The 288358-nt window shown below is 44.0% G+C and overlaps 6 protein-coding genes and 1 pseudogene across 10 annotated transcripts; 2 read left to right on the top strand and 5 right to left on the bottom strand.

Moving 5' to 3' along the window:
- Nucleotides 1-9806: 9806 nt before the first annotated feature.
- LOC106610051 (NADPH oxidase organizer 1-like) lies at nt 9807-31289 on the bottom strand. The gene is made up of 8 exons (XM_045724177.2): nt 30902-31289; nt 16747-16827; nt 16434-16506; nt 16050-16233; nt 15615-15808; nt 15311-15424; nt 11708-11825; nt 9807-11199 (listed from the first exon to the last, which is right to left on the bottom strand). Exons 2-8 carry the CDS (start codon nt 16825-16827, stop codon nt 10479-10481), a joined length of 1485 nt encoding a protein of 494 aa, XP_045580133.1. The 5' UTR covers nt 30902-31289; the 3' UTR covers nt 9807-10478.
- Nucleotides 31290-51398: 20109 nt separating this feature from the next.
- cq039 (CQ039 protein) lies at nt 51399-61603 on the bottom strand. The gene is given in 6 exon segments (NM_001173827.1): nt 51399-52931; nt 54579-54709; nt 55036-55137; nt 55775-55882; nt 58692-58751; nt 61306-61603. Coding segments are annotated over 6 exon segments (654 nt in total). The 5' UTR covers nt 61495-61603; the 3' UTR covers nt 51399-52867.
- Nucleotides 61604-61702: 99 nt separating this feature from the next.
- Nucleotides 61703-65313, top strand: LOC106609766 (ATP synthase mitochondrial F1 complex assembly factor 2). Of its 2 annotated transcripts, none has more exons than XM_014208779.3 (8): nt 61703-62296; nt 62409-62453; nt 62563-62714; nt 62890-62987; nt 63147-63227; nt 63410-63522; nt 63738-63853; nt 63996-65313. In XM_014208779.3, exons 1-8 carry the CDS (start codon nt 62158-62160, stop codon nt 64131-64133), a joined length of 882 nt encoding a protein of 293 aa, XP_014064254.1. In that variant the 5' UTR covers nt 61703-62157; the 3' UTR covers nt 64134-65313. The 2 variants fall into 2 exon arrangements, with proteins under 2 accessions (XP_014064254.1, XP_014064260.1); XM_014208785.3 differs by having other exon boundaries at nt 62566-62714.
- LOC106609750 (TOM1-like protein 2) lies at nt 65021-82268 on the top strand. 4 transcript variants are annotated; one of them, XM_045724186.2, is made up of 16 exons: nt 65021-65178; nt 65679-65830; nt 66578-66662; nt 67368-67596; nt 68381-68515; nt 68651-68842; nt 68990-69106; nt 69345-69478; nt 69610-69658; nt 70875-71037; nt 71238-71361; nt 71545-71623; nt 77337-77396; nt 77951-77987; nt 78064-78213; nt 78385-82268. In XM_045724186.2, exons 2-15 carry the CDS (start codon nt 65779-65781, stop codon nt 78204-78206), a joined length of 1599 nt encoding a protein of 532 aa, XP_045580142.1. In that variant the 5' UTR covers nt 65021-65178; nt 65679-65778; the 3' UTR covers nt 78207-78213; nt 78385-82268. The 4 variants fall into 4 exon arrangements, with proteins under 4 accessions (XP_045580142.1, XP_014064233.1, XP_045580147.1 ...); XM_014208758.3 differs by having other exon boundaries at nt 78064-82268; XM_045724191.2 differs by lacking the exon at nt 77337-77396.
- Nucleotides 82269-84923: 2655 nt separating this feature from the next.
- Nucleotides 84924-90471, bottom strand: LOC106610058 (forkhead box protein L3). Its single transcript, XM_014209181.3, has 4 exons — nt 90014-90471; nt 89245-89346; nt 89085-89151; nt 84924-88679 (listed from the first exon to the last, which is right to left on the bottom strand). The coding sequence occupies exons 1-4, from the start codon at nt 90157-90159 to the stop codon at nt 88215-88217; spliced, it is 780 nt and encodes a 259-aa protein (XP_014064656.3). The 5' UTR covers nt 90160-90471; the 3' UTR covers nt 84924-88214.
- Nucleotides 90472-95401: 4930 nt separating this feature from the next.
- Nucleotides 95402-210876, bottom strand: LOC106609787 (extracellular serine/threonine protein kinase FAM20C). The gene is made up of 9 exons (XM_014208805.3): nt 209417-210876; nt 208841-209019; nt 207392-207470; nt 121166-121258; nt 113825-113940; nt 110381-110561; nt 110021-110130; nt 102778-102919; nt 95402-97263 (listed from the first exon to the last, which is right to left on the bottom strand). The coding sequence occupies exons 1-9, from the start codon at nt 209953-209955 to the stop codon at nt 97002-97004; spliced, it is 1701 nt and encodes a 566-aa protein (XP_014064280.1). The 5' UTR covers nt 209956-210876; the 3' UTR covers nt 95402-97001.
- A 71682-nt stretch (nt 210877-282558) lies between these two features.
- The window catches only part of LOC145864236 (general transcription factor II-I repeat domain-containing protein 2A-like), a 17522-nt pseudogene continuing 11722 nt past the window's right edge, over nt 282559-288358 (bottom strand).

The following is a 288358-nucleotide window of genomic DNA, read 5'->3' on the forward strand; positions in this document are numbered from 1 at the left end:
AGGCGTGCATTGCTACGCAGTCATGGGTGAACAGGGATTACAGGACAGGGCTCAACACGCACCCTTACGGGGCCCCAGTGTTGAGGATCAGCGAAGTGGAGGTGTTATTTCCTACCTTCACCACCTGGGGGGTGGCCCATCAAGAAGTCCAGGACCCAATTGCACAGGCCGGGGTTGAGACCCAGGGCCTCAAGCTTATTGATGAGCTTGTAGGGTACTATGGTGTTTATTGCTGAGCTGTAGTCAATGAACAGCATTCTAACATAGGCATTCCTCTTGTCCAGGTGGGATAGGGCAGTGTGCAGTGAGATGGCGATTGCATAATCTGTGGACCTATTGGGGCGGTATGCAAATTGAAGTGGGTCTAGGGTGACAGGCACGGTGGAGGTGTTATGATCCTTGACTAGTCTCTCAAAGCACTTCATGATGACAGAAGTGAGTGCTACGGGGCGATAGTCATTTAGTTCAGTTACCTTTGCATGCTTGGGTACAGGAACAATGGTTGACATCTTGAAGCATGTGGGGACAGCAGACTGGGATAGGGAGAGACTGAATATGTCTGTAAACACACCAGCCAGCTGGTCTGCGCATGCTCTGAGGACGCGGCTAGGGATGCCGTCTGGGCCGGCAGCCTTGTGAGGATGTACACGTTTAAATGTCTTACTCACGTTGGCCACGGAGAAGGAGAGCCCACAGTCCTTGGTAGCTGGCCACATTGGTAGCACTGGGTTATCTTCAAAGCGGGCAAAGAACTTGCTTAGCTTGTCCGGAAGCAAGACGTCGGTGTCCGGTTTGGCTGGTTTTCCTTTTGTAGTCCGTAATTGTTTTTAGACCCTGCCACATACGTCTCGTGTCTGAGCCGTTGAATTGCGATTCCACTTGTCTCTATGCGGACGTTTTGCTTGTTTGATTGCCTTTTGGAGGGAATGACTATTTTGTTTGTATTCTTCCATATTCCCAGTCACCTTGCCATGGTTAAATGCGGTGGCTCGCCCTTCAGTTTTGTGCAAATGTACCATCTATACACAGTTTCTGGTTAGGGTAGGTTTTAATAGTCACAGTGGGTACAACATCTCCCTTCTTGATGAAATCAGTAACTGTCTCAGTGCACACGCCAATATTATTCTCGGAAGCTACATATCCCAGTCCACGTGATCAAATCAATCTTGAAGTGTGGATTCCGATTGGTCAGACCAGCGTTGAATAGTCCTTAGCATGGGCACTTCCTGTTTGAGTTTCTGCTTATAGTAAGGGAAGACCCCCCTGAAATGGACAAAAAATGAATGGGATCTTATTGGCACCATACGAAACATATACACAATGTACAATACCACTCATTTAGACGCCGTTTCATTCAAAACATATTGCAAATGTCATATGGCAAATGCCAAGTGTCACACAGCAAAAATCCAATAGATGGCGAGCGTGCTCCACCGTAAATGTTCTTATTGCAAATATAACACAAGTCAAGACCCAAGAGTAAAATTTTGAAAATTTGAAAAAAATTTCAAAAACATATCACCCCCTTAAAAAAGTGCTTTCTGGACCGTTTTTTTCGAAATTCTTTAGATTTTTTTGTCAATTACACATGTATAAGAACTGTATGAACATACTTTTGTCATATTTTATTGTTATATATTATAAGTCAAAAGTCAAAGTCAAAAGTCACTTTTTTTTGCCAAATGCCATAAGAAATGTCCAAATGCAATATGAAAGTATTGAATGTGCCAAATCAGGATGTTTTGTCCATTTGCCATGCACGATCATAGGAAGTCGGTTTCCAAACACAAAAGTCAGTGAACCATGTCCAAATGGCATTTATACGGCCCAAATGATATATAGCCCTATTTTAGCCCTATGACCAGCAGCATACCACCCTGTATCCCACTGCTGGCTTGCTTCTGAAGCAAAGCAGGGTTGGTCCTGGTCAGTCCCTGGATGGGAGACCAGATGCTGCTGGAAGTGGTGTTGGATGGCCAGTAGGAGGCACTCTTTCCTCTGGTCTAAAAAAAATATCCCAATGCCCCAGGGCTGTGATTGGGGACACTGCCCTGTGTAGGGTGCTGTCTTTGGGATGGGACGTTAAATGGGTGTCCTGACTCTCGGATGTCATTAAAGATCCCATTGCACTTATTGTAATAGTAGGGGTGTTAACCCCGGTGTCCTGGCTAAATTCCCAATCTGGCCCTCATACCATCACGGCCACCTAATCATCCCCAGCTTACAATTGGCTCATTCATCCCCCTCCTATCCCCTGAAACTATTCCCCAGGTCGTTGCTGTAAATGAGAATGTGTTCTCTGTCAACTTACCTGGTAAAATAACGGTAAAATAAAATAAATAAATAAAGCAAAGAATCAACCTAGATGGTCTATTTGTCATGTATGATGAGGGAGAAGTGGGACTCTATACTCACAGACACCATTCAAACAGTTTTAGAAACTTTGGGGTGTTTTCTATCCATTTAAAATAATTATATGCATATTCTAGTTTCTGGGCAGGAGTAATAACCAGATTAAATCGGGTACGTTTTTTATCCAGCCGTGAAAATACTGCCCCCTATCCTAAACAGGTTAAAACACGTAGTTACGTTCTAGCTGCGGGTCCAGTTCTGACATTATGTGTAGGCCTAGCTGAGGCGACCCCGAATCCCAAGTTTCGGCTCGATAGGTAATTTGGAGCCTGAGCAGCAACCTTAATTGGTGCTGAAAATCCAAATTTTCTGAGCATTGCTACGGGGTCCTTGAATGAGCTATTGGACAGAAACATTGGGGTCCGTCTCTATGGGCCGAGGCAGTTTCAATGCACCTAGTCTTGCGACTCTGGGACTTTTCTAAATGTCGTCATTTTCGTAATGGTCAAAATGAATTGAAGTTATTGTAAATGTATGAGGCTGTTTCTCGGTCTGGGAACCTTCTAGAGCCACATAACTCACCGTGCACTATTGACTTGAGCTCTAGAACAGGTTTCTAAAGTTTCAGAGCTCTAGGTCTGACTATTCTTTGATAGTTCGAACAAAGGTAACTATTGCAGGCTCTGTGTGTCTCTAAGCCCCACACTGTGTCACTCCATCCTTGCTGTGTGTGTGTGTGAGCTTTTCTTGGAAATGTGATAGGATATATGACTGATTTACAGTTCATGAGGGTTACCTAGTCACACATATGAAGTTTTGGAAAGATGTGACTTTTATAATCCTTCGAAACAGCCACTGTGACCCCAATTTAAGGCCCTTCCGGTTGGCACAGGAAGCTTAAAGTAAACACATATCCTCATTGGGGTAGGCTTTTACAGAATCCTGAGTTTAAAGTCTTTATGTTAAGAACTGACTGATTTACACAGGGTTGAATGTAGTGATTTTCACAATCTGCGGGTTGGTTATATCAAAACACCTTTAGGGTGTTTTTAACAACTTCCGGTTACTCCAGGAAGCTTAGAATCGACACAGGTAGACCGCACAGTGGCCTGATGGTATGTCATCGAAGACAGGTTCATAAGGCATTCATAACCCACATAGGCAGCAGGTTGAATTTAGGGGAATAAGCAATGTATTCCTATGGGGAGAGAAGTCATTGAAAACTGTTTGATGTAAACACCTTCTTTTCACTGTTAAGGGTTAATGCCACATTGTCAAGGTTAACCTGTTAGGGCTAGGTGGCAGTATTGACACGGCTGGATAAAAAACGTACCCGATTTAATCTGGTTACCACTCCTACCCAGTAACTAGAATATGCATATACTTATTACATATGGATAGAAAACACCCTAAAGTTTCTAAAACTGTTTGAATGGTGTCTGTGAGTATAACAGAACTCAAATGGCAGGTCAAAACCTGAGAGATTCCTTTACAGGAAGTGGCCTGTCTGACCATTTCTTGAACTTCTTAGCCATCTCTATCTTTTACTAAGGATCTCTGCTCTAACGTGACACTTCCTACGTCGTCCATAGGCGCTCAGAGCCCGGGAAAAACCTGAATGTCATCATCCCAGCCCCAGGCTGAAACACATTATCGCCTTTCTCAAGTGGCCGATCAAGGGACTCTGGGCTTAGGCGCGTGACCTGACCGCCCCCGTCTTTGTGATTTTTTCCTCTGTTTGCCGAAAAGGAGATTCCCGGTCGGAATATTATCGCTTTTCTACGAGAAAAATGGCATAAAAATTGATTTTAAACTGCGGTTGACATGCTTCGAAGTACGGTAATGGAATATTTAGAATTTTTTTGTCACGAATTGCGCCATGCGTGCGACCCTTCTTTACCATTTCGGATAGTGTCTGGAACGCACGAACAAAACGCCGCTATTCGGATATAACGGATTATTTTGGACCAAACCAACATTTGTTATTGAAGTAGCAGTCCTGGGAGTGCATTCTGACGAAGACAACAAAAGGTAATCAAACTTTTATAATAGTAAATATGATTATGGTGAGTGCTAAACTTGCCGGGTGTCTAAATAGCTAGCCCGTGATGCCTGGGCTATGTACTTAGAATATTGCAAAATGTGCTTTCACCAAAAAGCGGACATATCGAGTGCATAGAGGAGGTCTGTATCTATAATTCTTTAAAAAACTGTTATGCTTTTTGTGAACGTTTATCGTGAGTAATTTAGTAAAATGTTAGCGAATTCCCCGGAAGTTTGCTAGTTCTGAACGTCACATGCTAATGTAAAAAGCTGGTTTTTGATATAAATATGAACTTGATTGAACAAAACATGCATGTATTGTATAACATAATGTCCTAGGGTTGTCATCTGATGAAGATCATCAAAGGTTAGTGTTGCATTTAGCTGTCTTCTGGGTTTTTGTGACATTATATGCTAGCTTGAAAAATGGGTGTCTGATTATTTCTGGCTTGGTACTCTGCTGACATAATCTAATGTTTTGCTTTCGTTGTAAAGCCTTTTTGAAATCGGACAGTGTGGTTAGATTAACGAGAGTCTTGTCTTTAAATAGCTGTAAAATAGTCATATGTTTGAGAAATTGAAGTAATAGGATTTTTAAGGTTTTGAAAATCGCGCCACAGGCTTCAAGTGGCTGTTACGTAGGTGGGACGAATTCGTCCCGCCTAGCCCATAGAGGTTAAGCTTGCACAGATCGGGAGAACCTCAGGAACGTTCCTGAGATCGAATTGTGCTTCTAACCCTAACGGTTCCACCACTGTCCCCCAAAAGCACCTGAAATTTAGGGCCAGGCTGCATTATGGGCCGAATTTTTTCACGTTCGCTGCGCTCAGACCGAGCAAGCTAAGGTCAGGCGGGGCATCTCGTTGAACTCGGCACTGCCTAGAGATTATGGTAATGCCATTGCAGGCTATGTGTGTCTTTAAGCCCCGCACTGTGTCACTCCATCCTTGCTGTGTGTGTATGTGTGTTTGTGAGAGCTTTTCTTTGACATCTGTTGGGAGAAATGACTGATTTACAGTTCATGAGGGTTGCCTAATCACACATATGCAGTTTTGAAAAGATCTCACCTTTTTAACCCTTCAAAACAGCCCCATGACACCATTTTAAGGCACTTCCAGTTGACACAGGAAGCTGAAAGTGAACACATATCCTCCTTGGGGTAGGCTCTTATAGAATGTTGAGTTTTAAGTCTTTATGTTAAGAACTGACTTATTTACAGAGGGTTGAATGAGTGTGTGTTATTTCAGAAAATCACAGACAATCACAGAAATCTCGCAGAGCTCCGAAATCCACCTTAACAGATTCATCTGAACACACTGCAACTGGAGCTGTAACTTTCTTTGAATTATATATTTTTTTGAACATCACCAATTGTACATTGTACGATTTCTCTTAAATTACGATAGATAAATGGCTGGTTCTTTTTTCCTGACACCGTAGGTTCATGTACTTTGATGTGAAGCAGTCAAATTAGCGCTCTATTTTTGTTTTTGACCTTTAATCCCAGAAAAATGGGATTAACTCTTAACTCAAAAAGCGTTGAGGCCTCGACGCCATCTTTTTCGGGGCCAACTGCCCATTATGCTAAACCTATGCTCACCAAGTTTCGTCTTCAAAGTCTTTTCCGTTTAGGAGAAAAGGCCACGTCGTGATTGGTGATGTTCTGTACATTTGCAATATGATTACATTCGCCCTCTGGTGGTATTTTCGTAAAAATTACCAAAATTTGAACATTTTATAAAACGGAAACCGAATGTCCGAGAGACTTTGTTCGATGACTTCCCGGAAGATCTGGCCCCGGTGCACGGCCCGCCGCCGTCTAGTAAGGGACCGTACATTTGCAATATGGAGTTTCTCATCAACCATACAGCAAATGCCAAAATGTTCCCTTCATGTATGGAAGGGAGGAGCAAAATGGAGTCGTGGTCAGATTTGCCAATAGGAGTGCGGGGGAGGGCCTTGTATGCATCCCGGAAGTTGGAATAACAATGATCGAGTGTTTTTCCAGCGCGAGTACTACAGTCGATATGCTGATAGAATTTAGGTAGCCTTTTCCTCAAATTTGCTTCGTAAAAAATCCCCAGCTACAATTACTGCAGCCTCAGGATATATGGTTTCTAGTTTGCATAAAGTCCAGTGAAGTTCCTTGAGGGCTGTCGTGGATTCGGCTTGAGGGGTGACATACGGTGCTGTGACAATAACCAAATACATTTAATTTGGGAGATAACACGGTCGGCATTTGATTGTGAGGTATTCTAGGTCAGGTGAACAAAATGCCTTGAGTTCCTGTATGTTATTACAATTACACCATGAGTCGTTAACCTGTTATGGCTAGGGGGCAGTATTTTCACGGCCAGATAAAAAAGTACCCGATTTAATCTGATTATTACTCCTGCCCAGAAACTAGAATATGCATATAATTATTAGTTTTGGATAGAAAACACTCAAAAGTTTCTAAAACTGTTTGAATGGTGTCTGTGAGTATAACAGAACTCATTTGGCAGGCCAAAACCTGAGAAGATTCCATGCAGGAAGTGCCCTGTCTGACAATTTCTTGACCTTCTTGATTATCTCTATCCAATACAGGGGATCTCTGCTGTTACGTGACACTTCCTACGGCTCCCATGGGCTCTCAGAAGGCGGCAAAAAGCTGAATCGTGGCTTTGCAGGCTCTGGCTGAAAAAAAGTAGCGCGTTTGGATAGTGGCTGGTCACAGTACTGTGAGACTAAGGCTCGTGCCCGAGTCGACCCCATGCTTTATTTTCTTTAGTCTTTTTACCTAAACGCAGATTCCCGGTCGGAATATTATCGCTTTTTTACGAGAAAAATGGCATAAAAATTGATTTTAAACAGCGGTTGACATGCTTCGAAGTACGGTAATGGAATATTTAGAAATCTTTTGTCACGAAATGCGCCATGCTCGTGACCCTTATATACACTTCGGATAGTGTCTTGAACGCACAAACAAAACGCCGCTATTTGGATATAACAATGGATTATTTTGAACCAAACCAACATTTGTTATTGAAGTAGCAGTCCTGGGAGTGCATTCTGACGAAGAACAGCAAAGGTAATCAAACTTTTATAATAGTAAATCGGAGTTTGGTCAGGGCTAAACTTGGTGGGTGTCTAAATAGCTAGCCGTGATGGCTGGGCTATCTACTCAGAATATTGCAAAATGTGCTTTCACCGAAAAGCTATTTTAAAATCGGACACCTCGATTGCACAAAGGAGTTCTGTATCTATAATTCTTAAAATAATTGTTATGTTTTTTGTGAACGTTTATTCGTGAGTAATTTAGTAAATTCACCGGAGGTTTGCGGGGGGTATGCTAGTTCTGAACGTCACATGCTAATGTAAAAAGCTGGTTTTTGATATAAATATGAACTTGATTGAACAAAACATGCATGTATTGTATAACATAATGTCCTAGGTGTGTCATCTGATGAAGATCATCAAAGGTTAGTGCTGCATTTAGCTGTGGTTTTGTTTTTTGTGACATTATATGCTAGCTTGAAAAATGGGTGTCTGATTATTTCTGGCTGGGTACTCTGCTGACATGATCTAATGTTTTGCTTTCGCTGTAAAGCCTTTTTGAAATCGGACAGTGTGGTTAGATAAAGGAGAGTCTTGTCTTTAAAATGCTGTAAAACAGTCATATGTTTGAAAAATTGAAGTTTTTGTATTTTTGAGGAATTTGTAATTCGCGCCACGCCTATCATTGGATATTGGAGCAGGTGTTCCGCTAGCGCAACGTCTAGATGTAAGAGGTTAATCATGAAACATACGTTTGTCAGTCACAGTTCTGAAGCTTCCCTCCTTTTGTTTTAATTGAATTGGTGCCAACTTGTGGCATGCTTTGAATACATTACACTGATCTGACTTACTGGCAAAATGTTACAGGAATCCTGTAAATTGGAGACATGGGAACGTTTTTTGTTATATCAGCAATGTCGGTATTTTCAGTGATTTAAAGGTCAATTGAATAATCTACCAATGTTTTTTTGTGTAAACAAAAGTCTTTATTACCTTTCTTACAGTATTAACCTTCTCTTAAAAGCATTCCCACCAGTAAATCATTGATCCTTAAGCAATTCCCATTAGGCACATTCCCTTGTCTTTGCTTTGACCATTCATGAATATTAACTCATTTTCCCAATAAGCCGTCACTCTTTTAGCAACATGTGTGTGTAATAAGCAAGAATGGCACTGTGCCAGTTCAGCTACTCTACCCAGCGTCTACGTGTTTAATCAGTGTCCTTCCTGCTTGTGTTTGGATAAAAGTCATAATGTCAACAGAATTAACACTTTGTTCCTGACTGTAAATGCCACTCCTAAAAGTACACTGTTGGTTTGCTTTAGTTTCAAGTTTCAAGTTTTAATGTCACGTGCACAAGTCCAGAAGTAATAGTGGAAGTTATAGATGACATCAGAGATCCTCAATTCATGTAATGATTTGGAAACTCCACATTCTTCTCTTTTATATATTTCCTTCATTGTTTGATTGACAGATTTAATCTAGATGCAGTAGGCTAGTTTCATCTTGTTGTGATAAGGAATGGATTGCTACTGTGAGTCCACTATTCCTTTTCTCAGAGGGAAACTATCAGAATACCTTGTTTATTTAACTAATAAATGGGCATTAAAGTGCTGAAAAGCAAAACATATATTGTCCATAAAGATTGATTTTGAATATGATACGGTTAAGTTATTTTTAAGATGTGATACGATGTGAATCCCTTTGTCTGTAGCATGAGTCACGTTAACAAAGGCCTTTTCTCGACATACACAGAGAGAGATTGCTGCCAACAGCAACAACTTGAGAAACACATTTATCATCTAACAGTGTCAATGGCAAGGCGATGACAGACTGACAAGAGCTTTATTTTACAATGTTTGTTCATCAGTCTTTCTAACTGACTGTTAGAGAACAGAAGAAACCAAGTTACATAACATGCTGTTATTCTCACCTCAATCAGAAGCAAATTGACAATCTCAGACTCCAACGTCTAATAGTGTCAAGGCAATCCCCACGAATGTTTTTACACAATGCTTTTTCTTCACTTCATTCATTTTGCAGTTTAAGTCACCTCGCCTTTGAAATGAATGGAATTGAGCTCATTTAGAAAGATAAAAGTAACAAGAAAAACAGTGTAATGAACCATTTGAATCATAATCTCAGCTCCTCAATCACTTCTAGTGTTTTCTTAAATACCACGGGTATCTGTTCACCTGATGTTTTCGCAGGCAACTGGTGGATTGTGTGTGTGTGTGTGTTGGAGGGATGTTTTTAATAAGATGTTCAGTTTGCTTGCGATGTAGTGGATTCTGAGGTGACAATATAAACGGAAAGAATCATGTGATCACAGTAGAAAATACGACTTGGAAAGAGAGAAGATGAATACATTGAATTCAGTGTATAGGATATTGTTTAATGCACACTATATTAGTTAGACATGCATATAAGGCATACAGACAGTAATGGTAAATAGTTACAGTAAAATTCCAGTATGGAATAACAGTGACTTCAGACACCAATTGAAGAATGAAATGTAGGCTACAACAAACAAACCAGTCATTGGTCAGCAACAAACAAACCACTCATTGGTCAACTCCAAAGAGGTATTTAGGCTACAACAAACAAACCAGTCGTTGGTCAACAACAAACAAACCAGTCATTGGTCAACTCCAAAGGGGTAGATCTAAAGCGTATGAGACTGTACACATTTGAAAAAGTACTTTGTCACATAACTTTTAATTTACTGAATAAAAAACAGAAGTACAATGTGTTTCCTTCCCATCTTAACTCTGATTATGGATAAAAGGCCTGTCGAGAGTTTTTTATTTGACAGGTACATTACTCGCATAAAAAGGGTTGGATGGAGTCATGGTTAGTGTAACATGCAGCATAGGCATTCTTATGCTAATTTAACCATAGTCTCATGAGCCATACTCAAAGTATTGCGCTACATGATGTAATGTCGGCCGCGAGAGACGAGTTTAAACCTAACCCCAAAACCCCCACTCCCCATGGCTCCCCATGACCCTATCTCCCACTTCCCCTACCACTGCTGCCAACCTTTCTAGTGGGTCTGGATGGGGTCCTGCAGGGAGAACTCCCCCCTGGAGGCCAGGGCAGCCTTGCGGGTCATGGTGGTACACCGAGTCAGGATCTCATGTGTTCTGGGTCGTGTGGGCACCCTGGGGGCAGCGGTGGGCATCTTACAGGACCCAGCCTCAGGCCTGGAGATGGAGTAGAGGCTCTCATCTGGTCGGCTGCGGCCACTATTCCTCTCCCCTGGCTCGGGTGAGGACTTGGGGCTGTGTGGGGGGCTTAGGGGGTCCTCCTCACTGGAGGAATACGCCCTGACACTCCGGCCCAAAGACTCAATGCCTGACGAGCTGAAGTCAGAGATGGAGGACTCTGCCCCGCTGATGGTGCTCTTGCGGATTGCCGGATTCGGGTTTGACTCCAGGTCTTCTCTCTCTCTTTGGGATGGAGGGACAGCCATGCCGAGACAGGTCTCAGACAGGAGCTCCAGAGAACGGGTCTTTTGGAGATGGGGAGCCCGGTACGGATCACCCCTGGGCTGGGTAGTATGCTCCTTATACAGGGTGGCTGGGTAACAGTTGCTAGATTGGCTTCCACCACTTGATGCCAGGTTGAGAGTAGAGCTGTTCATGTGGGTTGCCAGATTGAGAGAGGAGCTGTGCAGCTTCCTCTGCAGGGTGTGGAAGCCAGCACGTGGGTTGTTGTAGGGCTGCAGGTACATGGAGGGAACATAGCCCATCCTGCCATTATACCTGGAGAGAAAAGATCTGCATCACTCAGAGTTCAAATAGTTCATTTTTTTACAGAACATCTTCAGGTCATGACTTTCATGTCTTTGCTTAACAGAATATTGAAGTGGTGCCGTTCGTCACCATCAATCATCATTTGTCAAAAGGAACCACTAACAGGTGATTGGTCATCCCTACTCTCTTCACTGTTGTTCGTTACCAAATAACACTGTAAGAAAACCATGGGATGTCACTATGACATTTTATTTCAGGTATTAACTTTTGGTGGCCAGCCAAATAGGTGCTCCCTGTTCACATAAACTATAATCACATTTGGAGTGACAATGCATTCAAAAGTTCCCCCCACATACTTGCTGTCACACTATTGTAGCCAAGACAATGAGAGGTTGTACATTGGTTGCGTTGTCTTGTATCACAGACCAGACAAGTAAATGCAGTTTGGTTGCTTTGTCTGTGTAGTATTCTGAGAGGCAGACAGGCAGACTGATAGTCAGGTTACATGTTGACATACCTGATGAGCCACCATCCGTCATCTGATTTCCTTAGCACCTCTACCACAGAGCCAATAGGAACAGGCACCTCGTCATTATTGTTAGTGGAGTAACTCCTCATAGCACAGTAGAGAGTTCCTGAGGGACAAACCAGGAAGCGTGTTAAACAACAGAGATTCCTTTCTACAACACCATCAGCAGTAGTCCTTCTGGGAATTTATACAGTGACTTTAGAAGTATTCACAACCCTTTACTTTTTCCCACATATGTTTTTCAGAATAAAAGTGGAAAGCTCTTAGAGACTTACCAAGAAAGACTCGCAGCTGTAATCGCCACCAAAGGTGCTTCTACAAAGTACTGTCTCAGGGGTGTGAATACTTATGTAAATTAGATATTTCTATATATCAATGAATGTGCAAGAAAAAAATACACTCTGCTCAAAAAAATAAAGGGAGCACTTAAACAACACATCCTAGATCTTAATGAAAGAAATAATCTTATTAAATACGTTTTTCTTTACATAGTTGAATGTGCTGACAACAAAATCACACAAAAATAATTAATGGAAATCCAATTTATCAACCCATGGAGGTCTGGATTTGGAGTCACACTCAAAATGAAAGTGGAAAACCACACTACAGGCTGATCCAACTTTGATGTAATGTCCTTAAAACAAGTCAAAATGAGGCTCAGTAGTGTGTGTGGCCTCCACGTGCCTGTATGACCTCCCTACAATGCCTGGGCATGCTCCTGATGAGGTGGCAGATGGTCTCCTGAGGGATCTCCTCCCAGACCTGGACTAAAGCATCCGCCAACTCCTGGACAGTCTGTGGTGCAACGTGGCGTTGGTGGATGGAGCGAGACATGATGTCCCAGATGTGCTCAACTGGATTCAGGTCTGGGGAACGGGCGGGCCAGTCCATAGCATCAATGCCTTCCTCTTGCAGGAACTGCTGACACACTCCAGCCACATGAGGTCTAGCATTGTCTTGCATTAGGAGGAACCCAGGGCCAACCACACCAGCATATGGTCTCACAAGGGGTCTGAGGATCTCATCTCGGTACCTAATGGCAGTCAGGCTACCTCTGGCGAGCACATGGAGGGCTGTGCGGCCCCCAAAGAAATGCCACCCCACACCATGACTGACCCACCGCCAAACCGGTCATGCTGGAGGATGTTGCAGGCAGCAGAACGTTCTCCACGGCGTCTCCAGACTCTGTCACGTCTGTCACATGTGCTCAGTGTGAACCTGCTTTCATCTGTGAAGAGCACAGGGCGCCAGTGGTGAATTTGCCAATCTTGATGTTCTCTGGCAAATGCCAAACGTCCTGCACGGTGTTGGGCTGTAAGCACAACCCCCACCTGTGGATGTCGGGCCCTCATACCACCCTCATGGAGTCTGTTTCTGACCGTTTGAGCAGACACATGCACATTTGTGGCCTGCTGGAGGTCATTTTGCAGGGCTCTGGCAGTGCTCCTCCTGCTCCTCCTTGCACAAAGGCGGAGGTAGCGGTCCTGCTGCTGGGTTGTTGCCCTCCTACGGTCTCCTCCATGTCTCCTGATGTACTGGCCTGTCTCCTGGTAGCGACTCCATGCTCTGGACACTACGCTGACAGACACAGCAAACCTTCTTGCCACAGCTCGCATTGATGTGCCATCCTGGATGAGCTGCACTACCTGAGCCACTTGTGTGGGTTGTAGACTCCGTCTCATGCTACCACTAGAGTGAAAGCACCGCCAGCATTCAAAAGTGACCAAAACATCAGCCAGGAAGCATAGGAACTGAGAAGTGGTCTGGGGTCTCCACCTGCAGAACCACTCCTTTATTGGGGGTGTCTTGCTTATTGCCTATAATTTCCACCTGTTGTCTATTCCATTTGCACAACAGCATGTGAAATGTATTGTCAATCAGTGTTGCTTCCTAAGTGGACAGTTTGATTTCACAGAAGTGTGATTAACTTGGAGTTACATTGTGTTGTTTAAGTGTTCCCTTTATTTTTTTGAGCAGTATATATACAGTGCCAGTCAAAAGTTTGGACACACCTTCTCATTCAAGGGTTTTTCTTAATTTTTTACTATTTTGTACATTGTAGAATAATAGTGAAGACATCAAAACTGTGAAATCACACATATGGAATCATGTAGTAACCAAAAAGTGTTTATATTTTAGATTCTTCAAAGTAGCCACCCTTTGTCTTGATGACAGCTTTGCACATTCTTGGCATTCTCTCAACCAGCTTCACCTGGAATGCTTTTCAACAGTCTTGAAGGAGTTCCCACATATGCTGAGCAAAAGACACGGCAGTTGGAACCAACAATCTCATATTTTGACTCATCAGACCTAAGGACAGATTTCCAGCAGTCTAATGTCCATTGCTCATGTTTCTTGGCACAAGCAAGTCTCTTCTTCCTATTGGTGTTGAAGGGGTTAAACCAAGGCCTCATACCTTTTAAAGGGTTAATAAATTGTGTTATGATAAACTGTAAGGTCTCCTCTTAGGAGACCTCTGTGTGTGTGTTAACACCTGTTTTGAGTATTGTGCCCTTCAGACACTATCAGAAGGCGGAAACCGCCTACGCTCATACTCCTTGCCATAATATGGACTTGGACTTTTACCAAATAGGGCTGTCTTCTGTACACCACCCCTACCTTGTCACAACACAACTGATTGGCTCAAATGCATTAAGGAGGAAAGAAATGCCACAAATTAACTTTTAACAAGGCACACCTGTCAATTGAAATGCATTCCAGGTGACTACCTCATGAAGCTGGTTGAGAGAATGCCAAAAGTGTGCAAAGCTGTCATCAAATTAAATGGTGTTTTCTTTGAAGAATCTCAAATGTAAAATATATTTGGATTTCTTTAAACCTTTTTTGGTTACTACATGATTGTGTTATTTCATAGTTTTGATGTCTTCTCTATTATTCTACAATGTAGAAAATAGTAAAAATAAAGAAAAACCCTTGAATGAGTAGGTGTCTCCAAACTTTTGACTGGTACTGTATATGTTTTCACTTTGTCAGTATGGGGTACTATGTGTAAATGGGTGAGAAAAATCTATTTAATCCACGTTGTATTTTTTTATTTAACTAGGCAGGTCAGTTAAGAACAAATTCTTATTTACAATGACAGCCTACAGTGGGTTAACTGCCTTGTTCAGGGGCAGAAGGACAGACTTTCACCTTGTCAGCTCAGGGATTTGATCCAGCAACCTTTCTGTTACTGGCCCAACACTCTAAGCACTAGGATCGCTACCGCCCCAAACAGAACAAAATGTGAAATAAGTCAAGTATGTGAGTATATTCTGATGGCACTGTAGATAGTGGATCTTGACAAATCTCAAAACCATGACACAACATCTTGTAATGCAATATTGTAATCTGTAATACAATCTCTGTCTGTAATTCTCTGCTGTTGTTATGATGAGGGTGATTTATCTCGCTCAGGACTACCCCCTGGTGTTTGGCTGGCTGTGGAATGTTCGAACAACTATGGTTTCACCATTCACCAACTGCAATCCAAAGTAGGCCTAGTATATTAAACAAACTCACAACATCTACTGTGATCAAGTTTGGACTGTGGAAAGGATATGCATTAATATACAGTAAGAAGTATCTCACCCCCCAAGGGAATTCCATCCATTTCATCTTCATCCTCCTCTGCCTCACACATCTCCAGGTAGGGAGCAGGGAACCAGGCCAACTGTTTATCCTCGTTCTCCACCAGCCACCAGCCTGAATGAACACACACAGACCGAGACAGAGGAAGTCTTAATTAGACTAGTCTTAATTTCCATGCTTCTCCACACAAAGCTTGAAAGTGGAGCATATCCCAGGTTTACAGTGTAAGGAGAAATTAAATGTGGGCTAACCTACATTTAAATGCAGGTAAATAAAAGTAAACTATATTAAAGAGGACTCTAACCTGCCGGGTCTTTGATGAGCACGTCCAGCCTCTCATCCAAGGCCACTTTAAAGGGCCTGTTCTTAGTGTCCTTGGTGTTGTAGGGCCCCACACAGCGGTAAGACTGGCTAACAAAGGCGTGTGTCCTATTGCCCACGCTCAGACGCTGCCCGCTCATGTTCCCCACCCCCTCCTTTGATGGCAGCGTTATGACGCTGTAGAGAGGAGACAAATGCTGACGGTAACATACCTGCTGGAGGTTTTCTTTAAGTTTTTATGAGAAGACCAGAGTGCTAGGCTCATAAAACATTGTTGCCATTTAGTAAGTAGATGCTCTCATCCGGTACGTTAATCTACGATTTAATTATTAGTGTAGTGAAATAAGAAGGCTGAAACAATAAAAAATATATATTTTTAAAAAAGAAGCTGAAACGAGGAATGTTTGTATGTGTTTACCTGTTCTTGGTGAAGTCTGCCTGCAGGTCGTGATCTTTGGGCATGAAGAACTGAGTGACCTCTGAACTACGGGTCACGGAGGGGTCACACCTGAGCAGGTCGCTGCAGTAGTTCTCCAGTAAGTTCATCCGACGCATCAACCAACTAGGCCCCTTCTCCTGGATCTTTCTCCTCATAGCTGTGGCTGAGAGAAGACAACAATTAGTAAGGTCTGAAAAATGTATTCCCTCTTTTTTAATTGTTGAGGTTTCACTCTTTCATTGAGGTAGGAAGAAGAATAACATGAATGTGATGAGGAAGTGAGATAGCAAAGTGACAAAGCTGAGTTTAAATAATTTGGGGGTAGATTGTGAGGCAAAGATGAGACTGAGGTTGTTGACTTACCTCTGAATTTGGGAATCACTCTGTCTCTCTTGCGGAAAGGATTCCCAAGGAAAAACCTCTTCTTCAGTTGTCTCTGTTGAAATAAGAGGAGGGATATCACATATCCTCTGATAAAGATGTATCAACCACTTTCAATTGTTACATTTGTTTATCATTTAGCAGACACTTATCCAGAGCAACTTACAGGAACAATTAGGGTTGAGTGCCTGCTCAAGGACATGTCGACATATTTTTCACCTACTGGCCCAATGCCCTTAACCGCTAGGCTACCTGACGCTCCTTTATTGATGTACAGGTTCAATTTAAAACTTACATGAAACTCCTTCAAGTCTAGGAATGATCTGTAGACAATTACTTCACTCTCATCAGACCACAGTATGGAGATCATAAACATCTGTAGAAAAAGTTAAATTATATTACTTTAGAATACTATGTAAAAATGTAACAGATACAAATATAAGAAAAATGTTTAAATTGATCAATTTATATAAACAAAAATGGAATACACAGACACACACACACACACACACACACACACACACACACACACACACACACACACACACACACACACACACACACACACACACACACACACACACACACACACACACACACACACACACACACACCTTATGCTTATTCATTTCTATTGTGGTTTACCTTGACTTGAAATGCCTCTCTATATATCACTCCAATAATCTGGGCACTAGTGGCATAGCGCATCTGGTCTCCCATGTCTGAGTTTATTCTAATCTAATTTTGAGTTGATAATCTAATCTTTCTCTCAAGCCTCTTGCTTTGATCTCTATCTGCTCGACTAGTTTAGTACAATTTATACTTTAGGAGAAGAGGCGGAGTCGGTTGGCACTTATGAAACTACATCGTCACCGTGGTGCTTTTTACCTGTCTGTGGGCTGTGGTTTGGTCATGGGTAGGCACCAGGCTTACATTTACTTATCCATTGATTGTAGGCATACCAAGTAGCCTACTACGAACTTGCAAAATGTGAATTAATTCTACCTTACACCTAGCTGGCAAGATAACTTCAGAGAGTGTTAGTTAATACCTGCTAGGTGTTTGTGGCACTGAAGAAGCACAGTAGCAACATGGATAGTGTCGAGAATCTGTTGCTGTGAATAGGATGGGATGATGAACCACATGTAGTTGTTATTGAACCTGTTTTTGGCTGATATTACCTGTGTGTGTGCATGCAATTACACACACACACACACACACACACACACACACACACACACACACACACACACACACACACACACACACACACACACACACACAGTGTTGTTATTGTCCAATGCAAATTTGTTTTAAATGACTCAACGGCTCGTCAGAGTTAATAATCTACTAGTACCAGCCTTCTCCATGAGTAGGCCTAATGCCTGATGCACACACCTCATAGAGGTTAATAATCTACTAGTACCAGCCTTCTCCATGAGTAGGCCTAATGCCTGATGCACACACCTCATAGAGGTTAAATTATACACAGTTTTATTTTAGGCATTTCATTTAGAAGCACAATGTAAACATGCCGATCCAGCGCACAACAGTACTGGCGACCTAAAGCCTATCGCCATTTGTGCGCCGATTTTTGCCTGCCTACTACAGATTATGCATTTAGATGTGATGCAGTTGTAGTGAGCTCCTCTCTATGCAACCTGGCCTCAGCGCCATTCGTTGCATTTGAAAGGTTACATTACATTGCGAATTGAATAGTAGTTGTAGGCTACAATATCATAAGAACTAGAGGAAGTATCATACCTCTTACCCAGTCTTTCAATATCATATGAGTTGAATGACATCCTGTAACTTATCATAATATCATATCATATGAGTTTGATAACATACCGTAACTTACCATCATATCATATGAGTTTGATAACATACCGTAACTTATCATCATATCATATCATATGAGTTTGATAACATACCGTAACTTATCATCATATCATATAACTAAATAATAATACAGCATCATAATGTGTATCAGCAAGCAATATGGTATTCATTTATATGAATGTGATAATATAAATATATATACATATATTTTTTAAAATAGACTAAAGCTATTCCTGGTCTATGTAGTTAAGTAAATAATGTATAAACTTGTTATACATTGAATGTGAATATATAATACATTGAATAATGTATGTGCCCAGTTCCAACCAGACAGGTTATCTATGCAAGCATCAGCATCTCTGCTCAACAATAGACAACAGCTTAGGAGGAAGCAGAACATGGCATGACACTTGGACTGGCACGTTTTACCAGTAACTTATCAGAAAGGCTGATGTATGGCATGTGGACTATCATTCCACTCTCAAATACCAGTAACACATCGGTGAAGCACCTATCCTTTCATTCAGTCAGTTCCTGTAACCTTGCCTTTCATTTGGGGATGAGTCACTGGAGTCTGTCACTTCCCTTTCCTTGTTGTCTCCTAGAAAAAAAGCTGCAATAGCCTATGTATCCATGGCCATACAGAATATTAGAGAATATTACAGTTGTATGGTCTTTACTTTCAAAAAATAGAAAATAATTGCCTATTCCAGCATTGTTGTTATCTTATTTTTCGAACATCATAATGAGGCCGGTAGTAATAAAGAGGTAAAGGGGGACCTTTTAAATACAGAAACTGTGTGTGCAGGCCTTTGGTTTTGTCTGTATCAGGCATGTGGTTGGCGCTTGCAACACCACAATAGTGGGTTCGATTCCTGGGACCACACATACATCAAATGTATGCACACATGACTGTAAGTCGCTTTGGATAAACACGTCTGATAAATGGAATATATTATATTATTATTATTATTATATATTATATTATGTGCATTTTGACTCTTGATTAAAGAAATTGGCATTGGATACTTGTCACCCACTTTTGCTGTAAACTGTATAGTGTAGTAACATAATAAATACTGTATTTTACTGTAAGTAAATCTATTCAATCTTATTGTATTTGGAACCAAATATAAAATACCGCTACATGTTTATAGCCACTTTGTGACTCCTTCATCTCCAGTGAATGTGTTGATATGTAACGCTTTAACTAAGACATAATAACAATAAAACGATGTCTAAAAATGTGTGTCTGTGTGCGTTTGTGTATGTGTGCGTGTATTGTCGTGGAATATTTCTGATTCAAAGGAGAGAGACTTTTAGATTTCATCAAAACAATCAAATGTTATTATCGATTAAGAATTGCAATAATGAAGCTGGTCAATGACCACCCTTAAGTGATCGCTGAGAGCTCAAATAAGCAGGGTTAGGTTACAGCTCTTTATAGAAAAGTACATCCTCCTGAATGTTCATAACAAATCACAGATGTATAGAATTATACATTGTACTATCAAGCAACAGACAGCAAGATTTACATTGCGGCAGGTTTCTGTCACTAGCTCATTTACTGCTTGTTATACAGGTTTACCTTCTCAGTTTTGCAATCCTTAACACACAGATATTAATCATTCAATGGAATGTAGGCTGTAGGTTCTATCACCAAGCCATCATATATCAATTGTTAGCGCCAAGCCCCAGAGGTCCAACTCAGTCCCACAGACACAGATGATACATACATGGTGTATATGTCACGTCCTGACCAGTATAGGGGTTATTTGTTATTGTAGTTTGGTCAGGACGTGGCAGGGGGTATTTGGTTTATGTGGTTCGGGGTGTGTGTCTATGTAGAGGGGTAGTTGATTTATGTGTTCCGGGGTTTTTGGTCACTGTTCTATGTTTATGTATTTCTATGTTCTGTCTAGTTTAGTCTATTTCTATGTGTAGGTAATTGTGGTGTGGACTCTCAATTGGAGGCAGGTGTTTTCTAGTTGCCTCTGATTGAGAGTCCTATAAATAGGTATGTGTTTGTGGTTGTAGTTTGTGGGAGGTTGTTCTTGTATTGATGTGTGTTGCCTTCAAGACTATTTGTCGTCGTTCATAATTTTCTTGTTTTGTTGTTTATCAGTGTTCACATTAAAAGTTTAATTATGAGCACTCAACCCGCTGCGCCTTGGTCCATTCCTCACGATGGTCGTTACAGTATACTACACATACACTACATTCCTTGTCAATTACAAATTATGCAGCCTTAAAAGTCAAGATAAATTTGTCACTTGCAAGACGAGATAAAATGCATGAGCACTAGTGTCGGGGTCAATTGCATTTCAATTTGGTTTACTTTTTAAAGGTTATTTTTAAAGGTCCAATGCAGCCGTTTTTATCTCAATATAAAATCATTTCTGGGTAACAATTTAGTACCTAAAGCTTTCCACCTTCTCCACTGCGGTCCCGTCAATGTGGATAGGAGCGTGCTCCCTCTGCTGTTTCCTGAAGTCCACGATCAACTCCTTCATTTTGTTGACGTTGAGAGAGAGGTTATTTTCCTGGTCCCACTCTGCCAGGGCCCTCACCTCCTCCCTGTAGGCTGTCTCATCATTGTTGGTAATCAGGCCTACTACTGTTGTATCGTCTGCAAACTTGATGATTGAGTTGGAGTCGTGAGTGGCCACGCAGTCATGGGTGAACAGGGAGTATAGGAGGGGGCTGAGTACGCACCCTTGTGGGGCCCCTGTGTTGAGTATCAGCGAAGTGGAGGTGATGTTTCCTACCTTCACCACCTGGGGGCGGCCCGTCAGGAAGTCCAGGACTCAGTTAAACAGGGTGGGGTTCAGACCCAGGGCCCCGAGCTTAATGATGAGCTTGGATGGTACTATGGTGTTGAAGGCTCAACTATAGTCAATGAACAGCATTCTGACGTAGGTATTCCTCTTGTCAAGAAGGGATAGGGCAGCGTGCAGTGTAATGACAATTGCATCATCTGTTAATCAATTGGGGCAGTAAGCAAATTGAAGTGGGTAATGGGTGTCAGGTGTGATAGAGGTGATATGATCCTTAAGCCTCTCAAAGCACATCATGATCACAGAAGTGAGTGCTACGGGGAAATTGTCATTTAGTTTGGTTACCTTTTCTTTATGGAGTACAGGAACAATGGTGGACATCTTGAAGCAAGTGGGGACAGCAGACTGGGATAGGGAGAGATTGAATATGCCCATAAACACTCCAGCCAGCTAGTCTACGCATGCTCTGAGGATGCGGCTAGGGATGCCATTTGATCAGGCATTCTTGCAAGGGTTAACCCTCTTAAATGTCTTACTCACGTCAGCCACGGAGAAGGAGAGCCCACAGTCCTTGGGAGTGGCCCGCATCGGTGGCACTGTGTTATCCTCAAAGCGGGCAAAGAAGGTGTTTAGCTTGTCTGGGAGCAAGACATCGGTGTCCGCGACGTGGCTGGTTTTCCCTTTGTAATCCCTTTGTGATTTTCAACACATTAATGTTTCTTATAAAAAGAAGAAAATATGCAGTCAGTCTCTCCTCAACTCTTAGCCAAGAGAGACTGGCATGCATAGTATTTATATCAGCCTGCTGATTACAATGAAGAGCAAGACATTCCGCTCTGTCCTGGGCCAGCTGCACCTTAACTAGGTCTTCATTCGACCACACAACTGGACAATAATCAAGATTAGACAAAACTAGAGCCTGCAGAACTTGCTTTTTGGAGATTGGTGTCAAAAAAGCAGAGCATCTCATTATTACGGACAGACCTCTCCCGATCTTTACAACTATTGAATCTATATGTTTTGACCATGATAGTTTACAATCCAAGGTAACACCAAGTAATTTAGTCTCCTCAACTTGTACAACAGTCACACCATTCATTACCAGATTCAGCTGAGGTCTAGAACTTAGGGAATGATTTGTACCAAATACAATGCTCTTAGTTTTAGAGATGTTCAGGACCAGTTTATTACTGGCCACCCATTCCAGACAAAAGACTGCAACTCTTTGTTAAGGGTTTCAGTTACTTCATTAGCTGTGTGTTGCTGATGCCTATATGGTTGAATCATCAGCATACATGGACATACACGCTTTGTTTAATGCCAGTGGTAGGTCATTGGTTAAAAAGAGTAGAAGGTCTAGGGAGCTGCCCTGCGATACACCACACTTAACATGTTTGACATTAGAGAAGCTTCCATTGAAGAAAACCCTTTGAGTTCTATTAGATAGATAGCTCTGAATCCACAATATGTCAGATGTTGAAAAGCCATAACACATAAGTTTTTCCAACAACAGGTTAGGGTCAATAATATCAAAGGCTGCACTGAAATCTAACAGTACAGCTCCCACAATCTTCTTATTGTCAATTTCTTTCACCCAATCATCAGTCATTTGTGTCAGTGCAGTACATGTTGAGTGTCCTTCTCTATAAGCATGCTGAAGTCTGTTGTTCATTTCTTTATTGAGAAATAGCATTTGGTCTAACACCATTTATCCAAAAGTTTGCTAAGAGCTGGCAACAGTCTTATAGGTCTGCTATTAGAAGCAGTAAAGGCCGCTTTACCACTCTTAGGTATCGGAATTACTTTAGTTTCCCTTCAGGTCTGAGGACAAAGACTTTCCTCTAAGCTCAGATTAAAGACATGACAGATAGGAGTGGCTATAGAGTCAGCTACCATCCTCAGTAGCTTTCCATCTAAGTTATCAATGCCAGGAGGTTTGTCATTAATGATCAATAAATAAAAAAAATCCACCTCTCACACACTAACTTTACAAAATTCAAACTTGCAATGGTTTTCTTTCATTATTTGTTTTTTTATGCATGAATACGATGGCTCACTGTTTGTTGTTGGCATTTCCTGCCTAGGTTTGCCCACTTCGCCAATTAAGTAATCATTAAAATCAGATGAACAATCCATCTGATTTGAATTTCTTTTCTCCATCAAATCAAAACGCATTTTATTTGTCACATGTGCCGAATACAACAGGTGTAGACCTTACCGTGAAATGCTTACAAGCCCTTAACCAACAGCGCAGTTTAAAAAAATACGGATAAGAATAAGAAATAAAAGTAACAAGTAATTAAGAGCAGCGGGTAATTTGTACATGTAGGTAGGGGTAAAGTGACTATGCATAGATAATAAACAGCGAGTTGCAGAAGTGTAAAAACAAAGGAGGGGAGGGGGGCAATGTATATAGTCCAGGTGGCCATTTGATTAATTGTTCAGCAGTCTTATGGCTTAGGGGTAGAAGCTGTTAACACCCTGGTAGGTTGATTAATAACCTGAACCAGATTACAGGCAGTAGTTACAGTGAGAAGTTTCCTCTTGAGCGGACAGCTTGATGAAAACCAGTCAATATTCAGGTCCCCAAGAAAGTAGACCTCTCTGTTTACATCACATGCACTATGAAGCATTTCACACGTATTATTTGGATACTGACTGTTAGCACTTGGTGGTCTATAGCAACACCCCAAAAGAAAAGGCATTCGATGTACCAAGTGAACCTGCAACCACAACACTTCAATAACACTTGACATAAGATCTTCTCTAAGCATTACAGGGATATGGCTCTGAAAATATACAGAAACACCTCCCCCATAAGCATTTCTGTCTCTTCTATAGATGTTATATCCTTGTATTGCTACTGCTGTATCATCAAATGAATTATCTAAGTGAATCTCAGAAATGGCTAATATATAAATGTTATCTGATGTTAGCAAATGATTGATTTCATTAAACTTATTTCTAACGCTACGTATATCAATATGGGCTATTTTCAGCCCTTCACTGGGTAGCTTAACATAGATATACATAATATGGAAAAGAGCAAACAAAGCAAGATAAAAAAATATACATTCAGCAGTCCATTAATCGATTGGTGTGTGTTGTGGGGTTGAAGCTATGAACCCATAGACTTGGCTCTCTCATCCCTTCCAAGCTTCTGGGAGGGAGGGTGGACAATGAGCCTGTCATAGCGGATGTAAGCAATGTCCCCACGCGCTCTGGCAGCTTTCATGGCTGGGATAAGTTCTTTCCTCTTCTGGTGCACAACTTCCCAATAGCCCTCAATGAGGAAGATAAATGTTTCTCTCGAGTTCTTTGCTCTTTCCAGAGCAGCTACCTTGTCCTTGAACCTCAGGAACTTGACCACTATCGGCCTGGGCCTCTCACCTGGGCCGGTGGTGGGTTTCCAGTCCTGTAGGTGCGCTACGCCTCAATTTTCCTGTGGTCCATCTTCAATTTCTCAGAGATCATTTCCCTCACTTCGTCCTCAGACTAAATCCAGGTCTCATGTGGAGATTCTGCAATTCCGTCCACCACCATGTTGTTCCACATTGATTGTCCCTCAAGACGATTTATCCGTCATTGTTAACATGGATTCACACACAGAACTGATGTCCTCTCTCAATGACTTACAGATTGCTGTCATCTTGCCGTTCTCCTGTTTAAACTCATCGAACTGACCCTGGGAGAACTGTAAACTGTTCTTCAGGTCCTGGACCTCTCTGGTCAGGTTGTCCATTCTTTTATTTGTTGAATCCACCAATATTTGGACAAAATACTTGAAACTATTACTTGTTGTTGTAACAACTGCTTGTAGAAATATTTTTGCTCGGTTAAAAGATTCTTCACGTGTGATAGAGAGACACCACTGTCCTCAACAGTACTCCCGCTGGCTTTGGTCTTTGTCATGGTAGCTATCAACGTAGGTTACGCTGTTACTCCTCACAGTTCCAGACAGGGCAAGTCACAGGGAAGCTTCTACGCCAAATAGCTCCTCAGACCCGGCCTTGGTCAGCGGGATCACTGGACAGAGACTAGAAATCTCTGCAACTGATGCCAACTGCGTCGCTGGATCCAAACTAAAAAGTTAGCTAGCAATACACTTTCAAAACAACAAACTTTTCAAAACAACAAACCGAACTCTCTCTCGTTCCGCGTTCAACAGATCGGTCGGATGGGGAGCGTTGTTGCGCAGCTATTTTCAGGTCTCTCAGTTCGAGTCTGGGCTGTGTCTGGGCAACTCAAGGACATTCAGAGACTTGTCCCGAAGTCACTCCTGAGTTGTCTTAGCCGTGTGCTTAGGGTCATTGTCCTGTTGGAAGGTGAACCTTCGTCACAGTCTGAGATCCTGAGCACTATGGAGCAGGTTTCCAGCAAGGTTCTCCTTGTACTTTGCTCCATTCATCTTTCCCTCAATTCTGACTAGTCTCACAGTCCCTGCCGCTGAAAAACATCCCACAGCATGATGCTGCCACCACCATGCTTCACCGTAGAGAGGGTGCCAGGTTTCCTCCAGACGTGACGCTTGACATTCAGACCGAAGAGTTCAATAGGTGCCTTTTGGCAAACTCCAAGCGGGCTGTCATGTGCCTTTTACTGAGGAGTGGCTTCAATCTGGCCACTCTACCATAAAGGCCTGATTTGTGGATGATGTCTTGAGATGTTGCTTCAATATATTCACATAATTTTCCTACCTCATGATGCCATCTATTTTGTGAAGTGCACCAGTACCTCCTGCAGCAAAGCACCCCCACAACATGATGCCCCCTGTGCTTCATGGTTGCGATGGTGTCCTTCGGCTTGCAAGACTCCCCTTTTTCCTCCAAACATAACGATGGTCATTATGGCCAAACAGTTCTATTTTTGTTTCAACAGACCAGAGGACATTTCTCCAAAAAGTACGATCTTTGTCCCCATGTGCAGTTGCAAACTGTAGTCTGGCTTTTTTATGGCGGTTTTGGAGCAATGGCTTCTTCCTTGCTGAGCGGCCTTTCAGGTTATGTCGATTTAGGACTCGTTTTACTGTGGATATAGATACTTTTGTAAAAGTACAATCTTTGTCCCCATGTGCAGTTGCAAACCGTAGTCTGGCTTTTTTATGGCGGTTTTGGAGCAATGGCTTCTTCCTTGCTGAGCGGCCTTTCAGGTTATGTCGATATAGGACTCGTTTTACTGTGGATATAGATACTTTTGTACCTGTTTCCTCCAGCATCTTCACAAGGTCCTTTGCTGTTGTTCTGGGATTGATTTGCACTTTTCGCACCAAAGTATGTTCATCTCTAGGAGACAGAACGTGTCTCCTTCCTGAGCGGTATGACGGCTGTGTGGTTCCATGGTGTTTATACTTGCGTACTATTGTTTGTACAGATGAACGTGGTACCTTCAGGCGTTTGGAAATTTCTCCCAAGGATGAACCAGACTTGTGGAGGTCTACAATTTGTTTTCTGAGGTCTTGGCTGATTAATTTTGATTTCCCCATGATGTCAACCAAAGAGGCACTGAGTTTGAAGGTAGGCCTTGAAATACATCCACAGGTACACCTCCAATTGACTCAAATGATGTCAATTAGCCTATCAGAAGCTTCTAAAGCTATGACATAATTTTCTGGAATTTTCCAAGCTGCTTAAAGGCACAGTCAACTTAACGTATGTAAACTGACCCACTGAAATTGTGATACATTGAATTATAAGTGAAATAATCTTTCTGTAAACAATTGTTGGAAAAATTGCGCAAAGTAGATGTCCTAACCGACTTGCCAAATTATAGTTTGTTAACAAGAAATTTGAGGAGTGGTTGAAAAATGAGTTTTAATGACTCCAACCTAAGTTTATGTAAACTTCCGACTTCAACTGTATATACTGAAACCCTCAGTGTAATAGAGCTGCGATGTACGTTTCCAGGGGAAAGTAGGATAGGTACTGTCTTTACTGTAAGTTAAACAGAACTAGTAACCCCAGCTACACACTGTACAAGACAGCAGTGTAATAGCTGAAAAGTGAGTTTCCAAAGGAAACTAGGATAGTCACTGGAAACTAGCATAGTTACTGTATGTAGTCTACTGTTTGTAGTGCAACAGAGAAACTAAGGTAAACCCAGCCACGCACTGTGTGAAAAAACAGTAGTGTAATAGAGCTGTCAGTTTCCAATTAAGTGGATAGTTACTTTCTGTATTGTAAAGCAGTGCAACAGAGAAACTATAGTAAACACAGCTACACACTGAAACCCTCAGTGTAATAGAGCTGAGATGTGAGTTTCCAACGGAAACTATGATAGTTACTGTCTGTACTGTAAAGCAGTGTAACAAAAACTATTGCAACCCAGAAACTGTGTGAAAAAAACACCAATGTAATCTCACTATGGTTGGGCTAACATAAACTCAGCCCAATACTGGAAAATGAAGCCAACAGTGGTCTAACGGTCTATAGTATACACTGTGCAATACTGTATGATCATATAGAATGGGACCTGCAGTATCAGCCTTTGTCTCATACACTATCTGAATGAGAGAGAGGAGACATGAATGGCTGTAGCTTTTTCTTGTGGAAAAATAATTAAGCCAACAGTGTAAACTGCCTGACCATGAAGGGGTAGGGCATTCTACCTCACACACATAATCACTCCAATAAGGATCACTCCAATAAGGATACCAAATTGGAGTGATCCAATATAGTGCTACATAACCCCACTGTAAAATGCTGGAAAGATGGGGGGAGGGTGAGTCAAAGGGCAGTGGGCTGGATTCAAACCCAATGCAGACTCTGGCATACGTGTGTGGCTTGCCAGGGTCAGCAGCTGTAACCACGAAGGCCACGGATTTGATTTGCTTTCTGAATTGACTGGAATTGAAATGGAATTGACCCCAACCTTGATGAGCACCTCTTCACGTAAGGCTGCTCCCTATTATTTTTTGTTGTAGCCTATAATGCAATTTCATGCCCTGCCCTCTCTGTCTCATCTCTGTACTTAAAGTGAAACTGACAGAGTTTTAGCAACTTAAAATCATATACAAATCTATTCATACACAGTGCATTTGGAAAGTATTCAGACCCTTTGATTTTTTTCCCACTTTTTACAACCTTATTCCAAAATTGATTAAGTTGTTTTTTTTCTCCTCATCAATCTACACACAATACCTCATGCTGACAAAGCAAAAACAGGTTTTTAGAAATGTTTGCAAATTGTATTGACATATCACATTTACATAAGTATTCAGACCTTTTACTCAGTACTTTGTTGAAGCACCTTTAGCAGCGATTACAGCCTTGAGTCTTCAAGCTTGGCACACCTGTACTTGGGGAGTTTCTCCTATTCTTCACTGCAGAATACCGCTGTAACATAGCAACACGTGGAAAAAGTCAAGGGTTCTGAATACTTTCTGAATGCAATGTACACCCCCGGGAAGAATATGACACCTTTTCTTTTACATTTACTTAGAGATGGTCATTCATAGAATATTTGGGGATGATGTATACTAAGGCATTTATGAAAATTCTATAGCAATATAGAGTGGGAAAGCTGCCATGCGTTTGGACAATAAATAGACTGTAATGTGGGTCGTATAAAGGGGACCAAGGCGCGGCGTGTAGAGTGCTCATATTTACTTTAATGATAACACTTGAACAAAACAACAAAACGACAGCCAACAGTTCCGTCAGGTGATACTCACAAAATGGAAAACAACTACCCACAAAACCCCATAGACAAACCCCAACTCAACCTAGAAATAGAAAAACAAGAACAAAACATAGAAACAAAAAACATAGACTGCCCACCCATATCACACCCTGATCTAACTACCCAGAGAAAAAACAGCTCTCATAGGTCAGAGCGTGACAGTACCCCCCCCCCCCCCCCCAAAGGTGCGGACTCCCGGCCGCAAACCTGAACCTATAGGGGAGGGTCCGGGTGGGCATCTGTACTTGGCGGTGGCTCTGGTTCGTGGAGCTGAAACTGGTCTCACCGGACTAGGAAGACGCACTGAGGACCAAGTGCTCAAGGCAGGCACCGGCCGTACTGGGTTATGGAGGCGAACTGGAGGGAGAGTGCGAGGAGCAGGCACAGGACGTACTGGATTATGGAGGTGCACTGGAGGGAGAGCGCGATGAGCAGGCACATGATGTACTGGGCTACGGAGGCGCACTGGAGAGAGAGCACGGGAGGCAGGCACATGCTCACCACAATAAGCACGGGGAGTTGGCTCAGGTCTCAGTCCTGGCCCAGCCAAACTATCCGTGTGCCCCTCCCCCCAAAAAATATTTGGGGTTGCCTCCCGTTCTTCCCCGGCAGGCTCCGATATCTCTTTATTACTTGCCCCCATGTCCAGTTTCTCCTTTCTATCCACTTCTCATGTGACCAGGTGTCCATTTCTGCCTGGGCACACCGCTTGATCCAATCATGGTGGGTAGTTCTGTAATGTGGGTTGTATAAAGGGGACCAAGGCGCGGTGTGTAGAGTGCTCATATTTACTTTAATGATAACACTTGAACAAAACAACAGCCAACAGTTCAGTCAGGTGATACTCACAAAATGGAAAACAACTACCTGCAAAATCCCATAGACAAACCCCAATTTAAATATGATCTCCAATTAAAGACAACACGAACCAGCTGCCTCTAATTGGAGATCATCCAAAACTCAACCTAGAAATAGAAAAACAAGAACAAAACATAGAAACAAAAAACATAGACTGCCCACCCATATCCCACCCTGACCTAACTAACCAGAGAAAAAACAGCTCTCATAGGTCAGAGCGTGACATAGACACTGCAAAACCAAATAAAAAACATCTGTCTTGTCCAGGACCGGAGTTTACGCAGACCGGTGCGTCATAGCCAATCACAGCTACAGTAAGCCTACATACAAATAAGCCATTTGCCACAATGGCCTGCCATCATTCACTTTTAACAGGATTGTGTGTTTACAGGCAGTAGTAACAGCGTGTCATATTCGTGTATGTAGGTGGCAGGGAAGTCAGGCGCAGGTGAAACCAAGTTGGTTAATAATGGAGTATTTAATTATTTTTTTAAATCCAAAACCAAAGTACAAAATAAATGGGTAAAGTATACCCGTCGCACACCGATACACAAACCCACGTAACATAACATCACAAACAATCACCGACAAGGACATGAGGGGAAACAGAGGGTTAAAACCTGTTGGGGCTACAGGTTAGCAATGAACGCCGAGTCGGGATTGCTAACAAGGCTGGAAATTCAAAACATAAAAAATCTAATAATTTCAATTTCTCAAACAATCAACTATTTTACACAATCTAAAAGATAAACATCTCCTTAATCTAAACACATTGTTCGATTTTCAAAGAGGCTTTACGGCAAAAGCATAAAGTTAGATTATGTTAGGACAGTACATAGCCACAAAAGTACAAACATCCATTTTCAATTCAAGGTCAGGCGTCACCAAAAGCAGAAACCAGCTAGAATTATGCACTAACCTTTGTCAATCTCCATCAGATGACACTCCTAGGACATTATGTTATACAATACATGCATTTTTTGTTCCATCAAGTTCATATTTATATCCAAAAACAGCATTTTACAGTAGCGTGAAATTCAGATTTTTTTCTTCTCTGAAATGCTTCCGGTGAACATAACAAAATTACTATTCGAAAACATTGGTAAATTATAATATTGTCATTCAAAGAATAATATATTATCATCTCGTAATTGCTACCGAATGGCCAGATCTCAAAATAACTTTACTGGGAAATCACATTTTGCAATAAACGGGGTGCTATGCTAAGAACAATAAGCTATGCTATACAGTTAGCATCATCTAATATCGATAATAACATTGTAAATATCCCCTTACCTTTGATTATCTCCATCAGAAGGCACTGCCAGGATTTACCAGGTCCGGAACAAATGTGGTTTCTTTTGACAAAGTTCATAATTTATGTCCAAATAACAACAAGTAGTTAGCGTTCATTATGCTCCCACAAAACGTGGTGGGGGGGGTGTAAAATCACGCCGAAAAGCTAAAAAAAACTAGTAAATAATCTATTTACGTTCGTTCAAACATGTCAAACGTTGCTTAGCATTAATCTTTTGGTCCATTTTTAACGTTAAACATCAGTAATATTTTCACACAACCTATCCTATGTCTAGATAAACAATGATGACAAACTCACGCTTCTCAGATTTATGCGCAGGCGCAAAAAAATGAAGTGATGACATGTCAACTTCCTTGCATTCTAATTTGCTCTCTTTTTATCATAGACGCTTCAAACAACTTTATAAAGATCGTTGACATCTAGTGGAAGCCGTAGGTGTTGCGAAATGAATACTTTCTCACTATGGTATCTATAAAACAATGACACTAAATAGTACAGTCACAAAATTCACATTTTTTTTGATCTATTTTTCACAGGTTTTTGCCTGCAATATGAGTTTTGTTATACTTGCAGACACCATTCAAACTGTTTTAGAAAATTCAGAGTGTTTTCTATCCGAATGTGTTAATAATATGCATATCCTAGCTTCTGAGTTGGTGTAGGAGGCAGTTAAAAATGGGCACATATTTTTTTCAAAATTTCTCAATACTGGCCCCGAGCCCCAATAGGTTAAATACAAAACATGATTGATTGGATTGGAAACAGGTGTGTAGGAAGACAAGACAAAACCAATGGAAAATGAAAAACTGATCGATGATGGCTAGAAGACCGGTGACGTCGACCGCCGAGCACCAACCGAGCAAGGAGGGGCATCGACTTCGGCAGAAGTCGTGACACAGCGTGACTTTAGATCATTAGAATCTATTCTTCTGCAAATTTGTAAATACCAGTGGCCAATGATTTCAAGTCTGTACAGTGAGGGAAAAAAGTATTTGATCCCCTGCTGATTTTGTACATTTGCCCCCTGACAAAGAAATGATCATTCTCTAATTTTAGTGGTAGGTTAATTTGAACAGAGACAGACAGAATAACAACAACAAAAATCCAGAAAAAGGCATGTCAAAAATGTTATAAATTGATTTGCATTTTAATGAGGGAAATAAGTATTTGACCCCTCTGCTAAACATGACTTAGTACTTGGTGGCAAAACCCTTGTTGGCAATCACAGAGGTCAGACGTTTCTTGTAGTTGGCCACCAGGTTTGCACACATCTCAGGAGGGATTCTGTCCCACTCCTCTTTGCAGATCTTCTCCAAGTCATTAAGGTTTCGAGGCTGACGTTTGGCAACTCGAACCTTCAGCTCCCTCCACAGATTTTCTATGGGATTAAGGTCTGGAGACTGTGTTTTGGGTCATTGTCATGCTGGAATACCCATCCACGGCCCATTTTCAATGCCCTGGATGAGGGAAGGAGGTTCTCACCCAAGATTTGACAGTACATGGCCCCGTCCATCGTCCCTTTGATGTGGTGAAGTTGTCCTGTCCCCTTAGCAGAAAAGCACCACCAAAGCATAATGTTTCCACCTCCATGTTTGACGGTGAGGATGGTGTTCTTGGGGTCATAGGCAGCATTCCTCCTCCTCCAAACACGGCGAGTTGAGTTGATGCCAAAGAGCTCCATTTTGGTCTCATCTGACGACAACACTTCTACCCAGTTGTCCTCTGAATCATTCAGATGTTCATTGGCAAACTTCAGACGGGCATGTATATGGATTTCAGGACTGAAGGATTTCAGTCCTTCACGGCGTAGTGTGTTACCAATTGTTTTCTTGGTGACTATGGTCCCAGCTGCCTTGAGATCATTGACAAGATCCTCCCGTGTAGTTATGGGCTGATTCCTCACCATTCTCATGATCATTGCAACTCCACGAGGTGAGATCTTGCACGGAGCCCCAGGCTGAGGGAGATTGACAGTTCTTTTGTGTTTCTTCCATTTGCGAATAATCGCACCAACTGTTGTCACCTTCTCACCAAGCTGCTTGGCGATGGTCTTGTAGCCCGTTCCAGCCTTGTGTAGGTCTACAATCTTGTCCCTGACATCCTTGGAGAGCTCTTTGGTCTTGGCCATGGTGGAGAGTTTGGAATCTGATTGATTGACTGCTTCTGTGGACAGGTGTCTTTTATACAGGTAACAAACTGAGATTAGGAGCACTCCCTTTAAGAGTGTGCTCCTAATCTCAGCTCGTTACCTGTATAAAAGACACCTGGGAGACAGAAATCTTTTTGATTGAGAGGGGGTCAAATACTTATTTCCCTCATTAAAATTAAAATCAATTTATCACATTTTTGACATGTGTTTTTCTGTTTTTTGTTGTTGTTATTCTGTCTCTCACTGTTCAAATAAACCTACCATTAAAATTATAGACTGATAATTTCTTTGTCAGTGGGCAAATGTACAAAATCAGCAGGGCATCAAATACTTTTCCCCCTCACTGTATGTAGGCAGCAGCCTCACTGTGTTAGTGATGGCTGGCTGTTTAACAGTCTGATGGCCTTGAGATGGAGTGGCTTGGGTGGTTGTTGTCCTTGATGATATTTTTCGCCTTCCTGTGACATCGGGTGCTGTAGGTGTCCTGGAGGGCAGGTTGTTTGCCCCTGGTGATGCGTTGTGCAGACCGCACCACCCTCTGGAGAGCCTTGAGGATGAGGGCAGTGCAGTTGCCATAGCAGGCGGTGAAGCAGCCCGACAGGATACTCTCAATTGTGCGTCTGTGTTTTTGGTGACAAGCCAAATTTCTTCAGCCTCCTGAGGTTGAAGAGGCGCTGTTGTGCCTTCTTCACTTCACTGTCTGTGTGGGTGGACCATTTCAGTTTGTCCATGTGTACACCTTGATGATTGAGTTGGAGGCGTGCATGGCCACGCAGTCATGGGTGAACAGGGAGTACAGGAGGAGGCTGAGCACGCACACTTGTGGGGCCCCAGTGTTGAGGATCAGAGAAGTGGAGATGTTGTTTCCTACCTTCACCACCTGGGGGGCGGTCCGTCAAGAAGTCCAGGACCCAATTGCACAGGGCGGAGTTGAGACCCAGGGCCTCAAGCTTAATGATGAGCTTGGATGGTACTATGGTGTTTATTGCTGAGCTGTAGTCAATGAACAGCATTCTTACATAGGTATTCCTCTTGTCCAGATGGGATAGGGCAGTGTGCAGTGAGATGGCGATTGCATCGTCTGTGGACCTATTGGGGCGGTATGCAAATTGAAATGGGTCTAGGGTGACAGGTACGGTGCAGGTGATATGATCCTTGACTAGTCTCTCAAAGCACTTCATGATGACAGAAGTGAGTGCTACGGGGCAAAAGTCATTTAGTTCAGTTACCTTTGTCTTCTTGGGTACAGGAACAATGGTGGCCATCTTGAAGCATCCTCCCAGAAGCTAGCTAGCAAGCTAATGTTAGGCTCTGTGTTTTTAGCTTGATCAACAACTAATGCTAGCCAGAGCGAGAGCCAGAGCAAGATGAGCTAAAATCTAACAAGGGAACATCAGATAAACACTTTCAAACTTTTTCAGCTAGTTGGCGGTCAAAATTACATTGATTGATAAACAATGGGGAATAGTAGCCTACTCGTCCTTCTGCAGCTTGCCTGCTAATGCATGCTTGTCCCAACCCACGTTTTGAAAACTGAATGGGAACTTACCTGCCTGCCTGCCCGCCCATTTGATCGATGCCAAATACATTTGATTGACAACTAAGAGATATGCTAACTGTGGATAACAGTCGTTAAAGTTCAGCATAGCTAGCAAATTCATGGGCCAGACATAGACTATTTGTTTTTACAAGTGAACATACAACTGTGACCCATACGGCCCACTATTGTACTAAAAAACATATGCCCTTTATAATGTCCACTTACAGTGCATTCGGAAAGTATTCAGACCCCATGACTTTCTCCACATTTTGTTACGTTACAGCCTTATTCTAAAATTTATTAAATTGTGTTTTTTTCTCATCAATCTATACACAATACCTCATAATGTCACGTCCTGACCAGTATAAGGGTTAATTGTTATGGTAGTTTGGTCAGGACGTGGCAGAGGGTATTTGTTTTATGTGGTTCGGGGTGGTGTTTTTGTAGAAGGGCGTTTGATTTATTATTTCCGGGTTTTGGTTTATGTTCTATGTTGATGTATTTCTATGTTTAGTCTAGTGAGTGTATTTCTAGGTTTGGTTAATGGGGGGTTTGGGACTCTCAATTGGAGGCAGGTGCTTCCTCGTTGCCTCTGATTGAGAGTCCTATATATGGGTAATTGTTTGGTGTAGGTTTTGTGGGAGATTGTTTCTTGTCTAGCGTGTGTGAGCCTGAGAAGACTGTTCGTTGATCGTGAGTTCGTTTTGTTATTTTGGTGTTCAATTTTGAGTCTAATAAAAGTTCAAGATGAGCAACCACATACCTGCTGCATTTTGGTCCTCCTTTCCCGACGACAACCGTGACAGAATCTCCCACCAAATATGGACCAAGCAGCAGAGTAAGGAGCAAGGGGATTTCAATATGGACTGGCAGGAGAAATGGAGGTGGTCGGAGATGAGGATGTGCATTTCCAGGGCTATGGAGGGGTTAAGTAAACCCGAGAGGCAGCCCCAAGATTATTTTTTGGGGGGGGCACAAGGGCAGTTTTTCGGGGCGAGGATGGAGCCCCAGGCCAGCTCCCCGCATTAGCCTGGAGGTGCGTGTTCCCAGTCTGGCACGTCCAGTACTAGCACCACGCACCAGGTTTCCAGTGCGTCAGCCCAGTCCAACGTCGCCAGAGCTGCCCGTCAGTCAGACGTCGCCAGAGCTGCCCGTCAGTCAGGAGTCGCCAGAGCTGCCCGTCAGTCAGGAGTCGCCAGAGCTGCCCGTCAGTCAGGAGTCGCCAGAACTGCCCGTCAGTCAGGAGTCGCCAGAACTGCCCGTCAGTCAGGAGTCGCCAGAACTGCCCGTCAGTCAGGAGTCGCCAGAGCTGCCCGTCAGTCAGGAGTCGCCAGAGCTGCCCGTCAGTCAGGAGTCGCCAGAGCTGCCCGTCAGTCAGGAGTCGCCAGAGCTGCCCGTCAGTCAGGAGTCGCCAGACCTGCCCGTCAGTCAGGAGTCGCCAGACCTGCCCGACTGCCCGGAGATGCCAGAGCGGCCCGACTGCCCGGAGATGCCAGAGCGGCCCGACTGCCCGGAGATGCCAGAGCGGCCCGACTGCCCGGAGATGCCAGAGCGGCCCGACTGCCCGGAGATGCCAGAGCGGCCCGACTGCCCGGAGATGCCAGAGCGGCCCGACTGCCCGGATCAGCCAGAGTGGCCCGACTGCCCGGATCAGCCAGAGTGGCCCATCGGCCAGGATCAGCCAGAGTGGCCCATCGGCCAGGATCAGCCAGAGTGACCCATCGGCCAGGATCAGCCAGAGTGGCCCATCGGCCAGGATCAGCCAGAGTGGCCCATCTGCCCAGAGTCTGCCGATGACCAAAAACCAAGGGAGTCTAGCAGCAACCCTGAACTGAGTAAGCCTGACAATTCAGAACTTAAAGTGATTAATTGTTTAATTAATGAGTCTGCCTACAGGGTGGAGAGGAAGAGGTCTGCCCATGATCCGGAACAGGGGGAGTCTGCCTACGGCCCGAGGCTGATCGGGTCGGTGTGCATTTTGGAGGACAGTAGGCCGGAGCCTGAACCACCACCTGCTTAGGTGGGTTGGGGAGGGGGGGTGTAGCACAAGTGCTGTCGGTGACGGCAGCCACCCTCCCTTCCCTCCCTTTAGTTTAGGGGGATTTTTTTGTTGTTGTTGGGGTTTTGTTTATTCACGAGGTGCTTCCGGGGTTAGCACCTTTAGGGGGGGGGGGGGGGTACTGTCACGTCCTGACCAGTATAAGGGTTAATTGTTATGGTAGTTTGGTCAGGACGTGGCAGAGGTTATTTGTTTTATGTGGTTCGGGGTGGGGTTTTTGTTGAAGGGCGTTTGATTTATTATTTCCGGATTTTGGTTTATGTTCTATGTTGATGTATTTCTATGTTTAGTCTAGTGAGTGTATTTCTAGGTTAGGTTAATGGGGGTTTGGGACTCTCAATTGGAGGCAGGTGCTTCCTCGTTGCCTCTGATTGAGAGTCCTATATATGGGTAATTGTTTGGTGTAGGTTTTGTGGGAGATTGTTTCTTGTCTAGCGTGTGTGAGCCTGAGAAGACTGTTCATTGATCGTGAGTTTGTTTTGTTATTTTGGTGTTCAATTTTGAGTCTAATAAAAGTTCAAGATGAGCAACCACATACCTGCTGCATTTTGGTCCTCCTTTCCCGACGACAACCGTGACACATAATGACAAAGCAAAAACAGATTTTTTGAAATTGTTGCAAATGTATTTGATATAAAACATCATATTTACATAAGTATTCAGACCTTTTACTAAGTACTTTGTTGAAGCACCTTTTGCAGCGATTAAAGTCTTGAGTCTTATTGGGTATGATGCTAGAAAATTGGCACACCTGTATTTGGGGAGTTTCTCCCATTCTTCTCTGCGGATCCTCTCAAGCTCTGTCAGGTTGGTTGGGGAGCGTTGCTGCACAGCTATTTTCAGGTCTCTCCAGAGATGGTCGATCGGGTTCAAGTCCAGGCTCTGGCTGGGCCACTCAAGGACATTCAGAGACTTGTCTCAAAGCCACTCCTGCTTTGTCTTGGCTGTGTGCTTAGGGTCGTTGTTCTGTTGGAAGGTGACCCTTTGCCCCAATCTGAGGTCCTGAGCGCTCCAGAGCAGGTTTTCATCAAAAATCTTTCTGTACTATGCTCTGTTCATCTTCCCCTCGATCCTGACTAGTCTCCCAGTCCCTGCCGCTGAAAAATCCCCACAGCTAGATACGGCCACCACCATGCTTCACCGTAGGGATGGTGCCAGGTTTCCTCCAGACGTGATACTTGGCATCCAGTTCAAAGAGTTCAAGCTTGGTTTCGTCAGACCAGAGAATCTTGTTTCTCATGGTCTGAGAGTACTTTAGGCGCCTTTTGGAAAACTCCAAGCGGGCTGTCATGAAGCCTTTTACTGAGGAGTGACTTCCGTTTGGCCACTCTACCATAAAGGCCTGATAGGTGGAGTGCTGCAGAGATGGTTGTCCTTCTGGAAGGTTCTCCCATACCCACAGAGGAACTCTGGAGCTCTGTCAGAGTGACCATCGGGTTCTTGGTCGACTCCCTGACCAAGGCCTTTCTCCCCCGATTGCTCTGTTTGGCCCGTCGGCCAGCTCTTGGAAGAGTCTTGGTGGTTCCAAACTTCTTCTATTTAAGAATGATGGAGGCCACTGTGTTCTTGGGGCGCTTCAATGCTGCAGAAATGTTTTGGTACCCTTCCCCAGATCTGTGCCTAATCACAATCCTGTCTCGGAGCTCTATGGACAATTCCTTCGACCTCATGGCTTGTTTCTTCGCTCTGACATGCACTGACATGCACTGTGAACTGTTGGACCAAATCATCTCCAACCAATTGAATTTACCACAGGTGTACTCCAATCAAGTTGTAGAAACATCTCAAGGATAATCAATGGAAACAGGATGGACCTGAGCTCATTTTGAGTCTCATAGTAAAGGGTCTGAATACTTATGTAAATAAGGTATTTCTGTTTAATTCTTTAAAAATAAATTAGCAAAAACGTCTAAAAACCTGTTTCCCCCTTTTCATTATGGGGTATTGTGTGTGTGTATTTAATACATTTTAGAATAAGTCTGTAACGTATCAAAATGTAGAAAAAAGGGGTCTGAATACTTCCCGAATGCATGTATGTCATGGAATTTTTCAAACCTCTTAAAAGTTGCTTTGAAGCATAAACTTGTGGTTTGATATTTATTTTTGATAATATGATTGTCTGTTTGTTTCATATCTGCAGAGTAGTTAAAACGCAGTCAGTTCCATTCTGTGGAACATTCATACACTCATCATCGACCTCTGAGCCTTACATAAATATAATTAACTCACAAGCCATATTCTTGAATTAAAACACACTATGCTGGGACACAGGAAAATACAACTTTATTTAATTCCAGTGATGCTTTTTTATTGTCAGGAAATACCAGCCAAGCCCTTGTGTCACTGCAGAGCAACACTGACCTTCCTACTATTTCTGGGAAATAAATAACATAAAGATCCATTGTGCTGGTGTAAACGTGTCTAGACAATGGGTTTTTCCTCCACTGCATACTAGTTGAATGAGAGGGATGGGGTTTTCCAGATCTGCCACTATATACTCTACCAAACCAAAAGTGCTAACTAACCAACACATCATATCTACAGGACAGTAGTTACCTGGAATTATACTGCAACTTACAAGTTATTTCTATGACAAGGGCACAGAACAGAGGATGTGCAATTATGATTTATGGAGTGAATGACTGGGGTTTGTTACCTTGGACAGGGAAGTTATTTCTTTATGGGTCATCACGGACCTCTGGGGAATATACATGTTTGATATATAGAATGTGGTTATCTGAGTTAGTTATATATAAATATGACAATGTATATGTAATTAGAACTATGGGTGACTGGGCTGAACAACCATGTTGTTCAGAAAAGCTTTGAAGGAACTCTACTAATTCTGTTCTCATGTCCACCGGATCTAATGACACCTGTAAATAGCTTTGTTTGTTGTCTATGTTTTGGAGTGTTTTTATTATTATACATTTTTTTCGCCTTGGGTGTGAGAAAAGTATTGAAGATTATTAGGGCCTAGTGAAGAGAAAAACATTTATAAATGGTGAGGGGTGGTGTCAAGATGCACTAGAAGTGAGGGAGGGGTGAAGTGAGGGAGGGGTTGTGACAGGTGGTGGTACTTGGATAATATATTATAATATTTTTTTCTTTTGTGGTATAGTGCTTTACAAAAATATTTAGAAAATGTCCAAATAAAATTTTGTGAATAAAGTGGCAATATTTTGAAAATGAAGTGGCAATATTTCGAGAATAAAGTGACAATATTTCTAGAATGAAGTAGCAATATTTCAAGAATACACACACACAGTATCCCAAAAGCAATACCATTCTAACGGCAATGGTGAGTTGTCAGACTGCGAAGAGACATGGAGTTGTGTGCATCAGTCACAGGGACTGGCGGGTAGGACAGTTGGGCTGGTAACCGGAAGGTTGCTGGATTGAATCCCTGAGCTGACAAGGTAAAACTAGCGTTCTCCCCCTGACCAATGCAGTTAGCCCACTTTTCTCCAGGCGCTGATGACGTGGATGTCGATTAAGGTAGCCCGCCGCACCTCTCTGAGTCAGAGGGGTTGGGTTAATTGCGGAAGACACATTTCAGTTTAATGTATTTAGTTGTACAGCTGACTAGGTAATTCCCTTTCCTTCACGGTGCCCTTTGAATTCGCTATAATGTTATCCTCAATCCCCTGGGTATGTCAACACCTTGTACAGTATATTTTAGACTAGAGAGTAACAGCTAGACCAGCAGCCTATATGTCGAAATGAAAGGTTAACTTACAAATGTGTGCGTAATGGCATGGTGTTTTATGTTGGCTACACTTCCAATGAAGTAGCATCATAGGCCTATGCTTATTATCTTGTGAATGTCACGAATTGCGTGGAGAAGGATTGCATGTCCCTGTCGGGCTCAAGGGCTGCCCCCAAACTATTGTCATGGACCTTGCATAGCCACGGAGCATGGGCAGGGGTTTGGGTAAAGCCCCATATGAGAAGAGTAATTCTATGTTCCATTGTTATAAAGTAACAGCCAACAGGTATTGCCACTTACCTCTATAAGGTGAACAAGTGGTAGCCTAAGTTAGCGGTATAGCTGAGACAAATAGCCTATAACAGGGATGATGCCCCTTCTTTGGGATAACTTATGCAAGGTTCATTCCTCCCATCCTTGAAGACAGCACCGATAAATGAATAGTGAAAGGAGATATTACGGTAGGCTACCAAGTCATGTCAGATAAGTGATTATTTCTTTATAGCCTATAAGAATGTATCTAATTGGCCTATATTTAGATCAATGATTATTTCAAGAAAGGGAGAATCCAGCCATAAATATATTCAAACAATCACATTTTAAGGTATGACCCAGGTGCAGACAGTGTTGAAGAAACAAAAGTTTATTCCTCAAACAGGGGCAGGCAAATGACAGGTCAAGGCAGGCAGGGGTCAATAATCCAGAGAGGGTGTAAGGTACAGGACAGCAAGCGGACTCAGGGTCAGTTCAGGCAGAGGTCACTAATCCAGAGTAGTGGGGCAAAGGTACAGGACGACAGGCAGGCTCAGGGTCAGGGCAGGCAGAACGGTCAGAACCGGAAAACTACAAAACAGGAGCAAGGAAACTGCGGGAGCAGGAAAACAAAACGCTGGTAGGTTCTATGAACAAAACGAACTGGCAACAGAAGGAGAGAACACAGGTATAAATACACAGGGGATAATGGGAAAGATGGGCGACACCTGAGGGGGGTGGAGACAAGCATACCTGGTTGAGCAGCGTGCCGGTGTTGGAACTCGGAGATGAGGCCTGGGTCCAGGATATCCCTAGCGGAGACCCAGCACCTCTCCTCCGGGCCATAACCCTCCCAGTCAACCAGGTACTGGAATCTCCTGCCCCGAGGTCGAACCTTCAGGAGACATCTCACCATGTACGCCAGTTGGCCGTTGATGAGACGGGGGAGAGGGGTGGGACTTGAAACAGGAGACAAAGGGCTGTGAGACATGGTTTTAGTACTAGACACGGGAAAGGTAGGAAGTATACGGAGGGCACGGGGCAACAGAGGACGAACAGCAGAGAGGCTAATGATCTTGGAGCGGGGGGGAAGGTCTCGGCTTCCGGGGGTGTAGCCACATGCCTGCATATCTGGCTTGACCTTCTTGGATACGGTCGGTGCTGTGGAAGTGAAGTGGCCCGGGCCTTATTGAACCCCTCCCGGAGGTCCTGGTAATCCGCGGGACTGGTGTAGAGGTCCGGGGCAATTTCCAAGCCCCCACGAAGATGTCCTGGGGCAGGCAGAGCTGACTTCAGGCAATGAGTGTGGCAGGATGGGCTCGAGCCCACAATGGCACCAGTATTCCAGTCAATAGAGGGATTGTGTCTCTGGGCCTAGAGCATTCCAATACCACGGAACCTGCGGAAACTCAACTAGCAGGAATTGGATCGTCTTGCTGTGGTTCCCTGACACTTGTAGGTTGATGGGGGTGGAATGGTGGGTGAGCCGGCCTATAGAGCGCCCGTCCAGTGCTCTAACATCCATGGGAATGGAGAGGGGTTGAGAGGGGATGCCCAGTTCAGACAACCAGGGTGACATCCATAAGACTCACATCGGCCTCCCGAGTCGATGAGTACCTGGAGAGACTTGGACTGGTCACCCCACAGCAGGATGGCATGGAGAGGGGGGCGAATAAGGGGAGAAGAAAATTCTCTTTAAGACCCACCAGAGTACTTACGCCAACGAATGAGCTATGTCTCTTGAAGGGACAGGTAAACACATAATGACCGGCAGTACCGCAATACAGACAACTCTGGGTGTCAAGTCTGAGTAAGCATTCAACTGGAGACAGCCTAGCCTTGCCGAGCTGAGGTGAATCGGCAGTCTTCGGAGGTTCTTGGAGGAACTCGGGTAAGCTTGAATCCTCTCGGGGATGTAGACGCCGGGGACTTCCGGAGTTCATCAGATGCAAGGTGGGATCCTTGAGTGAGCTATTGGGATTCCAATCAGACCTCTTCTCCCTCCTACATTCCCGTAGCCGACCATCAATCCGGATGGTTAAAGCGATGAGTGAGTTGAGAGCCGTCGGTAGTTCCCGGGCTGCAAGCTCGTCCTTTACTTCCTCCGATAATCCGTGCAGGAACGTGTGGAACAGCGCTTCCGGGTTCCAGGCGCCATCCGCTGCTAACGTGCGGAAATCCACCACATAGTCTGCCACACTGAGGGAGTCCTGCTGAAGCTGGAGAAGCTTCCGGACAGCCTCTCTCCCGGACACCAGAGCCTCGAAAACTTTTTTCACCTCCGCCACGAATCCCTCCAGACTGAAGCATGTGGCCGACTGTTGTTCCCAAACGGCCGTAGCCCAGTTTTATGTCATTTTTTATGCTTTGTGTGGACCCCAGACAGAGAAGGTTCTGCTTTCACATCAGCTAATGGGTATCCTATTAAAATACCAAATACCAAATAAGCGTAACTGTCATGCCCTGACCATAGAGAGCCATTGTTTCTCTATGGTGTAGTAGGTCAGGGCGTGACTAGGGGGTGATCTAGTATGTCTATGTTGTGTTCTAGTTTCTTTTTCTATGTTGGTGTTTTGTATGATTCCCAATTAGAGGCAGCTGGTAATCGTTGTCTCTAATTGGGGATCATATTTAAGTAGTTATTTTTCCCACCTGTGTTTGTGGAATCTTGTTTCTGTGTAGTTGCCTATGAGCACTGCTTGAGCTTCACGTATCGTTTATTCTTTATTGTTTTTTCAGAGTTTCATTTAATAAACATGTGGAACACAGATCACACTGCGCTTTGGTCCGAGTATGCTTCCAGTTCGAACGACGAGCGTGACAGTAACTCCTTGTTTGAACGAGTGTTTTAGATCAAAATTGATGGCCATTTGTTTGTTTTGCCACAACTTTTTACGGCCCACACACACACCTGCATACAGACAACGCGCCTGTCTCTACCTATGTATGTAACAATGGTTCTTCCTTCTGAAAATAATCTGTGGCACAACCTCTTTGTCCTAATACTTATAATGATATGGTTATTTAGTTTTTAAAGAGCAAGGATTTCCTTGTTACTACAGCCAATTCTAAAGCATAGTTTCACCAGGTCATCAAACTCAGGCATTTCAACAGTGGTGGACACAGCAACAGGGAGCCAGGGAGCCATGAAATTAACCAAATCCCCATACATTAATCTTGAAATATAATTGCCACTTTAGGAATATTGCCTCTTTATTCTGAAAATATTGCCACTTTACGCTAAAAATAAAAATAAGATATGAATCGTTCAAAGAACGAAAAAATAAATGAAATAATATAGGCCTAAATGCTCAAGCGCGCACATTCATTCATTCTGACTGTCTGCTCAGGCTAACAACCTCACCTGTGAGGGAGGGCCGAGCCAACTCACTCACAGTCACACACTTAGCAGCCGAGGAGAGAGAGGAAGGACAGCTGTGAAAACAACAGCTGGAAAATGAGTCGGAAGCACAGTAGCATTTGGATGCATTTTAATAATGTAGACAATGTTAGAGCACAGTGTAGAATTTGCCAAAACAAAATCTCATATAAAGCCGGTTCTACTCGCAACCTACTCCGGCATATGTGAACTGTGCACCCAACTGTGAAGCTAGCTGTAGCAGAGCTTCAAGAAACTAGCGGGCCTGCTAGTGAAAGTGGTGGAGCCAGCACCTCCACACGTGGAGATGTATCCACTCAGTCAAGTAGGCCTACTCCACGACCCACAGCAACGCAGTCTTCTATGGATCAGTTTATGCCAGTCTATGTCTGTAGCAAAACAAGGCCAAATTGATATCGTATTGGCTAAAATGATTGCCACCGATTTCCAGCCATTTTCGATCGTGGAGGACAGATGTTTTAGAAATTATAGCAATAGTCTAAATCCAATGTACACAATTCCAAGCAGGAAAACCCTTTCAAAATCACTTATTCCACAACTGTACGAGAGCACACAGGCTTCAGTGCGGGAAAGAGTTCAAAAAGCTACTGCAGTTTGCCTGACATCAAGGGTAACTACTTCTTACATGTCAGTTATATGTCACTTCATTGAAGATTTTTCAATGTCTAGCTGTCTTCAGGACTGCTTTGAGTTCAGCGACAGACACACCTCAGAGAACTTGGCAGAGGAACTGTTGAGTGGCCAGAGAATGGCAAGTAGATGGAAAAGTGGTCTGTTGTGTTAGCGACAATGCAGCTAACATAACTAAAATGGACCATTCATCCATGTCTTGCCCACACAATCAACCTGATTGTAAGAGATGCTCTGAAGGTGATGAAGCACACTGTGGACAAAGTGAAAGCAGCTGTGGAATACTTCCACAGGAGCACAGTAGGTGCTGAAAAACTACACAACGCCAGATGGGGATGCCTGAGCTGAGGCCTAAACAAGACTGCACTACAAGGTGGAATTCAACATTTTATATGTTGAAGAGGTTTCTTGAGTCAAAGGATGCCATCATCTCTACCCTGGCCAATGTCAATGCACCTGTTGATGCTCTGACCCAAGAGGAATGGGAGGTAGTGGAGGAGTTGTGCAGAGTCCTGGAACCCTTTGAGCAGGTCACTGTGGAGATCAGTGGAGAGAGGTACAGTAAGCAGTTATTACTACATCATTATTTAATCCAGTATTATATATGTATATGAGCAGTAGATGAGAATGTAGTATCAGTAGACAAAACATGAACCTGACTTAATAAGTTACTGTTCTCTCTTTTCAGCTATGTGACAGCCTCAAAAAGGATACTCCTGTGTAAGGGTCTGCAGCAAATCACATCCAGCCGCCAGAGAGAAGCAAATGTAACCACAGGACATGTGACAGAGTTGATGGACACCCTACGTTCATCAATGGACAGAAAGTTCCACAGAATGGAATATAATCACGTGCTACCAGAAACCGCTGCATTTGACCCCAGGTTTAATTAAAATAAGTTAGCCTTCAGTGATGCTACAGCGATTGATGAGGCTCTTCAAAGAATGAATTCAGCAGCAGGGAGGGACAGCCCCAGCAATCAGCTGGCTCAGGCACCAGGGCAACATGAACAAGAGGGATCAGATGGAGCAGAAGCACCAGCAGTATTGCCACAAACATCTGCTGTTTGGATGCTGTTTGACGGGAGAGCAACTGGGGATGCAGCACAAAGATGCCATAACGGAGGTCAGATCCTTTTTGTTTTAAGTGGGATGCTGCAGTTTTGCACATTGTTATTTATTTTTCTTTGATATGGTGCAATATTCTATTATTATGCTGTTCAGATTGTATTAGTCTTGAATTGTTATATACATAAAAAAGTTATACTTTAAATGAAAATGTTTAATAGCATTCTTTTTCATTACAAACCAACGCATTTTTAAATATGATTTCATTTAATAATTTAATTAGAATTGTTTTAACACCAAATATAGTCAAACTATCGCAAACTGTTTGACTTGAAAAAATCCGAAACAGATTTTTTTTAAAGAGCTGTTTGGGAGCCAAAGGAGCCGGCTCTTTTTGGTGAGCTGAGCCGAACAAGCCGGCTCACTGAAAAGAGCCGGAATGCCCATCACTACTATTTTCACTTCCTGTTCGAACCTCGTAGCGCACAAATAGCTTATAACCTGTTTTAGAGAAATGTAATCATCGAACATTGTAAGCGCTTTCATTGTCTGTTTATATGCCCCATTTATTTATCCTACGGTTCTAACTTGTACAGGGATGACACTGTAAGAACAGCCCTTGTTCTGAATTCTGTCGCTGTACATTTGAAAATTGCTAAACAAATAGGTATAGTGACTATTTCCATGGTCACTTGCTCATGTCTTAATCGACATTACGGATTGCCTCTTATCCGCTTGTCGTCCCCTTATGCCATAGTTTCTACATCTCAATTGTCAGTATTAAGCAAGTCTGCCATATCAGATATGTTTTTTTTAAAGGCAGTAAATGAGGCTGAATGAATTGTTTCGATGCCAGACAAGGCTCTGCTGAAAGCCAGGTGTAGCAGTGGTAAGGTGTTGGGACTCTGCTGTTGGGACTCTGCTGTTGGGACAGCGTTACCTGGGGTTTATCCAGTGACATGGGGTTTATACAGTGACCTGGGGTTTATACAGTGACCTGGGCTTTATCCAGTGACATGGGGTTTATCCACTGCTGTGGGGTTTATCCAGTGGAGTGCACTGTACTGTATATACAGTGAGCTCCAATAGTATTGGGACAGTGACACATTTAGTTATTTTGTGTCTGTACTCTATCACTTGGGATGTGAAATTATATCATAACTATTTAATTTGAGGGTATTTTCATCCATATCGGCTGAACCGTTCAGAAATTACAGCTCTTTTTGTACCTAGTCCCCCGATTTTAGGGGACCAAAAGTATTGTGACAAATTCACTTATATGTGTATTAAAGTAGTAAAATGTTTAGTGTTTGGTCCCATATTCCTAGCAATGACTACATCAAGCTTGTGACTTTACAAACTTGTTGGATGCATTTGCGATTTGTTTTAGTTGTGTTTTATATTATTTTGTGCCCAATTGAAATGAATGGTAAATTGTGCATCACCACCTGGTACGGCAACTGCACTGCCAACAACAGCAAAGCTCTCCAGAGGGTGCTGCGGTCTGCCCAACGCACAGGGAAAAACGTCCCGCCCTCCTGGACACCTACAGCACCTGATACCATAGGAAGGCCAAAAAGATCATCAAGGACATCAACCACCCGAGCCACTGCCTGTTCAACCCGCTATCATCCAGAAGGCGAGGTCAGTACAGGTACACCAAAGCTGGGACCGAGAAGCTGTTTTTCAGTCTCTATCTCAAGGACATCAGACTGTTAAACAGCCATCACTAGCACATCAGAGGCGGCTGCCAATAGGCATAGATTAATAGTGTATAAACTGCACTCCACACTATTCTACAGTATCTTAGTCACTTCAAATTGTGTTTACATATTAAATCACCCATTTCATATGTATATACTATATTGTATTCTATACTACACCACTGACTGTTAAACAGCCATCTCCAGCACATCAGAGGCTGCTGCCTATAGACATAGATTAGGAATCACTGGCCACCTTAAGGAAATGAAACAATAGCCACTTTAATAAGGTCTCCGTATCTTGCATTACTCATCTCATATGTGTAAACTGTACTCTATACTATTGTACGTTATCTTAGTCACTTTAATTGTGTGTAAATATTGCATCACCCAAAGGTGCAGACTCCAAATGCAACTAAAAAAAAATAAAATCAAAAAAACAAAAGGGAGGGTAGGGAGGGTAACCAGTGTCTATGGCGGCTCTGGTGCAGTACCCAGAACCTTATCATCCAGCGCATCTTCCAGTGGAGGAGGCGGCTCTGGTTCGGGGCGTAACCCCCGCTCCGCCCGCTGATCCCTCTGATTCTGTGCCACCGGACCGCAGGCCGTTGCCGGAGGTTCCGGGCCGCGGGCCGTCGCCGGAGGTTCCGGGCCGCGGGCCGTCGCCGGAGGTTCCGGACCGTGGGAACTGTCGCCGGAAGCTCAGGACCGTGGGAACTGTCGTCGGAAGCTCCGGACGTGGGAACTGTCGCCGGAAGCTCCGGACCGTGGGAACTGTCGCCGGAAGCTCCGGACCGTGGGAACTGTCGCCGGAAGCTCCGGACCGTGGGAACTGTCGCCGGAAGCTCCGGACCGTGGGAACTGTCGCCGGAAGCTCCGGACTGGGAACTGTCGCCGGAAGCTCTGGACTGGGAACTGTCGCCGGAAGCTCTGGACTGGGAATTCGCACCGGAGGCCTGATGCGTGGGGGTGGCACAGGTGACGCCAGACTAGTAACACGCACCTCAGGGCGAGTGCGGGGAGCAGGAATGGGACACCCCGGACTGGGCAGGCGCACTGGAGGCTTGATGCGTGGGGCTGGCCTAGGTGGCACCAGACTGGTAACACGCACCTCAGGGCGAGTGCGGGGAGCAGGAACAGGGCGTACCAGGCTGGATAGACTCACTGGAGGCCGGGTACGTGGGGCAGGCACAGGATATACTGGACCGTGGAGGCGCACTGGAGGTCTCGAGCGTAGAGCTGGCACAACCCGTCCTGGCTGGATGCTTACTTTCGGCGGGGGGGCGGGGCGCGTGCACAGGACGCACTAGGCTGTGAATACGCACTGGTGACACAGTGCGCAGCGCCGGCGCAGGATATCCTGGACCAAGAAGGCGAACTGGAGACCAGGAGCGCTGGGCTGGCACCACCCTTCCTGGCTGAATGCTCAACCTAGCACGGCAAATGTGGGGCGCGGGCACAGATCGCACTGGGCTGTGAATGCGCACTGGCGACACAGTGCGCATCACCGCATAACACGGTGCTTGCTTCTTCACTCGCTCCCCATGGTAAGCACGGGGAGTTGGCTCAGGTCTTCACCCTGACTCTGTCAAACTCCCCGTGTGCCCCCTCAAAAAATGTTGGGGGGTGCCTCTCGTGCTTCAGCTTTTGCCGTGCTAGTTCCTCGTAACGTTGCCGTTCTGCTCTCGCTGCCTCCACCTGCTTCCCCGGCAGGCTGTTATATCTCTCCAATACCTGCTCCCTAGTCCAGTCTATCCTTTCCTCCAACTCCTCCAGCGACCAGGATGCCATCTCCTCCCGGGCACACTGCTTAATCCTGTCCTCTTGACCACGCTGCTTGGTCCTTTGGTGGTGGGTGATTCTGTCACGGCTGTCGTAGGAATGAGAGGACCAAGGTGCAGCGTGTGTGTCGTTCCACATTTTATTTAATCTGTGAAACTTTGCAATTCATAAATAAACTGAATAAACAAAACAACAAACCGTGACGCAGAGGAGAAAACAAACACTACTCACAAATAATCACCCACAAAACCCAGGAAGAAAAACCCCTACTTAAGTATGATCTCCAATTAGAGACAACGAGGACCAACTGCCACTAATTGGAGATCATCCCAAACAAACCAACATAGAAATACAAAAACTAGAACCTAAGAACATAGAAATAGAACACATAGAATAAACCCTCCTGTCACTCCCTGACCTACTCTACCATAGAAAATAACAGCTTACCGTGGTCCGGACGTGACAACACCTGTCAGTTGGACGGATTATCTTGTCAAACGAGAAATTCTCACTAACAGGGATGTAAATTAATTTGTGCACACATTGTTTTAGAAATAAGCTTTTTGTGTGTGTGGAACATTTCTGGGATCTTTTATTTCAGCTCATGAAACATGGGACCTACTCTTTACATGTTGCGTTTAGATTTTTGTTCAGTGTAGTATATGTTGGACAGATGGTTACTTGAGGCAAACATGATTAACGCAAACGTATAGCATATGCGAGTTCGAAGCTCATCACGGGTAAAATTTAGCATCTAATGATTCTCCATTCGTATTTGGGAAAATGAACATAAATTCAGGAGGTGGAAAGAACCAATATCGCCAGGCACCCCTATTTGGAATACCCCCACTGTACCTCCAGCGTTTAATGATACCACCTTTAAATTCTGGTTCCAAAGCAGCAGCATCATACATTTTGAGCATGTGTACTATGATGGATCTCTGCTGTCATTCAATCAATTACAAGAAAGATTTGGACTATCCAAAGCCGATTTCTTTATGTTCTTACAACCCAGAAATCTTATTCAATTCGCTTCAACAAAATCTAGATGAACCTAAAGGCCTCTAGCATAGAAAAAAAAACGAAAGAAGCTTCTACGCCAAAGATGTTGACTGTCAAGTTATATCAAGGGTTGATTGAAACTCTACCTGATCTAAAGGAAGAAATGGAGAACTATTGGTCACAGATATGTGAAAATGCTCATATCTGCTCCTACAACATGGGACAGAAACTACAGCAATTTAAGATCATTCATAGGACTTAGCACATTCCTGCCGGAATGCATGTAATGCACCCAGAAATGTCACATCGCTGTTGGAGATGCAAAAAGCACAAAGAACCCTATCAGTGGAGGCTGGTGGGAAGAGCTATAGGAGGATGGGCTCATTGTAATGGCTCGAATAGAATGAATGGAACGGAGTCAAACATGTGGTTTCCATGTGTTTGCTGTGTTCAATACCGTTCCATATATTCATTCCAGCTATTACAATGAGCTTGTCCTCCAAAAGCTTCTCCCACCAGCATCCTCTGAACACTATTCTGGGATAATGTATGTGCTATCATTTTATTGTGTATAGGAATTTTATATCCATCCATCTCCAAGATTATGTCTGGTGGGAAATGTAAATATTGGTGATCAATATCAGAGAAAGTTTTGTAATCCAGGTCTAATTGCTGAGGAAAAATGAATAGCGATCAATTGGTACACCTCATATTCACCCTTAATAACAAACTGGAGGACTGAAATACCAAGCTACACACCATTAGATTCGATATAATATCAAATCAAACATAAACCAGACACATTTGACAGAATTTGGAAATCGTATGTTGACCGTCTTAGAGAATGATTTGTATAGTGGGCGTTTTGTTTTTGTGTTGTTTATGAGAACACAAAAATAAAGTAATTGGTTACTTTCACTGACCGCCAAGGATCTAAATAAGGCGATTACGCCGATACGTAAGCCTGTTGGTATGTCAGATCAGATCAATGCAGAAACAGAGCTCAGTTTTCTTTATTTTCCAGGCGTCACCAGTCGAAGCGTCCTGGGGTAAGGAATCCTTTTTTTCGTTGTGACCCTAGAATACTTTGTTGTAAACTATTGACACAACATTGTGTATCAGGTATGACCACTAGAGGGCAGTGGCTTGTAAGTAGGAACAGGGAACCAAGAACTGCACACATTTTTTCCGCTGTGCATTCTTGACCTTGATGTGGCTCAGAATTTACATGCAGATAGAATATTTATTTAGTTCATTGTAGGTGTTTGTATGAAGAAATATAAAGAGCAGAACCCATTGCTAGTATGTCATTGCAGTACAGTTAATACAACAGTCATTTTTCAAGAAAAAGACAAGGCATTTTGATATGATTTACTCCATTCCTCATAGCCACAACCAGTCAGGTCACACCAATCTACTTTCAGTCCACACACACACACATTTTGATAAGCTTTAAAAAGATGGCACCATTCCATGGACAGGGACTGCTTTAAAAGGCAATTAGACACAATATTTCCTTTAATGAGAAAGAGACACATTTAATACTATCATGATAGAATAAATCTGGTTTCTGAAAACAAGAGTTGTATGGTTGATGTCAGAGTTGTACTGTTAAATAATGTTGCATAGTTAACGATGAGGGGGCATGGGCTTTATGATTTTTTTTGTCAGTGAAAAGTAAAATGCTGCCGACTGCATGGGGCTAAGAACATGACTCCATGTCAAATCCAACCAGGATCTACGCGTTGCGTTACATTATGTATGTACACTGGGTTAGCAGTGTTGCACTGGAGTTAAACACAATGTGTGGCAAATAACACCAGCAACAGAAGCAATCATGAATGTCACCTCGTTAGTCAGAGACCTCCAGGCACTCATTACTCTGTCTTCTGAAGCTTTAGAATGGGTAGCTGAAGAGGTAACTTGCAAAATCTCTTCGCAGGCAATCAGAGAAGTTAGCTGAGCTTTCCAATAAAATAATAACACTGTCATTCAATGAGCTATAAAGTCTTTAAAGCTCCAATCCAAAAGATGCCTGACCTGTAGTTCTAGAACTACAGGTCAGGAAACTTTATTCCAAATGCTGACATTCAGCTTCAAAATTGACCCAGCATATGATAAGAGTAAACTTGTAGAAGAATCCTTGTCCAATATCTGTTCAGCTCAGCTGTGATTGGATAACAGCAGACAAGTCCCCAAGAGGGAATCTTCAGCTATATGTATAGTGTCCAAAGATAAGTGCTGTAGTAATGGAGTCCAGGACTCGACCTCAAAGCAGCAGAGTGAAAGAAAACAAAATATTTTAAACCAGACATTAAAACAAATTAAGAAATTATAAAGCATCACACTGCTGCAGCTGTCTGCCCCAATCTTACGACTGAAGTTCCTGCCTGCCCTGGGGCAGAGCAGTCCTTTCCCTCAGTCTTCTGCATCCATCTTTCCATCCCTTAATCTGTGAAAGCTCCAGCCTAAAAGACCTCCTTCCATCTGTCCATCAATAAATCCATAATTTCCTTTACTTCATCCTCAGACGTCCTCTTGGTAATCGTAACAACAGTTTCCATGTTCCCTTCTCCCCAGTCCTTCCCCAGACTCAGTAGCTTCTGCAGGCCTTACAGTCCTTCTGAGCCAACAGAGCCACAATTCCTGGGTCACCGGAACTCATAGATGGCTGCACTATGTTCTGGAACATGGGTGAGGTTCAGAGACTGGTACCTGTGAAGGAGATAGACAGTACTAGTTAGTGTGGAAAGTCAAGAGAGGAGAGATGCATTGGCCTGTCCCAAATCAACCTCTAGTCCTTGCCTCATATCTTACAGAGAACAGTGCATTCTGTTTAACTTGACTGAAATAAAAATCACATAACTTCATGCCCCACAGAAACAGGGCATGAACACCATTCTGACCTTGATAACCTGAGGACATCAAATATTTGCAAAACCAGTCTAAATAACAAATAAAAAGTTAATCTCTCCTCTGCTCTCATCCTCCTAGACCTATCTGCTGCCTTTGATACTGTGAACCATCAGATCGTACTCTTCACCCTCTCCGAGCTGGGCATCTCTGGCGCGGCCCACGCTTGGATTGCGTCCTACCTGACAGGTCGCTCCTACCAGGTGGCGTGGCGAGAATCTGTCTCCGCACCACGTGCTCTCACCACTGGTGTCCCCCAGGGCTCTGTTGTAGGCCCTCTCCTATTCTCGCTATACACCAAGTCACTTGGCTCCGTCATATCCTCACATGGTCTCTCATATCATTGCTATGCAGACGACACACAATTAATCTTCTCCTTTCCCCCTTCTGACAACCAGGTGGCGAATCGCATCTCTGCATGTCTGGCAGACATATCAGTGTGGATGACGGATCACCACCTCAAGCTGAACCTCGGCAAGACGGAGCTGCTCTTCCTCCCGGGGAAGGACTGCCCGTTCCATGATCTCGCCATCACGGTTGACAACTCCCTTGTGTCCTCCTCCCAGAGTGCCAAGAGCCTCGGCGTGACCCTGGACAACACCCTGTCGTTCTCCACTAACATCAAGGCGGTGACCCGATCCTGTAGGTTCATGCTCTACAACATTCGCAGAGTACGACCCTGCCTCACACAGGAAGCGGCGCAGGTCCTAATCCAGGCACTTGTCATCTCCTGTCTGGATTACTGCAACTCGCTGTTGGCTGGGCTCCCTGCCTGTGCCATTAAACCCCTACAACTCATCCAGAACGCCGCAGCCCGTCTAGTGTTCAACCTTCCCAAGTTCTCTCACGTCACCCTGCTCCTCCGCTCTCTCCACTGGCTTCCAGTTGAAGCTCGCATCCGCTACAAGACCATGGTGCTTGCCTACGGAGCCGTGAGGGGAACGGCACCTCCGTACCTTCAGGCTCTGATCAGGCCCTACACCCAAACAAGGGCACTGCGTTCATCCACCTCTGGCCTGCTCGCCTCCCTACCTCTGAGGAAGCACAGTTCCTGCTCAGCCCAGTCAAAACTGTTCGCTGCTCTGGCACCCCAATGATGGAACAAGCTCCCTCACGACGCCAGGACAGCGGAGTCAATCATCCCCTTCCGGAGACACCTGAAACCCCACCTCTTTAAGGAATACCTGGGATAGGATAAGTAATCCTTCTAACCCCCCCCTTAAAAGATTTAGATGCACTATTGTAAAGTGGTTGTTCCACTGGATATTATAAGGTGAATGCACCAATTTGTAAGTCGCTCTGGATAAGAGCGTCTGCTAAATGACTTAAATGTAAATGTTAATTTAGAGAAAATAAATAATCAGAAGTGATGATGCACAGGAATATGTTCTAAGTTATCAGTCATAAACTGTTCATGAATTAACCCGTTGGTATTTAGTGTCCCGTTACCATTCTGAGCTCCTGTGGTAGTAGTACCCCTCAATGGTGGCTGTGGACTTCTGGAAGCAGATATAGTAGAAACCAGCAAAGGAAGCACCGCTGATGTCTTTAATTGTGTGATCAGGGACCAGGAACTGTTCCTGTGGAGGAAAACAACAGTTAGTACATCATTATAAGCCGGGGCGGCAGGTAGCCTAGTGGTTAGAGCGTTGGACTAGTAACCGAAAGGTTGCAAGTTCAAATCCCCGAGCTGACAAAGTACAAATCTGTCGTTCTGCCCCTGAACAGGCAGTTAACCCACTGTTCCTAGGCCGTCATTGAAAATAAGAATTTGTTCTTAACTGACTTGCCTAGTTAAATAAAGGTTAAAAAAATACATTATACAGAGGAAATGTTTCCAAACTTCATTTGCATGTTTTCCTTGGTCAGGGAAGAAAAGGTGACATGCAGTCAGGTTTAAGCTTACCTTCCACCTCATGAAAATGTAGTCAGAGTTCTTCAGCTCATCGTAGTCAAACTCATCCGAGTTGAATGTTTTTGCATACTGGTAGAAGGCTTGGAATTTGCCCTGGAGCCCAAATAGAAAATGGTTAAAACACACCACATGGGGTCCTTTTGCTGGAACAGTACAATCTGTTAACAATCATAACTATTGTTGTTGCTCGACAAATCTACTGATATCAGACTCAGACAGTAAATGCCAAACCACTCTTCTGTAGCAACCTGATCTCAGAAACACAGAACTAGAATCATGTGTAATTGCATCAGATGCTGGATAAGGTTCTAGGGGAGATGCATGAGAGGAGATATTAACCAGACATAAAAATAAACTCTTAGCACGGGCCAGCTTAATCGAATCCTCTCAATTGAAAGCTCCGCCCCCACTTTCAGCACAACCTTCAATCAATCCTGATATGACCAAATAAAAACCCAGAACAACTGTTGTTTGTCAGTCGTCGCATCCCAGAGTCTTTTGGAAGAAGTTCCAAAACCACTTGTTAAGTAGTCTGTCCACAAGAGATGAATAGCAACCCAACATCATTCATGGGGGGGTGGGGGGGGCAGGGGTGATGCCCCCACATTCTCACCAGACAAGATTAGCCTACTTCATTTGGATCTGAGGTCTAAAGCAGAGCAACGTTGGTGGAAATCACGTTTTTTTTAATTTTTATTAGGCTAAATTAAAGATCACATCTTCGATTTACCCAGTGCTTGCGATCCACATCCTCATCTGCATCCCACTTCCTGGTTAGAAATGGACGCTTCCTGCTGATGATCTCCCCAGCAAAGAACGTAGTCAGAGTGGGGTACTCCTATGGAAGAACATCACAACAGAGAAAGAGAAAGAAGTTATAGGCTGGGAATCAAATCAAACCAAATTTTATTTGTCACAAGTGAAATGCTTACTTTACAAGCCATTAACCAATAATGCCGTTCAAGAAATAGAGTTAAGAAAAAAAATTACTAAATAAAACTACAGTAAAATAAATAATAACACGGCTTTAAACAGGGGGTACCGGTACCAAGTCAATGTGCGGAGGTACAGGTTAGTTGAAGACATTTTTACATGTACAGTTGAAGTCGAAAGTTTACATACAACTTAGCCAAATACATTTAAACTCAGTTTCACAATTCCTGACATTTAATCCTAGTAAAACTTCCCTGTCTTACATCCGTTAGGATCACCACTTTATTTTAAGAATGTGAAATGTCAGAATAATAAAGAGAGAATATTATTTATTTCACCTTAATCATTTCATCACATTCCCAGTGGGTCAGAAGTCTACATACACTCAATTAGTATTTGGTAGCATTGCCTTTAAATTGTTTAACTTGGGTCAAACGTCAGTTAGCCTTCCACAAGCTTCCCACAATTAAGTTGGGTGAATTTTGGCACATTCCTCCTGACAGAGCTGGTGTAACTGAGTCAGGTTTGTAGGCCTCCTTGCTCGCACACACTTTTTCAGTTCTGCCCACATATTTTCCATAGGATTGAGGTCAAGGCTTTGTGATGGCCACTCCAATACCTTGACTTTGTTGTCCTTAAGCCATTTTGCCACAACGTTGGAAGTATGCTCATTGTCTATTTGGAAGACCCATTTGCGACCAAGCTTTAACTTCCTGACTGATGTCTTGAGATGTTGCTTCAATATATCCACATAATTTTCCTACCTCATGATGCCATCTATTTTGTGAAGTGCACCAGTCCCTCCTGCAGCAAAGCACCCCCACAACATGATGCTGCCACCCACGTGCTTCACGTTTGGGATGGTGTCCTTCGGCTTGCAAGCCTCCCCCTTTTTCCTCCAAACATAACGATGGTCATTATGGCCAAACAGTCATATTTTTGTTTCATCAGACCAGAGGACATTTCTCCAAAAAGTACAATCTTTGTCCCCATGTGCAGTTGCAAACCATAGTCTGTTTTTTTTTAATGGCAGTTTTGGAGCAGTGGCTTCTTCCTTGCTGAGCAGCCTTTCAGGTTATGTCAATATAGGACTCGTTTTACTATGGATATAGATACTTTTGTACCCGTTTCCTCCAGCATCTTCACAAGGTCCTTTGCTGTTGTTCTGGGATTGATTTGCACTTTTCGCATAAAAGTACATTCATCTCTAGGAGAAAGAACGCATCTCCTTCCTGAGTGATATGACAGCTACATGGTCCCATGGTGTTTATACTTGCGTACAATTGTTTGTACAGATGAACAAGGTACATTGAGGCATTTGGAAATTTCTCCCAAGGATGAACCAGACTTGTAGAGGTCTACAATTTGTTTTCTGAGGTCTTGGCTGATTAATTTTGATTTCCCCATGATGTCAACCAAAGAGGCACTGAGTTTGAAGGTAGGCCTTGAAATACATCCACAGGTACACCTCCAATTGACTCAAATGATGTCAATTAGCCTATCAGAAGCTTCTAAAGCCATGACATAATTTTCTGGAGTTTTCCAAGCTGTTTAAAGTCAGTCAACTTAGTGTATGTAAACTTCTGACCCACTGGAATTGTGATACAGTGAATTATAAGTGAAATAATCGGTCTGTAAACAATTGACTTGTGTCTTGCACAAAGTAGATGTCCTAACCGACTTGCCAAAAGTATAGTTTGTTAACAAGAAATGTGTGGAGTGGTTGAAAAACTAGTTTTAATGACTCCAACCTAAGTGCATCTAAACTACCGACTTCAACTGTAGGTAGGGGAAGTGACTATGCATAGATAATAAACAGCAAGTAGCAGCAGTGTAAAAACAAAGACAGAACAGTCTATGACTTGGGTGACTGGAGTCACAGTTTTTTTGGCCTTCCTCTGACACCACCTAGTATATAGGTCCTGGATGGCAGGAAGCTTGGCCCCAGCGATGTACTGGGCCGTACGCATTACCCTCTGCAGCGCCTTAAGGTCGGATGCCGAGCAGTTGCCATACCAGGCGGTGATGCAACTGTTCAGGATACTCTCGATGGTGCAGCTGTAGAACTTTGAGGATCTGGGGACCCATGCCAAATCTTTTCAATCTCCTGAGGGGGAATAGGTTTTGTCATGCCCTTTTCACAACTGTCTTGGTGTGTTTGGACCATGATAGTTTGTAGGTGATGTGGACACCAAGGAACTTGAAATTCAAAGAGAAAGGGGGCATGTTCAGCTCTCCTTTTCCTGTAGTCCACGATCAGCTCCTTTGTCTTGCTCACATTGAGGGAGAGGTTGTTGTTCTGGAACCACACTGCCAGGTCTCTGACCCCCTCCCTATAGGCTGTCTCATCATTGTCGGTGATCAGGCCTACCATTGTTGTGTAGTCAGCAAACTTAATGATGGTGTTGGAGTCGGGAGTACAGGAGGGGACTAAGCACGCACCCCTGAGGGGCCCCAGGGTTGAGGATCAGCGTAGCAGATGTGTTGTTGCCTACCCTTACCACCGGGGGTAGCCCATCAGGAAGTCCAGGATCTAGTTGCAGAGGGAGGTGTTTAGTCCCAGGGTCCTTAGGTTAGTGATGAGCTTTGTGGGCACTACGGTGTTGAATGCTGAGCTGTAGTCAATGAACAGCAATCAGAAACATGATGAAAATAAAAGCATGAGATTCAACCTCTATTTAACCTCTTTTCAGTATCACGTAATTCATTCTCACCTCTGTTAACCCTTTGATCTTCAAGTACCCACACAAGTATGAGGCTTCCATGGTCACATGCTGAAAGAAACAACACTTCATTGTGAATATAAAGGCTGGACATACAGAAAGTAAGACGAATGTAAAGCTGATTTCTGCTGGAGTCTCGGGACTGATAGGAGAGCTGGTAATGAAAATGTTAACCCTATCACATGTCACTTCCATTAATGATATGGTCATCCTAAAGCTAGGTTTAATTAAGCAATAAGGCCTGAGGGGGTGTGGTATATGGCCAATATCTCCGCTAAGGGCTGTTCTTAAGCACGACAACGAAGTGTGCCCGGACACAGCCCTTGGCCATGGTATATTAGCCATATCACAAACCCCTGAGGTGCCATATTGCTATTATAAACTGGTTACCAACGTAATTAGAACAGTAAAAATATAAATTGTTGTGGTATACGGTCTGATATACAACGGCTGTCAGCCAATCAGCATTTAGGGCTTGAACCACAAAGTTTATAACGGCTGTTAGAGCATCCCTGACAAAATGTAAGATGACACTGGCAGTAGGGCTGGGAAATATGGCCAAAATATCATATCAAAGTATTTTCCAAATTTGATGGTATGACGGTATTTAACGTTTTTGAAAAAAAAGTTTTTTGCTTTGAGTAGTGCGTGACCCTACGTGGAAGCACATTCAATGGGTCATTCTTCATTCTGATTGAACAGTATATAACAATACAACCAAAAATAATTTCCATCAATTTCTGCATTCATTTGAGACAATTTCCACACTTTCACATAGGGCTGCATGATATGGGCAAAAAAATTAGGCCTTATTTTTAACCAAACGTGATTTGACTGCCGATTTAGATCAAAACACTTGGGTAACTGTTGGAATCATGGAAATAGAATGATTATTATAATTACACTACTGTTCAAAAGCTTGGGGTCACTTAGACATGTCCTTGTCTATGAAAGAAAAGTACAAATTTTGCACATTAAAATAACATCAAATTGATCAGAAATACAGTGTAGACATTGTTAATGTTGTAAATGACTATTGTAGCTGGAAACGGCAGATTTTTGATGGAATATCTACATAGGCGTACAGAGGCCCATTATCAGCAACCATCACTCCTGTGTTCCAATGGCATGTTGTGTTAGCTAATCCAAGTTTAACATTTTAAAAGGCAAATTGATCATTAGAAAAACCTTTTCCAATTATGTTAGCACAGCTGAAAACTGTTCTCATTAAAGAAGCAATAAAACTTGCCTTCTTTAGACTAGTTGAGTATCTGGAGCGTCAGCATTTGTTGGTTCGACTACCAGCTGAAAATGTCCAGAAACTAAAACACTTTATTCTGAAACTCATCAGTCTATTCTTGTTCTGAGAAATGAAGGCTATTCTATGTGAGAAATTGCCAAGAAACTGAAGATCTCGTACAACGCTGTGTACTACTCCCTTCACAGAACAGCGCAAACTGGCTCTAACCAGAATAGAAAGAGTGGGAGGCCCCAGTGTACAACTGAGCAAGAGGACAAGTACATTAGAGTGTCTAGTTTGAGAAACAGAAGCCTCACAAGTGGCAGCTTCATTAAATAGTACCTGCAAAAAAACAGTCTAACGTCAACAGTGAAGAGGCAACTCCAGGATGCTGGCCTTATAGGCAGAGTTTCTCTGTCCAGTGTCGGTGTTCTTTTGCCCATCTTAATCTTTTATTGGCCAGTCTGATATATGGCTTTTTCTTTGCCTAGATGGCCAGCATCCCGGAGTCGCCTCTTCACTGTTGACGTTAGACTGGTGTTTTGCAGATACTATTTAGCTATTAGCATTAGCTGCTGACACGATTTAGCTAAAACCTGCTAAGAAAATACAAACTAATATCGTAATTATAGCACGCACGAAGGAAAGTGGCAACAACATTGCTGCATGTGCTGCATTGACCATGCAGACCAAACAAGTCTCGTGGTCAAGCAACAAATGCTTGAGTGACAGGGGGCGGGACTAGGTCTGTGTGGAAAGCAACATGGAGAGCAGAGATGACTCAAGTAGCGGAGTAAACTTTACTTATATATAAATAAATGGACGTTACAATACTTATCACATTTAACAAACCAAACATTCAAATATAGTTATATAAGGTAAAGTAAAAACCCAAACCGGTCCATGCATCAATACCGGCATATAGTAAAATACGGAATACCGCCGAGCATAACCAGTGTTGGAGAGTAATGTTAGTGAACGACATGTAATTCAACTAGTAACGTTAATTTAACTACATTTTGCATTAGCTTGGTGGTAGTTTAACTAAATTCAAATATATGTAGTGCTTTCAGTAGTTAATTACTTTTTGCCGTAAAGTGGTGTAACTTACTACTGGAACACTTGACAAACATAGGTACAGGTAAGCGTTTTCAGAATTGACATTTTTACAATAATGGATGGATGGCGTCTCAATGTTGTTGCTAGTAAATCCCGCGACTAGTCATCAAAACTCGATAAAAGAGAACGGAGTTGAGGGTTCCTCAGGTAATTTTCTGGAAGCTGTCAATCATTACGTGTTATGACATGTCAGCAAAATGACTCGTCAGCTGACTGGCAAATTAAAGTTTCATAAATCGAACTTGCCTGCAAAACAACCTCGACATCGTAGGAGTTGCCTTTGCTCTTCTGGTGTCCTCGGAACTTGGAGCCGCTGTACAGAAGTGAGGCGACAACCCCGGGCTGGTGGGTGTTGATCGGGGGAGCCGGGATAAGCGAGGCCGAGGATGTGAAGGCCATGGGGGTGTTACGGAGGTATCCAGCGGGGACAGGCATGATTCGGGTACCGCGGGGAGGACACCGACCGCAGTCAGTGGCCGTCCGGGCGATAGACGTGGGAAGGGGGTACGGAGAGCACGAATGAGGCGGCTCACCTACATCCAAATGCCTCCAAATTTGTAAGCACGTCAGTCACCAGCAGGCTCGAGTAAAGTAAGCGGACTTTGACGCAGGTGCCGTAAGGCAGCAGCATCCTCCTCTCTCATTAGCTGAGGAATTTCAGTGATCTAAAACCTCGCTGCTGACTGGCTTATTTAGCGCAATGCTGTCTGGGAAGTGTGAGGATGTAGTTCTTTCCGCTCTGGCACTGTTACATTCTGGTTGATTTTGTAACCACTATGGAACTACGTTTCCCATGTATCTGGGAATTCTGTCGAATCTGTGGTCTGTCAAACACGGAAGGTCACGCTCATGTAGAGATGCGAAGCATTGCAGCGAGAGGTGTGTGGAAATACAATCGTATTTCTCCAAATGGTTAGTTTTAGATCAGTCAACCTTCAGCTACTCTTCGGTCGTTTCTTATAGTGACCGCAATGTTTACTACATTTTGAATAGCGACACTGTCCGCCATTCATAATTCCTGCTCGCTAACGTTAATGCAAGTTTTGAACCACACTTTAATTGGGAAACTTGTTTGTTAATAACTCTCTCACTGACACGATGCTGAGGAATCTTCTGAGATTGCACAGTCGTGTGGGGCATGCCCTCTCTCCCCCCATTGTCTGCCCAAGAAGTCAAGCTCTCAAGCTGCCGCTCCCTCTACTCTCTGTGAACTCAAAATATTACTCCATTATCACAGGTAAGAGGTGCACGATTTTATCACCTTTTTTCATCATCAAATATCTGGCTATATGCATCATGAAGGTTGCACAGTTCTTGACATGTTGACTTTGTTATGCTGTCATCAACAGAAAGAAAGAAATTCTACGATGATGTCAGCATATCCCACGGAGAGGGTGAGTACAGGACCGGGCGAGGGAGATACTTTCTCTCTTGATTGAAATAAGTCTCTGAGTGCTAAGAATTCCAAGAACTCACTGTAACATTACCTTGATTCTTGGTCAGCAGGTGGCATGTTTGAGATCAACCTGGACCAACGGAAACTGAAGACACCAGGAGGAAAGCTGTTCACAGCCCCCAACGAAGCCTTAGCCATTGCCGTGGCGAATGAGTGGGATACTCAGAAAGACACTGTCAAGTTTTACAGCATGCATATGGTATGACCTTTTACCTTAGTTCTTTTGTTTGATCCTTCATGTTTGCTGTATCTGGAATGACACACTGTACCCCAAACAGGGCACTACTTTCATTAGATCTTTTGACTTGGGCACTGATTTAAAACTAATGGGGAAAAAGGGTGCCATTTGAGATTTGTTCTCTCTTCTACTTCAGACCACTCTCTGCAACACAGCCCTTGATAACCCTACATTCCGCAGCAAGGACCAAATAATCACTGCTGCCCTCAAGTATCTGGAGACTGACACTATTTGGTACGCAGAGGTCTTCGTAGTAGCATAGGGTTTAAGTTTCTGGTGAAGAAAAGTAACCTGCCTAACAGGACCAATATGATACACAGGTTCTCTCCATCAGATCATTAATGTGTGTGATTTTGTATGAATTATAACTCTGATTATGTTGTCTCCTTGTAGTTACAGAGTTGAGGAGCCTCCATCTTTAGTGGAGCTTCAGAATAATGAATGGGACCCTGTGCTGAACTGGATTGAAGACAGGTTAGTTTCACTTTAACATGATCATTGACATGATCATTGACTCATTTGCTGTGGGTTACCTTACTAGAAGTTCACTGGACATGTCTACTTATTTGCATGTCATCTTCAGCAAGGAGCAAAGGAGGAAAACAGATTTGTAGCACTGTCTTGAGAGTACTTGAATTAATGTTTTCCTCTTGCAGGTACAATGTAGTCATTGGCTCTTCTACCAATATATTGGGGCCAGAGATCCCACAGGCAACGATGGATACTTTTCGCCAGCACCTGGGTTCCTATAACTTCTGGTCCCTGACAGGTAAAAACAACTAAAAGCGTAATTAGAGATACTCCCATGCACCTGTGCAAATTCTGAACTGTGTGGGTTTTAAAGGAATCAGCCTCTTGCCTAGACCAATGGAGAGAGAATCCTCAGAAGTTGCACCGCTGTTCATGATCACATCATATTGCTGAGTCTCAGTTAAATAGAGTACACGACTGCACTAATACTATTTGCGTGTCCTCTGTGTATAGGACTGGAGTATGTGATCACCCAGCTGAAGTCTGTGGTGCTGGCATTTGCATTGATTGACAAACACGTTACAGTGGAGCAGGCTGTGCTGCTGTCACGACTAGAGGAGGAGTTCCAGGTATGAACTCGCCACAGAATCAATGCATATACAGAGATTAGAAAAGCATCTTGGCAATGTATTCAATCTCCCTGTCTGTTTCTGTCTCTTCCTCTCTTACTAACGATTTATTTTCCCCTCACTCTCTTTCCCTTCTCCACAGATTGGGCATTGGGGAAACGTAGAGTGGGCTCATGATGTTGACCTGTATGAGCTGAGAGCACGTACAGCAGCAGGGGCTCTGTTTGTTCATTTCTCCTCTGAGAGTTCAACGGTCAAACGCAAACTCATGCAAGACTAAGGAGGCCCTTCGGCGCTTCCCTGAGTCAAACATACAAGCTCAGACAGCACTCTAAGAGCAAAGACAATAAAGGCAGTGTACTGGCCTCTGACTGGGAAGAAATCCCAACTCCTTAGGACTTAAATTTATCTCTGGTGTTGTCCTTGGCGGAACAAAACACATATTTTATCTGCCCAGGTCCGTGACATCATCTGCAGTTTATAAAATGTCCTGTGATGATTCATTTCAGTAAAGAGGAACCGTCTCCTCTGCCACTCCTTCCCTATAAAGTACAGCCAAGTATGATGATCATCTCTTCTACATGTGTTTTGAATCACTAACCAGGTTTCCATCCAACCTTTTTATGGGAGTAAAGTACATGTGTGATAAAAATATCATGGCAGGCTTGATGGAAACAGAACATTCGTCTGCAAACTTTACAAATGTCGACAAAACACAATATGATAGACAAGTTGGGATCTTTTTGTATTGGTCAAATTAATTACATGAGAAATGTTGGTGGAATTATTTGAACTATTGATATATTAACCATCATAAAGAATGTAAACTTGGAGTCTGGAAAGCATTCACAGTTTGGGAACCACTGTATTGGGCTACAGATGAAATAAAGTGTAAGGTGATCAACTCAATTTATGCCCCTTTCCAATAAATATAGAGGGTCTTATTCTGGTGACATGATCATCGATGCTTGGCTGCTGTTTGACACAAAATACTCTCGTTATGTACAATGGCCTACCCGCACGTGCCAATACCAGAGTGGGCACACTCGCTATATAACGCACATTGTTTTGTGAGAAAACCATCAGTAGAGTTGAAAATGCGATTGAAACCCATTTAACTTGTTTTTGTTGTTCGGTTGGCGCGTTACGTCATCACGCATCTACGTCATTGATGGAACCACATCTCTTGGTGGGAAAATGCGCATTTTGTTCTTATGCAGATTTTTGAATATTCGCATGAAAATCTGTCCCCAGTTGGATGGAAACCTAGCTAGTATCTCAGTCATCAGTGACTTTTGGGAACATCGGATGTTTTTATGGAAACAGTAAGTGTTACCCTCTGTCTGTTTCAGCCCAGACGTCTCACCCACTCCCACTGTATTTATTATGTGGTGACTAGCTTGTACAAAGTACACTCTTTTGCTTCAGTAGAAATTGAATAAATCTATCAATGGGTCAAACTGACTAAAGTATGTTTGTTACATGCACAGCAGGGACATACATCACCAGCTGTTTTGTCTAACTTTGCTTCAAATCCTAAATGCATTAGAATACAAATGACATGGAAACACTTTTTAATTTTTTTTTGTTAGAAAACATTTTGAAATCCTATTGTAAATTCATTGAATTCTTGTCTTGTGGATGTGAGAAGGTTGCTATGTAAACATACTTTCTCAAGGGTTTACATTGGATTGTGTCCACTACACAGATTGTAAAATCCTATTAAGTTAAAAAAAAACTAAAACCAAAATGAGTAGGTTTTATTGTTGGTTGTCATTTATTTACAATAATAATGTAAAGATGGACGTGAATGTTGCTCAATCAGATTGACATGCTAGATGCAGCTGATTGCTCGACGGGCGGAGCTTACTTGTGCCTTTCCCATGAACTGGTGACTTCGTACAAATTGTTTGTTGTCGATCAAGATGGAGTTCCTTTTGGGAAATCCATACAGCACTCCTGTGGGACATTGTATTGGTAAGTATTTCTAAAATAAACTGTGGTTGAAAGGAAACGTCAGATAATCGTGTTTCACGTTCTTGAATCGCACTAACATTTGATTCTTACTTGCTATCGTCTTTAAACTCTGGCTATCGACCCACTTATTAGCCGCGAAGCTATATGCCTGGCTGACTTGCTATTATTTTGATTATTTGCAGGCTGATTTTCAATAAAGATGTTAACTAGCTATGTGTATATACGCATAAACAATAGTTGGTGGTAATCTTGCTAGTTCGTGGTGGGGATCTGGAACAGTATGTTGTATCGCTAGCCTACTATATCTAACGTTAACTATCTTGTATTCATTCCCACTACTAAACTAGCTAGTTAGCAACCAACCAAGCTAGCTAGGTTACAGTCTGTACTGTATCTGGTTGCGTTAACTGGCTTACTAGCGAATGATTGTAGCTGGCTAGCTAACTATTCGATTGAACCATGTCTGTCGTTTGCCATACATTTGACAACTGATACAACTGGATCACTGACCTGGGTGCAGCTGTCCTAAACCGCAATAACCAGCCCTCCCTAGTACGAGTGTGGGCAACTAGCTAGTTAGCACTACCTGTCTGTTCCACAGTATAGAGTTGACAGTGGTTGTGAGCCAATTAGCTAGTTGACAAGTTAGTATGTGATCATTACAATCATGAAAAATATATTGTTTTCAAATTACAATATTTTTCTACTGCTCTGACAAGAGGAAATGTAATGTTCTGTCTTCTTTAGAGAGAGCCACTGATGGCTCCCTTCAGAGTGAGGACTGGACCCTCAATATGGAAATATGTGACATCATAAATGAAACTGAGGATGGGTAAGTAGAAAATAGCTTTCTAACTAGGCCAATGAATAATATGAAGTCAAAAACACCTTTTACACCTCTTCTGGAGCTGTGTGAAGTTGGACTCAATAATTTGTCCCTAGTGACTTACATGTTAATATGACCACGCTTTCTTGGTGAAGATCTCTGGCCTTGTTTGCCGCTTATCAAATACTTGTCTTATCAGAAGCAGTAATGGACTTGAGGATGGATTTGCTCCAAGTGCTGTTCTACTATCTAAGGCTTGGGTGGCAATCTGGTCCATTAACCTTGTTTGTGAAAGTGTTGAAAGCCCTTGCCTGTTTCTGTTTGATAAATGGGTGGGAAATTAGTGTATGTCGATTTGCCCCTACTCCCAGTTTATTTCAAAGTATGACATCAGTTTGATAAAGCCCTATATCAAGAATTCAAGGGAAGGCCACACCTACCTATCACAGTACCATTGATTTGTTATCTGCATTATAGTGTAACCTAAACCAGAGCCCTCTATTAGACCATGTAAGTAAAACATTGAGTGTTAAAGGGTTTAAGTAAAGTGTTACTAACATCATTTCAGTCAACATGGAGAAATGATGCTTGGTGGTGCTGTTACTACATCGTTACTACACAGTAGACTATATGTTTTGTGTATCATGCACATCATGTGTCTGTCTCCTCCCTCTCTGACCCTGTGCTCTGCTCTGTGTGTTGTTGCTGCAGGCCCAAGGATGCCATCAGGGCCATGAAGAAGAGGCTGAACGGAAACAAGAACTACAGGGAGGTGATGCTGGCACTGACCGTCCTGGAGACATGTGTGAAGAACTGTGGGCATCGTTTTCATGCCCTCATCACCAGCAGGGACTTCATAGACGGCGTGCTTGTGAAAATCATCTCTCCCAAAAACAACCCTCCCACTATCGTGCAAGACAAAGTGCTCGCCCTGATCCAGGTCACTTGTGTGAATGTGTATGCATGACATGTTTTCCTTTATATTTGACGACTTGAGTGATGGCATTAATATAACCCGCTTTCATTGAGTATTCTGACAGAATTGTCTGAGGAGATGATGATAGTTTGTCCTTGAGAAAATGGGAGTCATTTGAGGAAGTATACTGTATGGCAAGTGCTTTGAGAAGGTACTGTACAGTATAGGCTACATACTGAGGCAGTGGAGGAGGGTGTTTGGTTACATGTAGCTGCAGTGTTAACCAGGCAGGGTCTTGCTGGTGTGCTACCTGCAGCCAGGCCACTGGTTCTCTGTTTACCATGGGGATCTCGGGTAACCCTGGCCGATTACCTCAGGTGGCCTCTAGCTTCCCGCTGACATGGTGGCTGTTGATGTCTGCTAGAGCACACAGACCTGACAGCAATGAGGAACCATAAGGTTTTTGGCTCAGACTCTGTTCATATCATCTTGTGCAAGTACTGTAACACAAAACAGAGACCTGACAGCAATGAACTGAATGGTTTCTCACCGGACCTCGTGCAAGTGTTATATTACAAACACAGCACAGTTTTCTCACAAAGATGTATGTGTAATGATGAAACACCAAAGATGCTTCCTTGCTCAGCAAGCAATAGCTTTTGTGCTAGCCTAAATGTAATTTTTGACACCTCTGACCTTAATACTTTGACCACTTAATGAATACAGCACTGACAGACATGAGACGATTATACAGTGTATATAACACTTGTCTTTCTCATCCTCCTTCTCCCTCCCTCCTGTCTCCCAGGCGTGGGCTGATGCGTTCAGGAGTAGTCCAGACATGACGGGTGTGGTCCAGATCTATGAGGAGCTGAAGAGGAAGGGTATAGATTTCCCAATGTCGGACCTGGATGTCCTGTCTCCCATCCACACTCCTAAGCGGGTACAACTGCCACTGTCACATCCATTTACATGCAGTTCCATACTGAGTACGAAAAATACATCTGTTCTGCCATTTTTCAACAACTTTATATGAGTTTTTGGGGGTTTGTCTCTTTTTTTTCTTTCTCATTTAAAGCTGTTGACTGGCCCAGAGGAGAACCAAGCCACCGCCCCTCCCCTGGCCCAGCCTATCCCCCAACCCCAACAGCAGCCTCCTCCTCATGCTGTCTCCGCCCCATCGTTTGCATCGTCTGTTCCTCCCACCTACTCTGCCCCGCAGGTCCTCAACCTTGGCGCCTCTGGGTCTATCAACCCTTCACCTGAACAGGTAAGGAAAGAGTGAATTGCCATTACAGTTGCACAATCTGTTCCCTTCCCAGATTTGTAAGAAGGCTTTAAAATCTTCTGGATAGCTTGCATTCCACAGTGCAAGGAGATGGATCTGAGAGGAGTTGACATGGTATTCCCTGTTCAGATCTGCCGGCTGCGAAGGGAGCTGGACATTGTGCGTGGCAACACAAAGGTGATGTCAGAGATGCTGACAGAGATGGTTCCTGGACAGGAGGACCCCTCGGACCACAAGCTCCTGCAGGTCAGACTCCTTGGCCTTCTTTCTCTCTGGTATTCTTATAGCGTGTAAATAGGGCTGGGTTTCTTGGCCATGTAACATGACAAGCGAAAACTCCTGGACTTTATTTTACTGAGGCCACTGGGGGGGTCTGCTTCAGTGTTTCTGGTGTACTGGTGAAAGTATCTGTAATATCAACAGGCGATTTCAGCCTGGGCAGCACTATATCTTTTGATGGCTAACCCTCTTGTGCTTTTTGTAGGAGCTGAACCGGACGTGCCGGGCCATGCAGCAGAGGATAGTGGAGCTCATCTCCTGTGTGTCTGACGAGGAGGTCACAGAGGAACTACTGCACGTCAATGACGACCTCAACAACATCTTCCTACGCTACGACAGGTAGGCTAGCTTACACACACCCACCACTAACATTTGTCTCAACACCTTTCTCCTCTGAGAGACATGCATGACTTCATGTAATAGTCGTTGTGAACAGGTATGGACTACTTGTTATTTGGCTTCTCTCTCAGGTACGAGAGGTACCGGTCAGGCAGAGCATCTCAGGGTATCAATAATGGGGTGAGTTAGCAGTGACAGCCATAGGACGTAACCCCCCCCACACACACAATGACATCCCTTGCTTATTTGTACATGGTTGTCACATATTTCTGTGGTAAAGTTTCTGTACTTTGTCTTCCATAGCTTGCCTGTTTCTCACGTTTCCTCATTCTGTAACGTTGTCGAGTCTGTCTAAAATACAACTGTTCTGTCTAGAGATGTAGGCATGTTACATAGTCTGTCGATGTCCGCACCGTACCATTAATATCATGTCCACACTGACCGTGGCGTGTTGCCCAGGCATGTTAATGATATTCATGGTCTTTTTCCTTTCTGTTTGTCTCTATGTCTAGCTGAGGCAGGCAAGTATGAAAGTCGCCCCAATAAATAGTATGTCACGTATTTGGACCCAAGGTGGCCACTGTTAACACATGGCTGAACTATATGGACCCTGTACATCCCATTTGCTCCATGTGGCATGTTTTAACCACCCACTCTCCTCAATAACTGACACAGAGACAGTCTTAAGCTGGGAGTAGTTGCCACTAGACACTGATCTTAGGCCAGGTGGGTTTCCTCCCTGTATGGTTAAAGTTGGGATTCAGGGAGGGTGAACTGATCCTAGATCTGTGCCTAAGGGGTAACATCTACCCATGTCTAAACATGCACCAACCCCTTCCCCACCACCACCCATCATTCTCAAGTGGAAAGATTATTCTCTTTCGCAGCCAAAAGAAAAAACACCCGCCCAGTGCAAAGGTCATTGCCATGGTTTCTGTGGTCACTGATCATAAATGAATGACAATATCACAGACACACCAAACAGCTCATTCTTCGCCACAAACAAATCGTATTATTGCATTTCTCTCACAAACCCATTCTGGCTGAGTACCTACCCCTCCCTTCAGAAAAAGTCCCACAAACAACAACATGTTTTTCTCCAGCTAACCTATGATATTCCCTGACCTCTCACGTGCTTTATTTGCCTGTACCTTTCTGTTCCAGGTAATCATGTTGATGTTAGTCAAATTGATGAACAAAACTGAAGCCAAATGTCAGAGCCTTTTCTGTAATCCCTCTTCCCTTACTTCAGGACTAGTTTGTCACTTTGTTGCAGTGACGGTAATGGAAAATGGAATTGGCATTCTGTTTTGGAATGGCTCCTAAAAGAGTGGTCCTACGTTGTCTTCAATGGGTCTCTTTCTCTCTTTCCCCCTCTGTCATCCCTGGATCGCAGGTCCTCAGTGAGGCTACAGAGGACAACCTTATAGACCTGGGCCCTGGTTCTCCTGCTGTCGTCAGCAACATGGTCACTTCCACCGTCACGCCTCCATCCTTCACCGCCCCCGCTGCACGTCCTTCCTCACCTGCCTCCCTCGCCTCTCGTCTGGCCGGCCTCGGTATGTCCTCCGGACTCTGTTACTGTACACCGCAGTCTATTTAGTAAAAATATAATCTACTTTAACAGTGCTGAAGCATTTTGTTCTCTTTGAATCAGGTAATTTAGCAATGTGACAAGTTCTTAAAAACACAATTATTTATATATTTATTTTTAATTTTGTTGGAACAATATGGCTGATGTCTTTTTGGCGTTCCTCAGACGTGGGTGCCAGTGTGACCAGCACTCTGAGCTCTCTGCCCAGCTGTAAGCCTCAGGACGACTTTGACATGTTCGCCCAGACCAGGACCGGAGCTCTGCCACTGACTACTGAGACACTCGTCACGTAAGAACACTTCATACATGTTCTCCTGTTCAGAGACAACCCATACCTCCTAGGCTTGTAATGAATAGAGCATACACAATGAGCTTTTCTACATGACTGACAGTGTCTGTTCTGTACCATACATTTTAAATCTGAATGTTTTATAACTTCGTGTCCTTCTGGTCATTACCTCTATCCTGACAGAGCTCCTCTAGAGGACCTTAATGCTGTAGGTGGGATTGAGCTGCCTCCTACTCTGGAAGTCAGGCAGCCTGCAGGAGGGGTGAGTATTGTGGCTGGTCAACCTTTAGAAGTGCGCTAACATCACTAATGATCACTAACTTTTCCATGCAGTGTGCTGTTACACTGTCGGGTAGGGCTGTCCCCAACAAAAAATAATCTTGGTCGACCGAGAGCCTTCTGTTCTTAAAACGTGTATTTTTCCATATATACACACCCTATGTGTTTGAATACAATTAACTATATGCATTGCACTTGTCTGATGCTTTAAGCGCACTGATTGATGAAATAATTAAGACACACTAATGACTAAAGAGGGAGCCAGAGATCAAGATAACGAGAAGAAAATAAACCTAAGTGAACAATGTTACTTTTAAGTTTTCAACCACACAGTAAGTAGAGCAGCAGTAGTAACAACCTGATGAAGTGAGGAAAATACTAGGAAATTAATTATACAGTAACAGAAAAAGAGTACAGTTTTAATTGACGTAAATGGTAGTTTGGGAGCTGTATAAACACAAACTCCCTTCCTTGACAACTTTCTTTACAACAACTCTGCGAATTGCAAGTATTTCTGCAAAGGCCGCATCGCAGTAAATGCTGTATGGCCAATGCAGATGCCGGATTGACCATGCTGCTAGCTTAACTGTCACAGTGGTATTCAGTACAGTATGAATGGCCATGGCCCTAAGACTGATTGGACTGTACCAGATGAAGTGCCCCTCTGCAAGGTCCCCTTTAACCTTGTACCTTTTCCCATTTGTAAGTTAATATTTGTCTGTATCCTTTTCTCGAAATTAACATTTAAAACCTGTTTTTCCCCAAAAAAATCTACATGCCCCCGGACCGCCCACAAATGTTGGAGTTGCTCCTACGCCCCTGGCTTCAAGACTGGTGATTATACACAACAGACTAATACTTTTTTATTTGACCGACTCAACCAGGTAACAACTTGTGGGAGTCAACCATCTGAGTTAGACCTACAGCAGCCTAGGTTAAAACAGTCAAAGCTAAGCTTATCACTGACTCCTCCAAACGCAAATAGCCTAAGTCTCTCAAATATAAGATATTGCAAAACGGAAAAAGTCTTATAAGCTATGTAATAAAGAGAAGATAAAATAACACATTTTGCTAATATTTCTGCATTTAATTGTCAAAAAACTCCTTTTAAATAAGTACTCACACCCCTGAGTCGAAACATGTTATTAACCGTTGGCAGTGATTCTGGTTAAGTCTCTGAGAGCTTTGTGGACCATGATTGATTCAAAATTCTTCAAGCTATGCCAAATTGGTTGTTGATCATTGCTAGACAACCATTTTCAAGTCTTGCCATAGATTTACAAGCCTATTTTTTTTTTTTTTTTTTAAGTCAACATTTTAACTCGGGAACATTCAGTCTCTTCTTGGTAAGCAAATTGAAAGTAAATTTGGCCTTGTTTTAGGTTGTCCTGCTGAAAGGGGAATTCATCTCGCAGTATCTGGTGGAAAGCAGACTGAACCAGGTTTCCTCTAGGGTTTTGCCTGTGCTTAGATCCATTTTATTTATTTTATCCTGAAAAATTCCCCAGTTCTTAACAATTATAAGCATACCCATAACATGATGCAGCCACCACTATGCTTGAGCATATGGAGAGTGGTACTCAGTAATGTATTGGATTTTCCCCAAACATAACACTTGTATTCTGGACAAAAGTGGATTGCTTTGCCACACTTTTTGCAGTATTACTTTAGTGCCTTATTGCAAACAGGATGCATGTTTTGGATAAAAAAAAAAAAATGTGTACAGGCTTCCTTTTCACTCTGTCAATTAGGTAAGTATTGTGGAGTAGCTACAATGTTGTTGATCCACCCTCAGTTTTCTCCTGTCACAGCCATTAAACTAATCGTTTTAAAGTCACCATTGGCCTACTGGTGAAATCCCTACGCAACTGAGTTAGGAAGAATGCCTGTGTCTTTGTAGTGACTGGGTGTATTGATACACCATCCAAAGTGGAATTAATAACTTCAGCATGATCAAATGGATATTCAATGTCTGCTTTAAACATATATTTTTAACCCATGTACCTTCTTTGCAACTCATTGGAAAACCTCCCTGGTCTTTGGTTGAATCTGTTTGAAATTCACTGCTCAAATGAGGGACCTGACAATTATCTGTATGTGTGGGGTACAGAGATGAGTTTGTCATTAAAAAATGATGTTTAACTCTTATTGTACACAGAGTGAGTCCATGTGACTTGTTAAGACATTTTTTTTCCTGAACTTATTTAGGCTTGCCATAAAAAAGGGGTTGACTACTTATTGATTCAAGACATTCAGCTTTTCATTTTTAAATAATTTGTTAAAATTTTGAATAACATAATTCCATTTGTCATTATGGGGTATTTTGTGTATGCCAGTGATGACAAATCTCAATTTAATCAATTTTAAATTCGGGCTGTAACACACTGTGGAAAAAGTCAAGGGGTGTGAATACTTTCTGAGGACACTGTAATTGAACAGTATTACAGTAAATATATTATGTTTAGTAACGAATAAAATAAACAATGAACAAGTTGTAGCCCATCACAACAGTAGGCTATTTAAGTCACCTTCAACAGCAGCTTATGATCTCTAATGCTGAACATAAAATGGCTTATATAGGCCTAGGCTACTTACAAAAAAAATAATAAGCATAGACTATTGCACAATTCCAAACGTTTATCCACCTGCATAATAGCTTAGTCTTCTCTCTTGTCAACTGTATCGGACTGGCTTACTTTACTTCCTCACATAGACCTGGGCTGCCACTTATTACCCTACTTCCCCAATCTTTTCAAGTTATGAGACAGGAACACTAGCTTGTCAACATTTTCGGACAGAAGGCAGCTCCTGGTTTTATTGAATATAAGCCCTGCCTTGGAAAAGATCCGCTCTGATGGAGTAGAGGTCGCCGGGATGGAGAAGAGGTATTTCGCTGCTCTGGCCAGCTTCGGATACCTGTCCTCATTTTTTCCCCACCAAGCTAGCGGTCCACCGTCGACTTTCGTTCTATCTTGGAGATAATCCTTAATTTCTTCTTTGCTATCCCGTTGATCGTCTTTCTCTTCCTCATCTCCACACATGAGCATCTCCATCTCTCGCTCCTTGTCCGTTTTCTTTTTCTTTTGTGCAGGTTCCTCTTCTTCCTCCGTAGATGTAGAGTTGTCTCGTTCTCTCTCATGGGGCCCTGGCTCCTCTAGCTGTGACGCGCTCAAACTGTCGGCCAGCTGGGACAGGTTGACATAGGCTACATCCCGTTTTGCATCGTCAAGGAAGGAAAGCAGCTTGAAGCGGGGGTCTACAACTGCTGCTTGGATGTAAAGACTACTGTCAAATATTTGGTCGTTGAGCTGCCATCTTCTGTCAATTTCCTGCACCAGCTTTGTTTTGAGACTCTTAGTGGTAGGGCTGTCGTCCTCCGCCACGGCCAAGTGGCGGCGTTTGAGGTGGGACAGCATGGGTAAGGTTGCAGATAAGGATGTGTTGTCTTCCTCGGACAGCAGCTCCGTCAGGGTGACCATAGGCTTCAGCACATTCCAAATGTCTTCTGCCTTGTTCCATTGCGCTGTGGTGAGATCAAGGCTGTGTTCCCTTTTCCCTGTGTAGTTGGGGTCGGAGAGCACGTCTATTACAGGCCATCTATGTTCTAGCAGACACTCTATCGTGGTCTGAGAAGAGTTCCACAGCGTTGAAACGTCTAGGCTCAGGAGGTGTTCAGCCACCTTTTGTTGTTTCTGCTTCAGTCCCTTTCTGGCTTCCTTCTTAAAATGAGCCACGAGGTGTCTGGCTGCAGCCGCAGTGCGACAGATGGGGTCTTGTTCGAGAGCAGCATTGATGCACAGCTGTAAGGTGTGCCCGGTACATCTGACTCCTTTAACGTCTGCCCATTCTGCCTCCTGCCTCAGTATATCCGCACACAAAACCATGTTTGCGGCGTTGTCGTGTACCAAAGCAACCCTTTTACATCCTGGAATTTCATATGCGTCTGCAACTTCTCCAAGTCTCTCTGCAATGTTGGCTGTGGTGGGATTCTCCTCCATTTGTTTTGTCTCCAGCACAAGACACTGCAGTCTCCAGGCCTTGGTAATGAAATGGGCAGTGACGGTCATGTAAGACTCCATTCTCAGGGAGGTCCACATGTCGGTTGTAAAACTTACTGCCTGGCTGTTTTGGATAGCCTCCAAAACCTTCTCTTTTGTGTTATGATATTTGGCAGTCAGAGCATGCATAACAGTCTCTCTCTTGGGAACGGTGTAACCAGGCTCCAAGATTTTCATCATCTTCTTAAATCCCACGCCTTCTATCAGGTTAACGGGCCTCGTGTCCAGGGAAATGAAGTCCACGATACCATCGGTTATCTCCCTTTTTCGTTTTTCTGAGATGTGTAGCTTCTGGTCCAAGGTGGTTAAACCTGAGCTAGCAGTGGAGGCGCTGTACTGAGGATGCGCCTATAAATACACAAATAAAGTACATTTTAAATTCTGTATGCCATTACTATGTTATTACATTGTAATAGGCCTATTCAATTTGGTAATGTTCACTTTTCAATCATATAAAACCTGTCAATGTTTTAGCATGCAACTAGAAAAACAAAGGTTAACTTACTGTTTTCAAGTGGTATGTCATATTCGTTGTCGAACTATGGTAAGCAAACCGCTGTTGGCAGAGTTCACATTCCACTTTTTTGGTGTCATCCTTTACTACAATGAAATGTTGCCATACTGCAGACTTTTTTGACATTTTGCCTTTAATTAGACCTAATAAGAGTTTCAAGTAGCTACCGTATGTAGCGGTAGGTAAGTCTTAGGCAGCAGTTAGGCAGATTCGCATGTGCTGTCTGCAACAAAATCTGGCAGATACACAGTTAAATGAAAGGGGATGTTTGGCGTTATATGTTAATAGTAATAAACCACACAATTCGGAAAACATTTGTTATAAAATAATAATACATAATTATTAGCGTAGCACCATTTTGTTCTTGCATAATATAACTATATACAATTTCAGTAGCACATATGTCTTAGTGATGGACTGTACCATCCCCACGGCCTCCACAATGGATTAGGCCACTGAGACAGGCGAGAATCAGACGGGTGTCTCCGTCGACCAACAGCCTATCGACCACACAATCGACCAGTCGACTAAATGGGGTCAGCCCTACGGGCAATACATTATTTTCCACCATTGGCGCGTGTGTGTTTACTGTTGGCCTCTGCTCTAACCATTGATCCCAAGCTGACACTCACTCAGAGAAGTAAGGATTTCATATAGAGATTTGTTATTTAGGATTTGTTTTTGATGGGATAGATCTTTTTAGCTGGCCTGTGGTAGTTGGTGCTTGTTGGTTTGAGCAGACAACCTCTCTCCTTAACAACAACTCTAACATTAAAGACTAGTCTAGTGCATGGCCATCCCATCCCACAGTTTTTCATGCAGCCTGGAAGATGATGCCTCTTCATATTGACTGTCACTGCATGGCGTTGCAAAGCTTTCACATGGCTGTGTGTTAGTTGGAGTGTTTCATGTTGTTTGGTACTGCATGTCATCGATCAGTAGCAGAGGTCTATGTACCATTTATCGAATGGTTTGTTTGCGTTTTTATTAAATGTTAGGTTTAAGTATTGCTTTTTATGTTATTTCAGTTATTTTTATATTTAAGTTGGTTTTGTTTTTGTCTTTTTTTTTTCTGTGGATATTTTTTTGTTGTGGTGCTGTTTGTCCATGACGTTGCCCTGTAGATTCCCGTTGGCCAATCCTCTGTCATGGATGACATAGAGGAGTGGCTGTGTACTGACGTGGTGAGACTATGATTTTATTCCGCCTGTTTTCTTTTCTTTTTCCTGTTGCATCCTTCCATTTTTGGACTCCTCTTGTTCTTCAGAAATATAACTAACACATTACACTTTCTTTGTCTTTCAACACATTTCCTCATCTTTGACCAATCACGTGTCTGACCCATTGTAGCTTTCTGTGTAGTCTTAAATAATGGTGTGTCCTGGCAGGGAACAAAGGACGATTTCTGTCCTCTTTGGTGCATGGTGGTTTTGTCTTAACATTTGATGTGTGTGTGTGTGTGTGTGTGTGTGTGTGTGTGTGTGTGTGTGTGTGTGTGTTGAAGTTCTCTAACCTAAATGGCATTGCGGTGTTGGTGAAATGGGGGATCCACTGTTGTGTGGGTGTAATCCTGTCTGTGGTTTTAAGCACAGAAAAACTTGTCAATGCTGGGTCTGGTTGTGTTTTAATCAGCACTTTTGGATAAATGAAAGGTCAAAATGTACTTTTACGTTATAGGAGTTTGAATTCAGGTTATCCTTAAGATAGTTCCACAATGATGCTTTTCCTTCCTCGACAGCAAGGAGAGGATGGCGAAGAGGGGGTGACCAGTGAAGGTAGGAAACATTTATTCACCTCTAGTAGCTAGCATGTATAATATGCTTCCTCTGATCCCTCTCATCCTCCTTCTAGAGTTTGACAAGTTTCTGGAGGAGCGGGCAAAGGCAGCAGAGACGGTGCCCAGCCTCCCCTCACCCCCTTGTGGTGATCCCGGTGCAACTACCGGTGCACCCAGGAAGAAGGCTGAAAGACCAGAGGACGCCCTGTTCACTTAGTACAGTGGTTTTCAAACCTCTCCTCGGGGACCCCCAGACATTTCACAATGTTGTAGCCCTGAACTAGCCCACTGATTCACCTAGTCAAGGGCTTGATGATTAATTGACAAGTTGAATCAGGTGTGCTAGCCATAGAATAGTTCAAACGCATGGAACGGCTAGGGGTCCCTGAGGAGAGGTTTGAAATCACTCGCTTAGTAGACCTCTCTTAACCTTTTGACTCCTGACCTGACCAGCGCCTGGAGTCCCCAGACTGTTGTCTGTGAAAAATCCACTTTCTCATCCTCCCACTCTGGAGCTGTCTACCATCAGCTAAACGTCTGCTACCCAGTAACACACATTCATGTTCTCAGGCAATTTACTACACTGCAAAGGGAACCCCCACGCATTTTACATTTGTTTTTTTAGAAACAAACCAGCTTCATTAGGGACAAGGTTGCAATGTATTCCCATAATCAACAGTCCCTATCTAACAGTTGATGGTTTGGAACTGTCTCCAGCTTCGGAAGGACTGTGGAGAATCGACAGCCATCTTTATAAACCAGCAGCTCACTCTGTCCCGGGGCTGGTCTTCCTCTGAAGGGTAATATGAGACGTACCCTACCTACAGTACTACCCATATTCTGCTCTGTTCTGACAGCAAGAAGCCATCCCTATCCAGTCGTCCCCTACTCTACTGCATGTATAAACACATCCATTCACCCTTCAATCCCTCCTCGGACTGAAAGGGACGTCAAAGGGAGTTAAATGAAGTGCAGGGACAGTTATTGTTAACCTTTTTTATAGGTCAGATGAGGGCAGGTAGTATTGAAATATATCATGATGTATGAATGGGGAATATTCTGGATCATTGTATTGTTTTTACGATGTGTTTAATTCCAAGTCTATTATATTGTCCATTATAGCCCCTGACTGAATGTCTTACTTCATCCATTTAACTTTGTTTTTGTGTGTAGAATATTAGTTTGAGAGATTTATTTTCGGGTTATTCATTTTGATTTTTTTTTTTTTTTTTGAGTAAGACAACAATCATTAACATTAAATCATTGAATGCACTGCTATGGTTGTTTATTGAGGTGTTATAAAGTTTATTTTAATGAACAAATAAGTAGTATCTACCTGACAAAGATTTTCTATTCATCCATATATTGGGACAGGTACAATGCTGTTGGGAAGGCAAAGACCAGATGTTGTCGTGGAGCCCAAGCATGATTGCATCACATCCATAGTGAATAAAGTAGCTGATCATGCTGTAAGAGTCAGTCAGGAGTGATAATGTATTAGTCAGTCTTATGAGAACAGTAACTTTAGGTTTTAAAGTCTGTAATGTGGTTTTCACTACAGATATGGAGGCAGACTGAATATTGTATGTCTGGTGTTGAATAATAACTGAATTAATGGACTGAAGTTTTGTCTAGTGGATGTAAAAAAAAAAACTATAGATGAGATGGTTATGAACACTATGAAGGGGACATTTGGTCTCTGGGGAGTCCAATGCTATATTTTCACCTGAACTCTACCATGTTCTTGTCTCTCGCTGGCTGTGCTGGCACCACTCAGATGCTAGCCAGTTAGCTCTGTGGTTTCACCAGCTGATCAGAAACAGTGTGACTGTGCTGAAAAGAGGGATGGCCTGAGTGGGAGCCAAGCTCTCACCATTTAGCGAACGTAACATTGATGTTTTCAGAAACAACACTGCTTTACTGGTATGAGCAAGAACGTGGAGTACTGAAATCATCTTTATTCTCTTTCTTGATCGTACACATGCTGTTTCATACAATCACAAATACTTGACAGTCCTTCATTACCTTATTCTGCCATTATGTTATTATTAAAAGATCTAGTTGAGTGAGTTGGTACATTTAACATATCTGTAATCAACGGAGAATGTTGAAATATTGACAAGTCTAGGAATAATTTATTTCGTATTTTCTTCTGTTCTATCAGTATTTGAAATAGTTGTATTTTATAAAGCAGAATGCAATCATGAACTGCTTTATGAGACCGATCAAGGTTTTTCATGTGTGTTAAACATGTTTTGTTTATCTTTTATGGACTTCAACATAATTTTTCCTACACACTGATTTATGCTGATTCAATGTTAGAAATTGTAGAAATGTATTCGGATTAATTTGCAACAACTTTAACGATCACTATGTCAAGTGTCCACTCGTTGGTTTGTAACTAAGGAAATAAACCTATTGAATTTGTTTTCCCATGGTTTGTTGAACAAGCACTACAGTCATGTTACTGTATCTTCCCCTCTGTCTTAATATATGTATATATATATATATATACACCATGGGACAGCCTAGCACATGATGAACCAACATCATAGGTGTCAGAAAAATGACCTCGCTTCTGAAAGACACTTTAAAAGAAGTGTTGACATTGCACATTATGAAAAGGTTTTCCGTCTCTTCTGTGAATGGAAATATGTTGTGTGCATGTAGAAGGGTTGCCTGTACATCTGATGTATTGGAGGGGGAAGAAGAATTGCTATGTGTGCCATCCAGTATACATAGTTTAATATAGCTCGATATTGATCTAGCTTGCTCAGTGGAACTTTGATTCTATACTTTATCTTGTATAATCAAGGCAGGTATGACTATTAGCTTGGCAGGTGGTCACTTTGAAGCCTGCTCTTAGAAAGAACAAATAATGTGTATATGGTAAAAAATAAAGGGTATTTTATAAGGGAGGCTGTATGTATGCCTACTGCTTCTGCTGTGTACTGCGTTACAGTGAGCTTCAAAAGTATTGGGACAGCGACACTTTTTGTTGTTTTGGCTCTGTACTCTCCACTTTAATTCGAAGGTGTTTTCATCCATATTGGGTAAACCGTTGAAAAATTACAGCACTTTTTGTACTTAGTCCTCCCATTTTAGGGGACAAAGTATTCCGACAAATTCACTTATGTGTAAATAAAAAATATAAAAATTATTGCGACATTACCTCAGAACAAATTCTTATTTTCAATAACGGCCTAGGAACAGTCGGTTTAACTGCCTTGTTCAGGGGCAGAACAACAGATTTTTACCTTGTCAGCTCGGGGATTCGATCTTGCAACCTTTCGGTTACTAGTCCAACACTCTAACCACTAAGGTACCTGCCGCCCCAATTGAAGTATACTGAGCAAAAATATAAATGCAACAATTTCAACGATTTTACTGAGTTACAGTTCATGTAAGGAAATCTGACCATTTAAATACATTCATTAGGCCCTAATCTATGGCTTTCACATGACTGGGCAGGGGTGCAGCCTGGAGAGCCAGGACCAGCCAATCAGAATTAGATTTTTTTCCCCACAAAAGGGCTTTATTACAGAAAAACTCCTTAGTTTCATCAGCTGCCCGGGTCTCAGATGATCTCGCAAGTGAAGAAGCCAGATGTGGATATCATACCGCCCAAAAAATGCTAACCTCCCCTGTTATTATAATGGTGAGAGGTTAGCATGTCTTGGGGGTATGATATTTGTGCCTCTAACTTTCTCATCTTTATTCACAGTTCATTCAGGAATATCCATAATCATGGTAGCATCCACATTAATGTAGACGTGTTTAGAAACATATTCTATTCTTATTTACAATAAAAGTGACTCCAAAATGACACAATTACCATTAATTTCTATTGGGCACAAAATAATCTGAAACACAACTAAAACAAACAGCAAATACATCCAAAAAAATTAGTCAAAAGCTTGATGTAGTCATTGCATGCTATGGATATGGGACTAAATACTTCACTTTTTAGTACTTTAATACACAAGTGAATTTGTCCCAATACTTTTGGTCACCTAAAATAGGAGAACTATGTACAAAAAGTGTTTAATTGTTAAACAGTTCACTCGATATGGATGGAAAAATCCTTAAATTAAAAAGCTGTCAGTCTGCACTTTAACTTCATAGTCATTGTATAATTTCAAATCCAAAGTGCTGGAGTAGAGCCAAAATGTGTCACTATTCCAATACTTTTGGAGCTCACTTGTTTGACTATTGTTTGACTCATGCATGTGTTGAACACCAATAAAACGCTATAGCGGTGTAATATGCTCCAACTTTATCCCTTTGTTTTTGTTTTTTCTTACCATATATAGTTTAATGCTGTGTATATAGTTATGTTGAGTCTAGACTGTATCAACTTGTCTGATACATTTCTGTGCAGTTTTGGCTGTGCATGATTACATATGCTTGCAAAGAAATAAAACAAAGTACATTACTGTACTGTGGAACAGAAGTAAACCTTTTCATGGCTTTTGCCTCACATACATTACTCTAGTCTAATTTGACCTACAGTAACCATTTACCTTGCTGTGGAACCACTGCATTCCCTCCAATCCTCATCCCATGGCTCTCTCTCATCCCTTTCTTCCTTAGGGGGGCAGGCCCTAACTGCCAGTAGCCTCGGGGCTCTCCCATTGGTTGTTTAGGATCACCTCATCTGGAGCATGGCTGGCTCCTCACATTCTGCTCCATACTGCCTGCTGCATTTTCCCGGTCAAAAATATGGGCGTGTCTTATTGCACGACTCATGCTTTGCACAAGCTTGCTGAACATGTGTGGACACTGTTGTCCACAAATTCTATTCTGTTCTATTCCATAACGTGTGGATTTCACTTTGGAAGGTAAATCGTAGTAATAATATATTGTTGTATTAGATGGATGTTTGTTCTTCATGTTGCGAAATTTTATGGCGATGTACATGTATTTTGCAATGTGTTCATAATTCATATTTGATTGATTATTTACGGAATTATCTCAATCTTGTATCCTTTCTCATAATTTCAACGCTATACTTACTATAATCTGTCATTTTTGGAAAATATGAATGATTTAAGTTACCCCGCCAAAACACTTTCCTTATAATAACTAGAAGATTCAAAACCTTTATGAAAACCTCTAAGAAAAACATGTGATCATGCCACATGCGATCAGATACTGCATTGAAGACTTCCGTATTGTCCAGTAATGTGATAGTGGTAACTGGACATCGATCTGAGAGAGAGGAAAGCTGCCTCTGCGTTATTAATGATTGAAATAAATAGAGATTTCCGAATAAATCAATGACATTATTAAAACCATAGCGCTCTTGATTAAAGTATGTGTGTAAAGGGAGCAGTCTGAGCATAGCATAGGCCAGGGATCATCAACTAGATTCAGCCTCGGGATGATTTTTTCTTGAGCAGATGGTTGGGGGCCGGAACATAATTACAAATACTTTGTAGACTGCAAATTGACCACAGAAAACCCAAACAGATATGTTTGACTAAAACATAATGACTTTAAATCTGGCTTGTATACGATCACGTGTCTCTATTGTGCGTGGGAATACTTGGGAACAGATTCCTTAATCCTTTTGAGTAAGACATTGTTGGAGGATGGGGTACTAAACTGACAAGGAATTGTTTTAAACTGGTCGTGCTATGGATCATTTAGCTGTTACATTTAGAATTTTAGGACCCCTTTAGGTATCAAAAAATATATACAAAATGTATTTGATAAAATTTAGATTTTGGCCTAAGAAACAAGGTTTTGAAATGTCTGTCCTAAATCTAGGAGATTTAAGAAAGCTCAGGAAATACATATATGTATATATATTTTTTACACATATTTAACCCCTTTTTTGGGGTATGCACAAAATCACCTTCATCCTTCCATTAGTTTTTTAAAACCGGGACCGTGACACTTGTGGGGGTCGGATGTGGATATCCCATGACACTTGTGGGGGTCGTAGAGCAAAACAGAGAACACCATCGTTTTTGTGAGAGTCTCCCCTTTCCATTGTGAGGTAGTAGTTTAGTTTGTAGGTCAAACCATTCGTACGCTACAGATGTTTACGTGAGAAGACCGATTTCAGGATGTCTCATGGTCTAACAAAGGCCGCTCGAGCTTTGCCACCTTTCACCGCAGATGCGGAAGTGTGACACTGGCGGATGCAGTGGATTGAGACGCATCCAATGCAAAGAAAACAACCTAAACTCTAGCTTAAACTGACACATTTTTATGGGGATTTTTTTGTTATGTAACTTAGATTGAAGCAACGGTGCGTCAATCGACTCTAGGGGGTTAAATCAAAATCACTTGGAGCTGATTTCCTGGTGTTTTTGCAGTCTTTTATGTCCAACAATGAACATATATATATATATATATACATATATGTTTAATTCGTTTTTGTTTAGAAAACTTGGGGGCCAAATTTGGCCTGCGAGCCGCCAGTTGGGGAACCCTGGCGTAGGCCGACTTACACCGACAACATGAATTAACAAGTGGTCTTACAGTCACCCAGCCTCTATTAATGTCAATGGTCTCTTGCCCTCCCCTTTTCTAGTGGTTGTTTACATGGGACCATGGATCTTTGCAGTACGTAGTAGTATCAAAGATACTGATAACCTTTTATCTGTGGTAGAACCCACTGAAGGCAGTAGCGGTGTAAAACAGATAGGATTAATGATGTTCTTCTCTTCCTCTCTTCAGTTTCAATGGAAACATGACAATCACAGTTCACATTCTAAGCTGTGAGCAGCTCCTACTGGCCAAACTGGGTGTGAGAAGGCAAATGGCCATGTGCAAGCAGCGCTGGAAGGGACTGGGACTAACCACCGTCAATCAGCCCATACACTCATAGCAAAGCAGCAAAATCAACTGACGTGTGTGTTTCTATGTGTGTGTCTGTGTGTGTGTGAGAGAGACTGACTGGCGTGCGTACGTTTGTGTGTATTGACCAGGGCTGTGGTGCATTGTAGTTGCATTGCATGTGTGTGTACATGGTGTGCAATGTGCCTTCCATGCAACACAGAGCTGTGTCATGATAACACACACATTGTGCATGCTGTGTAATTCAGTCTTTACAATTGCAAGGAAGAATTAAATAAAGTCAAGGTCTGATTCTGAAACTTTTTAATCTCATTGTCTGCCGTCTTCTCATCTATCATTTCATGATAAATGCATATTAATTATTGTATTTTCACCCAAAGGACATGACTGTGAAGTGTGAATACTGAAACATGGGACAATATAATGTGAATATGCTAGTTTGCTTTTTTAAGCAGTCTGCTGTACCCCTATAGATGTTGTCACAGATAATATTCTTGAAGAGGGTTTACAAAACGTTGACTCAGCAACAACAAGTGGATGTCTCAGATTGGTCCATCAAACATTGGATTAGACATTGTGTTCTGTCTATGGTCTTAGTAAATTGCTTCCCAAATGGCACCCTATTCCCTACATAGTGCACTACTTTTGAGAAGAGCCCTATGGGTCCTGGTCAAAAATAGTGCACTATATAGGGAATAGGGTGTCATTTGGGACTCATGGTATGCTCTGCCAGGCTTCCTGACTGGGACAAGCAGACATGTAACTGGAGGTGGAGGAGAAATGAGGCAGGCTGAATTGGAAATGAGGGCTTACCCTTTATTTTACAGTCCGATGTTTACTTGCTATTTACCAAGAGTCGCAAGCTACCGTAATTACATAGTAATTAGCTAACAAATTACTCTCATTTCTTTGAGATTCACTGAAGTGCCTCAACATATAAAGTGGTTCCTGCTTGCTAAGCAGTAGATGCCAATTCTCAGTGAATAGTGATGTAAAATAAGGGATACTTCCCATATTTCTCTTACATCCTATTTCATTTCTTACACCCTTCTAGTCATTTTAAAACCCCCGTTTCGGGTTTAGCAGGGACATCCTAACAGGTCTCCAGTAGCAGGAGGCATACAGGGCCTGAAGGATCTACAGTAAATATAATCTAACTGTAAACACATCTAAACTGACATTGATTTGACATCCAGTGTTGATGTTCTCATTCAAAACACATTTAAAAGCCATTTTAAAACTTGCATATTCCACCCCGCAGAATCTACCCCTGGGCTTTTGACTTGTACTGTAAATGGGGCTTCGAATGGATTCAAATGTATGTGAGTCCTTTCTGGCTTCTCAGGCTATTCCAACCCATCTTCATTAGCTAGATGCAAGCCTGATATCATTACCCAGCAATCTGCATTCCATTGTAGGACTGGTACATAAGCAAGTCCCATACAACAAACTGCACCCCTACCCCCTCCTACCACAGCTCAAAGAAATCATGGTTGTTAGTCAAGTAAAGAGAAATTACACAGCCTCCCCCATATACAAACATACACTGTATTGTATTGTTTATAAACAACAACACACATATTTATAATGAGATTCATGATCATAGTCATGTTGAAAATGACTCCCAAGAATGAAAATCCAATTATAAAACAAACGCTGTAGATTAAATGACTTGTGTTTATGATTTAGATGTTATTAACGTTGCAGATCGTTGCTTTCCCAATTTCCTTCTCCCTATTCCACTCAATCTACCCTGCGCTGCACATTTCAACATTACCTACCTGCAACATAGCCCACAGCAAGTTGACGTTTATTGGGATGAGTCTTGTCCTGGAGGCAGGCAGAACTGAGTGATTTCCGCTAGATAGGCCAGCTGTGTGTTTTTTTTTTGTTGCTCAATATGACATAAATAAAGGTAAAAAAATATTGATAGCCTTAAAATGCATTTAAAATATTTTGCGAAAATATTTGGATTAATTAAAAAATATTTCCCAAGAAAAATAAATCAAACATGAAATAAAGACGTTTAATAAATGTAATAGACGCCGTTCTAGAACCATTGAGTCCGCAGCTACAGCAATAATAGGAGCATTCATTGACAACATAATGTGTGCACCGACTTTTCCCCTGCCTGTGCTCTTTCTCTTTGGTGTCTCAACACAGACCCATGCAGACCCAGACCAGCCTTGCAGCACTTTATGATTAGTTAATTTACCCAAATAGGCCTACATCCACAGCGCCACCTTATATCAACAGCTTCGTTAATGGAAACCTACTGATCCATAACAGTGGTGGTGCTAGACGTTGGCTGGAGGGCCAAGCAGGTATGAATGTTAATATCACTGATCGATCACAGGATTTGAAAGGAGGCATACGCCGGCGTGTTTAATTATAATTGCGTCAGGCTGGTCGGGAGGGGATTGTGGCATTGTTGTTATGGCAGGCCTCGTGTATTTAACTAGGGTCACATCTCGCAAGTGTAATGCTATATTAAATGCCACTCATGTTAAGTGTGTTGTTGTGTTCTGTTGAAACCCCTCCTGTCCTGAATGATGTAGTCACGGCATAATATAAAGGTTAAATTGAAAATTGTCCCTTCAAACAAGCAAGAGAAACCCGGCGATGATTGATATCCCTCCTCATAACAGGGAAACAAATGTTAGCAGAGTAGACCCCATGTTTAAACTCCTACATACAATATATGAATATAATGTATTTTAATGGAGTGCCTGGATTAAATATGGAGTATGTCAGTCGCAGGAGAATTTAAAAGGTCATTGGGAAAGATTAGGTTTGGAGAGGGCTCAGCCTGGATTAATTCAACCTCATGATAATTGCCTTCAATCACAACAAGGGTTGAAACGGCTGAGTACCAGCTGTGACATGTGCCCTTTACCCTGTTCATTGCTTTGACACTTTCACTAACCCAAAACATTGTAGAGATTATTACCTTTTAATCTTAATAGTTCATGATGATATCACACTCCCTTCAGTTTTATCAGCTTTCTCATACAGTCAGCATACTCTGTATTATCCTGTCCTTAAAATAGGCAAGATATTATATAGATTATAGATATTATATAGGTGAATCATTATTTTCACAGACCTTCGTAACAGAACGTCCTACTTTATGAATAAAGCGTAATGTAAACATGTATGCCTTGGGACAAGACTATGAACAGTGTACAAGTTTCTTTAGAGTGTAGACTAATGTATATTTACTATAATCAGCTAGGATCCACAGCACAATACTGGACCTCTCTATGTTATTTAATTACAGGACAAGTCAATAAAATATCCCCTTGCACAAAAGGGCAGTCTTTCGATCTCTTCATTTACTAATTCAGATATGGAGGAAAAACCATCCAGTCTTTCAGATGTAGTCTCTCTCTCTTTGTAGTCAAGACTGTGATACTCACAGGGTCCAGAAGTGCAGGTTGAGGTGTTGGGGCTCCAGAACGTGTATGTGGGGCTCTGATGTACCATTATGTGGGGGTCTGAAGCCCGGCAGAGGGGGGTCTGGGGTGGAGAGGATGTAGTCAATACTGAATTTAATTTCCGGTCCTGGTTTCCCCTGGCAGTTTGGGTTGAGGGGGTTGTGGTGACCTGGTCTGTGGGCAGGGCTGATGGAGCAGAAGGAGTCCGGACTGGGGTTAGGATCGGACCGCCTGGTGGAGCCGCTTTGTTGTTTGTTGATGTTGTTATTGTTGTTTACTGGGAAGAAAGGCTCCCCAGGCTCTCTGAAACCAATCTTCATGTTGCGTCGGCGCCGGCGACGCCGAAAGTTGCCGTTCTCAAAGAGGTCGAGCATGGACTCACAACCGGTGGCGAAGGTCCAGTAGTTGCCTTTCCCCTTCTCATTTCCTTCTGTGCGGGGAACCTGGAGGGAAAGTAAAAAAACACACCAATAAGAAAAGAGAAATAACCCCATAATTTTTTAGATCAGGCTCAAATGTGAATTCTACATACAGTACTGTAATGAAACAGTGTTGTGTCTGTTACCATTTTTGCTGATATTGTGTGCAAAAAAGTATTTGCTTACAATTCATACAGTCGATTGGTAAATTAGTATGTAAACGTGTATGCCTGTCTTTACTGTTACCTTATTATTGTAATATATTTTCAAAGTTTCATACAATATTTCATCAATGAGGATAAAATATTATAGTCTTATATATTGTTCTGACTGATATCAAGTGAAACGTGTATCGAAGATTGTGATAACATTTGTAATTAATCAAATGATCAAATATCATCACACAACATGTGATAAAATGTCCCTTACCTTAACAAAGCAGCTGTTGAGAGAGAGGTTGTGTCGTATGGAGTTTTGCCATGCCCTCTGGTTGGACCTGTAGTAGATAAAGGAAACACTACTCTGTCAAACTGAATTTGTGGAAGGTATCCAGAAAATGGCTGTTGAATAAACATGTGAAGCTCCTAACCGGTAGTAGGGAAAGCGCTTCATGATGAACTCATAGATCCCTGACAGGGTGACCCGGTGCTCTGGACTCTGCTGGATGGCCATGGCTATCAACGCTATGTAACTGAGGAGAGAGGGCAGACAGAAAGTTACAAAAAGTAAAACAATTTATTTGTTGGTTTTCACATTGAAATTCACAAGAACATGGTTGGAGAGTAACTGATTACATGCCTTTTAAGGGGAAAGTAATCCAAAAGTACCTGAAAGTAATCAGATTACATTACTGAGTTTTGGTAATCCAAAAGTGACGTTACTGATTAAAATTTGGGACAGGTAACGGATTACATTTAGAAAGTAACCTACCCAACCCTGACCAAGAATATCTTGATAAGACTGATTCAAAATTATATTCAGGGTAACAGGTTTAATATTCTTAATTATGATACCAATTTAATTTGGATATTGGTTGAAATACCACAATCTGATTAAAATAATACAACAATATTTGGTTATTTAAAATTAAGAAAATAAGGTAACTGAGAGTAAGTAAAAGGTTTTTAGATTTTAAATGAGTTGCGTTACATTCCTTTGGGATTTATATTATGGTCTCTAAAATACCAAAATAATTTGAAATTCTTTAGTACTTTTTTACACATTAAAACTAACTAAACATAATGTAATATTTTAAATACATAATTTATAATAGCTTAGATCATGAATAATGCTAATAACAATACTCTTGATAATTCGATTATAAATTCATAAGCCAATATTAATCATAAGAATTCTACCTGTAAGCAGGTCGACACATCTTCTTGTCTTCATCTGTGCTGCAGGAGGGGTATCCATCTCCATCATAGTTAAAGCAGTTATATGGATACTGTGAGTTATCAAACATGTCTACACTTCCACACTGGCTATTATCGGACTGCTTCATCTAATTAACAAATAAAGGCGAGTTTTTACCACCCTCTAAATACCAACAAAAGCAGACACTTGTTTCCTTTACAGTGAATGCCAATGGTCTTCTACTCTAGCATACTCTACTCATAGTGGTAGCTACTGAGAATGAAGTCTACCTTTTCCCTCGTTGATGACTGGGTCCCAAGGAACCCCCACTCTCCTCCTGACTGGCTGACTGTTGGTCCCCAGCTACTGTAGGCTAGGCTTGCGCCGATAAGACATGCCATGCACCAAATGACTTGGCCAGCCCAACACATGCTGTCTGCTTGAATGTCTGAACCCAGGGCGTGATCAACTGGTAGCTAGACTAATCTCTGTCTCACTTTGAATCTGGGTGGTCTATAGCCTACTTAGAATTTACTTTGTTTTGTTTCTTATAGGTTAATCTACCTAACAGAATTTAAACTAATCCAATACTAACAAACCTCACATCTCCATCGCTCTCTTTCTATTGTTTCTCTTCAGCCTAACTCTTTAAAAAGTGTGTTGTGTCAAGATTATACTTTTTTCTGTCCATCGTTTTTTTTGGTGTGTGTGTATGTGGAGGGGGGGGGCTTCCTTGCGTTTTAGTCAACAAGGACAGTTTTGTAGATGCAATCTATAACGCTGTATAATGGCCTCAAATTGTGTTTCCGTGAATAAAACAGGGGATGTGTGTTAAGACTGGCTCCTAAAGGGCCATGTAGGTCTCTCCAGACAGCCGACACAGACCGGAGAAAACAGCCTGTGGGCGAGGCCTCCATGTGTGGTCTGATGGGATCCAGTAGATTAATTGTTGTAGTGGCCCTTTGTGTGATTATATCGATGCGACCAGAACCGTTTTAAAATGCAATTCTGTGTTTACTAATTCTATACTAATGGGGCAACAAAGTGTCAACACCCAGGTCAATTTTAAAGAGGCAAACAAGAGTGAACATTTTAGATGTCCATGTCCAAATAAAAATAGTCCTATTCTCAGCTCATGTAATTGTGGATTTCCAAATGAATAAAACGTTCAAGTAATGGCATGAAAAAAGTGCCCAACCATATGCAGGCAGCCTAGGTATGGTGCATTAGGAAAGTATTCAGACCCCTTGACTTTTTCCACATTTTGTTAAGTTATCCTTATTCTAAAAAATATTAAATTGTTTTTTCATCAATCTACACACAATACCCCATAATGACAAAGCAAAAACAGGTTTAGACATTTTTTCAAATGTATAAAAAATATGAAACATCATATTTACATAAGTATTCAGACCCTTTACTAAGTACTTTGTTGAAGCACCTTTGGCAGCAATTACAGCCTCGAGTCTTCTTGGGTATGACGCTACAAGCTTGGCACACCTGTATTTGGGGAGTTTCTCCCATTCCTCTCTGCAGATCCTCTCAAGCTCTGTCAGGTTGGATGTGGAGTGTTGCTGCACAGCTATTTTCAGGTCTCTCCAGAGATGTTCGATCGGGTTCAAGTCCGAGCTCTGGCTGGGCCAGTCAAGGATATTCAGAGTCTTGTTCGGAAGCACTCCTGTGATGTCTTGGCTGTGTGCTTAGGGTTGTTGTCCTGTTGGAAGGTGAACCTTTGCCCCAGTCTGAGGTCCTGAGCACTCTGGAGCAGGTTTTCATCAAGGATCTCTCTGTACTTTGCTCCGTTCATCTTTTCCTCAATCCTGACTAGTCTCCTAGTCCCTTCCACTGAAAAACATCCCCACAGCATGATGCTTCACCATAGGGATGGTGGCAGGTTTCCTCCAGGCGTGATGCTTGCCATTCAGACCAAAGAGTTTCATCTTGTTTTCATCAGAGCAGATACTCTTGTTTCTCATGGTCTGAGAGTCTTTCGGTGCCTTTTGGCAAACTCCAAGCAGGCTGACACGTGCCATTTACTGAGGAGTGGCTTCCGTCTGGCCACTCTATCATAAAGGCCTGATTTGTGGAGTGCTGCAGAGATGGTTGTCCTTCTGGAAGGTTCTCCCATCTCCACAGAGGAACTCTGGAGCTCTGTCAGTGTGACCATTGGGTTCTTGGACAGCTCTAGGAAGAGTCTTGGTGGTTCCAAACTTCTTCCATTTAAGAATGATGGAGGCCACTGTGTTCTTGGGGACCTTCAATGCTGCAGAAATATTTTGGTACCCTTCCCCAGATCTGTGCCTCGACACAATCCTGTCTCGGAACTCTACGGACAATTCCTTCGACCTCATGGATTGGATTTTGCTCTGACATGCACTGTCAACTGTGAGACCTTATATAGACAGGTGTGTGCCTTTCCAAATCATGTCCAATCAATTGAATTTACCACAGGTGGACTCCAATCAAGTTGTAGAAACATCTCAAGGATGATCAATGGAAACAGGATGCACCTGAGCTCATAGCAAAGGGTCTGAAGACTTACAGTAACAGTCAAAAGTTTTGGCACACCTACTCATTCAACGGTTTTTGTTTATTTTTACTATTTTATACATTGTAGAATAATAATGAAGATATCAAAAATATGTAATAACACATTAGTAATCATGTAGTAACCAAAAAAGTGTCAAACAAATCAAAATATATTTTAGATTTTAGATTCTTCAAAGTAGCCACCCTTTGCCTTGATGAACTCTTTGCACACTCTTGGCATTCTCTCAACTAGCTTCACCTGGAATGCTTTTCCAACAGTCTTGAAGGAGTTCCCATATATGCTGAACACTTGTTGGCTGCTTTTCCTTCTCTCTGCAGTCCAACTCATCCCAAACCATCTCAATTGGTTGAGGTTGAGTGATTGTGGAAGCCAGGTCTTCTGATGCAGCACTCCATTACTCTCCTTCTTGGTCAAATAGCCCTTATACAGCCTGGAGGTGTGTTGGGTCATTGTCCTGTTGAAAAACAAATGATAGTCCCGCTAAGCGCAAATCAGATGGGATGCCGTATCACTGCAGAATGCTATGGTAGCCATTCTGGTTAAGTGTACCTTGAATTCTAAATAAATCACTGACAGTGTCACCATCAAAGCACCCCCACACCATCACACCTCCTCCTCCATGCTTCACAGTGGGAACCACACATGAGGAGATCATCCGTTCACCTACTGCGTCTCACAAAGACATGGGGGTTGGTACCAAAAATCTAAAATTTGGACTCATCAGACCAAAGGACAAATTTCCACCAGTCTAATGTCTATTGCTCGTGTTTCTTGGCCCAAGCAAGTCTCTTCTTCTTATTGGTGTCCTTTACTAGTGGTTTCTTTGCAGCAATTCGACCACAAAGGCCGGATTCACACAGTCTCCTCTGAACAGTTGATGTTGAGATGTATCTGTTACTTGAACTCTGTGAAGCATTTATTTGGGCTGCAATCTGAGGTGTAGTTAACTCTAATGAACTTATCATCTGCAGCAGAGGTAACTCTGGGTCTTCCTTTCCTGTGGCGGTCCTCATGAATGCTAGTTTCATCATAGCGTTTGATGATTTTTGCAACTGCACTTGAAGAAAGTTCTTGAAATGTTCCATGTTGACTGACCTTCATGTCTTAAACTAATGATGGACTGTTGTATCTTTTTGCTTATTTAAGCTGTTCTTGCTATGATACGGACTTACTAAATAGGGCTGTCCTTTGTATGCAACCCCTACCTTGTCACAACACAACTGATTGGCTCAAACGCATTATGAAGGAAAGAAATTCCACAAATATACTTTTAACAAGGCACACCTGTTAATTGAAATGCCTTCCAGGTGACTACCTCATGAAGCTGGTTGAGAGAATGCCAAGATTGTGCAAAGCTGTCATCAAGGCAAAGGGTGGCTACTTTGAAGAATCTCAAATGTAAAATATATTTTGATTTGTTGAACACTTTTTTGGTTACTAAATGATTCCATATGTGTTATTTCATAGTTTTGTTGTCTTCACTATTATTGTACAATGTAGAAAATAGCAAAAATATAGAAAATCCCTTGAAGGAGTAGGTGTGTCCAAACTTTTGACTGGTACTGTATGTAAATAAGCTATTTCTGTTTTTTATTTGTAGTAAATGTACAACATTTTCTAAAAAACATTTTTTTCCCGCTTAGTCATTATGGGCTATTGTGTGTAGATTGATGAGAAACATTTTTTATTTAATCCATTTTAGAATACGGCTGAAACGTAACAAAATGTGGAAGAAGTCAAGGGGTCTGAATACTTTCCGAAGGCACTGTAGGCCTATACCAGCAAATGTGGATTAAATCAACTATAACCAGGTGTCAGTCCAACTGCAACAATGAGGTGTCCACATCTTTATCAACTACAGGATATTGTATTCCCATTTAGAGCCACGGTGTATCCTCTCTGTTTTGTAAGCGACCTTTGTGACCTTTGGTTCGTCTCCCTCAAAATTATTTAGCAAATAAAGTGATTAGCCAGTTATTCTAATTGCAATAACCCATTATCTATTCTAAACATGCCAGTGCACTAATTTCCTTTCTTTAGTGATGCAGTGAAATCAACTGCACCACCGTCTTATGGAGCAAATCCAGGGCATGGTGTACCACACACATTTTCAAACAAGGAGTCACTATCATAGAATTACAACTTCTATTCTATTCTATTCTATGGTCACTCCATCGGAGCAGTGCAGAGGAAAGAGGGTGGGCTCAGGATCAGATAAGGCGTCCTGTTGGTCAGATTCCTGGTTTATTCCCATGACGATGATTCCTCTGCTGTCCCGTCTGCGGTCAGTATGATTACCCTAGTTAGACCTGTGGTCTCTGTCTATTAGATGTTTGTCTCAGAGTGCATCCCAAATAGCACCCTATTACCTTTACAGTGCAATACTTTTGACCAGGGCACATAGGGTTCTGGTTAAAAGTAGTGCACAATGTAGGGAATAGGGTGTTATTTGAGTCGTAAACTCAGACTGGGCTTCCTCCATTCAGTCCTATGGATGCATTTATTAAGCCTGGCGGAGGCTTTTACGGGGGCTAGGGAAAGGTTATCAAAACAAAAAGACTGTAAACATGTTGATGTTGTGGTGCTGTAGTAGACATCATTACTGTACTTATATGTATTCAATTCACTTGATTGTGTCAATTAAGCTACATATGAGGCACTGTACTCTGAACGTATGGACACGTAGATATTAGATATATTTGTTTTCTGTAAGATTCGACTGTTTCTGTGGTGCCTACAAGGATCAGAATCAAGTCAGATTTTTTTTGCCCCGTCTCAATCATTATTTTATCTATTTTTCTAACTTTGAGATATATAACTGATGAGGTTAAATGCCACATTTAAATGCACACCTTGTTTAATTGCACCTTTACAAACCTCCACATAAACCGTCCATACATACAGTATCAACCAGACAGACCTAAGGAGACACAGATAAAAACAGGATGGGATGGATGGAGTATACGCACAGAACTCCCCACCTATGTATATAGCTTTATATCAGGAATTCATATTTTCCTGCAATTACTCTCTTAGTCATGATCCCAAACTTTCAAGTAGTTCTATCATTGCACAGGCACTAGGTTTATCTACCGCAGTGGGGGCTGGTGGGAGGAGCTATAGGAGGATGGGCTCATTGTAATGGCTGAAAATGGAATTGATGGAACGGAGTCAGAAATGTGGGTTCCATATGTTTATTGTGTTTGATACTGTTCCATTTATTCCATTCCAGCCATTACAATGAGCTCGTCCTCCTATAGCTCCTCCCACCAGCCTCCAATGATCTATATATTGACTTTCAGTAGCAATAAGTTAAATGTTTTCTCCAGTAAAGCAGATCTGCCATTGGAAAGTTAAGAAATGTACATCCTGAATATCTGTAGACCACATTTCCATCTGAACATCAGACATTCATCACACTCTAAAGGAACAATCATCATACAAAACCTTGGTGTCAATTTTAGCTTCTTAGTACCATAATAGAGGACATCTTTTAAATCTTAACTTCATCCTCAAATCAATAAAATAATCTACAAGCAGAAGTAAAATAAGAAAAAAAGTACAAAGGAATAATCTGAATAATTGTTGTAATATACACATAGATTTGAACATACATTTTGATTTGATTTATTCCCACCAATGATTAACGGGTCTGTGAATTGTGATACAGCTCTGGACTGGTGCATTTCTTGACAAGTCAAAAGAGCCTAAATTGGACTGAGCCTACTGTACCCTGGTTAGGTTTTGACACAGTTCAAACAGAATCCACAAGCGATTCAGATTCCTTTCCACTAACATTGAACAAAAAGTTCAAATTTATTGACAAAGGACATTGCTATTTGTAGATGCACTAGTGTTACCCACTAGCTGACAAACTCTGAACTCTGTGACCACTTTGTGGCTGTGGTAACTAATAAATACTCTCGGAACAGGTTGCATTTGAAAGATGAAAAGCAGAAGACACAATTTGCAGTAAACCGGCACTCCAATCAAATATATTTATAAAAAAACACATCGACAACAACGTAAAACAGCAACAGAAGTAATAAAACAATTAGCAATAAAACATTTTTGTTAATTAAGACAGTCGATCTCCTCAAATAGGCATGTTGTTTACAGGCCTTTGACAGGTCCCAACAATGCGTATAAACACACATGATTCAGGTGACAACAGAAGGAATAATATCAGTCTTGGAATTCACTGAATTCAAAAATGTCTTCTGAACAAGACAAGCATCTCTCAAGACTTTCATGGTCTGTAGCGCTGTGGTGGGCAATCCATCGATCGGTTGGTTGGGTGGTGTACACTAAGTTATTTAAGGGGCCTATGGTGATAGCGGTCCACATTTGTTCAATCCAGTCCAGTTAAGTCTGATCCACTCTAGTTCTGGACAGTTCGATCCAGTCCAATCCAGTCTAGAACGGTTCAGGCCTTGCAGCTACCTCCCCCTTGGTGATGTGTGCCCCCACTCCCTCTCCCCCGCCAGGTCATCCTCCACAACATTACTATAGCCCTCCTTCTCGATGCAGTCTGCCAGGACGTTGAGTGTATGGCGTAGTCGTCTGTCCATAGCCTTCAGGTGGGGCTGGATGAGGATGGGGGTCAGTTTGTCCCTCAGCAGAGACTCAGACATCAGACCACTCAGCTGGTACTCCTCCTTCGCCAGCAGCTGCAGACGCAGGTGTGTCGACTTCTTCACTCTGGAGGGACAGGAGGGAATGGTGGAAGTTTATTAATGCTGTTTGATTACAACTTCATATAAAGTCATCAACTTATGAAGTGAAAACTCAGGTTAACTGCATTGCAGTTCACCAGTCCCAATTCAAGTAAATTCTGAGAGTTCAGGAAGACCTACAACAAACAAAGAAAAGTAGGAGGGGTGCTCGACAACTATGAAAAAAATCCAACAAAAGGCCTTACCAAGAAAATCTTCCAAAATTACTAATTCGAGGCAGAAGGGATTTGGAGCACTCAACAAAAAAGGCAGAGATTCATATCTAAAAAAGTTTTAATAGGAGACAGAATGCAATCGGATCATCATCTAATTGGCGTTCACATAACTCTTATAGAATTTCCACGTGGACGGGGATATTGGAAATTTAATCAAGGTTTACTGGAGGACAATTTATTTTTTAACTATAACCAAATAAATTCATAACTGAATTTTCCCAGTACAATATAGGTTCAGCAAATCACCTTATTGTTTGGGATACCTTTAAATGTACCTTCAGAGGTCATTCAATTCAATATTCATCAACAATAAAAAAGCCGTTTTTGGCTAAAGAGACAAGACTAACAAGGGAAATACATAAACTAATTGTACAGGTAGATAGCAAAAAAATTGATACTACAGTACAGAGATACAAAATATGTTAGAGGAAAAAAAGAACTGGAGGAACTTATTCAAGAACAATCTAATGTAATCTATTACAAAAATAAAGCAAACTGGATGGAATATGGAGAAAAATGCACCAAATTATTCCTGAATCTCCAACACAGGAACGCTAACAAAAAGAATTTGCAGAAACTCATTACTGAAGACGGAGTCATCAATGACTCTCGATTTATATTTTTAAAGAGGAAGCTAAATATTTTAAGCAGATGTTTTCTTTTCCGTCTCATCCTCACCCACTTAATGACGATTACTGTAAGGAATTCTTTCCAAATAATACAAAAAATATAAAATTAACAAATGTACAGAAAGATCAATGCGAAGGCCAAATTACAGAGGAATAACTTTTTGAAGCTATTCAATCCTTTCAGTCTGGAAAAATCCCAGGGCTTGATGGCATACCGGTAGAGGTATATCAAGCCTTTTTTGATATACTCAAAGCTCCATTGTTAGCTTGTTTTAACTACTCCTATAGAAATGGTAGTCTGTTAGGTACTCAGCAGGAAGGTCTGATTTCACTATTATTAAAACAAGACTAAGATAAAGATCCAGTCTATCTTAAAAACTGGAAGCCTCTTACACTTCAATGTTGTGATGCAAAAATACTAGTGAAATGCATAGCACTCAGAATTAAAAAGGTTTTCGCCAGGTATTGTTCATCCTGATCAGACAGGTTTTTTACATGGACGATACATTGGAGATAATATACGACAACTACTAGAAATAATAGAACATCATGAAACATCTAAGAAGCCAGGCCTGGTATTTATACCGGATTTTGAAAAGACCTTTGATAAAGTAAGACTGGATTTAATTTATAAATGCCTGGAATTTTGACATTTTGGTGATTCTCTCTAAAAGTAATGTATAGCAACCCCAGGTATAAGATGTAAATAGCAGCTACTTTTCAGAGAGTTTTGAATTGTCAAGAGGAGTTAAACAAGGGTGTCCTCTGTCACAATATCTATTTGTTATGGCCATTGAAATGCTAGCTATTAAAATCATATCAAATAACATTACAGGATTAGAAATCCAAGGCTTAAAAACAAAGGTGTCTGCCGATGCCTCAAGTTTTATATTAAGTATGCAAGCTAGATCCCTGCAATGTCTCTTTGAAGATCTAGATAACTTTTCTGGACTCTCTGGACTAAAACCTAATTATGATACGTATTGGATCTTTAAAAAAACTTCTACATTACCCTGCAGTTTACCTATAAAATGGGCTGACAGTGAAGTAGACATACTTGATATTCATAACACAAAATATATAAATTAATTTAAACAGAAAACTTGTAAAAATAGACCAGATCCTGCAGCCATGGAGAGGTAAATACCTGTCTATTTATGGAAAAGTTGCTCTGATTAACTCTGTTTACTCACTTAGTTTGGCGATGCCTACTCCTGATGATTTGTTTTTAAAATCATATGAGCTAAATAGATTTCGCTTTATCTGGGATGCTAAACCATACACGAATATGAATTGGGTGGGTTGAGATGATCAAATAGAAAATACTAAACTTCTCTCTAAAAGCTTCACTTATTCAAAAGTTTTACTTGAACCCTAAATGGTTCTCAAGTGGATTACTAAAAAAATGACAACCATTGTTTAAAAATGGCTTTTTTGCCATGTCTCATTTTTGATTCATTTAAAATAATACTTTTTTAAAAGTGTCAGTTTTTTTCAAACAAGCATTGTAGAGCTGGCTACAATTTCAATTTAATCCCCCCGAAAAGATAGAACAAATATTACAACAAATATTATGGCTTAACTCAAATGTGCTGGTTGACAAAATACCTGTATTTATATTGTAAATTGGAATGGTAGAGTTATGTCTTTCATGGAGTTATCAGAATTGTGTGGGAAGGTTTGCTCAATACAAGATTACAACCAATTGATTTCAGCATTACCCCAAAAATCGAGCGGGAGGAGGTAGGGAACTGGTCTGTCTGCCCAATATAAAGGATCAAAACTGGCGGAGGAATAATAATAGCATTAATAGGAAAGTATACCAGTTTCATTTGAGGACCAGGATGTTGACAGCTGCGCCATACAGATTGCAAAATAGTTGAGAAGAGATTTTTGATGTACCTATTCCATGGTACTGGGTGTATGAGTTGATATATAAAATGACGCAAGATTCAAGACTTAATGCCCTTCAGCTAAAATTATTATATAGAATTCTTGCCACCAACAAAATCTTAAATTGGGGCATTCAATCATCAAAGCTCTGCAGATTTTGTTGTAATGATTAGGGAACCAATAGACCATTTATTTTGGTACTGCCCTCAATTAGCCTGTTTTTGGACTCAGGTTCAGAAATGGCTGAAAATGCATAACATTGATCTAAAACTGTACCATTGGGAGATCTGGAGAGACCGGGTCTGTCAATTACTAATATACTAATACACTTAGTAAAAGTATTTATCTTCAACTCGCAATCTGTGGATTCTATTCGATTAGATTGAAATTGTATGTTAAACATCACATCATAGTTGAAAGATATATGGTGCATCGAAATCCGAAGAGGGTGGCCAGCAGAGATAGGTGGGATGGGCTGAGGGAGCTGAGGGTTGGGATGTGGAATTGGAGACAAGTGGGAGTGCAGTTGCAGGGCGGGGGATAGAATGCTTCTACATCTGCATTGCTTGCTGTTTGGGGTTTTAGGCTGGGTTTTTATATAGCACTTTGTGACATCGGCTGATGTAAAAAGGGCGTTATAAATAGTGTGATTGATTTGAATGAATGACGGTCAAAGATAAAAGTTTTTAAAAATTACGTAAAAATAAAATATAACTAAAATTAAGTTTGAATGACACTGAGGGGCAGTGTTGTTACAGTTAATGCCGGTTCGCCTGAGGCTGATGCAGTGCAAGTGTTTGTACACATGCAACATACACACATTCTCATTCAAATGCACACATGTGCACACACACACACACACACACACACACACACACACACACACACACACACACACACACACACACACACACACACACACACACACACACACACACACACACACACACACACACACACACACACACACACACACACACGTAAATAGTGCCATACATGCACTCAAACATATTCAGTTGGCCTTGCTGTTATGATTTTTGTTGTCCTTGATGTCTCTTGTTTTTTGCATTGTTGTTTTCTGTTTTTCTTTGTCTTTCTCTTTTTTCCCTTTTGTTCATTTTGTTGGTTGTTGGTGCATTGGAGGGGGGGTCTTGGGGTTGGGGAATGGAATCATTGTATTAATGTGGGGACAGCTCTTGGGGAACTGTAGGGGGGCTGGTAGGAGATCTGACGACATGCCCTTGATGTCACGTCCAGACCATTGTAAGAGGTCATTTGCCATAGTGGAGTGGTCAGGGCGTGACAGATGGTTGTTTTGGGTGGTTTTGGGGTTTTCTGTAGGTGGGATCGTGCTAGAATTCTATTTCTATGTTTCGTTTTCCATGTTTTGGCCGGGTATGGTTTCCAATCAGAGGCAGGTGTCTTTCGTTGTCTCTGATTGGAAGCCATACTTAGGCAGCCTGTTTTCCTTTGGGGTTTGTGGGTAGTTGTTTCCGTTTAGTCTAGTGTACCTGACAGGACTGTTGTTGGTCGTTTGTTGTTTTGTTGTTAAAGTGTATTCATTAAAGACAAAGATTGAGCACTATGCACGCTGCGCCTTGGTCTCCATTCGACGACCCTTATGACACTTGAGCAGGGCGTTGACCCTGGTTGCTGCTTCTGTCGCTCTGCACGGGAGGCTGTTAGATGACTAATGTGATCTAGTTGTTGAGCGGCTTGTTTTAAATATTCAATAAAAACAAATGTAAATAATGTATTATTTTAAAAGAATATCTGTCAAAGAATTAGCATACAGGAAATCTGTTCACAATGCGGACACAGTGGACAGATAAGACCATGTGTAGACGCATTTCTGAAAATGTGGGCACAATCATTATGTGGACAAGATCAGGACAAAGGATGCATGTTAGCGCCAGAAGTTTATTTATAAACTGGGTGGTTCCAGCCCTGAATGCTGATTGTCTGAAAGCCTTGGCATATCAGACTGTAGGTGGCAATCAACACCCATGTCCACACACTACAACCCTCCACCTCTCCTCCTGTTGCTGCCCAATAACTATCTGATACAGTTTCCCCTCGTGAGACCATCCTCATCCAGGTTGAACCCCCAATATCCCCCACCACCCAGGAGACCAGCTACACCTACAGGCTGAACCTGGTTGGGGATCTGCCCAGGAGATAACCCCCACCGCCCAGGAGACCAGCTACACTATCCAGGAGCTGCCCAGGAGACCAGCTACACTGTCCTTGGGGATCCGCCCAGGAGATAACCCCCACCGCACAGGAGACCAGCTACACTATCCTCAACCAGGTTGAACCCCCAATTGCCACCACCGTCCAGGAGACCAGCTACACCCAAACCGAATCAAAGAAGACGGGGAGAAAGTCCTGTAGTCCCCCCATTTTAGGGGACCAAAAGTATAGCAACAAATTCACTTATCTGTGTATTAAAGTAGTCAGAAGTTAAGTATTTTTGTCTTTATGTTTGAAATGATTCATTTTACTATGTTATTAAATATCGACGTTTAAATTATTTTTTTATTTTTTATTAAAATAAAAAAAATCTTATTTCTCATTGTTCAGGATGAATACAGGTGTCAGACGTTTCAGTCAGAGATCCAACTTCTTTCTGCCTCGAATTAGTAATTCTGGACATTTTTAATTGGTAAGCCCTTGATGTCTGCATGCCCAATGATACATCAAACATGTCAGTTGGTGGAAAATATTAAAAAAGTCACTAACCTGCAACATTGGCTTAAAGGCACCAGAATAGACACCTCATCATGAGAATGCTTTCCAAACCCTCTCCCATTGTCGAGATGGATGATGAAGCTCTCATTACCAAACTTCTCAAACGTCTCGTAGTGATGACGATCCATGTTGCCTAAGGAGAGATGTCATTTTAGAAAGGGAGCCATGTTGTAGTTGTAGTGGAGAGTGCGGTAAGTTCAGCCAAAGTGGTAAGTTGAGCCACCCTTGTTTCTAGAAAACCATACACAAAATTAATAATTTGACCACATAATTATGAAGAGGTCATCATTTCATGGAGTCTGTGAACCAAGAAACCACATGGAAAAAGTGGTAAGCGAGTGAGGTCCGAAAACAGATTTCACCAAGTCAAATTAATGTATTGTGTTAGAGGGTTCATGATGCCAAAGTAGATAATTGTAAGGTTGTTCTATATATCATTAGGCATCCCTATAAGCTTCAATATGAGGTCCCAAACCTAGGATGAGAGTGTATCCTTGTAGCTGTGTGGGCTAATATAGTGCATTGCGATTGGAAACCCTAATTGGTCTACGTGGACAAGTTCTAGCCTTCTTTAGATGTTATCTGTCGGAAAGATATCAGTTTGTCTTTGTGGATGGTTTGTCCTCTGACAAATAAATAGTATGTTTCGGTGTTCCTCAAGGTTCCGTACTAGGACCACTATTGTTTTTACTATATATGCTACCTCTTGGTGATGTCATTCGGAAACACAATGTCAACTTTCACAGTTGTGAAGACGACACACAGCTGTACATTTCAATGAAACATGGTGAAGCTCCAAAATTGTCTACCCTGGAAGCCTGTCTTTTCAGACATAAGGAAGTGGAAAGCAAATGTTTTACTTTTAAACTCGGACAAAACATAGATGCTAGTTCTAGGTCCAAAGAAACAAAAAGATCTGCTGTCGGATCTGACAATGAATGTCAATGGTTGTATAATCGTCTCAAATAAAACTGTGAAGGACATCTGCCTTTCTCTGGACCCTGATCTCTCTTTCCAAGAACATATCAAAAATATTTCAAGAGCAGCTTTTTTCCATTTTCGTAACATTGCAAAAATCTTAAACTTTTTGTCCAAAAATGCTTTTGTCACTTCAAGATTAGACTACTGCAATGCTCTAGTCTCTGGCTACCTGGATAAGACACTAAATAGACTTCAGCTAGTGCTAAATACGGCTGCTAGAATCTTGACTAGAATAAAAAGATTTTGGTCATATTACTGCAGTGCAAGCTTCTCAACACTGGCTTCCGTCAAGTCTTGGGCTAACTTCAAGTTTTACTGCTAACCTACAAAGCATTACATGGACTCCTACCTAACTCTCTGATATGGTCCTACTGTACATACAGTACCAGTCAAAATTTTGGACACACCTACTCATTCCAGGGTTTTTCTTTATTTTTTACTATTTTCTACATTGTAGAATAATGAAATAACACATATGGAATCATGTAGTAACCAACAAAGTGTTAAACAATTCAAAATATATTTTATATTTGAGATTCTTCAAAGTAGCCACCCTTTGCCTTGATGTCAGCTTTGCACACTATTAGCCTTTTCCGAACCAGCTTCATGAGGTAGTCACCTGAAATGCATTTCAATTAACAGGTGTGCCTTGTTAAAAGTTATTTCCTTCTTAATGTGTTTGAGCCAATCAGTTGTGTTGTGACAAGGTCAGAAGATAGCCCTATTTGGTAAAAGACCAAGTCCATATTATGGCAAGAACAGCTCAAATAAGCAAAGAGAAACGACAATCCATCATTACTTAAAGACATGAAGGTCAGTCAATCTGGAACATTTCGAGAACTTTGAAAGTCGCAAAAACCATCAAGCTCTATGATGAAACTGGCTCTCATGAGGACCGCCACAGGAAAGGAAGACCCAGAGTTACCTCTGCTGCAGAGGATAAGTTCATTAGAGTTAACTGCACCTCAGATTGCATGCAGCCCAAATAAATGCTTCACAGAGTTCAAGTAACAGACACATCTCAACATCAACTGTTCAGACACTGCGTGCATCAGGCCTTCATGGTCGAATTGCTGCAAAGAAACCACTACTAAAGAACACCAATAAAAAGAAGAGACTTGCTTGGGCCAAGAAACACGAGCAATTGATATTAGACCGGTAGAAATCTGTCCTTTGCTTAGTGGGACTATCATATGTTTTTCAACAGGACAATGACCCAACACACCTCCAGGCTGTGTAAGGTCTATTTGACCAAGAAGGAGAGTGATGGAGTGCTGTATCAGATGACCTGGCCTCCACAATCACCCAACCTCAGCCCAATTGAGATGGTTTGTGATGTTGGACTGCAGAGTGAAGGAAAAGCAGCCAACAAGTGCTCAGCATATGTTGGAACTCCTTCAAGACTGTTGGAAAAGCATTCCAGCTGAAGCTGGTTGAGAGAATGCCAAGAGTGTGCAAAGCTGTTTAAAACGTTTTGGTTACTACATGATTCCATATGTGTTATTTCATAATTTTGATGTCTTCACTATTATTCTAATAGTGAAACAAATAAAGAAATCCTTGAATAAGTAGGTGTGTCAAAACCTGTGACTGGTACTGTACTTATACCTACGCTATTGTTCGTAGAATTTCTAAGCAAACAGCTGGAGGCGGGGCTTTCTCCTATAGAGCTACATTTTTATGGAATGGTCTGCCGATCTATGTGAGAGACACAGACTTTACTGAAGACCCATATCTTCAGTAGGTCCTATGATTGAGTGTAGTCTGGCCCAGGGGTGCGAAGGTGAACGGGCACTGGAGTGACTAACCACCCTTGCTGTTATACCCTGCCTGGTTGGCCCTGTCCTGGGGTAACTTTGGATGGGCCACAGTCCCCCCCCACCCCCTGTCTTAGACTATTGCAGCATAGATACTGGAGACTATGTGCCTTTCTAGGGAGTTTTTCCTAGACACCATGCTTCTACATCTGCATTGCTTGCTATTTGGGGTTTAGGCTGGGTTTCTGTATAAGCACTTCAATCAATCAATCAATCAATCAATCAATCAATCAATCAAATGTTTTTTATAAAGCCCTTTTTACATCAGCAACTGTCACAAAGTGCTTATAAAGAATCCCAGTCTAAAACCCCAAAGAGCAAGCAATACAGATGTGTCACGTCCTGACCAGTAGAGGGAGTATTTGTTTTTTATTTTGGTCAGGACGTGGCAGAGGGTATTTGTTTTATGTGGTTCGGGGTGGTGGTTTATTTAGTAGGGTGTTTGATTTATTATTTCCGGGTTTTTGGGTACTGTTCTATGTTAGTGTATTTCTATGTTCTGTCTAGTCTTTTGTATTTCTATGTTTTGTTTATTGGGGTTGGACTCTCAATTGGAGGCAGGTGTTTTCTCGTTGCCTCAGAGTCCTATATATCGGTATGTGTTTGGTTTAGTGTTTGTGGGAGATTGTTCCATGTATAGCCTTACAGGACTGTTTATTTGTCGTTGTGTTCTTTTGGTGTACATGTTTATTTTGATTTTTCCTTATTTCCGTAATAAAAGAAGATGAGTACACATATACCCGCTGCGTTTTGGTCTCAATCCGATGACAACCGTTACAAGATGTAGAAGCACAGTGGCTAGGAAAAACTCCCTAGAAAGAAAGGAACCAATGAAGAAATCTAGGGAGGACCCAGGCTCTGACGGGTGGTCTCTTCTGGCTGTGCCGGGTGGAGATTATAAGAGTTCCACTTTTTACATCAAAAGTTGTCACAAAGGGCTTTATAAATCATTTTTAAATGATTGATTGATGGCAAGTTGAGCAAACTCATTCTGATTGGCTGGGTCTGGCTCCCCTGTGAGGGAAATAAATTCATTAGGCCCTAATCTATGGATTTTACATGACTGTGCAGAGGCGCAGCCATGGGTGGGCCTGGCTCCCAAGTGGGTGGCCCTATGCCCTCCCAGGCCCACCCATGGCTGCGCTTCTGCACAGTCATGTGAAATCCATAGATCAGGGCCTAATGAATTTATTTCAATATACTGATTCCCTTATATGAACTGTAACTAATTTTTGTTCAGTATACAGTTGAAGTCGGAAGTTTACATACACTTAGGTTGGAGTCATTAAAACTCGTTTTTCAACCACTCCACAAATTTGTTGTTAACAAACCATAATTTTGGCAAGTCGGTTAGGACATCTACTTTGTGCATGACACAAGTCATTTTTCCAACAATTGTTTACAGACACATTATTTAACTTATAATTCACTGTATAACAATTGCAGTGGGTCAGAAGTTTACATACACTAAGTTGACTGTGCCTTTAAACAGCTTGGAAAATTCCAGAAAATTATGTCATGGCTTTAGAAGCTTCTGATAGGCTAATTGACATCATTTGAGTCAATTGGAGGTGTACCTGTGGATGTATTTCAAGGCCTACCTTCAAACTCAGTGCCTCTTTGGTTGACATCATGGGAAAATCAAAAGAAATCAGGCAAGACCTCAGAAAACAAATTGTAGACCTCCACAAGTCTGGTTCATCCTTGGGAGCAATTTCCAAACGCCTGAAGGTACCACGTTCATCTGTACAAACAATAGTACGCAAGTATAAACACCATGGGACCACGCAGCTGTCATATCGCTCAGGAAGGAGACACGTTCTGTTTCCTAGAGATGAATGTACTTTGGTGCGAAAAGTTAAAATGAATCCCAGAACAACAGCCAAGGACCCTGTGAAGATGCTGGAGGAAACCGGTACAAAAGTATCTATATCCACAGTAAAACGAGTCCTATATCGACATAACCTGAAAGGCCGCTCCGCAAGTAAGAAGCCACTGCTCCAAAACCGCCATATAAAAGCCATACTACAGTTTGCAGTAAGCAGTTACACCGGAGGGCCCCGGTGGCAATACATTAGTAAAACCAAAAGCTTACCTTGACTTGGAAGAGTTCCAGTGTTATGTTGGATAGTCATAGTCAGCTAGCTAACATAGCATCCCTCTGTTTTGAGCAGGGTGTTTGAGTAGGCTAAACTAGCTAGCTGCATTTGCTAACTAAGTGAAACTGAAAGTAAAAAAAAAACAAATGATAATCTCTTTCTCTTGCTTCTTCATTTTGGAAGAAATGTATTTGTTCAAAACTGTTCAACTATTGTCTTTTTTCTCTCTTTGAGTCAACTACTCACCACATTTTATGCACTGCAGTGCTAACTTATCCTCTTGAGGATACCCTAGGATAGGGGGCGCCACAGCGCATTTTGAAAAAAAATCGTTCCCATTTTCAACGGCCTACTAATCAAACTCAGAAGATAGGGCATGCATATACTTATTATATATGGATAGAAAACACTCTAAAGTTTCTAAAACTGTTTGAATGGTGTCTGTGAGTATAACAGAACTCATTTGGCAGGCAAAACCCTGAGACATTTTCTGACAGGAAGTGGATACCTGATGTGTTGTATTGAGTTTAAACCTATCCCATTGAAAAACACAGGGGTTTAGGAATATTTTGGCACTTCCTATTGCTTCCACTAGATGTCGCCAGTCCTTTCACAGTGGTTTGAGCCTTATAGAGTCAAAACTCAGTGAATGACAGGAGTTTGAAATTGGTCACAGGGGATGGGCCATCACCATTATGACGCCGGCGGCCATGTCTGCCCCCACCTTTGGAAACGGTTTTAAAGGCAATGAAATCATCCCCCTCGAATCTTATTGGCTCTCTTGGTGTTAGAGGCCCTGAACATTTATTTTATACAACGTTTGACATGTTTGAACGAACCTACATGCGCGAGGATTGCTTTCAGTATGAAGTGCAGAGCTGCGTTTGGAGAGAGCCATAGGACGCGCTACCAACATCAGGCTAATGGAACGTGAAGTATGGCCTTTTTGACCGAAAATACATCTGTTGTGGACCTGGGATGCTTTCTGATGAAGACAACTAAAGGTAGGCGATTATTGACAATATTATTGAAGATGAGATGGTTCATACTGTTGCGTCCAAGATGGCGCCGAGCACTGTATATTAGCTGATTTTCTGAGTATCGCATCTCCTTTTATCGCAAAGTGTGATTACCCAGTAAAGTTAATTTAAAATCTGGTATGACGGGTGTTCTCAAGAGATATTCATCTATAAATGTTAGATTGACAATATACATTTAAAAAATCGTTATAGTATAGCAATTTATTGAAACGTAGCATTGTTTACCGGGACGCTTTTGAGGGGAAATTAGGTAGTCAACGTCAGACAGAGATGTAAAATGCTGTTTTTATATATAAATATGACCTTTATTGAACAAAAGAATGCATGCATTGTATAACATGATGTCCTAGGGGTGCCATCTGATGAAGTTTGTAAAAGGTTAGTGCTACATTTAGCTGTTTATTGATAATATGTGATGGAAGTGGTTGGTCGGAAAATGGCTATGAAGCTGCTTTTTACGATGGACTCATCTAATATAATCTAATGATTTGCTTTTCCTGTAAAACCTTTTTGAAATCGGACGACGTGGGTCGATTCAGGAGAGGTGTATCTATAAAAAAAAAAAATATATATTTTTAATTTTTTAAAAAAATTATGATAATTTTTTAATGCTAATTGGCGATATGATTTTTCGCTGGATTTTGATCCCGCTAACGGGATCAGATGCTCAAGAGGTTATGCATTCAGTACTAGATTCATTCTCTGATCCTTTGATTGGGTGGACAACATGTCAGTTCATGCTCCAAGAGCTTTGACAGGTTGGAGGACGTCCCCTGGAGGTTCTCATAATTACTGTGTAAGTCTATGGAAGGGGGTGAGAACCATGAGCCTTCTAGGTTGTGTTGAAGTCAATGTACCCAGAGGACAAAGGAAGATAGCTGTCTTCCAGCTACACCATGGTGCTACACCATGGTGCTACCCTAGTGCTGCTGAGGCTACTGTAGACCTTCAATGCAAAACAGTGTTTTAATCAATTATTTGGTGACGTGGATATATTTAGTATAGTTTAATCTACAAAGGGTGACATTTTAAATGGTTAAAAAAAAATCATTGAGGATGGCTCTCCCCTTCCTCTGAGGAGCCTCCACTGATGTATGTAAGTCACAGGAGGTTGGTGCACATTAATTGGGAAGAACAGGCTTGTGGTAATGACTGGAGTGGAATAGTATCAAATACATTAAACACATGGTTTCCAGGTGTTTGATGCCATTCCATTTGCTCCTTTCTGGTCATTATTATGAGCCGTCCTCCCCGCAGCAGCCTCCTGTGAAGTATGTATTAAGAGGTGTGGTCTCACCCATGAGGAAGTCAAAGATGGTCATGTCCATGATGTCCAATAGACGGGTGCCGCTGTCATAGGGAGGGGTCTGTTTAACCTCTTCACAGTAGTCAGGGTCTACCTCCCACCTACACACACACACACAGCAGGCATGCAAATACACACACACACACACACACACACACACACACACAGAGTACTTATCAGCACCTTAATAACCTATATACAGTATGTACATATACCTATTGAGTGAACAACCTTAAAATAAAACTGTTCAACATCTTAACTCTTCAAACTCTACATGGGAGTATAAGCCTGTATATAAATGCACCACTCTATTTGTTGTTATATTATGTCATCCTTGTATTGGTGCCTTACTCTGCTTTCTTGCGTTTGTTGTAGGATCGTCTCCAGGGGTTTCTCCAGGTCTTGCGTTTTGCCAGGGCCAGGTCTGGGAGGAAGGCAGCCAGGGAACCCTCGATCTGGTCTGGCTTACCGCACAGAGCATGCTCCGTAGAGCAGTAGTACGAACACTCCCCATAGAAACAGATGTTGTTGGCTGAGAAATTACATAGTTGACATGAGTGGCTTAGTTGGTGATATTGGTTTGTCAATTTGGTGACCAATAGAATCATATACAGTCCTTAAACACAGTTGATATGTTCATACTGTATTTTATTATTATAATGTTTTGTATTTTATTAGGATCCCCATTAGCTAAAGCAGCAGCTACTCTTCCTGGGCTCCACACAAAACATACAACATGACATAATACAGAACATTAATAGACAAGAACAGAACCACATACATTTAAAATAATAATACACTTTCATACATTTATGTCTTAGTATTCCAAGCATCATGTACTCATTATAACGACAACACCGTAGCCATTCATTTGACCATATATTGCATCCTTTGCTCTACTGTTACAATTACTTTGCCTAAGCATCCTTGAATCCTGATATCCTAATCTCACAGCATCCTTGAATCCTGATATCCTAATCTCACAGCATCCTTTAATCCTGATATCCTAAACTCACAGCATCTTTGAATCCTGATATCCTAATCTCACAGCATCCTTTAATCCTGATATCCTAAACTCACAGCATCTTTGAATCCTGATATCCTAATCTCACAGCATCCTTGAATCCTGATATCCTAATCTCACAGCATCCTTGAATCCCGATATCCTAATCTCACAGCATCCTTGAATCCTGATATCCTAATCTCACAGCATCCTTTAATCCTGATATCCTAAACTCACAGCATCTTTGAATCCTGATATCCTAATCTCACAGCATCCTTTAATCCTGATATCCTAAACTCACAGCATCTTTGAATCCTGATATCCTAATCTCACAGCATCCTTTAATCCTGATATCCTAAACTCACAGCATCCTTGAATCCTGATATCCTAATCTCACAGCATCCTTGAATCCTGATATCCTAATCTCACAGCATACTTGAATTCTGATATCCTAATCTCACAGCATCCTTGAATTCTGATATCCTAATTTTACAGCATCCTTGAATCCTGATATCCTAATCTCACAGCACCAGTTGTGTAAATACCTCACAACATCAGGAACCAACTGTGTCCTTAGTTCTTTCGTTTGACGCCAATACTATGCATAATTATCTGATTCATAGACGCTACCCACTGGACACACAACGTTGGTTGCATGTCATTTCTATGAAATTACATTGAACCAACGTGGAATAGACGTTGAATTGGCGTCTGTGCCCAGTGGGTACTGAATGCAAGTGCAACACACGAAAATGGAAGTTTCACCAAAGTTGTTAACTCCTGCTCAGTTCCTCTTGCGTGAAAAGAGACACATATCATATCGTAAGGAGTTGCACCTAAGTTTCACCACTGCTTTGTTCACCTCACATGAATGCAGCAACCTTATTCGCTAAATTCCCCTGACATGAACAAAGCTACAATAAAAGTATGTGGACACCCCTTCAAATTTGTGGATTCGGATATTTTAGCCACACCCATTGCTGTATAAAATCGAGCTCACAGCCATGCAATCTCCAAAGACAAACATCGGCACTAGAATGGCACTACTGAAGAGCTCAGTGGCTTTCAACGTGGCACCTTCATAGGATGCCACCGTTCCAATAAGTTAGTTAGTCAAATTTATGCCATGCTAGAGCTGCTCTGGTCAACTGTAAGTGCTGCTATTGTGAAGTGGAAACTTCTAGGAGCAACAACATCTCAGCCACAAAGTGGTAGGACATGCAAGCTCACAGAATGGACTGCCGAGTGCTGAAGCGGGTAGTGCGTAAAAATAGTCTCCTTGATTGCAACACTCACTACCGAGTTCCAAACTGCCTCTGGAAGCAATGTCAGCACAATAACTGTTCGTCAGGAGCTTCATGAAATGGGTTTCCATGGCCAAGCAGCTGCACACAAGCCTAAGATCACCATGCACACTGCCAAGCGTCGGCTGGAGTGGTGTAAAGCTCGCCGCCATTGCACTTTGGAGCAGTGGAAACTTGTTCTCTGGATTGATGAATCACGCTTCACCATCTGGCAGTCCGACGGGTGCATGTGGGTTTGGCAGATGCCAGGAGAACGCTACCTGCCCCAATGCATAGTGCCAACTGTACATTTTGGCGTAGGAATAATGGTCTGGGGCTGTTTTCCATGGTTCGGGCTAGGGTCCTTAAAGCTACAGCATACAATGACATTCTAGACGATTCTGTGCTTCCAACATTGAGGCAACAGTTTGGGGAAGGCCCTTTACTGTTTCAGCATGACAATGTCCCCGTGCACAAAGCGAGGTCCATACAGAAATGGTATGTCGAGATTAGTGTGGAAGAACTTGACTGGCCTGCGCAGAGCCCTAAACTCAACCCCCCTGATGTGAATAAAGAAAGCTACATTACTTTGTTAAATTCCCCTGACTTGAATAAAGCTACCTTGTTTTCCTAAATTCCCCTGACATGAATAAAGCTACCTTGTTTGATCCCTCCTGTCTCAGCCTCCAGTATTTATGCTGCAGTAGTTTATGTGTCGGGGGGCTAGGGTCAGTCTGTTACATCTGGAGTATTTCTCTTGTCTTATCCGGTGTCCTGTGTGTATTTAAATATGCTCTCTCTAATTCTCTCTTTCTCTCTTTCTGTCTTTCTCTCGGAGGACCTGAGCCCTAGGACCATGCCTCAGGACTACCTGGTATGATGACTCCTTGCTGTCCCCAGTCCACCTGGCCGTGCTGCTGCTCCAGTTTCAACTGTTCTGCCTGCGGCTATGGAACCCTGACCTGTTCACCGGACGTGCTTGTTGCACCCTCGACAACTACTATGATTATTATTATTTGACCATGCTGGTCATTTATGAACATTTTAACATTTTAACATTTTGACCATGTTCTGTTATAATATCCACCCTGCACAGCCAGAAGAGGACTGGCCACCCCTCATAGCCTGGTTCCTCTCTAGGTTTCTTCCTAGGTTTTTGGCCTTTCTAGGGAGTTTTTCCTAGGGAGTTTTTCCTAGCCACCGTGCTTCTTTCACATGCTTTGCTTGCTGTTTGGGGTTTTAGGCTGGGTTTCTGTACAGCACTTTGAGAATATCAGCTGATGTACGAAGGGCTATATAAAAATAAATTTGATTTGATTTGATTTGTTTTGCTAAATTCCCCTAACGTGAACAAAGCTACATTGTTTCTCTAAAGCTTCCCTTGTCAGTTTCATTGAATTTGACTCATTCAGTTTCATTGCTCAAGACAACTGTGTTTGAACCTCAGACCACTGTCCTATAGGACACTGACACAGAGAACAGAGGAGTGTAGCGTGTCTGGCTCAGTACCTGGTGAGATGAAGAAGGTTCTCCACAGCTTCTTGTCTCTGGTCACATCCTTGATCTCTTTAGTCATATTCAATAGTCTACCAGCTACAGGAGGGACACGGCGGAAATCCAGGATCCTGCAACAGGACATAGAGAGACAAATAGGTCCACATGCTATGCCACCATATTTATTCTGCTATTCTTCTTCAAGTAAAGTGCACTGTAGTTTCTTTTAACACCACCAGAGGTAGCTGTGACATAAGAAAGAGCACTCTGCCTTGAACTGCTACAGTAACACCCTAGGTCATCACAGAAAGTCTAAATGATTTCACATCAAAAGCTCAAGTTACTCTATTCTAAATCAGCGATGATGATGATCTAATCAACCATGCTTGGTCTTAATTTACACCATGCGTAGTTCTGACATATGCTATGTTTCTATTCTACTGCAATGTGGGAAGGAGACAGTTATCCAGCGAAGCCACGAGTTGGACACATGCCTCTGATGATGATTCATCTGTGTGTGAACCCAGGTATGTGCACAGAATATTGGCATGTGTGGGCGCAGATGTGTATGTGTGTATGTCCTGTGAATGTGTGTATGCATGAACTATGCAGATGTTCTGTGTTTATAGTATTCTCAGCACGTATGAGACCACTCCAGGGAGATGGAGTCTTCTAACATGAACACTGTCTCTCTCTCTCTCTCTCTCTCTGTCAGTCCCTCTCTCTCTCTCTGTCAGTCCCTCTCTCTCTCTCTGTCAGTCTCTCTCTCAGTCCCTCTCTCTCTCTCTCTCTCTCTCTCTCTCTCTCTCTCTCTGTCCCTCTCTCTCTCTCTGAGTGCTGTTATTCCTGTCTCTGTGTGTGCTACAGACTAATTTTATGCATGTATAACCCCCCTTCTGTTAATGATGACACCACTGTTAACCAGGGATGCTTCAATATTTACCTACCGACATGGACTAGGCCTGGGGACACAGAGAGAGAGGGAGGAAGAGAGAGAGAGAGAGGCATAGCCTTGCTATTGAGAAAGGTCGCCGTAGGCAGACCTGGCTCTCAAGAGAAGACAGGCTATGTGCACACTGCCCACAAAATGAGGTGGAAACTGAGCTGCACTTCCTAACCTACCAAATGTATGACCATATTAAAGACACATATTTCCCTCAGATTACACAGACCCACAAAGATTTTTTTTTTTTTAATAAACTCCCAAATCAGTTGGGTAAAATACCACAGTGTGCAATCACAGCAGCAAGATTTGTGATCCGTTACCACAAGAAAAGGGCAACCATTGAAGAACAAACACCATTTTAAATAAAACCCATATTTATTTCATTTTTTTTTTTACTTTAACTATTTGCACATCGTTACACTGTATATATTCATACTATGACACTTGAAATGTCTTTATTCTTTTGGAACTTGTGTGAGTGTAATATTTACTGTTGACTTTTTATTGTTTATTTCACTTTTGTTTATCCATTTCACTTGCTTTGGCAAGGTCAAATGTTTGAGGATCTGAGGACTCATGCCAAATCTGTTCAGTCTCCCGAAAGCCTATTCCCCTTCAGGAGACTGAAAAGATTTGGTATGGGTCCTCAGATTCTCAAAAAGTCCTACAGCTGCACCATCGAGAGCATCCTGACTGGTTGCATCACTGTCTGGTATGGCAACTGCTCGGCCTCCGACCGCAAGGCACTACAGAGGGTAGTGTGTACGGCTCAGTACATCACTGGGGCCAAGCTTCCTGCCATCCAGGACCTCTATACCTGGCAGTGTCAGAGGAAGGCCCTAAAAAATGTCAAACTCCAGCCACCCTAGTCATAGACTGTTCTCTCTCTTACCGCACGACAAGCAGTACCGGAGCGCAAAGTCTAGGTCCAAAAGGCTTCTTAACAGCTTCTACCCCCAAGCCATAAGACTCCTGAACAGCTAATCAAATGGCTACCCAGACTATTTACATTGCCTCTTTTACGCTGCTGCTACTCTGTTTATTATCTACGCATAGTCACTTTTACTGTACCTACATGTAGATATTACCTCAATTTCCTCGACTAACCGGTGACATATACAATTTGATTTGATTTAAACATATGTTTCCCATGCCAATAAAGCCCCTTGAATTGAATTGAGAGGGAGAGAAAAGAGAGAGAGAGAGAGCAAGAGAGAGAAAGAGAGGGAGAGAGACAGAGAGAGATAGCCAGAGAAAAAGACACAGAGAGAGAGAGCGAACAAGGAAGTAGTTCTGGATTCAATTTCCCTTCGTCACTCTGCTCTTATCCCTCCATCCTCCTTCCTCTACCTCCACCCTCCTCTACCTCCACCCTCCTCTACCTCCATCCTCCCTCCTCTCCTACCTCCACCCTCTCTCCTCTCCCTCTACCTTCACCCTCCTCTACCTCCATCCTCCCTCCTCTACCTTCCACCCTCCTGTCCCTCCATCCTCCTCTACCCTTCCTCTTCTATCTCCACCCTCCCTCCTCTACCTCCACCCTCCTTTACCTCCACCCTCCTCTCCCTCCATCCTCCTCTACCTCTACCCTTCCTCTTCTACCTCCACCCTCCCCTCCATCTACCTCCACCCTACTCTATCCCCACCCTCCTCTACCTCCACCCTACCCCTCCCTCCTCTATTTCTACCTCCACCCTCCCTCCCTCCCTCCTCAACCTCTACCTCCCTCTTCTACCTCTACCTCCACCCTACATCCTCCCTCCTTTTTTCCTCCATCCTCTACCTCTACCGTCTACCTCCATCCTCCCCCTTCTTTGCCTCCCTCCTCTACCTTCCACCCTCCATCATTTCAAAGGAAGCCGAGATATTTAAGACAGCATTTCCTCCTTTTAATCCAATCAGATAATTAATGGTGCATAGAGCCCACCTTAAAATCCCAAATGGAAAGTGTGTGACTGTGTTTGTGCACATACCTGTGTGTGTGTGTCTGCGGCCTCCTGGGAGATAAGACAGAGCAACCTCAGCCTCGATAGTTAGCCCGTACCCGACGACAACGCTGAAGCTTTCAATTAGGCCAGAAACCAAACATGAAAAACTAAACGACTGCTTTGGCTAACCCTAACCCTAACCCAAGTCTCTGCCTGGCTTATATTTAGAAGGTGTGTGGCAGACTGTCTGCTATTGCTGAATGCTGAATTGTGCCTCCAGGCTAATACAGCTTTATACTCTATCTATGTACACTGTGTATGTATGTATGTGTGTGAAAGACTAAGAGATAACAAGTACATTATCATCACCATCTTCACACCACAGTTGACTACAACTGAGCCAGACAGAGAAAAGCCTTGCTGTGTGAAAAGGGCTACGACAGGTGACTACAAACTATATAGTATCAATGAGCTGAAAGAAAACTATTAGACCTCCATGTCACTACAGTATGTAGCTATGGAGACCGAAGCGTAACCATGTGTAACCGATGTGAAATGGCTAGTTAGTTAGCGGTGGTGCGCGCTAATAGCATTTCAATCAGTGACGTCACTCGCTCTGAGACTTGAAGTACGGTTTCCCCTTGGGTTGCAAGGGCCGTGGCTTTTGTGGCGCGATGGGTAACGATTCTTCGTGGGTGTCAGTTGTTGATGTGTGCAAGGGTCCCTGGTTCGAGCCCAGGTTGGGGCGAAGATATACAGAGCAGAACCATGGCAGTATTTTAATACAGAGCTTAACCATCATGGCAGTATTATTATAATATGGAGCGTAACCATGGAAGGATTATTATAATACGGCACGCAACCATAGCAGTATTACTATAACACGGAGTGTAACCATCATGGCAGTATTATTATAATACGGAGCATAACCATGGCAGCATTATTATAATACGGAGCATAACCATGGCAACATTATTATAAAAATGGAGCGTAACCATGGCAGTATTATTATAATATGGAGTGTAACTGTCACGTCCTGACCATAGAAAGATGTTATTTTCTATGGTAGAGTAGGTCAGGGCGTGACAGGGTTTTCTTCTATGTTTTCTATTTCTATGTTCAGGTTCTAGTTTTGTATTTCTATGTTGGGGTTTTGTTTGGGATGATCTCCAATTAGAGGCAGCTGGTCCTCGTTGTCTCTAATTGGAGATCATACTTAAGTAGGGGTTTTTTCCACCTGGGTTTGTGGGAGATTATCTTTGAGTCAGTGTATGTTTCAACGCTGTGTCACGGTTTGTTGTTTTGTCATTCAATTTATTTATGTATTGCATAGTTTCACAGTGTAAATAAAATGTGGAACGACACACACGCTGCACTTTCGTCCGCTTCTTCTAACGACAGCCGTGACAGTAACCATGGCAGTATTATAATAATACGGAGCGTAACCATGGTAGTATTATTATAGTTTGGAGCTTAACCATCATGGCAGTATTATTATAATACGGAGCATAACCATGGCAGCATTATTATAACACGGAGCGTAACCATGGCAGTATTATTATAATATGGAGCTTAACTATCATGGGAGTATTATTATAATACGGCACTCAACCATAGCAGTATTACTATAATACGGAGTGTAACCATCATGGCAGTATTATTATAATACGGAGCATAACCATGGCAGCATTATTATAATATGGATCTTAACCATGGCAGTATTATAATAATACGGAGCGTAACCATGGCAGTATTATTATAGTCTGGAGCTTTACCATCATGGCAGTATTATTATAATACGGATTGTAACCATCATGGCAGTACTATTATAATACAGAGCGTAACCATGGCAGAATTATTATTGTCACACCCTGATCTGTTTCACCTTTCCTTGTTATTGTCTCCACCCCCTCCAGGTGTTGCTTGTTTTCCCCAGTGTATTTATCCCAGTGTTTTCTGTCTCTCTATGCCAGTTCGTCTTGTATGTCCAAGTCAACCAGCGTTTTTTTCCTGTTCTTTTGCTATTTCTCCTTTTTCTAGTCCTCCCGGTTTTGACCCTTGCCTGTTTCTGAACTCTGTACCTGCCTGCCTGACCATTCTGCCTGCCTTGACCTCGAGCCTGCCTGCCACTCTGTACCTTGTGGACTCTGATCTGGTTTTCACATTTTGCCTAGCCATGACCATTCTCTTGCCTACTCCTTTTGGATTATTAAACATCTAAGACTCCAACCATCTGCCTCCTTTGTCTGCATCTGGGTCTCGCCTTGAGTTATGATAGTACGAACTGGCCATGACAGACCCAGCAGACTTGGACCAGCTTTGACACACTGTCTCCCTGCAGGGAGCCACCATTGGGAGACATGAGGAGCTGTTACAGGACCTTCTAGAAGGGCATTGTTCTCTGACAGAACGCCACAACCAAGGGTTTAAGGCTACTATGGAGCTAATTAAGGAGTTATAATATGCTATCTTCAATCGGTCTGAAGGGAACGAAGATGGCTGTAGCTCAAAAATGAGCGAGCACTGAGAAAGAAAGCCCTGACAGGTACCAGGATCTCCAGAATATCACTCCGGAGGAGGTAAGCAGGGTTCTCGGGGAACTGAGGTAGGCTGTACCAACTCACCACGAAAAGGAAAAGAATGTACCGGGAGGTTGGGGTCTCTCAGGGATGGGCACTCCTCCGGAGTGATATTCTGGAGATCCTGGTACCTGTCAGGGCTTTCTTTCTCAGTGCTCGCTCATTTTTGAGCCACAGCCATCTTCGTTCCCTTCGGACCAATCGAAGACAGCATATATTATTACGCTAATGTCGGGAAGGGCGCTCTCCTGGGCCACGGCTGTATGGAAGCAACAACACACCCTTTGTTGTCATCTGGAGGAATTCATGGCAGAGGTCAGGAAGGTATTGGATTCTCCGGTATCTGGGAGAGAGGCGGCCAGTAAACTTCTTGATTTACATCAAAACTCCTGTAGTGTGGCAGACTACGCAGTGGATTTTCGCATGTTGGCCGCCGAGAGTGCCTGGAATCCGGAGTCTCTCTTCGATACCTTTCTTCACAGATTTTCTGAGGTGGTAAAAGATGAGCTAGCTGCTCGGGAATTGCCGGTGGATGTCGACTCATGCATCGCCCTAACCATTAGAATTGATGGACGCTTAAGGGAACACAGGAGTGAGAGGTCTGGCCTTGGACACACTCGGTCACCCGCTATGGCTCGCTCATCTTCGAAGGAATCTAGAAGTTCCCGAAGGCAGTTTCCCGAGAGGATCCGAAGCCACCTGAGCTCCCTCATGAATTATCAACGACGGGTGAGAAGGATTCTCCTGAGCCTATGCAATTGGGAAGAGCTAGGTTATCGGTTGGGGAACGCTCACGTAGGCTGAATCCCAACTGTTGTCTGTACTGTGGAGGGGCAGGAAATTACATAGCTACCTGCCCTGTTAGGAAACCCTTGTCTCTGGTGGGTACAAGTACTTTGGTGAGTCAGACTGGGAGTATATTATATTTATATCTTTATTTTCTGTATTTCTTTCTCGACACATATTGATGCCACATGTACAGTAAATTATGACAAAATGAGTGTCTGGTTAACTCCGGAGTTGGTGGGTGTCTGATTAACTCCGGAGGTGGTGGGTGTCTGGCTAACTCCGGAGGTGGTGGGTGTCTGATTAACTCCGGAGGTGGTGGGTGTCTGATTAACTCCGGAGGTGGTGGGTGTCTGGCTAACTCCGGAGGTGGTGGGTGTCTGATTAACTCCGGAGGTGGTGGGTGTCTGATTAACTCCGGAGGTGGTGGGTGTCTGGCTAACTCCGGAGATGGTGGGTGTCTGATTAACTCCGGAGGTGGTGGGTGTCTGGTTAACTCCGGAGGTGGTGGGTGTCTGGCTAACTCCGGAGGTGGTGGGTGTCTGGCTAACTCCGGAGGTGGTGGGTGTCTGGCTAACTCCGGAGGTGGTGGGTGTCTGGCTAACTCCGGAGGTGGTGGGTGTCTGGCTAACTCCGGAGGTGGTGGGTGTCTGATTAACTCCGGAGGTGGTGGGTGTCTGGCTAACTCCGGAGGTGGTGGGTGTCTGGCTAACTCCGGAGGTGGTGGGTGTCTGGCTAACTCCGGAGGTGGTGGGTGTCTGGCTAACTCCGGAGGTGGTGGGTGTCTGGCTAACTCCGGAGGTGGTGGGTGTCTGGCTAACTCCGGAGGTGGTGGGTGTCTGGCTAACTCCGGAGGTGGTGGGTGTCTGATTAGCTCCGGAGGTGGTGGGTGTCTGGCTAACTCCGGAGGTGGTGGGTGTCTGGCTAACTCCGGAGGTGGTGGGTGTCTGGCTAACTCCAGAGGTGGTGGGTGTCTGGCTAACTCCAGAGGTGGTGGGTGTCTGACTAACTCCGGAGGTGGTGGGTGTCTGGCTAACTCCGGAGGTGGTGGGTGTACACACAGACACACACACACTGTGGATTCTTTGTGTCAGGTACAGTTGTGTGTGTGATTTACCTGTCCAGATGAAAGGCAGCAATCTCAGCATTGTGTCTCTCAAAGTCCGAAAAGTAGAAGAAGTCAGGGGGTGTCTCCTGCTCTCGGGTCTGCCTGCAGGGGAAAGGGCAAAGGTCAGAGGTTTACAACCCTGTTCTCTTAACCCATACAAGAAAATAAGCTCTGGGTAGGCACAGATCTAGGATCAGCTTCCCCTTCCCAAAGCATAACCTTAGGAGAAAGAACGCTGCATTGACCTTAGATCAGTGTCAAGGTAGATCAAAGTTTTATCTGGGTAGATAGACGTTGCTCTAGGCACAGATCTAGGATTTTAAGATGCCAACTTCTATACCTAACAAAGACACACCGCCTACCACAAAAACAAGGCCCTCTCTGAAGCACAAACAGAGGTGAAGCCACAATTGAAACTTTGTGGATTGTATTGTGGCTTTTTGTTTGAGACTGGAGAGATTCAAGGTTACTGTAGCCCTCTACCGTACCTATTTCTGGAGTCCTATGATCCTCCCTGAAAATGCTTTCCACACACTGTCTGACCGAAAGCTCTGACTGTTTAAAAAAAGCTTTTTAAGGCTTAACCCTCTCAGAGAGCCCAACAGAGAGGATGAGTCTGGAGGCGAGACACAAAGGAGTCATAGGCATTGAAGCTGAAGAAAAACAGACATACACTTTGGTACCTTTAGATTATCAACGAGCTGACACAGAAGGTATGTTTTTCAGTAAAGACATGATAGCAAGTTGAACTGCAGTTCACAAACTCTGTTAATCACAACAACAAAAATCCCACAAAACATCCAACATCTACGTGTAGTCAGGGTGTATTGCTGATTAATAGAAGGAATGTAGCTGAGATGAGACTGTTCCATCCATTCAATGACATGCTTCACGTTCCCTCTCACACTGTTGTTTACACACGCTTTAGAAGAATAAAACACAATCAGAGAAGTAGTTTCAGGAGAAATGGGTCTGCAACCTCCTCCACATCCATACCTACTCTGCAGGCCTTATCTCATCAGCTGAGGAGTGGTAGTAAGCAGAGAAGAGGAGGGACAGGAGGAGGATTGTAAACAGATTGTTATCTTGGCAAGGCAATGCGCTACGCTCTCTCTCTTCTTCTATCACTCTTTCTCACCCTTCCTCTCTCTCTTTCTTCCTCCCTCAAGCACTTCTCTGTCTCTCTATTCCCCCTTTCTTCCTCACACTCTCCCCCTCATGTCCCTCCCTCTCTCTCTCTGTAGCCTTCAGCTGTGTGTGATTGTTGCTCCACAGCTGTGAAGCTGACATATGCACCAATCATTACATAACTCACCCGGAATCATGGAACACTCCACAACGCATTCCTAACTCTCTACTAACACTTCCTCATCCCTCCTTCCTTCCTTACTCAGCTCTCTCTTGCTGTCTCTTTTTCTTTCTCTTTCTCTCCCTCTTTCTCTCTCTCTCCCTCTCCCACTATTTCTCTCTCTCTCTCTCTCTTGTTTATCCTCAAAGACCAGTCAGCTTGCAGATTCTATCTTCTTCTAAGAAGAAGACTACAGGGACCGCTAATTTGAAACAGACTGTCTTTGCCTGATGAGAATAACAACAGTGAAAAAGTGACCCTGCTTAGGCCTACGTATGATGTTTGGTTACACTGTAAAACATTTCCTGTAAAATGTACAGTAACTTATTGGCAGAAATTACAGTACCAAGTGAGTTACTATAATCTCATTCACAGTACTAATTACAATTACAGCATATTACTGTAATTATCTAGTGACATATTACCCATTGTTCTTTGCAAGTCTTCATGTTTACATTTTGGTCATTTAGCATGCATTCTTGTTTAGCAACTTAGAGTCGGTGCTTTCAGCCAAGCACATATCAGTCATAGGAAGTGAAACGTTTCTGTAACCATTACTGAGAATGTTGTTGTAGTTAAGGATACATTGGTCTTCAGAATAACTGTAATTACAACAAGATATCTTATGATATACAGTACCAGTCAAAAGTTTGGACACACCTACTCATTCCAGGGTTTTTCTTTATTTTGACTATTTTCTACATTGTAGAATAATAGTGAAGACATCAAAACTATGAAATAACAGATATGGAATCATGTAGGAACCAAAAAAGTGTCAAACAAATCAAAATATATTTTATATTTGAGATTCTTCAAAGTGGCCATCCTTTGCCTTGATGACAGCTTTGCATACTCTTGGCATTCTCTCAACCAGCTTCATGAGGTAGTGACCTGGAATGCATTTCAATTAACAGATGTGCCTTGTTAAAAGTTAATTAGTGGAATTTCTTTCCTTCTTAATGCATTTGAGCCAATCAGTTCTGTTATGACAAGGTAGGGGTGGTATTCAGAAGATAGCCCTATTTGGTAAAAGACCAAGTCCATATTATGGCAAGAACAGCTCAAATAAGCAAAGAAAAACGACAGTCCATCATTACTTTAAGATATGAAGGTCAGTCAATCTGAAAAAATTGAAGAACTTTAAAAGTTTCTTTAAGTGCAGCTGCAAAAACCATCAAGCGCTATGATGAACTGGCTCTCATGAGGACCGCCACAGGAAAGGAAGACCCAGAGTTACTTCTGCTGCAGAGGATAGAGTTAAGTACACCTCAGATTGCAGCCCAAATAAATGCTTCAAAAGTTCAAGTAACAGACACATCTCAACATTAATTGTTCAGAGGAGACAACGTGAATCAGGCCTTCATGGTCGAATCGCTGCAACAAAACCACTACTAAAATACACTGACGGATCAGCTCGTCCGAAACACCCTAACACTGGACGGAGGCATGAAACATACCAGACCAGAGGCAGTGGTTGTGGTTCCTTTTCTTTTGCATTGTCACTAAACGGGTTTTCTTTTGCCAGACAAAATAAGCCCAGTACAAGGTAGGGTCCAACGCTGAAACAACAGTGTAAAAAGAATAAACAGAAATTAAGCAGCTGACCAAAAGGCTGTGGCCAAAAAGAGAAGACAATACAACAAACGGTCCCCTTGTCTTTAGACTATCGTCTACACATCATATTTACATGGGGAACGCTTCCCTCTATCCATAGCCTGCCTTGTTTAACATAGAGCCAAGGTGCATCAGATGAAGACGCTTTCTCTGAGGTAGGAAAGTCGTAAGTCCTCACAGGTCCCCGTGTCTGATCCCAATTCATCCCCAGCTCTTCTTCTAGCACACCTATACAGTCGTGGCCAAAGGTTTTGAGAATGACACAAATATACATTTCCACAAAGTTTGCTGATTCAGTGTCTTTAGATATTTTTGTCAGATGTTACTATGGAATACTGAAGTATAATTACAAGCATTTCATAAGCGTCAAAGGCTTTTATTGACAATTACATGAAGTTGATGCAAAGAGTCAATATTTTCAGTGTTGACGCTTCTTTTTCAAGACCTCTGCAAGCCGCCCTGGCATGCTGTCAATTAACTTCTGGGCCATATCCTGACTGATGGCAGCCCATTCTTGCATGATCAATGCTTGGAGTTTGTCAGAATTTGTGTGTTTTTGTTTGTCCAACCACCTCTTGAGGATTGACCACAAGTTCTCAATGGGATTAAGGTCTGGGGAGTTTCCTGGCCATGGACCCAAAATATCGATGTTTTGTTCCCCGAGTCACTTAGTTATCACTTTTGCCTTATGGCAAGGTGCTCCATCATGCTGGAAATGGCATTGTTCGTCACCAAACTGTTCCTGGATGGTTGGGAGAAGTTGCTCTCGGAGGATGTGTTGGTACCATTCTTTATTCATGGCTGTGTTCTTAGGCAAAATTGTGAGTGAGCCCACTCCCTTGGCTGAGAAGCAACCCCACACATGAATGGTCTCAGGATGCTTTACTGTTGGCATGACACAGGACATTTTACATTTTAGTCATTTAGCAGACGCTCTTATCCAGAGCGACTTACAGTAGTGAATGCATACATTTCATACAATTTCATACATTTCATACATTTTTTTCCTGTGCTGGCCCCCCGTGGGAATCGAACCCACAACCCTGGCGTTGCAAACACCATGCTCTACCAACTGAGCTACAGGGAAGGCCTGATGGAAGCGCTCACCTTGTCTTCTCCGGACAAGCTTTTTTCCGGATGCCCCAAACATTCAGAAAGGGGATTCATCAGAGAAAATGACTTTACCCCAGTCCTCAGCAGTCCAATCCCTGTACCTTTTGCAGAATATCAGTCTGTCCCTGATGTTTTTCCTGGAGAGAAGTGGCTTCTTTGCTGCCCTTCTTGACACCAGGCCATCCTCCAAAAGTCTTCGCCTCACTGTGCGTGCAGATGCATTCACACCTGCCTGCTGCCATTCCTGAGCAAGCTCTGTACTGGTGGTGCCCCGATCCCGCAGCTGAATCAACTTTAGGAGACGGTCCTGGCGCTTGCTGGACTTTCTTGGGTGCCCTGAAGCCTTCTTCACAACAATTGAACCGCTCTCCTTGAAGTTCTTGATGATCCGATAAATGGTTGATTTAGGTGCAATCTTGACTGGCAGCAATGTCCTTGCCTGTGAAGCCCTTTTTGTGCAAATCAATGATTACGGCATGTGTTTCCGTGCAGGTAACCATGATTGACAGAGGAAGAACAATGATTCCAAGCACCACCCTCCTTTTGAAGCTTCCAGCCTGTTATTCGAACTCAATCAGCATGACAGAGTGATCTCTAGCCTTGTCCTCATCAACACTCACACCTGTGTTAACGAGAGAATCACTGACATGATGTCAGCTGGTCCTTTAGTGGCAGGGCTGAAATGCAGTGGAAATGTTTTTGGGGGATTCAGTTCATTTGCATGGCAAAGAGGGACTTTGCAATTAATTGCAATTCATCTGATCACTCTTCATAACATTCTGGAGTATATGCAAATTGCCATCATACAAACTGAGGCAGCAGACTTTGTGAAAATTAATATTTGTGTCATTCTCAAAACCTTTGGCCAAGACTGTATAGAGGGAGACACCAAGCCAATTAGTGAGTCCAGGTGTGTACTAATTGGCTTTACACTGAGTACCTATCCCCTGAGGAGGGTGCTGTTGTGTCGTCTTCCTCCGGCTGGTCACTGAACCCTCACAACACCAATAAGAAGAAGAGACTTGCTTGGGCCAAGTAATTTTGCATCTATAAGATATTAGGTTCAGTATTTCTTCTCAAGTGAAAAAATGTGTATGAAAAGGAGTCTTCTCTCTAGTTACTGCACTAGCACAGTAGGCCTACTAGCTTTTAACACCATTTCTTCTGGCAAACATTCAGTCCTATGATTCAAGGTCATTCAGGCTCCTGGAAATCCACAATCATACCACACACATTCCTAACACATTCCTTTCCTTGTGAAAACTAGACATAACAAAATCTTGGATTTCATTTCTGTGCAACAGAATACACACCATGTTTTCACTGTGTGATCCTATGGCTCAGCGGCTGTCTAAGACCCTGTCTTGCTGTGTCCCCCCTGACTGTCTTGCTGTGTCCCCCTGGCTGTCGAAGACCCTGTCTTTCTGTGTCCCCCTGACTGTCTAAGACCCTGTCTTTCTGTGTGTCCCCCTGGCTGTCTAAGACCCTGTCTTGCTGTGTCCCCCCTGGCTGTCTAAGACCCTGTCTTTCTGTGTGTCCCCTGACTGTCTAAGACCCTGTCTTTCTGTGTCCCCCCTGGCTGTCTAAGACCCTGTCTTGCTGTGTCCCCCCTGACTGTCTAAGACCCTGTCTTTCTGTGTCCCCCCCTGGCTGTCTAAGACCCTGTCTTGCTGTGTCCCCCCTGGCTGTCTAAGACCCTGTCTTTCTGTGTCCCCCCTGACTGTCTAAGACCCTGTCTTTCTGTGTCCCCCCCTGGCTGTCTAAGACCCTGTCTTGCTGTGTCCCCCCTGGCTGTCTAAGACCCTGTCTTTCTGTGTCCCCCCTGACTGTCTAAGACCCTGTCTTTCTGTGTCCCCCCTGGCTGTCTAAGACCATGTCTTGCTGTGTCCCCCCTGACTGTCTAAGACCCTGTCTTGCTGTGTCCCCCCTGACTGTTTAAGACCCTGTCTTTCTGTGTTCCCCCTGACACTCTGTGGCTGTCATGTGCGTGTGCGCACGTACGTACGTGTGTGTGTGCGTGCGTGTGCATGCACGGTGTGTGTGTTTGTGTGTGCACCTATATGCATGGTGTGTGTGTGTGTTCCACTCTTATTGTCTACAGGGCCAGAGATGATCCAGCATTGACACGTATTTGTCAATGAGTGTCTTGCCCAGAGGCAGGAAGGCTGGGTAATTACTTTGATACACATCTAATTCAAATGCCAATAAAGCTATCTATCTGGAGCATGGTATTACACACCGGCCTGGAGAGAGAGAGAGCGAGAGAGAGAGAGAGAGAGAGACAGAGAGGGTGAAAGAGAGAGAGAGCAAGAGAGGAGGGGGTAGAGAGAGAGGAAGATAAATAGGGGGAGAGAGAGCGAGAGAGAGAGAGTGTGAAGGAGAGAGAGAGGAAGAAGGAGAGAGAGAGAGAGAGAGAGAGAGAGAGAGAGAAAGAAAGAGAGAGGGGCTAAGGAGGCATCTGTGATTCCTATGAGGGGGAGGAGGGTATAGTCATGACCCTGTAGCAGGGGGTAAACACATAGTTTACACTCCGGGGTTAGACAACTTCTTGGCAGCATGGTGGCTTGGAAGCCCAAGGCAGCCAATAGGCCTGCAGTATCTCTGCAAACACTGGCGTGTGTGAATAGTAGCAATGCGCAACAGGAAAACATAGGCATACCTGTACACTACATCTCATACTGACCTCTCACCGACAGAAAAACAAAGAACAGATGTGGCAGAGAAGTCCTTTGTCCTAAAGTCATATTGACACGATAAGTGCATACTTACTGTGGGCTCAAGTAGAGCATAGATTATATGTGGCAAAAATGTTGTGTAAAGAACCTACAGAGGAAAAGTACAAGGGCATCACTCTGCCCTTACAGGTGCATTTAAAGACTGACTCCAGTCTCTGTCATCTATAATCTGTCAAACAGACACATACTGCATGATGAAAAGCTGTCTGCAGAAAAACCCTGTTTCACACACATGGTGTCCCTCTGGGGCTGTTTAGGAAGGGTTCATGTTCAGTATGTTGCAGATAGAAAATGGCATAGAGCTGCTAAAAGTCCCTATTCTATATGTCAGAGACTCATATCTGTTATACACAATACATTTCTATAACTTCCTGTCCTGAAAAGGTATTTACTGATCCTCAACACAGGGGCCCCACAAGGGTGCGTGCTCAGCCCCCTCCTGTACTCCCTGTTCACCCATGACTGCGTGGCCACGCACGCCTCCAACTCAATCATCACGTTTACAGATTAAACAACAGTAGTAGGCCTGATTACCAACAATGACGAGACAGTCTACAAGGAGGAGGTGAGGGCCTTGGGAGAGTGGTGCCAGTAAATAACCTCTCACTCAACATCAACAAAATAAAGGAACTGATTGTGTACTTCAGTAAACAGCAGAGGGAGCAGGCCCCTATCCACATCGACAGGACCACAGTGGAGAAGGTGGAAAGCTTCAAGTTCCTCGGCGTACACATCACTGACACACCACGCAATAGGGCCTCTTCAACCTCAGGAGGCTGAAGAAATGTGGCTTGGTCTCTAAAGCCCTCACAAACTTTTACAGACGCACAATTGAGAGCATCCTGTCGGGCTGTATCACCACCTGGTACGGCAACTGCACCACCTGCAACCCAACGCATCACCGGGGGCAATCTACCTGCCCTCCAGGACACCTACAGCACCCGATGTCACAGGAAGGCCAAAAAGATCATAAAGGACATCAACCAGCCGAGCCATTGCCTGTTCACCCCGCTATCATCCAGAAGGTGAGGTCAATACAGGTGCATCAAAGCTGGGTCCGAGAGACTGAAAACCAGCTTTTATCTTAAGGCCATCAGACTGTTAAATAGCCATCACTAGCCGGCTTCCACCCGGTTATGCAACCCTGCACCATAGAGGCTGCTGCCCTATATCCATAGGCTTGGAATCACTGCTCACTTTAATAATGGAACACTAGTCAATTTAATAATGTTTAAATTATGTTTATATACTGCTTTACTCATCTCATATGTACTGTATCCACTGCTCACTTTAATGTACTATTCTACTGTATTTGGGTCAATGCCACTCCATCATTGCTCAATCTAATATTTATATATTTCTTAATTCCATTATTTTACTTTTAGATTTGTGTGTATTGTTGTGAACCAATTTTAGATACTTCTGCACTGTTAGAATCAACTGTACTTTGGAGCTAGGAACATAAGCATTTCAATACACAATCTGCTAAATATGAGTATGTGGCCAATACAATTTTATTTGATTTGAGTAGCTTGTCTTCTCTCTCTCTACCTCTAGGGGGATGTGTTGAGCTGCAGCCCCTGTGGATAGACACAGCACCACAGTAGAGGTGCTGGTGGTGGCCGGTTGTTTTAACTCCACTGGAGCACCAGGCCTGATGGTGATGGTGGCCGGTTGTTTTAACTCCACTGGAGCACCAGGCCTGATGGTGATGGTGGCCTGTTGTTTTAACTCCACTGGAGCACCAGGCCTGATGGTGATGGTGGCCGGTTGTTTTAACTCCACTGGAGCACCAGGCCTGATGGTGATGGTGGCCTGTTGTTTTAACTCCACTGGAGCACCAGGCCTGATGGTGATGGTGGCCTGTTGTTTTAACTCCACTGGAGCACCAGGCCTGATGGTGATGGTGGCCTGTTGTTTTAACTCCACTGGAGCACCAGGCCTGATGGTGATGGTGGCCGGTTGTTTTAACTCCACTGGAGCACCAGGCCTGATCATAGAGCTGATCAAAGGAGAAAGGCAACACACATCTCCCTAAAGGCTGATGGTGACATATTTATCTACAAAAGCACCTTATAGTTTTTATGAGAGCAATGATTAAAAATATAATTTAATAATTATGCATAACCTGCATAATCATGTTGTTGTGTTGGAAACGAGGCGCCTCATTTCTTAGTGTATCTTTTCCCCAACCACATTTAAAAACAGAGTTAAAATAGGAGAGGCTATCTAGTGTATATGACCACTGTATCGCTCCCTGCCTCCATGGGCTGCTGTGTTTTATAGTAATTTAGTGCTCAGTCAGACAGTGGTAGCTGACAGTGTGTGTGTGTGTACTGGTTGGGTGAGGATGAGAGAAGTTGAGAGGAGAAGAGGAGGAGGAGACCTTGAGCGTGCTCCAGTCTACCTTGTCTATGAGGGAGAAGGAGTGTGTGAACAGATACTCAGCTAGGCAGTAAACAGTCCACTTAGAGACTCTTGTAGCCAGAGGATCCTAAACAACTCCTACACGGTGGTCCAGGTATGCCTGTTTGTATGTGTGTGTGTGCGTGCATCATGAGTGCGTGCATATACGTGCCTGTACTGTATGCGTGTGTATGTGTGTGTGTTTGTGTGAGACAACTCTGTATCTCTAAGAACAGTAAAGACCCTTCAACACTCCTCAGTCCCCCCCGATGCCTCAGATCCCACCGCTGAAAGGGGGATGGTTAAAGGCTATCTCGGGCTGTGGAGAGGGGGAGAGGCTGAAAGGAAGAGGTTGGATGTGGCTTTGGAGACAGCTGATTTCTCAAGGCCCAGGGGTGGCCTGTTACACTCTGACACAGGGATTGGAGATGACTGGAGAGTCGGTTGGTACTAAAAGACTGACTGACAGGTTCTCTCTCTGCATTACCATTTGACTTTGACTTCCAAGACACTATAGGCAGTCCTCTTCTCTGTGTGTCTACTTTCTAAGATATATCAAATAACATGTGCTGAATGCTAATAACTATAAGTGTGAGGCCTGATGTCTTTGACTTTGCTGGGGGGTAACAGATAGAAATATCCCTACCTTATTAAACTTCCCAACATTTAAAAAGTCCTGTGTTTAAGCTATAAATAGACCTAAATGTAAATCCTAGTTTGAAACAGCCGTTACAGGATTAGTGTGTGGCAAGACAACATGAAATGTGTTTTTACTCTGTGAGGAGAAAGCAGAAGAACTGCACGTTATTGTGTTATTGAATAGCTTTCAGGATGACAGCAAGAGACAGCTAAGTGACTGACTGACAGGTGACAGCAAGAGACAGCTAAGTGACTGACTGACAGGTGACAGCAAGAGACAGCTAAGGGACTGACTGCCATGTGAAAGCAAGAGGCAGCTAAGGGACTGACTGACAGGTGACAGCAAGAGACATTAAGGGACTGACTGACAGGTGACAGCAAGAGACAGCTAAGGGACTGACTGACAGGTGACAGCAAGAGACAGCTAAGGGACTGACTGACAGGTGACAGCAAGAGACATTAAGGGACTGACTGACAGGTGACAGCAAGAGACATTAAGGGACTGACTGACAGGTGACAGCAAGAGACAGCTAAGGGACTGACTGACAGGTGACAGCAAGAGACAGCTAAGGGACTGACTGACAGGTGACAGCAAGAGACATTAAGGGACTGACTGACAGGTGACAGCAAGAGACAGCTAAGGGACTGACTGACAGGTGACAGCAAGAGACAGCTAAGGGACTGACTGACAGGTGACAGCAAGAGACATTAAGGGACTGACTGACAGGTGACAGCAAGAGACAGCTAAGGGACTGACAGGTGACAGCAAGAGACAGCTAAGGGACTGACTGACAGGTGACAGCAAGAGACATTAAGGGACTGACTGACAGGTGACAGCAAGAGACAGCTAAGGGACTGACTGACAGGTGACAGCAAGAGACAGCTAAGGGACTGACAGGTGACAGCAAGAGACAGCTAAGGGACTGACTGACAGGTGACAGCAAGAGACAGCTACGGGACTGATTGACAGGTGACAGCAAGAGACAGCTAAGGGACTGACAGGTGACAGCAAGAGACAGATAAGGGACTGACTGACAGGTGACAGCAAGAGACAGCTAAGGGACTGACTGATAGGTGACTGCAAGAGACATTAAGGGACTGACTGACAGGTGACAGCAAGAGACAGCTAAGGGACTGACTGACAGGTGACAGAAAGAGACATTAAGGGACTGACTGACAGGTGACAGCAAGAGACAGCTAAGGGACTGACTGACAGGTGACAGCAAGAGACAGCTAAGGGACTGACAGAAGACAGCAAGCGACATTAAGGGACTGACTGACAGGTGACAGCAAGAGACAGCTAAGGGACTGACAGAAGACAGCAAGAGACAGCTAAGGGACTGACTGACAGGTGACAGCAAGAGACAGCTAAGGGACTGACTGACAGGTGACAGCAAGAGACAGCTAAGGGACTGACTGACAGGTGACAGCAAGAGACATTAAGGGACTGACTGACAGGTGACAGCAAGAGACAGCTAAGGGACTGACAGGTGACAGCAAGAGACAGCTAAGGGACTGACTGACAGGTGACAGCAAGAGACATTAAGGGACTGACTGACAGGTGACAGCTAAGGGACTGACTGACAGGTGACAGCAAGAGACAGCTAAGGGACTGACAGGTGACAGCAAGAGACAGCTAAGGGACTGACTGACAGGTGACAGCAAGAGACAGCTACGGGACTGATTGACAGGTGACAGCAAGAGACAGCTAAGGGACTGACAGGTGACAGCAAGAGACAGATAAGGGACTGACTGACAGGTGACAGCAAGAGACAGCTAAGGGACTGACTGATAGGTGACTGCAAGAGACATTAAGGGACTGACTGACAGGTGACAGCAAGAGACAGCTAAGGGACTGACTGACAGGTGACAGAAAGAGACATTAAGGGACTGACTGACAGGTGACAGCAAGAGACAGCTAAGGGACTGACTGACAGGTGACAGCAAGAGACAGCTAAGGGACTGACAGAAGACAGCAAGCGACATTAAGGGACTGACTGACAGGTGACAGCAAGAGACAGCTAAGGGACTGACAGAAGACAGCAAGAGACAGCTAAGGGACTGACTGACAGGTGACAGCAAGAGACAGCTAAGGGACTGACAGGTGACAGCAAGAGACAGCTAAGGGACTGACTGACAGGTGACAGCAAGAGACATTAAGGGACTGACTGACAGGTGACAGCAAGAGACAGCTAAGGGACTGACTGACAGGTGACAGCAAGAGACATTAAGGGACTGACTGACAGGTGACAGCAAGAGACAGCTAAGGGACTGACTGACAGGTGACAGCAAGAGACAGCTAAGGGACTGACAGAAGACAGCAAGAGACATTAAGGGACTGACTGACAGGTGACAGCAAGAGACAGCTAAGGGACTGACAGAAGACAGCAAGAGACAGCTAAGGGATTGACTGATAGATCCTGCAACTGTAATGCAATACAGGATGAGATCTGTAATCCCACACACACACAGCTACTCCACACCCCCACCCCCCCCGTCTACCACACACACTGTAGATAAACTGACAGGCATAACCTAATATCCTTCACTACAGTACTCCATAAGCAAGCCTCCCCTACCAGGCCCTGTTGTAATGACATCCTGTAAATGCCCAGGCAGGCAGCTGCATCAACAGGCCATAAAGAGGGATCCATCATCTACACATACTGTAGTCTGGGAGCGATGAAGCCTTTTTAAAACTCAAATACACTACACGTTTCTATTACTTCCTGTGCAGGAAAATTCTCAGCTACAAAAAAAGTGATTAAATTACGATCCTACATTTGCAAGCAGCTACAGTAGCAAATTGTAGATGCATTATAAGCAACAACAGCACTAGAAAATACTACAGAACTCAGGCACCTATAACTGCATATAACAATGTGTGCTGGGAGTCGGGATGCAAGTACAGGGAGTGAATATCTAATAAATAAACGGAACATAATACAAAACAAGAAACACTAACAACACACAGACATGAAACAGAAACAATAACGCCTGGGGAAGGAACCAAAGGGAGTGACATAAATAGGGCAGGTAATCAAGGAGGTGATGGAGTCCATGTGATTGTCATTAGGCGCTGATGCGCGTGGCGATGGTGACAGATGTGCACAATAATCAGCAGCCTGGTGACCTAGAGGCCGGAGAGGGAGCACACGTGACACTGCAATATCAATATAGCTTTCAATTCTGTTGTTATGTCTACTCCTGCTATCCCGCTCCAGCACTCGACATCACCGGGTTACTAACCACCAGTCCTGGCAACCCATCTCTACGCACACTTGGCAATCATCATTACGCACACCTGTGCCCTATCATCAGTCACACCTGGACTTCATTACTACCATTGCAGACGCTTCTCTTGTTTTGTATCGTTCCATGTTTGTTGTTAATAAACTCACTAACTTCACCTGCTTCCTGCGTCTATGTTACACCTGTGCATTTCAAACCTCAAAATCAGCAACCCACTAGGCACACACTGGTTTAAGCAACGTTGTTTCCACATGGAACCAAAATGGAATAGATGTTGTCTTTAGGCGCTAACAAGATGGTGCCGACAGACATGCTCGCCCTGTTTCTAGCTCCTAACCAACTTTGCAGTTTTTGGTTTTATTGTGTTATTTCTTACATTATTTGCTCAGAATGTTTCTTGTATTATTACCTACAGACGGAAATAACTTTGGGACATTATATCAGCGGTCACTCACCAGAAATTCTAGCAGAAATTCAACTTCCCTGACCTGGATCCTTTAGAACTTCCAGAGGCAGCTTTATTCATCCCGGAGGCTGCACCAAAACGCCGAAGCTGGAGAAGAGGTAGAAGGAGTGGGGCCCTAGTCAGACTCAGGTGGCATGGACTTGCTGACGTTTAGTCCATGGACAATAAAGTAGATGAGCTCAGGGTGAGGATCTCATTCCAGAGAGACATCAGGGACTGTAACATACTCTCTTTCACGAAACCATGGCTCTCTCCGGATATATTGTCCCTGTTTCGGTGACCATATTACCGCAACACCAGCGGTCAGGAGTCATGAAGGCTGTCAAATTCCACGCAACCGCCTAGTCAAGGAAATTAGGCTTCTCCAAGCTCTGATGCTGCTGATGGTCATTAGTAGCCTAACAAACTTGCTAACTGTCTGTTACTCAGCACTCTATTGTCCCTCTGATCTAGGGTTGCAAAGGGTCAGAAACAGGGTCAGAAGTTAAGCCCTGGAATTTGGGGAATTTTGCTTAAATTCATCAAAAAGTTTAGTTTATAACAGTGAACCTTTTTTGTGGGATACACAAGGCAATTCTAGGTCTTGTGGCATATTTTGGTTAAACTATCGTCAATTCAATGGAATTGCAACCCGCTGCATTCTTCCATCACATGTACAGTTAATTCTCAAGATCTTGCACACTAATGAGATGCTATTAAGCCCACACTACTACACTGTCTGAGCCAAGGACTACATGCTTTCTGGTAAGTTTGATTACAATACTGGGTGGGGTGAATATATTTTCTATGACATATTTTTTGTTAACTAGTAAATAGTAGCCTACAGAAAAGTGTGTTTAAATCATTTCTAACTTGTTAACAATTTCTGCTAGTTAGTTTTTGCTACCATGTGGGTTTTAGCTTGCTTGAGCCTGCTAACTGAGGAGTGTTAATTCACCTGTTTCCATACGTGTTTCATTTAAAAACATTTATCTTACAAAGGAGTTGTTTAATCTAACTGCTTAACTATTTATCTGTACATGGAATTGTATTTGCTGTTTTTTACTCATTTTTTTCTAATATTTACAGGAAAATGCCACAGGCATTGTAGAAGGAAAAGCTGTGTACATTTGCAAATACTATTCCAAATCATATGTGAAGAATGCAACAAAGATGTAGAATCATCTGGCCAAGTGCAAAAGTTCCCTCAGCGCTCACAACAAGCAACCTCTGACAAAAGTCCCTCTACTTCTATTCGAGGTGAAAATAATGAATCAGACACCTTATCGATAGCAACAGCTTATGGTCCTCCTGGAATCAGATGATTTTTTGACTCAATGGAGGAACGTAGTCAGAGAAATGCTGATGAATGTCTTGCTCGAGCTGTGTATGCAACTGGTTCACCTCAGATGCTCACAGGCAATGTGTATCGAAAACATAACGTTAACTTTCACTGCTATGCGGATGACACACAGCTCTACATTTCGATGAAACATGGCGAAGCCCCAAAATTGCCCTCGCTGGAAGCCTGTGTTTCAGACATAAGGAAGTGGATGGCTGCAAATGTTCTACTTTTAAACTCGGACAAAACAGAGATGCTAGTTCTAGGTCCCAAGAAACAAAGAGATCTTCTATTGAATCTGACAATTAATCTTGATGGTTGTACAGTCGTCTGAAATAAAACTGTGAAGGACCTCGGCATTACTCTGGAACCTGATCTCTCTTTTGACAAACATATCAAGACTGTTTCAAGGACAGCTTTCTTCCATCTACGTAACATTACAAAAATCTGAAATGTTCTGTCCAAAAATGTGGCAGAAAAATTCGTCCATGATTTTGTCACTTCTAGGTTAGACTACTGCAATGCTCTACTTTCCGAGAAACCCGGATAAAGCACTAAATAAACTTCAGTTAGTGCTAAATATGGCTGCTAGAATCTTGACTAGAACCAAACATTTGATCATATTACTCCAGTGCTAGCCTCTCTACACTGGCTTCCTGTTAGGCAAGGGCTGATTTCAAGGTTTTACTGCTAACCTACAAAGCATTACATGGGCTTGCTCCTACCTATCTCTCCGATTTGGTCCTGCCGTACATACCTACACGTACGCTACGGTCACAAGACGCAGGCCTCCTAATTGTCCCTAGAATTTCTAAGCAAACAGCTGGAGTCAGGGCATTCTCCTATAGAGCTCCATTTTTATGGAATGGTCTGCCTACCCATGTGAGAGACTCATCTCTTCAGTAGGTCCTATGATTGAGTGTAGTCTGGCCCAGGAGTGTGAAGGTGAATGGAAAGGCACTGGAGCAACGAACCGCCCTTGCTGTCTCTGCCTAGCCGGTTCCCCTCTCTCCACTGGGATTCTCTGCCTCTAACCTTATTACAGGGACTGAGTCACTGGCTTACTGGTGCTCTTCCATGCCGTCCCTAGGAGGGGTGCGTCACTTGAGTGGGTTGAGTCACTGACGTGGTCTTCCTGTCTGGGTTGGTGCCCCCCCTTGGTTTGTGCCGTGGCAGAGATTTTTGTGGGCTATATTCGGCCTTGTGTCAGGATGGTAAGTTGGTGGTTGAAGATATCCCTCTAGCGGTGTGGGGGCTGTGCTTTGGCAAAGTGGGTGGGGTTATATCCTGCCTGTTTGGCCCTGTCCGGGGGTATCATCAGATGGGGCCACAGTGTCTCCTGATCCCTCCTGTTCCAGTATTTATGCTGCAGTAGTTTATGTGTTGGGGGGTTAGGGTCAGTCTGTTTTATCTGGAGTATTTCTCCTGTCTTATCCGGTGTCCTGTGTGAATATAAGTATGCTCTCTCTAATTCTATCTTTCTTTCTTTCTCTCTCTCGGAGGACCTGAGCCCTAGGACCATGCCTCAGGACTACCTGGTATGACTCCTTGCTGTCCCCAGTCCACCTGGCCGTGCTGTTGCTCCAGTTTCAACTGTTCTGCCTGCGGCTATGGAACCCTGACATGTTCACCAGACGTGCTACCTGTCCCAGACCTGCTGTTTTCAACTCTCTAGAGACAGCAGTAGAGATAGTCTCAATGATCAGCTATGAAAAGGCAACTGACATTTACTCCTGAGGTGCTGACCTGTTGCACCCTCGACAACTACTGCGATTACTATTATTTGACCATGCTGGTCATTTATGAACATTTGAACATCTTGGCCATGTTCTGTTATAATCTCCACCCGGCACAGCCAGAAGACGACTGGCCACCCCTCATAGCCTGGTTCCTCTCTAGGTTTCTTCCTAGGTTTTGACCTTTCTAGGGGTTTTTTCCTAGCCACCGTGCTTCTACACCTGCATTGCTTGCTATTTGGGGTTTTAGGCTGGGTTTCTGTACAGCACTTTGAGATATCAGCTGATGTAAGAAGGGCTTTATAATTCAATTTGATTTGATTTGAAGAGATTTCTGAATGTTCTTCACCCAGCATACACCCCTCCAACCAGACATACTTTATCTACTCATTTGCTGGATGCAGAGTTCAACAGAGTTCAAGTGAAGGTCAAGCAAATCATAAGAAAGCAGACTGTATTGTAATCATCTCTGATGGGTGGTCGAATGTTCATGGGCAAGGAATAATTAACTACATAATCTCCACAAGGGACAATAGACACACTGGTCTCTACTGTACATTGCAGATGAGCTGAAGGCAGTCTTCAATGACCTTGGACCACAGAAGGTATTTGCACTGGTGACACAATGCTGCGAACATGACACCCATTGGCTGTGCTGCTCATGCACTGAATCTGCTCCTCAAGGACATCATGGCACTGAAAACAATGGATATACTCTACAAGAGAGCCAAGGAAATGGTTAGGTATGTGAAGGGTCATCAATCTACGTCACCAAGCAAAGTGAGAAGAATAAGAGCACCACATTGAAGCTGCCCGGCAACACCCATTGGGGTGGTGTTGTCATCATGTTTGACTGTCTCCTGGAGGGGAAGGAGTCTCTCCAAGAAATGGCCATATCACATTCTGCCGATATGGACAACCCCATCAAGAGGATCCTCCTGGATGACGTATTTTGGGAGAGAGTGGTTAGCAGCCTGAAACTCCTGAAACCTATAGCAGTAGCCATTGCACAGATTGAGGGAGACAATGCCATCCTGTCTGATGTTCTCACTCTGCTTGCAGATGTAAGAGAAAAAATCCATACTGCCCTGCCCACTGTAGCTACAAGCAGAGGAAAATGCAGTTCTGATATACAATCACAAAGCGTGACGACTTCTGCCTGAAACCCATACACGCTGCAGAGTACATTAAAGCAGGAAGCACCAGTGACTCGGCATATAAAAAAGTGGTCAGATGAAGCAGATGCAAAACTACAGGACTGTTTTGCTATCACAGACTGGAACATATTCCGGAATTCTTCCGATTGCATTTAGGAGTACACCACATCAGTCACTGGCTTTATCAATAAGTGTATCGAGGACGTCGTCCCCACAGTGACTGTACATACATATCCCAACCAGAAGCCATGGATTACAGGTAACATCCGCACTGAGCTAAAGGGTAGAGCTGCCGCTTTCAAGGTGCGGGACTCTAACCCTGATGCTTATAAGAAATCCTGCTATGCCTTCCGACGAACCATCAAACAGGCAAAGCGCCAATACAGGGCTAAGATTGAATCGCACTACACCGGCTCCGACGCTCGTCTTATGTGGCAGGGCTTGCAAACTATTACAAACTACAAAGGGAACCACAGCTGCGAGCCAGTAACATGAGCCAACCAGACGATCTAAACCACTTCTATGCTCGCTTCGAGGAAAGGAAATCTGATGCATGCATGAGAGCATCAGCCATTCCGGACGACTGTGTGATCATGCTCTCCGTAGCAGACTTGAGTAAGACCTTTTAACAGGTCAACATTCACAAGGCCGCGGGGCCAGACGGATTATCAGGACTTGTACTTCGGGCATGTGCTGACCAACTGGCAAGTGACTTCACTAACATTTCCAACATGTCCCTGATTGAGTCTGTAATACCAACAGGTTTCAAGCAGACCACCATAGTCCCTGTGCCTAAGAACACTAAGACAACCTGCCTAAATGACTACAGACCCGTAGCGCTCACGTCCATAGCCATGAAGTGCTTTGAAAGGCTGGTAATGGATCACATCAACACCATTATCCCAGAAACTCTAGACCCACTCCAATTTGCATACCGCCCAAACAGATCCACAGATGACGCAATCTCTATTGCACTCCACACTGCCCTTTCCCACCTGGACAAAATGATCACCGATGTGAGAATGCTATTCATTGACTACAGCTCAGCGTTCAACACCATAGTGCCCACAAAGCTCATCACTAAGCTAAGGATCTTGGGACTAAACACCTCCCTCTACAACTGGATCCTGGATAACCTGACGGGCCGCCCCCAGGTGGTGAGGGTAGGTAGCAACACATCTGCCACACTGATCCTCAACACTGGAGCCCCTCAGGGGTGCGTGCTCAGTCCCCTCCTGTACTCCCTGTTCACCCACGGCTGCGTGGCCAGGTATGACTCCAACACCATCATTAAGTTTGCAGACGAGACAGCAGTGGTAGGCTTGATCACCGACAACGACGAGACAGCCAATAGGGAGGAGGTCAGAGACCTGGCAGGGTGGTGCCAGAATAACAACATATTCATCAACGTAACCAAGACTAAGGAGATGATTGTGGACTACAGGAAAAGGAGGACTGAGCACGCCCCCATTCTCATCGACGGGGCTGTAGTGGAGCAGGTTAAGAGCTTCAAGTTCCTTGGTGTCCACATCACCAACAAACTAGAATGGTCCAAACACACCAAGACAGTCGTAAAGAGGGCACGACAAAGCCTATTCCCCCTCAGGAGACTGAAAAGATTTGGCAAGGGTCCCCAGATCCTCAAAAAGTTCTAAAGCTGCACCATTGAGAGCATCCTGACTGGTTGCATCACCACCTGGTATGGCAACTGCTCGGCATCTGACCGTAAGGCGCTACAGAGGGTATTGTGTACGGTCCAGTACATCACTGAGACCAAGCTTCCTGCCATCCAGGACCTATATATTATAAAGGTGTCAGAGGAAGGCCCAAAATATTGTCAAAGACTCCAGTCACCCAAGTCATAGACTGTTCTCTCTGCTACTGCACGGTGCTCCACGTCTAGGAACAAAAGGCTCCTTAACAGCTTCTACCCCCAAGCCATAAGACTGCTAAAAAATGTATCAAATGGCCACCAGGACTATTTACATTGACCCCCCCTTTGTTTTTACACTGCTGCTACTCACTGTTTATTATCTATGCATAGTCACTTTACCCCTACCTACATGTACAAATTACCTTGACTAACCTGTACCCCCGCACATTGACTCGGTACCGGTACCCCCTGTATATAGCCTTGTTATTGTTATTTTATTGTGTTATTTTATTTACTTCAGTTTATTTGGTAAATATTTTCTTAACTCTTTCTTGAACTTCATTGTTGGTTAAGGGCTTGTAAGTAAGCATTTCACGGCAAGGTCAACACCTGTTTTATTTGGCGCATGTGACAAATAAAGTTTGATTTGATCGATGACCTCCACTGGTTTATAAGTTTAAAAAAATTTGGTAACCAATTGGATGGCTGAAATGTGACCAATCAGACCACCATGGCTATGAGACCCTTTTGAAGCCTGGTAAAGCCTAGGGCGGCAGGTAGCCTAGTGGTTAGAGCATTGGACTAGTAACCTAAAGGATGCAAGATTAAATCCCCGAGCTGACAAGGTAAATATCTGTCGTTTTTTCCCTGAACAAGGCCGTTAACCCACTGTTCCTAGGCCGTCATTGAAAATAAGAATTTGTTCTTAACTGACTTGCCTTGTTAAATAAAGGTTTTTTAAAAAATGCAGGGAAATCCCAGGTGCAGAGAGCAGATACTTCCCAGGTGAAACTTCTCAAGTTACAGCTGTGCAGAGAGACAGGCAAGACATGTTCTTGAGTTTCACATGAACGGGACTTGCCACCCTGCTAAGTGGCATGCTGGAGCAGAGGTGATTATCATGGTGGATTGCCTGTAGAGCAGCTAATCATACACACCTTTCTCTCTGTAATTGACTATGGTGACTTGTTGCATATGCATGCAGCCTCCTCTGTCTTACAGTGACTGGACTCTGTTTATCATACAGTGAGGGAAAAAAGTATTTGATCCCCTGCTGATTTTGTACGTTTGCCCACTGACAAAGAAATGATCAGTCTATAGTTTTAATGGTAGGTTCATTTGAACAGTGAGAGACAGAATAACAACAAAAGAATCCAGAAAAACGAATTTCAAAAATGTTATAAATTGATTTGCATTTTAATGAGGGAAAAAAGTATTTGACCCCTCTGCAAAACATGACTTAGTACTTGGTGGCAAAACCCTTGTTGGCAATCACAGAGGTCAGACGTGTCTTGTAGTTGGCCACCAGGTTTGCACACATCTCAGGAGGGATTTTGTCCCACACCTCTTTGCAGATCTTCTCCAAGTCATTAAGGTTTCGAGGCTGACGTTTGGCAACTCGAACCTTCAGCTCCCTCCACAGATTTTCTATGGGATTAAGGTCTGGAGACTGGCTAGGCCACTCCAGGACCTTAATGTGCTTCTTCTTGAGCCACTCCTTTGTTGCCTTGGCCGTGTGTTTTGGGTCATTGTCATGCTGGAATACCACCTCCACGACCCATTTTCAATGCCCTGGCTGAGGGAAGGAGGTTCTCACCCAAGATTTGACGGTACATGGCCCCGTCCATCGTCCCTTTGATGCGGTGAAGTTGTCCTGTCCCCTTAGCAGAAAAACATCCCCAAAGCATAATGTTTCCAACTCCATCTTTAACGGTGGGGATGGTGTTCTTGGGGTTATAGGCAGCATTCCTCCTCCTCCAAACACGGCGAGTTGAGTTGATGCCAAAGAGCTCCATTTTGGTCTCATCTGACCACAACACTTTCACCCAGTTGTCCTCTGAATCATTCAGATGTTCATTGGCAAACTTCAGACGGGCATGTATATGTATTCTTGAGCAGGGGGACCTTGCGGGCGCTGCAGGATTTCAGTCCTTCACGGCGTAGTGTGTTACCAATTGTTTTCTTGGTGACTATGGTCCCAGCTGCCTTGAGATCATTGACAAGATCCTCCCGTGTAGTTATGGGCTGATTCCTCACCGTTCTCATGATCATTGCAACTCCAAGAGGTGAGATCTTGCATGGAGCCCCAGGCCGAGGGAGATTGACAGTGCTTTTTTGTTTCTTCCATTTGCGAATAATCACACCAACTGTTGTCACCTTCTCACCAAGCTGCTTGGCGATGGTCTTGTAGCCCATTCCAGCCTTGTGTAGGCCTACAATCTTGTCCCTGACATCCTTGGAGAGCTCTTTGGTCTTGGCCATGGTGGAGAGTTTGGAATCTGATTGATTGATTGATTGCTTCTGTTGACAGGTGTCTTTTATACAGGTAACAAGCTGAGATTAGGAGCACTCCTTTTAAGAGTGTGCTCCTAATCTCAGCTCGTTACCTATATAAAAGACACCTGGGAGCCAGAAATCTTTCTGATTGAGAGGGGGTCAAATACTTATTTCCCTCATTAAAATGCAAATCAATTTATAACATTTTTGACATGCGTTTTTCTGGATTTTTGTTGTTGTTATTTTGTCTCTCACTGTTCAAATAAACCTACCATTAAAATTATAGACTGATCATTTCTTTGTCAGTGGGCAAACGTACAAAATCAGCAGGGGATCAAATACTTTTTTCCCTCACTGTACATCCTTGCGTTTTATTACAAATGCAAAGTCACTCACCCACCATTGCACCTTATTCCAAATGGTGGGTTGAACCTCACTTTATATGCGCAGAAAGTAACATTTGTATGTGTTCATCTGCAAAGCCCTTCTGGGTAAACTCCCTCTTTACCTCTGTAGTCTGGTCTCCTTCACCACCAGCAGTTACCATACCCAGTCTGCTAGATGGTTGCTACTTAAAGTCCCCAGTTCATTTACAGTATTAGGCAAGACTGCCTTCTCATATTATGCACCCAAGGATTGGAATAGTCTACAACCATCACTGAATGAATTTATATTTTTGATGGGAGACTCTGTTACAGAGGAGTATAAATGCTTTTTTTTAAATTGTATTGTATTGTATTGTACGTTTTAATTCTCGAATATATTGATTGTTGCTGCCTTCTTTGCCAGGTCTCCCTTGAAAAAGAGAGTTTGGGTCTCAATGGGCTTTTCCTGGTTAAATAAAGGTTAAATTAAAATAAAATAAAACACCTTTACATACATCTCTGCACTAAAACAGACTGCTACCTATTGAATTTCACTCCACTGGCCTGAAAGTCCTTTCTCCTTTATATTTGTTCAATGTTAGACCCTGTTAGACCCTGTCAGATCCTGTTTTAATGTATTGTATTGATTTTCCAGCAGAAGACCCTATATAACCCCCCTGCCTAATACTCCCAGCCAGTCCCAGTGCAGAATAACCAATAGCCAGAAGAAGAGTGAGACTCCAACACAGAGAGCCCTCTGTCTGATCCTATAGCCAGGAGCAGAGTAGGGCTCCAACACAGAGAGCCCTCTGTCTGATCCTATAGCCAGGAGCAGAGTAGGGCTCCAACACAGAGAGCCCTCTGTCTGATCCTATAGCCAGGAGCAGAGTAGGGCTCCAACACAGAGAGCCCTCTGTCTGATCCTATAGCCAGGAGCAGAGTAGGGCTCCAACACAGAGAGCCCTCTGTCTGATCCTATAGCCAGGAGCAGAGTAGGGCTCCAACACAGAGAGCCCTCTGTCTGATCCTATAGCCAGGAGCAGAGTAGGGCTCCAACACAGAGAGCCCTCTGTCTGATCCTATAGCCAGGAGCAGAGTAGGGCTCCAGCACAGAGAGCCCTCTGTCTGATCCTATAGCCAGGAGCAGAGTAGGGCTCCAACACAGAGAGCCCTCTGTCTGATCCTATAGCCAGGAGCAGAGTAGGGCTCCAACACAGAGAGCCCTCTGTCTGATCCTATAGCCAGGAGCAGAGTAGGGCTCCAACACAGAGAGCCCTCTGTCTGATCCTATAGCCAGGAGCAGAGTAGGGCTCCAACACAGAGAGCCCTCTGTCTGATCCTATAGCCAGGAGCAGAGTAGGGCTCCAACACAGAGAGCCCTCTGTCTGATCCTATAGCCAGGAGCAGAGTAGGGCTCCAACACAGAGAGCCCTCTGTCTGATCCTATAGCCAGGAGCAGAGTAGGGCTCCAACACAGAGAGCCCTCTGTCTGATCCTATAGCCAGGAGCAGAGTAGGGCTCCAACACAGAGAGCCCTCTGCCTGATCCTATAGCCAGGAGCAGAGTAGGGCTCCAACACAGAGAGCCCTCTGTCTGATCCTATAGCCAGGAGCAGAGTAGGGCTCCAACACAGAGAGCCCTCTGCCTGATCCTATAGCCAGGAGCAGAGTAGGGCTCCAACAAAGAGAGTCCTCTGTCTGATCCTATAGGGGCTCGGAGGTAAAAGGAGAGAAAGGAGATCACAGATCCAGTTTCTGGAGTCCCATACCTAGCCTGACCCTATTCATTCATTACAGACACTCAAGAGTGTACAGCTACATAGTGTGTGTGTGTGTGTGTGTTTGTGTGTGTGTGTGTCTGTGTGTGTGTGTGTGTGTGTGTGTGTGTGTGCGTGAGTGTGAGTGAGTTGGGCGATAATTGAAATAAATACAGCAATAAATAAATCAGCAATAAATGTGTTTTTGGGGAGGTGTGTGAGTGTGTGAGTGTGTGTGCGTGTGTGCCGTGACAGGAATCAAAGCAGATTAATTAATGCCAGCCCATTTCCACTGCCCTTGATGTTAGCCCAAAGCAGGGAATAATCGTGCACCAAAACAGGAAACATCAGACATATCGCTGTCTTCCGTTTTTCCTTGATGTCCAATGAAACAAAGAAACTGAAAAAACTGTTCAATACAGTGTTGATGTGTCCAAATGAGCATTGTTGTTCACCACTGTGCCAAGCCCCTAGGCTAGGATTGACACGGAGACAGACAGACTGAAAAATATTACATCACAATAGGTTTCATGGTAAACAATACAAAATAAGTGTAGTGAAACTAGGCTCTATTAAAGGTAATCACTGACTCACACATCATCTGTTATTGTCTGATGCTCTATTAAACTCCATTCAAGGAACTTACAACTACAACCAATGACACGTCACTAGCTACAGTACAACTCCCACCCCTATCCCACCAATGACACGTCACTAGCTAGAGTACATCTCCCACCCCTATCCCACCAATGACACGTCACTAGCTACAGTACAACTCCCACCCCTATCCCACCAATGACACATCACTAGCTACAGTACAACTCCCATCCTTATCTCACCAATGACACGTCACTAGCTACAGTACAACTCCCACCCCTATCCCACCAATGACACGTCACTAGCTACAGTACAACTCCCATCCTTATCTCACCAATGACACGTCACTAGCTACAGTACAACTCCCACCCCTATCCCACCAATGACACGTCACTAGCTACAGTACAACTCTCACCCCTATCCCACCAATGACACGTCACTAGCTACAGTACAACTCCAAATCCCTATCTCACCAATGACACGTTACTAGCTACAGTACAACTCCCACCCCTATCCCACCAATGACACGTCACTAGCTACAGTACAACTCCCACCCCTATCTCACCAATGACACGTCACTAGCTACAGTACAACTCCCACCCCTATCCCACCAATGACACGTCACTAGCTACAGTACAACTCCCACCCCTATCTCACCAATGACACGTCACTAGCTAGAGTACATCTCCCACCCCTATCCCACCAATGACACGTCACTAGCTACAGTACAACTTCAAATCCCTATCCCATAATCTGGAGGTTGAATTGGGCCTTTTATGTGGTATGATCAAATCAAATCAAATTGTATTTGTCACATGCGCCGAATACAACAGGCATTCACCTTACAGTGAAATGCTTACTTACAAGCCCTTAACCAACAATGCAGTTTTAAGAAAATACCTAAAAAAAATAAGAAATAAAAATGTGCGGGGGCACCGGTTAGTCGAGGTAATATGTACATGTAGGTAGAGTTATTAAAGTGACTATGCATAGATGATAACAGAGAGTAGCAGCAGTGTAAAGGGGGGGGGGGGGGGGGGGTGCAAATAGTCTGGGTAGCCATTTGATTAGATGTTCAGGAGTCTTATGGCTTGGGGGTGGAAGCTGTTTAGAAGGCTCTTGGACCTAGACTTGGCGCTCCGGTACCACTTGCCGTGCGGTAGCAGCGAGAACTGTCTATGACTAGGGTGGCTGGAGTCTTTGACAATTTTTAGGGCCTTCTTCTGGTATAGAGGTCCAGGATGGCAGGAAGCTTCGCCCCGGTGATGCACTGGGCCGAAGGCACTACCCTCTGTAGCGATGAGTCACATTTGAGGTATATCTTTTTGGTGATGTCGGAGCAATGTTTAATTTGAGATGCCAAGCAAGGCAAGGTCTAATCAATCCTGTTGAAATTACAGTAAACCAACCTGGTAAACCCTGCTCTGAAAAGCATCATTTCTAAATAGAAAAGCTTGTCTCAGCAGTGAAACGTTGGCTGGTTCGGGATGCGTCCGAAATTCAGGCCGGCTCTGGTCAAAAGTTGTGTACTATATAGGGAATACGTTGACAGTTCAAAAGTAGTGTTCTGTACAAGGGTTGACAGTTCAAAAGTAGTGTACTATATATGGAGTAGGTTGACAGTCCAAAAGTAGTGTACTATATAGGGAATAGGTTGACAGTTCAAAGGCGGTATACTATATATAGGGAATAGGTTGACATGTCAAAGGCAGTGTACTATATAGGGAATAGGTTGACAGTTCAAAGGTGGTATACTATATATAGGGAATAGGTTGACATGTCAAAGGCAGTGTACTATATAGGGAATAGGTTGACATTTCAAAGGCAGTGTACTATATAGGGAATAGGGTGACATTTCGGTCAAAAGTAAATCCCTATTGGATATCATTTCAGACAGAAGCATCCTTGGTCGCTTCTTTAACTTCTCTAACTATAATTAGATTTGTTTCTCAAAAATCTTTCATGTTTGGGATGAAATGTATTGCTGCAACAATTAAGCTAATTATACAGCTATGCCGTCTCGGTAGTAAGGCTTTGTTGGCATGCCACAGCACCGACAGGACCAGGCATGTAGAGCTGTTTTCCCCAGTTTTACCACAAGGCTTAATTGCAACACAATCAGTACTTGTTAATCCTGGTTCCTTTGCGTTGACGTGAATTGAGGTGATTGGATAACAGACGTCACCTCAGGAATGTTGAGTAGATCTCGCAATGTTGGTTGGTTGGCTCTCAAGGCACAAACAGTCTAAAGACTGAGAGCTTCATAAATGGTGTAGAATATCAAATCAATAAAGCATTTCCAAAAGCTAATAAGATTAGAAAATGACTCAAAAACGCATGGAAGAGAGTCAAAAGGGTATAGTATAGAATAGATCCTTCTAGTTCCAGGATCTGGGTTTCAACAGTAAATCATGTGGGCTGTGCATGAGGAGAGACAGAGTATGTGGTAGACGCAGACTGACACTCCGTATTGGAATAGTCATTAGAGAGCAATGAGAGACAGAGAGAAAGTGAGAAAGAAAGAGAAAGAGAGATGTGGTGGGGAGAACCTATACTGTAGGATGTGACTGAGAGAAGCCACAACCCTGTTGTGTATTCAGAACCCTGTTGTGTAATCAGAACTCTGTAGTATAGTCAGAACCCTGTTGTGTAATCAGAAACCTGTTGTGTAATCAGAACCCTGTGGTGTAATCAGAACCCTGTGGTATAGTCAGAACCCTGTGGTATAGTCAGAACCCTGTGTTATAGTCAGAACCCTGTTGTGTAATCAGAACCCTGTGGTATAGTCAGAAACCTGTGGTGTAATCAGAACTCTGTGGTATAGTCAGAACCATGTGGTATAGTCAGAACCATGTGGTATAGTCAGAACCATGTGGTGTAATCAGAACCCTGTGGTATAGTCAGAACCCTGTAGTATAGTCAGAACCCTGTTGTGTAATCAGAAACCTGTGGTGTAATCAGAACCCTGTAGTATAGTCAGAACCCTGTTGTGTAATCAGAACTCTGTGGTGTAATCAGAACTCTGTGGTATAGTCAGAACCATGTGGTATAGTCAGAACCATGTGGTGTAATCAGAACCCAGTGATACAGTCAGAACCATGTGGTGTAATCAGAACCCTGTAGTATAGTCAGAACCCTGTTGTGTAATCAGAACTCTGTGGTGTAATCAGAACTCTGTGGTATAGTCAGAACCATGTGGTATAGTCAGAACCATGTAGTGTAATCAGAACCCTGTGGTATAGTCAGAACCCTGTGGTACACTCAGAACCCTGTGGTCTACTCAGAACCCTGTGATATAGTCAGATCCCTGTGGTGTAATCAGAACCCTGTGGTATAGTCAGAACCCTGTGGTGTATTCAGAACCCTGTGGTATATTCAGAACCCTGTGGTGTAATCAGAACCATGTGGTATAGTCAGAACCCTGTGATATAATCAGAACCCTGTGGTATAGTCAGAACCTTGTGGTATAGTCAAAACCCTGTGGTATAGTCAGAACCCTGTGATATAATCAGAACCCTGTGGTATATTCAGAACCCTGTGGTATATTCAGAACCCTGTGGTATAGTCAGAACCCTGTGGTATAGCCAGTGGTGTAGTCAGAGCCCAATGGTGTAGTCAGAGCCCTGTTGTATAGCCAGTGGTGTAGTCAGAGCCCTGTGGTATAGCCAGTGGTGTAGTCAGAGCCCTGTGGTGTAGTCAGAGCCCTGTGGTATAGCCAGTGGTGTAGTCAGAGCCCTGTGGTATAGCCAGTGGTGTAGTCTGAGCCCTGTGGTGTAATCAGAACCCTGTGGTAGAGTCAGAACCCTGTGGTGTAATCAGAGCCCTGTGGTTTAGCCAGTGGTGTAGTCAGAACCCTGTGGTATAGCCAGTGGTGTAGTCAGAGCCCTGTGGTGTAGTCAGATCCCTGTTGTATAGACATTTTTTACTTTTTTACATTTGAGTCATTTAGCAGACGCTCTTATCCAGAGCGACTTACAGTAGTGAATGCATACATTTCATACATTTTTTTTTCTCCGTACACCATAGCCAGTGGTGTAGTCAGAGCCCTGTGGTATAGTCAGAGCCCTGTGGTATAGTCAGAGCCCTGTGGTATAGTCAGAGCCTTGTGGTATAGCCAGAGATGCACTACTCAGTACGGTAAATTGGTGGGTTGGGAATACTGTGGCTGTTGATAAGCATTTAAAAAACAGAAAGGCTTCTATAAATATAGTAGGGAAACTCTGGGACGAGCCTATGTGACCAGGCAGTAAGGCAGCGGTGAGGAGAACCCCCTGACCAACACCCAGTCTGATGCCTAGAGAGAGAGAGAGAGAGAGAGAGAGATGGATGGATAGATGGATGGATAGATGAAGAGAGCAGGGAAGACAGAGATAGAGATAAGAGAGAGAGGGTGGAATAGAGCCAGGGAGAAAGAGAGAGCCAGCTGGAAACAGAACAAAACAGAGAGAAACCCCTATAGAGACGGCAGTAAAGGATGATCCCAACCCACACAATCTGCAGAGCTCCTTGTATTATTATGTAAGTAGAGAAAATGGCATCTTAAAACTCTCTGTTTGACCTTACACGAACCCAAACCTTTCATTGTGTTATTTTACACACACCAATATAACAGGATAATAGAGGAGAGGATACCCTGTGGAAACTACAACTGAAAACTAACCTTGTTAAACATTTACAGGCACCGTCTGGGACGCTTTATTGGGGAAAAACAAGTTTGTCAGAGAAGAAAAAAGAGATTATAAATGACTCCCTTGACATTGGCAGTGCATGAACGACTGTTCACATTGTCCAACAATGTGGATAAACTGCTTTGGTAAGAGTCACTGGAGCAAAACACAAAGTGAGAAGGAGGGAAAAACAAGATTTTAAGAGGTATATTTTCCTCCGTATTGGATCAGTCAGGTTGTTAAAGAGAAAACATGTTTGTTGCTAGACAAAGGACAGTGCTTTCTGCTTTCTATCGCTCCAAGATGAAGGGATGGGGAGGAGGACTGGAAAAGGGAGTCGAGTGGTGAGAGAGAGGAGAGAAAGAGAGAAAGAAAGAGAATCAACATTACTTTTAGATTAATTATATAAATAGAACTGTGTGTAGATATAGAACCAAAGATATAGATACACTAGATATAGAAATACAAAAATAGAACTGTGACAAATATGGTGCAGAATACCAGAAGGATCCAGCAGAGAGAGAGTTCTGGTGGCAGTTATAGTCACTTATAGTCTCGGTGCCACTCTGTAAACCTCTTCCTGAATGACTGTCGCGTGTTTTCCTACAGGGGAACCAAAGCCTACAGAACTAGTCACAGAGCCTCACCATACACTCCTTCATAACACATTCACAAATGAAATAATAGCCTGTGGTGACCTACTCGTTCTGGAGCCTTTTTAGACTCTAAAACCTAAAATAGTCCCATCCCAAGCCTTTCCACTTCCTCTAAGGGAAAAATGCCATTAAGTGATCATAGCTGGAGCAGAATTATCACTTTGTTGATCTGATGTGATGTTTTCATGCTAAAGCCAAGTCATTTGTTTACATAATGGTTGGCCAACTAGTTTATTTGGATCAGTGTATTGAAAGTATGCCAGAGTTAATGTTTTGCAGAGAAAGACTACAAGTGGCAGCCATCTTGATGATGATGTCTACTGTGTGGGAGGGAGAGGAAGGGGGTAGGGCAGAAGGTAAATATAAAATCCTATTTCTGGCACTGTTTTATGATTTCTTCACTGGGTCATTACTGTGACTGATGAGCGGGACACTCCCCCAGACACGAGGTCTTGTTCAGACAGAGATTCAACTCCAAAGCTCATATTTGAATAAGCCAATAGACAAACACCATCATGTTTTCCATCCTTACTGAAAGACTAACAAGATGGTCCATCCCTACTACATGGAGTTTCATAAACTGTTTTTCTCCAGATTGGCCAAACCAAGCTGAAGTACACTAGTCATGTTTTCTTTGCAACAGATTATAATCATTCTTTGGTGGGGCTGGTTGCCATATGCTATTTTCTTTATCCTTTCATTTTACACAATCCACAACCTACTTTAATAAACTCTCTGGGGAGAATAAGAGGGAGGAAAACACACACACACACACACACACACACACATACACACACACACACACACACACACACACACACACACACACACACACACACACACACACACACACACACACACACACACACACACACACACACACACACACACACACACACACAAAAAGAGCAAGACATTTTATAAATGATAAGCCACCAGTTTCCAGTCCCTGTGGAATACTTTTTGTTGTTGTTGTTCCATTCAAAACAGCTGTGACTACTGCCTACCACTTGGATAGCACAATCACATTCATAAATGTAGCCAATTCATGACGGTGGATAAGCTGTTATGGTAAGTGTGTCCTCCTTATGCATTGATACAGGAACACTACTGGCTGCTTTGTGTTCAGATGTGAAGCTTTTTATATTCCACAGCCCTGAAACGTACAAACAAAACAAATAGGGTTTCTCAACGTTTCTTTGGGAAGGGTGATGGTTCTACGTGGAACCATAATGACTCAAAGAACCATTCAATGGTTCTTTGCAGTTCACAAAAGGCTTATTTGCTCTTTTAATGATCATTAAACTGTAGGGGAGGCGGCTCATTAGCATATTTGGGTGTGTGGTTTTCTCACAACTCTTTTTGTGCAACCTTGAGTATCATTTCAGTTGATCTAATGTGTTGTTGTAACAGTGTAGGTTCCGTCCCTCTCTTCGCCCCAACCCGGCTCGAACCAGGGACACATCAACAACTGACACCCACGAAGCATCGTTACCCATCGCGCCACAAAAGCCACAGTCCTTGCAACGCAAGGGGAAACCCTACTTCAAGTCTCAGAGCGAGTGACGTCACTGACTGAAACGCTATTAGCACGCACCACCGCTAACTAACTAGCCATTTCACATCGGTTACATTGTGTTATGCCATTACATATTATACCAGTCCTTTTGGCTGATCAATGGATGCTTTCAGGTTGGGTGGAAAAGATGATGGGTGTTGTTGAGTCGGTGAAGGTAACCCGAAGTGGACTTCTGATGTTTGTGTTTCTTCTGACCAGAAGGATCAGGCGCTCTGTGCCCCGTAACTTGAGTCAAGATCTGTTTCTTCCTTTGCTCTTAGGAACAGGGCAAGGAGTAGGGGTAGCGTTAAGTGTGGAGGTGGAGCAGTTGAAGTTGAAGATTGTTGGTGTTTGTGACCAGGATCAACACCGTGGTGAAACTGAGGAGTCACTGTCAGTCCTTTTGAGTCTTTACCCATGGTCATCATTCGGAAAGTATTCAGACCCCTTCCCTTTTTCCACATTTTGTTATGTTACAGCCTTATTCTAAAATATTATTCTACAATGTAGTAAAAATAAAGAAAACCCTGGAATGAGTAGGGGTGTCCTAACTTTCGACTGGTACTGTATATATAAATATATAAATACATATAAATATCTAAAAATAAATATATATAAATCTATAAATATATACAATTTTGTTCCTTTTTTTGGTTCCCTTTTCCCATTTTGTATCACAAAGTGTAATGGATCTACACTATAGTTCCGTTGGGGGCGGCAATGCAACATATTGGATGTCAACTGCCGTTAAACCTCACAGAAGAAGAATGACATATTATATATGACTATGGCCAGTGTCTTGTGAGAGACTCACGTATGGCCTTGTGTCAATCGAAAATGGTTGACTAAATCAGTCACCAGTTGTCAATTCTCCCCTCAGGTACCCCCAGCTGTTCCAGAGGTAGCTGAGTTGATTCAACTAATAAAAAGGGTTCTATATAGCCCCAAAAAGGGATTTAACGACAGCGGAACCCTTTTTAGGTGCTATATTTAAGCAATAACGCCCGAGGAGGTGTGGTATATGGCCATATATCACAAAGTCAATCACCCAGTTTATAAAATACATTTTTTAATGGTACTTCATAGAACCTTAGGAAAGGGTTCTTCATAGCACTATACAGGTGCCATTTAGAACCTTATCAGCATGGTTATTTATAGAACGTTCAAAAAATGGTTCTACAAAGCACCAAAAAGGGTTTTGCTACGGTTACAAGCCAAATAACCCCATATCTGGTACAATTTAGATCAGGGGTGGGCAACTTTGATGGGGGTGGGGGCCACACAAAAAATCTGAACCCATCATGAGGGGCTGAGAGAGTGAGAGAGAGAGAGAGAGAGAGAGAGAGAAAGAGAGAGCAAAAGAGAGAGATTCAACATCTAACTCACAGAGACAGAGTCCAAATAGAAAGTCTTCATCAACCCTGGTGGACTGTAGGAGAGGGGAGACTAGAGAACAAATCATGTTGGGACAGGGATGTTACGCGTTGCATTGAGGACAGTTACATCAATGGGGTGAGCCGTCCACATCTCCCATCTCCCTTCCCTGGATCAGGGAGTTAAAAATCCCCCGTGAGAGTGAGAGAAGGAGTTAAGGCGCTGTACTCATTTAAAGCTTTGAACAGATATTTCTTTACGCCCAGTCTATTGTATATGGGGACTTCAGAATGCTGAATGACAGCCGTCCACAAAGATGCATACAGTACAGCAATGTTCCTTATCCTCCAATAATTATGCATCACAATGTGATGTTTCAGATGCATCAGGGTATGTAGCTCCTAAGGAAAAGACTAAAGCTACTGTACAGCAATGTACAGATTTAGCTGTTTTCAAAGATTTTGCAGCAAAACATCCATATTTACAACACAACACGGTGTATTTATAATCAGATCACCTAGCTTAGGGAAAGACCAAACTACCATGGACTGTACAGCAGCAAATAGATTTAGCTGTTGTCCAATAATGATGCATATAGACCTATACAACACCATATTTCATATCAGATCACTTAGCTTATAGCTCCTATGTAAAAAAAACCCAACAACGATTAGACCTACTGTCTGTCTGGTGAGAGGAGATGTGAGGAGTGAAAACGTGACACTGGCCCTGCGGTGTCATAATTAAACCTGACAGTCAAGACTTTGTGGAACTGTCAACGTGGTATTTTACCCCCTGCTTCATTATCTATGAATGATTCTCCTGAGGTTCTTTTCTCCGACATTAACTACCGGTTCTAAAACATGTCTGCTTCTACTGGTGGGGAGAGAGAGACAGAGAGACACAAGAAAAGGGCAACCAGTGAACAACAAACACCATTGTAAATACAATCTATATTTATGTTTATTTATTTTCCCTTTGTACTTAAACTATTTGCACATTACAATACTGTATATAGACATAATATGACATTTGAAATGCCTTTATTCTTTATTATTTTGGCATACAGGAGACTAGATGAAACCTACATCTATACACGTGGGAAAGCGCTGTAAAAGAGAAGCTATAAAAAGAGAAATGATGGTACCGCTGAAAGTTAAGAAGAGTTACATGGCTGCTTCACGTCTAATACCCAGGTACGTCAGGATAAAAGGAGTATTCACTGTTTTCCGTCAAGCAGTTTGAAAGAATCAACGTGATGGCTTTGAGAGCAGCTACTTTATCTCTGGGCAGAAAGATAGACTAGTACTGTCGGCCTTGGAGGGATGTCAATTCAATTCAATTCAATTCAATTCAATTCAATTCAAAGGGCTTTATTGGCATGGGAAGCATATGTTTACATTGCAAAAGCAAGTGAAATAGATAATATAACAAATATGAAATAGATAATAAACAAAAGTGAAATAAACAATAAAAAATGTACAGTAAACATTACACTCATAAAAGTTCCAAAGGAATAGAAACATTTCAAATGTCATATCATGTCTATGTACAGTATTGTAACAATGTGCAAATAGTTAAACTACAAAAGGGAAAATAAATAAACATAAATATAGGTTGTATTTACAATGGTGTTTGTTCTTCACCGGTTGCCCTTTTCTTGTGGCAACAGGTCACAAATCTTGCTGCTATGATGACACACTGTGGTATTTCACCCAATAGATATGAGTGTTGATCAAAATTGGGTTTGTTTTAAATTTTTTGGTGGGTCTGTGTAATCTGAGGGAAATATGTGTCTCTAATATGGTCATACATTTGGCAGGAGGTTGGGAAGTGCAGCTCAGTTTCCACCTCATTTTGTGGGCAGTGTGCACATAGCCTGTCTTCCTTTGAGAGCCAGGTCTGCCTACGGCCGCCTTTCTCAATAGCAAGGCTATGCTCACTGAGTCTGTATATAGTCAAAGCTTTCCTTAATTTTGGTCAGGTATTCTGCCACTGTGTACTCTCTGTTTAGGGCCAAATAGCATTCTAATTTGCTCAGTTTTTTTGTTAATTCTTCTTAATGTGTCAAGTAATTATCTTTAGTTTTTTCATGATTTGGTTGGGTCATATAATGTCTCTCTCTCTCCATGAGACGAGACAAGGTGACATTTGATATCAACTGACACAGTCACACAATGAGCTACTGTTAAAATGACTCTTTCTCTCTCCAGAGGAGAACAGATAGGGATGAGGCCGGAGGAGGGGGTTGTGTACATTAGTGTCATAAAAACAGGGTGATTAACCTTCTCTGTCTTCCCAGAGACAATGAGCGGGTTTATCAGAGCCTGCCTTAATGTGCTGCATTGTGATGAGCCATAAACATTATGCCTCTGAGACAACACAGAAATGTCAGGAGTGAAGTCACACACGCACCCAGGCACACAAAGACAAACACACAGATTCTGTACTAGCCCATCACCTTTCCTTTACTAAGCACAAAAATGTGTTTTCATTCCTTTAACAGTGGGAGCAGAACAACATTCTAACTGATAATAATCAACCTGGAGGGAGGTTTTTTAGCTTTTTTAAGAAATGTTTCTAAGGTTTAAACACTCACAGCATGGAAGCTGTGAGTAATGCACGGATTGCAGAGCTACCTATCACTGAATGTAACACAGAAAGATTTGTTTGGTCCCAGCCTGTCCAAAATCATCAGGGGTGTGGTGAGGAGAAACACTGGGCTGAGAAGTGTTCATTTATAACAATGAGACTCAGCAATGCTAGACAACGCTGAGGACAGCAGAGCAGAGAACAGAGCAGAGAGGAGAGCAGAGGAGAGGAGAGCGGAGCAGAGAGATCAGAGAGGAGAGGACAGCAGAGGAAAGGAGAGCAAAGAGTAAAGCATAGCAGAGCAGAGGAGAAGAGAGGAGAGGAGAGGAGAGGAGAGGAGATGAGAGGAGAGGAGAGGAGAGGAAAGTGGGGAGGAGAGGAGAGGAAAGTGGGGAGGAGAGAAGAGACGAGAGGAGAGAGGAGAGGAGAGAGGAGAGCAGAGAGGAGAGGAGAGAGGAGAGGAGAGCAGAGCAGAGAAGAAAGGAGAGCAGAGAGGAGAGCGGAGAGGAGAGCAGAAGAGAGGAGAGCAGAGTGTAGAGCAGAGGAAATGAGAGGAGGGCAGAGCAGAGCAGAGAGGAGAGCAGAGCTGAGAGAAGAGCAGAGAGGAGAGCGGAGAGGAGAGAGGAGCAGAGAGGAAAGCAGAGAGGAGAGGACAGCAGAGAGGAGAGGAGAGAGTACAGAGGAGAGGAGAGTAGAGCAGAGCAGAGCAGAAAGGAGAGGAGAGAGGAGAGCGGAGAGGAGAGGAGAGCGGATAGGAGAGCAGAGCGCAGAGAGGAGAGCGCAGAGAGGAGAGGAGAGGAGAGCGGAGATGAGAGGAGAGAGGGGAGAGGAGCGGAGAGGAAAGGAAAGCAGAAAGGAGAGGAGGGCGCAGAGAGGAGAGGAGAGAGAAGAGCAGAGAGGAGTGGAGAGCGCAGAGAGGAGATGTCACGCCCTGACCATAGAGAGCCCTTGGTTCTCTATGGTGTTGTAGGTCAGGGTGTAATTGGTTCCCAATTAGAGGCAGCTGATGTTCATTGTCTCTAATTGGGGATCATACTTATGGGTTCCCTGTTCCCACCTGCTTTGTGGGATATTGTTTGTGTTAGTGTTTTGTGCACTACGGCTTTCACGTTTGTAGTAGTTTGTTTATTGTTTTGTTAAAGTTTCACAGAAATAAAAGATGTGGAACTCATATCACGCTGCGCCTTGGTCCGACCATTTCTACGAGCGTAACAGGAGAGGAGAGAGGAGAGCAGAGTAGAGAGGAGTAAGGCACTTCATGCAAGACACTTCAAATGCTGTCATATTATAAACAACCCTAAAAATCAGAAGCTAAATAAATACAGCAAACATCTTCCAACATTCAATAGCACTATTGTTTTTACACATTGCATACAGCGATTAACCCACAAAGCCAGTAACAAGGACAGTAATGTGCATGCCCACATTGTGTCATTCGCCTACTATTTGCATCGTACAGTAACATATATTGACCATTTACATTGGCAAGTAGGGTACTATACATAAACAGGCCTACATAGAGCATCACATGATGCTAGTGAGATCCCTGTAAGGTTAAACATGATGGCTGAGAGTAGGAGGTCACTACACACTCCCACAGGGTTACACATGATGCCTGAGAGTAGGAGGTCACTACACACTCCCTCAGGGTTAAACATGATGCCTGAGAGTAGGAGGTCACTACACACTCACTCAGGGTTAAACATGATGCCTGAGAGTAGGAGGTCACTACACACTCCCTCAGGGTTAAACATGATGCCTGAGAGTAGGAGGTCACTACACACTCCCTCAGGGTTAAACATGATGCCTGAGAGTAGGAGGAGGTCACTACAAAACCCTCAGGGTTAAACATGATGCCTGAGAGTAGGAGGTCACTACACACTCCCTCAGGGTTAAACATGATGCCTGAGAGTAGGAGGAGGTCACTACAAAACCCTCAGGGTTAAACATGATGCCTGAGAGTAGGAAGTCACTACACACTCCCTCAGGGTTAAACATGATGCCTGAGAGTAGGAGGTCACTAAACACTCCCTCAGGGTTAAACATGATGCCTGAGAGTAGGAGGAGGTCACTACAAAACCCTCAGGGTTAAACATGATGCCTGAGAGTAGGAGGAGGTCACTACAAAACCCTCAGGGTTAAACATGATGCCTGAGAGTAGGAGGTCACTACACACTCCCTCAGGGTTAAACATGATGACTGAGAGTAGGAGGAGTTCACTACAAAACCCTCAGGGTTAAACATGATGCCTGAGAGTAGGAGGTCACTACACACTCCCACAGAGTTAAACATGATGGCTGAGAGTAGGAGGAGGTCACTACACACTCCCTCAGGGTTAAACATGATGCCTGAGAGTAGGAGGTCACTACACACTCCGGCAGAGTTAAACATGATGGCTGAGAGTAGGAGGAGGTCACTACACACTCCCTCAGGGTTAAACATGATGACTGAGAGTAGGAGGAGGTCACTACACACTCCCGCAGAGTAAAACATGATGGCTGAGAGTAGTAGGAGGTCACTACACACTCCCTCAGGGTTAAACATGATGGCAGAGAATAGAAGGAGGAGGTCACTACACACTCTCTCAGGGTTAAACATGATGGCTGAGAGTAAGAGGAGATCACTACACACTCCCTCAGGGTTAAACATGATGGCTGAGTGTAGGAGGAGGAGGTCACTACACACTCCCGCAGAGTTAAACGTGATGGCTGAGAGTAGGAGGAGATCACTACACACTCCCTCAGGGTTAAACATGATGGCTGAGTGTAGGAGGAGGAGGAGGTCACTACACACCCCCTCAGGGTTAAACATGATGGCTGAGAGTAGGAGGAGGTCACTACACTCTCCCTCAGGGTTAAACATGATGGCTGAGTGTAGGAGGAGGAGGTCACTACACACTCCCTCAGGGTTAAACATGATGGCTGAGAGTAGGAGGAGGTCACTACACACCCCCTCAGGGTTAAACATGATGGCTGAGAGTAGGAGGTCACTACACACTACCTCAGGGTTAAACATGATGGCTGAGAGCAGGAGGAGGTCACTACAAAACCCACAGGGTTAAACATGATGCCTGAGAGTAGGAGGTCACTACACACTCCCTCAGGGTTAAACATGATGCCTGAGAGTAGGAGGAGATCACTACAAAACCCTCAGGGTTAAACATGATGCCTGAGAGTAGGAGGTCACTACACACTCCCTCAGAGTTAAACATGATGGCTGAGAGTAGGAGGAGGTCACTACACACTCCCTCAGGGTTAAACATGATGACTGAGAGTAGGAGGAGGTCACTACACACTCCCGCAGAGTAAAACATGATGGCTGAGAGTAGTAGGAGGTCACTACACACTCCCTCAGGGTTAAACATGATGGCAGAGAATAGAAGGAGGAGGTCACTACACACTCTCTCAGGGTTAAACATGATGGCTGAGAGTAAGAGGAGATCACTACACACTCCCTCAGGGTTAAACATGATGGCTGAGTGTAGGAGGAGGAGGTCACTACACACTCCCTCAGGGTTAAACATGATGGCTGAGAGTAGGAGGAGGTCACTACACTCTCCCTCAGGGTTAAACATGATGGCTGAGAGTAGGAGGTCACTACAAAACCCTCAGGGTTAAACATGATGCCTGAGAGTAGGAGGTCACTACACACTCCCTCAGGGTTAAACATGATGACTGAGAGTAGGAGGAGCTCACTACAAAACCCTCAGGGTTAAACATGATGCCTGAGAGTAGGAGAACACTACACACTCCCGCAGAGTTAAACGTGATGGCTGAGAGTAGGAGGAGGTCACTACACACTCCCTCAGGGTTAAACATGATGGCTGAGTGTAGGAGGAGGAGGAGGTCACTACACACCCCCTCAGGGTTAAACATGATGGCTGAGAGTAGGAGGTCACTACACACTCCCACAGGGTTACACATGATGCCTGAGAGTAGGAGGTCACTACACACTCCCTCAGGGTTAAACATGATGCCTGAGAGTAGGAGGTCACTACACACTCACTCAGGGTTAAACATGATGCCTGAGAGTAGGAGGTCACTACACACTCCCTCAGGGTTAAACATGATGCCTGAGAGTAGGAGGTCACTACACACTCCCTCAGGGTTAAACATGATGCCTGAGAGTAGGAGGAGGTCACTACAAAACCCTCAGGGTTAAACATGATGCCTGAGAGTAGGAGGTCACTACACACTCCCTCAGGGTTAAACATGATGCCTGAGAGTAGGAGGAGGTCACTACAAAACCCTCAGGGTTAAACATGATGCCTGAGAGTAGGAAGTCACTACACACTCCCTCAGGGTTAAACATGATGCCTGAGAGTAGGAGGTCACTAAACACTCCCTCAGGGTTAAACATGATGCCTGAGAGTAGGAGGAGGTCACTACAAAACCCTCAGGGTTAAACATGATGCCTGAGAGTAGGAGGAGGTCACTACAAAACCCTCAGGGTTAAACATGATGCCTGAGAGTAGGAGGTCACTACACACTCCCTCAGGGTTAAACATGATGCCTGAGAGTAGGAGGTCACTACACACTCCCTCAGGGTTAAACATGATGACTGAGAGTAGGAGGAGTTCACTACAAAACCCTCAGGGTTAAACATGATGCCTGAGAGTAGGAGGTCACTACACACTCCCACAGAGTTAAACATGATGGCTGAGAGTAGGAGGAGGTCACTACACACTCCCTCAGGGTTAAACATGATGCCTGAGAGTAGGAGGTCACTACACACTCCGGCAGAGTTAAACATGATGGCTGAGAGTAGGAGGAGGTCACTACACACTCCCTCAGGGTTAAACATGATGACTGAGAGTAGGAGGAGGTCACTACACACTCCCGCAGAGTAAAACATGATGGCTGAGAGTAGGAGGAGTTCACTACACTCTCCCTCAGGGTTAAACATGATGCCTGAGTGTAGGAGGTCACTACACACTCCCTCAGGGTTAAACATGATGACTGAGAGTAAAATTAGGTCACTGCACACTCCCTCAGGGTTAAACATGATGGCTGAGAGTAGGAGGAGGTCACTACACACTCCCTCAGGGTTAAACATGATGGCTGAGAGTAGGAGGAGGTCACTACACACTCCTTCAGGGTTAAACATGATGGCTGAGAATAGGAGGTCACTACATACTACCTCAGGGTTAAACATGATGGCTGAAAGTAGGAAGTCAATACACACTCCCTCAGGGTTAAACATGATAGATGAGAGTAGGAGGAGGAGGTCACTACACACTCCCTCAGGGTTAAACATGATGGCTGAGAGTAGGAGGAGGTCACTACACACTCCCTCAGGGTTAAACATGATGGATGAGAGTAGGAGGAGGTCACAACACACTCCCTCAGGGTTAAACATGATGGATGAGAGTATGAGGAGTTCACTACACTCTCCCTCAGGGTTAAACATGATGCCTGAGTGTAGGAGGTCACTACACACTCCCTCAGGGTTAAACATGATGACTGAGAGTAAAATTAGGTCACTGCACACTCCCTCAGGGTTAAACATGATGGCTGAGAGTAGGAGGAGGTCACTACACACCCCCTCAGGGTTAAACATGATGGCTGAGAGTAGGAGGAGGTCACTACACACTCCTTCAGGGTTAAATATGATGGCTGGAAGTAGGAGGAGGAGGTCACTACACACTCCCTCAGGGTTAAACATGATGGCTGAGAGTAGGAGGTCACTACACACTACCTCAGGGTTAAACATGATGGCTGAGAGTAGGAGGAGTTCACTACACTCTCCCTCAGGGTTTAACATGATGGCTGAGAGTAGGAGGAGGTCAATACACTCTCCCTCAGGGTTAAACATGATGGCTGAGTGTAGGAGGTCACTACACTCCCCCTCAGGGTTAAACATGATGGCTGAGAGTAGGAGGAGGTCACTACACACTCCCTCGGGTTTAAACATGATGGCTGAGAGAAGGAGGAGGTCACTACACACTCCCTCAGGGTTAAACGTGATGGCTGAGAGTAGGAGGTCACTACACACTCCCTCAGGGTTAAACATGATGGCAGAGAATAGAAGGAGGAGGTCACTACACACTCTCTCAGGGTTAAACATGATGGCTGAGAGTAAGAGGAGATCACTACACACTCCCTCAGGGTTAAACATGATGGCTGAGTGTAGGAGGAGGAGGTCACTACACACTCCCTCAGGGTTAAACATGATGGCTGAGAGTAGGAGGAGGTCACTACACTCTCCCTCAGGGTTAAACATGATGGCTGAGAGTAGGAGGTCACTACAAAACCCTCAGGGTTAAACATGATGGCTGAGAGTAGGAGGTCACTACAAAACCCTCAGGGTTAAACATGATGCCTGAGAGTAGGAGGTCACTACACACTCCCTCAGGGTTAAACATGATGACTGAGAGTAGGAGGAGCTCACTACAAAACCCTCAGGGTTAAACATGATGCCTGAGAGTAGGAGAACACTACACACTCCCGCAGAGTTAAACGTGATGGCTGAGAGTAGGAGGAGGTCACTACACACTCCCTCAGGGTTAAACATGATGGCTGAGTGTAGGAGGAGGAGGAGGTCACTACACACCCCCTCAGGGTTAAACATGATGGCTGAGAGTAGGAGGAGGTCACTACACTCTCCCTCAGGGTTAAACATGATGGCTGAGTGTAGGAGGAGGAGGTCACTACACACTCCCTCAGGGTTAAACATGATGGCTGAGAGTAGGAGGAGGTCACTACACACCCCCTCAGGGTTAAACATGATGGCTGAGAGTAGGAGGTCACTACACACTACCTCAGGGTTAAACATGATGGCTGAGAGCAGGAGGAGGTCACTACAAAACCCACAGGGTTAAACATGATGCCTGAGAGTAGGAGGTCACTACACACTCCCTCAGGGTTAAACATGATGCCTGAGAGTAGGAGGAGATCACTACAAAACCCTCAGGGTTAAACATGATGCCTGAGAGTAGGAGGTCACTACACACTCCCTCAGAGTTAAACATGATGGCTGAGAGTAGGAGGAGGTCACTACACACTCCCTCAGGGTTAAACATGATGACTGAGAGTAGGAGGAGGTCACTACACACTCCCGCAGAGTAAAACATGATGGCTGAGAGTAGTAGGAGGTCACTACACACTCCCTCAGGGTTAAACATGATGGCAGAGAATAGAAGGAGGAGGTCACTACACACTCTCTCAGGGTTAAACATGATGGCTGAGAGTAAGAGGAGATCACTACACACTCCCTCAGGGTTAAACATGATGGCTGAGTGTAGGAGGAGGAGGTCACTACACACTCCCGCAGAGTTAAACGTGATGGCTGAGAGTAGGAGGAGATCACTACACACTCCCTCAGGGTTAAACATGATGGCTGAGTGTAGGAGGAGGAGGAGGTCACTACACACCCCCTCAGGGTTAAACATGATGGCTGAGAGTAGGAGGAGGTCACTACACTCTCCCTCAGGGTTAAACATGATGGCTGAGTGTAGGAGGAGGAGGTCACTACACACTCCCTCAGGGTTAAACATGATGGCTGAGAGTAGGAGGAGGTCACTACACACCCCCTCAGGGTTAAACATGATGGCTGAGAGTAGGAGGTCACTACACACTACCTCAGGGTTAAACATGATGGCTGAGAGCAGGAGGAGGTCACTACAAAACCCACAGGGTTAAACATGATGCCTGAGAGTAGGAGGTCACTACACACTCCCTCAGGGTTAAACATGATGCCTGAGAGTAGGAGGAGATCACTACAAAACCCTCAGGGTTAAACATGATGCCTGAGAGTAGGAGGTCACTACACACTCCCTCAGAGTTAAACATGATGGCTGAGAGTAGGAGGAGGTCACTACACACTCCCTCAGGGTTAAACATGATGACTGAGAGTAGGAGGAGGTCACTACACACTCCCGCAGAGTAAAACATGATGGCTGAGAGTAGTAGGAGGTCACTACACACTCCCTCAGGGTTAAACATGATGGCAGAGAATAGAAGGAGGAGGTCACTACACACTCTCTCAGGGTTAAACATGATGGCTGAGAGTAAGAGGAGATCACTACACACTCCCTCAGGGTTAAACATGATGGCTGAGTGTAGGAGGAGGAGGTCACTACACACTCCCTCAGGGTTAAACATGATGGCTGAGAGTAGGAGGAGGTCACTACACTCTCCCTCAGGGTTAAACATGATGGCTGAGAGTAGGAGGTCACTACAAAACCCTCAGGGTTAAACATGATGCCTGAGAGTAGGAGGTCACTACACACTCCCTCAGGGTTAAACATGATGACTGAGAGTAGGAGGAGCTCACTACAAAACCCTCAGGGTTAAACATGATGCCTGAGAGTAGGAGAACACTACACACTCCCGCAGAGTTAAACGTGATGGCTGAGAGTAGGAGGAGGTCACTACACACTCCCTCAGGGTTAAACATGATGGCTGAGTGTAGGAGGAGGAGGAGGTCACTACACACCCCCTCAGGGTTAAACATGATGCCTGAGAGTAGGAGGAGGTCACTACAAAACCCTCAGGGTTAAACATGATGCCTGAGAGTAGGAGGTCACTACACACTCCCTCAGGGTTAAACATGATGCCTGAGAGTAGGAGGAGGTCACTACAAAACCCTCAGGGTTAAACATGATGCCTGAGAGTAGGAAGTCACTACACACTCCCTCAGGGTTAAACATGATGCCTGAGAGTAGGAGGTCACTAAACACTCCCTCAGGGTTAAACATGATGCCTGAGAGTAGGAGGAGGTCACTACAAAACCCTCAGGGTTAAACATGATGCCTGAGAGTAGGAGGAGGTCACTACAAAACCCTCAGGGTTAAACATGATGCCTGAGAGTAGGAGGTCACTACACACTCCCTCAGGGTTAAACATGATGCCTGAGAGTAGGAGGTCACTACACACTCCCTCAGGGTTAAACATGATGACTGAGAGTAGGAGGAGTTCACTACAAAACCCTCAGGGTTAAACATGATGCCTGAGAGTAGGAGGTCACTACACACTCCCACAGAGTTAAACATGATGGCTGAGAGTAGGAGGAGGTCACTACACACTCCCTCAGGGTTAAACATGATGCCTGAGAGTAGGAGGTCACTACACACTCCGGCAGAGTTAAACATGATGGCTGAGAGTAGGAGGAGGTCACTACACACTCCCTCAGGGTTAAACATGATGACTGAGAGTAGGAGGAGGTCACTACACACTCCCGCAGAGTAAAACATGATGGCTGAGAGTAGGAGGAGTTCACTACACTCTCCCTCAGGGTTAAACATGATGCCTGAGTGTAGGAGGTCACTACACACTCCCTCAGGGTTAAACATGATGACTGAGAGTAAAATTAGGTCACTGCACACTCCCTCAGGGTTAAACATGATGGCTGAGAGTAGGAGGAGGTCACTACACACTCCCTCAGGGTTAAACATGATGGCTGAGAGTAGGAGGAGGTCACTACACACTCCCTCAGGGTTAAACATGATGGCTGAGAGTAGGAGGAGGTCACTACACACTCCTTCAGGGTTAAACATGATGGCTGAGAATAGGAGGTCACTACATACTACCTCAGGGTTAAACATGATGGCTGAAAGTAGGAAGTCACTACACACTCCCTCAGGGTTAAACATGATAGATGAGAGTAGGAGGAGGAGGTCACTACACACTCCCTCAGGGTTAAACATGATGGCTGAGAGTAGGAGGAGGTCACTACACACTCCCTCAGGGTTAAACATGATGGATGAGAGTAGGAGGAGGTCACAACACACTCCCTCAGGGTTAAACATGATGGATGAGAGTATGAGGAGTTCACTACACTCTCCCTCAGGGTTAAACATGATGCCTGAGTGTAGGAGGTCACTACACACTCCCTCAGGGTTAAACATGATGACTGAGAGTAAAATTAGGTCACTGCACACTCCCTCAGGGTTAAACATGATGGCTGAGAGTAGGAGGAGGTCACTACACACCCCCTCAGGGTTAAACATGATGGCTGAGAGTAGGAGGAGGTCACTACACACTCCTTCAGGGTTAAATATGATGGCTGGAAGTAGGAGGAGGAGGTCACTACACACTCCCTCAGGGTTAAACATGATGGCTGAGAGTAGGAGGTCACTACACACTACCTCAGGGTTAAACATGATGGCTGAGAGTAGGAGGAGTTCACTACACTCTCCCTCAGGGTTTAACATGATGGCTGAGAGTAGGAGGAGGTCAATACACTCTCCCTCAGGGTTAAACATGATGGCTGAGTGTAGGAGGTCACTACACTCCCCCTCAGGGTTAAACATGATGGCTGAGAGTAGGAGGAGGTCACTACACACTCCCTCGGGTTTAAACATGATGGCTGAGAGAAGGAGGAGGTCACTACACACTCCCTCAGGGTTAAACGTGATGGCTGAGAGTAGGAGGTCACTACACACTCCCTCAGGGTTAAACATGATGGCTGAGAGTTTGAGGAGATCACTACACTCTCCCTCAGGGTTAAACATGATGGCTGAGAGTAGGAGGAGGTCACTACACACTCCCTCAGGGTTAAACATGATGGCTGAGTGTAGGAGGAGGTTAATACACTCTCCCTCAGGGTTAAACATGATGGCTGAGAGTAGGAGGAGGTCACTACACACCCCCTCAGGGTTAAACATGATGGCTGAGAGTAGGAGGTCACTACACACTACCTCAGGGTTAAACATGATGGCAGAGAGTAGGAGGAGGTCACTACACACTACCTCAGGGTTAAACATGATGGTTGAGAGTAGTATGAGGAGTTCACTACACACTCCCTCAGGGTTAAACATGATGGCTGAGAGTAGGAGTTCACTACACACTCCCTCAGGGTTAAACATGATGGCTGAGAGAGGAGGTCACTACACACTACCTCAGGGTTAAACATGATGGCTGAGAGTATGAGGAGTTCACTACACTCTCCCTCAGGGTTAAACATGATGCCTGAGTGTAGGAGGTCACTACACACTCCCTCAGGGTTAAACATGATGGCTGAGAGTAAAAGGAGGTCACTACACACTCCCTCAGGGTTAAACATGATGGCTGAGAGTAGGAGGAGGTCACTACACACCCCCTCAGGGTTAAACATGATGGCTGAGAGAAAGAAGGTCACTACACACTCCTCAGGGTTAAATATGATGGCTGGGAGTAGGAGGAGGAGGTCACTACACACTCCCTCAGGGTTAAACATGATGGCTGAGAGTAGGAGGTCACTACACACTCCCTCAGGGTTAAACATGATGGCTGAGAGTAGGAGGAGGTCACTACACACTCCCTCAGGGTTAAACGTGATGGCTGAGAGTAGGAGGAGTTCACTACACTCTCCCTCAGGGTTAAACATGATGGCTGAGTGTAGGAGATCACTACACACTCCCTCAGGGTTAAACATGATGCCTGAGAGTAAAAGGAGGTCACTACACACTCCCTCAGGGTTAAACATGATGGCTGAGAGTAGGAGGTCACTACACACTCTCTCAGGGTTAAACATGATGGCTGAGAGTAAAAGGAGGTCACTACACACTCCCTCAGGGTTAAACATGATGGCTGAGAGTAGGAGGTCACTACACACTCCCTCAGGGTTAAATATTATGGCTGAGAATAGAAGGAGGATGTCACTACACACTCCCTTAGGGTTAAACATGATGGCTGAGTGTAAGAGGAGGAGGAGGTCACTACACACTCCCTCAGGGTTAAACATGATGGCTGAGAGTAAAATGAGGTCACTACACACTCCCTCAGGGTCAAACATGATGGCTGAGAGTAGGAGGAGGAGGTCACTACACACTTCCTCAGGGTTAAACATGATGGCTGAGAGTAGGAGGAGGTCACAACACCTTTCCTCAGGGTTAAACATGATGGCTGAGAGTAGGAGGTCACTACACACACTCTCAAAGTTAAACATGATAGCTGAAGGTAAGGGGGAGGGCACTACACATTCCGTCACGGTTAAACATGATGGCTGAGAGTAGGAGGTCACTACACACTACCTCAGGGTTAAACGTGATGGCTGAGAGTATGAGGTCACTACACACTCCCTCAGCGTTAAACATGATGGCTGAGAGTAGGAGGAGGTCACTACACACCCCCTCAGGGTTACACATGATGACTGAGAGTAGGAGGAGGAGGTCACTACACACTCCCTCAGGGTTAAACATGATGGCTGAGAGTAGGAGGAGGTAACTACACACTCCCTCAGGGTTAAACATGATGGCTGGGAGTACGAGGTCACTACACACTACCTCAGGGTTAAACATGATGGCTGAGAGTATGAGGAGGTCACTACACTCTCCCTAAGGGTTAAACATGATGGCTGAGAGTAGGAGGTCACTACACACTACCTCAGGGTTAAACATGATGGCTGAGAGTAGGAGGTCACTACACACCCTCTCAGGGTTAAACATGATGGCTGAGAGTAGGAGGAGGTCACTACACACTCCCTCAGGGTTAAACATGATGGCTGAGAGTAGGAGGAGGTCACTACACACCCCCTCAGGGTTAAACATGATGGCTGAGAGTAGGAGGTCACTACAGACTACCTCAGGGTTAAACATGATGGCTGAGAGTAGGAGGAGGTCACTACACACTCCCTCAGGGTTAAACATGATGGCTGAGAGTAGGAGGAGGAAGTCACTACACACTCACTCAGGGTTAAACATGATGGCTGAGAGTAGGAGGAGGTCACTACACACTCCCTCAGGGTTAAACATGATGGCTGAGAGTAGGAGGAGGTCACTACACTCTCCCTCAGGGTTAAACATGATGGCTGAGAGTAGGAGGTCACTACAAAACCCTCAGGGTTAAACATGATGCCTGAGAGTAGGAGGTCACTACACACTCCCTCAGGGTTAAACATGATGACTGAGAGTAGGAGGAGCTCACTACAAAACCCTCAGGGTTAAACATGATGCCTGAGAGTAGGAGAACACTACACACTCCCGCAGAGTTAAACGTGATGGCTGAGAGTAGGAGGAGGTCACTACACACTCCCTCAGGGTTAAACATGATGGCTGAGTGTAGGAGGAGGAGGAGGTCACTACACACCCCCTCAGGGTTAAACATGATGCCTGAGAGTAGGAGGAGGTCACTACAAAACCCTCAGGGTTAAACATGATGCCTGAGAGTAGGAGGTCACTACACACTCCCTCAGGGTTAAACATGATGCCTGAGAGTAGGAGGAGGTCACTACAAAACCCTCAGGGTTAAACATGATGCCTGAGAGTAGGAAGTCACTACACACTCCCTCAGGGTTAAACATGATGCCTGAGAGTAGGAGGTCACTAAACACTCCCTCAGGGTTAAACATGATGCCTGAGAGTAGGAGGAGGTCACTACAAAACCCTCAGGGTTAAACATGATGCCTGAGAGTAGGAGGAGGTCACTACAAAACCCTCAGGGTTAAACATGATGCCTGAGAGTAGGAGGTCACTACACACTCCCTCAGGGTTAAACATGATGCCTGAGAGTAGGAGGTCACTACACACTCCCTCAGGGTTAAACATGATGACTGAGAGTAGGAGGAGTTCACTACAAAACCCTCAGGGTTAAACATGATGCCTGAGAGTAGGAGGTCACTACACACTCACACAGAGTTAAACATGATGGCTGAGAGTAGGAGGAGGTCACTACACACTCCCTCAGGGTTAAACATGATGCCTGAGAGTAGGAGGTCACTACACACTCCGGCAGAGTTAAACATGATGGCTGAGAGTAGGAGGAGGTCACTACACACTCCCTCAGGGTTAAACATGATGACTGAGAGTAGGAGGAGGTCACTACACACTCCCGCAGAGTAAAACATGATGGCTGAGAGTAGGAGGAGTTCACTACACTCTCCCTCAGGGTTAAACATGATGCCTGAGTGTAGGAGGTCACTACACACTCCCTCAGGGTTAAACATGATGACTGAGAGTAAAATTAGGTCACTGCACACTCCCTCAGGGTTAAACATGATGGCTGAGAGTAGGAGGAGGTCACTACACACTCCCTCAGGGTTAAACATGATGGCTGAGAGTAGGAGGAGGTCACTACACACTCCCTCAGGGTTAAACATGATGGCTGAGAGTAGGAGGAGGTCACTACACACTCCTTCAGGGTTAAACATGATGGCTGAGAATAGGAGGTCACTACATACTACCTCAGGGTTAAACATGATGGCTGAAAGTAGGAAGTCACTACACACTCCCTCAGGGTTAAACATGATAGATGAGAGTAGGAGGAGGAGGTCACTACACACTCCCTCAGGGTTAAACATGATGGCTGAGAGTAGGAGGAGGTCACTACACACTCCCTCAGGGTTAAACATGATGGATGAGAGTAGGAGGAGGTCACAACACACTCCCTCAGGGTTAAACATGATGGATGAGAGTATGAGGAGTTCACTACACTCTCCCTCAGGGTTAAACATGATGCCTGAGTGTAGGAGGTCACTACACACTCCCTCAGGGTTAAACATGATGACTGAGAGTAAAATTAGGTCACTGCACACTCCCTCAGGGTTAAACATGATGGCTGAGAGTAGGAGGAGGTCACTACACACCCCCTCAGGGTTAAACATGATGGCTGAGAGTAGGAGGAGGTCACTACACACTCCTTCAGGGTTAAATATGATGGCTGGAAGTAGGAGGAGGAGGTCACTACACACTCCCTCAGGGTTAAACATGATGGCTGAGAGTAGGAGGTCACTACACACTACCTCAGGGTTAAACATGATGGCTGAGAGTAGGAGGAGTTCACTACACTCTCCCTCAGGGTTTAACATGATGGCTGAGAGTAGGAGGAGGTCAATACACTCTCCCTCAGGGTTAAACATGATGGCTGAGTGTAGGAGGTCACTACACTCCCCCTCAGGGTTAAACATGATGGCTGAGAGTAGGAGGAGGTCACTACACACTCCCTCGGGTTTAAACATGATGGCTGAGAGAAGGAGGAGGTCACTACACACTCCCTCAGGGTTAAACGTGATGGCTGAGAGTAGGAGGTCACTACACACTCCCTCAGGGTTAAACATGATGGCTGAGAGTTTGAGGAGATCACTACACTCTCCCTCAGGGTTAAACATGATGGCTGAGAGTAGGAGGAGGTCACTACACACTCCCTCAGGGTTAAACATGATGGCTGAGTGTAGGAGGAGGTTAATACACTCTCCCTCAGGGTTAAACATGATGGCTGAGAGTAGGAGGAGGTCACTACACACCCCCTCAGGGTTAAACATGATGGCTGAGAGTAGGAGGTCACTACACACTACCTCAGGGTTAAACATGATGGCAGAGAGTAGGAGGAGGTCACTACACACTACCTCAGGGTTAAACATGATGGTTGAGAGTAGTATGAGGAGTTCACTACACACTCCCTCAGGGTTAAACATGATGGCTGAGAGTAGGAGTTCACTACACACTCCCTCAGGGTTAAACATGATGGCTGAGAGAGGAGGTCACTACACACTACCTCAGGGTTAAACATGATGGCTGAGAGTATGAGGAGTTCACTACACTCTCCCTCAGGGTTAAACATGATGCCTGAGTGTAGGAGGTCACTACACACTCCCTCAGGGTTAAACATGATGGCTGAGAGTAAAAGGAGGTCACTACACACTCCCTCAGGGTTAAACATGATGGCTGAGAGTAGGAGGAGGTCACTACACACCCCCTCAGGGTTAAACATGATGGCTGAGAGAAAGAAGGTCACTACACACTCCTCAGGGTTAAATATGATGGCTGGGAGTAGGAGGAGGAGGTCACTACACACTCCCTCAGGGTTAAACATGATGGCTGAGAGTAGGAGGTCACTACACACTCCCTCAGGGTTAAACATGATGGCTGAGAGTAGGAGGAGGTCACTACACACTCCCTCAGGGTTAAACGTGATGGCTGAGAGTAGGAGGAGTTCACTACACTCTCCCTCAGGGTTAAACATGATGGCTGAGTGTAGGAGATCACTACACACTCCCTCAGGGTTAAACATGATGCCTGAGAGTAAAAGGAGGTCACTACACACTCCCTCAGGGTTAAACATGATGGCTGAGAGTAGGAGGTCACTACACACTCTCTCAGGGTTAAACATGATGGCTGAGAGTAAAAGGAGGTCACTACACACTCCCTCAGGGTTAAACATGATGGCTGAGAGTAGGAGGTCACTACACACTCCCTCAGGGTTAAATATTATGGCTGAGAATAGAAGGAGGATGTCACTACACACTCCCTTAGGGTTAAACATGATGGCTGAGTGTAAGAGGAGGAGGAGGTCACTACACACTCCCTCAGGGTTAAACATGATGGCTGAGAGTAAAATGAGGTCACTACACACTCCCTCAGGGTCAAACATGATGGCTGAGAGTAGGAGGAGGAGGTCACTACACACTTCCTCAGGGTTAAACATGATGGCTGAGAGTAGGAGGAGGTCACAACACCTTTCCTCAGGGTTAAACATGATGGCTGAGAGTAGGAGGTCACTACACACACTCTCAAAGTTAAACATGATAGCTGAAGGTAAGGGGGAGGGCACTACACATTCCGTCACGGTTAAACATGATGGCTGAGAGTAGGAGGTCACTACACACTACCTCAGGGTTAAACGTGATGGCTGAGAGTATGAGGTCACTACACACTCCCTCAGCGTTAAACATATGCTGAGAGTAGGAGGAGGTCACTACACACCCCCTCAGGGTTACACATGATGACTGAGAGTAGGAGGAGGAGGTCACTACACACTCCCTCAGGGTTAAACATGATGGCTGAGAGTAGGAGGAGGTAACTACACACTCCCTCAGGGTTAAACATGATGGCTGGGAGTACGAGGTCACTACACACTACCTCAGGGTTAAACATGATGGCTGAGAGTATGAGGAGGTCACTACACTCTCCCTAAGGGTTAAACATGATGGCTGAGAGTAGGAGGTCACTACACACTACCTCAGGGTTAAACATGATGGCTGAGAGTAGGAGGTCACTACACACCCTCTCAGGGTTAAACATGATGGCTGAGAGTAGGAGGAGGTCACTACACACTCCCTCAGGGTTAAACATGATGGCTGAGAGTAGGAGGAGGTCACTACACACCCCCTCAGGGTTAAACATGATGGCTGAGAGTAGGAGGTCACTACAGACTACCTCAGGGTTAAACATGATGGCTGAGAGTAGGAGGAGGTCACTACACACTCCCTCAGGGTTAAACATGATGGCTGAGAGTAGGAGGAGGAAGTCACTACACACTCACTCAGGGTTAAACATGATGGCTGAGAGTAGGAGGAGGTCACTACACACTCCCTCAGGGTTAAACATGATGGCTGAGAGTAGGAGGAGGTCACTACACACCCCCTCAGGGTTAAACATGATGGCTGAGAGTAGGAGGTCACTACATACTACCTCAGGGTTAAACATGATGGCTGAGAGTAGGAGGTCACTACACACTCCCTCAGGGTTAAACATGATGGCTGAGAGTAGGAGGAGGTCACTACACACTCCCTCAGGGTTAAACATGATGGATGAGAGTAGGAGGAGGTCACTACACACTCCCTCAGGGTTAAACATGATGGCTGAGAGTAGGAGGAGTTCACTACACTCTCCCTCAGGGTTAAACATGATGCCTGAGTGTAGGAGGTCACTACACACTCCCTCAGGGTTAAACATGATGACTGAGAGTAAAAGGAGGTCACTACACACTCCCTCAGGGTTAAACATGATGGCTGAGAGTAGGAGGAGGTCACTACACCCCCCCTCAGGGTTAAACATGATGTCTGAGAGTAGGAGGAGGTCACTACACACTCCCTCAGGGTTAAATATGATGGCTGGAAGTAGGAGGAGGAGGCACTACACACTCCTTCAGGGTTAAACATGATGGCTGAGAGTAGGAGGTCACTACACACTACCTCAGGGTTAAACATGATGGCTGAGAGTATGAGGAGTTCACTACACTCTCCCTCAAGATTAAACATGATGGCTGAGAGTAGGAGGAGGTCCCTACACTCTCCCTCAGGGTTAAACATGATGGCTGAGTGTAGGAGGTCACTACACACCCCCTCAGGGTTAAACATGATGGCTGAGAGTAGGAGGAGGTCACTAGACACTCCCTCAGGTTTAAACATGATGGCTGAGAGTAGGAGGAGGTCACTACACACTCCCTCAGGGTTAAACGTGATGGCTGAGAGTAGGAGGTCACTACACACTCCCTCAGGGTTAAACATGATGGCTGAGAGTAGGAGGAGGTCACTACACACTCCCTCAGGGTTAAACGTGATGGCTGAGAGTAGGAGGTCACTACACACTCCCTCAGGGTTAAACATGATGGCTGAGAGTAGGAGGTCACTACACACTCCCTCAGGGTTAAACATGATGGCTGAGAGTTTGAGGAGATCACTACACTCTCCCTCAGGGTTAAACATGATGGCTGAGAGTAGGAGGAGGTCACTACACACTCCCTCAGGGTTAAACATGATGGCTGAGAGTAGGAGGAGGTTACTACACTCTCCCTCAGGGTTAAACATGATGGCTGAGAGTAGGAGGAGGTCACTACACACCCCCTCAGGGTTAAACATGATGGCTGAGAGTAGGAGGTCACTACACACTACCTCAGGGTTAAACATGATGGCTGAGAGTAGGAGGAGGTCACTACACACTACCTCAGGGTTAAACATGATGGTTGAGAGTAGTATGAGGAGTTCACTACACACTCCCTCAGGGTTAAACATGATGGCTGAGAGTAGGAGTTCACTACACACTCCCTCAGGGTTAAACATGATGGCTGAGAGAGGAGGTCACTACACACTACCTCAGGGTTAAACATGATGGCTGAGAGTATGAGGAGTTCACTACACTCTCCCTCAGGGTTAAACATGATGGCTGAGAGTAGGAGGAGGTCACTACACACCCCCTCAGGGTTAAACATGATGGCTGAGAGAAAGAAGGTCACTACACACTCCTCAGGGTTAAATATGATGGGTGGGAGTAGGAGGAGGAGGTCACTACACACTCCCTCAGGGTTAAACATGATGGCTGAGAGTAGGAGGTCACTACACACTCTCTCAGGGTTAAACATGATGGCTGAGAGTAAAAGGAGGTCACTACACACTCCCTCAGGGTTAAACATGATGGCTGAGAGTAGGAGGTCACTACACACTCCCTCATGGTTAAATATGATGGCTGAGAATAGAAGGAGGAGGTCACTACACACTCCCTTAGGGTTAAACATGATGGCTGAGTGGAGGAGGAGGAGGAGGTCACTACACACTCCCTCAGGGTTAAACATGATGGCTGAGAGTAAAATGAGGTCACTACACACTCCCTCAGGGTCAAACATGATGGCTGAGAGTAGGAGGAGGAGGTCACTACACACTTCCTCAGGGTTAAACATGATGGCTGAGAGTAGGAGGAGGTCACTACACCTTTCCTCAGGGTTAAACATGATGGCTGAGAGTAGGAGGTCACTACACACCCTCTCAGGGTAGAACATGATGGCTGAGAGTAGGAGGAGGTCACTACACATTCCCTCAGGGTTAAACATGATGGCTGAGAGTAGGAGGTCACTACACACTACCTCAGGGTTAAACGTGATGGCTGAGAGTATGAGGTCACTACACACTCCCTCAGGGTTAAACATGATGGCTGAGAGTAGGAGGAGGTCACTACACATCCCCTCAGGGTTACACATGATGACTGAGAGTAGGAGGAGGAGGTCACTACACACTCCCTCAGGGTTAAACATGATGGCTGAGAGTAGGAGGAGGTCACTACACACTCCCTCAGGGTTAAACATGATGGCTGGGAGTACGAGGTCACTACACACTACCTCAGGGTTAAACATGATGGCTGAGAGTATGAGGAGGTCACTAAACTCTCCCTCAGGGTTAAACATGATGGCTGAGAGTAGGAGGAGGTCACTACACACTCCCTCAGGATTAAACATGATGGCTGAGAGTAGGAGGAGGTCACTACACACTACCTCAGGGTTAAACATGATGGCTGAGAGTAGGAGGAGGTCACTACACACACCCTCAGGGTTAAACATGATGGCTGAGAGTAGGAGGAGGTCACTACACACTCCCTCAGGGTTAAATATGATGGCTGAGAGTAGGAGGAGGAGGTCACTACACACTCCCTCAGGGTTAAACATGATGGCTGAGAGTAGGAGGTCACTACACACTACCTCAGGGTTAAACATGATGGCTGAGAGTAGGAGGTCACTACACACCCTCTCAGGGTTAAACATGATGGCTGAGAGTAGGAGGAGGTCACTACACACTCCCTCAGGGTTAAACATGATGGCTGAGAGTAGGAGGAGGTCACTACACACCCCCTCAGGGTTAAACATGATGGCTGAGAGTAGGAGGTCACTACAGACTACCTCAGGGTTAAACATGATGGCTGAGAGTAGGAGGAGGTCACTACACACTCCCTCAGGGTTAAACATGATGGCTGAGAGTAGGAGGAGGAAGTCACTACACACTCCCTCAGGGTTAAACATGATGGCTGAGAGTAGGAGGAGGTCACTACACACTCCCTCAGGGTTAAACATGATGGCTGAGAGTAGGAGGAGGTCACTACACACCCCCTCAGGGTTAAACATGATGGCTGAGAGTAGGAGGTCACTACATACTACCTCAGGGTTAAACATGATGGCTGAGAGTAGGAGGTCACTACACACTCCCTCAGGGTTAAACATGATAGATGAGAGTAGGAGGAGGAGGTCACTACACACTCCCTCAGGGTTAAACATGATGGCTGAGAGTAGGAGGAGGTCACTACACACTCCCTCAGGGTTAAACATGATGGATGAGAGTAGGAGGAGGTCACTACACACTCCCTCAGGGTTAAACATGATGGCTGAGAGTAGGAGGAGTTCACTACACTCTCCCTCAGGGTTAAACATGATGCCTGAGTGTAGGAGGTCACTACACACTCCCTCAGGGTTAAACATGATGACTGAGAGTAAAATGAGGTCACTACACACTCCCTCAGGGTTAAACATGATGGCTGAGTGTAGGAGGTCACTACACACCCCCTCAGGGTTAAACATGATGGCTGAGAGTAGGAGGAGGTCACTACACACTCCCTCGGGTTTAAACATGATGGCTGAGAGTAGGAGGAGGTCACTACACACTCCCTCAGGGTTAAACGTGATGGCTGAGAGTAGGAGGTCACTACACACTCCCTCAGGGTTAAACATGATGGCTGAGAGTTTGAGGAGATCACTACACTCTCCCTCAGGGTTAAACATGATGGCTGAGAGTAGGAGGAGGTCACTACACACTCCCTCAGGGTTAAACATGATGGCTGAGAGTAGGAGGAGGTTACTACACTCTCCCTTAGGGTTAAACATGATGGCTGAGAGTAGGAGGAGGTCACTAGACACCCCCTCAGGGTTAAACATGATGGCTGAGAGTAGGAGGTCACTACACACTACCTCAGGGTTAAACATGATGGCTGAGAGTAGGAGGAGGTCACTACACACTACCTCAGGGTTAAACATGATGGTTGAGAGTAGTATGAGGAGTTCACTACACACTCCCTCAGGGTTAAACATGATGGCTGAGAGTAGGAGTTCACTACACACTCCCTCAGGGTTAAACATGATGGCTGAGAGTAGGAGGAGGTCACTACACACTACCTCAGGGTTAAACATGATGGTTGAGAGTAGTATGAGGAGTTCACTACACACTCCCTCAGGGTTAAACATGATGGCTGAGAGTAGGAGTTCACTACACACTCCCTCAGGGTTAAACATGATGGCTGAGAGAGGAGGTCACTACACACTCCCTCAGGGTTAAACATGATGGCTGAGAGTATGAGGAGTTCACTACACTCTCCCTCAGGGTTAAACATGATGCCTGAGTGTAGGAGGTTACTACACACTCCCTCAGGGTTAAACATGATGGCTGAGAGTAAAAGGAGGTCACTACACACTCCCTCAGGGTTAAACATGATGGCTGAGAGTAGGAGGAGGTCACTACACACCCCCTCAGGGTTAAACATGATGGCTGAGAGAAAGAAGGTCACTACACACTTCTCAGGGTTAAATATGATGGCTGGGAGTAGGAGGAGGAGGTCACTACACACTACCTCAGGGTTAAACATGATGGCTGAGAGTAGGAGGTCACTACACACTCCCTCAGGGTTAAACATGATGGCTGAGAGTAGGAGGAGGTCACTACACACTCCCTCAGGGTTAAACGTGATGGCTGAGAGTAGGAGGTCACTACACACTACCTCAGGGTTAAACATGATGGCTGAGAGTATGAGGAGTTCACTATACTCTCCCTCAGGGTTAAACATGATGGCTGAGTGTAGGAGATCACTACACACTCCCTCAGGGTTAAACATGATGCCTGAGAGTAAAAGGAGGTCACTACACACTCCCTCAGGGTTAAACATGATGGCTGAGAGTAGGAGGTCACTACACACTCTCTCAGGGTTAAACATGATGGCTGAGAGTAAAAGGAGGTCACTACACACTCCCTCAGGGTTAAACATGATGGCTGAGAGTAGGAGGTCACTACACACTCCCTCAGGGTTAAATATGATGGCTGAGAATAGAAGGAGGAGGTCACTACACACTCCCTTAGGGTTAAACATGATGGCTGAGTGTAGGAGGAGGAGGAGGTCACTACACACTCCCTCAGGGTTAAACATGATGGCTGAGAGTAAAATGAGGTCACTACACACTCCCTCATGGTCAAACATGATGGCTGAGAGTAGGAGGAGGAGGTCACTACACACTTCCTCAGGGTTAAACATGATGGCTGAGAGTAGGAGGAGGTCACTACACACTCCCTCAGGGTTAAACATGATGGCTGAGAGTAGGAGGTCACTACACACCCTCTCAGGGTTAAACATGATGGCTGAGAGTAGGAGGAGGTCACTACACATTCCCTCAGGGTTAAACATGATGGCTGAGAGTAGGAGGTCACTACACACAACCTCAGGGTTAAACGTGATGGCTGAGAGTATGAGGTCACTACACACTCCCTCAGGGTTAAACATGATGGCTGAGAGTAGGAGGAGGTCACTACACACCCCCTCAGGGTTACACATGATGACCGAGAGTAGGAGGAGGAGGTCACTACACACTCCCTCAGGGTTAAACATGATGGCTGAGAGTAGGAGGAGGTAACTACACACTCCCTCAGGGTTAAACATGATGGCTGGGAGTACGAGGTCACTACACACTACCTCAGGGTTAAACATGATGGCTGAGAGTATGAGGAGGTCACTACACTCTCCCTCAGGGTTAAACATGATGGCTGAGAGTAGGAGGAGGTCACTACACACTCCCTCAGGATTAAACATGATGGCTGAGAGTAGGAGGAGGTCACTACACACTACCTCAGGGTTAAACATGATGGCTGAGAGTAGGAGGAGGTCACTACACACACCCTCAGGGTTAAACATGATGGCTGAGAGTAGGAGGAGGTCACTACACACTCCCTCAGGGTTAAACATGATGGCTGAGAGTAGGAGGAGGTCACTACACACTACCTCAGGGTTAAACATGATGGCTGAGAGTAGGAGGAGGTCACTACACACACCCTCAGGGTTAAATATGATGGCTGGGAGTAGGAGGAGGAGGTCACTACACACTCCCTCAGGGTTAAACATGATGGCTGAGAGTAGGAGGTCACTACACACTCCCTCAGGGTTAAACATGATGGCTGAGAGTAGGAGGAGGTCACTACACACTCCCTCAGGGTTAAACGTGATGGCTGAGAGTAGGAGGTCACTACACACTACCTCAGGGTTAAACATGATGGCTGAGAGTATGAGGAGTTCACTATACTCTCCCTCAGGGTTAAACATGATGGCTGAGTGTAGGAGATCACTACACACTCCCTCAGGGTTAATAATGATGCCTGAGAGTAAAAGGAGGTCACTACACACTCCCTCAGGGTTAAACATGATGGCTGAGAGTAGGAGGTCACTACACACTCTCTCAGGGTTAAACATGATGGCTGAGAGTAAAAGGAGGTCACTACACACTCCCTCAGGGTTAAACATGATGGCTGAGAGTAGGAGGTCACTACACACTCCCTGAGGGTTAAATATGATGGCTGAGAATAGAAGGAGGAGGTCACTACACACTCCCTTAGGGTTAAACATGATGGCTGAGTGTAGGAGGAGGAGGAGGTCACTACACACTCCCTCAGGGTTAAACATGATGGCTGAGAGTAAAATGAGGTCACTACACACTCCCTCAGGGTCAAACATGATGGCTGAGAGTAGGAGGAGGAGGTCACTACACACTTCCTCAGGGTTAAACATGATGGCTGAGAGTAGGAGGAGGTCACTACACCTTTCCTCAGGGTTAAACATGATGGCTGAGAGTAGGAGGTCACTACACACCCTCTCAGGGTTAAACATGATGGCTGAGAGTAGGAGGAGGTCACTACACATTCCCTCAGGGTTAAACATGATGGCTGAGAGTAGGAGGTCACTACACACAACCTCAGGGTTAAACGTGATGGCTGAGAGTATGAGGTCACTACACACTCCCTCAGGGTTAAACATGATGGCTGAGAGTAGGAGGAGGTCACTACACACCCCCTCAGGGTTACACATGATGACTGAGAGTAGGAGGAGGAGGTCACTACACACTCCCTCAGGGTTAAACATGATGGCTGAGAGTAGGAGGAGGTAACTACACACTCCCTCAGGGTTAAACATGATGGCTGGGAGTACGAGGTCACTACACACTACCTCAGGGTTAAACATGATGGCTGAGAGTATGAGGAGGTCACTACACTCTCCCTCAGGGTTAAACATGATGGCTGAGAGTAGGAGGAGGTCACTACACACTCCCTCAGGATTAAACATGATGGCTGAGAGTAGGAGGAGGTCACTACACACTACCTCAGGGTTAAACATGATGGCTGAGAGTAGGAGGAGGTCACTACACACACCCTCAGGGTTAAACATGATGGCTGAGAGTAGGAGGAGGTCACTACACACTCCCTCAGGGTTAAATATGATGGCTGAGAGTAGGAGGAGGAGGTCACTACACACTCCCTCAGGGTTAAACATGATGGCTGAGAGTAGGAGGAGGTCACTACACACTCCCTCAGGATTAAACATGATGGCTGAGAGTAGGAGGAGGTCACTACACACTACCTCAGGGTTAAACATGATGGCTGAGAGTAGGAGGAGGTCACTACACACACCCTCAGGGTTAAACATGATGGCTGAGAGTAGGAGGAGGTCACTACACACTCCCTCAGGGTTAAACATGATGGCTGAGAGTAGGAGGAGGAAGTCACTACACACTCCCTCAGGGTTAAACATGATGGCTGAGAGTAGGAGGAGGTCACTACAAACTCCCTCAGGGTTAAACATGATGGCTGAGAGTAGGAGGTCACTACATACTACCTCAGGGTTAAACATGATGGCTGAGAGTAGGAGGTCACTACACACTCCCTCAGGGTTAAACATGATAGATGAGAGTAGGAGGAGGAGGTCACTACACACTCCCTCAGGGTTAAACATGATGGCTGAGAGTAGGAGGAGTTCACTACACTCTCCCTCAGGGTTAAACATGATGCCTGAGTGTAGGAGGTCACTACACACTCCCTCAGGGTTAAACATGATGACTGAGAGTAAAAGGAGGTCACTATACACTCCCTCAGGGTTAAACATGATGGCTGAGAGTAGGAGGAGGTCACTACACCCCCCCTCAGGGTTAAACATGATGGCTGAGAGTAGGAGGAGGTCACTACACACTCCCTCAGGGTTAAATATGATGGCTGGAAGTAGGAGGAGGAGGCACTACACACTCCCTCAGGGTTAAACATGATGGCTGAGAGTAGGAGGTCACTACACACTACCTCAGGGTTAAACATGATGGCTGAGAGTATGAGGAGTTCACTACACTCTCCCTCAGGGTTAAACATGATGGCTGAGAGTAGGAGGAGGTCACTACACTCTCCCTCAGGGTTAAACATGATGGCTGAGTGTAGGAGGTCACTACACACCCCCTCAGGGTTAAACATGATGGCTGAGAGTAGGAGGAGGTCACTACACACTCCCTCAGGTTTAAACATGATGGCTGAGAGTAGGAGGAGGTCACTACACACTCCCTCAGGGTTAAACGTGATGGCTGAGAGTAGGAGGTCACTACACACTCCCTCAGGGTTAAACATGATGGCTGAGAGTAGGAGGAGGTCACTACACACTCCCTCAGGGTTAAACGTGATGGCTGAGAGTAGGAGGTCACTACACACTCCCTCAGGGTTAAACATGATGGCTGAGAGTAGGAGGAGGTCACTACACTCTCCCTCAGGGTTAAACATGATGGCTGAGAGTAGGAGGAGGTCACTACACTCTCCCTCAGGGTTAAACATGATGGCTGAGAGTAGGAGGAGGTCACTACACACTCCCTCAGGGTTAAACATGATGGCTGAGAGTAGGAGGAGGTTACTACACACTCCCTCAGGGTTAAACATGATGGCTGAGAGTAGTAGGAGGAGGTCACTACACACTCCCTCAGGGTTAAACATGATGGCTGAGAGTAGGAGATCACTACACACTCCCTCAGGGTTAAACATGATGGCTGAGAGAGGAGGTCACTACACACTACCTCAGGGTTAAACATGATGGCTGAGAGTATGAGGAGTTCACTACACTCTCCCAAAGGGTTAAACATGATGGCTGAGTGTAGGAGGTCACTACACACTCCCTCAGGGTTAAACATGATGGCTGAGAGTAGGAGGTCACTACACACTCCCTCAGGGTTAAACATGATGGCTGAGAGAGGAGGTCACTACACACTACCTCAGGGTTAAACATGATGGCTGAGAGTATGAGGAGTTCACTACACTCTCCCAAAGGGTTAAACATGATGGCTGAGTGTAGGAGGTCACTACACACTCCCTCAGGGTTAAACATGATGGCTGAGAGTATGAGGAGTTCACTACTCTCTCCCTCAGGGTTAAACATGATGGCTGAGAGTAGGAGGAGGTCACTACACTCGCCCTCAGGGTTAAACATGATGGCTGAGAGTAGGAGGAGGTCACTACACACTCCCTCAGGGTTAAACATGATGGCTGAGAGTAGGAGGAGATCACTACACACTCCCTCAGGGTTAAACGTGATGGCTGAGAGTAGGAGGTCACTACACACTCCCTCAGGGTTAAACATGATGGCTGAGAGTAGGAGGAGGTCACTACACTCTCCCTCAGGGTTAAACATGATGGCTGAGAGTAGGAGGAGGTCACTACACACCCCCTCAGGGTTAAACATGATGGCTGAGAGTAGGAGGTCACTACACACTACCTCAGGGTTAAACATGATGGCTGAGAGTAGGAGGAGGTCACTACACACTCCCTCAGGGTTAAACATGATGGCTGAAAGTAAAAGGAGGTCACTACACACTCCCTCAGGGTTAAACATGATAGCTGAGAGTAAAAGGAGGTGTGTGCAGGGACTGTGTGTGTAGGGACTGCGAGCAAGCCTGTGTACTGTACATACATACGTGCGTGAGTGTGTGTGTGTGTGTGTGTGTATTCCTGTGTGTGTTTGCATGTGTGTTATGCTTACATTGCCTTTCACAATGCCTCCCGTTCATTAGACTAGCCTCCATAAACATATGTTAAGTCATTCAACACAAACCCTGTTGAACTCAACAAAGCCCAGAGCACCCAATTACAGTATTACAACAGGGAAATTGTCAAAACATTATTAAACATTAGGGGGTAATTTGCTGAACCAGTGTTGGGCTCACAGTGCTGTTGTATCACATGATCACACTGGGATGTTTATTGATTCATTATTTTGTTCTTCTGACTCACTTCATCTCCCATTAGGAACACTGGCAACTGCTACTAAGATACTGATCTAAGGTCTGTTTTGTGTGTTTTCTCCTAATGGTTAAGTTATAGTAGGGTGAAGCTAAGCTGATCCTAGATCTGTGCTCAGATGATCATCACAATATAGCTTTGAAGAGTGTGGCATTTCTTGTTTGATTTTTTGTAATTATAATTATTTTACCAGGCAGGTCAATTAAAGGTGCACTATGCAGAAATCTCTCTGCAATTTCCTGCTTGCTAAAATTCTAACAGTTCGCCTAATTTCCGTTTATGTGACAAAACAATCAAGTATAGTGTAGAGAATCATTGTACCATCTAAACCGCTGTGAAATATATTTTCCTGGTGTACAAACCCGAAAGAAAAAGACACCAAAAAAATACAATTAAAAAGCATACAAATAGTGCATATTGAACAGATCTACCGCTTCCTAGACTTGTTTTCAATGGCCTGGGGAAGGTATCCCCATCTAGCAATCACTGCCCTGTGTCACTTATGTTAGAAGATGACCCCTCAATCACCACAGATCTGGGATCACACAACCTTACAATAATCAGTATTTGTTCACCATAAAACAATCTGATGGGAAAACAATATCTGACCGTGAACCAGCGGTTAGAGGTGAAACATCTACTACAGTATACTAACCTTCCCTGGCCTGAAGCTGTGTCATTGTAGTAATCATAAAGTGTCAGTTCTACTCATTTTAAACCTGTCTCATATTCGTCTCCTCTCAACCACTTGTCCTGAGGCAAGTCATTCCTCTACAACAGTCAATCTCAGAAGACCTAGTCAAATACCGTTATATTATAAAACAGAGAGAACAGAGAGCGAAAGGGAGGGGGAGAGAGAGAGGGGAGAGAGAGAAATAATGTTCATATTGTATTAGAGATGAAAATAAAGAGAAGAGGTTATATTATATGCTGAGAACATTGAACGATTGTGTTAGTTTGATATCTCTCTATAAGGCTGACAAAACAGAACTCGTATTGTCATAGGGCTGCATTGTTCTCAGAGAGAAGCCAAGCGGCCATCAAAGCGAATGAAAGACACTCTGTTCAGTTCAGACATTTTTCTATCTCAATACAGGACATCGCCCTGAGCTCTGATGCTATTTGATTAAACCATTGTTTCACATCTCGCCCATTTTGATGAAATGTTGAAATGTTTTGTGTGAGTAATGATCTGCCTACACATGCTGACACATCTCAGGGGAGTTATTTGGTGTTGTTAATATACTGACAAAAAGAGTGAAAAATATTGCACTGACTCTACTCTCAAACTGTCAATCAAGTAAATATATGGTTGCACCATTATTATGAACCGTCCTCCCCTCACCAGCCTCCTGTGTTTGATTGATACTACACAGACTATCCAATTTGTCTCCATAGAAAGCGACAGGGTATATTGGATTTGTGTGTACTGTATGACTCAGTGGCGTTGATTGACAAGCAATACAGTTAACCAGGAATGCTGGAACAGAAACCATCATTATATCAATACCCAACCCTGCCTCCCATTTGATCTCATGAGCTAACTAACAATGTCTGTGTACTCAGGGTCTAATTTGGATGTACATATGACGATCACGTCTCCTCCACACCCACAAACAGATGAGAATGAGAGACTGACAGACAGACAGCTAGACTGGCTGTCAGAATAATGATCGTTACAGAGGCAGTGTTTACGCCCAACCTAGTGCTCTTTACCCAAACAAAGACTGGAATCATGGTGAAATGGAGCTTATCAGTTAGGATTCCAGGCTAACCCACTAAGACACTAGACTAGACTGTACCGTGGGTGGCTCTACCTCATTGTGCAACTAAATAGGTTGTAGAGATCATTTGTAAGGCGCACATCATGACAAGGCCGATGTTAAGGGGTGAATCATCAGACTTACTGTTGTCTGAGTGGGGCTTTGAGGGAGCTGACTGACCTGACATGCTCCAAATAACTTTTCGCAAAACATAAGACTTTCTGGATGCAATAATCTCAGGAGACAGAGAGAGAGAGACTGGTCTATTACTACTGACTGGTTAAGACTGGTCTACTACTACTGACTGGTTGAGACTGGTCTACTACTACTGACTGGTTGAGACTGGTCTTTTACTACTGACTGGTTGAGACTGGTCTACTACTACTGACTGGTTGAGACTGGTCTATTACTACTGACTGGTTGAGACTGGTCTAATACTACTGACTGGTTGAGACTGGTCTATTACTACTGACTGGTTGAGACTGGTATACTACTACTGACTGGTTGAGACTGGTCCATTACTACTGACTGGTTGAGACTGGTCTACTACTACTGACTGGTTAAGACTGGTCTACTACTACTGACTGGTTAAGACTGGTATATTATTACTGACTGGTTGAGACTGGTCTATTATTACTGACTGGTTGAGACAGGTCTACTACTACTGACTGGTTGAGACTGGTCTACTACTACTGACTGGTTGAGACTGGTCTATTACTACTGACTGGTTGAGACTGGTCTACTACTACTGACTGGTTGAGACTGGTCTACTACTACTGACTGGTTGAGACTGGTCTATTACTACTGACTGGTTGAGACTGGTATACTACTACTGACTGGTTGAGACTGGTCTATTACTACTGACTGGTTGAGACTGGTCTACTACTACTGACTGGTTGAGACTGGTCTAGTACTACTGACTGGTTGAGACTGGTCTACTACTACTGACTGGTTGAGACTGGTCTACTACTACTGACTGGTTGAGACTGGTCTATTACTACTGATTGATTGAGACTGGTCTACTACTACTGACTGGTTGAGACTGGTCTACTACTACTGACTGGTTGCGACTGGTCTATTACTACTGACTGGTTGAGACTGGTATACTACTACTGACTGGTTGAGACTGGTCTATTACTACTGACTGGTTGAGACTGGTGTACTACTACTGACTGGTTGAGACTGGTCTAGTACTACTGACTGGTTGAGACTGGTCTATTACTACTGACTGGTTGAGACTGGTCTATTACTACTGACTGGTTAAGACTGGTCTACTACTACTGACTGGTTGAGACTGGTCTACTACTACTGACTGGTTAAGACTGGTCTATTATTACTGACTGGTTGAGACTGGTATATTATTACTGACTGGTTGAGACTGGTCTACTACTACTGACTGGTTGAGACTGGTCTACTACTACTGACTGGTTGAGACTGGTCTATTACTACTGACTGGTTGAGACTGGTCTACTACTACGGACTGGTTGAGACTGGTCTATTACTAGTGACTGGTTGAGACTGGTCTACTATTACTGACTGGTTAAGACTGGTCTACTACTACTGACTGGTTGAGACTGGTCTACTACTACTGACTGGTTGAGACCGGTCTATTACTACTGACTGCTTGAGACTGGTCTACTATTACTGACTGGTTAAGACTGGTCAACTACTACTGACTGGTTAAGACTGGTCTACTACTAATGACTGGTTGAGACTGGTCTATTACTACTGACTGGTTAAGACTGGTCTAATACTACTGACTGGTTGAGACTGGTCTATTACTACTGACTAGTTAAGACTGGTCTATTATTACTGACTGGTTGAGACTGGTCTATTATTACTGACTGGTTGAGACTGGTCTACTACTACTGACTGGTTGAGACTGGAATACTACTACTGACTGGTTGAGACTGGTCTATTACTACTGACTGGTTGAGAATGGTCTACTATTACTGACTGGTTAAGACTGGTCTACTACTACTGACTGGTTGAGACTGGTCTATTACTACTGATTGGTTGAGACTGGTCTACTATTACTGACTGGTTAAGACTGTTCTACTACTACTGACAGGTTGAGACTGGTCTACTACTAATGACTGGTTGAGACTGGTCTATTACTACTGACTGGTTAAGACTGGTCTACTACTACTGACTGGTTGAGACTGGTCTACTACTACTGACTGGTTGAGAATGGTCTACTACGACTGACTGGTTGAGACTGGTCTACCACTAATGACTGGTTGAGACTGGTTTATTACTACTGACTGGTTAAGACAGGTCTACTACTACTGACTGGTTGAGACTGGTCTATTACTACTGACTGGTTAAGACTGGTCTACTACTACTGACTGGTTAAGACTGGTCTACTACTACAGACTGGTTGAGACTGGTCTACTACTACTGACTGGTTGAGACTGGTCTACTATTACTGACTGATTAAGACTGGTCTACAACTACTGACTGGTTGAGACCGTTCTATTACTACTGACTGGTTGAGACTGGTCTACTACTACTGACTGGTTAAGACTGGTCTATTACTACTGACTAGTTGAGACTGGTCTACTACTAATGACTGGTTGAGACTGGTCTATTACTACTGACTGGTTAAGACTGGTCTACCACTACTGACTGGTTGAGACTGGTCTATTACTACTGACTAGTTAAGACTGGTCTATTATTACTGACTGGTTGAGACTGGTCTATTATTACTGACTGGTTGAGACTGGTCTACTACTACTGACTGGTTGAGACTGGTATACTACTACTGACTGGTTGAGACTGGTCTATTACTACTGACTGGTTGAGACTGGTCTACTATTACTGACTGGTTAAGACTGGTCTACTACTACTGACTGGTTGAGACTGGTCTATTACTACTGACTGGTTGAGACTGGTCTACTATTACTGACTGGTTAAGACTGGTCTACTACTACTGACAGGTTGAGACTGGTCTACTACTAATGACTGGTTGAGACTGGTCTATTACTACTGACTGGTTAAGACTGGTCTACTACTACTGACTGGTTGAGACTGGTCTACTACTACTGACTGGTTGAGAATGGTCTACTACGACTGACTGGTTGAGACTGGTCTACCACTAATGACTGGTTGAGACTGGTTTATTACTACTGACTGGTTAAGACAGGTCTACTACTACTGACTGGTTGAGACTGGTCTATTACTACTGACTGGTTGAGACTGGTCTATTACTACTGACTGGTTAAGACTGGTCTACTACTACTGACTGGTTAAGACTGGTCTACTACTACTGACTGGTTGAGACTGGTCTACTACTACTGACTGGTTGAGACTGGTCTACTATTACTGACTGGTTAAGACTGGTCTACAACTACTGACTGGTTGAGACCGTTCTATTACTACTGACTGGTTGAGACTGGTCTACTACTACTGACTGGTTAAGACTGGTCTATTACTACTGACTGGTTGAGACTGGTCTACTACTACTGACTGGTTGAGACTGGTCTACTACTACTGACTGGTTGAGACTGGTCTATTACTACTGACTGGTTGAGACTGGTCTATTACTACTGACTGGTTGACACTGGTCTATTACTACTGACTGGTTAAGACTGGTCTACTACTACTGACTGGTTAAGACTGGTCTATTACTACTGACTGGTTGAGACTGGTCTATTACTACTGTCTGGTTGAGACTGGTCTATTACTACTGACTGGTTGAGACTGATCTACTACTACTGACTGGTTGAGACAGGTCTACTATTACTGACTGGTTGAGACTGGTCTACTACTACTGACTGGTTGAGACTGGTCTACTACTACTGACTGGTTGAGACTGGTCTATTACTACTGACTGGTTGAGACTGGTCTACTACTAATGACTGGTTGAGACTGGTCTATTACTACTGACTGGTTAAGACTGGTCTACTACTATTGACTGGTTGAGACTGGTCTACTACTACTGACTGGTTGAGACTGGTCTAATACTACTGACTGGTTAAGACTGGTCTATTACTACTGACTGGTTGAGACTGGTCTACTACTACTGACTGGTTAAGACTGGTCTACTACTACTGACTGGTTGAGACTGGTCTATTACTACTGACTAGTTAAGACTGGTCTATTATTACTGACTGGTTGAGACTGGTCTATTATTACTGACTGGTTGAGACTGGTCTACTACTACTGACTGGTTGAGACTGGTATACTACTACTGACTGGTTGAGACTGGTCTATTACTACTGACTGGTTGAGACTGGTCTACTATTACTGACTGGTTAAGACTGGTCTACTACTACTGACTGGTTGAGACTGGTCTATTACTACTGACTGGTTGAGACTGGTCTACTATTACTGACTGGTTAAGACTGGTCTACTACTACTGACAGGTTGAGACTGGTCTACTACTAATGACTGGTTGAGACTGGTCTATTACTACAGACTGGTTAAGACTGGTCTACTACTACTGACTGGTTGAGAATGGTCTACTACGACTGACTGGTTGAGACTGGTCTACCACTAATGACTGGTTGAGACTGGTTTATTACTACTGACTGGTTAAGAAGGTCTACTACTACTGACTGGTTGAGACTGGTCTATTACTACTGACTGGTTGAGACTGGTCTATTACTACTGACTGGTTAAGACTGGTCTACTACTACTGACTGGTTAAGACTGGTCTACTACTACTGACTGGTTGAGACTGGTCTACTACTATTGACTGGTTGAGACTGGTCTACTATTACTGACTGGTTAAGACTGGTCTACAACTACTGACTGGTTGAGACCGTTCTATTACTACTGACTGGTTGAAACTGGTCTACTACTACTGACTGGTTAAGACTGGTCTATTACTACTGACTGGTTGAGACTGGTCTACTACTACTGACTGGTTGAGACTGGTCTATTACTACTGACTGGTTGACACTGGTCTATTACTACTGACTGGTTGAGACTGGTCTATTACTACTGACTGGTTAAGACTGGTCTACTACTACTGACTGGTTAAGACTGGTCTACTACTACTGACTGGTTGAGACTGGTCTACTACTACTGACTGGTTGAGACTGGTCTACTATTACTGACTGGTTAAGACTGGTCTACAACTACTGACTGGTTGAGACCGTTCTATTACTACTGACTGGTTGAAACTGGTCTACTACTACTGACTGGTTAAGACTGGTCTATTACTACTGACTGGTTGAGACTGGTCTACTACTACTGACTGGTTGAGACTGGTCTATTACTACTGACTGGTTGACACTGGTCTATTACTACTGACTGGTTAAGACTGGTCTACTACTACTGACTGGTTAAGACTGGTCTATTACTACTGACTGTTTGAGACTGGTCTATTACTACTGTCTGGTTGAGACGGGTCTATTACTACTGACTGGTTGAGACTGATCTACTACTACTGACTGGTTGAGACAGGTCTACTATTACTGACTGGTTGAGACTGGTCTACTACTACTGACTGGTTGAGACTGGTCTACTACTACTGACTGGTTGAGACTGGTCTATTACTACTGACTGGTTGAGACTGGTCTACTACTAATGACTGGTTGAGACTGGTCTATTACTACTGACTGGTTAAGACTGGTCTACTACTACTGACTGGTTGAGACTGGTCTACTACTACTGACTGGTTGAGACTGGTCTAATACTACTGACTGGTTGAGACTGGTCTATTACTACTGACTGGTTGAGACTGGTCTACTACTACTGACTGGTTGAGACTGGTCTATTATTACTGACTGGTTGAGACTGGTCTACTACTACTGACTGGTTGAGACTGGTCTACTACTACTGACTGGTTGAGACTGGTAATTACTACTGACTGGTTGAGACTGGTATACTACTACTGACTGGTTGAGACTGGTCTATAACTACTGACTGGTTGAGACTGGTCTACTACTACTGACTGGTTGAGACTGGTCTACTACTACTGACTGGTTGAGACTGGTCTACTACTACTGACTGGTTGAGACTGGTCGATTACTACTGACTGGTTAAGACTGGTCTACTACTACTGACTGGTTAAGACTGGTCTACTACTACTGACTGGTTAAGACTGGTCTATTGTTACTGATTGGTTGAGACTGGTCTATTATTACTGACTGGTTGAGACTGGTCTACTACTACTGACTGGTTGAGACTGGTATACTACTACTGACTGGTTGAGACTGGTCTATTACTACTGACTGGTTTAGACTGGTCTACTATTACTGACTGGTTAAGACTGGTCTACTACTACTGACTGGTTGAGACTGGTCTATTACTACTGACTGGTTGAGACAGGTCTACTATTACTGACTGGTTAAGACTGGTCTACTACTACTGACTGGTTGAGACTGGTCTACTACTAATGACTGGTTGAGACTGGTCTATTACTACTGACTGGTTAAGACTGGTCTAATACTACTGACTGGTTGAGACTGGTCTATTACTACTGACTAGTTAAGACTGGTCTATTATTACTGACTGGTTGAGACTGGTCCATTATTACTGACTGGTTGAGACTGGTCTACTACTACTGACTGGTTGAGACTGGTATACTACTACTGACTGGTTGAGACTGGTCTATTACTACTGACTGGTTGAGACTGGTCTACTATTACTGACTGGTTACGACTGGTCTACTACTACTGACTGGTTGAGACTGGTCTATTACTACTGACTGGTTGAGACTGGTCTATTACTACTGACTGGTTGAGACTGGTCTATTACTACTGACTGGTTGAGACTGGTCTATTACTACTGACTGGTTAAGACTGGTCTACTACTACTGAATGGTTAAGACTGGTCTATTACTACTGACTGGTTGAGACTGGTCTATTACTACTGTCTGGTTGAGACTGGTCTATTACTACTGACTGGTTGAGACTGATCTACTACTACTGACTGGTTGAGACTGGTCTACTATTACTACTGACTGGTTGAGACTGGTCTACGACTACTGACTGGTTGAGACTGGTCTACTACTACTGACTGGTTGAGACTGGTCTATTACTACTGACTGGTTGAGACTGGTCTACTACTAATGACTGGTTGAGACTGGTCTATTACTACTGACTGGTTAAGACTGGTCTACTACTACTGACTGGTTGAGACTGGTCTACTACTACTGACTGGTTGAGACTGGTCTAATACTACTGACTGGTTGAGACTGGTCTATTACTACTGACTGGTTGAGACTGGTCTACTACTACTGACTGGTTGAGACTGGTCTATTATTACTGACTGGTTGAGACTGGTCTACTACTACTGACTGGTTGAGACTGGTCTACTACTACTGACTGGTTGAGACTGGTCTACTACTACTGACTGGTTGAGACTGGTCTATTACTACTGACTGGTTGAGACTGGTCTTCGACTACTGACTGGTTGAGACTGGTCTATTACTACTGACTGGTTGAGACTGGTCTATTACTACTGACTGGTTGAGACTGGTCTATTACTACTGACTGGTTGAGACTGGTCTACTACTACTGACTGGTTGAGACTGGTCTATTACTACTGACTGGTTGAGACTGGTCTATTACTACTGACTGGTTGAGACTGGTCTATTACTACTGACTGGTTAAGACTGGTCTACTACTAATGACTGGTTGAGACTGGTCCATTACTACTGACTGGTTAAGACGGGTCTATTATTACTGACTGGTTAAGACTGGTCTACTACTACTGACTGGTTCAGCCTGGTCTATTACTACTGACTGGTTAAGACTGGTCTATTACTACTGACTGGTTAAGACTGGTCTACTACTACTGACTAGCTGAGACTGGTCTATTACTACTGACTGGTTGAGACTGGTCAATTACTACTGACTGGTTAAGACTGGTCTATTACTACTGACTGGTTAAGACTGGTCTACTACTACTGACTAGTTGAGACTGGTCTATTACTACTGACTGGTTGAGACTGGTCTACTACTACTGACTGGTTAAGACTGGTCTACTACAACTTTCTAGTTGAGACTGGTCTATTACTACTGACTGGTTGAGACTGGTCTACTACTAATGACTGGTTAAGACTGGTCTATTACTACTGACTGGTTGAGACTGGTATACTACTACTGACTGGTTGAGACTGGTCTTTTACTACTCACTGGTTGAGACTGGTCTACTACTACTGACTGGTTGAGACTGGTCTATTACTACTGACTGGTTAAGACTGGTTTATTACTACTGACTGGTTAAGACTGGTCTATTACTACTGACTGGTTAAGACTGGTCTATTACTACTGACTGGTTAAGACTGGTCTATTATTACTGACTGGTTAAGACTGGTCTACTACTACTGACTGGTTGAGACTGGTCTATTACTACTGACTGGTTGAGACTGGTCTACTACTACTGACTGGTTGAGACTGGTCTATTATTACTGACTGGTTGAGACTGGTCTACTACTACTGACTGGTTGTGACTGGTCTATTACTACTGACTGGTTGAGACTGGTCTACTACTACTGACTGGTTGAGACTGGTCTACTACTACTGACTGGTTGAGACTGGTCTATTACTACTGACTGGTTGAGACTGGTCTACTACTACTGACTTTTTGAGACTGGTCTATTACTACTGACTGGTTGAGACTGGTATACTACTACTGACTGGTTGAGACTGGTCTATTACTACTGACTGGTTGAGACTGGTCTACTACTACTGACTGGTTGAGACTGGTCTACTACTACTGACTGGTTGAGACTGGTCTATTACTACTGACTGGTTGAGACTGGTCTATTACTACTGACTGGTTAAGACTGGTCTACTGCTACTGACTGGTTAAGACTGGTCTACTACTACTGACTGGTTAAGACTGGTCTATTGTTACTGACTGGTTGAGACTGGTCTGTTATTACTGACTGGTTGAGACTGGTCAATTACTACTGACTGGTTAAGACTGGTCTATTACTACTGACTGGTTAAGACTGGTCTACTACTACTGACTGGTTGAGACTGGTCTACTACTACTGACTGGTTGAGACTGGTCTATTACTACTGACTGGTTGAGACTGGTCTAGTACTAATGACTGGTTGAGACTGGTCTATTATTACTGACTGGTTAAGACTGGTCTACTACTACTGACTTGTTGAGACTGGTCTACTACTACCGACTGGTTGAGACTGGTCTAATACTACTGACTGGTTGAGACTGGTCTATTACTACTGACTGGTTGAGACTGGTCTACTACTACTGACTGGTTGAGACTGGTCTATTATTACTGACTGGTTGAGACTGGTCTACTACTACTGACTGGTTGAGACTGGTCTACTACTACTGACTGGTTGAGACTGGTCTATTACTACTGACTGGTTGAGACTGGTCTACTACTACTGACTGGTTGAGACTGGTCTATTACTACTGACTGGTTGAGACTGGTATACTACTACTGACTGGTTGAGACTGGTCTATTACTACTGACTGGTTGAGACTGGTCTACTACTACTGACTGGTTGAGACTGGTCTACTACTACTGACTGGTTGACACTGGTCTATTACTACTGACTGGTTGAGACTGGTCTATTACTACTGACTGGTTAAGACTGGTCTACTGCTACTGACTGGTTAAGACTGGTCTACTACTACTGACTGGTTAAGACTGGTCTATTGTTACTGACTGGTTGAGACTGGTCTGTTATTACTGACTGGTTGAGACTGGTCTACTACTAGTGACTGGTTGAGACTGGTCTATTACTACTGACTGGTTTAGACTGGTCTACTATTACTGACTGGTTAAGACTGGTCTACTACTACTGACTGGTTGAGACTGGTCTATTACTACTGACTGGTTGAGACTGGTCTACTATTACTGACCGGTTAAGACTGGTCTACTACTACTGACTGGTTGAGACTGGTCTACTACTAATGACTGGTTGAGACTGGTCTATTACTACTGACTGGTTAAGACTGGTCTACTACTACTGACTGGTTGAGACTGGTCTACTACTACTGACTGGTTGAGACTGGTCTAATACTACTGACTGGTTGAGACTGGTCTATTACTACTGACTGGTTGAGACTGGTCTACTACTACTGACTGGTTGAGACTGGTCTATTATTACTGACTGGTTGAGACTGGTCTACTACTACTGACTGGTTGAGACTGGTCTACTACTACTGACTGGTTGAGACTGGTCTACTACTACTGACTGGTTGAGACTGGTCTATTACTACTGACTAGTTAAGACTGGTCTATTATTACTGACTGGTTGAGACTGGTCCATTATTACTGACTGGTTGAGACTGGTCTACTACTACTGACTGGTTGAGACCGGTATACTACTACTGACTGGTTGAGACTGGTCTACTACTACTGACTGGTTGAGACTGGTATACTACTACTGACTGGTTAAGACTGGTCTACTACTACTGACTGGTTGAGACTGGTCTATTACTACTGACTGGTTAAGACTGGTCTACTACTACTGACTGGTTGAGACTGGTCTACTACTACTGACTGGTTGAGACTGGTCTTCGACTACTGACTGGTTGAGACTGGTCTATTACTACTGACTGGTTGAGACTGGTCTACTACTACTGACTGGTTGAGACTGGTCTATTACTACTGACTGGTTGAGACTGGTCTATTACTACTGACTGGTTGAGACTGGTCTATTACTACTGACTGGTTAAGACTGGTCTACTACTACTGACTGGTTGAGACTGGTCCATTACTACTGACTGGTTAAGACTGGTCTATTATAACTGACTGGTTAAGACTGGTCTACTACTACTGACTGGTTCAGCCTGGTCTATTACTACTGACTGGTTAAGGCTGGTCTATTACTACTGACTGGTTAAGACTGGTCTACTACTACTGACTAGCTGAGACTGGTCTATTACTACTGACTGGTTGAGACTGGTCAATTACTACTGACTGGTTAAGACTGGTCTATTACTACTGACTGGTTAAGACTGGTCTACTACTACTGACTAGTTGAGACTGGTCTATTACTACTGACTGGTTGAGACTGGTCTACTACTACTGACTGGTTAAGACTGGTCTACTACAACTTTCTAGTTGAGACTGGTCTATTACTACTGACTGGTTGAGACTGGTCTACTACTAATGACTGGTTAAGACTGGTCTATTACTACTGACTGGTTGAGACTGGTATACTACTACTGACTGGTTGAGACTGGTCTTTTACTACTCACTGGTTGAGACTGGTCTACTACTACTGACTGGTTGAGACTGGTCTATTACTACTGACTGGTTAAGACTGGTTTATTACTACTGACTGGTTAAGACTGGTCTATTACTACTGACTGGTTAAGACTGGTCTATTACTACTGACTGGTTAAGACTGGTCTATTATTACTGACTGGTTAAGACTGGTCTACTACTACTGACTGGTTGAGACTGGTCTATTACTACTGACTGGTTGAGACTGGTCTACTACTACTGACTGGTTGAGACTGGTCTATTATTACTGACTGGTTGAGACTGGTCTACTACTACTGACTGGTTGAGACTGGTCTATTACTACTGACTGGTTGAGACTGGTCTACTACTACTGACTGGTTGAGACTGGTCTACTACTACTGACTGGTTGAGACTGGTCTATTACTACTGACTGGTTGAGACTGGTCTACTACTACTGACTGGTTGAGACTGGTCTATTACTACTGACTGGTTGAGACTGGTATACTACTACTGACTGGTTGAGACTGGTCTATTACTACTGACTGGTTGAGACTGGTCTACTACTACTGACTGGTTGAGACTGGTCTACTACTACTGACTGGTTGAGACTGGTCTATTACTACTGACTAGTTGAGACTGGTCTATTACTACTGACTGGTTAAGACTGGTCTACTGCTACTGACTGGTTAAGACTGGTCTACTACTACTGACTGGTTAAGACTGGTCTATTGTTACTGACTGGTTGAGACTGGTCTGTTATTACTGACTGGTTGAGACTGGTCAATTACTACTGACTGGTTAAGACTGGTCTATTACTACTGACTGGTTAAGACTGGTCTACTACTACTGACTGGTTGAGACTGGTCTACTACTACTGACTGGTTGAGACTGGTCTATTACTACTGACTGGTTGAGACTGGTCTAGTACTAATGACTGGTTGAGACTGGTCTATTACTACTGACTGGTTAAGACTGGTCTACTACTACTGACTTGTTGAGACTGGTCTACTACTACCGACTGGTTGAGACTGGTCTAATACTACTGACTGGTTGAGACTGGTCTATTACTACTGACTGGTTGAGACTGGTCTACTACTACTGACTGGTTGAGACTGGTCTATTATTACTGACTGGTTGAGACTGGTCTACTACTACTGACTGGTTGAGACTGGTCTACTACTACTGACTGGTTGAGACTGGTCTATTACTACTGACTGGTTGAGACTGGTCTACTACTACTGACTGGTTGAGACTGGTCTATTACTACTGACTGGTTGAGACTGGTATACTACTACTGACTGGTTGAGACTGGTCTATTACTACTGACTGGTTGAGACTGGTCTACTACTACTGACTGGTTGAGACTGGTCTACTACTACTGACTGGTTGAGACTGGTCTATTACTACTGACTGGTTGAGACTGGTCTATTACTACTGACTGGTTAAGACTGGTCTACTGCTACTGACTGGTTAAGACTGGTCTACTACTACTGACTGGTTAAGACTGGTCTATTGTTACTGACTGGTTGAGACTGGTCTGTTATTACTGACTGGTTGAGACTGGTCTACTATTACTGACTGGTTGAGACTGGTATACTACTACTGACTGGTTGAGACTGGTCTATTACTACTGACTGGTTTAGACTGGTCTACTATTACTGACTGGTTAAGACTGGTCTACTACTACTGACTGGTTGAGACTGGTCTATTACTACTGACTGGTTGAGACTGGTCTACTATTACTGACTGGTTAAGACTGGTCTACTACTACTGACTGGTTGAGACTGGTCTACTACTAATGACTGGTTGAGACTGGTCTATTACTACTGACTGGTTAAGACTGGTCTACTACTACAGACTGGTTGAGACTGGTCTATTACTACTGACTGGTTAAGACTGGTCTACTACTACTGACTGGTTGAGACTGGTCTACTACTACTGACTGGTTGAGACTGGTCTACTACTACTGACTGGTTGAGACTGGTCTACTACTACTGACTGGTTGAGACTGGTCTATTACTACTGACTAGTTAAGACTGGTCTATTATTACTGACTGGTTGAGACTGGTCCATTATTACTGACTGGTTGAGACTGGTCTACTACTACTGACTGGTTGAGACCGGTATACTACTACTGACTGGTTGAGACTGGTCTACTACTACTGACTGGTTGAGACTGGTATACTACTACTGACTGGTTGAGACTGGTCTACTACTACTGACTGGTTGAGACTGGTATACTACTACTGACTGGTTAAGACTGGTCTACTACTACTGACTGGTTGAGACTGGTCTATTACTACTGACTGGTTAAGACTGGTCTACTACTACTGACTGGTTGAGACTGGTCTACTACTACTAACTGGTTGAGACTGGTCTACTACTACTGACTGGTTGAGACTGGTCTATTACTACTGACTGGTTGAGACTGGTCTATTACTACTGACTGGTTGAGACTGGTCTACTACTACTGACTGGTTGAGACTGGTCTATTACTACTGACTGGTTAAGACTGGTCTACTACTACTGACTGGTTGAGACTGGTCCATTACTACTGACTGGTTAAGACTGGTCTACTACTACTGACTGGTTGAGACTGGTCTACTACTACTGACTGGTTGAGACTGGTCTATTACTACTGACTGGTTAAGACTGGTTTATTACTACTGACTGGTTAAGACTGGTCTATTACAACTGACTGGTTAAGACTGGTCTATTACTACTGACTGGTTAAGACTGGTCTATTATTACTGACTGGTTAAGACTGGTCTACTACTACTGACTGGTTGAGACTGGTCTACTACTACTGACTGGTTGAGACTGGTATACTACTACTGACTGGTTAAGACTGGTCTACTACTACTGACTGGTTGAGACTGGTCTATTACTACTGACTGGTTAAGACTGGTCTACTACTACTGACTGGTTGAGACTGGTCTACTACTACTGACTGGTTGAGACTGGTCTACTACTACTGACTGGTTGAGACTGGTCTATTACTACTGACTGGTTGAGACTGGTCTATTACTACTGACTGGTTGAGACTGGTCTACTACTACTGACTGGTTGAGACTGGTCTATTACTACTGACTGGTTGAGACTGGTCTATTACTACTGACTGGTTGAGACTGGTCTATTACTACTGACTGGTTAAGACTGGTCTACTACTACTGACTGGTTGAGACTGGTCCATTACTACTGACTGGTTAAGACTGGTCTACTACTACTGACTGGTTGAGACTGGTCTACTACTACTGACTGGTTGAGACTGGTCTATTACTACTGATTGGTTAAGACTGGTTTATTACTACTGACTGGTTAAGACTGGTCTATTACAACTGACTGGTTAAGACTGGTCTATTACTACTGACTGGTTAAGACTGGTCTATTATTACTGACTGGTTAAGACTGGTCTACTACTACTGACTGGTTGAGACTGGTCTATTACTACTGACTGGTTAAGACTGGTCTATTACTACTGACTGGTTAAGACTGGTCTACTACTACTGACTAGTTGAGACTGGTCTATTACTACTGACTGGTTGAGACTGGTCAATTACTACTGACTGGTTAAGACTGGTCTATTACTACTGACTGGTTGAGACTGGTATACTACTACTGACTGGTTGAGACTGGTCTATTACTACTGACTGGTTGAGACTGGTCTATTACTACTGACTGGTTGAGACTGGTCTATTACTACTGACTGGTTAAGACTGGTCTATTATTACTGACTGGTTAAGACTGGTCTACTACTACTGACTAGTTGAGACTGGTCTATTACTACTGACTGGTTGAGACTGGTATACTACTACTGACTGGTTAAGACTGGTCTACTACAACTGTCTAGTTGAGACTGGTCTATTACTACTGACTGGTTGAGACTGGTCTACTACGTATGACTGGTTAAGACTGGTCTATTACTACTGACTGGTTGAGACTGGTATACTACTACTGACTGGTTGAGACTGGTCTATTACTACTGACTGGTTGAGACTGGTCTATTACTACTGACTGGTTGAGACTGGTCTATTACTACTGACTGGTTAAGACTGGTCTACTACTACTGACTGGTTGAGACTGGTCCATTACTACTGACTGGTTAAGACTGGTCTACTACTACTGACTGGTTGAGACTGGTCTACTACTACTGACTGGTTGAGACTGGTCTATTACTACTGACTGGTTAAGACTGGTTTATTACTACTGACTGGTTAAGACTGGTCTATTACAACTGACTGGTTAAGACTGGTCTATTACTACTGACTGGTTAAGACTGGTCTATTATTACTGACTGGTTAAGACTGGTCTACTACTACTGACTGGTTGAGACTGGTCTATTACTACTGACTGGTTAAGACTGGTCTATTACTACTGACTGGTTAAGACTGGTCTACTACTACTGACTAGTTGAGACTGGTCTATTACTACTGACTGGTTGAGACTGGTCAATTACTACTGACTGGTTAAGACTGGTCTATTACTACTGACTGGTTAAGACTGGTCTACTACTACTGACTAGTTGAGACTGGTCTACTACAACTGTCTAGTTGAGACTGGTCTATTACAACTGACTGGTTGAGACTGGTCTACTACTAATGACTGGTTAAGACTGGTCTATTACTACTGACTGGTTGAGACTGGTATACTACTACTGACTGGTTGAGACTGGTCTTTTACTACTCACTGGTTGAGACTGGTCTACTACTACTGACTGGTTAAGACTGGTCTATTACTACTGACTGGTTAAGATTGGTCTATTACTACTGATTGGTTAAGACTGGTCTATTATTACTGACTGGTTAAGACTGGTCTACTACTACTGACTGGTTGAGACTGGTCTATTACTACTGACTGGTTAAGACTGGTCTATTACTACTGACTGGTTAAGACTGGTCTACTACTACTGACTAGTTGAGACTGGTCTATTACTACTGACTGGTTGAGACTGGTCTATTACTACTGACTGGTTAAGACTGGTCTATTACTACTGACTGGTTAAGACTGGTCTATTACTACTGACTGGTTGAGACTGGTCTACTACAAATGACTGGTTGAGACTGGTCTATTACTACTGACTGGTTAAGACTGGTCTACTACTACTGACTGGTTGAGACTGGTCTATTACTACTGACTGGTTAAGACTGGTCTACTACTACTGACTGGTTGAGACTGGTCTATTACTACTGACTGGTTAAGACTGGTCTACTACTACTGACTGGTTGAGACTGGTCTACTACTACTGACTGGTTGAGACTGGTCTATTACGACTGAGTTGTTGAGACTGGTCTACTACTACTGATTGGTTGAGACTGGTCTACTACTACTGACTGGTTGAGACTGGTCTACTACTACTGACTGGTTGAGACTCGTCTACTACTACTGACTGGTTGAGACTGGTCTACTACTACTGACTGGTTGAGACTGGTCTACTACTACTGACTGGTTAAGACTGGTCTACTACTACTGACTGGTTAAGACTGGTCTACTACTACTGACTGGTTGAGACTGGTCTATTACTACTGACTGGTTAAGACTGGTCTACTACTACTGACTGGTTGAGACTGTTCTACTACTACTGACTGGTTGAGACTGGTCTACTACTACTGACTGGTTGAGACTGGTCTACTATTACTGACTGGTTAAGACTGGTCTACTACTACTGACTGGTTGAGACTGGTCTATTACTACTGACTGGTTGAGACTGGTCTACTACTACTGACTGGTTGAGACTTGTCTATTACTACTGACTTGTTGAGACTGGTCTACTACTACTGACTGGTTGAGACTGGTCTACTACTACTGACTGGTTGAGACTGGTCTACTACTACTGACTGGTTGAGACTCGTCTACTACTACTGACTGGTTGAGACTGGTCTACTACTACTGACTGGTTGAGACTGGTCTACTACTACTGACTGGTTAAGACTGGTCTACTACTACTGACTGGTTAAGACTGGTCTACTACTACTGACTGGTTGAGACTGGTCTATTACTACTAACTGGTTAAGACTGGTCTACTACTACTGACTGGTTGAGACTGGTCTACTACTACTGACTGGTTGAGACTGGTCTACTACTACTGACTGGTTAAGACTGGTCTACTACTACTGACTGGTTAAGACTGGTCTACTACTACTGACTGGTTGAGACTGGTCTATTACTACTGACTGGTTAAGACTGGTCTACTACTACTGACTGGTTGAGACTGGTCTACTACTACTGACTGGTTGAGACTGGTCTACTACTACTGACTGGTTGAGACTGGTCTATTACTACTGACTGGTTAAAACTGGTCTACTACTACTGACTGGTTGAGACTGGTCTACTACTACTGACTGGTTGAGACTGGTCTATTACTACTGACTGGTTAAGACTGGTTTATTACTACTGACTGGTTAAGACTGGTCTATTACTACTGACTGGTTAAGACTGGTCTATTACTACTGACTGGTTAAGACTGGTCTATTATTACTGACTGGTTAAGACTGGTCTACTACTACTGACTGGTTGAGACTGGTCTATTACTACTGACTGGTTGAGACTGGTCTATTACTACTGACTGGTTGAGACTGGTCTATTTCTACTGACTGGTTGAGACTGGTCTACTACTATTGCTTTTATATATTGTTATTCTCATTAATATTGTTGTTGTAGTTTCTGTTAATGGTAATCCCATTTCCACTACTACTATTATTATTGCTGTTGGTCTCACTATTTGGTTATTTGTACAGTACCAGTCAAAAGTTTGAACTCACCTACTCCTTCAAGGGATTTTCTTTATTTTTCCTATTTTCTACATTGTAAAATAATAGAGAAGACATCATAACTATCAAATAACACATGGAATCATTTAGTAAGCAAAAAAGTGTTACACAAATCAAAAATACTTTATATTTGCGATGTGTCAAAGTAAACACCCTTTGCCTTGATGACAGCTTTGCACACACTTGGCATTCTCTCAACCAGCTTCATGAGGTAGTCTCCTGGAATGCAGGTGTGGGTTGTTAAAAGTTAATTTATGGAATTTCTTTCCTTCTTAATACGTTTGAGCCAACCGGTTGTGTTGTGACATGGTAGGGGTGGTATAAAGAAGATAGCTCTATTTGGTAAAAGACTAAGTCCATATTATGGCAAGAACAGCTCAAATAAAGAAAGAGAAATGACATTCCATCATTACTTTAAGACATGAAGGTCAGTCATTCTGGAAAATCTTAAGAACTTTGAAAGTTTCTTCAAGTGCAGTTGCAAAAACCATCAAAAGCTATGATGAAACTGGCTCACACGAGGACTGCCACAGGAAAGGAATACCCAGAGTTACCTCTGCTGCAGAGAATAAGTTCATTATAGTTACCAGCCTCAGAAATTGCAGGCCAAATAAATGCTTCACAGCGTTCAAGTAACAGACACATCTCAACATCAACTGTTCAGAGGAGACTGTGTGAATCAGGCCTTCATGGTCGAATTGCTGCAAAGAAACCACTACTAAAGGACACCAATAAGAAGCAGAGACTTGCTTGGGCCAAGAAACATGAGCAATAGTCATTAGACCGGTGGAAATCTGTGCTTTGGTCTGATGAGTCCAAATTTGAGATTTTTGGTTTAAGGCTGGTTCCGGATGATCTCCAGGCTGTGTAAGGGCTATTTGACCAAGAAGAAGTGATGGAGTGCTGCATCACATGACCTGGCCTCCACAATCACCCGACCTCAACCCAATTGAGATGATTTGGGATGAGTTGGACAGCAGAGTGAAGGAAAAGCAGCCAACAAGTGCTCAGCATATGTGGGAACTCCTTCAAGACTGTTGAAAAAGCATTACAGGTGAAGCTGGTTGAGAGAATACCAAGAGTGTGCAAAGCTGTCATCAAGGCAAAGGGTGGTTACTTTTTGTATTACTGCATGATTTCATATGCGTTATATCATAGTTTAGATGTCTTCATTATTATTGTACAATGTAGAAAATAGTAAAAATAAAGAAAAACCCTTGAATGAGTAGGTGTATCTAAACTTTTAACTGGTACCGTATACTTTGACAAGTAATTTAACTTGCCATGTCAATAAAGTCTATTGAATTGAATTGAATTGAGAGAGAGTGAGAGAGAGAGAAGAGAGAGAGAGACAGAGCGACTGATAGAGAGAGACAGAGAGACAGATAGAGAGAGACAGAGAGAGAGACGAGAGAGAGAGAGAGAGAGAGAGAGAGAGAGAGAGAGAGAGAGAGAGAGAGCGCCATAGGATTGATACAGAGCAGCACTACTGGATTCCTGCTCTGATCTGCACCTGCTCGGTGCCATTCTATTCCGAACCCAGTTTACTGGTAGAAGGAGTCCGTCGCCAGATTGGTACCCAGACGCTCTGCTCCTCTCTCTCAAATGTTTATGCATTTGCATTTGTGTTCAGAGTAGAAGCTGACGTGAAGCCTTTGATGTTGCAGCCTCTGTCTCTGATGCACCATGTGGCAACACGCAAACAGATTGAGGAGAGAGAGTTGGTGGGGTGTTATGGAGCGGTGTGTGTGTGTGAGTGCGCAAGTGTTTGCGAGCATGTGTATGCGTGTGTGTGTGTGTGTGTGGCGGCAGGTAACCTAGCGGTTAAGAGCGTTGGGACAGTAACCGAAAGTTTGCTGGTTTGAATCCCCGAACCGACAATGTTAAAAAATCTGACGATGTGCCCATGAACAAGGCAGTTAACACTGATTCCTCTGAATAAGAGTGTCTGCTAAATGTCTCAAATGTAAGTGTGTGTGTGTCGGTTCACTATGTTGTCTAGGGAATAGTGCAGAGGATATGTCTGCCAGTCCAGCTGGATAGAGGTTGGGGTCTAACTTTGCCGTCAAGACAGTTCTGATGGCCATGCTTTGTTAAATGAAATGTATCAAGACGGGGGAGTGAAAATAAGCCTCATATTCCTCCTGCCCCTCCTGTCTCTAGATGAGAAACCAAGGGGATAGATAATATCAGACATGAGTTGACAGCCTCAAACAACAAATAGATTTAAATCCCAAACACATCACCACAGGTTTTGACTTTTAAAAAAAACGTAATTTCGTGTTTCTGTTCAAATTCAATATTAGTGTACCGCAGAGAGGAACTCTGGATGGATTTTGATTGCATATTTCAGCAACAATGCATGAGGGGGTGTGGTATATGGTATAAGGGCTGTATCCAGGCACTCCATGTTGCATTGTGTGCCTAAGAACAGTCCTTAGATGTGCTATATTGGCCATATACAACAAACACCCCCAGAGGTGCCTTATTGCTATAATGAACTTGTTACCAATGTAATTAGAGCAGTAAAAAGCACTTTTTTGTCATACCCATTGCATGCGGTCAGATATACCACAGATTTCAGTCAATTAGCATTCAGGGCTCAAACCACCTGGTTTAAAATGTCAGTATGCTTCTCTCCTGATTTGAGGTGAGTCTCGCTTGACTTAATATGAGTAGACTGAAGGAGTTTGTAATGACAGCCTATGAATAGCTTCTCCCCCTTTCCCTGTTCCTTTTCCTCCTTCTCCCCCTTCACTCCTCCTCCTCCTTCTTCCCCCTTCCCTCCTCCTCCTCCTTCTTCCCCTTCCCTGTTCCTATTCCCCCTTTCTCCCCCCTTCCCTCCTATTCCTCCTTCTCCACCCTTCACTCCTCCTCCTTCCCTCCTCCTTCTCCTTCTCCCCCCTTCCCTGTTCCTATTCCTCCTCCACTTTCTCCCCCTTCCCTCCTCCTATTCCTCCTCCTCCTTCTCCCCCCTGGGATCATCCACAGGCTTAACCCAGCTCTCCACACTGACACTGAGGCCACACACCACGGGAGGGTGAATATGATTAACCAATTACGATAACAAAAGTAATTACATTTAAATCCCAGCTAGCTATAACAATGATGAAAAGGATTAGGACTAAAGGACCAAGTCTCTCAGAGGAAGTATATTATCATTACAATATGGCCAACCTGGATACAAATAAGGTTAAATAAAATAAATGTAGTTTTCATTTAACCTTTATTCATCTATATTGTCCCCCGGAGGCACTGTACGAATAGCCTATTGAACCTATACAATACATCACCATGAGAAGCATTTCTGGCTGTTATAAAGCAGTCTACTTACTTCATAGGTTTGAACAGAGCCTGTCCATAGTTCTGGAACGTCATGATGAGTTTTAGTTGGGTGCCTCCAGACTTCATGGCTGTTGGAGATACACAAAGACAAACAACTCAAATCATCATTGACAGCAATTACACAGTATGGCAGAATCATTCAAACTGGATGACATTGTAGAGTACACGGAAATCATCAGAGATTATATAATCAATTACGCAATGGATTTCCCTCTCCAGAGGATGGTCAACCTCTCCCACTGATTCAGTTCAGACTGTGTGACTGTGTACTCAGAGTGAGTGACAGATGATGTCACAGTGTTTGTTTGATCAGGAAGGAGACTGGGAGGTGAAGGACAGAGAGTGCATTCACATCGCTGTCTGTTTTCTCTCTGTTCTTTCCATTCTCTCTGTTCTCTCTCGCGCTCTTCTTTCTTCCCTCATTCTCTCTCTCTCTGTTCTTTCTTCCCTCTCTCTCGCTCTCTCGCTCTAGAACCTAGAACATAATAAGCCATTCTACAGGGACTCCAGAGACAGCTGTTCAGAGGACAGAAGATGGAATCCTCACATCCAAAAAGGGACAAACTCCAAGTCAATTTCTTGGCCGTAAAACAAACAGGCCCCAAAAAAGAGGCACAAAGTCTTTGAAAAATACCATAATAGCTTTGAGAAAATATTGTTTCATGTAAAAGATATTTTGACATGGGCTGTGCAAAGGCGAGAAGAGGGTGAACCGTTCAAGAGGAAAATGTCAACGTTTCAGTCTCTAGACTGTTGTCATACCCACTCTATAGGGAAGATGCCCTGATGTAACAGACCCAAAGGCTTTAGGCTCTATGTTCTACGTGTCCTAGTGTGAGTTACACATGACCAAATATGTCACTTATCAACTAGAAAATGGAATTTGTCATACATTATAAATATACAGTATATAATATCCATTGATTCTTTGAATTGTATTCTTTCTGTGAATGAGTGAAGTATATGTGACTGTAGCTAGGCATGCTATATAAAGAAAAACCCAAACTACCAACTGCTGGCTTCTGTAGTCTCAATTGGTATTGACATCCTGGCCTCTCAGTAGTCATACAGCTGTGTAATTACATGGGCTGGAGGGAGCAGCATGTAGCTGGCCATACTGCCAGACCAAGCTGCATCCATCCTGCATGGATTTGGAGAGAGAACCTGGTCGCAGATCTGTTTCTGTGTTTCGTTTAGCCAACTCCTCTGACTACTGTTGTTGTGCCATACAGAGGAGACACTAGCCTGGTCCCATCTGTATGTGCCTTCGCCAAGTTATCTGTGTCAATGATAGTCAGAGGAGTTGGCTAAACAAACCACTAACAGATCTGGAACCAGGCTAGTTTCTCAACTTCTATGGCATGAGAGTTGGCTGAACGAAGCAAAAACAGATCTGGGACCAGGCTATAGAGAAGCTACCTTCTCTCCTCTGACTTACCAACGCTGGTGATTCTCTGTGAGACCAAGTCCCTGAGGAGGGCATCGATGACTGAGTTGTGTCTGGAGTAGAGCTCATATCGATTAATCCCTATGTGGAAGCGGAGCCAGTTGGGGTAGGAGTCAACCATCAGCTCCCCTCCTGTCGGAGAGTACTGCTCCACATTCCGCTCAGCATGCCTGGGGGGGGGGGGGGGGGTTAGAGGGAGGAGGAGGTGATCGGTGTTATTACAACAGGGAGGATGACATGATTATGCATTTTGTGTAACCCCTGAATCACCCTCCTTTTTAGTGCTTCAGCTGTGTTAGCGTTTCGTGTGTTGAGGTGACATGTTTTACTAAGGGATTTGAATTTGCAAGAGGGACATTTGATAATATGGTTCCGTAGCCTATAACCCTTTGTGTAATAACACATGTATTCATATATTAACACGTTTAAAATTGTAATTAACATATCATATCTTAGGTGTATTGTTTGTTTAATTTATGTTAATGAATTATGTTGAATTTGAGGAGGATAATAATCACTTTCAGATTGTGGTGATAGTCTATAAATATTTATAAAAATATAGGTTACCATTCCTGATTCTCTGTGGCGCCTTTGGTGTCAAATCTGATGTCTGTGTTGACGTTGAACAATGTGTCCTCGTCGGTCAGAGATGGTAAGGCTCTCTTAAATAATGGGTGGTCAAACAGCGCCCGCAACCTTGAACCTTTGACAGGTACGTTTTTGTTGAGCACAGTGTCCTGTATAAACCGTCTATTTTTGTCACCATTTTGCGCATAATGTTCAGGCCGTATAAAGGCTTCCGTTTTGTCCCCCGCTTTGGGGATCTTCTCCGGAGAATGGGAAGAGATGTTAGAGTTTGGTTCATTGCTGAAGTCCTGGAGGATTCTCAGAGTGTGTTTGTTAGGCCAGCCCGACTCCACTCCCGACCTGGCTCGGTTTTTAGCCCAGTTCTGAGGGTCCTCGCTCGGCGTGTGCGAGCAGGAGCAGCCGATGTTGCTGCGCCTCTCCAGCTTTGGTAACAAGTCTATCAAGATGTGCATCGAGCAGGCGATTAGAAACACCATGAGAATCAAAACTCGGAATTTACGGAAGAGTAGCATCTTCATAGTCCCCTGTTTGAGCTGTTGTGAGTATTTACTGCAAATGATGAGCACGCATATGAACAGACTCACTACATCACTGATTATGTTTATTACGCTGGATGCCAATTTAATTAAATACACGTTGAACACGAAACCATGTTCACTTATAGCCGTCTTGAGTAGACTAAAGTTGTCAGTGTTCAACTTTTGTATTCCCAACCACAAAGAAGGCTCCTTTTGTGATTCAGAACGAGAGGATTCTCCGCATGCGCCCAGGTAAAACAGGTCGATTCGGTTCAGACCAACGGTCAAGTTGGGCAACCGGCATTATCTCAACTGCTTCCTGCTCTATAGCTCCGAGTCCGACCTCAAGGCTTTATACACAACATAAGGTATAAAGAAAGTGCAAGGGGCCCGAAAAAAAGCTCAAAAACAGTAGATAAATGATCCATCAGAGGTGTGTGTTCGCGGGGTCTGCTAGCGCACATCGGTCCGGCCGTTGAGCGTGAACTCTGCGGTGTGAGAAACGAGGCTATCGTGGATCCGCTGGGCACGGGCAACGCATTGGTCCAGTCCAGGATAGGAAAAGCGCAGAGAGCGCTATTCACCAATGTCAAAATATTATGAAAAAAATAAGACTATTTGAGATTCCTCCTTTGCCACGATAAACGGTGAACCAACGTTGAAAAGCGCCGCAGGTAAAAAAAAAAAAAAAAGTGTAGGCTAAGTGAATTAGTTCACCTATAGCCTACTGCACAGTAAGCGACCCAGGATGAAATATATGTCAATGATCACACAACAAATCCGGAATAACGACAGGCAAAACAAAACAACCAAAACGAGACAAATCAAATAAATAATTCGGACAGGTGCCGATTCGCTTTCTCTCTCGAATATGTGGCTTTTGCGCGAGGAAAAAGAGAACCACTGTCTGTCCAGTGTGAGATCGAGAGTGGGTGTGTTAAATATGATGATGAAGCGCGTCTAGATCCAGCCTTGCGGTGCGTCACCATGCACAGATTGGCTGAGTCTCTCGTTCAGTCATAGAGAGAGGATGAGGACAGCAACCCCTGAGGCTCAAGTGCCTGGCCTGCCTGTGTCTGTCTTGTTGAAAATATCACCCCTGCACATCCAGGATGTGCGAGAAGAGGGCGTCTCATCCCAGTGGCGAAAATCCGCTGTCGCACAATATTGTATGAATACTATACATTCAATTATTTATGTCTACTGATTAGTGAAGTGCATCTGCTTGCATCACGGAGGCTTCCTTATGGAGACATGGCAGTGTCAGTCCAGGGGTTCCATTCAGTCATATCAGAACTGCATTATCTGTACAACACACAGGAGGCTGGTGAGGGGAGGACGGCTCATAATAAAGGCTGGAATGGAGTGAATGGCTGGAACGGAATTCCATTAATTCCGTTCCAGACGTTACTATGAGCCCGTCCTTCCCAATTCAGGTGCCACCAACCTCTTGTGGTACAGCAGCATCATCAACATGTATAAAACAAATGTATGTGGCCAAAAACAACTACAGGAATACCAGGCAGTATGGAAATGTACAGAAACAGATGGCTGCAGCTAATATTCACATCGCCTACCTTCACTTCCCAATCAACAGACCAATGGTAATCTTTATGACTAATTGACTGGCTGTAAAGCTACTGAATGGATGGTTAGGGTTAGGATGGTTGGACCATGTCTGTATTATCCTTGTATGACCGGTCATGTCCATCATGATTACCTAATGAGCTGACATTATAGCTACAGTAAAAGCAGCATGGCTTAACAACATGACTAGAGACAGACAGTGGGGTCTGTGCCACGCCACACCACAATGGTATAGGGATGCTTTTAGACTGTATAGGGATTTATATAAAACAGTACATTAACCGTGAAGACTAATTAAGTATCTGTAAAGGCAAAATTACATGGGAACATAATGATAATTGTCAATCCGGGCACTAAATTGGAAGTGTGTGTGTGTGTGTGTGCCTGCCTGCCTGCCTGTGTGTATGATTGAGGTCGTGCGTGTGTGTGTGTACTAAAGTGAGTGAGTGAGAAATTATGGGTTTATTTCAGTCCTACCAGAAGGAGCCTTTCCAAGAAGCAAGTAACAGTCTAGTGACTCACTCACCTAACACAACGGACCACTACAGTCTTGCCTATTGTGTGAGACAGAGGAGGAGGAACATAGCCCCACTTACTTAATAGATGAGATTTGTTCACCAAATTGCTATGTTGGCTTCCTGCAGGGATAACATGGGGTGACACACTGACTTTTGAAGCCATGAAGAAACTCAATAAAATAGCAGGTAACTAATGGCATTGATTCAGACCACAGATCTAGGATCTTAATTTGATCAGTCTTTTGTTCTTGAGAATTTTCCTGCACAACAGGAAATGCAAACTTGTACTGTATTCAAGTTTTAAAAAGGCTTCTAAAGTTAGTTATTTACACTTTAAAATGTCAGACTTGATTTACCCTAACAAAAAATGTATCAACCCCTACACAAAATCTCCATTAATTATAATCCACATAATCATTTACATTTCCTGTTACTGCAGGATTATTTTCCTGCTGTAGAAAACTGGCTCTAAATAAGATCCTACATCTGTACAATGCTTTGCTTGTTACCCATCATCCACTATGATCATCTACAATGACTGCTCTAGCTTCCTCTCTCTTGCCTATAGGGTGAAATAGCCAGAGCCATATGTCTATTGATGTCAGTCAGATAGGCATGATGATGATAGCATGCACTCAATGGGTCAGTGAATCTTTAAAAAAAAACTGGTCTGAATGACAGGCTGCGTTGCGCAATTTATTCAACCTTTCAATATGAATCAAGTTCACCTTTGTATTCTTGATATTTTACTGACCATTGCCCTAAAAAAATATATAACACATACTTGATTAACTGGTGTTACAACACACCTGTCATGTTTCAGAACACCTCAGGATGAATGTTTCAGTTTAGCTTCAATTTGTCTCATAAGCCTCACACCCATGTGTTACAACACACCATGTCATGCTCTACTCTCTGGCTACCCGGATAAAGCACTAAATACACTTCAGTTAGTGCTAAACACAGCTGCTAGAAATTTGACTAGAACCCCAAAAATGTATGGTATTACTCCAGGGCTAGCCTCTCTACACTGGCTTCCTGTTAAGGCTAGGGCTGATTTTAAGGTTTTACATGGACTTGCTCCTACCTAGCTCTCCGATTTGGTCCTGCTGTACATACCTACATGTACTCTACGGTCACAAGACACAGGCTCCTTACTGTCCCTAGAATTTCTAAGCAAACAGCTGGAGGCAGGGCTTTCTCCTATACAATCAATTTGAATGGAATGGTCTGCCTATCCATGTGAGAGACGCAGAGTCCGTCATCTCTTCAGTAGGTCCTATGATTGAGTGTAGTCTGGCCCAGGGGTGCGAAGGTGAATGGCAAGACACTTTAGCGACAAACCGCCCCTGCTGTCTCTGCCTAGCAGGCTCCCCTCTCTCCACTGGGATTCTCTGCTTCTGACCCTATTAAGGGGGCTGAGGCACAGGTCTGAGTCACTAGCTCCTCCATGCCATCCTTAGGAAGGGTGCGTCACTTGAGTGGGTTGAGTCACTGACATGATATTCCTGTTCGGGTTTGCGCCCCCTCGGGCGGTGGAGGAGATCTTCGTGGGCTATATTCAGCCTTGTCTCAGGGTAGTAAGTTGGTTGTCTGTTGATTTCCCTGTAATGGTGTGGGGGCTGTGCTATTGCAAAGTGGGTGGGGTTATATCCTGCCTAGTTGGCCCTGTCCAGAGATATTGTCGGACGGGGCCACAGTGTCCCCCGACCCCTCACTGTCTCAGCCTCCAGTATTGATGCTGCAATAGTCTATGTGCCATGGGGCTAGGGTCAGTCTGTTAAATCTGGTGTAATTCTCCTGTCTTATTTGATGTCCTGTGTGAATTTAAGTATGCTCCCTTTAATTCTCTCTCCCTCTCTCCCTCCCTTCCCAGAGGACCTGAGCCCTAGGACCATGCCTTAGGACTACCTGGCCTTATGACTCCTGGCTGTCCCAAGTCCACCTGGTCGTGCTGCTGCTCCAGTTTCAACTGTTCTGCCTGTGGCTATGGAACCCTGACCTGCTCACCAGATGTGCTACCTTGGCCCGGACCTGCTGTTTTCGACTCTCTCTCTCTCTCTCTCTCTCTCTCTCTCTCTCTCTCTTTCTCTCTCTCTCTCTCTCTCTCTCTCTCTCTCTCTCTCTCTCTCTCCTTCTCTCTCTCTCTCTCTCTCTCGCTCTACAACCACTGTGATTATTATTTGAACCTGCTGGTCATGAATGAATGTTTGAACATCTTGAAGAACAATCTTGCCTTTATGGCCATGTACTCTTATGATCTCCACACGGCACAGCCAGAAAAGGACTGCCCACCCCTCAGAGCCTGGTTCCTCTCTAGGTTTCTTCCTAGGGAGTTTTTCCTAGCCACTGGGCTTCTACATCTGCATTGCTTGCTGTTTGGGGTTTTAGGCTGGGTTTCTGTATAGCACGTTGTGACATCTGCTGATGTAAAAAGGGCTTTATAAAGAAATTCAGTACACCTTCAGTCTGTCCCAATACCCTAACACCCATGTGTTACAACACACCATGTCATGTTTCAGAACACCTCAGGATGAATGTTTCAGGACATCATACATCTGTCTCATAACCCTCACAACCATGTTTTTCAATGCTCTAGCAAAGTTAAGGTTTCGTCTCCTTAAAGTTGGTGGCAGCTCAGTTGCCACTAGTTTTAGTGTTACAAAGCACTTCATTTTAACAGTGTGGTGCAATAAAATTTGTCCCCTGTACGAGTATCCTAACAGTGAGGGACAGCAGAAGGAAAAACAATCAAATTAGCATAACAAATCAATTAATGTATTAATTGAAACAAAATTGTCTTATTGGCCACAACGCATCACCTTAAATGCCCTTTATGTGACAAAGTGCTCTGTGTTATCTCTGGCTGACACCAGTGATATGTCTCTGGATACAGAATGACCTAGCCCCCCCCTCCCCCAACTCAAATGACAACAATAACATGGCACAGCAGAAGTCATAAAGACATAGATTGATGTCCTATACGTATTGGGGAGTACATTGAGATAGCAAATCCTTATCTTCATCAATGCTATCTCAACAGTGGGTGACTTATCTATTTGCTATATAGGGGCTGGTGGGAAATACGGGAGTCAGGGCTGTGGTTTTGGTGGGAAAGGAATTAAAGTTGTAATTGGGAAAAAGTTGCTTACTTGATTTTATAGTCGTGAGCTTCTGTCCTGAAATGTGCAGTAAAAGTGGGACTGGTACTGTATCAGGAGTAGCTGGTTAGGAATGACATCATTGGGACACATGCCACGATATGGAAAGGAAATACATCAAGTTAAGATACGAAAGTCACCCTCAAGTTTTAAAAGGAAAAAATAAATCTTATATATTATCATAAAGACGGCTTGGGTTGGCCCTTCCTCTCCACCTTCACTCCTCATCAGTGCGCTCCAAGCGTTACATATGCGTTGTGTGGTAGCTGCATTTGTATGAATCTTCCCTTGGCGTGACCGGGGTTGAATGGAACATCCATGGAACAAGCCTCATTTCCATCCCTGAAGTTCTTCTGCACCTGATATGGCAGATTTAAAAGGATGTTACAGATAACATTGCCCTCTGTTGGCCCCAATAAGCCACAAAACTCCCATCTTATTACTAATTTGTTTGTTCCCTCTATCCCTCCCTCCCTCCTTCTCGCCATCTTCAAGTCTTCCACGATTTAATTTAGAGTGCGGTTCACAGGCCAGCCACTGTTGAATTGTAAGGACGTGGAGATTTAATTTAAATGGTCCCTTTAACTGACGGTAATGACTTTATCAATATATGCTAGGTCAAAATGACACCCCTTTCCCTATATAGTTCAGTAGGGAATAGGGTGCCATTTTAGATGTACTATTTGTGATAATTAAGATTTACACTATTGGAACATTACGTAATTGTCTATATATGAATTACAAGTAATCAAAGCAGTTAATTGCCACAAAATGATAAAGCCATTGCAGCTTTATAATTACATGTGGGCAGGTTTTTCTCCATCTGTTTGAACCTTTTTATTTTCTTTAAAGGGCCAATCTGCAGTTCACACATTAACAATGCGCCTCCCCACCACTGGTTTGGCAAATGTACTCTTAGAAAAAAAGGTGCTAAGTAGAACCATATAGGGTTCTTCGGTTTGTCCCCATAGGGGAACCCTTTTTGGTGCTAGGTAGAACCCTTTACAAAGGGGTTGTTAATGTAGGGTTTGTCATAGAACCCCTTGTACATGGTTCTATCTAGAACCCTCTATGAAGAGTTCTGCCTAGAAACCCCTATAAAAGGTTCTACTCAGAACCTTTTTCATCTTTGAAGAGTTCTTCCTAGAAACCTCTATAAACAGTTTCACCAGCTTTATTAGCCTTTAAAATTAAACTCGTTATGACAATACATTACATTTATCATGACACCTTTCTTGAGGGCCAAGTTATACCCTAACACAGTGGTCTTAGGAAACTCCTGGTTTATAGGCCACATCAGGCCTGCAAGTCACACTACACTGGCGTGCAAAGTGAAGTGTAATATCTACTGGAATCCAGCCAGAGTGAGGATATCCAACCATTGGCGCATTTAATCACCCGCAACCTGCATTCCGAATGACTACTAGGGTAGAGAGGATAGAGTAAGGAGACTACCTAAATAATCTAAACGAGGAACAACCATCTCAGTAATGAGTGCAATAATTCCAACTACTAACAGATTGAATTAGTTTAGAAAAATATACGTTATTTATTTTTGTATAGCATAATATGAATCAACCAATCAATGTACATGCAAAAACACAGATATTGAAACAAAAAATTCTGAAAAGCAACCTGAAATAGAGCATGCCTGGAAATAAACTCAGCAAAAAAAGAAATGTCCTCTCACTGTCAACTGCATTTATTTTCAGCAAACTTAACATGTGTAAATATTTGTATGAACATAACAACATTCAACAACTGAGACATAAACTGAGCAAATTCCACAGACATGTGACTAACAGAAATGGAATAATGTGTCCCTGAACAAAGAGGGGGTCAAAATCAAAAGTAACAGTCAGTATCTGGTGTAGCCACCAGCTGCACTAAGTACTGCAGTACATCTCCTCCTCATGGACTGCACCATATTTGCCAGTTCTTGCTGTGAGATGTTACCCCACTCTTCCACCAAGGCACCTGCAAGATCCCGGACATTTCTGGGGGGAATGGCAGAACACTGACATTCCTGTCTTGCAGGAAATCATGCACAGAACGAGCAGTATGGCTGGTGGCATTGTCATGCTGGAGGGTCATGTCAGGATGAGCCTGCAGGAAAAGTACCACATGAGAGAGGAGGATGTCTTCCCTGTAACGCACAGCGTTGAGATTGCCTGCAATGACTACAAGCTCAGTCCGATGATGCTGTGACACACCACCCCAGACCATGACGGACCCTCCACATCGATCCCGCTCCAGAGTACAGGCCTCGGTGTAACGCTCATTCCTTCGACGATAAATGCAAATCTGACCATCACCCCTAGTGAGACAAAACCGTGACTCGTCAGTGAAGAGCACTTTTTGACAGTCCTGTCTGGTCCAGCGACGGTGGGTTTGTGCCCATAGGCGACGTTGTTGCTGGTGATGTCTGGTGAGGACCTGCCTTACAACAGGCCTACAAGCCTTTAGTCCAGCCTCTCTCAGCCTATTGTGGACAGTCTGAGCACTGATGGAGGGATTGTGCGTTCCTGGTGTAACTCGGGCAGTTGTTGTTGCCATCCTGTATGGATGTACCGGATGTATCGGATGTACCGATCCTATGCAGGTGTTCTTACACGTGGTCTGCCACTGTGAAGACGATCAGCTGTCTGTCCTGTCTCGCTGTAGCACTGTCTTAGGCGTCTCACAGTATGGACATTGCAATTTATTGCCCTTGCCACATCTGCAGTCCTCATGCCTCCTTGCAGCATGCCTAAGGCACGTTCATGCAGAGGAGCAGGGACCCTGGGCATCTTTCTTTTGGTGTTTTTCAGAGTCAGTAGAAAGGCCTCTTTAATGTCCTAAGTTTTAATAACTGTGACCTTAATTGCCTACCATCTGTAAGCTGTTAGTGTCTTAACGACCATTCCACAGGTGCATGTTCATTCATTGTTTATGGTTCATTGAACAAGCATAGGAAACAGTGTTTAAACCCTTTACAATGAAGATCTGTGAAGTCATTTGGATTTTTACGAATCTTTGAAAGACAAGGTCTTGAAAAAGGGACGTTTCTTTTTCTGCTGAGTTTATGATGTGGTTTTGAGTGTTTTACTCTACACAGTAAAAATGCCACAATCACACTCAGCTCTGGTTATTAACACTAATACTGGGGTTATTTTATACCTGTCAAGGGGTGAGTGTAGCTGGTGCATGGAAGTCAGGCGCAGGAGAGCAGAGAGATGAGTGGACAAAGCACTTTACTTAGGCAATCATAATGAACAGAACGCAACCGCATCACAAAACAAATGCCCAACGAACAAGTAAGGCAGCATGAAGTTCAAAACCCAAGTACAAAGTACCGGCTGCCACAAAACACGGGTATGAAACAAAACCCGGCGCAAACCAGCCGGAAGTGTGACAACCTCGACAATAAACGATTTCACACACAGACATGGGGGGAACAGAGGGCTAAATACACGACAAGTAATGAGGGAAATGTAAACCAGGTGTGTGGAAAAACAAGACAAAACAAATGGAAAATGAAAGGTGGATCGGCGATGGCTAGAGGACTGGTGACGTCGACCGCAGAACGCCGCCCGAACAAGGAGAGGAACCGACTTCGGCGGAAGTCGTGACAATACCACTAAGTGTTAAGTTAATTTAAATCCTGAATCAACACTAGGCATGTTACAGTGAAAAATCAACACTAGGTAAAACTGGCCAATTTGCTATTTACCATACAGTACAATACACTGCTGGTTCACTCATTCCCTTCTATTCTCCTACTCTCCGCTCAATAAAATCACAGAAAATACTCATTACCGTATAGTACCGTATGGGTAAAATGATTAATAAGGGAATACCAGATACGTGCACAATTATTCCCATATAGGTACAGTTTAAAACATTCTCATGTGTATCTTTTTAAATTATAAGATTACTCGAACTCCTGATGTAAAAGTTTAAACACTGAGGTAAGCGCTAATGCTCAGGCACTATTTAAAAGCAAGAAACAAAAATAAATCCTATCAGATTCAGAAGGGTTCTATGTAGAACCCTTTGGAACCCTTTTTTCTAAGAGTGTAGCTGTGGGATGGGCTCAAGAAACGTAGCCAATCTCAAATGTATAGACAGCGTTATGGATGCAAGGACTGACCATCCATGAGATCAACATGACATTTTTAACAATGTTTTGAGGATATACAGTGTTTGTTTACAATTACTTTGTTTACAAAGAAAGGAATAAAACAAGTTTGTGTTGGGTTCGGATGAGGTAAGAACATGGAACTAAGCTCATGAGGTATTCATAACTTATATTATTCACTAATCAATGGGTGTATACAGATGTATGATTAATTTAAAAGTCCAAAATTGAATTTAGCAATCGCAGATTGACCCTTTCAGGTGGAAATGATCCACATTTAGCATGATCCTTATACAGTGTGTAAAAAGAGACTGCTATTGTGATTAGAAGTGTGCAGTGCATCCCCCCTCTCTGAAAGCTGTAAAATGCAATCAAGCAACATGTATACTCAGAGGAGGATGTAGATATTCAGATGTACAGGAAGTGCTTATAGTGCTCATAATGGCCTACTACCCTATATGTTCTCCTCATGTGGGTGTAGGAGACGAGACCGTTATTATATGACTCTATGGACGAGACTGTCACGTCCTGGCCAGTATAAGGGTTAATTAGTATTGTAGTTTGGTCAGGACGTGGCAGAGGGTATTCGTTTTATGTGGTTCGGGGTGGTGTGTTTGTTAAAAGGGTGTTTGATTTAGTATTTCCGGGTTTTGGTTTATGTTTAGGTATTTCTATGTTTAGTCTAGTGTGTCTGGTTCTATGTTGAGTTAATTGGGGTTGGACTTCCAATTGAAGGCAGCTGTTTGGTGTTGCCTTTGATTGGAAGTCCTATATTAGTTGGGTGTGTTTGTCTTGTATTTTGTGGGTGATTGTTCTGTGTTGAGCCTATGCTTTGCCAGACTGTTGGTTGTTCGTTTATTCTCGTGAGTTCGTTTTGTTGTTTTGATGTTCATTTAGTCTGTAAATAAATACACACAATGAGCATACACATACCTGCTGCGTTTTGGTCCTCATTCACCGACGACAACCGAGACAGGCTTCTTAATTCACACTCTTCTAAACACAAGGCCTCTACAGTACTGCATGTGATGATTATGCCCTGAGGCCAGCTATCTGTGATCTGAAGAGCCCCAGTCTTAGCGATAATAAGCTGCTATTGCGAAACACAGCCTAGTCTGCCTACTTTAGCTACAGGTCTGACTCCTCCCCTCCTCTTACCCCGGCCTCCTTCTCTCCCTGGTTCCCTACCCCACCTTGTGTTTATTTATACATCTTGTTTAGGCGGCTGGCTGCACCTAGTCTCCACACTGCTAGATCTTTATGTGTTAGTTTAGACCCTGGGCGAGGAGAAATATGTACAGATGTAGGATTTTAATTTGACCTATTTGTCACAGAAAAATAATCCTGCAGTAACAGGTCCATAAAGTGTAGCCCATAACGTTGCATGATCAGCCGTTAGGCTATTAGCTGTCCAAAAGTAAGCTACATGAAAAGTGCATATGTTAATATAACCTTGTGTTAGTGTAGGTTTCAGTGAATTTATGTAAATCTCAAAGCTCATCTGCATTTTATGCGATGCAGGACAATTCCGAGCAACAGGAAAGCAATCAAATTATTGATCCCACACCAGTACGTATGGGGTCGTATGGAGCATAGAGAGGTGTGTTTGTGTCATATTTTCTGTGTGTGTGTGGAGTTTATTTTGGAGTGCGGGCCTCTCCAGGGATAGGTCCCGATATAGTAATGACCCCTCTGCCTCTTCCGGCCAAATAACAGATCTGTGGAAAATATGCTTGTTATGTTGACTTCCACTGCTCTAAATATATTGTAGGTATGAGAAATACACTTTAATATACTGTAGGTCTGAGAAGTACACCTTAATATACTGTAGGTCTGAGAAGTACACCGTAATATACTGTAGGTCTGAGAAGCACACATTAATATACTATAGGTCTGAGAAGTACACCTTAATATACTGTAGGTCTGAGAAGTACACTTTAATATAGTGTAGGTCTAAGAGGTACACCTTAATATACTGTAGGTCTGAGCAGAGAGGTACATGCTAGTATACTTCAGGTCAGAGAGGTACACGTTAATATACTGTAAGTCTGAGAGGTACACCTTAATATACTGTAGGTCTGGGCAGGGAGGTATGCTTTAATATACTGTAGATCTGTGCAGAAAGGTACACCTTAATATACTGTAGGTCTGGGCAGGGAGGTACGCTTTAATATACTGTAGATCTGTGCAGAAAGGTACACCTTAATATACTGTAGGTCTGGGCAGAGAGGTACACGTTAATATACTTTAGGTCTTGGCAGAGAGGTACACCTTAATATACTGTAGGTCTGTGCAGTGAGGTACACGCTAGTATACTTCAGGTCAGAGAGGTACACGTTAATATACTGTAGGTCTGGACAGAGAGGTACACCTTAATATACTGTAGGTCGGGCTCCCGTGTGGCGCAGCAGTCTAAGGCACTGCATCTCAGTGCTAGAGGTGCTACTACAGACCCTGGTTCGATTCCAGGCTGTATCACAACCGGCCTTGATTGGGGGAGTCCCATAGGGTGGCCCACAATTGGCCCAGCATCGTTCTGGTTAGGGTTTGGCCGGGGTAGGTTGTCGTAGTAAATAAGAATTTGTTCTTAACTGACTTGCCTTTTTAAATAAAGGTTAATAAAAATAAATAAAGGTCTGGGCTGAGAGGTACACTTCAAAGAACTTACCCTGTGTTGTCGTGGAGTGGCTTATCAGATCCTATTTTAGCATAGGAGGGAGAGTGTAACAACATCACCGATGTAAGGATCAATTGTATGTATATTTTTTAAACACATTTCATTGTACAATCACAATATCCCAATGGAGATCGATATTATCAGTGAACCACAATGAAAGTATCAGTGTCACTAATCCCTCCTGAACTTCCATTACGCACACCTGGTCCCTATTCCCAGTGATTAGTAATTGTATAAGTGTGGCCTTGGATTACCATTGTCCTGTCGATTATTGTTACAATGTCCGTTGGTGCGTGTGAGTGCCTGTGCTGTGTGTTTTGGCTTTCGTGCCATTGTGGATTGTGCAGATGATTATTGGGTCTCGTTCTGTGTGTTAATCATTGTGCGCTTGTGTTATTTATTCGAGGTTCTCCTCGCTCTTTTGTTTGGGTTTCTACCTTGTGTTTTATATAGTGTTTGTTTGGTCTTCGTCGTTTTATATAGTGTTTGTTTGGTCTTCGTGGGTAAGAAATAAAAAATAATATTACGCATTCCTGAGCCTGTCTCCCGAATCATTCATACCAACAACGTGACAATCAGTAAAATTGTATCTTGTGTCAAGTCATTTAGAATCACTTTAGGTGCACTTTCTAAAGCCTGTTTTTTGATGCTCTCTAACAAAATCAACACAGACGTCGCTGGAGCATATTAACTGTCCTTTTCAACCTCTCCTTGTCCTAGTTTGTAATTCCCACATGACTGGTTGGCCACGCACAACTCCAAACCATCATCAAGTTCGCTGATGACACAATGGTGGTAGGCTTGATCTCCGGCGACAATTAGTCAGCCTACAGGGAGGAGTGACCTGGCAGTGTGGTGCCAGAGCAACAACCTCTCCCCCATGGTCAGAAAGACCAAGGAGCTGATCGTTGACTACATGAAACAAGGGTTTCATTAATGCCCTTGATGGTTTTTGCGACTGCACTTAAATGAACTTTAAAAGTTCTTGAAATGTTCCCCATTGACTGACCTTCATATCTTAAAGAAATAATGGACTGTCACTTCTCTTTGCTTATTTGAGCTGTTCTTGCCATAATATGGACTTGGTCTTTTACAAATTCACTTTTAACAGGGCACACCTGTTAATTGAAATGCATTCCAGGTGACTATCTCACGAAGCTGATTGAGAGAATGTCAAGTGTGCAAAGCTGGCATCAAGGCAAAGGATGGCTACGTTGAAGTATCTCAAATTTAAAATATATAGTTTTTTTTAACACTTTTTTGGTTACGACATGATTTCATATGTGTAATTTCATAGTTTTGATGTCTTCACTATTATTATATATATAAAATAATATTATAAAAATAAAGAAAAACCCTTGAATGAGTGTGTGTCCAAACTTTTGATTGGTACTGTAAGTATTCAGACCCTTTACTCAGTACTTTGTTAAAGCACCTTTGGCAATGGTTACAGCCTAGAGTCTTCTTGGGCATGATGTTACAAGCTTGGCACACCGGTATTTGGAGAATTTCTCCTATTCTTCTCTGCAGATCCTCTCAAGCTCTGTCAGGTTGGATGGGGAGAGTTGCTGCACAGCTATTTTCTGGTCTCTCCAGTGATGTTCGATCGGGTACAAGTCCGGGCTCTGGCTGGGCAACTCAAGGACATTCAGAGACTTGTCCCTGGGTTGTTGTCCTGTTGGAAGGTGAACCTTCACCCCAGTCTGAGGTCCTGAGAGCTCTGGAGCAGGTTTTCATCAAGGATCTCTCTGTACTTCGCTCTGTTCATCTTTCCCTCGATCCTGACTAGTCTCCCAGTCCCTGCCGCTGAAAAACACCCCCACAGCGTAATGCTGCCACCACCATGCTTCACCGTAGGGATGGTGGCAGGTTTGAAACCAAGAGTTCAATCTTGGTTTCATCAAACCAGAGAATCTTGTTTCTCATGGTCTGAGAGTCTCCAAGCGGGCTGTCATGTGCCTTTTACTGAGTAGTGGCTTCCGTCTGGCCACTCTACCATAAAGGGCTTGATTGGTAGAGTGCTGCAGAGATGGTTGTCCTTCTGGAAGGTTTTCCCATCTCCACAGAGGAACTTTGGAGCTCTGTCAGAGTGACCATCGGGTTCTTGGTCACCTCCCTGACCAAGGCCCTTCTCACCCGATTGCTCAGTTTGGCCAGGCGGCCAGTTCTAGGAAGAGTCTTGGTGGTTCCAAGCTTCTTCCATTTAAGAATGATGGAGGCCACTGTGTTCTTGGGGACCTTAAATGCTGCAGAAATGTTTTGGTACCCTTCCCTAGATCTATGCCTCTCCACAACACTGTCTCAGAGCACTACAGACAATTCCTTGGTTTTTGCTCTGACATGCACTGTCAACTGTGGGACCTTATATAGACAGGTGTGTGCCTTTCCAAATCATGTCCAATGAACTGAATTTACCACAGGTGGACTCCAATCAAGTTGTATTATGTGTGAGTGAGCAGGCACTGTGTATGTGTATTAAAGTAGTAAATAGTAGTATTTGGTCCCATATTCATAGCATGCAACGACTACATCAAGCTTGTGAATTTACAAACTTGCTGGATGCATTTGCTGTTTGTTTTGGTTGTGTTCCTCCATCTCCCCCATCCCATTTACCTGGCTGTTGACTGTACATCTCATATCGCTCCTCTCAGCTCCTGTCATTTCTCTCCCACTCAGAGAGAGATAGAGAGAGCAGGGCAGGTAGTATAGCACGGCTTGTTCCTTTATTACTCTGTCTGTCTGCCTCTCGTGCAGAGTGTCAATTCAACCAGCTCCCATCCTCATCATCATCATCATCATCGTCAGCCGCAAACACGACATGGCTGAATAAATATACATACGGTTATGAGGAGTGGAAGGCGGTGCGGCACGGCTCGGCTTCGGTTCAGTCAAATATCTTATTTTTTGAGTGTTTGGAAAGGATTGCAGGTCACGATGACAAAAGAAAAGTGGTGTTCGTCCGTCTGTGTTTGAAAGACATGGTACACAGACTCAGTTAAGCTCAGATGTCGCAGTTGGAATGATTTTTAGAATTACAGTAAACTCACTACACTGTATGACATGAATCTTACAACATCCATGACCCTTCCTTCAACCGAGTTACAGAACATGGAGATCAAGCTGTCAGAAGACAGTTTTAGCATTCAACAAATCTGCAATTAATGTGACCACACAACTATGCCAAATTAATCATAATTAACAAAACAACATGTTGACCTGTCTCACTTTACAACCTCAATTACAGCAGTGTGTGTGTGTGAAGGGGACTTTCTGACTCATTCAGGAAGAAAGGAAAAATAGAAAAACAAAATAACAAAACAGGAGAGATAGAGACAGAGAGGGAACATTGGGGGAAAACACAGGTTGGCAACTGGTTCCCAGTGATATCACTATTTACATTAATTTCTATTAAAGGTCAAATCGATGTGTTAATACAGATTTCAATATCCAATATACCAAACCCCACCCCACCCCCGCTGTTATGTTGTACTTTATACGATTATAATAGCTCCGTCTGGTTGGCACTGACTGTTACCAGGAAAGATAGTTTTAATCAGACTCAGGATGGACTGACCTTTCAGTGATATAGCCTCAACACCGCAGTACTTTCCCCCAGGCTAAACTGAAAGACATTACGGCTGTTTTTCCCCGAACACAAGCTTTATTGAGAGTGAGAGAGACAGTTCTCATGGAGTATTACGATAAAGTCTCACCTCTGAGCCCATTTGGGTTCTCTCAGCGATCGGTGAGAGAACGATCGCCAAAAAGTTTTTAAGAAATGGTGTTAGCCCTGTGAATGCAGAAAAAGCTACATTGTACCATGAATTTAAACGATTCCAGCTAAGAGCATTCGTTTATTATGTCATGCTAGAATGATGTGAACCATGTTACTGCTGGACAGCTATTAAATCTATTAAATCAGAATTCAGCCCTGGTATTTTATCCACACCAGCCCACCTCACTGCGCACGCTACAAACTTTTGAGTTAAATATTGGGTTGACAAGTTGTAATATTTTACTGTAAAAAATCCAGAATTTCCAGATTTTTTATTGTTCAATACAGCTTTATGTGCTTTACTAATATCATAGGCTAATTATTTTGGGGTTGAACACCTGAGGAAGTGGAAACACATTAACTAGATCACTAACTCTCAATATAATACCTACTGCTAGTATACAGTGCCTTCGGAAAGTATTCAGACCCCTTTACTTTTCCATATTTTGTTACGTTACAGCCTTATTCTAAAATTGATGAAATTGTTTTTTTCTTCATAAATCTACACACAATACGCCATATTGACAAAGCAAAAACAGTTAAAAAAAATATAATATATATATATATATATGCTCATAAAAAAACACAAATACATAATTTACATAAATATTCAGACCCTTTACTCAGTACTTTGTTGAAGCACATTTGGCAGCGATACAGCCCCGAATCTTTTGGGGTATTATGCTACAAGCTTGGCACACCTGTATTTGGGGAGTTTCTCCCATTCTGCTCTGCAGATTCTCGCAAGCTCTGTCAGGTTGGATGGGGAGTGTTGCTGCACAGCTATTTTCAGGTCTCTCCAGGGATAATCGGTCGGGTTCAAGTCAGGGGTCTGGCTGGACCAATCAAAGACATTCAGAGACTTGTCTCAAAGCCACTCCTGCGTTGTCTTGGCTGTGTATTTAGGGTTGTTGTCCTGTTGGAAGATGAACCTTCACCCCAGTATGAGGTCCTGAGAGCTCTGGAGCAGGTTTTCATCAAGGATCTCTCTGTAATTTGCTCTGTTCATCTTTGCCTCGATCCTGACTAGTCTCCCAGTCCCTGCCACTGAAAAACACCCCCACAGCATAATGCTGCCACTACCATGCTTCACCGTAGGGATGGTGGAAGGTTTCCTCCAGATGTGACGCTTGGCATTCAGGCAAAAGAGTTTAATCTTGGTTTCATCAGACCAGAGAATCTTGTTTCTCATGGTCTGAGAGTCCTTTAGGTGCCTTTTGGCAAACTCCAAGCGGGCTGCCATGTGCCTTTTACTGTTGAGTGTTTTCCGTCTGGCCTCTCTACCATAAAGGTCTGATTGATGGTGCGGCAGAGATGGTTCTCCTTCTGGAAGGTTCTCCCATCTCCAAATAGGAACTCTAGAGCTTTGTCAGAGTGACCATCGAGTTCTTGGTCACCTCCCTGACCAAGGCCCTTCTCCCCCGATTGACCAGTTTGGCCGGGTGGCCAGCTCTAGGAAGAGTCTTGGTAGTTCCAAACTTCTTCCATTTAAGAATGATGGACGCCGCTGTGTTCTTGGTGACCTTCAATGCTGCAGAAATATTTTGGTACTCTTCCTCAGATCTGTGCCTCGAGACAATCCTGTCTCTGGCTTGGTTTTTGCTCTGACATGCACTGTCAACTGTGGGACCTTATATAGACAAGTGTGTGCCTTTCTAAATCATGTCCAATGAATTGAATTTACCACAGGTGGGCTCCAATCAAGTCGAGAGACATCTCAAGGATGATCAATGTAAATAGGATACACCTGAACTCAATTTCGAGTCTCATAGCAAAGGGTCTGAATACTTATGTAAATAAGGCATTTCTGTTTTTAGGGTTTTATACATTTGCAAAAATGTCTAAAAACCTGTTTTCGCTTTGTCATTATGGGGTATTGTGTGTAGATTGATGAGGGTTTATATATATTTAATCAATTTTAGAATAAAGCTGTAACTGAACAAAATGTGGAAAAAGTAATTGAGCCTGAATACTTTTTGAAGGTGTTGTATGTATTCATCCAACAGTAAATGTAATGTCCTAAAAAAACATTCTAGTTGTAGGCTACTACCCTAAAACCTAGAAAGAATAAATCCATTACTGAAATTACCCATTGGGCACATTTAAATTAAATTACTTTGGACTAATATGGAATAGACGTTGAATTGACATCTGTGCCCAGGGGGTTAAGTTGTTCTCAGATTGGCGGGATAGTTTTTTGGCTCGATGGCCACATCGGGATTTCGAAATTCAACAGAGGGCCACACAGATGTTTTTTAATAGTTTTTTGTTGTTGTTATTTTTTATCGATTTGCGTGCTTGAAAAAGGGCAGGTATTTGAAAATATAATTTCTTCATACTTTCTGTCTAGTTTCCCTGTAGATCCATTCTTGTGTATTTTTTTTATTCCTCATGTTACTAATTTTGATTAATTTTGGATTATTATTTTTAAACTCGTTGGGAAGGGCTCATAAGCAAGCATTTCATGGTAAAGTCTACACCAGTTGTGCATGTGACAAATTCAATTTGATTGGATTTGTATGATCTATGTGGGTAAAATATGATAAACCCATAAAATGTAATAATTTCATATGAAATGTACTGTAACGGAAGGCCACTGACGTCTTGTCTTGTAGATGACTGACATCTAGGCAGCATTTTCTGTGTTTAGCATATTTTCTATTTTATTAGGATACCCATTAGCCGTTGAGAAAGCTGCAGCTACACTTCCTGGGGTCCACACAGAACATGAAACATGACATAATACAGAACATTAATAGACAAGAACAACTCAAGGACAGAACTACATACATACACATACAAAACAGCACACATAGCCTACATATCAATACATACACACAAAATATCTTTATCTGAGTTGCTTTATCTGTTTTATCTGTTTTTTTTAAACCAGGTTTGCTGTTCATTTGAGCAATTAGAGATGGAAGAAAGTTCCATGCAATAATGACTGCATATAATACTGTGAAAAGACCCCTGGTGGCATATCTGGTGGGGTAAGTGTGTGTGTCAGAGCTGTGCGTAACTTGACTATGCAAACAGTTTGTAATTTTCATCGCATTATAGAAACAAGAAGAAATGCAGTCAGTCTCTCTTCAACTCTTAGCCAAGAGACACTGGCATGAATAGTATTTACATTAGCCCTCTGATTATAATGAAGCACAAGACGTGCCAGTCTGTTCTGGGCTAGCTGCAGCTTAAGTCTTTCTTTGCAGCAGTTGACCACATGGCTGGACAATAATCAAGATACGACAAAACTAAAGCCTGCAGGACTTGCTTTGTAGAGTGCAGTGTCTCTTTATTACTGTCAGACCTCTCCCCATCTTTACAACCATTGAATCTATATGTCTTGACCATGACAGTTTACAATCTAAGGTAACACCAAGGAATTTAGTCTCCTCAACTTGTTCAACAGACAAACCATTCATTACCAGATTCAGCTGAGGTCTAGAGCTTATGGAATGATTTGTACCAAATACGATGTTCCTCATTTTAGAAATGTTCAGGACCAGTTTATTACTGGCCACCCATTCCAAAACTGACTGCAACTCCTTGTTTAGGGTTTCAGTGACTTCATTAGCAATGGTTGCTGACACGTATATGGTTGAATCATCACCATACTTTGTCAAGCTTACCAGCGTTTGTCCTGTCAGCTCCTGTCTTTTCCCAACCTCTCTTTTTCTCATCCTCCTGGTTTTTGATCCTTGCATGTCCTGACCCTGTACCTGCCTGCCTGACCACTCTACCTGTCCCTGACCCTGAGCCTGCCTGCCGTCCTGTACCTTTGCACCTACTCTGGATTATCAATCCCTGCCTGTCTTGACCTGTCGTTTGCCTGCCCATGTTGTTACAATAAACATTGTCACTTCACACAGTCTGCACTTGGTCTTACCTTGATACCTGATAGTACAAACTGGCCATGACTGACCCAGCAGACTTGGACCAGCTCTGCAACGCCATCTCCTCCCAAGAAGCCACCATTGGTAGGCACGAGGAGTTGCTTCGCGGGCGGATGGAAGGGTTCCAGGCCATGGCCGAACATCACGACCTAGCCTTGGATGCATTGCTGGAGCAATTGCGTCAGTTACCTACTAGGCAGCCTACCACAACGGTAACCTCCCAGCCCCTCTGTAACCCGGCTGGTAGCAGCTCCGTCAACCCGGTTTCCTGGGAACTCCGCTTACCTCCCCCGGAGCGCTACGATGGAGATTCCAGAACCTGCCGGGCCTTTCTCTCCCAGTGCTCCCTTGTTTTCGAACTGCAGCCTTCATCGTTCCCCTCGGACCGCTCGAAGATAGCATATATTATTACGCCGATGTCCGGGAGGGCACTCGCTTGGGCCACGGCGGTGTGGGAGCAACAATCCGCCGTCTGCCTCAGTCTGGAGGTATTGGTGGCGGAGGTAAGAAACATTTTCAAGGCTCCGGTGTCCGGGAGAGAGGCTGCCAGGAAGTTACTCCAGCTTCGGCAGGACACCTTCAGTGTGGCAGACTATGGGGGGAGTTCCACATGCTAGCAGCGGAGGGTACCTGGAACCCGGAAGCGCTGTTCGACACGTTCCTGCACAGATTATTAGAGGAGGTAAAGGATGAGCTGGCAGCCCGAGAACTACCGACGGTCGATGGTCACCTATGAGAACGTAGGAGGGACAAGAGGTCCGATTACGTACCCAATCGCTCACTCAGGGATCCCACATTGCAGCTGATGAACTCTGGAAGTCCCAGGCGTCTACCTCCCCGAGAGGATCTGAGCTTACCCGAGTCCCTCCATGAGCCTCTGGAGACTGCCGATTCACCTCTTCCCGAGCCGATGCAGCTCGGCAGGGCTAGGCTGTCTCCAGCCGAACGCGCACGCAGACTTGAGACCCAGAGTTCTCTGTACTGCGGTACTGCTGGTCATTTTGTGTCTACTTGTCCCTTCAAGAGACCTAGCTCATTCATTGGAGTGAGTTCACTGGTGAGTTTTAAAGATAATTGTTCTTCTCCCCTTACTCACCCCCCTCTCCATGCCACCCTGCTGTGGGGTGACCAGTCCAAGTCTCTCCAGGTACTCATCAACTCGGGTCCCGATGTGAGTCTCATGGATGTTACCCTGGCATCCGAGCTGGGCATCCGCAATACCCCTTCTGCATTCTCATGGGTGTTAGAGCACTGGACGGGCGCTCTATAGGCTGGGTCAACCACCAGACCACCCCCGTCAACCTACGAGTGTCAGGGAACCACAGCGAGACGATCCAATTCCTGCTGGTTGAGTCACTGCAGGTTCCCGTGGTATTGGGATTATTTTGGGTCCAGCGACACAATCCCTCCATTGATTGGGCTACTGGTGCCATCGTGGGCTGGAGCACATCCTGCCACACTCATTGCCTGAAGACAGCTCTACTTGCCCCGGGACGTCTTCCCGGGGGCTTGGAAATTGCCCCGGACCTCTCCGCCAGCTCCGCAGAGTACCAGGACCTCCGGGAGGGGTACAGTAAGGCCCGGGCCACTTCGCTTCTGCAGCACCAACCGGTATCCAAGAAGGTCAAACCTGAGACACTGGCATGCCGCTATAGTGCCGCGGCTACAACCCCGGAAGCCGAGACCTTTCCCCCCCGCTCCAAGATCATTAGCCCCTCTGCTGTTTCTCCTCTGTTGCCCCGTACCCTCCGTATTTTTCCTACCTTTCCTGTGTCTAGAGTCAATACCTTGTTTGACTGCCCCTTGTCTTCTGTTTCTAGGCCCATGTCACGTCCTGGTCTGTTTCACCTGTCCTTGTGCTTGTCTCCACCCCCTTCAGGTGTCGCCCATCTTCCCCACTTATCCTCTGGGTATTTATAGCTGTGTTTTCTGTCTGTCTGTGCCAGTTCGTCTTGTTTGTCAACCTTACCAGCATTTGTCCTGTCAGCTCCTGTCTTTTCCCAGCCTCTCTTTTTCTCGTCCTCCTGGTTTTTGACCCTTGCCTGTCCTGAACCTGTCCCTGCCCCCCTGACCACTCTGCCTGTCCCTAACCCTAAGCCTGCTTGCCGTCCTGTACCTTTGCACCTACTCTGGATTATTGACCCCTGCCTGCCTTGATCTGTCGTTTGCCTGCCCCTGTTGTTACAAATAACATTGTTACTTCACACAGTCTGCACTTGGGTCTTACCTTGATACCTGATAAAGCTTCATTGAAGAAAACCCTCTGATTTCTATTAGATAGATATCTCAGAATCCACAATATGGCAGAGGTTGAAAAGCCATAAAAATGGTTATGGTCAATAATATCAAATGCTGCACATTAATCTACTGCTTCCACAATCTTCTTATTATCAATTTCTTTCAACCAACCATCAGTTATTTGTGTCAGTGCAGTACAATGTTGAGAGCCCTTCTTTATAAGCATGCTGAAAGTCTGTTGTCAATTTGTTTACAGATAAATTGCACTCTATTTGGTCAAACACCATTTTGCTAAGAGCTGGCAGCAAGCTTATTGGTCTGCTGTTAGAACCAGTAAAGGCCACTTTACCACTTTTGGGTAGCGGAATGACTTTGGCTTCCCTCCAGGCCTGAGGACACACACCTTTCTCTAGGCTCCGATTAAAGCTATGACAGATAGGAGTGGCTATAGAGGCAGTCATTGTCATTATTGAACGATAGCAATAATTTTTCCACCGGTCCCACATGAACTTTACAAAATTCAAACTTACAATGCTTTTCTTTCATTATTTGTTTTTTTATGCATGAATACATTGGCACACTGTTCGTTGTTGGCAATTTCTGCTTAAGTTTGCCCACTTTGCCAATGAAGTAATCATAAAAATCATTGGCAACATCAAATGATTTTGTGATGAATAAGACATCTGATTCGATGAAAAATGGAGTTGAATTTGTCTTTCTGCCCCCTTTCTGCCTATGTTTTTTTTCCCATCATTCTTTATTTCATTGATCTTGGCTTCATAATAGAAGTTCTTCTTTTTGTATAGTTTAGTCACATCATTTCTCAATTTCCAGTAAGTCAGCCAGTCAGATGTGCAGCCAAACTTATTAGCCACTTATTTTGCACCATCTCTTTCAACCATACAGTTTTTCAATTCCTTATCAATCCGTGGAGCCTTAACAGTTCTAACAGTCAGCTTCTTAACAGGTGCATGTTTATCAATAATTGGATGAAGAAATGTCATAAAATCATCAAGTGCAGCGTCTGCATGCTCCTTATTAATCACATCAGACCACCAAATATTTTTTACATCATCCACATAAGCGTCACAGCAAAATATGTTGTATGATCCACTATTTTAGGCCCAGCTTTTGGAACCTTGGTTCTTCTAGATATAGCCATATTGTAATCACTGCATCCAATGGGTACGGATACAGCTTTAGAACAGAATTCTACAGTATTAGTAAAAATGTGATCAATACAGTGAGGGAAAAAAGTATTTGATCCCCTGATGATTTTGTACGTTTGCCCACTGACAAAGAAATGATCAATCAATCAAATTTATTTATAAAGCCCTTCTTACATCAGCTGATGTCACAAAGTGCTATACAGAAACCCAGCCTAAAACCCCAAAACAGCAAGCAATGCAGCTGTAGAAGCACGGTGGCTAGGAAAAACTCCCTAGAATCCCCAAGCCTTCACATAGTGGGCTCGGGGATTCAAACTAGCAATAATACATACTTTTTTTTTTTCTGTCCCCCCGTGGGAATCAAACCCACAACCCTGGCATTGCACACACCATGCTGGCTTTGCAAACACCATGCTCTACCAACTGAGCCACAGGGAAGACGGAGAAGTTTTTTAATGAAATGTATGCATTCACTACTGTAAGTCGCTCTGGATAAGAGCGTCTGCTAAATGACTGTAATGTGGAGTTTGAGGGGGTCCAGGGGAGGACAGAAGTAGAGCAGATTGACTGCAGCCCTAATAAAATCAAATTATAAATGCATGCAGGTAATACATATTCATGAAATTTGTGCAAGACTCTCTTTTGAAAACAGTACAGCAACAGTATAAACACAGAGACATAAATTCTACTCACTGTAATGATCAGTCTATAATTTTAATGGTAGGTTTATTTGAACAGTGGGAGACAGAATAACAACAAAAAAATCCTGAAAAACGCATGTCAAAAATGTTATAAAATGATTAGCATTTTAATGAGGGAAATAAGTATTTGACCCCTCTGCAAAACATGACTTAGTACTTGGTGGCAAAACCCTTGTTGGCAATCACAGAGGTCAGACGTTTCTTGTAGTTGGCCACCAGGTTTGCACACATCTCAGGAAGGATTTTGTCCCACACCTCTTTGCAGATCTTCTCCAAGTCATTAAGGTTTCGAGGCTGACGTTTGGCAACTCGAACCTTCAGCTCCCTCCACAGATTTTCTATGGGATTAAGGTCTGGAGACTGGCTAGGCCACTCCAGGACCTTAATGTGCTTCTTCTTGAGCCACTCCTTTGTTGCCTTGGTCGTGTGTTTTGGGTCATTGTCATGCTGGAATACCCATCCACGACCCATTTTCAATGCCCTGGCTGAGGGAAGGAGGTTCTCATCCAAGATTTGAGGGTACATGGCCCCGTCCATCGTCCCTTTGATGCGGTGAAGTTGTCCTGTCCCCTTAGCAGAAAAACACCCCCAAAGCATAATGTTTCCACCTCCATGTTTGACGGTGGGGATGGTGTTCTTGGGGTCATAGGCAGTATTCCTCCTCCTCCAAACACGGCGAGTTGAGTTGATGCCAAAGAGCTGCATTTTGGTCTCATCTGACCACAACACTTTCACACAGTTGTCCGCTGAATCATTCAGATGTTCACTGGCAAACTTCAGATGGGCATGTATATGTGCTTTCTTGAGCAGGGGGACCTTGCGGGGGCTGCAGGATTTCAGTCCTTCACGGCGTAGTGTGTTACCAATTGTTTTCTTGGTGACTATGGTCCCAGCTGCCTTGAAATCATTGACAAGATCCTCCCGTGTAGTTCTGGGCTGATTCCTCACCGTTCTCATGATCATTGCAACTCCACGTGGTGAGATCTTGCATGGAGCCCCAGGCCGGAGATTGACAGTTCTTTTGTGTTTTTTCCATTTGCGAATAATCGCACCAACTGTTGTCACCTTCTCACCAAGCTGCTTGGCGATGGTCTTGTAGCCCATTCCAGCCTCGTGTAGGTCTACAATCTTGTCCCTGACATCCTTGGAGAACTCTTTGGTCTTGGCCATGGTGGAGAGTTTGGAATCTGATTGATTGATTGCTTCTGTGGACAGGTGTCTTTTATACAGGTAACACACTGAGATTAGGAACATTCCCTTTAAGAGTGTGCTCCTAATCTCAGCTCGTTACCTGTATAAAAGACACCTGGGAATAAGAAATCTTTCTGATTGAGAGGTGGTCAAATACTTATTTCCCTCATTAAAATGCAAATCAATTTATAAGATTTTTGACATGCGTTTTTCTGGATGTTTTTGTTGTTATTCTGTCTCACTGTTCAAATAAACCTACCATTAAAATTATAGACTGATCATTTCTTTGTCAGTGGGCAAACGTGCAAAATCATCAGGGGATCAAATACTTTTTTCCCTCACTGTACATATGTATGATCTTGTTCCAGTAGTGTTTGTAAACACCCTGGTAGGTTGATTAATAACCTGAACCAGATTACAGGCACTGGTTACAGTGAGAAGCTTCCTCTTGAGCAGACAGCTTGATGAAAACCAGTCAATATTCAGGTCCCCAAGAAAGTAGACCTCTCCATTTATATCACCTACACTATCCAGCATTTCTCACACGTTATTTAGATACTGACTGTTAGCACTTGGTGGCCTATAGCAACAGTGTTATGTTTATACAATTAAAAAAAACAACACTTGTTTTCAGTTGAAGCTAACGTTTATCTCAATGAGTAGCATCTCTAAATACAATGGAATTAGAACCACCAAATCACCTAGTCAATTCCGATAAAAACATATTTACATTTAAGTCATTTAGCAGACGCTCTTATCCAGAGCGACTTACAAATTGGTGCATTCACCTTATAATATCCAGTGGAACAACCACTTTACAATAGTGCATCTAAATATTTTACGGAGGGGTTAGAAGGATTACTTTATCCTATCCCAGGTATTCCTTAAAGAGGTGGGGTTTCAGGTGTCTCCGGAAGGTGGTGATTGACTCCGCTGTCCTGGCATCGTGAGGGAGCTTGTTCCACCATTGGGGTGCCAGAGCAGCGAACAGTTTTGAATGGGCTGAGCGGGAACTGTGCTTCCTCAGAGGTAGGGAGGCGAGCAGGCCAGAGGTGGATGAATGCAGTGCCCTTGTTTGGGTGTAGGGCCTGATCAGAGCCTGAAGGTACGGAGGTGCCGTTCCCCTCACAGCTCCGTAGGCAAGCACCATGGTCTTGTAGCGGATGCGAGCTTCGACTGGAAGCCAGTGGAGAGAGCGGAGGAGCGGGGTGACGTGAGAGAACTTGGGAAGGTTGAACACCAGACGGGCTGCGGCGTTCTGGATGAGTTGTAGGGGTTTAATGGCACAGGCAGGGAGCCCAGCCAACAACGAGTTGCAGTAATCCAGACGGGAGATGACAAGTGCCTGGATTAGGACCTGCGCCGCTTCCTGTGTGAGGCAGGGTCGTACTCTGCGAATGTTGTAGAGCATGAACCTACAGGATCGGGTCACCGCCTTGATGTTAATGGAGAACGACAGGGTGTTGTCCAGGGTCACGCCGAGGCTCTTAGCACTCTGGGAGGAGGACACAAGGGAGTTGTCAACCGTGATGGCGAGATCATGGAACGGGCAGTCCTTCCCCGGGAGGAAGAGCAGCTCCGTCTTGCCGAGGTTCAGCTTGAGGTGGTGATCCGTCATCCACACTGATATGTCTGCCAGACATGCAGAGATGCGATTCGCCACCTGGTTGTCAGAAGGGGGAAAGGAGAAGATTAATTGTGTGTCATCTGCATAGCAATGATATGAGAGACCATGTGAGGATATGACGGAGCCAAGTGACTTGGTGTATAGCGAGAATAGAAGTGGGCCTAGAACAGAGCCCTGGGGGACACCAGTGGTGAGAGCACGTGGTGCGGAGACAGATTCTCGCCACGCCACCTGGTAGGAGCGACCTGTCAGGTAGGACGCAATCCAAGCGTGGGCCGCGCCGGAGATGCCCAGCTCGGAGAGGGTGGAGAGGAGGATCTGATGGTTCACGGTATCAAAGGCAGCAGATAGGTCTAGAAGGATGAAAGCAGAGGAGAGAGAGTTAGCTTTAGCAGTGCGGAGAGCCTCCGTGACACAGAGAAGAGCAGTCTCAGTTGAATGCCCAGTCTTGAAACCTGACTGATTAGGATCAAGAAGGTAATTCTGAGAGAGATAGCAAGAGAGCTGGCCAAGGACGGCACGTTCAAGAGTTTTGGAGAGAAAGGAGAGAAGGGATACTGGTCTGTAGTTGTTGACATCGGAGGGATCGAGTGTAGGTTTTTTCAGAAGGGGTGCAACTCTCGCTCTCTTGAAGACGGAAGGGACGTAGCCAGCGGTCAAGGATGAGTTGATGAGCGAGGTGAGGTAGGGGAGAAGGTCTCCGGAAATGGTCTGGAGAAGAGAGGAGGGGATAGGGTCAAGTGGGCAGGTTGTTGGGCGGCCGGCCGTCACAAGACGCGAGATTTCATCTGGAGAGAGAGGGGAGAAAGAGGTCAAAGCACAGGGTAGGGCAGTGTGAGCAGGACCAGCGGTGTCGTTTGACTTCGCAAACGAGGATCGGATGTCGTCAACCTTCTTTTCAAAATGGTTGACGAAGTCATCCGCAGATAGGGAGGGGGGGGGGGAGGGGGAGGAGGATTCAGGAGGGAGGAGAAGGTAGCAAAGAGCTTCCTAGGGTTAGAGGCAGATGCGTGGAGTTTAGAGTGGTAGAAAGTGGCTTTAGCAGCAGAGACAGAAGAGGAAAATGTAGAGAGGAGGGAGTGAAAGGATGCCAGGTCCACAGGGAGGCGAGTTTTCCTCCATTTCCGCTCGGCTGCCCGGAGCCCTGTTCTGTGAGCTCGTAGTGAGTCGTCGAGCCACGGAGCAGGAGGGGAGGACCGAGCCGGCCTGGAGGATAGGGGACAGAGGAAATCAAAGGATGCAGAGAGGGAGGAGAGGAGGGTTGAGGAGGCAGAATCAGGAGATAGGTTGGAGAAGGTTTGAGCAGAGGGAAGAGATGATAGGATGGAAGAGGAGAGAGTAGCGGGAGAGAGAGAGCGAAGGTTGGGACGGCGCAATACCATCCGAGTAGGGGCAGAGTGAGAAGTGTTGGATGAGAGCGAGAGGGAAAAGGATACAAGGTAGTGGTCGGAGACTTGGAGGGGAGTTGCAATGAGATTAGTGGAAGAACAGCATCTAGTAAAGATGAGGTCAAGCGTATTGCCTGCCTTGTGAGTAGGGGGGGAAGGTGAGAGGGTGAGGTCGAAAGAGGAGAGGAGTGGAAAGAAGGAGGCAGAGAGGAATGAGTCAAAGGTAGATGTGGGGAGGTTAAAGTCACCCAGAACTGTGAGAGGTGAGCCATCCTCAGGAAAGGATATACATAAACAAAATAGACTGTCCAATCGATGATACGAATCACGGATGCGATACTAGACAATCAGTGATGAACACAACGCAACAAACACCCCAAAAGAAAAGGCTTTAGATGAGGCAGGTGAACCTGCAGCCACAGTACTTCAATAACACTTAGACATGAGATCTCCTCTAAGAATTACAGGGTTATGGTGCTGAATAGCAACACCTCCCCCATAAACATTCCTGTCTCTTCTATAGATGTTATACCCTTGCATTGCTACTGCTGAATTCACAAGGAAGATGGCACTCAGCTGCTGCAGCTCATTACCCTCTGTCAGGGTCACCTGCTGCAGCTCATTACCCTCCGTCAGGGCCACCTGCTGCAGCTCATTACCCTCTGTCAGGGCCACCTGCTGCAGCTCATTGCCCTTCGTTAGGGCCACCAGCTGCAGCTCATTACCCTCTGTCAGGGCCACCTGCTGCAGCTCATTACCCTATGTCAGGGCCACCTGCTGCAGCTCATTACCCTATGTCAGGGCCACCTGCTGCAGCTCATTACCCTCTGTCAGGGCCACCTGCTGCAGCTCATTACCCTCCATCAGGGCCACCTGCTGCAGCTCATTACCCTCCGTCAGGGCCACCTGCTGCAGCTTATCACCCTCCATGCCGGGTACAATACAAACAGAGGGGCTGATCCTTAAAGCCTGGAAAGGAATACGGCCTATTGATGGACAGACTGAGGGATTATTATGGTGGTTCAGGTTTTTATGGAGCTAATGCTGTTATTCAAGACGGAAGTCAGGGGTTCTTTCTCAATTCCTCTTTCCTCAATTCCTCACATTCTGTTTCGCCACCTCCTCAAAATGCATTGGAAAATAACATTTGAGGGTAGGGACCTTGGACCATCAACTCCAATATGGTTGAGAGGAGACAAGGAGATAAGATGCGAGGAATCGAGGACAGGCAGGAAAAATTGAGAAAGAGCCAGCATCTAGAGTCTGTCTGTGGGTGCCGACAGACAGGACAGCAACGGCTCGAGGTCCATTTCATGCTTTGTTTCTGTGTCTGTCTGGTGAAACAGTCAGATGACCCCATTAATCATGGCTTGTCTGAGTTCATGTTTCCTTACAGCAGGTGTGTCAAACTCATTCCATGGAGGGCCTAGTGTCTGCTGGTTTTTCCTTTCAATTAAGACCTAGACAACCAGGTGAGGGGAGTTCCTTACTAATTTTTTGACCTTGATTCATCAATCAAGTACAAGGGAGGAGCGAAAACCCGCAGAAAACCCTCCTTAGAATGAGTTTGACATATGTGCCTTAGGTGGACCAAATAACGGCCCTCTTGAAGATTCTCCATGGTGTTTTGTCTGTTTGTTTGTTGTAAAACTGAGCAGCTACAGTTGTAACATTGCTGTACATTTTAGAACTTGGGGAAGGTAGAATTTAAATGTGTAGTCTGCAACAGACAGTCTGGGTAAAGTCTGGGTGCTGGGACAAAGCAACTTCTGAGGAAAAATACATTTGATTTGTGATTGCAACCACTTTAAAACCCCAAGCAGAACAGAGAATGTCAAATCGCTAAAATACAGTGAACATAAAACAAGGAATCTAGAAACTAAATATATGGCTAAATGATGACTGCTGCACTGCATTTCTCTGTAACTAGAGGCTAGATCAACCCTTCTCTGTATTGTTTGTCCTCTTCTCTTGTCTTCTTTACTTACCTCACTTTTAACTAAAGCAAGAGAGCAGGAAAATTCGGGCTTCTGAATAGATTTCATTTAGATTGAAAAAGTCAATTGAATTAGCATTGGTCAATCATTCAACCGTGGTATTGATCTCCTACCCACAGAAATATCTAGATGGCAGCTGACTAACGTGTGATTGATTACACCCAAGACCTAACATGGGATTTCCAGTCCCTTACATCAATTCTCTCACAATGACAACACATCAAGTTGATAATGACAACACATCAAGTTGATAATGACAACACATCAAGTTGATAATGACAACACATCACGTTGGCAATGACAACACGTTGATAATGACAACACATCAAGTTGATAATGACAACACATCACGTTGATAATGACAACACATCACGTTGATAATGACAACACATCACGTTGATAATGACAACACATCACGTTGATAATGACAACACATCACGTTGATAATGACAACACATCAAGTTGATAATGACAACACATCACGTTGACAATGACAACACATCAAGTTGATAATGACAACGGATCAAGTTGATAATGACAACACATCACGTTGATAATGACAACACATCAAGTTGATATCGGCAGCTATCAGTACTTGATACAGTTCCACTGTGGAACATTGAGTGGTATGAGAAAAGGCTTTGGAGCTGCAATTCTAAATACATTTCTTCATAACTACATTATTTTTCCATTCATAGATAAGGTCCAAGTCTGCGAGAGAGAGCAGTATGCCTGTATTGTAGCTGTATGCTTACATGCTTTAACTTCATAAAACAGAGAATGGATGGAGAGGCACATAAATACTATCCATTGTTATTATAATACATCCCATTTTTTATAATATTTCTCAAGGGTATATTGTCCAGCCAGGGGATGCAGAGAGTGGTTAAGAGCCCTGGAGATATTCCTGTTGTTCATCCATCACTGGGGTAATTGTAGGAGCTATGATTCTGTTACCACAGTTCGTCCATTGTGGCTCTGAGGCACTGATAAAGATGAATGTCCCTAGCTATGATTCTGTTACCACAGGTCGTCCATTGTGGCTCTGAGGCACTGATAAAGATGCATGTCCCTAGCTATGATTCTGTTACCACTGGCAGTCCATTGTGGCTCTGAGGCACTGATAACACACCCCAGCCTGTCCCTTCTCTGTATGGCTCACAGCCTACAGCCATGCCCCAGCCATAATTGTACACATCAATAAACCTTTCACATCATATCTGACCCACACTCCTTCTTGTGCACACACACACGTGTGTAGGCAGGACACACATGAGCACACACACATAGAGACATGATTCCATTGAAAAGATGGAGGCATGGGTGAAATTATATCTATATTGCTCACAGGGCAGTGTTCATTTTCGCACTCTTTTTTAGATTTAGTCTAGTCTTAGTCATTTTGACTAAAATATCATTAAGTCTTAATCACATTTTTGTCATTTGAATAATGATTTAGTCTAGTTATTGTCGAAATGATGGAAACAGTGGGCCATTTTAGTCAACTAAATGCCCTTTCATTTTAGTCATTACATTTGGTATTGCCTCATTAACCTACAGTAAACATACATCACTGACTTCCATGTGTACAAACATACATAGCCTTGTCCTACCAACATGTTTTTTTGCATAACATCCTATTCTCTTCCCAACAGCAGAAATATGACAACCATACAGTATATAGGAATATATAAGAATTACTGTATCTCCTTAGGGTGCTTTCACATATCCCCTTATGATCCGGATCCTGGAGTGTTAGGTACCCTGATGTGTGCTATAAAGCATGCGTGAAATGCAAATGAACCCTGGCTGAAACAAATCCTGGACCTGCATGGTTAGACCAGTGGTTCTAGGCCTCCTGAGTGTAGCAGCGGTCTAAGGCACTAGAGGAGGGTTTGTCCTTGTCCCATCGCGCTCTAGTGACTCCTTGTGGCGGGCCGGGCGCTTGCACGCTGACTTCAGACGGCAGAGGTACGGTGTTTCCTCCGACACATTGGTGCGGCTGGCTTCCGGGTTAAGCGAGCAGTGTGTCAAGAATCAGTGCGGCTTGGCAGGATCGTGTTTCGGGGGACGTGTGGCTCTCGACCTTCGACTCTCCCGAGTCCGTACGGGAGTTGCAGCGATGGGTGGGACAAGACTGTAACTACCAATTGGATATCACCATTGTTTTATTTAACAAATCAAAGAGTAGTGGGTCTAATGGTGCTTTCAAGACAACTGGGAACTAGGTCGAGGTCGAATCATGACATCAGTGATATTCAGGTTGGAAAGTCGGAGCTCTAGAAAGAGGCCTAAGTTCCCGACTTGGAATTCTGAGTTGGATCACTGTTCAAAATGAATTTCCCCAGTCTAAGCTCTTTTTTCCCCGAATTCCCAGTTGTCTTGAATGCACTGTCGGAAGTCTGAGATTTCCCAGATATCAGTAGAGGCTGCTGAGGGGAGGATGGCTCATAATAATGGCTGGAACGGGTTAGTGAGTGAAGGGAATGGTATCAAACATATGAAAACCATGTTTCCATTACATTTACTCCATTGCAACCATTATTATGAGCCGTTCTCTCCTCAGCAGCCTCCACTGACAGATATAGTGTTGTGGCAAGAGGAATTTAGTCAATAAATTGATATTCCTTTTCCTTTCTTTCTGTGTCACCAAATGTTTACATATAGGCTACTGGTAATGTTGCCAGGGCCACTTTCAGTTGCAAAACGTTCTTGAACATTGCAGATAGAAATTCCATGAATAGAGACAATGTTATTCATTATTCAACATATCAGAGAGGCATGTTTGTTCTACATAGTATATTTCTATCTGAACGTTCCAGAACTTTGAGTCCTGCAGAATGCGCCTCAGGTTGTTAGCTATAGGTAGCTGATGAGGTAACATGACTGAACAAGGTGTAGCCTAAACAAATGGTTAACAGTCAGGTCCACAAGTAGCCACGTTTTAGAATGGCCTGTGATATGCTTTATGAATGTAAAATGCGGCCTGCCAAAGCACGATAGAAAGAAAGAAATGTAGTGCCGGTATTATGGGTCGTATCTTTTGAATGGTAAGTGCTAGAATAAAGCCGTTTTCCCTCAGGAAAATAGGGAGACTTGGCTAGTTGGCTACAGGACAGGGCTATGAAATGCAGTGGGGAAAGTGAGAGGGGTGAGCCAGACTGCAAATTCAAAGTCTGTCTACTTTTCTATGCTCAAGGGAGAGAAAAACAAACTGTAGTTACTATTGTTTTACTTTTAAACTCAGTGCTGCTATTGTTTTACATTGGTAAAGGCAGCTTGTGTTTCTTAAAGAGACAAAGGGTAGCTAACTAGAGGGCTGGTGGTGACTGGTTAGCTACGGGGAAGCAAGAGAGTCGCCTGCGCAATTTGTATAATCGGAAGTGGAGCCAGAGAAGAGCCTGTCTGCCTACACTCATCACTTGCTCCCCCACAGCTCACCAGCTGAATCAGTCTGTGTGTGGAGGGTGTGGCACATCCTTCCCACTGCTGAACAGAACTGCGCATCTGTGCTGCTAATATTAATTGTGCTTATCACTGAAAAGCTCTCAATCTCACCAATAACTCTTGTCCAGCCCACTTTGTAGTCCAGTTTTAGTCACAGAGATAATTTTGTTTTCTCGTTTTTGTCAACTGAAATTAAGAATCATTTTATTTTAGTTGTTGTTTTTTCTACTTTTGTCTATTTAGTCAGCTAAAGTCTCGACAATTACCACCGAAAAATAGGTGTTTGACAAATATTTTAGTCACTATTTTTGTTGACGGAATTACCACTGTCACAGTGTAGGGCTTAAAGCGGAAAACACTGTCTATATACCGTCTGTGTAGTTTACAGTCTGCATCGAGCCTCTCTCTCTTTCTCTCTATCGCCAGTGATCTGGTGTGTCTGTGGGGAAATTGCTCTATAACTCATTTACACCCACTGTCAATGGTTGGCCAGAGCCGGGGAGGGATACGCTCTCTTTTCCTGCCATTAACAGGGGGTCTATATTTAAAGCAGCTGTGACGGTGGAAGGATATGTCAAGCGAGCTCCTGCTTGGGTCTTCAGACAATAATATGTGTATTCTGGATGGAAATTGTGGTCAGCTTCAAACACCTCTTCAGACGCACATTCAATAATTTTTCTTGGGTTGACAAAAAATAGATTGTTATCCACAACACCATGAGTTTGTCCTGACTAACCAGGTTACCTGACCAGGAAAAACTCTAGACCCAGAGATCCAAACTATGAGATATAAAAACAGGTTAAATGCTTTACATTCAAATAAATTACATTAATTTGTTAAATTAAGAGTCCACAAAATGGCTACTGTCTTATCTTCTGGGTGGCAGATTGAAACGTTAATGATGTCATTTGATCATGAGGGGCCCTGCCTGTCATCCATTTGTTTGTACAAAGCCTGGTTGAAATCGGCTCTTCACTGCTCTGAGTTGGATTAAGAAACACAGTACTTTGACATGAATTGCTCTCTCTCTCTCTAGCCTCACCACTGATTCCTCACAGTTTCCAATTATTGATTGGTCTTATGAAGTGGTGAAGGTCCTGGGATTTAGACACGAGATTCAAAAGTAGACGGCTTTCAAAAAGTGGCCACATCAGCAGTAGAATTTCAATCTCGATGAAGAGAAGAACAGCAGAGAGAGAGACAGACACACAGAGAGAGAGAGAGAGACAGACACAGAGAGAGAGACAGACACAGAGAGAGAGAGAGAGATAGAGACACAGAGAGACACAGAGAGAGACAGAGAGAGAGAGAGAGAGAGAGAGAGAGACAGAGAGACAGAGAGACAGAGAGACAGAGGCAGACAGACAGACAGACAGACAGACAGACAGACAGACAGACAGACAGACAGACAGACAGACAGACAGACAGACAGACAGACAGACAGACAGACAGACAGACAGACAGACAGACAGACTTGAATGTGGGAACTACTGTTATAAAGAAATGTCATTGTCGAGGACAAATTAGGTACCTTAGAACTTTTATGGTCATCAGATGAAATGTAACTTTGAGAAATGAGAATGTAAACAGGTTATTATCTATACTGGAGAGGATACATTGCTACACTAACACATCTGTGAGTATTTTGGTTTTATTATAATTATTATTGGCTCACAATTATTGGCTCACAAATTATTCCTGGATGCAGAAACACCAAGTTGAAACCAAACACTGATGCTGATTGGTCTCTGGTGAGTCATTTGTGAGCCAATAATTTCCTGTTACTTACAGTAGATGTTCCCCTTTCATTCTTAAACTTCAAAACCAATCAAAATACACCACAGGCTCTGTGTACAGTACATTCAGCATATATGTTGATAATGGTGACATGGTTGTTAGAAACATCAACCTTGCTATTATGATGACATAATTCATTCACTTACAGTACATAATGCTTCTGTACTTATTCCACTTAATGCTGTTCGTTCTTATTCTATAGTGTGTACTATGCTTTGGTCAAACACCATCTCTTTCCCAATATAACTTACAATTGTCTGATTAGTAGCTGGTGTATAGAGGAGAGTAGAGGATAAATGTCCCGTTCCCCTACAAGTGGCTTCATTCCTGTATAACGCATTGGAATAACACTGACAGGGATGTCTGATGTATTTAAATGGAAATGGGACAACTCTCTTTATCACTGGTTCATGGTTGAATTAGAAAGTGATTGCTTAAATGGACATCCCAGTTGCAATCATGTTGTGAAAAGATTTAGTTAAAAGGCTGTGTAAAATTTGTACAGTACTCAACATGTTCCGATGATGGGTCCTTCCCTTCGTTTGTCAGAAATTACCTGGAACCCAAACAATTCTTTGAAAGTCCTGGGCATATTTTTGGGAGGGTTTAACATAATTTGAGCATTGTTTTACGTGAATATTGACCATATCAGATAGAGTAATCACAACTAAATATTATTCCAAATTAGCGTATAGTACTCCTACTGTCACAGGCGTCGAAAGGATTAGACCCAGGCGCAGCGTGTATAGTGCTCATTCTTGATTTATTTTATGAGAACACTTTAAACAAAAATAACCAACGACCAACAGTTCCGTCAGGTAAAACAACTAAACGGAAAATAACCACCCACAAAACCCAAAGGAAAACAGGCTGCCTAAGTATGGCTTCCAATCAGAGACAACGAAAGACACCTGCCTCTGATTGGAAACCATACTCGGCCACACAAGGAAAATGAAACATAGAAACAGAAAACTGGAACAAATTCCCCTAGAAACAAACCAACCCCAAAACACACAAAACAACCCCCCTGCCACGCCCTGACCATTCTACTATGGCAAAATGACCCTTTTCACTGGTCAGGACGTGACACTTACTTTGATTTTATACGGCTGATGAAGGTAGATGGCAATGTAAAATACAACAATAGCCCAATGGAATCTGAAAATAATAAATACCCAGATCATTATCTTTGGAAAAAGTCAATTGAAACCATGTTATTCTTCTATAACATAAGCTGATGTAAAGGATAGTCAATGTAACCACTCTAGTCATTATGCAGAACTCAAAACATGTTTAACATTTATTTAGCTTTTACAGTATCTCTCTGTGTGAGCTATTATGTCTGTTCCTCTACATGCTCCCCTCATTATCCCAGCCATAGCTCTGATTATCTGAGGCCCCATAATTGCTGCAATTATCATTCAAACTACTGTAGCTTGTTCCACCTGGGCCATATGACACTGAGACCCCTCTGGTGTGCTACTTAATCTCAGACATACTGGATAGCTACCACATATTATTAACAGGTAGAGAGTACTGTACCACGTCTTAAAGCTACATGTCTTATTAGTAGCTTGAGTACAGAGGAGTAGAGAGAGAGATAGGGGACGAGAGAGAGAGAGGAGAGGGGGAGAGGAGGAGAGAGATGGGAGCAAGAAAGAAAGAAAGAAAGAGAGGGGGGAGAGAGAGAGAAAGAGAGTATCATCTAGCACAGTACAACAACATGACAGCTGAGGTTGAATAATAATCAACGCCTGCCAGGGTTGATTTCATTGCCTGTCAGGAGGGTTGAGGGCTGGCCGCTGGGCACTGGATTAGTACTGGTTAAAAAACATCCCTGGGAGAATTATTAACGTTAGTTTTAATGTACAGACGCTGTTTTTAATTTAGCTAAGAGGAGTTCTATTAGCTGTATTAAAATCAATCAATCAATTCATCCTGTTTTATGTAATTAAGGCCCTAATAAAGCTATGGACTGAAATAAAGTAAGACTACAGGAGGCCTTTAGAAGGCCCTATTGGTGGAGTATATATAGCTTTAGTTTCATCAGCAAATCCTCATTTAGTTGAGTACAGCATCCTCCTGAGTCTCTGAGGAGACAGACTGTTCTGTTGTAGAGGAAATGACAATCAAATGTTTTATAAAGTCCTTCTAACGTCAGCTGATGTCACAAAGTGCTGTACAGAAACCCAGCCTAAAACCCCAAACAGCAAGCAATACAGATGTAGAAGCACAGTGGTTAGAAAAAACTCCCTAGAACGGCCAAAACCTAGGAAGAAACCTAGAGAGGAACCAGGCAATGATGGGTGGCCAGTCCTCTTCTGGCTGTGCCGGGTGGAGATTATAACAGAACATGGCCAAGATGTTCAATTGTTCATAGATGACCAGCAAGGTCAAATAATAATAATCACAGTGGTTGTCGAGGGTGTAACAGGTCAGCACCTCAGGAGTAAATGTCAGTTGGCTTTTCATAGCCGATCATTCAGAGTTCCTCTACCGCTCCTGCTGTCTCTAGAGAGTTGAAAACAGGAGACACTGTGGCCCCGTCCGACGGTGCCCCCGGACAGGGCCAAACAGGCAGGATATAACCCCACCCACTTTGCCAAAGCACAGCCCCCACACCACTAGAGGGATATCTTCAACCACCAATTTACTCTCCTGACACAAGGCCGAGTATAGCCCACAAAAATTTCCGCTACGGCACAACCCAAGGGGGGCGCCAACCTGGATAGGAAAATACGTCAGTGACTCAACCCACTCAAGTGACGCACCCCTCCTAGGGACGGCATGGAAGAGCACCAGTAAGCCAGTGACTCAGCCCCTGTAATAAGGTTAGAGGCAGAGAATTCCAGTGGAGAGAGGGGAACTGGCCACGCAGAGACAGCAAGGGCGGTTCGTTGCTCCAGTGCCTTTCCGTTCACCTTCACACTCCTGAACCAGACCACACTCAATCATAGGACCTACTGAAGAGATGAGTCTTCAATAAAGACTTAAAGGTTGAGACCGAGTCTGTGTCTCTCACATGGGTAGGCAGACCATTCCGTAAAAATGGAGCTCTATAGAAGAAAGCCCTGCCCCCAGCTGTTTGCTACGATACTACAACTTGCTGGTGAGGTCCTCCATGCTTCTGTAGTGGTCAATACTTTGCTGTATAACACTCACAGCCATAGTGGATCAAATACAAATATAGGCCTATGCCATCAGTTAAAAAATGTATATAATAAGTTAAAGCATCTACAAAGCCTTTATAACAAACACAACATAAAGGGTCCAAAACCCATTTATAAATGTTTAAATGATGAATAATGACTGATGCTTTCCTCTGTGCTCTCGCCTTGACTGTCCTGTCCTGAGCGTTCAGTGGAAGAGAACACTGGAGGGGGTAGAAAGAGAGAAGGGACGACAGAATGGGTGATAGGAGGGATAAGGCACAGTTGTCTGCTACAGAAGGCTCTACTATCTTCCAGCTGCTCCAAGGGGCAATATCTATTGTGACGTACTTATTAAGCCTTTATGATCCCCACACGCCTTAAAGTGACTACCATCTATAATCCCAACATGTTTTAGTGACTACCATCTATAATCCCCATGTTTTAAAGTGACTACCATCTAAAGTCCCGGCGTCCTAAAGTGACTACCATCTAAAATCCCCGCGTCCTAAAGTGACTACCATCTAAAATCCCCGCGTCCTAAAATGACTACCATCTAAAATCCCCGCGTTCTAAAGTGACTACCATCTATATTCCCAAAGTTCATAATTTTTTTTATTTAACTAGGCAAGTCAGTTAAGAACAAATTATTATTTACAATGATGGCCTACCCCGGCCAAACCCGGAAGACGCTGGGACAATTGTGCGCCGCCCTATGGGACTCCCAAACACGTCCGGATGTGATATAGCTTGGAATCGAACCAGGGACTGTAGTGATGGATCTTGCACTGAGATGCAGTGCCTTGGACCGCTGCACGACTCGGGAGTCTTAAGGTGACTACCATCCATTTTTTTTATTTCACCTTTATTTAACCAGGTAGGCCAGTTGAGAACAAGTTCTCATTTACAACTGCAACCTTGCCAAGATAAAGCACAGCAGCACGACACAAACAGCACAGAGTTACACATGGGATAAACAAACGTACAGTCAATAACACAATAGAAAAATCTATATACAGTGTGTGCAAATGTAGTAAGATTAGGTAGGTAAGGCAATAAATAGGCCATAGTGGCGAAATAATTACAATTTAGCATCAACACCGGAGTGATAGATGTGCAGAAGAAATCAATAACAATATGGGGATGAGGTACTTGGGTGGGCTATTTACAGATTGGCTATGTACAGGTGCAATGATCGGTAAGCTGCTCTGAGAGCTGATGCTTAAAGTTAGTGAGGGAGATAAGGCTCCAGCTTCAGTGATTTTTGCAATTCGTTCCAGTCATTGGCAGCAGTGAACTAAGGAAAGGCAGCCAAAGGAGGAGTTGGCTTTGGGGATGACCAGCGAAATATACCTGCTGGAGCATGTGCTATGGGTGGGTGATGCTATGGTGACCAGTGAGCTGAGATAAGGCGGGGCTTTACCTAGCAAAGACTTGTAGATGACCTGGAGCCAGTGGGTTTGGCGACGAATATGAAACGAGGGCCAGCCAACGAAAGCACACAGGTCGCAGTGGTGGGTAGTATATGGGGCTTTGGTGACAAAAATGGATGGCACTGTGATAGACTGCATCCAATTTGCTGAGTAGAGCGTTGGAGGCTATTTTGTAAATTACATCACTGAAGTCAAGGTTCGGTAGGCTAGTCAGTTTTACAAGGGTATGTTTGGCAGCATGAGTGAAGGATGCTTTGTTGCGAAATAGGAAGCCGATTCTAGATTTAATTTTGGATTAGAGATGCTTAATGTGAGTCTGGGCGGAGAATTTACAGTCTAACCAGACATCTAGGTGTTTGTAGTTGTCCACATATTCTAAGTCAGAACTGTCCAGAGTAGTGATGCTAGACAGGTGGGCAGGTGAGGGCAGCAATCGGTTGAAGAGCATGCATTTAGTTTTACTTGCATTTAAGAGTAGTTGGAGGCCACGGAAGGAGTGTTGTATGGCATTGAAGCGCATCTGGGGGTTTGTTAACACAGTGTCCAAAGAAGGGCCAGAAGTATAAAGAATGGTGTCGTCTGCGTAGAGGTGAATCTGAGAATCACCAGCAGCAAGAGCGACATCATTGATGTATACAGAGAAGAGTCGGCCCGAGAATTTAACCCTATGGGACCCCCATAGAGACTGCCAGAGGTCCGGACAACAGGCTGTCATGGTTATCGTCGGTGAAGGAGGACCAAAATGCAGCAGGACTGTGTTTGTTCATTTTGAACATTTATTAAATCAAAATGAACACAAAAGCAACAAAACGAACTCATGATATACCGACAGTCTTCTCAGGCTCATACATGCTAGACAAGAAACAATCTCCCACCAATACACAGACAAACACACCCAACTAATATAGGACTTCCAATCAAAGGCAACACCAAACAGCTGCCTTCAATTGGAAGTCCACCCCAATTAACTCAACATAGAAACAGATTACCTAGACTAAACATAGAATTACATAAACAAGGAACAGTGCCCAAAAACCCCGGAATACATAAATCAAATGCCCTTTTTAGAAAAACCACCACCCCGAACCACATAAACCAAATACCCTCTACCACGTCCTGACCAAACTACAATAACAATTAATCCTTATACTGGCCAGGACGTGACAGTACCCCCCCCCCCCCCCTATAGGTGCTAACCCCGGAAGCACCTCAAATTAAGAAAAACCCCAAACAACAACAAAAATCCCCCTAACTAAAGGGAGGGAAGGGAGGGTGGCTGCCGTCAACGACGGCACTGTGCTACACCCCCCCTCCCCAACCCACCTATATCTGGAGGTGGCTCTGGTTCAGGCAGTTCCGGGCAGACGACCCACCCCGGCAGCTCCGGGTAGACGGGCCACTCTGGCAGACCCGGAAGACAGTCGGGCCGCTCTGGCAGACCCGGAAGACAGTCGGGCCGCTCTGGCAGACCCGGAAGACAGTCTGGCCGCTCTGGCGGCTCCGGGCAGTCTGGCCGCTCTGGCGGCTCCGGGCAGTGTGGCGCTCTGGCGGCTCCGGGCAGTCTGGCCGCTCTGGCGGCTCCGGGCAGTCTGGCGGCTCTGGCGGCTCCGGGCAGTCTGGCGGCTCTGGCGACTCCTGACTAGTGGGCGGCTCTGGCGACTCCTCACTGACGGGCGGCTCTGGCGACTCCTCACTGACGGGCGGCTCTGGCGACTCCTCACTGACGGGCGGCTCTGGCGACTCCTCACTGACGGGCGGCTCTGGCGACTCCTCACTGACGGGCGGCTCTGGCGACTCCTCACTGACGGGCGGCTCTGGCGACTCCTCACTGACGGGCGGCTCTGGCGACTCCTCACTGACGGGCGGCTCTGGCGACTCCTCACTGACGGGCGGCTCTGGCGACTCCTCACTGACGGGCGGCTCTGGCGACTCCTCACTGACGGGCGGCTCTGGCGACTCCTGACTGACGGGCGGCTCTGGCGACTCCTTACTGACGGGCGGCTCTGGCGACTCTTGACTGACGGGCGGCTCTGGCGACTCCTGACTGACGGGCGGCTCTGGCGACTCTTGACTGACGGGCGGCTCTGGCGACTCTTGACTGACGGGCGGCTCTGGCGACTCTTGACTGACGGGCGGCTCTGGCGACTCTTGACTGACGGGCGGCTCTGGCGACTCTTGACTGACGGGCGGCTCTGGCGACTCTTGACTGACGGGCGGCTCTGGCGACGTCGGACTGGGATGACGCACTTGAAGCCTGGTGCGTGGTGCTGGTACTGGACGTATCAGCCTGGGAACACGCACCTCAGAACTAGTGCAGGGAGCGGGAACAGGACGAGTCGGACTGGGCTGACGAACTGGATGCCTGGTGCGTGGTGCTGGTATTATCTTCACCAGACAGCTAGCACGCACCTCAGGACTATTAATAAACGCTACTCCAGGTGATAACATTAGGACACGCTCTGTAGGGCGAATGTCGTGCCTAAAACACCAACACAGTAGCTCTCTCATCCTAGGGTTTCAGATGTATTCTGAAGATGGGCAGGGACTCTGCTGTCCTAGCTTCAGGGGAAGCTGGTTACACTGTTGGTGTGCCAGGACAGAGAAAAGCTTAGCCTGGGCTGAGCGGGAGCAGCCCTCCCGTAGGGCCAAGAGAGGTGGCAGAACAGAGTGCTCGGGTTGGGGTGTATGGTTTGAGCATAGCCTGAAGGTAGGGAGTGGCAATTCCTCTTCTGTTCCGGAGGCAAGCTCCATGGTCTTGTAGTGGAAGCAAGTTTTGACTGGAAGGTTGGGAAGGTTAAACACCAGATGTGCTGCAGTATTCTGGATAAGTTGCAGGGGTTTGATGGCACAAGCGGGGAGCCCAGCCAACAGTGAGTTGCAGTAGTCCAGATGGGCAATGACAAGTGCCTGGATTAGGACCTGTGCCGCTTCCTGTGTGAGGTAGGGTCATACTCTAAGGATATAGTAGAGCATGAACCTGCAGGAGCGAGTCACTGTTTTGATGTTTGCAGAGAACAACATGGTGTTGTCCAGGGTCACTCCAAGGTTATTTGCACTCTGAGAGGGGGACACCGTGGAGTTGTCAACCGTGATGGAGAGGTCTTTGAGAAGGCAGGCCTTCCTCGGGAGGAGGAGCAGCTCCGTCTTGTCGAGGTTAAGATTTATGTGGTGGGATGACATCAAAGTGGAGATATCTGCCAGGCATGCAGAGATGTGTGTCGACACCCTGGTGTCAGAAGGTGGGAAGGAGAAAAGTAGTTGAGTGTCATCAGCATTGAAATGATAGGAGAGACCATATGAGGATATGACGGAGCTGAGTGACTTGGCGTATAGAGAGAAGCGGAGAGGGCCTTGAACCAAGCCCTGGGGGACACAAGTAGTGAGAGTACGTGGTGCAGACACAGACCTGCATGGCAAGAGGTACTGGTACCTCATGTCTGATACCAACAGGCTCCTGAACAGCTTCTATCCCCAAGCTATAAGACTGATAAATAGCTAACAGTATGGCTACACAGACTATATTTTATCTCTAATGCACACTCATATGACTCTGCACACTCACGTGTTGGCACGCCAACACACACATAACATGCACACATATTTATACTGGACACACACACACACACTCACATACAATCATAATTTACACTGCTGCTACTCTGTACGGCAACTGCACCACCTGCAACCGCATGGCTCTCCAGAGGGTGGTGCGGTGTGCCCAACGCATTACCGGGGGCACACTGCTTACCCTCCAGGACACCTACAGCACCCGATGTCACAGGAAGGCCAAAAAGATCATCAAGGACATCAACCACACGAGCCATGGCCTGTTCACCCCGCTATCATCCAGAAGGTGAGGTCAGAGAGACTGAAAAACAGCTTTTAACTTAAGGCCATCAGACTGTTAAATAGCAATCACTAGCCGGTTACCACCTGGTTACTCAATCCTGCACCTTAGAGGCTGCTGCCCTATATACATAGACATGGAGTCACTGGCCACTTTAATAATTGAACACTAGTCACTTTAATAGTGTTTACATACGGCTTTACTCATTTCATATGTATATACTGTATTCTATTCTACTGTATTTTAGTCAATGCCACTCCGACATTGCTCGTTCTAATATTTATATATTTCTTAATTCCATTATTTTACGTTTAGATTTGTGTGTATTGTTGTGAATTGTTAGATACTACTGCACTGTTGGAGCTTGGAACACAATCATTTCGCTACACACGCAATAACATCTGCTAAAAATGTGTATGTGACAAATACAATTTCATTTGATTTATTATATATCCTGATGCCTAGTCACCTTACCCCTACACAGAGCTCTCTCTTATCACTCCAGTATCCCTGCACATTTTAAATATGTTATTGGAACTGACCCTGTATATACAGTAGCTTCTTACTTCATGTTCTTATTTCAATATCTTGTGGGTTTTTCTTCTACCTTGTGTTATTTTTAGTGCTACATTGATATTGATTACTTCATGTTGGGTTTAGAGCTTGCAAGAAAGACATTTCACAGTATTTGTGCACAGGACATTAAAACGTGAAACTATAACGGATGAATAACCACATAAAGTCTCCAAATACCATTGTGCCATTCTTGACAGTCTTGTCCTGTCCTGTGAGGGATGAGAGGAAGGATGAGGCCCAGTTATCTGCAATATTATCTTCCAACTGCTCGTTCTCTTATTCCACTGGGCTGCTTGTGCCTTCACAGCAACACCTCTCTCACTCCCTCCCATACAGCCAGCTAAAATAGCCAATGTCCCAGTAGACTACGATATTACTGCTCCATTGAACAGCATAATGAAAGTCTCCATTGGTTCACATCCATGGACTGCCCTGGGAAAAGAAATGTAGTGGTTAGCTGGTGTTTCATGACCATATACTGAAGCGATGTATGGAGGAGAATGTTGCATATCATGGTTGGGGTTAACTCCATTTCAGTTTAGGAGATCAATTGAAATGTATATTTTATAGAAAGAATTAAAATGAAATGTATTTTTATTTCGCTATCTTATGCAGCTTGTGGGTCAATCTTTGTGTCAGTCCAAATGGAACCATTACAAAGCCATCTTCACATGTTCAGATGGGCCGAAACACCTCACGGTCCACCGTGGGGGCGCAGGATAAGAAAGGTTTCACATTATCTCCCTTCCACCTAGATTAAGTCAAATGAAGTCCTTGTACTATAGCGGTTGCTATGGCTACTTTGCCAAACTAGCCCAGAGGAGTAAATAATGGTTCACTCTCACCACAAACAGTCACCCACCCCAACCAGCCTCTCCATCTCACCCTTCTTCGTTAGTCAAGATGATTCAGAGGGAAGTGCCAGAATATGGGTGTATGATTCACATTGACTCCACGGTGCACATTTAATTTGGACTGATAGGACAGCAATTAGACACATAATGCATCAGCAGCCTATCAGACAATGCTTGCTGAACTAGCGTTCATGCTATTGTAATTGGGTTTTCAGTTCAGATGTTCAGTCTGAACATAGAGAGGATGGCTGATGTCTCAACCAGCAGTACAGCAACCTAATAGGACACAGATCTACTAGATTAATATAGATCTAGGTAGCCGTCTTCTAGATAAAATACAGTACCAGAGTGTAAATGAAATAGTTTTGCCTTCAATGGCATACAGCATTATACTTTTACTGTAATTCACTTTTCTTCATGGCTAGGATTCATCTTTGGTGGTCTATGGTCCAGGAATAGGATTAATATGGGTCTGGGGAAACAGACCTAGCTAACTGTGCTTTGCAAAAATGTGTCACATATGTAGATGTTCTTTACCAGATAACATCCATAGTGCAGAGTTGTCCCAGTAGTTCAGTGATCAAAAAAAGCAATTCAATATTTTTCTGCCAGCACTCACTCTTGGGTGTGACTGCTCACTCCGCACCCCCCTCTCCTTTTTTTCATTTCAGAAAGATGATAGATGGAATGAGAGTAGAGCTGCAGGTGATGCGGACATGCTTCATTGTCTCATTAGAACAGTAAGAAGGAAATGTGTCCTGTGGACATCTGCTTGTTGGGCTCAGATGTTTAAAAGGCCCAGTGCTGTAAAAAACATAATTTCACCAAATCAGTCACCGGGTTCATTAATAAGTGTATCGACAACGTCATCCCCAGAGGGACCGTATGTACATATCCCAACCAGAAGCCATGGATTACAGGCAACATCCACACTGAGCTAAAGGCTAGAGCTGCCGATTTCAAGAAGTGGGACAAAAATCCCGCTATGACCTCCAACGAGCAACCAAAGTGTCAAAACATCAGTGCAGGACTAAGATCGAATCCTACTATGCTGGCTCTGACGCTCGTCGGATGTGGTAGGGCTTGCAAACTATCACAGATTACAAATAGAAACCCTGCGGCGAACCACCCAGCGACGCTAGCCTACCAGATGAGATAAATGCCTTTTTACGCTCATTTTGAGTCAAGCTACACTGAACCATGCATGAGAGCACCAGTTCTTCCGGATGAATGTGTGATCTCACTCTCCTTAGCAGATGTGAGTAAGACCTTTAAATAGGTTAACATTCACAAGGCCAATTACCATGAATACCAGGACGAGTACTCAGAGCATGCGCTGACCAGCTGGCAAGTGTCTTCACTGATATTTTCAACCTCTCCCTGACCCAGTATCTAATACCTACATGTTTCAAGCAGGCCACCATAATCCCTGTGCCCAAGAACACCAAGGTAACCTGTCTAAATAACTATCGCCCCATAGCACTCACATCTGTAGCAATGAAATGCTTTGAAAGGCTGGTCATTGCTTACATAAGCATCATCATCCTAGACACCCTGGACCCACACCAATTCGCAGGGGGATTATTTAAGATCCTCTTCAAAGAGGTAGGGTTTCAGGTGCTTTCAGAAGATAGACAGGGACTCTGCTGTCCTGGCTTCAGGGGGAAGCTGGTTACACCATTGGGGTGCCAGGACAGAGAACAGCTTGGGATGGGAGGGCCAAGGGACCAGATGTGGCAGAATGGAGCCCTCGGGTTGGTGTGCAAGGTTTGAGCATAGCCTGAAGGTAGGGAGGGGCAGTTCCTCTTGCTGTTCCATGGGCAAGCACCATGGTCTTGTAGTGGATGAGAGCTTTGATTGGAAACCAACGGAGTGTACGGAGGAGCAGGGTGGCATGGGAGAACTTGGGAAGGTTGAAATCCAGGCGGGCTCCAACGTTCTGGATAAGTTGCAGGGGTTTCATGGCAATGAAAAGAGACCATGTCAGTAAATGATGGAGCCGAGTGTCTTGGTGTATAGAGAGAAGAGGAGAGGGCCTAGAACCAAGCCCTGGAGGAAACCAGGAATGAGTGTATGTAGTGCAGACACAGATCCTCTCCACATTGCCTGGTAGGAGCGGCCTGCCGTGTAGGATGCAATCCAAAAGTGTGCAGGGCCTGAGATGCCCAGCTCCGAGAGGGTGGAGAGGAGGATCTGATGGTTCATTATGTCGAAGGCAGTGGATAGATCTAGGATGATGAGAACAGAGGAGAGAGAGTCAGCTTTGGCAGTGCGGAGAGCCTCTGACACAGAAGAGCAATCTCGGTTGAGTGACCCACCTCGAAGCCTGACTGGTTAGGGTCAAGAAGATTGTTCTGAGAGATCTAACTAGAAAGTTGATCAGAGACGGCATGCTCAAGTGTTTTGGAAATAAAATAATGGATACAGGTCTATAGTTTGACGTCAGATGAGTCGAGTGTTGGTTTCTTGAGGGGACGCAGCTAGTGGTCAGGGATGAGTTGATGAGGAAAGTGAGGAATGGGAGAAGGTCTCCAGGGATGGTCTTGAGAAGGGAGGGGATGGGGTCAAGTGGTCAGGTTGTTGGATGGCCAGACCTCACCAGTCGCAGGATTTCATCTGGAGAGAGGGGAGTAAAGTCAAGGCATAGGGTAGTTCTGTGTGAGTGGGAACAGTGGAATCAGTAGGCTGAGTGAATGAGGAGCGGATGTTGTCAATCTTCTTTCAAAGTGGTTGAAGAAGTCGTCTGCATATAGGGAGGAGGGAGAGAGGGAGGCGGGAGAGGGGAAAGGATTAAGGAAGGAGGAGGTGGAAAATAGTTTCCTATGGTTAGAGGCAGAAGCGTGACATTTAGAGTGGTAGAAAGTGGCTTTAGCAGCAGACACAGACGAGAAGGTAGAGAGGAGATAGTGAAAGGATGATAGGTCCTCCAGGAAGTTGAGTTTTCCAAAAAAGAATTGCCCTGTTTGGTAAGCTCGCACTGAGTCACTCAGACACAGAGCGGGAGGGGAGGGCCGAGTCATAGGATGCGGAAATGGAGGAAAGTAGGGTCAAAGAGGTAGAATCAGGAGACAGGAGGGAGAAGGATTTAGCAGAGAGATGATAGGATAGATGAGGAGAGAGTAGTGAGAAAGCAAAGATTGCGGCGTTGCATGACCATCTGGGTATTGGCTGAGTGGTTAGGGTTGGAGGAAAGGGAGACAGGACAGAAAACAAAGTAGTGATCAGAGACCTGGAGGATGGTTACAGTGAGATTAGTATGCGAACAGCCTCAAAGATGAGGTCAAACGTATTGCTTGCCTTGTGAGTTGGAGGGGATTGGGAAAAAGTGAGGTCAAAAGAGGTATGGAGGGAAAAGAGTGTTGGAAAGAAATGGCAGACGTCAGGAGGTTGAAGTCGCCAAGTAGGAAGAGCGGTGAGCTTTTCTCAGGAAATTAGCTTATCAAGGTTTCAGGGCACCTTGTGGGCGATAAATGACAATGTTAAGTTTGAGTTGACAAGTGACAGTAACAGCATGGAATTCAAATGAGGAAATGGACAGGTGAGAGAGGGATAAAAAAATCTAATCTCCAGTTAGGACAAACAAGTAGCCCTGTGCAACCACTGCGATGACTACATGCTCTTGGACTATGAGAGAAAACCTTGTCAAATGAAGAGAGCAGCTGGAGTAGCAGTGTTCTCTGGGGTGATCCATGTCTCCGTCAGGGCCAGATCAGCAGTTCCAAATGTTGCCAGAGACCCAGAATTCCACATGGGTTGTGTGCGCAGGGTACATTAAATTAGAAGGGTTGCAGCCAAGGAGTGGGGAGCGTCTGTAAACCCTACAGGGAGAGGAGTGAACAGGAATAGAAAACGCTCACATAGTTGCCAAAGCTACAAAAGAGCAAAATTATATTCAGAAAATAACTACATACTCAAGTGAGAGAGTGGTGTGGAGCCTTCTTCTCGAAGAACTCCGCAGAACCGTCTTTGTTTTGGCGATGTTCTTCGTTTCGGCGACAAAACCACCACTTACACGGCCACCGCTGAGAAAGCAGGGCAGACTGAAGTACTAAACCTAATTGCTAAATGCCTAGCAGAGGTGGAGAGCACGCCTCTCTGTACTGATTGCTGATTGCCTAGGAGAGGAGAAACCATTCCCTCTCTAATACAGCCACCAAAATAAGTCACAAATTTCCCTGCCCCTTGATCCTGGTTGATGTGTCAACATTAATCTGCAAGTTATGAGCAGTCAGCAGTTCACACACCAAGTAGACTACTGGGAAGACTGGCAGCACTTAAAGTAGACGGCCTTATCTAGCAAAAAGACAGTACTTGACAACAGATAAAGACAATTCTACTTATCACTCCTGGAGATATCAAGAGTCCTCTAGCTATAGAATGAAGTGAAAGTACAATATTGTCAATCTTTCATTTAAATCTGACGAGAGAAACATTTCTCATAATCGTCCACTGAGCGGTGCAGAGACACCATTCAAACGTGTGCAGACTCTATAACTTCATCTTTGAGCACAAAGTGATTTCGTTTGTCTGTGACAAAGAGAAAGTGATCTTCAAATCAAATCAAATCAATTGTTATTTGTCACATGCACTGAATACAACAGGTGTAGACCTTAAAGTGAAATGCAAAATTACAAGCCCTTAACCAACAATGCAGTTTTAAGAAAAATAAGTGTTAAGGAAATAATAGATAAGAAATAAATGTAAAGTAAAAGTAACAAATAATTAAAGAGCTGCAGTAAATAACAATAGCGAGGCTATATACAGGGGGTACCGGTACAGAGTCAATGTGCGGGGGGCACAGTTTAGTTGAGGTAATTGAGGTAATATGTACATGTAGGTAGAGTTAAAGTGACTTATTTTGTCCTTTTTGCTTATGGCTGTATACAGCTCTTTGAGTGCGGTCTTCGCTTCAGCATCGGTTTGTGGTGGTAAATAGACAGCTCCGAAGAATATAGATGAAAACTCTCTTGGTAAATAGTGTGGTCTACAGATTATGGTGAGATACTCTAGCTCAGGCGAGCAAAACCTTGAGATTTCATTAGATTTCATGCACCAGCTGTTGTTTACAAATATACATAGACCGCCACCCCTTGTCTTACCAGAGGCTGCAGTTCTATCTTGATGAAAAATTGTAAAACCTGCCAGCTGTATGTTATTCATGTTGACATTCAGCCACGTCTTGGTGAAACATAAGATATTACAGTTTTTAATAATGTCCTGTTGGTAGGATATATGTGCTCGTAGTTTGTCTATTTTATTATCCAATGATTGTACGTTGGCTAATAGGACCGATGGTAAAGGCAGATTACTCACTTGCTGTCGGATCCTTACAAGCAGTGGCAGTTCTAGACCATTTCAACTGGGGGGGCCAAGCTGGGGCCAGTTGTACTGTTAGAGGGGCCAGTTACATTAGACGTTATTGTTGTCATATCGTTTTCTTCACTGCATTGCAGGCATTAGCAGGCAAAAGACTATAACACCTGTATACCATCTCTATAACACCTTTAACACCTCTAACACCTCTATGACATCTCTATGACATCTCTATATATCTTTAACACCTCTATAAAACCTCTACGACATCTCTATGACATCTCTATATATCTTTAACACCTCTATAACACCTCTATGACATCTCTATGACATCTCTATATATATATTTAACACCTCTATAATACCTGTGTAACACCTCTATAACACCTGTATAACACCTCTATAACAACTCTATAACATCTCTATAACATCTCTATAAATTCACTATAACACCTCTATAACACCGGTACAACATCTCTATAACACCTCTATAACACCTATATACCATCTCTATAACACCTTTAACACCTCTATGACATCTCTATGACATCTCTATATATCTTTAACACCTCTATAACATCTATATGTCATCTCTATATATCTTTAACACCTCTATACCATCTCTATAACATCTCTATAACACCTCTATAATACCTCTAATACCTTTATAAAAACTCTACAACATCTCTATAACATCACTATAACATCTCTATAACAATAATTAGAAAAGTAGAATACAAAAGGTGTAACTAAATCTTACTTAGCATCCCCACAAGGCTAGAGGAGCTCCTGTGCATACTCTCCCACACACACCTGCGTGCACACACACTAATTAAGAGGCCTATGTCTCTTTTTGCTGTACCAATCTGCATGGCCCATCTCAAGGTGAGTGGAGCTGTGGTGTCTATAAAAAGCCTTTGATCACAGATCCTCACAAGGGGCCCGATTCCGACTTAGGAAATGTATGCCTTTCCTACACACTTCTCAGTACTTGGTATTCAGACTTACCTTATGCAGATGCGTAATAGGCTTTGTAGACATGCTTCTCTTGCGTGGGCTGAATGAATTTAATTAAACTGCTGTAAACACTCCCACACATTCTCGTGGAGTTTTCGTTCAATGGGGTTTCAGTACATTTATCTTAAGCCATCCCTTTAAATATGATGTACCTTTAATTAGAATTTTGTCGACAGACTAGAATACATCAAGAGAACGGGGTCAGAATATAGGGATCAATGAAAGAAATCCATGATATATTTATCTCTGTTTCAGCCCAACTGATAGATTTAAAATGTATGAATGAATCGTAAAAAAACGGGTTTGAAGAGCCAGTGGTTTGATTCATTCTAAAAGTTGCCATATTCAAGTCCAATCCATAAAATATTGGAAGGTGATTTAAAAAAAAAAAAAAATGGGTTGAACAATAGTCCTATACATCTACCTTAATTCTCACTAATCATAGAACTGTATGACAACGGTCCAGTCATCATGAACCGTGCTCCAGATTTAACCTGCTACAGTAGGTGTGGTCTGAGTTCCATAATGATTCAAATAGGCTACATGTCCCAAATTATTGCATAACGTTAGCCTAATATTATCCACTAATGCTAGCGACCCCAGGAACAATTTACAAGGCCTTGACAGAAGACAGAAAAGTAAACGGAATGGAATGGAATTTTGCAAAATGTGGGATACAAATTGAAGAAAACGAACACTTCAGTGACAGTTATAAATTGATGTGGGTATTCCTGACGGTAGATCCTGATAGCAGCTAATATTTAAAATGATACAAATAGTCAAATAAAATGGAGAAAAGCCTGGGTATATAATTAAAACATTCGAAAGAGCATACATCAACTCGGCAGGTTCAGCCCTACAGAAGCCTATAGCTTGCATCTCCAAATTTCATCCACGCAAATTAAGAGGGCACACAATTAATGGCACTGCTATTTACAGCCTACTTCACTGTGGAGAAGGGTCTGCAGTACCTCTTATGTTGATATGATTTTCAGTTTGCTTCCTTTCGGCTGGTTTCACATTCATCTCCAGTGATCATAATGTAAAATAGATCTAAAACAATTGTTATTTAGCCTACCTTTACAATCCCCTTCTAACGGATACTCATTTACCTAGCTCTTATCAATAGGTCTTATCAATTTATAGATTACAGTGCATGGAGAATGCTATTATTTCTATCTGAAAAAATTAAGTAGATGCTTTTTCAACTTGGAACCGGCAGGTTCACTAGACCTTATTCATGGTTTCCTCACGCGTAAAGGTGGTGGAATTATAAGGGGAATTAAGTCAAGATCAGAATACGGCGTATCTGTAGACACACCTCCACCACACCTTCATTTCCTAGATCTCCACCCCCAACGAATAGCAGGTGAATAGCATGGTCAGAATTCTCAGAGAGAAAAGTACATTAGAAGGGAATTACATTCCATTTAAGCATGCTTAACTCATCCTGATAATCTGCCACCATTTACCTCAACTCATCCTGATAATCTGCCACCACTTACCTGAACTCATCCTGATAATACTACCACCACTTACCTGAACTCATCCTGATAATACTACCACCACTTACCTCGACTCATCCTGATAATCTGCCACCACTTACCTGAATTTATCCTGGTAATACTACCACCACTTACCTGAACTCATCCTGATAATACTACCACCACTTACCTCGACTCATCCTGATAATCTGCCACCACTTACCTGAATTTATCCTGGTAATACTACCACCACTTACCTGAACTCATCCTGATAATACTACCACCATTTACCTCGACTCATCCTGATAATCTGCCACCACTTACCTGCATTTATCCTGGTAAAACTACCACCACTTATCTGAACTCATCCTGGTAATACTACCACCACTTACCTGAACTCATCCTGGTAATACTACCACCACTTACCTGAACTCATCCTGATAATACTACCACCACTTACCTCGACTCATCCTGATAATCTGCCACCACTTACCTGAACTCATCCTGATAATACTACCACCACTTACCTGAACTCATCCGGGTAATACCACCACCACTTACCTGAACTCATCCTGGTAATACCACCACCACTTACCTGAACTCATCCTGATAATACTACCACCACTTACCTCGACTCATCCTGATAATCTGCCACCACTAACCTGAATTTATCCTGGTAATACTACCACCACTTACCTGAACTCATCCTGATAATACTACCACCACTTACCTCAACTCATCCTGATAATCTGCCACCACTAACCTGAATTTATCCTGGTAATACTACCACCACTTACCTGAACTCATCCTGGTAATACTACCACCACTTACCTGAACTCATCCTGGTAATAATACCACCACTTACCTGAACTCATCCTGATAATACTACCACCACTTACCTGAACTCATTCTGGTAATACTACCACCACTTACCTGAATGATGACTGTTTTCCAGAATGGCAGTGGCCTTGAGTGCTATGATGTCGAGGTAGCTAAAATTGACTTCTTTTATTAGGCAACTGCTGGAAATACTGGGTCAAGGCTCTGAACATGGCAGCTCCAACATGAACAGGGTCAGTGTGGATGGTACACTGGAGACCAATGACCCGTCTCCCTCACAACAATCAGTATACAGTAGATGGGGGTGTTTTATTTACCTTCAGACAACACTGTCTGTATAGTAAAGCTGTGTTGATTCACTGAATCTTGAGTTTGTTTTAGGCTGAAACAAAACCCTTCACTAGACCCTGTGGATCCATTAAACCAGGAGTGAAGAACACTGAGCTAAGGAGAATTAGTGGATTCAATCCGTAGCGCCAAAGATCAGCATTGTAGCCAAGGGGCCAGGGTTCCGGTCTAGAAGCACAGTTTTGACTGTTCCTACAGTTTTGCTTCAGTACTGCAGTTTAACTAATGCCCGGCGCAGAAAGACAATTTCCATACACTGCCAAATAGAAGTCGAATTAGAAAATTCCTGATAAGACACATTAGTCATCACTTTTGTGTACAAAACATCCATTGAATTATTCAAATAACTGTCACTGAGGCAGATTTTTTCCCATCACTCACAGCCTTAATTTTTTGTCTTTATATTCATTCAGTGTCTGCCATGTTTTTGGATGATGTCATCATTGCTCGCGCTACTCCCTGTGCGGACTATAGTGCACATGTGATGTTGGCTGTAAACCAAATGCAACCCGGATATAGACGGTCCATGAATCGGTGTATTCGAACTTGAGTACCTTACCATGAAAACAACAGTCAGACATCTTAGAAGCAGTCTCCAGTTGTTATTATACCACAGTGGTTGTAGTGCAGTTGAAATGTAAGGGTCATTTCCGATTGAGCCAGCATATTCAGCGGTTACCATGAATACAGTCGCCGCGAACGCGCAAACATTGCTTTTAAATTTCAATAATGCTACAACACTGATTTTCAGAACTACAAATTGAATCCAGCCCTGAGTCTCTCCATAGTGTCAATGCTCCACAGAGGGATGGATGGTTTTGTGGAAAGTCATGGCACGTGGTCCACTGTGATAGGTGGATGTATTGTAATATCTGACAGCAGGCTGATTTAGCATGGGGGTTGGAGTCTACAGTCTACATCTATCAGGAGGGTTAGACTACGGTCTACATCTATCCCCCTATAGCCTGTCAGACAGGGGACGTCCATAATAAGACCATGAATTAGTGGGTCCCCAACCATACTGTGGTTTCAGGGCACATGATTTATAGGGTGTGTGTTTGTGTGTGTTTGTCTGTGTGTGTGTGTGTGTGTGTGTGTGTACATCCGTACGTGTGTGTGTGTTCATTCAAACATGTCACTCAGAATCAGGTCCAGAATATCTCTCTGCAGACTTCAGTGTCAGTCCAATATCAGGCGGTAATGACATGCTGCTTGGTTTATCCATTCCCAGATGGAGCAGGAACAGGTGAGTAATCAGGGGACAAAGACTCTGGGCTCAGACAGGGAACCAGACAGAAGTCATTCATCACAGAGGTGATTGTTCTCAGCTGGTCAGTCTGATGCTATTATTTCATCCTTTTATGGTTCTATTGGTATCAGTTTGCAAGAATTAACCAACAAATAATGGTACTTTTACAGTCATTTTAACTCCATTTAAAATAAGATCGTTTTTCTCTGAATTCATTATTTCGGTGCTGTGGCTGGCAACGAATCAGAAAATATCTGCATGTTTTGGTCTTTGATTCATATTATTCTATTCATGAATACAAAGATCTCAATTTTCCAATGATTTGCTATCTCCATAGTAGAGTACACAAGTAAATTTCACGCCTGAAAGCAGTAATACTTTCTTCAATCAATAAGGTATTTCATCCTGGAACATACAAGGACTCACAAAATAATGAAAATCCTTGATGGATACTCATAAAATGCATACAATTATATCTGTTCTGGAGATATTACAACGATGAAAGACAACATCATCAATGGATCTTGTCTGATGCACTGTGTGTGTAGAACATTAGGGAAAAAACGGTCTACTTTTATCTCAGGACTTTGATGTTGGAGGTTCAAGAATCATCATGAGAGAGATGGGCCTTTCCTCAATTGGTTAAGAGTCTGTCCTCTCCTCAACTCCTCCGTCCTCCTCTCCTCCATAAAATGGCAGTTTTTTTCCTCAAAGGAGAAAAGCATGCACACATTTAAAAAAAGATAATAAAAAAAAAGATTTAAAAAAAGATAAGGCTAATTATCCTTTTGTCTATAAAATGTCTAGCACCACTAGCAAAATGAATTTTTACCACTTTAAACTTGTGTTTCGCGATTCCACCTCTGTAAATGTAATTTGCTAGTTGATTTTTTTATCTACATTTTCTAAAGATTTTCTGTCTTCATTGCAGAGTACACAAGTTATATTTCCACCTAAACCTCAAGAGGTATCAGTAATGCTTTCATCAATCAATAAGATCATTTCATCCTGGAACAAAATATAATGAAAATCTTTGAGGATGGACACCCGTGCTATGCATAAAATTAAATCTGTTCTGGAGATGATAGTGGAGATGGAAGTTAGAGAGAGAGAGAGAAGAAAAAAACACAGAGAGAGAAAAAGACACACAGAGAGAGAAAAAGACACAGAGAGAGAGAGAGAGAGAAAGAGTGACGGAGTGACAGAGAGACAGAGAGAGAAAAGGGAGAGGGAAAGAAAGCAAGGAGAAAGAGAGAAGACACTGCATTCTGGGCCGCATGCTGGGCGTGGTAGATGGTCCTTAAGAAACACATACCTGTATGTGTGTGTGTGTGTGTGTGTGTGTGTATGTGTGTGTGTGTGTGTGTGTGTGTGTGTGTGTGTGTGTGTGTGTGTGTGTGTGTGTGTGTGTGTGTGTTGTCCTGTGCTGTGGAGAAAAATTGCATTGTTTGATTCCATTACAGCTGTAGTTAATGGTTGTGTCACAGTCTATTAACTGCATTCATCTTTTCTGTGATATATCATGACATTTCTGCACTCAACAAATGACCTCCCCTCTTCCTGCTACTGCATTACCATTCCTACCTTATTCTCATCAGTGTGACAATACGCATACGCACGCACGCACGCACGCACGCACGCACGCACGCACGCACGCACGCACGCACACACACACACACACACACACACACACACACACACACACACACACACACACATACACACACACATACATACACACATACACACACACACGTATGGAGAGATTGAGGTAGGACTATATGAGCACCAGTGGCAGCCAGGCAACAATCTGGGTTGATAATGGCTCAGAGAGTTGGTTTATGTAATCTAAACAGAGATGGTAATGTAATCTAAACAGAGATGGTTTATGTAATCTAAACAGAGATGTTTTATGTAATCTAAACAGATATGGTAATGTAATCTAAACAGAGAGGGTAATGTAATCTAAACAGATGATAATGTAATCCAAAAAGAGAACGTAATGTAATCTAAACAGAGATGGTTTATGTAATTTAAACAGAGAAGGTAATGTAATCTAAACAGAGATGGTTTTTGTAATCTAAACAGAGATGGTAATGTAATCTAAACAGAGATGGTTTTTGTAATCTAAACAGAGATGGTAATGTAATCTAAACAGAGATGGTTTATGTAATCTAAACAACAGAATTATCTGTAGGAGACCATGGTCAAAAGACTATCATAATAACCATATTACATGATAACCACAGAACAGAAAATGAGGGGTGACAGCTGTGACTGTGTGTGCTCGAATGGATGGGTGCCTTCATGCTTGTGTGTGTGTGTGTGTGTGTGTGTGTGTGTGTGTGTGTGTGTGTGTGTGTGTGTGTGTGTGTGTGTGTGTGTGTGTGTGTGTGTGCATTCTTGTCTGGCTTTCTCAAATTTTTTCAGCGCCTGTTTTAAAAAAATGAATTTCCTATTGAGAATATGCATGGGGGGGGGGGGGGGGGGGGGGGCACACCATGGCAGCTAGTGTGCGCTCTGCTCTCGGCTTGCCAGCCTCAATCTATTTGAAGCGGCTTTTAGGCCTGCTCCGTTCCTATACTCTTTCACAATTTGAGTCTCTAATCAATAAACAATAGAGCATCTACATGAAGAATGGTAATGGGAAAACAGCAAAGAGAGAAATATGGAAAGCTGTCTTTTTTCTATGAAACAGATACCGCTCAACTGACTAATATAACTTAATATGAAACTCAGAGACCACATACGCAGCCGGTGGAAGCTGATATTCAGCTTAAGCATTTCTATTCCCCACTCCCCAGCCCGCCCGCCCGACCGCCAGCCTGCTCGCCAATGTGCCTGCCTGACAGCAATAAACACATTTAGATAACTCACACGTTGCCAAGCTCCAACTCTAGCTCCAGGGACATTACCCTCTCTCTCCAACGGTACACACGGAAATTACACTGTCACTTTACTATTAATGGAGACAGGTGTGTAGGCACTCTTTGAACTTATATAATTAATATTAATTCTCTGTCAGTCCTCATTAGGAACTTGATTAACTTGTATCCGGAAGCAAATGAGCATTTTGACCCTTTCAGGGGGCAGGTGCTTAACATGATTGACATCAGGAAAAGAACGGGGGCTATCAGCTGACCATTGAGGTTGGTGTAAATCTGCTAGGTAGTCAGCTAGCTCCATTCTTTTTTTCACTGATTGTGATTTATCTTCAATGCTCTTAAATACTTAAATAATAACTTCATAATATAATATTCATCATCTTCTAACTCATGATATATGGGTTGGCTGGCTAGTGGCATGTGTGGATATGTTAGTTTATGGTGATTAGCTAGAGTCTGGACTACCCGTATTGCTGCTGCCCTGACACACGTATAACTCCCGACTGAAGAAGGGATGGAGTTGAGTGAAGGGTCGTTGATACAGCTGCTCCTCACCATGTCTTTCTGCCTCGCTCTGCTGCACGTATCAGCCAATCAGATCGAATATTGATGAGGTACATCAAGTTTTATTAAGTGTTAATCAAATGTTATGCTGCTGTGGCAGTACTGTTGATATTTAAACTAGGTAGCTAGCCATTCACATTCGACGTGTGACCGCAGTGGGTTCAGAACTACAACGACAAAAACTGTATACGAAACTGTATACCATAATTATACCATCACCCAGAAGGGCACTAAGTGAGTGGGAGGGTGAAGGGGCGTTTGCTCGGTACAGGTAGACTCCTATCTGTGCACGTGCATACAGCCTATACATCTTTTAGTTGTAACAAGTTAATGAGAAGCGACCCCTGGTCTAAGATGGATACCTACAGAGTTTTTGGTCACTCTGATTCAGATGTAAGGCTGCATTACAACTACTGTAGGTTTTACATTGTATACCGGCTGAAATACATTTTGACTAAATTAAATTCTTCATTCCTGAAATATTTGTTCCTAAATAAGATCCACTTGATGCTCCCTGTCTCCCAGCTGTCCCCTTATCTAAAACAGCTGATGCCATATTGGCCTTCTCCTCTCCTTGTTCTAGGAAGATGTGCCTATTGTTAAATTACCCATTATTCTTCATGGCTGGGTCACTGTGCCTTCGTCCATAATCGCACCCTATTCCCTATTTAGTGCACTACTTTTGACCAGGGCTCCTGTGCGCTTAACAGGGTGCCATTTGCTATGAAGCCATTTTCTGTCAGTCTGTCCGTGCTGGCTGGCCAGTGGACTGAGTGTAATCAGCCATGCTGTATGTCTCTGTTAGCTGCCTGGGGAGATGGGTCTGTAATAGAGATGAGAATGGAACGGGTTCATGTCTATTTTCTTCAATAAACACTTGTTATAAGGGGGTTAGCTTTAAGCCAAGTCATTCCAAGCTGCTGTAAAATAAAATAAAAAGTTCAACAAGTTTAACATACTGAGGCAGGTGCAAGCCAAAACACTTTTACTGACCCTCTGAACATGTTCCCTTGATGACTAAAAATGGCACCGGAGGGGATGGGTGCTGTTTTACGGGCTCCTAACCAATTGTGCTATTTTGTGTGTTTTTTCGCATTGTTTGTAACTTATTTTGTACATAATATTTGTGCTACCATCTCTTATGACCAAAAAGAGCTTCTGGATAACAGAACAGCGATTACTCACCTCGAACTGGACAAATATTTTTTCTTTAATGAGTTGGACGCAAAGGATATAATGTTGCTCCCAGCCAAGGCCCAAATGCTCATCATTTGCATGAAGAAGAGAAGCAAATATAATTTTAAGGAAGTCTCAAGGTTTTGCTCGGCTGAGGTAGAGTACCTCATGATAAGCTGTAGACCACACTATCTACCAAGAGAGTTTTCATCTATATTTTCCATAGCTGTCTATTTACCATAACAAACCGACGCTGAAACTAAGACCGCATTCAACGAGGTGTATAAGGCCATAAGCAAACAAGAAAATGTTACTCCAGAAGCGCCGCTCCTAGTGGCAGGGGACTTGTAGGCAAACTTAAATCCTTTTTACCTAATTTCTACCAGCATGTCACATGTGCTACCAGAGGGAAAAAAAACTCTAGACCACCTTTACTCCACACACAGAGACGCGTACAAAGCTTTCCCTCGCTCTCCATCTCGAAAAAAAATTATATCCTTCTGATTCCTGCGAACAAGCAAACACTAAAGCAGGAACTACCAGTGACTTGCTCAATATGGAAGTGGTCAGATGATGTGGATGCTACGCTAGAGGACTGTTTTGCTAGCACAGACTGGAATATGTTCTGGAATTCATCCAATGACAATGAGAAGTATATCAACTCAGTCACTGGCTTCATCAATAAGCGCATCGACCATATGGACGTATCCCCACAGTGACCGTACGTACATAAGTGCATCAACCGTACGTATGCATCAACCCCACAGTGATTGTATGTACATATCCCAACCAGAAGCCATGGATTAGAGGCAACATCCGCACCGAGCTAAAGGCCAGAGCTGCCGCTTTCAAGGAGCGGGACATTAATCCGGACGCTTATAAGAAATCCCACAATGCCCTTAGATGAACCATCAAACAGGCAAAGCATCAATACAGGACTAAGATTGAATCCTACTACACCGGCTCTGACGCTCGTCGAATGTGGCAGGGCTTGCAGAATTATTATGGACAACAAAGGGAAACCCAGCAGTGAGCTGCCCAGTGACGCTACCCTACCAGATGGGCTAAATGCCTTTAATGCTCGCTTCGAGGCAATTAACACTGAAGCATGCATGAGAGCACCAGCTGTTCCGGACGACTGTGTGATCATGCTCTACATAGCCGATGTGAACAAGACCATTAAACAGGTCAACATTCACAAGGCCGCGGAGCAAGACGGATTACCAGGATGTGTACTGCAAGCTTGCTCAGACCAACTGGCAAGTGTCTTCACTGACATTTTCAACCACACACTGACCGAGTCTGTAACACCAGCATGTTTCAAGCAGTCCCTGTGCCCAAGAAAGCGAAGGTAACCTGCTTAAATGACTACCGCCCCGTAGCACTCACGTCGGTAGTCATGAAGTGCTTTGAAAGGCTCTTCATGGCTCACATCAACACCATCATCCCGGAAACCCTTGACACACTCCAATTTGCATACCGCCTCAAAAGATCCACAGATGACGCAATCTCAATTGCACTCCACACTGCCCTTCCCACCTGGACAAAAGGAACACCTATTTGAGAATAATGTTCATTGACTACAGCTCAACGTTCAACACCATAGTTCCCACAAAGCTCATCACTAAGCTAAGGACGCTAGGACTAAACACCTCCATCTGCAAATGAATGCAGGACTTCTTGACGGGCCGCCCCAGGTGGTAAGGAAATGGAAGCCGAACACGCCCCATACACATCAACGGGGCTGAAGTGGAGCAGGTCGAGAGTTTCAAGTTCCTTGGTGTTCACATCACCAACATACTATCCTGGTCCAAACACACCAAGAAAGTCACCCTCCATTTAGCAAATCTGGCCATAATTCTATCCTCCCGACTCTTGCTTACAAGCAAAAATTAAAGCAGGAAGCACAAGTGACAAGATCAATAAAAAGTGGTCAGATGAAGCAGATGCTAAGCTAGCACAGACTGAAATATGTTCAGGGATTCCTCCGATGGCATTGAGGAGTACACCACATCAGTCATTGGCTTCGTCAATAAGTGCATCGATGACCTCATCCCCACAGCGACCATACATACCCCAACCAGAAGCCATGGATTACAGGCAACATCCGCACTGAGCTAAAGGCTAGAACTGCCGCTTTCAAGGAGCGGGACTCTAAACCGGAAGCTTATAACCCGGAACCTTCTCCCAGGTAGGATTACAGGCAACATCCACACTGAATTAAAGGCTAGAGCTGCCGCTTTCAATGAGCGGAAGATTATAACCCGGAATTTCCTCCCAGTTAGGGGAGTGATGAGCTCTACAGCAGTCTCACAACTCAATCGCTGGTTGAAAATTGTTTTCGCCAACAAAAGATAATTGGCCCTCTTTCTGGGACTCACCCACAAACAGGACCAAGCCTGGCCTGCTGAGGAGTGACGGACTCCGGGGTGCTCTCATCTTATCTATGAACATAGACAGGGCTCTACAATGAGATAGGGTGCAGGCCAGGCAGCAGGCTGTTAGCCAGCCTGCCGGCTCAGTGGAGTCTGCCACTAGCACAGTCAGTGTAATCAGCTCAGCTACCCCCATTGAGACCGTGTCTGTCTGTGCCTCGATCTAGGTTGGGCAAAACTAAACATGGCGGTGTTCGCCTTAGCAATCTCACTGGAATAAAGACCTCCTCCATTCCTGTCGTTATTGAACGAGATCGTGATATCTCACATCTTAAAACAGGGCTTCTTAATGTTAGATCCCTCACCTCCAAGGCAGTTAAAGTCAATGAACTAATCACTGATCATAATCTTGATGTGATTGGCCTGACTGAAACATGGCGTAAGCCTGATGAATTTACTATGTTAAATGGGACCTCACCTCCTGGTTACACTAGTGACCATATCCCCCGCGCATCCCACAAAGAGGAAGTGCTGCTTACATTTACGATAGCAAATTTCAAATTACAAAAAAAACTACTGCGTTTTTGTCTTTTGAGCTTCTAGTCATGAAATCTATGCAGCCTACTCAATCACTTTTTAAAGCTACTGTTTACAGGCCTCCTGGGCCATATTCAGCGTTCCTCACTGAGTTCCTATCGGACATTGTAGTCATGGAAGATAATATTCACATTTTTGGTGACTTTAATATTCACATGGAAATGGCCACATACCCACTCCAAAATGCTTTCGGAGCCATCATCGACTCAGTGGGTTTTGTCCAACATGTCTCCTGACCTACTCACTGCCACAGTCATACTCTGGACCTAGTTTTGTCCCGTGGAATAAATGTTGTGGATCCTAATGTTTTTCCTCATAATCCTGGACTATCGGACCACCATTTTATTACGTTTGCAATCGCAACAAATAATCTGCTCAGACCCCAACCAAGGATCATCAAAAGCTGTGCTATAAATTATTGGACAACCCAACGATTCCTAGATGCCCTTCCAGACTCCCTCTACCTACCCAAGGACGTCAGAGTACAAAAATCAGTTAACCACCTAACTGAGGAACTCAATTTCACCTTGTGTAATACCCTAGATCAGCGGTCCCCAACCCCCAGGCCACTGACCGGTACCAGTCCGTGGGTCATTTGGTACCGGGCCACAGAGAAAAAATAAATAACTTACATTATTTCCGTTTTATTTATTATCTGAGTCTGAACGATGTTTTATTTTGAAAAATGAACACGGAGCACAGACACCTTCTTTTATACACAGAAATAAGATGGTTATCCCGAAGGAGATCGCTGGCCAAAGTGTTTGAATTACGAGAGATTTCTCTCAGAAAAAAAGTCACCGCTGGCAGCACATTTCAGTGACGAGGAATGGGTCGCAAAACTCGCTTACTTGTGCGACATATTCAACCTGCTCAAGGAACTCAATCGGTCACTTCAGGGGAAAATGACAACTGTCTTCAAGTTGGCAAATAAAGTAGCTGCATTTAAAGCCAAACTGGATTTGTGTGGACGGCGCGTGAACGGAGGTATATTTGAAATTTTTCAAACATTCGTGGGGATTTTGGAAGAGACTGAGCCCGAGCCTTCATTGTCCCCGCTGGTGCACGATCACCTGTCTTTGCTTTTAAAAGAGTTTGAGCGCTACTTCCCAACCACAAAAGACCCACTAACTGCCAAGGAATGGATCTGCGACCCATTTGTCAACAAACCAGGTGAATCCAGCATGTCAATGCAAGAAGAAGATCAACTGCTGGAGATTGCAAATGACGGCGGCCTTAAAAGCATGTTTGAGACAACAACTCTGCCGGTGTTCTGGATTAAAGTCACGGCAGAATACCCTGAGATCGCCACAACAGCACTGAAAACCCTGTTGCCATTTCCGACATCCTATTTGTGTGAAGCGGGATTTTCTGCAGTGACAGCAACCAAAACAAAATTACGGAGTAGACTGGACATAAGCAACACACTTCGGGTGTCATTGTCTCCCATTACCCCTAGATGGGATCGTCTCGTTGCAGAGAAACAAGCTCAGGGCTCCCACTGATTTAGCGTTATGGTGAGTTGTATTTTTCAAGCACTTTATATTTGTTTTTGTGTTGTATCTTATTTTTAAGGCATGTTTAAACATTACCATAGCGACCAGAGAGCGTTAGGGGGCAGAGAGGATGTTACTCATGTTATGTTGTTGGTGCGATGTTACGAGGGCGCTGCTAATAAAGTTACATACGAGTACACAGTGGATTCACGTTTATTATTATATTAAAAAAATACCACCGTTTTTATGCCGGTCGTATCATTTCATTTTGTGTCTTTATCCGCCACACCTTAAAGGCCGGTCCGTGAAAATATTGTCTGACATTAAACCGGTCCGTGGCCCAAAAAACGTTGGGGACCGCTGCCCTAGATGCAGTCGCACCCCTAAAAACAAAATACAATTGTCATAAGAAACGAGCTCCCTGGTATACAGAAAATACCCAAGCTATGAAGCAAGCTTCCAGAAAATTGGAATGGAAATGTGCTACACCAAACTGGAAGTCTTCTGACTAGCTTGGAAAGACACTACACGGTACTATCGAAAAGCCCTCACTGCTGCTCGATCATCCTATTTTTCTTAATTGAGGAAAATAAGAACAATCTTAATTTATTTTTGATACTGTCGCAAAGCTAACTTCAAAGCAGCATTCCCCAAGAGAAGATGGCTTTCACTTCAGTAGTGATAAGTTCATGAACGAAAAGATCATGATCATTAGAAAGCAAATTACGGACTCCTCTTTAAATCTGTGTATTCCGCCAAAGCTCAGTTGTCCTGAGTCTGCACAACACTGCCAGGACCTAGGATCAAGGGAGACACTAAAGTTTTTTAATACTATATCTCTTTTATTTTATTTATTTTTATTTCACCTTTATTTAACCAGGTAGGCTAGTTGAGAACAAGTTCTCATTTTCAACTGCGACACTCTAGACACATTGATGAAAATAAACATGTCCTCTCCTCTTTGTCACATACACATGGTTAGCAGATGTTAATGCGAGTGTAGCGAAATGCTTGTGCTTCTAGTTCCGACCATGCAGGTATTATTTTTCTATGTTGGTGGTTTTCTTTTTTTTTCGGCCGTGTATGACTCTCAATCAGGAACAGGTGTAGATCGTTGTTGCTGATTGAGAGTCATACATAGGCAGCCTGTTTTTCCTTTGGGGTTTGTGGGTGAATGCTTTCTGTTTAGTTGTAAGTACATGACGGAACTGTCGGCTGTCATTTTTGTTTAGTTTGTAAAGTGTTCATTTTTGCATTAAATTTCGAAGTGAACACATCCTCCGCTGCACCTTGGTCTCATTCTGACGACGGCCGTTACAGATTCACCCACCAACAACGGACCAAGCAGCGCAGGAAGGAGCAGCACCAGGAGAGGAGCATTATGGACTCCTGGACTTGGGAGGAAATTTGGGACGGGGCAGGAACATGGGCTCAAGCTGGGGAGTATCGCCGCCTGCAGTGGGAGATCGAGGCAGCGAGAGCGGAGAGGCGATGGTATGAGGCAAGGGAGCGCAACAGGCATGAGAGGCAGCCCCAAAACATTTTTTGGGGGGGGGGCACACGGGGAGTGTGGCAGAGCCGGGATGGAATTCTGGGCCAACTCCCCGTGCTTAACAGAAGCAGCGTGGTACTGGTCAGGCACCGTGTTATGCTGTGAAGCGCACGGTGTCTCCAGTGCGCGCTCATAGCCCGGTGCGCTATATGCCAGCCCCCCGCAAGTGCCATGCGAGTGTGGGCATCGAGCCAGGGCCGATTGTGCCAGCTCAGCGCGTCTGGTCTCCAGTGCGCCGTTTCGGTCCAGGCTATCCTGCGCCGGCTCTGCGCACTGTGTCTTCGGGGCTTTTTGTTCTCTATTTTTGGTTAGGCCAGGGTGTGACATGGGTGGGTGTTCTAGGTTTATTTTTCTATGATGGTGGTTTTCTTTGTTTCGGCTGTGTATGGCTCTCAATCAGGAACAGGTGTAGATCGTTGTTGCTGATTGAGAGTCATACATAGGCAGCCTGTTTTTCCTTTGGGGTTTGTGGGTGAATGCTTTCTGTTTAGTTGTAAGTACCTGACGGAACTGTCGGCTGTCATTTTTGTTTAATTTGTAAAGTGTTCATTTTTGCATTAAATTTCAAGATGAACACATCCTCCACTGCACCTTGGTCTCATTCTGACGACGGCCGTTACACAAATAAAACTGTGAAGGACCTCAGCGTTTCTCTGGACCCTGATCTCTCTTTTGATGAACACATCTTGACTGTTTCAAGGACATATTTTTTCAATCTACGTTGCAAAAATCAGAAACTTTCTGTCCAAAAATTATGCAGAAAAATTATTCAATGCTTTTGTCACTTGTAGGTTAGACTACTGCAATGCTCTACTTTCCGGCTACCCGGATAAAGCACTAAATAAACTTCAGTTAGTGCTGAACACGGCTGCTAGAATCTTGTCTAGAACCAGAAAATTGTATCATATTACTCCAGTGCTAGCCTCTCTACACTGGCTTCCTGTTAAGGCTAAGGCTGATTTCAAGGTTTTACTGCTAACCTACAAAGCATTACATGGGCTTGCTCCTACCTATCTTTCCGATTTGGTCCTGCCGTACATACCTACACATACGCTACGGTCACAAGACGCAGGCCTCCTTACTGTCCCTAGAATTTCTAAGCAAACAGCTGGAGGCAGGGCTTTCTCCTATAGAGCTCCATTTTTATGGAATGGTCTGCCTATCCATGTGAGAGACGCAGACTCGGTCTCGACTTTTAAGTCTTTATTGAAGACTCATCTCTTCAGCAGGTCCTATGATTGAGTGTGGTCTGGCCCAGGAATGTGAAGGTGTACGGAAAGGCACTGGAGCAACGAACTGCCCTTGTTGTCTCTGCCTGGCCGTTTTCCCTCTCTCCACTGGGATTCTCTGCCTCAAACCCTATTACAGGGGCTGAGTCACTGGCTTACTGGTGCTCTTCCATGCCGTCCCTAGGAGGGGTGCGTCACTTGAGTGGGTTGAGTCACTGACGTGATCTTCCTGTCCGGGTTATTGGCGCGCCCCTTTTGGTTCATGCCGTGGGGGAGATCTTTGTGGGCTATACTCGGCCTTGTCTCAGGAGAGTAAGTTGGTGGTTGAAGATATCCCTCTAGTGGTGTGGGGGCTGTGCTTTGGCAAAGTGGGTAGGGTTATATTCTGCCTGTTTGGCCCTGTCCAGGGGTATTGTTGGACGGGGCCACAGTGTGTCCAGACCCATCCTGTCTCAGCCTCCAGTATGTATGCTGCAATAGTTTACGTGTCAGCGGGCTAGGGTCAGTCTGTTATATGTGGAGCTTTTCTCATTTCTTATCTGGTGTCCTGTGTGAATTTGAGAACGCTCTCTCTAATTCTCTCTCTCCCTTTCTTTCTTTCTTTCTTTCTTTCTTTCTTTCTTTCTTTCTTTCTTTCTTTCTTTCTTTCTTTCTTTCTTTCTTTCTTTCTTTCTTTCTTTCTTTCTTTCTTTCTTTCTTTCTTCTTTCTTTCTCTCTCTCTCTGAGGATCTGAGCCCTAGGTCCATGCTTCAGGACCTCCTGACCTGATGATATCTTGCTGTCCCCAGTCCCCCTTTTCGTGCTGCTGCTCCAGTTTCGCACTGAAACATGAATGAGAGCATCAGCTGTTCCGGAAGACTGTGATCACGCTCTCCGCAGTTGATGTGCGTAAGATCTTTAAACAGGTCAACATTCACAAGGCTGCAGGGCCAGATGGATTACCAGGACATGTACTGCGAGCATGCGCTGACCAACTGGCAAGTGTCTTCACTGACATTTTCAACCTCTCCCTGTCTGAATCTGTAATACCAGCATGTTTTAAGCAGACCACCATAGTGCCTGTGCCCAACAACACTAAGGTAACCTGCCTAAGTGACTACCGACCCGTAGCACTCATGTCTGTAGCCATGAGCATACCGCCCCATCATACCGCCCCACAGACGATGCAACATCTATTGCACTCTGCACTGCCCTTTCCAACCTGGACAAAAGGAACACCTACGTGAGAATGCTATTCATTGACTCTAGCTCAGCGTTCAACACCACAGTGCCCTTTGTACCCTGGGACTAAAGACCTCCCTCTGCAACTGGATCCTGGACTTCTTGACGGGTCGCCCCCAGGTGGTGAGGGTAGGTAATAACACATCCGCTACGCTGATCCTCAACACTGGAGCCCCTCAGGGGTGCATGCTCAGTCCCCTCCTGTATTCCCTGTTTACCAACGACTGCGTGGCCAGGCACAACTCAACAACATCATTAAGTTTGCAGATGACAACAGTGGTAGGCCTGATCACCAACAATGACGAGACAGCCTATAGGGAGGAGGTCATATACCTAGCAGGGTGGTGCCAGAATAACAACCTATCCGTCAACATCATCAAGACAAAGGAGATGATTGTGGACTAGAGGAAAAGGAGGAAAAGGAGGACTGAGCATGCTCAGCGACGGGGCTGTAGTGGAGCAGGTTGAGAGCTTCAAGTTCCTTGGTGTCCACATCACCAACAAACTAGAATGGTCCACACACCAAGACAGTCATGAAAAGGGCACGAAAAAGCCTATTCCCCCACAGGAAACTAAAAAGATTCGGCATGGGTCCTCAGATCCTCAAAAGTTTCTACAGCTGCAACATTGAGAGCTTTCTGATTGGTTGCATCACTGCCTGGTACAGCAACTGATCGGCCTCCGAATCAGGAACAAACCGGGTCAGGCTGGTTCTGCTGAACCTGGCGGATAACGGGACTCGATCTCCCAGGAGACGGCGGCAACGATGCAGGTGGATGGCACAATGGCATCTGACTCAGAACCAGTGTTGTTGGTGGTGAACTGGCGGAAGAGGGCATCAGGCTTGGTATTCCTAGAACCAGGGCGATAAGTGAGTGTGAAATTGAATCTGGATGTAGGACAGGTTTTTGTGGTCTGTCCACATGATGAAGGGGAGAACAGAGTCCTCCAGGAATTCCCGATTACCGACGTCAAAATTCTTCCCTGCAGGTGAGAGCTTACGGGAAAAGAATGCAGATGGTTGGAGCTCATGATCAGAGGGGGAACGTTGAGACACAACAGCACCTACCCCGGTGTCAGAAGCGTCCACCTCCACGATGAACTGGAGTTCTGGGTCTGGCTGAGTGAGGACTGGAGCAGAGGTGAAGCGGCGCTTGATTTCCAGTAACGCTGCCTCTGCCTCAGGGGTCCGGTGGAAAGGAGTGGAGGTGGAGGTGAGAGGTGCTGCCAGACGGCTGTAGTTGCGGATGAAACGTCTGTAAAAATTGGCAAACTCCAGGAAATGCTGTAGCTGCTTCAGGTTAGAGGGCACAGGCCACTGTGACTGCCATGACCTTGGCGGGGTCCATACGTAACTCCCCCTGTGTAATAATATAACCCAGGAAAGACACAGGAAGCATGGAACTCACATTTCTCAGCTTTGAAAAAAAGTCACAGCCGTTGGAGAACTTGGCGAACCTGTTGCTGGTGAGCCTCAGGGTCCTAAGAAATAATCTGAATGTCATCCAAATAGACAAAAACAAAGTGTTGAATCACATCCCTCAGCAAATCATTGACTAGGTTCTGTAAAACAGCAGGGGCGTTTGTAAGACCAAAAGGCATGACCAAATACTCAAAGTGGCCAAGTGGTGTGTTGAACGCAGTCTTCCACTCGTCCCCCTCTCTGATGCGGACAAGGTGGTAGGCATTCCGAAGGTCGAGTTTGGTGAACACCAAGAAACCATGGAGGGGGGCAAATGCAGAACTGATGAGTGGCAAGGGATACTTGTTCTTAACCTGTTATGGCTAGGGGGCAGTATTTTCACGGCCGGATAAAAAACGTACCCGATTTAATCTGATTATTACTCCTGCCCAGAAACTAGAATATGCATATAATTATTAGCTTTGGATAGAAAACACTCCAAAGTTTCTAAAACTGTTTGAATGGTGTCTGTGAGTATAACAGAACTCATTTGGCAGGCCAAAACCTGAGAAGATTCTGTACAGGAAGTACCATGTCTGACCATTTTTTGGCCTTCTTGATTATCTCTATCCAATACAGGGGATCTCTGCTGTTACGTGACACTTCCTACGGCTCCCATGGGCTCTCAGAAGGCGGCAAAAAGCTGAATCTCTGGCTGAAAAACATTGGCGCGTTTGGATAGTGGCCGGTCACAGTACTATGAAACTGAGGCGCGTGCACGAGTCGACTCCATTGTTTACTTTCTTTCTCTTTGAACGAAAACCACCACTCCCGGTCGGAATATTATCGCTTTTTTTACGAGAAAAATGGCATAAAAATTTATTTTAAACAGCGGTTGACATTCTTCGAAGTACGGTAATGGAATATTTAGAATTTTTTTGTCACGAAATGCGTCGTGCGCATGACCCTGATTTACACTTCGGATAGTGTCTTGAACGCACAAACAAAACGCCGCTATTTGGATATAACAATGGATTATTTGGGACCAAACCAACATTTGTTATTGAATTAGCAGTCCTGGGAGAGCATTCTGACGAAGAACACCAAAGGTAATCAAACTTTTCTAATAGTAAATCGGAGTTTGGTGAAGGCTAAACTTGCTGGGTGTCTAAATAGCTAGCCCTGTGATGCCGGGCTATGTACTCAGAATATTGCAAAATGTGCTTTCACCGAAAAGCTATTTTAAAATCGGAAACCTCGATTGCACAAAGGAGTTCTGTATCTATAATTCTTAAAATAATTGTTATGTTTTTTGTGAACGTTTATCGTGAGTAATTTAGTAAATTCACCGGAAGTTTTCGGTGGGAATGCTAGTTCTGAACGTCACATGCTAATGTAAAAAGCTGTTTTTTGATATAAATATGAACTTGATTGAACAAAACATGCATGTATTGTATAACATAATGTCCTAGGGTTGTCATCTGATGAAGATCATGAAAGGTTAGTGCTGCATTTAGCTGTGGTTTTGTTTTTTGTGACATTATATGCTAGCTTGAAAAATGGGTGTCTGATTATTTCTGGCTGGGTACTCTGCTGACATAATCTAATGTTTTGCTTTCGCTGTAAAGCCTTTTTGAAATCGGACAGTGTGGTTAGATAAAGGAGAGTCTTGTCTTTAAAATGCTGTAAAATAGTCATATGTTTGAAAAATTGAAGTTTTTGTATTTTTGAGGAATTTGTCATTCACGCCACGCCTATCATTGGATATTGGAGCAGGTGTTCCGCTAGCGGAACGTCTAGATGTAAGAGGTTAACTGTGATATTATTCATCCCACAGAAGTCTATGCACGGCCTCAGTGACCCATCCTTCTTATTTACAAAGAAAACAACAGCACCCACCGGAGGGGAAGAAGACCTGATAAGTCCTGCAGCCCGGGAATCGTGGATGTACCTCCCCATAGCCTCGTGCTCGCGGCAAGAGGTTATACAACCGGCTACTGGGAAGAGGAGATCCAGGCAGGAGGTCAATGTGGCAGTCGTATGGCCGATGAGGTGGCAGCGACAGGACGTGGTGCTTGCTGAACACAGGAGCTAGATCGTGATACTTGGGAGGAACTGTTGACAGGTTCGGAGGTTCTGGAATGGACTGGGGCACAGACAATGCAGGGGCAAGGGCAGAATGTAAACAATTAGAGTGACAAAATGAACTCCAAGTGGTTACCCTTCCGGCGGTCTTGTCGATCTGTGGGTTGTGCAGCTTTACCCAACGATGGCCAAGAACCAGGGGAGAGTGAGGGCAGTCGAAATTGATCCTTTTCTGGTGGTTTCCAGAAAGATGCAGGATGAAAGGGATGGTCCTCTCCCAGACATGGGCGAGGAGCTGTCCGTTGAGAGCATTGGCATTGAGGGGTGAGTCGAGTGGAACAGTGTCCAGGCCCAACTGGGTAATGACACCACGGTCCAGGAAACTCTCGTCGGTGCCCGAGTCGATGAGAGCAGGCAGAGGAAAAACCTGGCTCTGCCACATGAGGGCGCCGTCAAGCAGGGATCTGGGGGGAGATGGGCAGGCGATTTGGCTCAACAGTATAGCCCCCACTACTGCCGAGCCACCTCTTTTGCTGGAAGCAGGAAACAAGTGGAGACAAAATGACCAACACTCACGGAGATGGTTGTCGATGCGGATGGTGAGAAAGATGAGCTCATCGAGTCAGTCAGGCTCATCCCTGGACATCAACTCGTCCTTGATGGTCTCAGTGAGAGCATTCTGGAATGCTCCCTGAAGGGCCTCCTCATTCCAGCCGCTCTCAGCGGCGAGGGTGTGAAACTCGATCACCATTTCAGCGACACCATGGGAGTCTTGATGGAGGGACAGGAGTCATTTAGTGGTATCCTTACCGCTGACAGGGTGGTCGAAGATTCTCTTCATCTCCTCCATGAAGCTGGAGTAGGAGGAGCAGATGGGAGACTCTCTCCCCCACACTGCCGTGGCCCAGGAGAGTGCTGCTCCACGGAGGCAGTCAATCAGGAAGGATATATTTGCCAGTTCACTAGCATAAGAGTAGGGCTGTTGCTCGAATACAAGTGAACATTGTACCAAAAAGGCTCTGCAAGCTCCGAGGTTGCTATTGTAACGCTCGAGAGCCAGAATAAACGGCTCACAGGGCAGAGGAGAAGAACTAGGGGATGGTTGCGAGCTCTGGGCGAAGGTTCAGGCCCTGCAGGTCAAAAAGGCTCTGTGAAAACTCCATGATGTGCTCCAGAAGGATTTTTAGGGCTTGGTTATGTTGCTCAAGCAGGGCGCCTTGGCCTGTGAAGGTTTGGTGGAGAGGATCTAAGTCTGCTGGGTTCATATCTTTGGCCAGATCGTACTGTTACGTGGGGTGGAGCAGGTGAACCCAAGTGCCAGACTCAGACGAGGAGACAGGGATAAGGTAAACAAGGTATTTATTGAAAAGTGTGGGGGGGATGGGGTGCAGGCCAGGGGAAGCTCGGGCGGGTAGCAGGGAACTGAGGCTGCGGCTGTGGGGCAAGGGCAGTAGGGGCAGGGTAAGCAGGTCCAGAGCGGAATCCAAGGAAGCAGTAGAGCGGGGGTCCAGGGCTGGGATGCAGGACTGACGAGACGAGGGACTGGAGACAGTGATCAGAGTCAGAGCGGACAGAACTGTAGCGGAGAGAAAAGTATCGTCAGGCTGGGGAAAACAGGCACCACAGGATAACAAGATCTATGCAGGAACAAACGGCTTGAAATGTAGACTGACTGAGCAGCGGCTACGATCTGGCACCGTGGAAGTGGCAGGGCTGAGTTTTAGTTATTGATTATGGAACAGGTTGCAGCTGGTGGGGATCTGCTCTGACTCCAGCACACCTGTCTCCACTCACACAATCAGATACACCCACCCACAGAGAGAGAGGGAGAGAGCACTGGGGGAGTGGTGGCAGGTTAGGGAGACACAGGATAAGAAGTAGAGGGCGTGGCAAGGGCAGATGTAACACAACTGCCACCTAAACCCTGACCTTTCTTTCCTTCCTTGATGCAAAGTCATCAATTACACCATCACTAAGATGTTCCTGTGACATGGTGGACTTCAGGTAGGATTTTACGATTTTCAGCTTTGAACAGCTCCTCTCTGCTTCAGCTACGGTCACTGGAAGAGTAAGAAATTCTGAGAGCAGTCCACAAATTTGGATACATTTCTGAGAGCTCCCTTTTGTGTATAAATATCAGCAGCTCAAGCAGGGTCATGGTCTTCGATGGCAAGTCAGGCAAGTTCTTCAGTTGCTGTGCAAGCTCTCTGCCATCCAAGTCTGAGTGTTCTTTATAGTGCAGTGTCATACTAAGTGCCTCACGTTCTTCTGTCAGCTCCTCATTTGAGATACTTTGGAAGGTTGACAACACTCCAAACTTCTCTCCCACATTTTACAAAGTGGAAAATCTTTCCTGAAGGGCTGAGGTTGCTGCATCAACAATGACATTGAAAAGTGTTACCTCCAGCTTCTTCAGGGCATCACTCAAAGGCTCATCAAATGATTCGTATGAAAAGTGCCGCTTTTTGGAACTCAGCCCTTTTTTGTTGTAGATCGGCCTCTACATTCACACCCTCGCAAATATCCTTGGCTGACGTTTGTGCAGTCATAAAGCCTGTGCCAGGTAGTTGCTGACACCTCTCTCTGTCTTTCTGAGAGGACTGACTGCAACATCCACATGCATGCTGGGAGACTGCATCAGCTTGCTCACATGTTGGATCTGGCTCAAGATGTCATACCACACCACTGTACAGATGCTGAAGTGGTATGATCCCACCTCCTCTGACAAGGACTGGGCCTCAATCTTTATCACAGGGTGTTTGGTTTGATCCCTCACCTCAATCAATGCCTCTCTCACCTCTGCTGCCTGATACCTCAGTGGCTCGACAATCTTAACTGTACTCTCCCACCTTGTCTCAGTCCACATTTTCAAAGTGATGTCCCCATGTTTTTTCAGGATGGCCCATCGCTGTGTGGAGGCTGAGAACAAGGTGTACAGTTTGTGTAAGATGCCAAAGTAACCTGTGGCATAGACAGAACTTTTAGCAGCATCAGCCACAATCAGATTCAATGTGTGAGCCCCACATGGCACAAATAGAGCTCTTGGATTCATTTCCAGGAGTCTGGCTTGGACACCTTTGTTTTTGCATCTCACGTTGGCTCATTATCATAAGACCGTCCTCTGCAGTCCTCAAAATACATTTTTTCACCTCTAATCTTTTGAAAATCAGGGATGCCAAATGTTGACCCGTGGACTCCTCTACCCCCAAAATCCCCATAAAATGTCATTTTATGTGGGGCTCCTCCTTCAGTGACACAATTCTAATCACAACTGACAACTTTTCAGTGTGGCTGACATCCGAGGTGCAATCTAGAATGATAGAGAAGAATTTTGCCAGCTTGATGTCACTCCCCATTATTGAAATTACCTTGCTGCTTAACAAATCAATGAGTTCAGTCCATATTTAGTGGCCAAGGTAGCTGGTGGTGTGACTCGAGGTCCATTTTTGGACACGGTTAAGGTGCTCTTTAATGACTGGATCAAATTGTGCCATCAGTTCAACCTCTGAGAAAATGTCCATTTGATGGAGAGTACAGTGTTTCTGTGTGTCCCCTTAGTGCCAGATTTCTAATTGCCAGAGACTGCACAATAACAGTCAGACATGTCAACACCTCTCTCCATCTTATCCTCTCAGCCTCCATAAGTGCCATCTCATGCTTGTCAATTGTTTCCCCTTTTTTGATCCCCATTGCCAGTTCTTTCCATGTTTTCATGCAGTTTTTGGTGTTCTGGACTGCTGCCGTGTGAAGTCAGCAAAGAACTTGCATGTTTCCAGCCTGTTAGTCCTGAGTTTGCTAAATCAATTTTATTCTTAGAAAGAGTTTGCAACAGAAGCAGAAGAGGCTGTTGTTTCTTTCAGAATACACCAACCAACTTCTAGGGATTTTTTTCACCACTCACCAAGGTCTTCCTGAAATACTGGTGGTGGCAACTTCTTCCATCACTCTCATTCCTTGGGAAAACAAAGTTAGGTGGTACCTCAATTGGTCCTCTGCAAACTAATTGTGTCCGAATTCTGTCAGTCAGAACTGAAGGCCAGTCACCAGGGTCCGTAGACAGTGGTTCATCCTCAGCAGCAGGATTTGGTGGGGATGCCGTTACAGGCATTTCTAATGGCGAGCACATGGGCCTTCATTTACACACGTTATTCACAGAATTTATAGTGGTGGAACATCCCATGTACATACCCAGTAATAATGAAATCATCATTGTTACCTACAATATGGAAACATAAAAATTTGTAAAAGGGAAATTATTTATTTAGTTTATGTTATACAGGGATGCACACAAACACATGTGCTTGTACCCAAACACGCACAAATACACCTGAATAATCCTACTGGGGAGAAGTGGAAGTAAATGGGTCTTCATCCTCAGACAACATTTGTGAAGACACCTGTGTGGCTGAGGAGGTGGATGGCTCCTCATCCTGGCCAGTGCCAGAGGGTGCTCGAAAATATTTCAGAAGTGCCCCTGAATTTGCATTGAAATACAGTAAATGAGTCTGACACACTAAATACATTTGTTCACAATTAAATGTACATGTCATTATGCAGAATTTACCAAACTTTCAGAATAGGAACCATACAACCTCCTTGGCTAATTCTAGGCATAAGACACCCCAAAAGACTCAATAAATCACAAAATATCAGCATAATATAGACGTCTTTTAAGTCAGCCTACAGTATTGGAAATTACCCTTACTGAGCTCAGGACCTAGTCAAAACAATCACAGAAAACCTTTATGTCACCTCAATGAAAGTTAACCAAATCAATAATGTGCTTGTTAGGTTGTAATTGTGTTGCTGCAGGATAGACACATTATCATGATGAAGCTGTGTGAAATTATATCCAATGTTATCAATCAAATTTAAATCAAATGTATTTATAAAGCCCGTTTTACACCAGCCGATGTCACAAAGTGCTGTACAGAAACCCAGCCTAAAACCCCAAACAGCAAGCAATGCAGATGGAGAAGCACACTTGCTAGGAAAAACTCCCTAGAAAGCCCGGAACCTAGAAATAAACCTAGAGAGGAACCAGGCTCTGAGGGGTGGCCAGCCCTCTTCTGGCTGTTCCGGGTGGAGATTATAACAGAACATGGCCCAGATGTTCATTTGTTCATAGATGACCATCAGGGTCAAATAATAATAATAATCACAGTGGTTGTAGAGGGTGCAACAGGTCAGCACCTCAGGAGTAAATGTCAGTTGGCTTTTCATAGCCAATCATTCAGAGTTAGAGACAGCAGGTGCGGTAGAGAGATGGTCCAAAACAGCAGGTCCGGGACAAGGTAGCACATCCAGTGAACAGGTCAGGGTTCCATAGCCGCAAGCAGAACAGTTGAAACTGGAGCAGCAACATGACCAGGTGGACTGGGGGCAGCAAGGAGTCATCAGGCCAGGTAGTCCTGAGGCAAGGTCCTAGGGCTCAGGTCATCCGAGAGAAAGAGAAAGAGAGAATTAGAGGGAGCATACTTAAATTCACACAGGACACCGAATAAGACAGGAGAAATACTCCACATATAACAGACTGACCCTAGCCCCCCGACACAAACTATTGCAGCATAAATACTGGAGGCTGAGACAGGAAGGGTCAGAAGACACTGTGGCCCTGTCTGATGATACCCCCGGACAGGGCCAAACAGGCAGGATATAACCCCACCCACTTTGCCAAAGCACAGCCCCCACACCACTGGAGGGATATTTTGAACCAGCAACCTACTACCATCCTGAGACAAGGCCGAGTATAGCCCACAAAGATCTCTCCCACGGCACAAACCTGAGAGGGCGCCAACCCGGACAGGAAGATCACGTCAGTGACTCAACCCACTCAAATGACGCACCCCTCGTAAGGACGGCATGGAAGAGCACCAATAAGCCAGTGACTCAGCCCCTGTAATAGGTTTTGAGGCAAAGAATCCCGGTGGAGAGAGGGGAACCGGCCAGGCAGAGACAGCAAGGGGCGGTTCATTGCTCCAGTGCCTTTCCATTCACCTTCACACCCCTGGGCCAGACCACACTCAATCATAGGACCTACTGAAGAAATGAGTCTTCAATAAAGACTTAAAGGTTGAGACCGAGTCTGCGTCTCTCACATAAATAGGCAGACCATTCCATAAAAATGGAGCTCTATAGGTGAAAGCCCTGCCTCCAGCTGTTTGCTTAGAAATTCTAAGGACAGTATGGAGGCCTGCATCTTGTGACCATAGCATACGTGTAGGTATGTACGGCAGGACCAAATCAGAAAGACTGGTAAGAGCAAGCCCATGTAATGCTTTGTTGGTTAGAGGTAAAACCCTGAAGTCAGCCCTAGCCTTAACCTGTTAGGGCTAGGGGGCAGTATTTACACGGCCAGATAAAAAAACGTACCCGATTTAATCTGGTTATTATTACTGCCCAGAAACTAGAATATGCATATA

This window comes from Salmo salar, chromosome 01 (genome assembly GCF_965601325.2).
Source record: "Salmo salar chromosome 01, fSalSal1, whole genome shotgun sequence".
In the NCBI taxonomy this organism is placed as follows: Eukaryota; Metazoa; Chordata; class Actinopteri; order Salmoniformes; family Salmonidae; genus Salmo; species Salmo salar.

What these genes read in the sequence shown, in the direction of transcription:
- LOC106609750 (XM_014208758.3), top strand. Translation starts at nt 65,779, where the DNA reads ATGGAGTTCCTTTTGGGAAATCCATACAGCACTCCTGTGGGACATTGT. An exon ending in CCATCCACACTCCTAAGCGG is followed by an intron (nt 68,516 to 68,650) that starts GTACAACTGCCA and finishes TCTCATTTAAAG; the next exon opens with CTGTTGACTGGCCCAGAGGA. An exon ending in CTCAGGGTATCAATAATGGG is followed by an intron (nt 69,659 to 70,874) that starts GTGAGTTAGCAG and finishes CCTGGATCGCAG; the next exon opens with GTCCTCAGTGAGGCTACAGA.
- LOC106610058 (XM_014209181.3), bottom strand. Translation starts at nt 90,159, where the DNA reads ATGAAGCAGTCCGATAATAGCCAGTGTGGAAGTGTAGACATGTTTGAT. An exon ending in ATGTGTCGACCTGCTTACAG is followed by an intron (nt 89,347 to 90,013) that starts GTAGAATTCTTA and finishes CTCTCTCCTCAG; the next exon opens with TTACATAGCGTTGATAGCCA. An exon ending in AAGCGCTTTCCCTACTACCG is followed by an intron (nt 89,152 to 89,244) that starts GTTAGGAGCTTC and finishes TATCTACTACAG; the next exon opens with GTCCAACCAGAGGGCATGGC.
- LOC106609766 (XM_014208779.3), top strand. Translation starts at nt 62,158, where the DNA reads ATGCTGAGGAATCTTCTGAGATTGCACAGTCGTGTGGGGCATGCCCTC. An exon ending in ATATTACTCCATTATCACAG is followed by an intron (nt 62,297 to 62,408) that starts GTAAGAGGTGCA and finishes TGTCATCAACAG; the next exon opens with AAAGAAAGAAATTCTACGAT. An exon ending in TAACTTCTGGTCCCTGACAG is followed by an intron (nt 63,523 to 63,737) that starts GTAAAAACAACT and finishes CTCTGTGTATAG; the next exon opens with GACTGGAGTATGTGATCACC.
- LOC106609787 (XM_014208805.3), bottom strand. Translation starts at nt 209,955, where the DNA reads ATGAAGATGCTACTCTTCCGTAAATTCCGAGTTTTGATTCTCATGGTG. An exon ending in GCTGCCTTTCATCTGGACAG is followed by an intron (nt 113,941 to 121,165) that starts GTAAATCACACA and finishes GTCCTGTTGCAG; the next exon opens with GATCCTGGATTTCCGCCGTG. An exon ending in CCTTTAAGCCAATGTTGCAG is followed by an intron (nt 97,264 to 102,777) that starts GTTAGTGACTTT and finishes CTGTCCCTCCAG; the next exon opens with AGTGAAGAAGTCGACACACC.
- LOC106610051 (XM_045724177.2), bottom strand. Translation starts at nt 16,827, where the DNA reads ATGTTTATGATCTCCATACTGTGGTCTGATGAGAGTGAAGTAATTGTC. An exon ending in GCTCATCAAAGACCCGGCAG is followed by an intron (nt 15,425 to 15,614) that starts GTTAGAGTCCTC and finishes GTGTTCATTCAG; the next exon opens with GCTGGTGGCTGGTGGAGAAC. An exon ending in GACGGATGGTGGCTCATCAG is followed by an intron (nt 11,200 to 11,707) that starts GTATGTCAACAT and finishes TTTTCTCTCCAG; the next exon opens with GTATAATGGCAGGATGGGCT.